At 36.8% G+C, this 288,358-nt stretch overlaps 4 protein-coding genes and 1 pseudogene across 11 annotated transcripts in view; 3 read left to right on the top strand and 2 right to left on the bottom strand.

Moving 5' to 3' along the window:
• ttll9 (tubulin tyrosine ligase-like family, member 9) overlaps positions 1-5,909 on the bottom strand; it is an 8,073-nt gene extending 2,164 nt beyond the window's left edge. Inside the window, 11 exon segments of the mRNA XM_038283137.1 lie at positions 458-528; positions 1,578-1,636; positions 1,758-1,858; positions 1,938-1,962; positions 2,066-2,156; positions 2,264-2,328; positions 2,411-2,451; positions 2,453-2,605; positions 2,686-2,774; positions 4,749-4,893; positions 5,866-5,909. Coding sequence (XP_038139065.1) covers positions 458-528; positions 1,578-1,636; positions 1,758-1,858; positions 1,938-1,962; positions 2,066-2,156; positions 2,264-2,328; positions 2,411-2,451; positions 2,453-2,605; positions 2,686-2,774; positions 4,749-4,893; positions 5,866-5,909 — 884 coding nt within the window.
• Positions 5,910-20,566: 14,657 nt separating this feature from the next.
• On the top strand, positions 20,567-35,111 carry LOC119782221 (endothelin-3-like). Its single transcript, XM_038283095.1, has 4 exons — positions 20,567-20,916; positions 20,999-21,182; positions 32,846-33,004; positions 33,771-35,111. The coding sequence occupies exons 1-4, from the start codon at positions 20,874-20,876 to the stop codon at positions 33,823-33,825; spliced, it is 441 nt and encodes a 146-aa protein (XP_038139023.1). The 5' UTR covers positions 20,567-20,873; the 3' UTR covers positions 33,826-35,111.
• A 28,189-nt stretch (positions 35,112-63,300) lies between these two features.
• On the top strand, positions 63,301-120,919 carry si:dkey-178k16.1 (band 4.1-like protein 1). Of its 8 annotated transcripts, none has more exons than XM_038283056.1 (24): positions 63,301-63,544; positions 89,860-89,948; positions 90,947-91,096; positions 96,136-96,240; positions 96,953-96,995; positions 97,098-97,173; positions 99,998-100,216; positions 100,312-100,399; positions 100,495-100,647; positions 101,685-101,782; positions 105,196-105,371; positions 105,476-105,714; positions 106,243-106,281; positions 108,148-108,177; positions 108,844-109,002; positions 110,337-111,314; positions 112,325-112,375; positions 113,073-113,522; positions 113,695-113,916; positions 114,008-114,067; positions 117,524-117,613; positions 117,730-117,810; positions 118,299-118,415; positions 118,494-120,919. In XM_038283056.1, the coding sequence occupies exons 2-23, from the start codon at positions 89,877-89,879 to the stop codon at positions 118,413-118,415; spliced, it is 3,696 nt and encodes a 1,231-aa protein (XP_038138984.1). In that variant the 5' UTR covers positions 63,301-63,544; positions 89,860-89,876; the 3' UTR covers positions 118,494-120,919. The 8 variants fall into 8 exon arrangements, with proteins under 8 accessions (XP_038138984.1, XP_038138983.1, XP_038138986.1 ...); XM_038283055.1 differs by having other exon boundaries at positions 63,301-63,548; XM_038283057.1 differs by having other exon boundaries at positions 63,302-63,548; positions 108,847-109,002.
• A 4,949-nt stretch (positions 120,920-125,868) lies between these two features.
• Positions 125,869-270,522, bottom strand: cntn3a.1 (contactin 3a, tandem duplicate 1). Its single transcript, XM_038283120.1, has 23 exons — positions 269,991-270,522; positions 254,100-254,244; positions 235,529-235,661; positions 226,178-226,353; positions 208,111-208,206; positions 183,940-184,143; positions 182,696-182,798; positions 182,269-182,453; positions 176,684-176,823; positions 169,881-170,010; positions 167,619-167,769; positions 157,903-158,030; positions 150,666-150,841; positions 144,953-145,070; positions 143,048-143,206; positions 142,720-142,869; positions 140,037-140,107; positions 138,708-138,942; positions 138,326-138,441; positions 137,902-138,088; positions 133,988-134,100; positions 127,866-128,034; positions 125,869-127,273 (listed from the first exon to the last, which is right to left on the bottom strand). The coding sequence occupies exons 2-23, from the start codon at positions 254,152-254,154 to the stop codon at positions 127,182-127,184; spliced, it is 3,087 nt and encodes a 1,028-aa protein (XP_038139048.1). The 5' UTR covers positions 254,155-254,244; positions 269,991-270,522; the 3' UTR covers positions 125,869-127,181.
• Positions 244,144-244,311, top strand: LOC119782271 (annotated as a pseudogene).
• Positions 270,523-288,358: the final 17,836 nt, after the last annotated feature.

Here is a 288,358-nt window from a genome sequence, read left to right as displayed (position 1 = left end):
TTTTTATTGGTCTTCAGTAATATTCTAATTTTCTGATATGATGAATTTGAGATTTTCATTTGTTGTCATTTGTAATCATCAAAATTAAACAAAATAAACATCTGAAATATATGAGTTTGTATGTAATGTATGAATATAATATACAAGTTTCACTTTTTAAATGGAATTACTGAAATCAATCTACTTTTTCATGATATTCTAATTTTATGACCAGCACCTGTACTTCCCTTTGGAGCCAGAGGGATAGAAAACCCTACATGACAGCTGTTCATATTTATACAGTCCCTCTGTGGATAATTAACTCACCGTAAAAATAATATCATAGCATAGCTATTTTATTTTATTTTAGACAAGTATATCATATTCCATGTTGGTTTATCTGTTGTTTTTTTATTGTGAACAGAGCAGGAGTATTGTAAAACAGGCAAAAGCTCACTCTGGTAGTTTAAATAAACACTGTTTGAGGTTCTGGTCCAGTAGAATGTCATAACCATAGAGCTCAAAACAGTGTTTGTCATTTATAATGACCTTTTGATGTTGAATATGCTATTTGCAACCCTAAATGAGTATAAAACCAGAACAATGAGACACTGGCTTACCTTTAATGCCATATAGCAACATAATGTATTGTTAATTGTTTTTAAAAATGTTGATACCATTTAAACTTCCCAGTAATTTTGTTGGATTACAAACTTGGAACTAGTATATGTCAGATCAACACAATGTTGTGGAGAATGGTAAAATGGATGAAAAAAAACCAGCAAGTTTTTCATTTAAAAAATTAAAATTTTTTACTTTTTTCCTGTGCTGATGGTCAAGCCCCCTTTCATTTATACCATTGGTGTATACAATCTTTATACTAGCTTTAATTGTGGTAATTTTCTCTTTGAAAATAGGTCATAGTTTTGGATGGAGAGCATCGGGGACATGAGTTTTTAAGTGTTGCTGTGGATCCTAAATGAGCTTCAGATGAGGATTCTGACCCGACCACTGAACTCACATTCACATTCAACTGTTACTGCATGAAAAACATATGGCACTTGTTGTTTTTCATCACCAACTAGATTTGTATGAGCAAAGTTTTCAAATATTTAGCCAAAATACTATTTTTAAGCAGTTTACAGTTAGAGATTAGATTACAAACCATAGCTGGATCCCTCATTTACAGTATTTATTTCTCTCTAGTATTAGTATACTATTTACTTTAGAGAGGTTACCAAGCACGATATTGCATGATAAACAACTAATGTCAATTTTTCTTCGGAATATAAATACGGGTAGTTTAAGTACCACTAGAGCACATGTACCACAGTTTATCAACAATTGATTTTAACTTTTGACTAACTTCCCTATAGAACTTAGCCTCTGAAAGTTTTTTATTACTGGATTTTACTCTATTCAGCTGGATTTATCTTTCCATTAACTCACACTGGTGTCCCTGTCACTAAGGGAGGAAAGCCTCCACACAGCATGATGCTGCCAACACCATGTTTCACTGTTAGTTCACTTCCACATGATATTTAGCAGTAAAAAATACTTTTGCAATGTATTGTACAATTTATTTTTACTATACATACCTTTTCTGGATCGTAGTCAGACGCAGTCTTTTGAACAGACACGTTAGTGAGGTGCATGTCTGAAAAGCAACACTAAGGAGAACAGAAATCTGAAGGAAGAGGAATCTGACGAATTGGATTACACTGAACCATTTCATCCCAATCTTTGCAGGGGAGTTTCAAACACGCATGAAGGGATGCACTTATCGTCAATGCTGCTGAGGGAAAAAGTGCTTGAGATGCGAGCAAAACCATCTCTGTATAACCATGCTCTTAAAGGAACGTACTGAAATAAAAGGACAATATGCAGATATAATGATGCAGAAATGTAGACATGGTAAATAATACCAAATGCTTAAAGGCTTAAGCATGGACAGGACATAAACTCTCAGATCAAATTTCCTGCCTGTCCTAATGAAAAACATCAGGTTTTACAACACATGGACATAGGATTATGTGATATCTTATATACAGTACAGCATACTATTTTTATTATTCCAGCTCATTACCATTAATCAGGTAAGGGTTCTCTATGTATCTCTGTACCATGTACATTTCCAAGTGTGCTGCATCTTTCTGCTCCTCTCTGCGGGAGCTTTCCTGTCGAAAAAACAGGTACAAAAGTCTGATCACACAGATATGGAATTTAAATCCAGATTTTAGCTAACTAATTCCCCAAAGAAGACATTTAAGTGAAAATTAATTACCTTCTCCCAGTCTATAATGTCTTTCAGTTTTCTGAACAGGAAAATCCCTTTGCCATGAGATTTTCCTACCTAAAATCACAACAATGTTTCTTGGATCTTCTAATTAGAGAGTAAAGTATAATTTTTCTTTTCGTGGTCCATTTTAGCTTATTGGCTTCATGATCCAAAAAAGAAAAAAGAAAGGAAAATCTAAATTTTTTCGTCGTTAAAACAACAAAATTTGACAAATAATGATTTCTTACCTCGCAATGGTTGGGAAAGTGATTGATTCTAACATGTTCCTCCATGTTTGTGTGGTCAGAAGTCCAACCCACGTCACACCAGTTGAAGTCCATTCCATCACTGAAATTAGAACAGGACATGAAAAAGAATCCAACTTTTCTTCAAAGCCTTTTTTTTTTAACCTATATCCCTGAACTCACTCTTTTACCACAATAAAATTAGGTCTATTTTGCAGGACATCTTGTATGGTGCTGTGTGGGTCACATAACGAACACAACTTCTTGCAACCCTGAGCAGAAGCAGCAACAGCATCACAGCTCTCAGCAGCTTATTATTAATCACTAACCTTTCCTCACTTTTTCCACTGTTACTTAAAGCTTTCCCTCTAGATGTCTGCAAAGATAAACAAGACTTAATGCAAGCTCACTTTTTTTGTAAAAATAACTTAAGATAAATAAAACCTTGAACTGTTTCTAATTTATTTATGATGCTTTAATAAGACCTGCTTTATTTCTATTCAGAGGGTAATATTCAAGTCTTTCCTGAATTACAATTTAAGGTAGAAATTGGGGGAAAATGTAAATACAGTATCAGCTACTATAAAGGAACATAGTAGCTTAAATAAGAATATTATTTCTTCCCGTGGTGTTGATCACGCTGGAGGACATGCAGCATATGTATCGGTTTACCTATTTATTGCCAATTTATCCCTCAACCGGATTTTTAAAATGAGTTCTGCATTTGATTTCAACAAGTAATTAAAGTTTTATGAGGTATTTTTGGTGTAGGTCAGAATGCAGGGCAGATACGTAAAATCAGTTTCCATTTTCATATCCAGTACTTTCTTCTCTTATTTTGAGAAACAGGCTGGCCATCTTCAAACGGCCAAGTTTTCTATTTTTTTTCCAAGGAGTTTACAGGACTTACTGTTCAACCACAGTTGTAAAATACATCTTAATTATCAGCCCATTTAACAAAATAATTATTCTGAGAGTATTTATAGCATATAAAACCCTCATTTGTATCCCAGGAATTCAATTATTCCACATAGCTCATTAGAAGCGATGGGAAAAATTTCCCTGGCCAGGCTAGGGAAGCATCACACTCTGTTACCCAATCACTTTAACTATGTTGTGAGATTGAGGCTATATGTGATTGCTCATCCACCAGAGAGCACTGTTGCTACAGTCTAAAATGTTTGACCACAATTACTTTAAAAAAAAGAAAGAAAAAAAAGTAATTTTGGTGCCAAATTAATGGAAAGTTGTCAAAACAAATCTGTTGATATGAATGGGTAACAAAACTAGAGGATTAGGGCCACTGTGGGGTGGGGGTGGTTTAACTGATTTTTCGATTTTATTTCAGTTTAGTATGGGGAAAAGTCAGAATTCTTTTTTCTCAGAATTCTGACCTTTTCTCAGAATTCTGACTTTTTTCTCAGAATTATGACTTTAATCTGAGAATTCAAACTTTTTTCTCAGAATTCTGACTTTAATCTCAGAATTCTGACTTTTTTCTTAGAATTCTGACTTTAATCTCAGAATTCTGACTTTTTTTCTCAGAATTCTGACAGATAACAAACATGTTAGCATCAAGCCATAGCCATGTCTGTTTTAGAGACTAGCTCTCCTGTTTTAATGACCTCTTGCTCCTCTATTACAGTTTTTTCTGATTGCTTAAGCACATTTTTTGTAACTATTGGCTATTTTTGCAAAACTCTACACACAAATAAGAAAACCTTTCACCCAATTATCAAAACATTGCAGTTCTCTTGCAAAAGCGAACACAGCTAGATTAACTCCTCACACCTTTGTAAAAATGGTGTTTTCGTATCAAACAGTAAACACAAGCCATCATCTACTAAGCACACAATGTGCCAACTACACACTGATGGTATGAATACAAAACACATCTGGCTTTCTCTTTCTCTGTGTACAGATGTCAATTTGAGGTCATACTTTTGTCATAGTGTCATGTAAACATATAAGGTTCCAAATTTCAAGTATTGCTGTTTATTCACACTCATCAAAACCAAGACAAAGTCAGAACACAAAATAGTAATTTCACAAAAAACAAAAAAAAACAATCAGCCTACATCATGTCGTCTTCCTGGGTCCGGCCACAAAATTTCGTCCACATTGCATGCAATATCCTCCAGTCCAAGGCACCGGGGAAATTATCTCCTTGAATGCCGTATGCAGGCCTGACATGATGCCTGGTCAATATCTCCACATGCCTCCTCCATTGCCTGTAAAAGGGCTACCTGTTGATGAGGATGACGGTCGTACACTTTCCAGCGCCAGGCAGAGAAGAACTCCTCAATGGGATTTAAGAATGGAGAGTATGGAGGCAGGTTGAGTGCCATGAAGAATGGGTGGTCTGTAAACCAGTTGCGGACCAAAGCAGCCCTATGGAAATTAACATTGTCCCATATGATGACATATTGGGTATGCTCTGGTCTCTGAACAGTGAGCATGTCATGTAAGGTGTCCAGGAATGCAATAATGTGTGCAGAGCTGTATGGGCCTATGGTTGCATGATGGGGAACAACACCATTTTGGCTTATAGCTGGTTATGTTATGTATTGGTTATGTCCAATAATGTTCCTGTCACGTCTCCTGGTTTTACTGAGGTTAAAACCAGCTTCATCTACAAAAAGTAGCTCATGTCCCATGGCATCTGCTTCTAGTTCCATCACTCTCTGGACAAGACAAAACAAATGCATCACATCAGGCCCATGCACAGCACTACAGTATGCACTTCCAAATTCAGAACCATTGACACTATAGCTTACCTGCACATAGTCATATCACAGTTGCTTTACATGTTCTGTGTTTCTCTCGAAAGGAACTCTGTAAATTTGTTTCATTCTTATTCTGTGGCGTGCAAGTACACGACTTCATGAAGAAATGCTTATTGCCTATTTTGAAAGATGGTGTCATTATCAATTATTATTATTTATAGTGCTTAGGCTGATTGCAAAGAGAACTAATTATCTAAAACAGTTTTCACATGTGAAAGTGTGCCAGACAGTTGGCAAAATAGTGTTAATGATAGCCATACATGTGTATGATTTTACTAGGAGTGTGTTGGAAATTTGGTAATAGAGTGTTGTGCAGTGAATTGTGCCTACAGTTTTGCAAAATGTGTGGTACAAAATTGCAAACTGAGTGCAATGCAGTGTTTGTGCTTTTAGTTTTGCAAACTCAGTGAGTGGTTTTGCTATACGTATTAATTGTTTTAGAAATTGTGCTACAAGAATCACGATTAGCGCTTAAGCATTCAGAAAAAACTGTAATGAAGGGACCCCTCGGGCACGTAAAAATTTGCCTCATTCCGTCATTTTCCACCATTGTTACTGGCCCTCTTAAACAACTCACATCTTTGTCAGTGAAGCTGAGTGCTCCCACATCTCCACCTTCATTGTGCCCATCTACATTACAGTTTTTTTGGATTGCTTACACACTAAAGTAAAAAATAGCACACTATTAGCAAAACCTTACACTCAAGAAGCAAAACATCAGCCCATATTTGCACAACTATAAGCACATTGTCAACCTCACACTTGTTGCAAAACTCTACACACAGTGATTGGCAAAACACTAAACACACTTAACATACATTACACACAAAAATCTATTATAAAGTCACTTCCTTGCAATACCAAAGCACTGACTGTCAAATTACCACACCTTCCAACCAATTGATTCAACACAGTCATCAGGTGTGCAAACACTTGTTTGCTTAATTGTAGACACACCAATCAGGTGTATTAGCAATATAAAAAGCAGCAGGTGAGTTCATCGGTCTTCAAGCACAATGGAAAGAGTCAGAGAAATAGTAAGACGAGGTGGAGGACGAGGACAAGGATGAGGACGACAAGGAGGAAGAGAAGGACAAGGAGGAAGAGGAGGAAGGGGAGGAAGAGGAATCAACAGAGGAGGAATCAACAGAGGAGGAAGAGATGGAAGCCATGCTGGAGGTAGAGGAAGAGGAAGACAAGAACGTGCTCAAAGAGGAACGAATCTGACAAATGAGGTCCGCGCAACACTGGTTGACCACGTTGTCAACCACGGCCTGATGATGAGGGAGGCTTGACTGAGAGTACAGCCAAATCTAAGCTGATACACAGTGGCAAGTGTGGTAAGAACATTTCGACTGGAAAATAGGTATTGTAAAAATATCATCATATCAAAAACATCTGCACGGTTTCAGCAACTGCTTACAGTACTGTATTCTATGCACTATCAGCACTTCTGTTACCTTTTCCTGTGAAATTACTGTTCTATTGTTTACTGTTTTTGTTTCTACATAGGATTGAGGGTCAGGAACGACGAGGGGGAAGGCCTCCTATGTTCACAGAACAGCAAGAGAGGGAGATAGTAAACATGGTTTTGGCCAACAATGCTATAACCCTCAATCAGCTCCAAGCTAATAATAATAATAATAATAATAATAATACATTTTATTTAACAGCGCCTTTCTTGACACTCAAGGTCACTTTACAAATAATACAAAAAAATAAATAAAAAGAGATGAAAATACAAAATACAGATACAGGAACATAAAAAACAAAAAAACAATCATGGATAGGGAAAAGAGCAGTATATCACAAATAAGCGAGCTGGAACAGATGGGTTTTGAGTCTGGCTTTGAATAAGGGGAGAGAGTCAATACTGCGGAGGTCAGGAGGAAGTGAGTTCCAGAGCTGGGGAGCAGAGCGGCTGAAGGCTCTGCTCCCCATGGTGACAAGTCGAGCTGGGGGTACAGTGAGGTGGATGGAGGAGGAGGATCTAAGGGAGCGGGAGGAGGTGGCAATGTGAAGGAGGTCTGACAGATATGGAGGAGCAAGGTTATGGATGGCTTTGAAAGTATAGAGAAGGATTTTAAATTGAATTCTGAATTGAACTGGGAGCCAATGGAGTTGGTGAAGAACAGGGGAAATATGATGGAAGGAGGGGGTTCTGGTGATGACACGAGCAGCAGAGTTCTGAAGAAGTTGAAGTTTATGGAGAGATTTATGAGGGAGGCCAAAAAGAAGAGAATTGCAATAATCAATACGGGAGGTGATGAGGCTGTGGATAAGGACAGAGGCAGTATGAGTGGTGAGGGAGGAACGGAGACGGTTAATGTTGCGAAGGTGGAAGTATGCAGACCTGAAAACTGGTCAATAATATAAAATAGCTTTATCTGGAACAGATTCCTTTTGTAATGCAAATAGTCAGGTAGAATTTCAACCTCAGCTACATAATATAAATAACTGATCTCCTTTATTAAAGACTAATAAAAACATCAGAATAGCCCATAATGAAAACGACTTGCAGCTCCCACACTGGAAAACAAATCCATTCAGACTTTTGTGCCAAATTTTTGTTTCACAACTTTCTCACTGAGCAGATAAATGATCACTCAAGATCCATATTGTAGGTGTTTTCCTGTATATTATTACATATTTTGCTTTTATATTCAAAATAAATTTTATTCGTAACCACATGGAAGATTAAGCAAAAGAAGATTTGTTAGAGTAAAGTAGGAGAGCTTAAATCACAAACAGATGATGGGAACAAAGCCTTGTTTCTTTTTTCTTCTTCAATAAATCTCACCCTGGAGAGCCTCTAATAAAGAACCAATTATTTTTCAAACTGGCTTCTTTCTGTCCAGAGACATACAACACTTACTTTTGTTACCCTAAAATCCATGTGTTTCAGAGACATGCCCGAGCTTCCAGTGAGAACCCACAGGTGCAGGAGTACATGGAACCTCTACACAGAGAAGCATTTGCTGTGATTCCCATCGCACAGATTTTATGTGATGTACAAAGACAGAGCAGTAGACAATTTTTAAATGCAAAGAATCATGCATGGCTTTCACATTGTTCTACAAAAGAAAGATCTGTAAAGTGTTTTGTGCGTTTCTACGAAATATTGATTCTATACTTTATAAAACCACCTTTTGTTGCATTGCATCTGCAGCTTTTTTTTTTGGGGGGGGGTATATCCATATAAATTTGTACATCTAGGGAATTAAAACATGATTAATCCTCATGCTGACTTTTTCAAGTAATCTCACAGATCTTATCTGGTGTAGAGCCAGAACTTTGACTAGGCCATTATATATGATATATATAATATAAGTGAGTCTAAACCATTTAATTATAGGCCTGGAAGGATGATAAGGATTGTCCTTAATGAAGGTGAATTTCCACCCTTGTCTCAAGTAGCCTACTGTACTTTGCCAACTCCCATGAGTTTTTGTCACTATATAAAATGAAAAACATACATGCAGCATGATGCTGCCAACTCTATATCCAACTTTTAATTATCAAAAGATTCTCCACCTGGCCTGACTAATGCTATTTTCCCCAACTTTTCAGTTTTTCAACACCATGTCTTGGTAAATTTGTTGTTTCATCTTATTTTTACATTTTTAGATTGGTTTTGTACATCCAAACCATTCAAAATTTGTGTATTTATTTTTATAACCAAACACTATCTCATGCTAATTACAATTTCAAATTTTAAGGACATGTAAATGATAGGCGCTTGAGCAGAAAACAATCCAACCTTCTCTCTTGTTTTTCTCTATTTAAACAACTTCCCCTCCTTGAACAGCCAGCTTAATGTGGTGGAGGGGTTTTAGTGTCTGGATGATCCTAAAGGCTATATTGGTATGGGCTCAAATGTTCCGAGTAGGCTCTCCCAAGGTTTACAGGGTCTGGGTGACGTGTCAGACAAAGAGCAGTTGACAAAGCCCCCATGATGAACAAAAAAATTGAGACACATTACATCACCTGGTTCAGCTGAGCCCCTCCCCGTGATTCCATCATTCTGCTGGAGGACTTCAACACCCATGTGGGAAATGAAACTGACACCTGGAAGGGAGTGATCGAGAAATACAGACCCCAGTTCTGAACCCAAGAGGTGTTTTATTAATAAACTTCTGAGCAAGTCACAGATTGTCCCTTAATGAATACCATGTTAAAATAAGGATACCCAACTGCCTCCGGAGGGAAAAGCAGTGCTTTCCTACCCTGTTTTCAGTGGGAGGCGGCAGTTGCTGACCCTGAAAGAGGACGGTGGAAGGAATACTTTCAGGATCTCCTTAATCTTGCTGAAACGCCTTCCATGGTGGATGAAGAGATGGAGTGCTCAGACCCAGATTCGTTCATCGCTCAGGGTGAAGGCACCTTGTTGCTCAAAAAACTCCATGGTGGCAAGACTTTGGGGGTGGATGCAAACTCCCCTGAATATCTTAGAGCTCTGGATTTTGTGAGGATCACTTGGCTGACACCCCTCTTCAAAACTGCGTGGAGGTCCGGGACAGTACCCCTGCATTGGAAGACTGGCATGGTGGTTCTCCTGCATAAGAAAGGGTACAGAAGTTGGTACGCATTGCCAGCATTAGGTTCAGATGTGTTCCAGGTGTTTGTTGGACTCCACCACCGCTGTTCATAACCTTTGTGGACAGAAGTTCTAGATGTAGCCAAACAACGGAGGGGGTCTGGTTTGGGAACCAGAGAATCTCGTCCCTGTTTTTTGCACATGATGTGGTTCTGATGGCTCCCTCCTACCAAGTGTGAAGCTACCGAAATGAGAATCAGCTCCTCCAAGTCCACGGCCATGGTTCTTGACCAGAAAAATGATGGCCTGTCCTGTTCAGTTTGGAGTAGAGTCCCTGCCTAAAGTAGAGGAGTGAAAGCATCTTGGGTCCTGTTCACAAGTGACGGGGGAATAGAGCGGGAGATCGATAGACTGAACGGTGCGACTGCTGTTATCATGCAGACTCTGCACCAGTCTGTCATAGTGAAGAGAGTGCTTAGCAAAAGGGCAAACCTCTTGATGTAGCAATCGCTCTACATTCCTTCCCTCACCTGTGGTCATGAAACCTGGATCATGACCAAAAGACCGAGTTGCCAGATACAAGCAGATCAAATGAACTTTCTCTGCAGGGTGGCTGGGCACTCCCTTAGAGATAGGGTGAGGACCTCAGTTTTTCAGGGGAGACTCAGAGTAGAGCTGCTTCTCCTCCACATTGAAAGGAGTCAGCTGAGGGGGCTCGGAATTCTTTTCCGATGCCCCCTGGATGCCTTCCTTGGCAGGCGTTACAGGCACGTCACAACGGGAGGAGGTCCAGGGGAGAACCCAGGTCCGCTGAGAGACTATCCAGTCTTATCCCAGCATTCAGGCTTACCCCAGCAGAGCTGGAGGTGTCTGCAATGATGGAAGTCTGGTAGTCTGCCACTTTATCCAGGACTGCTGCATTCCTGGATAAAGTGGGAGATAAGTACGAGCCAAGTTAACTTCGGAATGAGCCTAAGTCAAGCTTCTCCTCTTAATGCATGCATGCTGTCTTCCATGGTTTTCTGGGGCACTGATAACAAATACCAAATTTTTCTGATGTATTCTTTTTTGTTAAAGTTACGCACAACTTAAATTAGCATTTTACATTAAATCACAACAAATGCATTACAGTTTGTGGATCTTTTTACTTCATCCCATATTTCAGTGCCATCACAGATCAAAGTTAAACCTGAACCACAAGTTTCCGTTTAAATACCACAGCAACACAGCGTTTCCCAGCTTCATGCTTAGCTCTTTGTTACACAATGTTATTCTTGACTTTCCAGTAGGAAACTTTGACAACAGTCATTTGAACCGTAGGTGCTTTTTTAAGCGAGATATCACAATGTTTTTGTTTTTTTTTCCTTTTCGGAGACAGCTTATCTTTACTTGCTTCTGTGAAAGATTTTTTCATTAGGTTTGGCATACCTTCCTCCTAGAAACCACTGTCTGTCTCTTCTAGCAGCTGTACATGGTAAACGTATAATTGCGGCTGACCACTTGCTCTTATGCAGCATTAAAAATTTTTTCACTTTATCTTTACCGGTATCTTGGACTGAATATTGTTTTTGAGGACAAACCCACAATGGGTTTGTCTCTTTTAAGCATGCAGCCTGTTTTCTCTAAGGAAATCTATTAAATTCCAGCTTTATTGTCCAATTTAAATTGTCATATCCAATATGAAATTTCATTTTATGTGACTTCCCTGTTGGTCTCAGTCTGAAAATGCTGTCTTTATCACTGCAGGAGTTTGGCACAAATCTTTACCAATTACTGTGCGGTATTTCTCAGGTCATATATTTTCCAGAAGGTGAAAATCATCTTTTGTGATGAACTGTATGGTCCTCAGCAGCTAAACCACAAGCAAGGAACTTGTGGGATTTAGAGCCTAAGCTGCAATCCATCTCAGAGGTATGTTGCTGACTTTATAATCTGCGATGCATAGTGCTTCTCCTTGAAAAGATGTTCCATTTGGTAGGCTTTATAAGCACCGCACAGTTTTTGCATAAGAAGTAGGTTTAAATCCTTAAGGTTAGTCTTAGAAATGTAAAAAGGAGAACTTCACACTATGCAGGAATTTGTTTAAGGTTAGAGAACAGAGAATATTCAGTGCCCATTTTGAGAATTTCTGATCACCTTAATCCCCTTGAAAGCATATTTTAAATATGTTTTATGAAACTGACCATAATAAAGGAAAAGAAGTACAGGACTGTATAGTTGAAGCAAAATTAAACATGTTTTTGCCCATAGAATCTGACAAATGTATGTTCTGCCTTTCTTTATTCTAATAGCTCTAAACAGAAGTAATTGTAGCCAACTGCTGTCAGAGGTAATCTAATTGGCTAATTTTAGTCATAAATGCTAGATGTCTGTAAACATCTTGCAAGATTTTCTAGAGAAAAATAAACTTGCTGAATCAGGAAAACAAGGAATAAAGCAGAATGATCAGAGACTTAAAGAAATGCTAATTTGCAGTTTGGCATCGGCCATGTGGTCGAAGAGGAAGAAGGTGCGCTGGTGAAATAAGACCAGAATTAAATAGTTACGGCAATATACAAAATTGGATTTATGCAGGAATGCTGACACTGAACATGCCTCTGACCAGTGGTGGACAAAGTACTCAACAGTATTGCTTGAGTAAAAGTATTTACACTTAATGTCAAATCTTACTCGAATACAAGTTACTCAGTCAAACATCTACTGAAGTTAAAGTACTGAAGTTCTAGCATTTGAAAATACTTATGTTTTCAGGAGTACATGCAATTAAAAGTATGTAAATATTCAAAAAAGGCTAATTAACTTTTCTAATATTATAACAGAACCTCGTAACTTTCAGAAACCAACTGATGTTTTCCTGCATAAAGCCATCTGCAACTGATTCTACACCGCCTGTAAAGAATTTCAGCATAAAAAGGCCACAAAAAATAAGGACAGCTAAGTTGATTGTTTTATAAAAAAAAACAAACCAAAAGAAAAAAAAGAGTCTCTTGATTCTCTTCACACTTTCATTATGGAATAGAGGTTTAGAGTTGACTATATTACCGCAAAGAAACCACAACTCTTATTTAGAACTCATCCTCCTGAACAATTCGACACGACAGCAACTAACGCCTTAATAAGATGTACAAACTACAGTACCAACAATATCTGCCCTGAGTTTCTCACATTTGTGGGACGTCATGCAAATCTCTAAAACAGTGGTGTCCACATTCAGTCCTAAGGTCTGCTACAGTATCTGTTCAAAAAGCTTTTCAATAAAGAAAAAAACAGCAACAGCAGATTATAAAGCTAAGCTGAGCCAAAAGAAACAAATAACTAGCAGTTTCCCCTAAATATACTGGAGTAGAAAGTACAATATTTTACTTTGAAATGTAGTGCAGTGAAAGATATCCGTGAGCCCCCAAAAGATACACAAAAAAGGACTTAAGTACAGTAATTAAGTATTTGTACATTGTTACTTTCCACTATTTTTTTTTACAGGAAAAGGAAAGCTATTAAGAGAGAGAAGACAGTAGAATACAAGACAAGGCTGCCCCTCGAACAACAGATGTAATTTAGATGTTGGCTTTTAGGTTAAATCTGCTCAGTCCATTATAGTCTTCATTTAGCCCAGAAATTGTTGTTGAAAATTGGGCTGTGTTTGATCGGTCTGATTTTGTCCAACTTTAGTCCAATAGCAGATGTTGAAATCCTGTTTTTTAACGTCTTTTCAATGTCCTGAAAATTACAGCTTTTCACCTTTCACTTTAAAACCAAAGACAGGCGTCATTTGGAAGTAAATCATGCTGTCTTTTCAATTTCTTCTCAGCTAATTTTTGCTCAGTGGGGTAGAAGGCATCACAATGGGATAGAAGATCTGTCATGATTTTATCAAGAGCTTGGACCCACATGCAGATAAACCAATCCATAGAGACGAGGGAAAAAGTTTAACAGGTTTATTGAGAAGTTTTGTGGAGGTTCCACTGTTGCTCTAAACACTGCTCAACCGGAACTGAAAGGTGAGGGGAAGACACTGTGGTTAGTTCAGGTTCAGTGGGAGAATTGATTCTCGAACTTGAAGAGGAGAAAAGGTTGGCAGACTCCTTTTTCCAGAGATTAGGTTTACTCTTAGACTCCAGCAAGTGAGGGATGCGTTCCGGTGTTTGTCTCATACGGAGGAGGGCGAACAGGGTTACCCAGAATGCGGTTGCTTGTAGATGAACTGAGAAAGACTGACTGCCACTCAGATTTCCTGCGGTACGTGAACGGACTGTTGTGCAGATTAATCCCTTGCTCAGTGTGAAGCTCAAACGTTTCCTCGGGGAAAAGTGGATCCAAACCTCCGGTGTTTATTCTCATTTCAGTTTGAAGCTCAGTTTATCCTTCCAGGGAGAGAAGGTCTGAAAAAATCCAGTTTGCAGGATGACTTCCTTCCGAGAGGCAAAGACAAAAAACAATGTTAAGACTCCGGTTGACAAAAACTCAGTTTGACTCAGCAAAACTCAGCTTGGCTAGAGTACCCAAAATTGGCAAACACTCTGGAGTCGAGGTAGTGGCAGTCAGCATCTTAAAAACACTCCGTTAACAAGGTAACCCCTTGTACTGTAGGTGAGTAAGGTGGAGAATCAAAACCAGGCGTCGCCTGGTGGAGGAAGGAAGACAAACACACAAAAACACAGACCACACAGACTGGAGTCCTAACAAGATCACCCTCAACTAGGGCAACAACAGCCAACGATTCAGACAGTGCTTTAGAGCAAGGGATGTTCAGAGCACATTCACAGTGTTAGTCCAGTCCAGGAATTGTTACATGGAAGTGGGAAAATGTATTCCATCAGATTTTGCTTTCATACAAGGTAACTGCGATAACTGCTCAATAAGTTTGCAACAAGATTTTGAATGAAGAACAAGGAAAAAGAAAAGTTAGTCTCATGGGGTTTCTTTTCTAACTTTGGTGTCAAATGTTAAAAATTTTGTGCACCTGTACGTCCTTTTTTTCTTTTCTTTTTTCCCCAGCTTTTTTTTATTGTCATTACACTGTCACAAGTAAAGAGCAATGAAATAAACTCTCTGCATTTAACCCATCTCCTTGAGGAGGCATTAGTGTGAAGGGTCTTGCCTAAGGACCCACACTGGCAACTCATTCCTCCCAGCTAGGAGAGGAACCCAGACTTCCTGTTTGCAGGACAGTTGACTTACCACTTGAGCTAACCAGCCACTAGCTGGATACATGGAGCCCCACAAGGTATTTTCAAACAATTTTATTAGATTTGCACTCTTATTTATTTTCTTCTTCTGCTGCTGCTTAAATGTGTTATTCTTATATAAAACCATCTCTCTCTGCTTTCAGTATGCTGGGACCAGCAAAGTGTGTAAGGTATGGCTCTCCTGTGTGTTTCAGGGCTTGGTGATAGGTTTCCATTGTTGTAACCTGCAGTAGAAATCTGAGTCTGGTATAAAAGCATTGAAAAGGTCTGCTGGGAAAGCACTGTCGTATAGGATGGCTCAAAGTCTAGACATAGATCCACCTGAGAATTCCGGGAAAAAACTTAAAATCTCTATTCAAATATACCATCCAATATGTTTATCTTGGGCGACTTTATAAAAAATGAGCAATGAACAAATTATTAGCATTTGACAAACCATCTGCCTTTTCATTTTCCAAATTATATGACTCCTTGTGTAGAACTATCACCTAAAATCCTGATTTAATAAACCTACAACTGTCATTTACTGGACTGGCACATACAGTATGGGACATCATTTTAGAATTCTGTTTAGCTTTCCATAACCAAACAACTTGAATATTTCTTCTAAAATAAGCTACAGACAAAGGAACTGGGCAGAACCATGTAAGCCTTACAAGGGAAAATTCTCTGTTGATCCCTTTATCCCTGAAGGGGACATAGTTTCATCATAATCAGACCAAGAGGGTTTACATGACTTTGGAATAAAATACATGAGTACCACCTGTTTATTGCTTCTCTGCTCCCTAACTTAGTAAAAATACCACACTATAATGAGCGTTAAAATCTCTTGGCACTTCAAACAAATATGTTTTCTAATAAAACATAAGAAAGCACAGCACAATAACAGGTCAAAGTGGGATCTGAAATTCCTCTGGAATGTAATGCATTCCTTAATGTTTCCTTGTTCTTGTTGAAGTTTGTTATGATGATTTTATTTTTGCTACAAGGCCATACGTAAACGGCCTAATTCGAGGGGGCAGCTGGTGTTTAATTGAACCTAATGTACTCTTTTATAAAGTATCTGACCTGTGAACAAATGCTGTGAAAAAAGGCAAGAGTAAAGGATTGTGTCAAGCTTACCTCAGTATCTAACATGTAAGATCAAATATTTAAGCTAATTATGAGTTAAATTACAAAAGACAAACACTTTAAAACCGTAAATGTGTTGCACAACTCAAGGATAAGGGAGAGATTTGTTAGAGATACTATTATGTTTACTACTTTCAGTTTCATTTTATTGCCTACAATTAGCGATGCCAAAACCAGTTTATCAAGGATATTTTATTACCTTTTTACTTAGTTGTGACTGTCCACTTATAGTAAATAACTAACAATAAACTCAAATTGCACAAGCAGATTTAATAGATCAGAATGCACAAGGTCTTTCACAGCATGCACACATCCTGAAACCGCTAAACCACACACAGCCAACTTTTCTGATAGCGCTCTGTCTCCACAACTCTGGTGAGGAGAAAGAAAACAGAATATGGTCTTAATTTATCTGGAATTCCTTCTGTTTCCCAGCTTGGGGATTGTGCCAGAGGACTTGGGTATGGCACAAAACCCTAGCCTTAGGAAATTTGGGAGGGGAGCAGAGGGCAGTCATGAGTCAAAAAAAAATATGGCTTTAGTGGATACTTTAGTAGGACAGTTAATTTATCCAATCCAGAGAGTAAGGATGTGAATTGCTTGAGATGTACATTATCTAAAATAAACTAAAAAAAATGAAGTCATAATTCTTTTCAGGAGGTAATGTGTTTGCTTCATGTCAATGTTCTGCATATGCATTTCTATGCTTGCGCATAGCTTTTGGTCTACTTCTTTCATCTTTACGTAATTATTTCCACAAGTTAGATAGTGCCTTCAGACATTGTTATTTTAGCAAATCCAAATAGCTCAGTAGATTTCCTCCTTGTTATTCTGTTTTAGGCCATCTGGCAACCTGACATCTAAGAGTAATAAACACCCAAAAGAGGCCATGCAACTTAAGGGAAATTTGAGTTGCAGGCTCAACAAGTGAAGTTTGCTTCGATAACACCGATTTGATCGTGATAAGATGCCACCCGCAACTAAAACTAATTTGTTCTGTGCTCCAGACGTCAGTCACATTGCTACTGCTAGCACCTACATCACTGCCATTCGTTAAAAAGATATTCCTGTTTAATTGTTACAACATATTTGGCTCACAATGTTGTTGTTCTTTTTCCCTGCAAGGTTGAATCCATCTAGGGTTGTGTGTATGGCCTCATCCACCCTTTGCATTCCTCTTTCAATCAACATAACTCTGGCTGCCTGGGATGTGTTTTCAGGATCAGCCCCCATGCAATATTAGCCCTTGATCAGAGTGTCAAAGCATAAGACAAACAGTGGTAATGTTTTAATTAGTATGTGTTGTTTGTGCACGCCACTTTACTTTATTAAGACCTTCTTAACAATGTTATTGGGATATTTAAAACATGCTTTATTATTAAATGTAAATAAAAATGCACCCTGTTTTTTTTTTAATGTGACAGTGCACATAAAGGTGAATAAAGTTTTTTTTTAAACTGTGTAACTAAGTAACATTTTGATAAGACACCCAGCTCAGAATAGCCACATACAACACAGAAAGATATGAGATTATATAGAGATTATATAGTGGACACCGATGAAAAAAATACACTATCAGAAGGGGAAAAATATCATAAATGTCACAGTCTTGTTTCTGTTATGCTTTCTTTTGAGTATTCAGTTTTACTTTGCTCAATGTTTTCTAGTTTTATTGGTTTAATTCTCATTTTGCTGTTTTTCTGGTTATATTTTAGGTTTTCAGGTTTTTACTTGTTGGAGGATAAAAAGTGCCAAAATTAAATAAATAAATACAGCATTAAATAAATAATTAAATGTGTCAATAATTAATTAAATGTGGAATTAAATAAATAAATGTGTCATTAATTAATTAAAACCACATCACTAATATAAAGTGCCACAATTAAATAAATAAATACAGCAATAAACAATTAATTAAATGTGTAATTCATTAAATAAATAAGGAATTAAATATATAAATGTGTCATTAATTTAATAAAATATGTCTTCATTTTCTTTAAAAAATATATATAATTATTTCAGTGTGCATTTAATTATTTCATGGTCCTGTGTTGCAGTGCATCGAAACCATTAAAAGAATCTGTCAAACTCACCCATCAAAGTTAGGGGGCAGTTATCTAACATCTGATTTGTCACCCTGCACATTAAGGCGAAGCTAATCGATTACAGAGACTCGATTCGTCGTTAACCCCCCGTATTTATTTATTTCATTTCGGTACTTTTTATCCTCCATAGTTGCCCTCCGTTGCCCTCTAGTGCTCTCCTTTTTTCCTTGCTCCTTTCCAGTCTGCTATGTTCACACCTGCTCCCAATCTGCTCGTTAGTCCTCTCTTTGTTCAGTCTCTACTCCGTGTCACTGAGTCTTCCTCGTCGTGATTGTTTTTCCCCCTGATGTCTCCACGGTTTCTGGTTTGTTTGACTTTTTTCATGCTTGATTTTGGGATTTTTGGATTCCTGCCTCAGTTGTCTGTTAACATTTCACTAAATCAACAAGAAACTCACCACTGCCTATCTGCCTCTGCATTTGGGTCCTCAAACCACAATCAAACCCTGACAGTAAAGAGAAACTGGTAGATCAATTATTAGATGTACAATATTTTTTGCATAAAATATCTAATAGTAAATGTTGCATACTCTATAGATAAGGAGCAACTTGTGCCAGAGCCGTCTGTGAAATAGGCTGGTGGCGTAATTGATTGGCAGGAGGGTGTGGATTATTTTCCTCAGTCATTTATCTTTATGAAGTACTGCTTTCATGCTTTTTTATATTTGTTTTGGTTTTGTTCTTTTTTTAAATTTATCATTGGATATGATTATCAGTTTTCTATTGTAACATTTAATACAGAGATTCTTAAATAACAATATTATAAGAATATTAAAAATGGGAGTAAAATATGCAATTATAGTTTCCAGATTGGTAAACATATTTACCATTGGGTGGTATAACAGCATTCTATTAGTTATATAATGCATATAGTATGTTGCATTTCATAAGTTTTCAAAGGAAATGTAAATCAATTGAGATTTTAGGTGAAATTCCTTCAGAAAGTTTTTGTATTTGAAAGGCTACAAGAAATGATCTTGGGTGTTGGTTGAATACCAATTCCTGATGGTAAACCATGTGCATCACGACACATTCTAAAACTGCTTAAAGAAACAACTTTCTTAAATGGACTATTTGAGAGATGTAGCAATAGACATACAGTAAAGACCTGTTGTGCTCCATCCTTCCACAATACTGCAGGTTTATTGTTGTCAAAAATTTAATTTCAAGAAATTATTCAGAAGGTTTCATCTAGCGTAGTTATATCTACCGTTTATCAAAAAATCTCTGACACTTCGAAATACACTTATTAAACCCCTATTCTAAATAAGGTTTATTAAAATATGCCCTCTAGCAACTTTTTAAATTAAAATCACTTAAGAACAGCTTAAACAATCCTGGACAGCAATAATACAAGTGCTTTCTCCACACAATTCCACACAAAAAGCCACTTCAATTTGAATTTCTTGTACTTGTTGAGCCCCTTGCTGTCATGCCGTGTGGCAAATGTATTTCAGCCTCCTTACATGTGGTACACCAATCCTTCTGGATTTCCTGATAATTGAATCCAACTTTTGCTCCACATGCCTAAGGCTTTTAGTGCCAGAGAATGTAAGCAAACTGAGAGAGTTACTGAGCCACTTACAGGCTCCATTGTTGGCAGTATGTTCTAACAATCCAGGTGTTTGAGGAGTTGTGTGTCAAACACAGCTAATGCAAACAATAAATCCTTTGACTGGTTGTTTCAGGTGTGCAAGAAAACATATCTGATTTGCAAATGTTTGTTGTTATGAAGAACTTATTCAAAGATTTCAGCAAACTTAAAACTGTGATAGTAATATAAGATAAGATTTAGTGTGAATTTGGACAAAAATCATTTTTACCATCAGTTTTTTTTTTTTTTTTTGGTAAACTAAAGAGTTTTTGTTATTTTTGCAGGCTTAGCAGTTTTATCTTCAAATTGTCCTTATTTCTGACATTTTAATATATTTTAATTATTTTTATATGGTATAATTGGCAAGCTTTTAAGCACCTTGGTAATGTTCTGTTGTTGTTGCTGCAGAAAAAAGGATCTTATACAATATATCCTAAATCATATTGACAGAAGTTTGTTGACATTTTGTTTTTACTTTTGACTCCCCCCCTCACCCAGAAGCTCAAATCATGCCTAATTATAGGTTATAATTTAACATATGATTAATCCTGTGAATTATTTGATTGGATGGATTCTACATTCCAATGGATTACAAAAAAAGGAAATAAACTTCATCTCTGTTACGCAGCCTCTGAGACATGTGTGTGTTACATGTGCTCCTCAGTGCTCTGTGGTGGAGGGGGTTGTGGGGTTCAGAGAGGTGTGGGCGTGTACCTTTCCCTCACAGCCCCACACCTTTGATTTTGCCTATTAGAAGTGACACAGAGGATCTTTGCTCCACTCTTTGCTAGTATAATTTCACTGATTTAAGCAAGTTTATACCTAATATTAAGAGGGGGAGAATACTTACCTTTTTTAGGTTTGGATTAATTATATTTTTTTAAGAAGGGAAAGCAAACACAGCAAGCTGAGATCTGCTCGGACCATGTGAGCTCTTCAAGGATTTACAAAGTTAATGGATGCAAAGTTGATCTTACTATGAGTCCTTTTTGGAGAGTTTGACGCTGCTACAATTCTGTGTTTTCACACAAGTATGCTTTTCAGAATACTGACTTTGACTCTGATTCTTCTGCAAGGTAAGTTTTGAAACTTGCGTTTGTGTAGACTGTTCTTGCTTTTGGATGTTGACTTATTTTCCCCCACATCTTCTTATTAAAGGCGCTTTGGTGGCCTCTGTTAAATCCGAGAGCAGCCCCAGGATTGTTCCCATTAAAGCATCCGAAGCTTCCCAGCCATCTGAGACCTCGAGGTCCAGACAAAAGCGCTGCACCTGTTATTCCTACACGGACAAAGAGTGCGTCTATTACTGCCACCTGGATATCATCTGGATAAATACTCCTGAGTAAGACAGGCAACTTTTTCATCTGTTCACGACGCATGTGTTTGCGTTCAAATGCTTGAGTGTAAAAGCCCCTTTTTATGATGCCACAAGTTTGTAAGGTTTTCTGCTTTGCATATTCAGAAACTGGATGTTTTTTTTTATTTTTTCATTTTACTTTGCAAAATTACCAACGCCACTCCCAATTGGAATGATGGTGTCTATAATTTTTTTTTTTTAAGCCCTAACACATATTTCTAAGATATAAATGACAGAACTTTGACTAGGCCCTTCTATCAAAATAATGTGCCCAGACAGCTGCAGTTAATCTGCAGCACTGCTGCCCATGTTCTTAACAAAACCTAGAAAGTAGAGCACATTTCCCCAGTTTTGAATTCCTTACATTGACTTGCTGTTTCTCAGAGAATAGACTTTAATATACTTTGTAAATAACCCATTAATTTCCCCCTAAACAGATGGGACACTTCATTTTATAAGGCTGTTTTAAAAACATCTTTTAATTCCTTGTTTTTTGGCACATACATTTATTTTTAGTCTTTGGAACTTGTTTTTAAGTGCTTTCTTTAATCAATTTGTGCTTCTGCCGTACATGTTTCCCCCACGTTTTCTTTAGCATGTAAAGAACTTTGCCTTAAACTAAACTACTGCTCAGCACCTCTGCTAGTGTCTCATATCTTTTGCAGCCTCTGACCTATTTTATTCTTTGTCTTGTGTTTTGCTCTGTTTGTCTTCCTATACACTCTTACCACCTTTTCTTTTTCTGTTAAGAAAAGACATCTGCACAAAATGATGTCACCACCATTTTTCACATTTAGATAGTTATTTCAGGGTGCAGTGTTAGTTTTCTGTTAAACATAAAAAAAGTTTCGTTTCATGGGACCAGACCACATTCTTCTTAATGGTTGCTGTGTCCCCTGAAAGGTTTCCTAAATCTTTTAGCTAATGACCCACAAAATGTTTAGGACCCAAATTAGAAATGTATAAATCAACCATGTGTGTAATGATATTACTAAAGGCATCAACAACCAAAACAGTTAGTTATAGCTGTTTTTAAGTGATAATTTTATACCTTTTTAACCACTGTTAAATCTCTGGAGTGGATTTCAAGACCCCATACTGGTTGATCAAGGACACCAGGTGGGGTCACAACCTCAACTTTGAAAATCAACACCCCACCGAGCTTATGCCAAACTGCAATAAGACAGTTTTACACAGTTCTTTTAACATGGCTTTCCATCTGCCATTATTCCATAAAGTTCAAAGGTGAGGATTGAGAATTTGTCCTGTTAACAGATTCTACAAATTGGTAGTAATGGTCTCAGTATTCCCTCAGCTTGCTCATTAGGGTAAATGGCTTTTTTCCAGATGATGCAATAAAAGGTCCTGCATTTAATGTCACTGATAAAACTGATTGGCTTGTTGTTTTTTTCACCCTTTATATGTCTCTAAATGTTTCTCCCTAAAATCGATGTGATGACTTTATGAGGCTGTTTTTTATTATTATAATTTTTTTAAGTTAAGCGATCAGACTGAATTTATCCATTAGGTGACTTTTGAAACCAGTTGTTTGCCATAGATCTTATGTGGGAGTATAAGATAAAAAACAAGTTTAAGACATACATACATCTTAATTGTCTGATATATGTGAAAGGTAAATGAAAATGGAAACGAATATGTCGTTACATAACGTCATATAAGATATATTGAAGCCTGTTGTATCATAAAAAAAATTATTAATATCCATCAGTATGAATACTTTTGTGAAGGGAATAGAAATTCTGTTAAAGCATGATATGTGCAGTATAGATTATAAAAGCATCTCTAGACAAGATTCTGCTACACATCAACAAAAGGAGGGAAGGAATTGATCTGCTGATTGGCTTGTATTGTGTTTATGCAACTCAGAGTGTCATTTATTTTAAGGGAACACGCTGTTGTCGAGTCACGCCCTGCTATATTCCCCAAGGCTACGCAGTTTTGGTTCAAGTGATAACAAGCCCAGTAGAGACTACTCGTCTCCTCCTAGTTTAAATGCAGATGCTATGTCTTTCTGGTATTGTTTGTTGGAGCCTGCACCACAAAGACATTTCTGCTTGATTATTATGTGTTAGGGTTTATTCAATAGTTTGATTATACTCCTTGCCTTTTTTATTGTATTTCCACTTTGCAGGAGCCAAAATGAAGAAGATATGACTAATGTTCAGTTTGAGGGAACTAAATGTCTCTCAGAATTGTGACTACGTAAATAAATTATCTAAAAAATATGTATTAGCTAAGCTATAAAATATGAATTCAGCTAAACTAACTTAGGTAACCTTTTCCACTGTTTTAAGTTGCTGCTTAAAGTTTTTTTTTTTTATTCCTTTTCTTTTTCAGGGGGATTTATCAGTCAGTAATTCTTTTTAAAAGTGATTTTCAGTCATTAAGAACAGGATTGAATTAGAGGGTGTGCTGATACAACTTTTTCATTTCTGATACAATACTAATATTGCAGCTATTATTATTGATAAATACATTGATAAATTGACCTGATATCAGCATAAATTATCCATGCTTGCATTACCCATTTGCACTGTGGAATTTAGAAAAAGGCTTGATCAAGTGACATTGCTTAAATGGAGAAACAACAATACAATAGTAATTAATCAGTTGGTATTAATATTAATACCAATCAGTTGGTTACATAAACTTTTAACAGAAGCAGAGTGTTTCTATCAGTTTGCATACAGTATATTAGAAATTTCAGATGCTGATAATCCAATATTCTTTTCTTTGCTAATATTGGATGGATTTATGAATATTGGATGGAGGTGCATCCCTCAAGGAAATATAATTGACATATACTGTAATGAGTGAAACAAGGGTAAGCAAGGGCAAAAGGCACAGAAATATGTAGCTAAAAAGGGTGTGGTTGGTTTAAAAGCTTTAGACGATAGTTTTATGATAACAGTTTTTTGATTGACATAGAAGTAAAGTAGAAGGACAAGAATGTATTGTCAGATGCACTCTTAGTTTATACACATTGTGTGGTGGGAAACTTACTACACATTGATATTAAAGCATTTTCCTCACTGTCTGTGGTGGTAGCAGTATAATGCTGTGATATTTTCTTTAGCATAGGGAGGGAAGTTGGTCCATGTACCCCGGAAGATGGTTAGAAGGTAAGAGAGGCATTAGCATTAGGAGGAGAATCACCTTCTAGAGGGACAGATATTCTAAAAACACAGCAAGAGGTAGAATAGAATGCTTTAAGTCAAAGCATATTTACAGTATGTGTTAACACCTGTCTCTGCTGACGCAAGCCCAGAGGTCAAGTAACTGAACGCAAAAATTTAAATCAGTTTCTAATTTTACTTGCCATAATTTTGCTTGCACTTGGAAATTATATTACTCTGTTTATTAAGGTATTGGAAGAAGCCTTGCTATGTAAATGACATATAATCTTAGGCCCTTATCTTTAGAAGGTTTGCATGTCTTAAAATAAAGCAAACTTAAGCACTACAAGCACAGCAGCCACAAGACGGTTTTTACAATCTTCGATCACATCAAGCAAAGTGTACAGATACTTCTAAAACATATCGCTGGTCTCTATGTACAATAGCAGATGAAAGTCACAGAGTACCTTTGCATTATTTGCCCTGATAAGTTGGGGAGAAAAAATGTATATTTTAAGATGTTTTTAGTGAGAAAGTGCACCTCAAAATGCCCTCCTTATAATCAGTTAATCAGGTATATGATCCTACTGTTAAACATTCTGCTGTAGTTGTTCTAAACAGCAGCTTTAGCCCTGTAAACAGGGAACGTCTCACTGGGAATCCCCAGCATATCTCTCTTAAGCTGGCCAATCACTCCATGATTACTTTAGCTTGGACAGTGAGACTGAATTACAGACAGTTTAATTCAGTGTAATTCAGTCTGGTAAACGACCGCTGACCAATCATAGTGCAGGAGGTGGGACTTTACGATGCATCAATCTTGGCGCCAGAATTACCCATAATACATCAGCACTTTTCTGCTTCCATAACAATAAGCTGGCATCTGCCGTGGAGCATTTGCAATGAAAATGAAGAACGTAAGAGAGCAAAGCTTAGCTAGTCTCAGATGTTTTAGGCGAAACCGACAGATCATTCACTGGAGAGTTTTTTTCGATGGCTTGACACATATTCACAGACAAAAAAATTACAAAAACAGAGCTCGTCGCTTGGAGTTTTTGTGTCATATCTCTATCTGTGTGATTAGTTCTAACCTGATGAGGCTAACCCTGCCAGTCCTGCCTTTGAAATCAACCCCTATCAGCACTTTACTTGGCTAATACGGCTTGTATACATTGTGTCTGCTGCAGTTTAAACAGGGAGACAGTGGTTAAAGCATTTTTTGGTGGTACAACCTGCAAGCAGCAGAAAATTAAATCTAATCAATTTTTCCAGCATGTTTTCATATTTTAAATTAAAGAGGTGTTGGAGTTTTCCAATGGTACCACCACCTGTGGCCTTCTGACCCAATATAAATTCGGAAAAATAGGCTACAGGCTTATAGAAGCATCAGTGCTGAACGTCTGAGGTGTCAGTCTGCTCATCATTTTAATCGTAAAGGGTCAAATAAAAAGGCTAATTTAAATATATTTTTGGGTAAAAACATACATAATATCTCTTTTATGTTGGTTTCAATTATTCTGTAGGAGTGATAATTGGGTGGATGCATCAACTGTCACCTAGCCAGTTCCCAGATCAGTTCATTTTGTCAAGATGCAAAAAGTCAGATTTTGTAACTCTAGCATGTGATTTGCAATTGCTTGATTTCAGGGACACTACATACAGGAGAATATTGGGATAAGACGATGCAGAATGTGAAATTTTCCAGATTTAGGTTTGGAGGGGTTGCAACGTTTTATCAAGTAGCCCGGATCATAGGCCATGAGTGGGTTTTAATTTTTCCAGGTTGTTTATTTGACAGTAAAAGCCGAAGTTGAGTTCATGTGTCGGCCGATGAGTCCACTTTTGCATGCAACACACACACACACCGCCATGCAGGCACGCACATTCCTGACAGGGGGGGATTTTTGAGTTGTCCAGGTGTGAGGAGACTCAATTTAATTTGTTGGTGAATGCCTTACCCGATCACTCTTGACACCACACAAAGTGGGATTATCTCTGTTTAACAGACCTGATTATCTTGCTTTGTGAGCTCTCGTTTATTGGTGGCAAGAGGGACTTTTTGTCTCCTATATTCATTGACGGGTTGTGCGCAATGCACGATTATGTTTAATTAAATTAGTATGGGCTTAATTTCTTTTGCAATTATTGGGGCAAGCCACAATTTAAAGTCGAGGGTGTAGGTAAATGTGGCTGTTTAGAACATGGTCTGTTGTAAATCTGACCCAGGCTTCACTCTCAAAGACATGGGGGTTGTCAGTCGGCGGACAAACAACTCTCATGTTTTATACTTGATTTTTTATATTCAAATTTAACTGCAGTTATTTATGTCATATCATAGTTTTTTGGGGTGTGATTTTTGCTCTGTTAAAACATGCATTTGAATCCCTTAAAGTAACAGATGTATTTAAAATGGACTTAAACAGAAAGATGACATATGTCGAAACGAGGATTAAGTGTTTTCAACTTAAAGGCATGCATATCACAGATTAGAAGCAATACATTACAATTTAAACTCTAAAACACCCTTTTGTCAGTTTTGACACCTTAGTACCACATTCCAAGCGAAAAGTCATGAAAGCATCATTTTTTTTTCTCCTTCCTGTCTTGTAGTGCCAAGATTGCTGCAGGCTATCTCAGATAAACAACTCAATTTATTACTTCAAAGCATGTCAGGACAAACTGACATATTTTAAATACCAAATGAAGTAATGAAATGGAACAAAACAAATTCAACAGAAGAGGAGAAAAAAAACATTTTATATATTGTGGGACACAATATAGTAGACCTTTAAAACCTATTACAAGAATCAATAAGTATTTTTTTTTGTTGTAGTCAATAGATAACATATTTTTGGCTCCATGCAGATAAGTAATAAAACCTTTGTACTCCAGGAAAAGGAAGAACCCAGTATGTTACCTCCCTTCCACTGTCTTGTAAAGTTTCAATGGGTTCAATAAAATTTGGTCCTGTAACAACCAAAAACATAGGTTCCTTTCCTTTGGATTATGATGGAAATGTGACCATGACTATCAGAATTGTGCATAATTGTGTAGAAGGCAAAGCGTAAAACATTTTTTAGATTATTTTCTAAATAAAAACCTGGAAAGTGTAGTGGACCGTTGTGTTTAGCTCCTTTGTACCCAAACACTGTTCATCTTCCAGTCTTTTACTTACTTTATCCAACTTTGAACCCACAGAAGTGCATACCGTATTTTCACGACTATAAGGTGCACATAAACGTCTTTTTTTCCCCTCAAAATGTGCGGTGCGCCCTTTGGTGCGGTGCGCCCTATGTGTTTTGCAACTGCGACTTTTGAGACCACCTCATTGAGGAGATGATAAAAGAGTGGCTGAATGTAAGGAGACCAGGTGTTTTTTTTCCACTCATCACCACACCATGGCTGTTAATCTGACTCATGCGTGCCCATCTCACAGCTGATGTGAAAAACATGGTGAAACAAATTAATGCTGTGCTCGCTGTGAACCGGACGCAGCAGGTGCAGCAGAAGCAGCGAGTTTACATGCAAAGTCAACGGTTGACGAGCGTATAGACGCAGCAAAAGGTCCCGCAGCGCGTTTGAGCGAGTCGGGAGCGCACCGCCAACGCGCTGCTGCTGCAGCGCCGCATCAACGAATCAGAGAAGCTGATCTGGGAGCTGACAGCGAGACAGACACAGCGCTCTGATGACATATTATATTAAAGCAAATGAAAGGGCTGGATGGATGAGGAGATGATGAAAGCGTGGCTGAGGGAGGTGTAGGCTATGTGAGGAGACCAGGTGGTTTTTTTCCACGCATCACCATCGCTGTTAATCTGTGACTCCATGCGTGCCCATGTCACAGCTGATGTGAAAAACATGGTGAAAAAAAATAAACGCTGTGCTCGCCGTTATCTCGGGGGTCTGACAAAGGAACTTCCACCGCTCGACATCGGTGTGAACCAGCCGTTCAAAGTAAGGCTGCGAGCTGCGTGGGAGCGATGGATGACAGACGGAGACCACAGTTTCAGGATAAGTGGAAGGCAGCGCCGGGCAAGTAACGCCACCGTTTGCGGATGGATTGTTGATGCTTGGACTAAGGTGTCTGCTGGCTCTGTTGTTCAAGCTTTCGCAAAAGCAGGCATTATTTCTGAGGAGCCGCGCTGCACGGAAAGTGACTCTGACAGCGAAGAAGGGGAAACTGGCATGTCTGATTTAGCGCAGCTGTTTTATTCAGAAACAGAGGATGATGACTTCGATGGGTTTGATTAATACTTTGTAATAAATACAAATAAAGCACAATCATACTCAGTTTTGCCCCCGCTCTATTTTTCTACCTGAAAACTTAATTCAACAGCAGCCTCTGGGCGGGTCTCCTCCTCTTCACCGCAGCGGCTGGCAGGTGTTTTTTAATCTAAATAATCTAAATCTTGCAGCTATATTTGCTGTGATCAGTGGGAATAAAGTAGTTTTAATATGTTTTTAAGTGAGAAAGTCCACCTGAAAACTTCATAATTGCAGTCAGTTCATCCAGATTATCTATTTCTGTCGGAGGCTCTCAGACCCCCACATACCAGCGGTGCACCAACAGCAGAAATCCCTTCATCAGCAGCCTCTAGGCTGGGCAGCCTCCGGGTTCACCGCGGCTGCTGGCAGGTGTTTTTCATCTAAATAATTTTAACTGCAGGCACCAGGATACCGGTAATAAAAGCGAACAAATTCCGCCGGCAGGTTTCAGGATTTTAAGTTAATTTAGGAGTGATCACAGCGCTGTGTCATCTGCGATGTGTCTGTCTCACGGCCAGCTGCCAGGTTTGATTAATACTTTGTAATAAATACATGAATAAAGCACAGTCATACTCAGTTTTGCCCCCGCTGTATTTTTGAATACGCAGTAGAGGTATTTAAAGGTAGTAGAGGACATGTACCGGTATATAAAAAACGTGCCCTATAGTCCGGTGCGCCTTATGTGTGTGTTAAATACAGAAATGGGACACATAACTGAGAGTGCGCCTTTTAGTACGGTGCGCCTTATGGTCGTGAAAATACGGTATTTTTTTTGCAAAAAAGATCAAAATAATAATCTTTGGCTGCATCATTTTAACACGTTTGTATAGTTTGTATTGTTTTAGCTCTGCATGATAAGCATTGCTGCCTTGCTGAAAGGTAAATAGTTTAATACAAAATAATATTTTGCTTTTCTAGATCAACTATATACATTGGGCCCTAATGGAGCTACTGTATCTCAATGTTGCAATGCTTATCTTGACATTTTCCGGCTAACGTTTATTAATATATGGCCTAAAAACAACTGGGTGCTGACTCCTGTGGGTTAAAACATGGCAACTGCATTTAAATTTTTCTGTAGGTTAAAACTATTGGCTTGGTACATGTGTACGCCACAACCCTGTGCTCAGATGTAATGGTTTGTTCATCTTAGGAACTCCGAACTGGAAAGTGGCAGTGCAGCAACATGGGAGGCGATAGTATTCCTGTTTACCTCATGTCGGAGGTCATATCTCTGTTGTTCAAATATGGCAACTATTGTAACCTGAACAATGCTCTGTGTGGTGTTGGGCACACATGAATTGATTATTATTTTTCTGGGGGGGGGTGTTATCACATACCTGTAATCAGCATAATTTTAGGTACTTGGATTATTTTGTCATATCAAATTCATAGTTACCCTTGTTCTGCCCACATTTCAGCTTTACCCCTCCACTCATTCCCACAGTTTGTCCTGCCCCTCAGTGTCCCTTGGTATTACCCAATTTGTCTGGAGTTGAGCAGTTTTAGTTGAACTTTGTCTCAATCTTTTGCAGCCTCCAACCAATGTTAAATGCATTTCATAAAGCATCTTTTCGGGGTAGAGTACTTGAGTACACTTTACATTAAAATCAGTCATTTACTCACATATTCACACACTGATGGTGGTAAGCTACAGTGTAGTCACAGCTGCCTTAGGACAGCACTGATGGAAGCAAGACACCACCTGGCCTTTGTAGGGCAGTGTACAGAATTAAACATTGTTCTGTTATTTCTGTTGTTCATTTTCAAGAAAAATATCCTCAGCAAAATATGGCGATGGTATCCTAATATACAGGAAGATTTACGAACATACAGTATGGTGTTTGTTTTCGACTACACAGTATTTTAGGGCCCTGTCACACCTTGAAGATTTAGCTAGTGTATGCCTGCCATCTCAGAATCTCCTAAAATGCTTGCATACGCTGAACCTTCTATGTATTTTATTCAATGTTGGGAGTATACAGAACTTATGTCCGACAACTTATGCTTACGCACAGCAGTGTAATGCCCATGAAATCATGCAAAAGCATCACGCATTACTCAGCATCATTTAAAGCTGCTCCGCCTCAGGTGATGATACCCCCCCCCCCCCCCCCCCCCCCCAGCTTGGATAAGCTAGATAAAGAGCTTATCCAAAAGCATATGCCAACGATCGGATAACTTACCAGTAACTTATGGCCCAGGTATGAGCATACGCTGGGATAGATTTGCCAGATTTTTTGGTATATCAGGCATACGCTGGTCTAAATGTCAAGGTGTGACAGGGGCTTTACAAAAAAGTCAGGAACTTCCTCCACATGTTTGCTGTGCCCACTGCATGATCTGTAGCAAAATGCCATGTTTTCGTGGCTTCCTTTCTAAATTTACTCTTGTTTTAGTACTTTCATTAACATTTACTCTGCAACTGTCACAGTCTTGGTTTTGTTATGTTTATTTAGAGTATTCAGTTTTACTTTGCTTCTTGTTTTAGTGTTTAATTATTATTTTGTTGTTTTCTTGTTAGTTCCTGTCTTCCAGGTTTTCCATTTGTTGTCCTCTGCTGCCCTCTTGTGTCCTCTATCCCTAGCTCTGTTTTCTGCTCTATCCTCACCTGTTTCCAATCCTCTCGTTAGCCCTCTCTTTGTCTCTGTCCCCTTTAAAAGCCCTCCCTCTTCAGTTCCTGTTTGCTGGATCCTCGTCTAACGTCTGTCTGCTTACCTCGTCTCTCCCTGGCTCCTAGAGTTTGGTTTCCCTTGATGTCTCCTTGGTTCTGGTTTGTCATTTTTGTTGGATTTTTTGATTCCTGCCTCTGTACCTGTGGACCTCATTAAACCCACCTAAATTCATCTCTGCCTACTTGCCTCTGCATTTGGGTCCTCAATCCAACACCAAACCGTGACAGCAACTGCCTGGTTTAAAGATTCTCCTACATAAAGTATTGATCTCTGCAGCTCCTCCTAACTCAGCTTTTTGACAAATGAAATCAAATCACGCACAATAGGACATAATTCATTAATAATATGTAATCTCTTGAAATCAAATAGTTTTAGTGTTTGTTTTTTTAGGACTTTTGGAGTTTATGGGTACTAAATACAAATCTGCACCACTATTTCCTGGTTTTGATTTGTCCAACAACTTAAAAAAACATGCATCACTTAATGTCTAATAAGGATGCGCTTATTTCTGATGAATCCTAATAAAATGCAAAATCCAACATTGTATATAAAGTTGAAAGGGTGTGATAACATTTGGATGACAGTAGAAAACACAGTGTAGTTACTTTTTTGTCATACTTACTGTACAGAACTTTAGTACTTGGAAATTATTTTAACTATAGTGTTGTAGAAGTGTAGCACCCCTTACCTTTTCCTTCTCTCTTACAGTAGCATCTTCAATTTAATTTGTTCCTATACTGAATCTCTGGTGCACAGCTGCCAATCTAAACCAATTAGATAGAGGGTTAAAGAGTATTTTACCCTGAGGACAATCAGATACACAGTTGCAAACAGGCAGACTGAAATGGCAAGCAATGTGAAGTGGAAGCCACAGGCAGCATGTATTTTACACTGCAGGTATTCAGTAAGACCCAGGCAGTCTGACATATTCTGACAAGTCAAGGAGGGAAAGCTATTCATCTGTCAATTAATATTTTATTTCAAATGACAAATGTAGCCTCCTTCCTCACAAGTCTCCCTGTAAAGCCCCTGCTGCGATACTCAGAGCACATTGTATTTCCTTCTTTGACCTTAAAGATCCCACACGTCAAAACACTTGGACAATTTTACTTTTCTTTGAAAAAAAAAAATATAATTCACAGATGGTTGAAAACAGATGAGACAAAAGACAGAAAAATGAGCAGCTGACAGCATCAGCATTGCAATCCAGATGGGGGGATTGGCGTGAACAGATGATATAGTCAAGGACTTTCTGAATTACTGTTTTAAAATTGATGGATACACATTATATGCCAGTTTGTTTTTCACCCGTTTCTCTGGTATGGCTGCAAGTTTTTACTTGACATGTTATTTGTGGTAGTTGACCAAAGGTGTTATAAAAGGTGCTTAAAATGATCAAAGACAATACATTGATCATCAGTTATTTTATAGGGAAAACCTCATTGTATCACAGAGTTAATCATGATTTTGTTTAGAACACATACTGCATCTCTATTTAAAAACTTATATCATTAGAACATTGCTCCTTCAGTGCCACTAAATCCAGATTTCTGTTTGCACTTTATCTTAGGCGCACTGTGCCTTATGGTATGTCTAACTACAGAGGGCCAAAGAGAAGGAGACGTGATGCTACTGCAATAGTGGCTAAAGGTGATCAGCCTCAGATGCGACGCTGCATATGTGCTGTGACTGATGCAGACCCTGGGTGCAGAAACTTTTGCCACTCAAGGTAAGCATGTTTTCAAATGGACTGACATGGATCTATGTAATATGAAATAGGAGTAAATTATGGTGTTTACACCAGATGTCCATCATTATCCTAAACTTATAATGGAAAAAAAAAAAAAAAACCTTAAATCTGACTAAATTCATTCATGACCTAATTACACTAAGCAGTCTTTTATACGTAAAAAAAATAAATAAATAAATAAAAAATTGCCTATGTAACATGATATATTTTTGAAACTTCCTTTTAACATTAGTCAATGATGAAAACATATTTCATACTCCTGAACTATCTTTGTCATATTTCATTTCAGCTCTAGCTATATGACAATATAAGAACCCCGAGCCTTTGATTACTGTTCAATAAGTATCTTAGGTATGCTTTTAATAACACTGATATTTTTTCTAGGATAAAGCATTACTGTAATTGGGCTTGGTTTCTTATCCTAAACATATTGTTGGCCTGAATCCACAGTAAATTTAAACTCTTGGCACTGACTTTAAACAACTATATTAAAAAAAAAAAAAAAAAAAAAAAAAAAAAAAAGCCAGTCTTTTTTGCTGTTTGGTAAACGGAACCAGCCCTTTTATCTTTGCTTTGGAGTGTGTGACCTAAACAGCGGAATGATAGCTGCTTTAAGGTCTCTGGTTAAAAATAAATGTATGCCAGTGTCCTACATGACCTGTAACCCTGTTGTTATATCTGTTTTCATAATTAAATGAGATTTATTTTAATAATACATAGATTTTCATTATTCTTTTCTTTAAAGCCTGCATCAGACTCAACCAGCCAGAATCCTCCACAAAGACCCTGTCTTCGGATGACACAACAGCATCTATAAATCTGCTCCTCTTCCTTTTTCAATGGATTTTTTTATCCCCTTGCCTTTACCCTGTGTTTGGCTCCTTGCCTCCCAGGTACAAACTGTGAAAATGAAGAACTTCGGAGTTGCGCTCTGCCAACATTCCGCAGCATCAAAACTCTTGGAACAAGTTCCATCAGGCCAACAGGTTTCAAGAAGTCCTCAGTAAAATTTGATGCAGACCCCCAGAGGCTATTCCCCCTTTTTGATTCATTTTGAAAGAACCAAAGGATCACTCTTATAATGATAGAAATACAAAACTAATGACTGTTTATGTCAAGCTTCATCAGTTCAGTGCTTGGGTTTTGGTTTGTTTGTTGTCACCTGCAAATTTCCGAATTTGAATAGTCTAATATGGAGTCAGAAAGGGGTCAAAATGTTTGTAAAGAAAAAATAGAAGTTGATATTTAATGTCAAATTTGAACCATATAATGTGAGAAACTAAAAAAGCAAACATAAGTTAATAAGAATTGAATCTAGATTCAGTTTAGTATTCTAATTACAATGTTTGTTTTTTATTGCAGTTTTAGATATATAAAACTGCAATAAATATATATTCAGATTCAAATCACTCTCTGACAGTTAGTTTCTGTATTTAGTTTCAAATTCATCAGGATTTTTGTTTTACTCTTTCAAAGCAGTTTTTTAGACCCCAATCTGAAATATTTTCACTTTCAAAATCTGAACATGAAAAAAACTGATTCGAAAGTGTAAAAAAAATAAAAAATCCTGAAACTGAAAAAGGAATTTGAAGCTAAAAAAAGAAATATAAATTGAAAGAAAGGGATTTGAATCTGAAAATATAAAACTGCAATTGAAAAGAAGAATAAAAAAAATTTAAAGTGTAATTAAAATGCTAAACTGAAATATGAGGTTTTTTTTTCAAGCTGAGGGTAAGAATTTTGATTCAGTTCTTATTATTTTATGTTTGCTTTTTTTAGCTTCTCAGATTATAAGGTAAAAATAGGAAATTCAATGTCAGCTTATATTTTTTCTGTTTATTCTTTCAGTTCAACTAGGATTTATAAGATTACAAACATTTTGACCCCTTTCTGACTCCATAGACTAAGACCACCATATAAGCTTATAACAGTATATAAGAAACTATATTCCATAGAGAAGAGCCGCAGTGACGACTAAGGCCTCTGTACATGGGCTGCACACTTTTAACATTCCATAGGGAAGACTATAAATGACAAAAAAAAAATTACTAGAGCATTAAGTTCATGTAAACTCTTTTTTTTTTTTTTCCAAAATTATTTATAGCCTATTGGAAATGCAATGTCTGTCCACTTTATAGCTACATCTAAATAGCAATGAGTGAGTACCTTTTTGCCCTTTAATTGCTTTAATTGCTTTAATTCTTTTTTTTTTGCTGAGATTCATTGTTCTTGGAAGCTTTGTATAAAGATTTTGGCATTTTTAAATCTCTGTTGTAAATTTCTTGACCGCAGTTCACAGCAGTCAATCTCCTTTATCAAAAGATGGGCTGAGATCAGTTGTTGTGATTAAACAACACACACTACAAAGGTAAATAAATTATCTTGAAAATCCTTCATACCATCACACCAGCACCATTGTTGTTGATAAAAGGTAATGCTGCTTACATTAACTCTGTCCCTACCATCTGAATGTTACACCTACTCACAACATCAGAGAATGGTTTCCCAGTCATTTTGTCAGTGTAGATAAGCTGGTGTAAGTGCTACATTCATTTTCCTGTGCTTAGCGGATCGGATTGGCTTTTGATTTGGTCTGCTGCTGCTATAGTTCGCCTGCTGCAAGATTTAATGGCTGTCTTGGTATTTTCTTTTTTTTCTGACCATTCTGTTAGCCTGAGAGATGGATCAGCAGTTTCTGAAATAGTAAATTAGACCAACCGTCTGACCCCAACTATTAAGTCTAGTTCAAAGTCACTTTAGGTCTGTCTTTCCCATTCTGTTTGGTTGAAACTTTGGGAAGTCATCTACATCCTGATCCCAAGGGCCCACTGTCCCTGTTCTATATGTATCACTACTCAAGCAAACCTGCTTCAAATGATGACATTTCCTCCTTGCAGCCCTCAAACACTGCAAGCGCCTGTGAATTAACTTTTCATTCAGGTCCGGTGTGTGGACGCAGGGAAACCTAAAACATGCAGGACAATACGCCCCAAGGACCAGGGTTAAGAAACCCTGATCTTTTTGGTGGAAAAGCTATTATATTCCTATAAATGTGCCTGATTAGGGTAGATGGCTGGTCTTTAAGCAAACAAAATGTTCACACCTTGAATAATTATATTACGGTATGTTAAAATGTAATGAGCTGTCTGTGTTGTGTCTTATGTCTGTGATAACACAAGTTAACCGGTGTTTTCTAAATCCTGAATCACTTTACAAACTTGTCCCAAAATATGGCTCTTGTCGAACTCTTTCTGTTTTAATTGTTTATAAGGCTTAAAGTGTTCTGTTAATACCTTAACTGGAAAATTCTTAAAAAGAACAATTATGTTGTCATTGCTCTGCATGGTTTCCTCCTATTTGCCAAGGAGCTGTATTCATTTTAGAAAAATATTTAGATATTAAAGGCAGGCATCAACAGGTAAAGTACAGTTTGTGAGCCAATGCTGTCATTCTCACCATACAAATGTGGTGAACTGCTATCTATGATTGTCTAAAAAAAGGTTTGTTATAAGTAGGGACCAGTACCTTAATTCTTACAGTTTTAGCAGCACCAACAAAATATTTAAACCTTATTCATCACTGTATAAATAATTTGTTAAGAGGAAAAGATAAACATTCAGTATGAATTGATTATATATTTTATTACATGCACATTTTTGTCCTTTGTTTTGTAAGCTATGTAACAGCAAACCTAACATTTTAGTGTTTAATTCTGACTTCCTTTGTTTACACTTTTAATTCCATTATATTCTAGGCTTTTATCACTAACCATGATCAAATTACAAGTATTAAGAGGAAATCTTGATTGTTTTTTATCTGGATGTTTATTCTCATAGCTCAGTTTTTCCAATAATGGTACATTAAAGCTGTTTTTCAACCCTCATTCATAAGGAACACTACCATGCATGTTGTAGATGTTTCCCTATAGGTTTGTATGCGTAAAATAACCTTTAACTGGGATTTTTTTAGTGCAGCACTATCACATTTTTTCATTAATTATTGTTAAAGTCTTCACTTGGTAGAGTTGCTTTGCCATCAAGATAGTTTGTCAAAGGAACTTGCCAAAAGTAATTTTCCAGCTTTGTATCTTTGAGGTTTGACACCTTCCTTGGTTTTCCCAATAAATCCTGGAAGGTATTCAAGTATGAACTTTGGTTTGGCAAATACAAAAGTACCATAATGTTGTCCTCTGTTGACTATTATTGACTACTCTGCTGTATTGTTTTTCTCTTTTTGAGTGTGCTGATGGTCAAGTTTTCTTCCAGACTGACTGTCCCGAATCCTTTTTTTTCTCAGAATAATTAAATTCATTCCAGAAATGCTTTGTTGATCCTAAAGGGAAATTAAAATTATTAACTCAAAAATCACCTAATCTTTATTATTCTTTATAAACACCTCAAGACTGACACACCTGCCCCACACCCAACTGTGTATTGCTTCCAAATCCTCCAGTAATAAAAGATTACCTTTGAGTTAATTAAAGTTGGATCAGTTAACACGTGTTGTAGTCAATGCATTGCTAGTTTGTGTGCATGATAGATGTTGACGTGTGAAAACACTGATCATTTCATAAAATAAGACCTCAAAGCAGTTAGGAACTGGTGCAGCAATTGGACCAACTAGAACTCAGAGCTGAATACTAGCCATAATTTGAGGTGAAAATTACCATAGGTGCAGTCAAGTAATGAATAAAAAGCTCTCTAAAGAAAACCCTATGTCCACCAATCAGACATGACATTACGAACACTGACAGATGAAGAGAAAAACTGATTGCACCTTAATCTGAGCAAAGTCCTTTATTGGATTCTATTAGTCAACAAGTAACTTCTTTTTTTTTTATTTACAAAATGTGCTTGAAAAAAGAAAAAAACATTGTTAGGTGTAAGGATTTGAACGACTTTGACATGTTTTGAACTTTAAAAGCATCTCCAACAATGCAGCTCTAGTGGGTCGTTCCCAGTCTGTCGTAGTTAGGTGTTGAAAAAAGGGGCTGAAACTAAGGTTTGCTTATTTAGATAGGGAGTAAAGATGGTCCAGATATCCAGACTAAACTGGAATCTGCTGTAGCTAAGATAAATTAAGTTATGATAGAAAGGTGTCAGAAAACGCTGCACAATATAATTTATCATGTATGCATAGCTGAAAAAATCCCCTATATCTCGGTCAAATCAAGTATAATGGGAATGTGGTGGACAAAAAAGTCCAAATAACATGGGTCCTTGCAACTGGCAAGACTCAAAGGATGAACTAAAAATATGTCAGTTATAAACATCCCACTAAACATATACAATACCCCAATACACCTTCAGCTGGAGATTATACATCAATGAGTCAGGGGTGTAACCCAAGACACTATCAGACTGGCGGTCTTAATGTTAGGCCTTATGGATGTTTAGTTGATTAAAATTTTGGACATGGAATAAAAATGTATCACAAATGTTTTACACACATTAGCCCTGATCGATACAAGTTAAAACTAAATGCTAGGAAGTGATTTAAAACACATAATTAATTTCAACTGACAACAAAAGACGGGTTGAAACGGCTTGAGGATAAAAAAAAATGGACATTGGGCTGGTGAACGTTGTATTTAAAAAAAAAAAATTCATTTGGAAAAATACAAGACACTTTTTGTTTAAGTGATTTTCCCTTGTTTTTCTTTTAGGTTCCCCCTTAAAAATCCAGGATTTACAGAGAAACATACTCTGTATAGTATTTATAATATCTATGTATAAATTGTATATACATGAATAATTGCTATATTTATACATATAATAAAAAACATCAAATGCCAATGGTTGATAATGATTTAAAGATTCTGCTTGGTAGTTCAACAGTTTGTTTGAACACATTTTGCGAAATATTTTTTACATTTTGAAAATAAATTCTTTGTTGATAATACTCATGTTTAAAATGTTTTTTTTCCTGCATCTAATCTTTGAATAAAGACTTTCTTTCACTTTTTGTGAGACTGTATAGGAAACATTGTTCTAATTGATATGGACCAACAGGAAACTATTATTTAGTGGACAGAATTGTTGGCACCCCATGTAAATTAAAAACAGTCACAATGGTCACATGCTAACTTAAATGAGAGAAATGTAATAAAGATAACAATACTATGAAAATGAACCAATGAAAGTCAGGCACTGCTTTTCAACAATGCTTCAACAGAAGGTTTTTATAAAATAAACAGGCCTGGAAGAAAATGATGGTTACCCTGGAAAGAACTAATAATATATTTGACCAGAGGAACATGTTTAATTCAATGTGTTTTTGCTAATCAGCTTCACAGGGGTTTGCAATCTTGTAATCGGTCAGTGTGCCAATCTATAGTCACTGTCAGTGTTGGGAAAGTTCTCTTTCTACGTGAACTAGTTCAAAGTTCAGTTCACACATTTTAAAATGAACTAGTTCAGTTCATAGTTCATAATTCAAAATTTTGAACTAAGTTCACAGTTCCAAAAAATTAACTAGTTCATAGTTCTTTTTTTTTTTTTTTCATATATTGCTCAATCATACGGAGCCCCTCTGATGACATGGTCAAAAAAAATGTTTAATTGTGGTCACGAAGTAGTATTTCGTGCGCACGAAGTAGTATTTCGCGGCCACGCAATAAGTATAACGTGCGCACGAAATACTACTTCATGGCCACACAATAAGTTTAACGTGCGCACGAAATACTACTTCGTGGCCACGCAATAAGTTTAATGTGCGCACGAAATACTTATTAATAATAAATCCACCCCTGTTTTCAGGCTTATGTTAACTTTAATGACTTATCTTGGACAGGCTGCTATGTAAATGGGCCTTTAGTCCTTTATTTAGCTATGCTGCGGTTGTTTACGCCTTTTCCACCTAAAATGGCGTCTTAGCAACAAATGACACGTGACTGGCGGAGACCGACTGGGTAAGCAAATCGAGCGCGCCTTAGACCTTAGAGAAGGCGCGCTCGATTTGCTTACCCAGTTGTCCAGGAATGATATTAATATTAATAAGTATTTTGTGCGCACGATAAACTAATTGCGTGGCCACAAAGTAGTATTTCGTGCGCACGATAAACTTATTGCGTGGCCACGAAGTAGTATTTCGTGCGCACGTTATACTACTTCGTGGCCACAATAAAAAATTTTTTTGACCATGTCATCAGAGGGGCTCCGTACAATTACACCATAGCCTACTGTAGAACCACAGACAGCAATTATTTTATCAGTTGTAACACTGAAACTGTGCGTCAGATTTCATCTTCATATCCAGTTTTGAATCCTTATCCAACCAGGGTTTGCATTAGCATTGAGGGGACAGCATTTCCCCATTGTTGCTTTAAGGCTTTGTTGCTGTCCATTCACTTCACACTAGTAGCAGCTGCAGCTTTCACCCCTACAGTATATTCTCAAAAACATCAGGAAAAATGTGCTGCTTGAATGGTCTTTTTTATGAGGAATTATTAAAAGAAAAACAGGAAAGTAGTCTTTAAGGTGCAAATGTTTTTTTTTTATTTTAATATTTTTTTCAATTTGAAATTCCATTTCAGTACATACTAAAAAGGAATCCTGGAATCCTGGAAAATTATACCAGGCAGGTTTAACAAACAAGTTACATGAATAGTAAAACCCTTAAGAACATTTCACTAACACAAACTGAGGGACCAGGCTGAGGTAGGAATTTAAGGTTACTGAAGTGCGGATTTTTTTACTGAAAGCCGGCGGGCAAAGTTTGCAGAGAAATATAAGATTGTTGCCATCATCCTCACCGACCATCTGGTCATAAAACTGTTTTAAGTGATCATACTGCTGCTTTGTCGCCTCCACAGTCGCCTCCATGCTGCTGTGGCTTCCACGCTGCATTTTGTTTTGATGACGCACGCGGCTGTAGGCTACGACGCTGGTAGCTGGTGTTGCCAGATTGGGTGTTTTTCCCGCTACATAGGCCTGTTTACGGTGTGATTTAGCCGGGGTTTCGCCTGGAAGGTTCTATAGAAATCTGGCACCCTATTGAACGAAGTTGAACTGAGAGAGCGTGCCGTTCACAGACACCAGAATGAATGAGTTCACAATAACGTTCATCAGGCAGTAATACGGTACGTTCAGTTCACGTTCGCCCAAAATATGAACGAGTTCATGAACTTTCGTTCAATGAACGCGTTCAGGCACAACACTGGTCACTGTGCTGTTTGCTAACATGGTGTGGACCACACTCAACATTCATCTGGAAGCGAAGGAAGAGTTGTCACAGGACGTTATAAAGGACATTTATAGACAATCATATTAAATGCTATAAAATAGAGATTAAAGGTGAACTTCAAGCTCAAGGAACATCTGTGTCAGATCGTAACATCCATCATTGTTTGAGCCAAAGTTGACTTAATGTGAGATGACCAAGGAGGACACCATTGCTGAAAAACAACTCGTAAAAAAGCCAGACTGGAATTTGCCAGATTACATGTTGACAAGTCAAAATGCTTTTGGGAGAACGTCCTATGGACAGATGAGCCATAAATATAACATTTTGCCAAGGTTCATAGCTCTATGTTCACAAATGTGAAACATGGAGCCTCTGCTGTGTTCTGGGGTTTTTTGCTTCAACCGGTACAATTCTGCAGGATGCAATGAAATCTATGGCCTATCAAGGGATTCTAGAGAGAAATGTGCTGCCCAGTGTCAGAATGATCGGTCTCAGGCGTAGGTCATGGGTCTTCAGCGGGATAATGAGCCAAAACACACTGCTAAAAACAAAACAGACTTGCTAAAAGCGAAACATTGGTCTATTCTGACATGGCCTTCTATGAGCCCTGACCCAAATCCTATTGAGCATTTTTACGAAGACAGCACTGAAACATGCTGTCTGGAAAAGGCACCCTTCAAACCTGAGACATCTGAAGCAGTTTTCTAATGAAGAGTGGACAAAAATAGCAGATGAGAGCTGTAGAACCTCATTGACAATTACAGGAAATGTTTGATTGAAGTCATCCCCGGTGCCAGTCTAAGCGCCGACGGATTGGGTTGCTAAGGCCTGCATCTCTGACTGATGCCAAATCCTCTTCACACTGGTCCCTGATGGTTCCCCCTGCAGGTATTGAGCGAACTGGGAGATGACCTTGCATCACTCCTTTGGACTGGGCCCGGCTGGGTCCCATGAGAAAAAACCCAGCAGGGCAGCCCTCTGTCACTAGTCCTGTTCATAACCTTTATGAACAGGATTTCTAGAAGCAACTAAGAATCACACAGGGTCTGGTTAAGGGGACCAGCACATCTCATTCTTGCTTTTTGCAGATGATGTAGTTCTCTTAGCACCCTCCTGCGAAGACCAACAGTACGCACTGGGGCAGTTCACAGCCGAGTGTAAAGCAGCGAGATTGAGAATCAGCTCCTCCAAGTCAAAATCCATGGTTCTCAACTGGAAAAAGGTGGCTTCTCCCCTTCAGGTCGGAGGAGACTTCCTGCCTCAAGTGAAGGAGGAGTTTAAGTATCTTGGGGTCCTTTTCACTAGTGCAGGGAGAATGGAGAGGGAGATTAAGAACAAGATTGGTGTAGCTTCTGCTATAATGCAGACACTTCACCAGTCTGTCAAGGTGAAGAGAGAATTGAGCAAAATGGCAAACCTCTCAATTTACCGGCCGGTCTGCGTTCCTACCCTCACCCATGGGTATAAAATCAATATTATGACGGAAAGTAAAATATCCCGGATACAAACGGCTAAAATGAGCTGTCTTTGCAGGGTGGCTGGGCACTCCCTTAGAGATAAGGTGAGAAGCCATGTCATTCGGGAGGGTCTGGTAGTATAGCCACTTCTCCTTCACGTTAAAAGGAGTCATCTGTAGTGGCTCAGACATCTTTTTTGGATGCCTCCCTCAGTAAGCATTCCAGGTATGTCACACAGGGAGGAGGCGTAGGGAAAATCCAGGACATGCTGGAGGGACTGTGTCCCACTGCTGTCCTGGGAGCGACTCGGGCTTCTCCCAGTAGAGCTGGAAGAGTTGTCTGCAGTAAGGGAATTCTGGGAGTCTCCTCTGAGACTGCTGCCCCTGAGACCCAGTCCAGGAAGAAGTGGGAGACGATGAGTATGGGTACCATACTTTTGGACCAGGCCCGTTTTTGAGTTCATTTAAAAAAAAATCTTTCTGTTGAATTATGGTTGAAAAGCAATGTCTGACTTTCATTTTGTAATTTTCATATATTTTTATCATTACTTTTGTCAGATTCAAGTTATATATTTGACCATTGTGGGTTTTTATTTTGCTAAATATCAACAATATCAACAATTTTGTTAGCATTTGTATGCTACTTCTCTTTCTCAAGTGAATAAGGAGTGGATCAGAAACTGTAGCTAATGATATTTAGCAGATTTTTCATTTTCTTAGCAGTATTTATTTGGGTGCAGTGCAGGTAAATGTACAGTACCATAAAAATATTATTTGGTAAAATATGTAAATATATATTCATTTATTTTCCAATAAATATATTTTCCTGCCATTTTCAGCCTTTAGTCAGTAGCTTGAACCACAGCGTAAAAGGCATAATAAAGTCATAAATAATGCATAATAAATACTCATAAGGGTTCTGCTAATGTTATCTCATTGTGAGCATCAAAGAGCGTTTCATTAAAAGCTCTTCAAAGATCTTTAGCTCTTAAACTAAGTTAGCTAATTTAATTGAGCATAATTATTTTATGAAATATATTTTATTATTTAAGTAAAAGTATTAACTGTGTATTTGCTCAAGGCCCAACTAAAGCACTAATGCAGGCAATAATTTATAGTAAAGCTCTAATAAGCCCTCCTGTGATGCCTGCCCTCTTTTATCTTGTAATATTTAAGTTAAAAATGATCTTCATTTCAAAGTAATTTTTTTAACTTAATTTTTACCCTGGCAAATACAGATATAGTTATGTCTCTGAGTTTGTTTGATTTTCCTTTTTTGAAAAATTACAGAAATTGTTCTTTATTTTTCTAAAATAGCAAAATGAAAATTTCAATAATTTTTTTTTTATCCTGTACTTTTGCAAATATATTCTTAGGATTTGCAAACATTGACACCTATTTGCTCTTGCTCATTCTGAATGTTTTTTTCATATATTTTTCCCCACTTCTTTTTAGATAGCATAATCTCCTCTTAGTTCTTTAAACCCTTATAAGTTCAACATCAAGGGATATGTCCAGCCTAAATAAGCCTGCCCTTAAGTCTCAGAGTAAATCCTTTGCAGTCAGACAGGCCTTATTCCCACAACACATCATGGGAAATACCTTTGAGCAGACATCCTGACCATGCAGTGCAAGATTCAGGCCCCCCACCCTGGCTTAGAATTTGTTTTGAGCAGTGGGAAATGAAAACATCCCTTCTGTTGTACAGCTTATATTTACTACTCATTGGCAACTCAGTGCTGATTGGCTATGTTTGTTTTTTGTCAATTGTTAATTGAGTTTGCACAAATACATTTAAGGAACATGCCTACATCTTTGAACGTGTTTTTATTCTGATGTTGACAAGAAAAAGGACGGAGATAACAGAAAACAGCAGAAACTTGAAGTGAACATAACTAATTATGCCCTAAAGTCAGTACTCTTCAGAGCTACCTTTTTCCAGCAGTTACAGTTGCAAGTTACTTTGGGTAAGTCTCCATGAGCTTGCCACATCTTGCCATTGAGTTTTTTTGCCCATTCCCTTAGGCAGAGCTACTCCATGTGATTCACAGTGGATGTTTTCTCCCCTTATGAAACCATGGGAGTTTTGTTTTGGCCCTAAACCTTAAGTCAGTGTCCCACTTCCTGGTCTTCAGTCAAACAGACGTAGGTGTGTTTCCCTCAAGAATATCTCTCTATTTAGGAACATAATAACCCCATCCTTACTTGTACTTCTCAAGAACTTTGACCCTGACTTGTTTGGAGGGTTCTAAGGTCTTCATGGTTTGGTGGGTCTTGCTACGGGCTGTGTAAGCCTTTGGAATGTTTCAGAGAAGGTGTGGTCATACTGATAGATCATGTAACACATAGATTGCATATAGTTATATGACTTTGGAAGGTAATTGGTTGCACCAGAACTTTTTGGGGATTTATAGAAAAGGTGGAAGATATCTGCCTATTTGCAGTTTTTGTTTTATTTGAATAGTTTATATTTATTTTCCTCATGTATTTTTCTTCTGTAATCCTAACTATTCTCTACATATCCATCACATGAAATAAGAAAAGAAAATCACTTAAATTACCGATTGGAATCTCACAAAATAGATAAAGTAATGACCTCATAATCTAGATTATGTGGTTTACATTTGCACATTAAATGTCTTTAAACTTATGCACTGAATTAAAACATTCTTTGTTTACAATCATAAACTCGTTTATTCAGATTCTGTCTTAGGACAAAGACATAAAGGAAAAAAACATAACCTCCACAGTTTCCCTGGGTTGCAGTGAGGATATCAGCATGAATGTCTGGAAAAGGCACCCTTCAAACCTGAGACAACTGAAGCAGTTTTCTAATGAAGAGTGGACAAAAATAGCAGATGACAGTTGTAGAACCTCATTGACAATTACAGGAAATGTTATATACTCTTGACATCATTTGCTTGCCAAATTTAAATTATAACTGGACTTTTTTTTTTTTTTTTTTTTTACTAAGAAATGCCCACTGTCAATACAAACCTTTTTGAGTAATAAATATGGATTTCCAAAGCAGAATTTTATTAAAATGAAAAGCCAACTAAAGAAAAAACAGCAATTCTACTTTTATGTATTTGCAATAATAACATCAAAAAAGGTACACAAATCAAAGTGATCTACTTGCATACCTAAACTTTGGAGAATCTGAGGGCATTTGGAATGAATTTCTTACAAACTTGGAACAGAAACATTTGAGTAATGCAGGGTTTACATCTGTGATACTCTCAGAAAATCATGCTATTACGGTTTTAATGGAATAAAATGAGACAAATATGAGAAAAAAGGCAAAAATTGCAATAATCTAAATGGCAGAGCATGTTTCCTTTTAATTTGAATGATTTAGGTGCATATCCGCTTCCAATAAAGGAGCTAAACGTTCTGTTCTGCTTTTCTCACTTGAAAATAAAGCTAAACTCAATGTAAAAGCATTACCCTGCCCTGAGACAAATTTAGAAAAATACCTCCACAGTGAGCAGTGCCAGGAGACACAGAGGCCTCGCAAAGTGTGGGAATTAAGCAGCTTGAACAATGAAAAGCAATAGAATTTGATCAGATTAAATAATTAAAATATCCAAATTCAAACACTTTTCTAACTAACAGGTAATAAAGCAATAACCTAAAATATGCTCAATACAATTTCAGTTCCTAACCCAGCAGGGGAACATTATGTGTGTTTAAGTGAGATGGATTTGTGGTGTGCTTATGGTATGCACAAAAAGAAATGTTAGGGGAAATATTTTCATTGACTCTACTAATTGACCAGAACCACAGGTTTCCACTAGCGAACTCTGTGGTTCGTTAGTCAGAACTCTGAATAGAGTTGTGGGCAGGTTAGGGTTGGTCTGGTTACAAGCTCCCCAGCAATAATTTTCAGCTGATGAAAAGGATATTGGAGTTGCTCTCCAGGAAACATCACTTGAAAATCATCAAAATGGAAAGTAAAGACCAGGGTATATGCTTTTTGGTCAAAATTAACAACTATTATAAAAAACATAAAACACTGGGGCTGCCCAGATTCTTCACTAACTGTTTTTTAGTGTTTTATAATTACCAAACAGATGCAGTTCTGGCATAATTTTTGTTCTAAAACATTTTCCTGCAGCTGTACAGTAAACCTATTTGAAAAAAAGCATTTTATCCCCAAAAAAGAAAAAAACAAGTTGCAGCTAATTTGCAAGCAACAATATAAATATAAAAATGGAGTCCTTTTCTGAGATTCCCTGGGAGTGTTTGTTTTTTAGGAATCTGGCCTTCAGGTAAATGACATGCTTAATGGCATAATAACTGAACATGTTATTCTTTAGGTAAAAAAAGCTAGAAATGAAGGTAGTCTAATTCTATAGATGTCATGGTCTTGGTTCTGTTATGCTTTACTTTGCTCCATGCTTTCTAGTTTTGTTGGTTTAATTCCTATTGTGTTGTATTTTCTGGATATACTTTAGTTCTCAGGTTTTTCTTTGTTGTCTTCTGTTGCCCTCTTGTGTGTGTGTGTTCCTTTGCCCTTGGCTCCCTCGTTGCCTCCTCACACACCTGCTCCTTATCTGCTTGTTAGCCCTGCGTTTGTCTCAGTCAGCTATATATACTCTCCCTCTGCTGTCACTCCTTGTTGGTTCCTTGTCATTGCTGGTTTCTCAATGCTGTTCTCTTCCTACCTCGTCTCTCCCTGGCTCCTCGTGTTCGGTTTCCCCTGATGTCTCCATGGTTCTGGTTTTCTTTACATTTTAAGTTGAATTTTTTGATTCCTGCCTTTGTTTACTATTTTTTTTTTATCAATTAAGCTGCAAGAAGTCTCCTCAGCCTCTCTGCATTTGGGTCCACAAACCACAACCAAACCGTGACAATAGAGGTCTAATTGCTTTCAGATAAAGTTTTAATGTTCTGCAATTGTGTTTAAACACACATAAGAACCTCTTGGCACAACGTATTCACTTAAAATTGTAGATTTATACTTTTTATATATAATGCAAATAATATAGATAATTATTTATAGTTTTCTTTGTTGCTACTAACATAAATTCAATGATCAGGAATCAAACCCGGAACCTTCTTGCTGCAGGGTAACAGTGCTACCCACTTGCCCTAAAGGCCCTCTGCTTCTGTTCCTTTTTAGGGAAAAAAAATGTTTTTCAGCTGAAGCACACTCACGTCATTTTCATAGAATATTGTTGCATTTTGTTATACATGCTGTAATTCCCCATTAAAGTTCTAAGTTGGTTTTGCAAACATAGAACATTTCAGCTTGGAAAGAGTCACACAGAATACAAGTAATAATTAGAGTTTTATTGACATAGGAATTATAGCCTTTAGCGCTCAGGTCCCAGTGGAATACATAGAATTATGATGTTATGATTAACAGATGAGTTAGGATACAGTGGCACGGGAAGGGGGGTGCTGCGGGGGCTGCAGCCTCCCTCGTCCTAGCATCAGCCCCCCACCATGGGGGGCTGTGGAGTAACATTATATTGTACTTAAAAACATGAAATTATTTATATATTTATTTTTTAAGATACTGTGTTTGATATGGGATTAAAATGATGGGCTGTGTATAAGATATAAACTAATGATTCATTATTTTAATATTTCATAAAAAACTAGGCTACTCCCCCGGAAGCTTCCGCCACCTCACATTCGTTTAGGCATGGCTAGCAATAGGCAGCAGAAACATATTTCTGACTATTTCGAGGTAAGAAGTGGTTTTAATTCCCCTATACTGCCGCATTTAGCGTTATTTATGTGCCTATTCATCTTAGTCCTGTGGCTGAAGAAGTCTACGCTAGAATAAGGCTGCACATCACTAAATATTATGTCTTTATTAAGCTATTTAGTGATAAAATATGAAATTAGTTATTTTTTTTGTGTGTGTGTTTTTTGTTTCAGATATGAAATCATTCCCCATATCCATAGTCGAATGGACTTTCAAGACGTTCAATGCTCAGTTTAGGCTATATTTAGGCCATGTTTTATTCAAGTAATCCTGATCCTGTTTATTGGGAGCTGTTGTTTGTTTTGAATGATTAAAAGAGAAGAAATAAAGTTTAAAATGTTCATGCTCTGTTCCGATGCATTTTAAATGGCAGTTTTTGGCGACAAATGTAGGCCTACAATATTATGTTAAAAACGTCAGCCACAGCCCTCAACATAATGACGTCACGTGTTTTCCAACCCAGCCATCAGCCCCCCTCGCTTGAAACAGCTTCCAGCGCGCCTGTTAGGATAGCTGCGTTTTCTCCTCAAGGGGCCCAACAATGGTGGCAGAAAAGGAGGCCGAGTAGGAAGGGAGCCAGATGAAAACAAAGATGATGGTGGAGATGAGGTGGATGGTTGCAACTTGATGGAGAAGAACAGCTCTTTTAAGAGGGGAGTCCTAGTTTAAGAATCGTTGCACAGATGAGTCTTAATTATTTCTTCATAAAACATAAAAGCAGCCTCAACGAGTCTAATTCAGTTGCAATAAACTATCAGATGTATTTGTATCTGTCCAAGTGAGCATTGACTCATTTATATGATTGAAAGCCCCGTGAAACAATTTCTTTCTATAGAAATTTTTTGATTTTGAGTGACAGCCAAAGATGTAATGCTCTACAGAGAGTAGAAACACAATTTTAGTAGAAGATAATAAATTAATCTAGTAAACTCTTGAGGTTGCTTGGCAATAAATCTAATAAAAACAAAGAAGGGTAAACAAACAAACTATTCAGTCTGCTTAGGTTACATCAGAAAATACCTTGTTCATCCAAATCTATTGTGTGCTTTTCTTCACTTTGCTGGAGAAATTTTTTTATTTATTTGTTTGTTTTTCCTTTTTTTTGCATATATATTCGATTCTGTTGGACTTTTCAAGTTGTCAGACCCTGCCTTTCCTCCTTTAGACTTAAAAGATATTGTTTAGATGTCATCTTTGTTACACCTGTAGTTTTTTCGCTTTCAAAACTTTGTCAGTTTAATTTGTAATTTCTGTAAATTCAAAACAGTTGACTGGAATAATGAACGTATGCCTTTGCCTGCTGATGTAACATATGCCTGTCTGCCTGCTGATTTATGTTCTTGAAGGCATTTTATAACACGTTGTTTCAGCTGGCAGTGAGGTAATATTTCCTGATAATCGGCCATAGATACCAGCTAATTCAATTCTGAAAACCCTTTCTTTTAACTACAGAAATACTTGTATAATAAAAAGAAATGTAGGGCTTTCTTTTAGCTGATTTGAAAATGAAGATTTATGTTTTTCTTCTGCTTGAGTTTGATTAAAGAAAATGCAAAAAATACTAAATTACTTTTGCATATGCTTAATTATTCTACTATCATGCATTTTAGCTTTTTAAGCATACCTTAACAATTAAAACATAAGAATAAGCATCATTTTAACAGAAAGATAATTTTATTTGGCAGGATTTTGATTTAACATGGTTGGTTTGATGTGCTGAAGTATGGGGAATAAAAAAAAAGGTCAACCAACTTCGATATAATATTGAAAATTATCACAACTCATAAAGAGATCCATCAAAATCCAAAAACCTGTGTTGGAGACTAAACAAATATTTGTTGAAGAAAGCTGAGCTTCATTTACTACAGGAGTTGATCTGAAAATAATGATCACATGTGGCATATGGAGACAGGCACACCTAACCCATGGAAAATGTTTTCGTGTTTTGTTAGCCAGATGGTACATCAGGCGCATTTTTATTTCTCTGAAGAGACAAGTCCAAAAACCAGAAAACCATTAATTGATGTTATGTTTATGAGCTGGATTATTGAACACATCTGTATGAATCTGGCTCACCTTTAGTGCCCTCATAGATTTCAAGATACATTATCTAAGTTTTTACAGAAAAGAATCTTTAAAGTAGTCTTTTAATTTGCCCTTTGCAACTAAAACATTGCTTGATGAGCAGACCGACACCTCAGTACTTCAACATCGATGCAACTATAAGCCAAAATCCTATTTTTACTTCAGGTCAAAAGTTCCCGCACTGTTTGGTGGATGTGACGTTAAGCGTTTCCATGTTAAATGGGTCCAACCTAGCAAAAAATCAAAGGATTATATTCTAAATGGATTTGGTGAATACAAAGAAGACACCAATTCAGACACAAATGGCAACTACAGATAAGATGGAAAAAATAAAACCTTGTTAAGAACGATAGCGAGCTACGAGAATGAGCAGAAGAGTGCTGCAGTTTTGTGTTTTGGCTACAGGTGACAGTATCAATAGAAAACTCCACAATGCCTCTTTTAAAACTATGGTTTAGGACTTTTCAAAGTAGGCTTTTTTACAGTTTCACAATGGTTTGAGTTTGTAGTACATTTGATAATAAATTAGATTTTTCTGTAATGGCATAATAAGCTTACAAATCTATCTTTATGCATTTATCACGAAATCTACAGCTGGTTCTGAGTCTAATAACAAAGACAAAATGCTTAATCCAAAGACACAACACATGGCACCATAAAAAAAAAACACCAGGCTTTTAATTTGTGCCAATGTAATTTATAATTTTTAGTTTTACAGTTCCTTTCACCTTCTGTGATGGGCAAGTGTTATTTAAAAGATTAGGAACATTCTGCTGATTCCCTGCAGATGACCCTGAAGAAACCTTCATCTAGAATTGTACCCAGTAAACTACTCACAAGGCAAGAGAGGTGAACATAATCTCACCTGAGAGACAAAAAAAAAAAGTCATGCAAAAACTGGTTTTGTTCAAGCATGGAATGTGAAGTGCTTCCATTTGCTCTACGCATTTAAACTGTTACCACATGCTTGAATCCATCATTTTGTTCTTGCTGTAATCGGCATGATAATGTTAAAATAAATACAACTTCCAATGTGGTTTCTAGAGCGAATGTGCAGGCAGCTTAAGGTAGAAGATTTACATGTCAAAATTTCTAATAGGAAATATTTTTTCATCACAAAAGGTTAAAAGGCTGTTAATCACATTTGTAAGCCGCAAAATAACGTTGGCCTCAATTATAGGCCATGGGTATTATTCTTAATCTTGGTAGATTTAGCATTTCATTTGTTGAGTTTGAAAGGGCTATACCTATCACCTGTGGAAAACAAAAGACAAACACGTCTTAAAATGTACTGTAAATACGAAGAACATGTCCATAAAGTTTTTTTTCATCTCACATCAGTGATAAAAAGATGTTTCCTAGGTCTAATAAAAAAGGTTAAGTGTTTGCTCTTTTGAAATTGAGCTTGTCTGTCAGACTTTTTTATACATACATACCCACAGGGAACTCAGAGGTGTTAGAGCCAATCTGTACATGTCGAAACCTCACACCTGATGAAAGAAAATGTCATTATTAATAATGGCTCTAATAACTCTCAGAAAAGGTTACCGGTAATAATATTTTTACTTGATTAATGTTCCCTCTCATCTGCACTTCGCCTAAACAGAAAACACAGTAGATAAACTCCATTTTCATTCCACTGTGGTTTAGTTTCTCATAGAACCTCACAATTTTATGGAGGAATGTGAACAGTTATTGTGGAGGAGAAAAAGCTTGTTTTTTCCATCTCCTCTCCAGATGAACAAGGGCCAAGAGTGGTGACTCTGGTTGCAGGCAATGAGGTCCTACACGTGTGAACGTGATGGGAACTCGCTGATTATGTGGTTACATGCAGATGCACCATGCGGTTACACTCCGAAGAGTAGGATGAAAAATGAAGACAGCTCTACAGGAGTTATTTATGCTTCGAAATCTTAGGTTGATTTAGGGTTTGCGTCTTTAAGTATGCATGCTTTCATTAGTGTCCTGCAGCGTGAAAGGCCACCAGCTGTAGAACACCAGTGTAGAACACCAATGAACCCACCCACAATTGACTTTTTGTTTTGGACGGAAAATGAACTTCACAATCTCGTTTTTCACCAATTTAGAGCATTTATATTGATTATATATTAATAAAGTCTGTTTTAACTGTCAATTATGCTGATTTTAAGGGACAAAATAATGAAAGATCTCTGTTTACCATTAAGAAATAATCCATTTTGCTGTAATATTGATAATTTTCAATCTTAATTTTTCATTTATAGGAAAGAATTTTTTTTTTACCTAAAGTTTTTCACTCTAATTACATAATCATACATGTGTGTGTATTTTTTGTTGAGATTAATTTGTTTGTTATTATTATTTTATTAATTATTAATGATTAATAGATAAGCAGGGGTTGATTAGATCCTATACAATCCTTTGCAAAATGCCCATTGAAAGTTTTCTATTTTTGTCATTTTAAAACTTAAACTGGATTTCATCCCTTTGTGAATTTATGGAATAGATTACAAAAGGTAGCAGATCATTTTTAAAGTTGAAGGAAATATGGGGCAATGTTTCCAATGGTGTAAACAAATAAACCTGCATTTTATTTTATTTTATTTTATTTTATTTTACATCTGTAATTATTTTTAATCCTTAAAAATGAATCCATACTTTTGGTCGAAATATATTTCATTTGAAAATGACTGATGCTTTTTGTTAAATTATGTTCTCCATAAAAAGGTTTTTGGTCTTTGGTTTTACTGGATTGATTTAGAGGTTTCAGAGTAAAATGGGACCTGGACCGAAAGTATTGCTGGGTGTTGGAAGAAGACGAGCTTGTATTATCTCCACCATATGATTACCATTTGTATCTTAGCCGACATGGGATGAAGGATACATACTGTACAGAGGGAACCACTTAAAGTTGAGAAAAAAAATCGCAGCTGCAGAACAACTGCCAGGCGGCTGCCTTCAGCTTTTCAGCCAGTGTCTAGCAGTTTTCCATACAACTGGGACCATATTATGATGCAGTAGATAACGCCGACTAGTAATGTCTCCAGTACATGTAGTTGGAAATTACTGTAAGAGAAGAAAAGTTGGAAGAATAACATTTTAAGACAACTTAACGTATAAGTACTGGCAACTCAATAAATAATCTTAAAGATTATAACTCTTTTTTTTTTTTAACTGACTTAAATGATTGTACCTATGTGTAACACTTAATTTTTAGATGTACACAGCTGAAAATATATTTTCATTGTTTTTCTCTGGTTAGAGCATAAGCCCCTTAATAAGATGCAACCTTTTATTAAAGAAAACACAAGCTTTTCTTGAGGCTGGGATGCTGATAAATAGACTGGTTCTGTATTTGAACCTCTTAAGATGAGCTTACAGTATAATTCTTCAAAAAAATGAAGAACATTCTGGACAACTGTGAGCATTCTCTCCATCAGACTGTTTAACAATAACAAAGTGTCTTCACCCAAAGTCTTCTCCATATATAGTGCAAGACAGATGACTACAGAAAATCCTTTCTGCCTACAGTTATCAAAATCTCTAACAACTTGCTGAAAGAACCTTTTGAGTTACTACAGTCTTTAATTTCCATTTAGGAATAATATTTTCAAATATTTTCATATTCAAATAAATCCAAGTGCTTGTTAGCAAATTAGCAACAGAGGACATCAATGCAATGACAGAGTGTGTGCAACTACATAAATGTCGATGCAGGTAACACCATGTCTAACAAAACAGTAATAAACTCTGGATCTCCCATGATCTGGAGGAACCGGTGAACAAGAAGAGAGAAAATGAATCACTAAGGGGCATTCAGAGGCACCTTTGGGTCAAGATCAGAGAAAGCAAGGAAACATACCAGAAATAGCTGGAAAGCAAGCTACAACAAAACAATTTTAGAGATGTGCGGTCAGGGATGAAGAGGATCGCAGGTTTCAAGCAGAGGGAGGATCAGACAGATAGGTGTCTGGAGAGAGCCAATGAAGGGAACACATCATTTAATAGGTTTAGGACAGGAACAGGCTCTTCCTTCTTTTTTTCAGCCCACAGTCCAACAGACATCCCACCCTCTTTTGACCTAAAGCCTTCCTCTGAAACCTTAAATGTTTCTTCTTCTACCTTTGCCATGCACCTTTCTGCTTCAATGCACATCTTCTCATCCAAATCAGAAGATAGTGCTCCTCCATCCCCCTTTTAGCTGTTTGTTGCTAGAGCTCAATCAAAAGGTAACTGAAGAGAAGGAATCGCAATTAGGCAACATGTCCAGATGACGTCAGCCTCAGGGTCCTTAAAGGCCTGTGCAGAGCAGCTCTGTGGGATTCTACAGCATCTTTCCAACCTTAGCCTGATTTAGGCGACAGTTCCAGTGATGTGGAAGACCTCCTGCCTTGTTCTGGTACCAAAGTAAACTCAGCCAACAGTCCTCAGTTGTAAACCTGTTACCTTTCCAAAAAAAGTAAAAAAATAAAAAACAAAGCCACTGAATTTTTTCCACATGTTTTCATGGAGTTTGAGATGAAAGATCTGTCATACACCTGCTTCGGTCCACTGTCATTTAGACAAAGCAGACAGCACTTTAAGGATCACATATGTTGATTTCTAAACTGCAATAAACATGATTCAGCCTGATTAGCTATGTCAGAAACACCAGAAGACTCTATTGGAGGCCTGGATCAAAGTCTACCTGACAAACACACCACAGTTTGTGAGCTTGAAGAGTCAACTGTTTAATCGGATATACTCTAGGAAAAGGATTTTGGTGGATGATGAATACAAATCATGCAAATCATAAAAAAAATGACCTATGTACATATTAAGTAAGACATTTGCTAGATTATAATGAATAAAGATTTTGGTAAATAGTAAATACTATTAATTAAATCCTATCTGTATATAAACCATTATAATACATAAAAAAAAACTAATTGGCATCATAGAGTCAGATTAATTGTGCAATCCTACTGAGTACATAGGCCCACTAATTGTTGAAAAGGATGGAAAACAACCTGAATGGTGCTACAGTTTGTAATATAATCAGCTGGTTTTCCTTGATAGAAATGTTTAACCAATCTGAATGCATTGTCTCTGTAAAGTGCCTTGAGATGAAGTGTGATTTGAATTTGATTTATTTAAATAAACTGAAATGAACTGAAAATCAATGCTGTAGCATGCTGTAGCATGATCCCAGTCTGAGGCATTTCTGTGTTGAAAATATTTCTGGTGTCGAACTATTTTGTAATGAGTAGACTTCAACTTATTTCTCTTGGTGTTTCATAGCTACTGAAATTAGATACACCAATAAAAAAGTTTAGGTACTTTAACTCAACCAAACTGAGAGCAAACTGTTATCTTCAATTTTTTGGTGCAAATTCTATACGGTAAGTTGCTTTTTTGCAATCATGACGGCCACAGGGGACACTTCTCTCACCAACCCTTCCAACTATGTAAAATTCAAACCTTTAGTACAAGTCCTGTCATCTGCAGAAATACTGGAGTGACTACAGCTGTTGGATGCATCAGAGATGGAAAAGAAGTTGAGTACAGCGGGATTGTAAACCTCTTAGCATGGTTGTGAAAACGACCATATGATCCTGAATGTGAACAGAACAAGCGAAATAACTGAAGATTTCAGAAGAATGGGAACAAGTCCAACGCTACTAACATCATGGGAGAAGGTGATGGAGGACAATGAATGCCTCTGTGCTCACCTGGAAAACAGACTCAACTTGAGAAACAACTCTGGAGCCATACGGAAAAAGAGAAAGAACAGACTGACCTTCTTAAGGAAGATTGGGTCCTTCAGTGTTTACAGCAGGATGCTCTATACCTTCTATAAGTATGTCTGGAGAGTGTGTTCTATTCCATATTCTTCAAGGGTAATATAACACTTAAAGAGGCTCAACAGGCTAAATGCCAGCTCTCTTCTAGGAACTCCTCTATAACCTCTGGATGTGATTTCTCAAAGAGTAATTCTTCATAAAATGAAGAACATTATAGAGTACTGTGAACATCCTCTACAAAAGACAATAAAATAACACAGCGTCTTCTGTCAGAGACCTCTCCGGAGGCGGTGCAAGACAGGCCACTAGAGAGGATCCTTTATCAACATAGACAACAATTAATTGAAAAACAGCCCCTATGAGTTATTACATCAATTAATAATTGGAATTAATAATGTTCTGAATTAAATTAACTGAATTGAAAATTTTTAATTAAATTCACTTTCAGTCATTTCAATATGACTACAGCAATCCTGTTAAATAATCATTCACTATTACTGATCATATGTTCACCACTCCAGCTTTTCCTTTGTTATTACCTTATTGATATGCATTGTCATGGTGATCCAGATGTGGATTTACTTTGCATGAGCTGCCTCTAAAAAACCCACTAGAGTTTGTGTGTTTCCGGCTTAGCTTAAACTGAGTGACACTGCAATGGAAAGGAGATGGCAGCAGCCAGAGACTTGGCAGGCTGCTGCTCTCGAAATGAGGGCACATGTCTCCCACAGTCCCTGTCCAACTGGACCCTGGTAGGCATAGAAACAAATGTGTGTACAGTGTGTGTGTGTGTGTCATGTTTATTTGACAACTGACTTTTCTTTTGCACCTTCTAACATAAAAAAAATGTAAGTATTTCTTATTAGACCAAACTTAATATATTTGATCTAATCTCAAATGTCTGTTATTGCCTCATTGTAAAATCCACTTTATTGGAGAAAGAAAGACATTTGTGTTCAATTGCTGGACTGTGCCTGGCTTAGTTTCAGAGTCCACAAACTGTCATCACAAAGTTTAACATGTGGCTGTGACCACATCTTTACTATATAAGCATGAAAGAATAAAACACAATCATGTTCTTTATTTGCTACATTCAACACTGAATTTAGGTTTTTCAATACAACAGGCAGTCTTTGATAGGAGTGTGTATAAAAATATTTTCTCAAAAGTGGACTAAACTGAATTATAAAAAAACACATCTCACTTTTTAACCACAAAGCCACAAGTGGTTTGATTGGATTGTGAAGAAAATGACTTTAATCTTGATATGGTGATCATTTAATACCTAGATGTTTTTTTATCAAAAAAAGTTTTTGTAAAAATAGAGGCTACAATTTGTTTGACTTTTGGGGTTTTATAGTGACATGCATTAATGTAGCTCAAAGCAGATTTAGGTAATACAAATATCCTAAGAATAGTCCTAAGTTTTAAAACTGAATGGAAAGAGAAGTGATTAATTCCCCCTCAGTAAACAGGGGCTGATAGAACAGCTAAATTAGCATGACATGGCCTTCAACCTCAGGTGATAAGGTGAGCAGGACGAGCATTAATAGGGAAAACCGTCAAGATGTCCATGGTAACTGCATAGAGTCACAGCTCCAGGGTGGGTTGGGGTAGTGGGTGTACTGTATGCTGATGAGCCAATTATTATAATAATTTTTGCAGCGAAACAAACAAAAAAACAACAACAACAATGGCCTCGCTACTATGATACATAGTAGCAGCAGCAACATTACTTTACCAGGGGGAGGAAACACAGTCAGTGTTAACTAGAAGACAAACAGAACTAGACGCTGAATAATACTGGAAAAACACTGCTAAAGGCTGAAAATTGAGAAGGTGGGGGAGGTTGACCTTTTAGTACAAACGGAACTGAGTGCTCAGACTGAAGTGTTGACACAATCAAAGACCAGACCTAAATCTACTTGTTCATTTCTTCATCCAAAGACAAATGAATCATTTATTGAACTTCAATATTGCATATTACCTACCTAAGTTACATATATGTAACTTCAGCTTACATAAATGTGCTTTTAAAGCGATTATGGCTCCACCCTTCACGAAAACACAGTTACTGAAGATTTTCTGTAAAAACCCATTAGATGCTTTTTTTTGTAAATAGAACAGTGCATATAATTTTTTATCTTTGCCTTTCTTCTTTTATGTCTCATAATACAACAGTTCAAATTCAGCAGAGATGAGGTACTGCTCTGGCTCCAATAAAAGTCAAAATGATAATACTTCACATAAAAGAGTGGACTGGCTGTCACATTTTTCACATGTGCAAAGCAGTCTAGGATTTTAACAGTGATGGCATGAATAATCACATTACGCAGGTGCAAAGCAAAAAAAGAAAAATAATTTAGCACATCTAACATGTGACTGTTGTTAAAAGAGTGCTGTGTTTATCCTCTTTTCTTATCACCCTCTGCTTTGTTTGGAAGTGTGACTGTGGTGTATGAACGACACCATGTGGACAAAAGTAAGTATCGCCACTTGCAACTTCAAGCTATGACCATAGTAATCTATTGATGTCATAAAGTATTTGGGATATTAGTTTGTGTTCTAAAAAGATTGCAATCAAAAATTCATATGTATAAATGATTGAATATTGATTTGTTTTTATAATTATACAATCTTCGGATTATAGAGTAGATTTATACCCCACATAAGATAAGAGTTGTTTTTTTTTTCTGCAGATCTAACTGAAGGAAAACCAGTGAAGCGTGAAAGGAATTGATTTTCCTCTATGTACATTTGCATTTCAACAGCACACTTGTGTATGAATGCCAGAAAGGGCATTCAGTACAGAAGGTTCCTGTGAGTCACTGAAGCAATACATCACGCACTCAGCCTTCATCCATTCAGCCCACAGCTTGCAATATGCAAGCAGCAATATGACAAATCTTTTTGGATCTTGTGAGTTAAAGATGGGCTGACATATGCATATGAATATAAAAATATTCAGAACATCAGTATGATTCTGTAAGGCGGCGTCACTAAATGACAGATATAAACAAACAAACCACACACTAGAGTCCTGGAACAAAATATTCATACCCCTTAAGTTTTCTATTTCGTAACATTTCAACCACAAACTTGGATATATTTTTATGAAAATTTTGTAAATGATAAACCAATTCAAAATAGTCCTATATGGAAGGGTGATATGACGGTAATACAGTACATGATTTATGCATGTTTTAATTTCTATATCTTCCAATGTTTTTTTCATGAGTGCACAGGAAACAGAATAAAAATTACAAGAAAAAAAGTTGGTCAGGCCACACAATTTAGCCAAGGTTGCTATTTAACAGATGGAAACTGTGATCCTTTACTAATATGGCTGAAGCTTAAAGCTGACTGTAATTTCTAAGTAATTTTGAAAGTAAATAATAAATAAAATATAAAGACAAATCAGTTCTCCTCTGTCAGCGCGTACCATCATATGAAATTGATTTATTATAAAACACTGAAAACTGAACTAAAATTAATTAAACATTCCTTAAAATAGGCATATACTGACCTTATTTGGGCAAGTGAATAAGATAATAGGCCAAAGGAATGGCTTGAAAAAGCTTGAAAAAGTTCAATCAAGGCAACTGGACATACAATTTTACAAGAGGCTTCTTCAGTTCTAACTAGTGGAGGGGAGCAATGAGAATAATATGCCAAAGGAATGGGTACATTTGTCCTTGAAATAGTATAATTAGAAAAGTATGCATTTGAAATAAAATTTTTCTGATTTTAAACATAAATCGTCTCATTCCATCAGCAAATGGTTTTACTGCTCTAAAAATGGGTAAATAAAGTTATTTAATAAAAAACTGATTTACTTATATGTCAACTTATGTATTGTGTTATTTTTTTTTCATCATATCAGAGGCCACGAAAAGCTCTAGAGGGGCACTTCCACTAGTGGCCACTGTTTAGAACCACCCATGTTTTACACACATCTGGATATAGAGCTGGCTGGATCTGATCCCAAAGTCTTGGTCCAGGTTTATAAGTTGGATTGTTTGGTTATGGATAGATCTGCTTCCATTCCCAGTCTGACCAGATGCCATTCCATGGCATTTATGCTGCTAACACCATGCTTTACTTCTACACTGTTGATTTAAATTTTTTTAAAATCTTTAAGAAGAGTATACTTTTTTTAATGTTTAATGAAAGGTGTGCATATGACTAATAGTTTTCCTGTCAGCAGATTCTCTTTTTTAGCTGCTTTTCTTAATCTGATTATTCGCTGTGACCTTAGATGAAAAGCAGAGGCTTTAGTGGGTTTCAGGTTGTTTCATACTCTCTCTGTGTTATGTTGGACAGTCTTCTCCACAGCTTTGTCCTCAATCTGTTTGAAGTGTTCCTTGCTGTTCTTGCCTCATTTATGTTCCATAAGACAATTACATATAGGGTATATTTTTGTTGATAGCACATTGTATCCTAGGGTGGGTTCTTTTCACACGATATTGCAAAGATTTTGGATTTAGACAGAATTAAATGCATTTACAAAATCATATTTTCCTTTATTTTCACTTCACAGTTACTTTTAAAATGTAGAATAAATAATAAGAATTATAAATTAATTCATACGGTTACCTAAACTGAGTATTTGGGTATCTGAAAAGCAGGGGCAGAGCTATATGGGGGGTGGGGGGGGGTGGGGGGTGCACGGTCACCCCTGTGGCCACCCTTACTGTACCATTTTTTCCCCCTCTAATACAGATGCTGGCAGCAGTAATACTCTCAAGTGGAATATTCAAAACATTTTAATTTTTTGTGGTTATTCATACACATCAATATACTAACATCAAATATAATAAGTACATAATTCGTGCACTTTTCAGAACTACATTTTGTGTTATATGGGGTAAAGAGAAAAATATGTCTTGCAAGTCATCTAGGATTCTTCAGTGAACTCATAAATAACAATTTTAATAAAAACTTATCAAATAATCAATTTATGTAGATATTAGTGCTTGTTAATATCAATGTTATGCAGAATGTTTATTGACACAAGTGGGTAATAATGGAAAAGATTTATGCCCCAGAACTCAAAACTGAAACAGTTTTATCCACTTTACCTTTAATCTAGAAATTACGGATGTTTAAAATGTTTAAATAGGTCCGGGACCTATAAAGTCAACCAGGGTATACAGAAGTTGGTAAAGAGGTCATTATGGAGTCTGCATTTTTTTTATTCTATTTATTTATTTTCTTATTTTTTCCTACTTGCTATGATTCTGCTTTTTTTAAAATATATTTTAATCATGTAAAGCACTTTGCTTTGTCTTTTTACTGAATTGTGCTATACAAATAAATTTGCCTTGCCTTACCTTTATTTAGAAAATATGGATGCTTTGCTCATTCATTTTGCTGTTGTAATAGTGTAGATTGACGCTGAGGTTCTGGTGCCTATCCGCTTTTGGCCACCCCTCAGTGTACATTGGTTATTACGGAAGAGGATTAGGGCCACTGGAATTTCTTTTTTTTTATATTAACTGATTTTTACATTTTATTTCAGTAGAATATGAGAAAAAAGTCAGAATTCTGACTTTAATCTAAGCATTCTGACTTTAATCACATAATTCTGACTTTTTCTCAGAATTCTGACCTTAATCTCAGAATTTTACTTAATGTAGATGGGCACCATGAATGAAGAGATGTGAGAGCACTCAAAATTACAGACTTTTTACATGCCTGATGGGTCCACGCTAATACTATTTCATTAAAGGAGAAGTTCGGTTTTTTACACTTTAAGCCCATTTTCTGTAGTGTCCAGGATGAAATCGAATGATCGACACCAAACGTTTGACAATTGCTCCTGTCTCTGCTTTTTGGCTCATTTAGAATCAACCCCTGGCTGCTTTAGAATGGCTAGCATAGAGCATGTCCGATAATGTCCTTAAAACAACCTTAAACGTTCTTTTTTTTTAAATATGCTACTCACCGTGTCGTCAGCGCTGTTCAATGACGTTCCAAAAAAAGTTTCGTGAAGAAAAAACGTTCCTGTAGTGTTTTATTTAGCATTTTGTAAATCCCATTGAGTTCTGTAGGAATAGTCAATATTCCGCTGCCACCGGAAACGGAAATGGGGCCTGTTTACACAGTTGTAGTCTTTTCGCTTCACTCTGTGTACTCCGACGTCGAGAATCAAGAATCCACCTTTCGTATTCCATTTTCAGAGTTTTTTAAAGTGTTTAACAGAGACGTTAGCGCCTCAACGTCGGAGTACACAGAGTGAAGCGAAAAGACTACAACTGTGTAAACAGGCCCCATTTCCGTTTCCGGTGGCAGCGGAATATTGACTATTCCTACAGAACTCAATGGGATTTACACAATGCTAAATAAAACACTACAGGAACGTTTTTTCTTCACGAAACTTTTTTTGGAACGTCATTGAACAGCGCTGACGACACGGTGAGTAGCATAATTAAAAAAAAGAACGTTTAAGGTTGTTTTAAGGACATTATCGGACATGCTCTATGCTAGCCATTCTAAAGCAGCCAGGGGGTGATTCTAAATGAGCCAAAAAGCAGAGACAGGAGCAATTGTCAAACTTTTGGTGTCGATCATTCGATTTCATCCTGGACACTACAGAAAATGGGCTTAAAGTGTAAAAAACCGAACTTCTCCTTTAATGAAAGAGCAGATGCTAACATGTTTTTTAGCTGTCAGAATTCAGTCAGAGTTCTGAGATTAGAGTCAGAATTGTGAGGAAAAATTCAGAATTCTGAGATTAAATTCAGAATTCTGAGATTAAATTCAGAATTCTGACTTTTTCTGAGAATTATGACTTTAACCTCAGAATTCTGACTTTTTTCTCCTATCATACTGAAATAAAATGTAAAAATCAGTTAACTTTTTTCTTTTTTTTCAGTGGCCCTAATCCTCTTCCGTAGGTTATTGCCAGGCCACCCTTATAAAAATGTTCTGGCTACGCCTCTGCTGGAAAATATCAGTCTGAATTTGCAGTATCCTTTTGTAATGAGAGAGCTCAGAAGCAGTGACCCAAAAATCAGTTACATTTTAACAACGCCGCGAGTCATGCGCGCAGAATATTACGCACGACGTGAGGAGTTTCCCTTTCTTCCCTCATGCAAACGCCCCTCTTCTGTCCACCAAGGCTCCCTGACTGTTAGCCACCGCTACCGGCTTGTGCCTGTCTGCTGTCCCAGTCTGCAGCGCTGCATCTCCCCACTGTAGAGAGAGAGAGAGAGAGACTGAGAAAGGAGAGAGAAAGATAGTCTCCGGGGCGGTGGCGGCAGGGTCCTGCAAACTCAATGTCCAAAATCTTGACATCCGGACCTAAGAAGGCAGGTAAGCAGTTTTTAATCGTATTGTCCTGATTTGACAGCGCCCGCAGGTGCATGCCTGCTGCGTTCACCGGTTATTGCGAAGTGCCAATTGTGCAGAAGCAGAGAGAGGAAGAGGAGGACCTCATCTCATGGCAGTGATGCGCTTTGCTGCTGGAACAGGGCTTTTAAATGCAAAGATGTCGCTTTTGTGAGCAGAGATCATTGGGCGGAGGTGGAGGGTGTTGCCACACAGCGTTAACATGGTCAATATGGTCGTTTAATAAGCAGCGCAGAATGAGCGCATCCTTTACATCATGCTGATCGGGCCCATGTAGGAAGCAGGTGCACCTTTGTTCCTTTTCTCTAAAAGCATCAAGCATACCAAGGTTATTATTCTCCAGATATTGTCTCAGCATATTTTTTATGCTCATTGATGTTTTTTCTTCCTATGTGGAGCTATACCAGCTGATGCTTAGGATAATGAGCTAATTAAAGAGGGGATGTATTGACGCGGGTGTGGCAGAGGGGGCAGGCATGGGTGCCTCGGTCTCCTGAGTGTGTGACCTGCTATCTGACAGGGTAGTAATTTAGAAGACCTCTTTAACTAACAGAGTTAGTTTGAAGGGAACTGCTGCTGCCTGTGTGGAAGCAGGAAATAACAGAAGCTGACCATGCATAATCTAATTTATCAGATCGCTTTTCAGGGAAAGCCAGAAGACAATGGAGATTGCAAATTAGTTATCTAATAAGCCTGAGCAAGTAGGTGCTCCAGTTTATTCAAATCAAAGTGGATTTAGTAAGCATGTTGGAAAAACTTCAGTACTATATGCCAACCACAGCTCTGGACCCTTGTTCTACCAAAGCGCCATAATCAAAGGAAATCTAACTTACCTTAGCCCTGTGCTCCAAAGACTTCTCTAAGACTCGACGTCTGGGACTCCTATTGCACCCCTTTCTCATCCAACAAGGGTTAAAAGATAGGGTTCAAGTTTAAATCAGTTAAATTATGTTTTTGCCTTAAAGTTGTTGTATACACAGGGGTGCTTCTAACTACATACCAGTGAAATGTTCCTTCATAGGTTTTAAATACACATTTTAAACAATCTTCTGTAGTGAATTCCAGAGATGCACCAAACCCAATAACTGGATCAGATATCGGCTCTGATATTGACTAATTAGGTGAATCAGATATTAAATCCAGTGCACTTTACATGGAAATGTTATATCTTTCTTTTTGCTGCTTCTTTGTTAATAAATAATATAAAGTACATTTATATCTGTATTTTTTTTTTTACAGTGTTTATGTTGAGGATTAGGTGTTCACTCACATGGAAAGATATATGGTTCATTCATTCAACATTTGAATAGGATCGTATCTGATATCGGCATATACGCTCAGCTTAGGTATACGTATCAAATTGGATCGGGAATAACTTTATCAGTGCATCTCTAGTAAATTTGTCTCCAACAAATGAGAAAAAAGCATCTAAACATTAACAATGCCTTATGGGGCATATAAGGAGTCTGTTTGGGTACAGGCAATGTCACTAAGAAACAGTTCTTCCAAGTAATACCACTTCCTGTTTGAGAAATTTTGAAATTATTTAACTGGCTGTTACATATTTCCTCTAGTTTAGTTTTTAGGATATATGCATATCTTTTGTTTGGTAAGCATGCTCAATTTTAATCAATAATAACAGTTTAATAGGTGATTAACAACTGTGCTGAAAAAAAAGCATGCATTATCAAATATCACGCAGTAGTTTGGGGATCCAGTGAGTTATAAGTCTGCATCTATTGCCTAAACGAGCGGGCTTGTCAGCTCTCATTACAATTGCCCTCTTTTGTTCATATTCCTCTGAGTCAAACAGACTGTGAGCCCTCGAGTATCTGGCTCCTTTGCAGCCACGCCACAGGCCACAGAAAATCCCAGACTCCCGGGGTTTGTCAAGCAGTCAGTAAAAAGAATTAGATCTGAAATCCATCCATCTGTCCATCCATTGCTGTGTCCCTCTGTGCATCCTCTCATCTCGTTTTTCCTTTCACCTGCTCCACTTTTTAAGAGTCCCTTGTATTCATTTTGACAGTGCAAACACAGACAGACTGGGTCTTCTTTGTAGCAGCCCTTTGCTGCTTTAGATAAAAGGATAAAGTGCTCTTTAGTGGAATGTATTAGCTATTAGCTATTTTTGTATTAGTATAACCAGTCTTCAGTTAAACTTGGTCAGAGGGTTAAAGTATGTGGACGATGCATGCAGAAATGCTCTGCATTGCTTCCAGACAATGAATAAGGTTGAACCTAAGTTCCATTCAATATCTTCTCAGAAGGCAGTTTTGTTTTGCATAATAATTCACCATGCCTGCTTGTTTAGAGTAAAGTAACTTTAATACAGTTCCCCCTCAAGGCCTTTGTGGGGTTATCCTGTGATTGATTTGTAATACCTCGTTGAAGCAGAGAGCCTATCTGGAGCTCTCCACTGGATAAACTCAAATTACTTTCAAGTCAGAGGAGCTTTCAAAGGCATATCAAGATAACAGCATGTAATAAACTGTCAGTTTTGCATTATCACCACAAAAGATGCACAAATCACTAAGCTGAAGTTATGACTGGTGGTATGACAGAGGTATATTTATATGGAAGCCGCATATTATCACTAGAGGAAACGTTCTGGTTTTAACACCTGTGGTAATGGATTTTTAGAGAGAATATCAGCCTGATTGCTGATACGTATGGTGAACTGAAGTAAAAGTAATGAGTTTCATTGAGCTTAAGAGGAAAAGGGAATTTTCTGTGATAGATGCTGTGATTCTAAAATCAGAAAGAGTCACTGAATGAGATTTCTTGAAAACGATAGAGAAAAGAAAAGCTGAATTCTTAGATTAAATGCATTATACATTGTTGGTTTTCTGAAATTCAGAGATCATATAAAGAATTAGAATCTGCTCTATTTGACCATGATTGTGAACACAGTAAAGGTGTTTGACATTTGTTACCGCACTTACAGCATGCAGACATTAAGTATAGACGTATAGATAACAAAATGTATATGCTTTTTTCTGTATGTAAGAAAAGACAAAAAAGGTTTGTTATGGTACAAATCTGCTTATTTTGTCTCACATCACTGTGGCTTTCTACTCAGGTTATGAATATATTTATATGAGGTTATGGTTTATTTTTATTGTTTTTAACAGCCCTTTCATAGAAGGAGTGTACAATAAGCCCTGATAATCCTCTCTGCAGTGTCGATCATTTTGAGTTTTATAGATATATGCTTATCTGTTTGCATTATTTCACACTCCCTCATATCCACCTCCTATTTCTTCATATATATTACCTATATAGTTAAGAATGCATCAAGCTATTGTCCTCTACAGTCACATTGTCAATAAGTACCAATGATCTAGTTCCACTGGCAGCATCCCTGATATACAGTATATTACTGCTCCCCTGTTTAACAGATAAGGTTGACCTTAACTGATGAAGATTCTCAGGCTTTTTCCATCTAGTCCTCTTCTGTCATTCCAATCCAGAATGCTGCTGCCTACAGATTATAGATTTGTTTTCATTTTATCAGACCCGCAGAGTTCCCAGGTCTTCTGGCTCAAATCTATTTTGTATTTCTAGAATCTGAACCAAAGGTGGAGAAGTATACGGAAGGCCGTTTTGACATTTATTAGAAGCATTGTCCTCTCTATTGTTCCATGTGTTGAAATGAAACAACAAGATTTTTCCGAATCAAAACTATATTCCTACTACCCAGAAATGTACATAAAGATATCCTAAATTATATTTTTGCCAGCACAAATTACATTTCAGCCTGCCAAAAACATAATTGGACTAGTAAGAATAAACTTTCAAATACCTAGAAATATTTACAACCTTGAAGTGGCCCTTTTGACATTAGTGTCATGATACGTGGTTGGTTTGCTAGCCCAAGGATGCAGAATTCACAGACTCAGAGGCAGGATAAAGTCCAATGTTTATTATTTGGCTCTGGTCTCCCACCTGGGAGGCAGAGAGCACAGAAAACAGGTTAACTCAGGGATCAGAAACTAACTCAAAAACTCACTGGTTCGCTGGTTCAGACAGGCAGAGTTCAACAGAGTCCCTGTGTCAGAAACGGGCATAGCATGAGGAGGCTATGACCGTACAGGGCACACATGGCTTGGGAATACAAGGCTTGGAAACAATGGCTAACACATGGCTGTGGGTAACACAGGCTACATGGCTTGGGAACAGATGGCTACGATCCGGCTCCGAGTGGAGCTGAGACACAGCTTATATGGGGAGAGGTTAATGAGCAGAGCTGATGGGAAACAGCTGTGCGCAGAGAACCAGCTCCCAGGGAAAGATCCATATCGCCCTCTGGAGGGCAAACCCCTGGATCCAAACAGAAACAGAAGCCAAACAGAATGGGATCCACACCGCCCTCTGGAGGGCAAACCTTGGATCCCAACAATTAGCTTGACTAAATATATATTTAAGATGTGCATTTCTCCCTAGTCAAAATGAACATTTCAGAAATGTAAAATAACATTCTTCCTATCTAAAATATACCTTCTTCATATCTAAAAATGAATTCTGACTAGGATGAATTCTAATTTCTGATCTCCATAATGTCATGATCGGTTCTCTAATGGAGACCCAAAGATGCAGAACACCACTGACGGACACAGGATGAAAAGTTTAACAAGTTTATTTGCACAATCACACTGTATATGCTGAAGGCTGGTTCGGGCCTGGATTCTGGTTTCACCGGAGTCTGCGTGAGAGACAGCACAGTTAAGGACTGTTGACGGGGTTTGGTTTCCAAAGAAGCACAGATAGTACCTTGAGGGTTCTTGAGGTTCACTTTGGGAGAGTCACTGTTGGTTCTGGAGAAGGATTTAGTTGCAGAGTCCGTTAGCTGCTCCAGCGTCTCACGTCTAGTTTGAGCAGACCTTGGCATTGGTTTCCCAGCTCTAGCCCAGAGCTGCTTGGAGGTTGTCAGAGGATTTTCAGGGTTTGGCTCAGAGGGTCGGCTCGGCAGGTTAGCTCTTCCTGAGCTTTCACGGAGGAAGCACGAGTTTCCTAGAGGCACAGAAACAAAGGTTAGAATCCAACTAGGGATTAGAGTCATGGAGAAAATCACTGAGATCAAGGCACTTAGCGCTGACCAACTGGAACATCATCTGCGGCGTTGAGGCATGGTCTGAAGACAGCTTAAGTTGTGGATCCTGCTGATGATTTGCTGAGATGCACCTGTTGCAGGTGGCTCCTCAGAGGGATCCAGGCGGAACCTTGCCTGGAGAAGATGTGGAATTTTCTCAGTCCCAACACATAATCAGACGTTTCTGTAGTGTAAATTTTATTCAGATATCAAAAATTAATGCAACATTACAGATTTCTATCCAAAATACAGTTTTAGATTAAAAAAAACATATTTTGACTGACATTCAAAAAAATAAATTGGGCGCCGTTTTAACATAAAATAGGCAGGCTGACTAGTCACATTTCTGCCGAGGAGAGGCAGTGGCTGGCCTGTGTCTGTGCTGGAGGTAAGAGAAGACAACAAACAATCCTCATAGGGCTATATTAAAAAAGCTTTTCAAAAAGTCACTTAAAAACCTCTTATTTCATGCTTTGTTTTTATCTTTGCTATATTTCATTCTGACTTAAAAATGCAGTCTTGGCCGCACTCCTTCAACCTACATCAAAAAGTAAAATTTCAGCTTTTCTCCTTTGTTGTATTTTTTTAATCCACAGAGGTTACCATTTTTTCACCTCGCAATGCATGCTTGATGACATGGTAAGGACGTGGTGGACTGGAACTTAAAGAGCAAACACAGTAAGGCTAACCCAAGTTGTTATTGTTTTATCATATTGTGTTAAACTCATGTAATTTTAGACAATGGTGTCCTTAGATCTATTTTTTAATATATCAGGTAAGGCTTACACCAAAAGCAGAAGCTAACATGAAAGCAAAATTAAATTGTTAGGGGAACAACTGCTTAACTTGACAGTGAAACCTTTTTGTTTAGTTTTTGTAGCTTATCATTCTAAACTGTCCTTCTGTGAAGATGTTTTGATCCCGATGATAACCCTAAACAGCTTAAGTTGCATGTCACATTAGAGGACGCATTTAAGCTCTCAACTTTGTTGTCAACATGAATATTTAAAATAAATTTTACCTCGATAATGATAAATGCTAGTTAAATGCCCAACTGTTTGCAGACAGACTTTGCATTTCGTGTTCATTTTCTCAACATCTGTGGCGTAATTTTGGTGCCACTGAACTGAGTGTGCAGTGAGAGCAATGTGCGTTGTTTAAACTGCAACACCCTCATTTAAAACCGGCCTGAGGCACGCTAAACTCTGACAACATGCTCTCGACTTCTTCTCTGCACGCTCAGTTTCATCTCTTCTCTCACTTCACAGGATTAACAGATGTAAATTTGTTTACAGCTGTTTAATACTTCTTTACTGGGCTAGTCCACCATTCTGCTTGTTTACGCTTCTGACTGTATTGGTGGAGTCATGTGATTATAGACACGCTGCACTATCTTAAAGGGGAAGGAAATACCAGAATTGATTTATTTTGAGCCGAATTTCAGTTTTTTTTTTACTGAAATTGGAAAATTGTCACCGGTTATCATAGTGAATGACTGTAAAAATCCAGAATATACCAAGTGGCTGGTATAGTCTACAGAAACATCTGAGCAGGAAACAAAATGGAGACCCCCAGGTCATAGTGGGATTCACCTATTAAGGTGGTGGAGAATACTGTTAAAGTTCTGGATACAAACAGACATTGTGATCATTGATAAGCAGCAGTGGACAGCCACAGTGCTCGATTTTGCCAACCCTATTTATGGAAACATCAGGTAAAAATGACAGGATAAATTGGAAAAATACTTAGGCCTCAGGGAAAAAATATGGAAAGCCTGGAAGTTCAAGGCAACGGTAGTCCCTGTGTCATTAGAGCACTCAGGGCAGTAACCCCCATGCTCCAACAGACACCTAAAGGAACAGTAGTCAAGAAATGCAGTTCTAGGGACAGCTAAGATACTGTGAAGTACCCTCACGCTCCCAGGTCCTTGATAGAGGATCTGTGCTTGAGATGAAGGAATCTCCCAACCCGCCCAGGGGCACGAGTGGTCGGTGACATATATATCACCCACCCCTCGTACTCACATATGTGTGCATTGATTATATACTTCAGTAATATCAATTTCTTTCTAGATCTAGAAATTTCTACATGTATTTTAAAATACCTGATATTTTCATGACTTTTCTATCTTTGCAAAGGTATCTTGTGGTCCTTCTTTTAAAGCTACCGACAGCACCACTGTTTCCATCTTGTCACATCTGTGTGCCCATCTCCGCACGAACTGTCACATCCTTCAATACGGTGCCATGTGACGGTTCACCTCTTACTCCCTCCTTCACACATGTGTATGTGACAACCAGCCCAAAAAATCCCCACAGGCTGTTCTCTTTCCCTCTTATTTTCTTTATCTTATTTTGATATGCTTGACAGATGATGTTAGGCTGGAGTTTCCATGGTGACTGCATATTAAACAGGCTGGTCTGATGTCTTTGTGTTAAGTGTTGTTGGTGGCATCACTCCTGATTTGGTCAGAAATGGGGCAGGTGGGGGGGTGGGCTGGGCTCCAGCGCAGCATGGTGCCTGTCACTGCTTTTAAAGTGATGCTTTCTTTCCATTAAAATTTTAAAGTGAAGGTTGCTGAAACATTGAGGTGTGAGGAGGATTTTTCTTTTTCATCAGTACTTTGTCCTAAATGTAATACTTCCCTGTCATAGCAAGAAGTATTGCAAATTTGTATTGATTGATATAATCATGAAATACCTAGTTAGTTAAGCTATTTATTGGTAATAATAATAGCAAGCAATTAAATTTGCACACAAACCTTAGCATTTTATCAACTCCGTACAACTGCTTTGTAAGATAATCTTTTTATACTGTATACCTAATGATTAGATTTGATAACAGCTTTCTAAACATGGTAATTTTACATTATAGCCTTTCTATAGAAGACATTTTTAACAGATTTTTTACTAAATTTTGTATGGACTATAGGACTATATGTTTTGAAATATAAACTAAACCAGCGCTTGTCTCTTTAAACAAGTTGTATGAATATAACCTGCTACAGTATATGCATGCTAAGGGAGTGTAAATCATAAGAAAGATAGGATAGAGTTAAGTGGTTATGCCATTAACGGCTTAAACACTGGTAAATTTAGCATCCAGTGCGATAATAAAACGGATATTATGATTGTTGAAAATGAAAATGCATAGGGGTTTATCAGACCACCTATGGTTCCCTGCAACTGTGCTTGAGTGTCTCCAAACAAAATGGAGGCCCTGGAGTTTTTGGTATGAACTACAGGTACGTAGCAATTTGGTGGCATTGCCATAAGTCTGACAGATGGAGAATTATGGCAGGTTAGAAAACTTAGAGTTTTCAATAAAACCTGCTTTGTCAAACGGACCCCAGCTTGTTAAAAGACCTGAATTTACACAACAACACCAACTCTATTTAAAAACAAACTTGAGAAATAGGTCAGCCCTACTGCAAAGTTTGCTTAGTTTGGCCATGAGAGGTTAAGAATCTTGGGCTTATTTGGAATATATTACCTTCTAGCTGTTCCTCGCTCCTATCAATTCACCCGTGGCAGGGTCATTGATATTGATCAGGTGTCTATAGCGATATATATTGATATTGATTAATTGTCCAGCCATGAGTACGTTCAAAGATTTGATTTTGTGTAACAAGTTCTTTGCTAAATCTCATCATTATGAGACACATTTCTTAAGCCATGTCTGAAATCTGTAGCCACTTAAGTTCCTTTATTGGTTACTATGGGCTGTCAGTTGATTGGTAGGAGCACATTTGTATGACTATTGAGTATTTTGCATTAACTAATCATAGCTGTAAGAGGACAGCATCCCATTTAGCAATGAGGTCAACCACACCTCCCAACTGATAAAAATTGATGTTCCTCCTTGCTCTCAGCAACTACTGTATGTAAATCACTTTCATACCTTAGCAGAAAGTTATATCCTTAGATTGGAGCTTTCTGAGAGGAGTCTACGTTTTACAAAGGAAATGTACCCTAGTAGGGTTCACACATATAGATAACTGTGCCATGTTTTTCCCCTTTTTTGTTCTCCTTGTGGAAATGAGCCTGTTGCGTGTTATGAGTGAGTAGGGTAGAATCTTGGGAATGCTTTGATTTCAAAACTGGAAAACTCCAAACTTTTGTCTGTCTTGGCCTAATATCCTGTTATGTGTGTGACCTGTGAATCAAGCATGTTCAATTCAGATCAGAGCTTTTGTAGCTGAATGCAGAATGTTAACCAATCTAGAGAAGCTGATCCAGTAGCTGTCTTAGAGACAGACACTGCATACAACCTGTTGTCACTTCTCCTGCAGAGCTATAAACTGAAGTTTACATGAAGAGACAGGATATGTATTTTTTCATACATTGTACATTTAAAAGGGAGAGTTCTCTGATCACTCCACTAAAATATTATCTTAATTGTGTATTATGTCAGTAGGGTGTCTTTGCAAATATCCGATCTACATGCAAACACTGTCAGGACACGGAAACAGATTTATATTAAAAATAAAACATAAGAGTAACCTATTAATATTCACCTAATTTCTGGGAAGTTTGCCTATTTTGCATCCCCAAATGGAAAAGCAAATAACTGAGAAACTGTAAGCCCCAATTACATGTGTGATACGTTATTTGAAAGCTAACACCTTCTAGTTTCTGAATATATACATGAAAATTGGGTAAGTAAAACACCCAAGCTGCATCAAGCCCAAGCTGCATCAGTTCAAACATGACTCAAAGTTTTTTTATTTTATTCATGAAAATAATAAGTCTTTTTTGAATAGGAATAAAGACATGCTTGCTTGTTGTGGCTGCTTTGTCATGCTACATTTCGACATGCTGCTATAATTGTGCTTTGGTGCTCGCTATGTCCATAAAATGAACTAGGTGGTTTAATTGTAAAGAAACAAAGCTTTCCAGCGATGTCTAACATGTCTATATCGGGCAACATTTTACCAGTGAATTTTTTTGTTTTCTGAGTTATTATTTGTAAACGCTTTAAAATGAGGACTGTCCCTCAGCTGATAAGGGAGAATGGTCTGCAAGTATACAGGAACACCTTCAGAAAACAAGGTGCAATGAAAAGTAATGGATGCAAGAAGACTAGTTCCCAACATTATGAAGAAACGGTTTATGATTAATACCTGTATTACCTTAAAATTTCAAAACTACCCAAAGAAAAATATTTGATTCTATATTCTGGTTCTTGCTGTTTTTACCACCCGAAAAAAAAAAAGCACATTCTCTTCCAACCGCTTTTCTTTGTAGCTGCTACAAACGAAAGTACCCGCCTCCTGGCCATGGAGGCTAGACCCTGTCAGACACCCAGGCATAGTCAGGCAGACTAACACCACAAGTTAGCCCCCCACAAAAGAGCAAAGCCATATACTCCAATGTCACTGCAGCCCTCCTGGCCAACCCCCCTATGCCAGAACCCTCCTCCCAGGAAACAAGATTCTGAAGCTGAGAGATTAGACCCTAAGGCTAGATAGTCCCTGGAGAGCCAATAGATCTGCCAAGCCACCCACCCACAATGCCTAAAGACCAACCTCACCTGCCTGTTGGACTTCTGTTTATTTTAAAACTGAGACTGGTAAGGATGCTACCCACAACTTCCACCCAAAGCCTTAAATGTTTAAATGTATTGCAACACTAAGCTAACCTGCCTCTGGTGCCCCCAAACATGCCGGCATAAACCACCACCAGCATATAGAGACCCATCCTAGTGATGTTCTACTCCCCAATGACCCACTTGTGTGGTTGTGTGATAGAGCAGGTAAGAGGAAGCATCCAGGGATAGGGAGTAAAGGAATAGGAACCAAAGATTTTGGATACTTGTTTGTCACATTTTGTTAGCTGTCTCATTAAAACTTTCTCTCTGTGGGAGGCCATATTTCCTTTAACTTGTTAGATCTCCTGACACAATTTATTTTACTAAATGGACATAATAAGTGCCTTGTGAGACAGTGCTGAAGATGTTGGCTCTTTTACTTATGAACTCATTAACATTTAGGATATTAGTCTCATAAATCAAATCTTGCATTTTGACAGCTCATTTTAATGTGATTTCACTGGCAGATTTGTTTTAATCAGATAAGCCTATCTTTACATTGACCCACCCCAAACCTCCAACTGTAACAATTTTAATGTGCACAGTTTCCCAACTTCTTTTACTCAAGGTGGTAATGAAGCAGATAATGCTAAGTCTGGTCATCACTCAAACTGTCCCCTCATTTATACCCAATAAGGACAACAAAGTATTTCAAATGCTGAAATATAACAACTACAGCTGAATTCAGAGACTTTTTATAGAAAGTTCTTTTGTGTGCAGACAGGACTAATCAACCTACCTGGAACTTCATCTGGAAGAATGAACTTAAAGCCTCATTGGTCGCATGTCATATAATTTATCTTATTTGTGGTGATTAGAAGCAAATTTAATAGTTGCACTGCAAGGACTGCAAGAACTGCTGAGAGCTACAGATTTGATGAGTATTTGAATATGTTTTATCTTGAATAAGGACATCTGTTCAGCCATTAATACCTCAACCCTCACCATGATTAACATAGGTTCCCTAAGTTTTCCCTGCTCCACAGGGTTAATGTCTGCTTAGGCCCTAAGCAACTGGTAAGGACCTCAGAAAATGATCACATAGTGGTAATTATGAATAATTAACTTATACAAGTTACATAAGTTATACTTACAAACGCGTGAAAAGTTTTTAACTGAGCTGATATGAAATCAAACACTCTCTTAAAAATACATTCATACAGTCAAATAAAACTCTTACATAGAGGACCTTACCTTATTGAATTAATGACGTCCTTCTTCTTTTTCCTAATTTATTATTTTCTATCAGTGTCACACTGTACAATATTTTCAATTATTGTACTCAGCTTCAGATCAAACTACAACAAAACCGCAGGGTTTAACAGTCGACAGCTCATTGTTGTATGTTCTTACACTGTACTTTGATGTGATCTACCTCCTCAAATTGTGCATCCAAAAACCACACATCGGACTCAGCGCTAAGAGTTGGCACTGGTCAGACAATCAATCTGGAAAAAGAGGAAGAAGAAGAACTCCCTTGTTTGCACATGCGTGGTCCATGAGTTTCTGGTAAATCATCTCGTAAATGCTCGTAGCTCTGCTTTAACAATAGAATTTGCTCACAAGCACTTATAATATGAGGGCTAAACGGTCCACTCACCCTACCCACTACGTGATTTGGGACAGCCCTCAAGATGGCAAAGTCTCTGTTGCAAACAGAGGGTTAGTGTTTAGGGGTCAGTTTGGGATTGGGCCTTTGTCTCCTTGATTTTTACCAATGCTATCGCCCTGGTTTCTGTTATCTTTTCTTCTGTTCAGTTTCTATTTTAACCCTCCCACACAGCCATGTGGTTTCTCCATATTTCCCTCAAAAAACCAAAACATGACATATTTAAAAACTTTGAATTTAAAAAAGGGAAAAAAAAAAAGAAATCTGAACATTTGAGAATGTTCCCTTTTTTCCTTGAAATGTTCAAGAAACTAAAATCGAGAGCTTGAGTCGCAACATCCCAATTCATTTAGAGTCAAATTTATCAACCATTTCCCTTTGGTCTAGTTTGGTCTAAATAGTAATTCTGATTTTTCTTTTTACTATATACTGTAACACATAAAAATAAATGTTCCTTAATAGGTATTGGTCTTACTTTGAACCTAAACCCATTATAGAAGAAAGCATACACCTTACTTAAAAGTTTTGAGGTGGTTGAGGTGGTTTGAGGTATTTTCGTGACTTGAGTGCACAAATTTTTAGTAATTCCACTTATAGTTTATCTGAATGTAGAATAAAAAAAAGGTTATTTTCAAGAGCCAAAAAAGTATGTATACTCCAAAGGGCTCAAATATAGCATGGATTTCATTTTGAAGAGGTCTTCATCAGACCTTTTGTTGAGTAAATAACTCTGAATTAAAAGAGGTTAACTTTTATCTGATGTTATCAATCTCAATAACGTACACACCAGTAAATACAGTTGGTTAATTAAATAGTTGGACAAGTTTAAACTGTTGGCACTTTAAGAGGGGAACACTTTCATGCACAGACATCATAAGGGTGTGTTATTTATAGCAAACACTCAACTTACCTTTTTAAGGCTGTACTTTAATGTTTTGTTTTGATCTAATAGTGCTAAGAAAAATCAGACTGCACCTATTTGGTTGGATATGCTGATGATGGATCTAAATTTAATAAAATGGATATGAGTTATTTTAGGATCTCTGTGGGTAATTTTTTTTTTTAATAAATTATGTTTTCTAGCAAAAAATAATGTATTGTTTAAGAGTACAACGATTTGCTAGAATTGTTTTGACGATAACCAGCTTTTTTCTTTCCAACAATTGTTTTGTGATAATGGGGGAATAGGTTGTTGAACTCCTACCACAGACTGCTGCTTCTCACAGTTTGCCTCTCACACGTGTCACAATCTTATTTTTTCTTCACCAATTCATCATAAAGTAGAAAAACACTTGACTATAGCAACACATGCACTGCTTCCTGGCAGCGCACTGTGTTAGAGAGGTGAGAAATATGGACAAGCTGGTAAATATTCTTAGTATCTATGCTCTGCTGCGACATATTTTTGAGATGCTACATCTGACAATTTCTCCCATTATTTCATTAATGAAGGATGGGGCTGTGAACAACTGATGGCGTCCTGTAGGCGCATCAATTTTTGTGGGACCTCTAAACTGACAGACTCTTTGTCTAAGAAATGACATAAAGACAAATGTGTCCAGGCAACCGTCTTGGAAATGATTCATCATTGACATTTTTTTGCCCCATATGATCAGCCACCATGTGTTTTATTATCTGTCAGGAAATCTAACCTAAGCTGTTTTTGCAACATATTGTGTACAGTCTGTTTCTGTAGGTCTGTTGACACTACTGCAATTTGAAGAATTTCTTTTAATGGTTGGTTTTCAGTATTGTAGATTAGAAACAACAGTTGTTAGAAGCAAAGATTAGGATACAACAAATACAAGTTAGCCATAGAGATGAGATGATACCTGTATAAGCTTTTTGGTCATTCTTTAATGTTTCACTTCAGCAGGCAATTTTTCTTTTTAAATTATAATTGAAGTGTATAGAATTTTTTTTTTTTAATTAGGACATACAATGGGGCAAAAAAGTATTTAGTCAGCCACCAATAGAGCAAGTTCTCCCACTCAAAAAGATGAGAGAGGCCAGTAATTTTCATCATAGATATACCTCAACTATGAGAGACAAAATGAGAAAAAAAATCCAGAAAATCACATTGTCTGATTTTTAAAGAATTTATTTGCAAAATATGGTGGAAAATAAGTATTTGGTCAGTTACAAACAAGCAAGATTTCTGGCTCTCACAGACCTGTAACTTCTTCTGTAAGAGGCTTCTCTGTCCTCCACTCGTTACCTTCATTAATGGCACCTGTTTGAACCCGTTATCAGTATAAAAGACACCTGTCCACAACCTCAAACAGTCACACTCTAAACTCCACCATAGCCAAAACTAGAGAGCTGTCAAAGGACATCAGGAACAAAATTATAGACCTGCACCAGGCTGGGAAGTCTGAATCTGCAATAGGTAAACAGCTTGGTGTGAAGAAATCAACTGTGGGATCAATTATTAGAAAATGGAAAACATACAAGACGACTGATAATCTTCCTCGATCTGGGGCTCCACGCAAGATCTCACCCCGTGGGGTCAAAATGATCACAAGAACGGTGAGTAAAAATCCCAGAACCACACGGGGGGACCTAGTGAATGACCTGCAGAGAGCTGGGACCAAAGTAACAAAGGCTACCATCAGTAACACACTACGCCGCCAGGGACTCAAATCCTGCAGTGCCAGACGTGTCCCCCTGCTTAAGCCAGTACATGTCAAGGCCCGTCTCAAGTTTGCTAGAGAGCATTTGGATGATCCAGACAATGACTGGGAGAATATCATATGGTCAGATGAAACCAAAATAGAACTTTTTGGTAAAAACTCTACTCGTCGTGTTTGGAGGAGAGAGAATGCTGAGTTGCATCCAAAGAACACCATACCTACAGTGAAGCATGGGGGTGGAAACATCATGCTTTGGGGCTGCTTTCCTGCTAAGGGACCAGGACGACTGATCCTTGTGAAGGAAAGAATGAATGGCCTTGCTGATGGAAGGAGTGAAAACCTCCTTCCATCAGCAAGGGCATTGAAGATGAAACGTGGCTGGGTCTTTCAGCATGGCAATGATCCCAAACACACCGCCCGGGTAACGAAGGAGTGGCTTCGTAAGAAGCATTTCAAGGTCCTTGAGTGGCCTAGCCAGTCTTCAGATCTCAACCCCATAGAAAATCTTTGGAGGGAGTTGAAAGTCTGTGTTGCCCAGCGACAGCCCCAGAACATCACTGCTCTAGAGGAGATCTGCATGGAGAAATGGGCCAAAATACCAGCAACAGTGTGTGAAAACCTTGTGAAGACTTACAGAAAACGTTTGATCTCTGTCATTGCCAACAAAAGGTATATAACAAAGTATTGAGATGAACTTTTGTTATTGACCAAATACTTATTTTCCACCATATTTTGCAAATAAATTCTTAAAAAATCAGACAATGTGATTTTCTGGATTTTTTTTCTCATTTTGTCTCTCATAGTTGAGGTATATCTATGATGAAATTTACCGGCCTCTCTCATCTTTTTAAGTGGGAGAACTTGCACTATTGGTGGCTGACTAAATACTTTTTTGCCCCACTGTACATTAGGTGGTAAAAGTGGGGAGTGGTGGCGTAGTGGTTAGAGAAGGGGGCGTGCGTTCTGTGCAAGTTGCCTTTAAAAAAAATAGCTGAGTTAGTAACACATTTACTGAAATATCAAACTAATTAGCTACTAGGCAAAGTAAATATTCAGGTAAGTTGGGGGCATCCAACAAAGATGTCCAAGCCAAATTAGCTGACTCCTCTCGAGGTGGAAGTGAAGCAAATCCTAGCCTATCTATGACAACTGAGCTTCACGCACTATCTAAGGGAGTGTCCAGCTCTTTTCAGATGGTTGTATCTACAGAAGCTAATTATTTCAGTAATAATACAGATTTCATGACTACAGGTGAGGGTAAATTGAGAGCCTTGCCTTTTTGCTCAGCTCTCTTCATTACCAATGCACCCTGTGCATTCTAGCAGCAACTGCTAAATTCTCCCCTGACTTGTGACCCCGAGATACCTAAACTCCTCCACTATATACAGGAACTCTCCTCCAACCTGGAGGGGCCAAGCCACCTTTTTCAGGTCAAGGATCATCGCTTTGAACTTGGAGATCATGATTTTCGTCTAGGCCACTTTACACTCGGCTGCAAACTGCCCCAGTGTGTGTTGTAGGTCTTGGCAGGAGAAAGCTAAGAAGAACCACATCATCTGCAAAAAGCAGAATGTCCCTAAAATAAAATAGCCCTTGGCTGTGCCCAGAAATCCTTTCCAGAAAGGTTATGAAAAGGACTGGTGACAGAGGGACATGCACCAGGAAGACGTCTGACTTAATACCTGCAATGCAGCCCAAACTACTGCTCTGCTTGTACAGAGACCGTATGGCCCCTAATAAGGGACCAGCAACTTAATACTCCTGTAGCACCCCCTACATGGCACCACAAGGGACAAGATCGAATGCTTCTCCAGGTCAACAAAAAGCATGTGGACAGGTTAGGCAATCTCCCAGGCATCCTTGATCACCCTGCAGAGGGTAAAGAGTTGGTCCATATTTCCACAGCCATGACAAAAACTACACTGCTCCTCCTGAAGCTTAAGTTTGACAATCAGCCAGACTCTCCTCTCCAGCACCCTGGCATAGGCCTTCCTGGTGAGGCTGAGAAGCGTCAACCCCTGTTCTTCTGCAGGGGAGCCACCACCCCAGTCTATCAGAGTGGCACTGGCCCCGACCTCCACATGATGTTGAAGAGGCGTGTCAGCCATGACAGGCCAACAATATCCAGAAATTTAAGGTATGCAGATCTCATCCACCCCTGAAGCCTCGCCCCTGTGGATTTATTTGACCACCTTGGTGACTTCAGCCTGGGTAATGAAGTCACCTAACACCCCGTGTCCTCTTCAACCACGGACAGCATGCTAGACAGATTGAGGAGATCTTCAAAGTATTCCCACCACCATCGTCATAGTTGGGATGGTATATTTGACCAGAATAGACATTAATGAACTACTGTATTTACAAATTGTACACCCATTGTTAATGTGTTGGATTGTAGCATGTTAAAGATTTATGTTTTTCTGGTGGAAAGCAGGTAAAGTTGAAGCAAGGGAAATGTAGCTAAAATATTGTCTCTACTCAGTTCATTTATGATTTTAAAAGGAGCACAATTAAAAGTTGATGTCGGGTTAGTTTTAATACTTTCCCTCTCAATGAAGCTGTTGTGTAAAAAAGTGTACTTTGTACACTTTTTTATAGCCCTATGTTCTAAGGTTTCCTGAGATACATAATCTATGGTAAAGTCTACAGTACAGTACTTAGAAGAGTTTGTCTCTTTATTTATTTTTAAGATTTTCTTGACTCTTTCAAAGTATAGTAATATTTAATAAATGTTACTAATCAGAAAAATATAACTTTTTTTCAGAGGCAGCATTTCAGACTAAAATGGTGGATTTACTGATTCATTTGAATATAGAGTCTTCCCCTTGGCCGTCCCAGATACTGTACCAGTGACGAAAAGGCTGTTAATGTATACAACCGTGTGGGACCATCTGTACACCTCTTTACATAGATGCAGAATCAAGGCAGGAGGTGGAAGTGACTCATTCTTCCTCCAATTAAGAGAGAGCTATACAATAGGGATGCATATCTTTGCATAAAAGCATATTTGCTAGATTTACATATAATGTGTCTAACAGCTTAAGATTGTATGGATATTATTTTTTAAGGTTATATGTAAGAGAGTGCATTCATGCACTTAGTAAAGATGTGTCAGAATCTAAAAAAAAACAAATATATATATATATATACACACGATATATATACACGATATTTATACACGATATATATACACGATATATATATATATATATATATATATATATATATATATATATATATATATATATATATATATATATATATATATATATATATATATATATATATATATATATATATATATACGATATCTTAATATATATTTTGAAGGTTGTCAGTCATCCAGGTCATAGTCATTCCAAAAAAGCTTTAAAAAACTATCCACTGGATAAGTAACTTGGAAACAAAGTCCAGTGGATTGTTTTTTGACCTTTTTGGAAAGTATATCTTAAGAACAATTTATTAAAAACTATGGTAGTCTGACATCTTTTTGTCCATTACTATATTTTTTTCACACCATTTTTACAATTAGTGGCAGTGAAGAAATCTTTGACCTAAAACATTTAAGGGAGGCAAAAAAAGTATACCAAGAGTTTTTTAGTTGAAGTTTTAACAATATATATTGAAAATCCACCATACTTCCTGATTGCATCCTGATTGCATTCGTGAATAAGTATGAAACAGGTCATTTCTTTCCCTGCACCTCTTCAAGATGGAAAATACAAAAGAACATACCTTTTTGGTGAGGCCGATGGAAATAGCCTTATTAGAATCTAACAATTTTTTTAGACACTGAAATAATGACATCAAATTTGTATGCTTTGCAAAGATGTATCTTATTAACTTCTACTTAAACTTTTGATGAGGGGATATTGATTTCATGTAATTTGGCATTGAATTCATGTAACAGGACATAACAGGTGTTTCAAACAGGCTTATATTAAGATAAATATCTTACCTTTAGTAGCTCCACAGCAGCACTCTGATTTTTAACTAGTGGAAACCCATCTCTCTGTGGTGACATCAGAGGGAGAACACAAGAGGAGCTAACTCAGCATGCTATAATGGAGATGAATGGAAACACTGATGATTGTCCCAGAACATCTGGTCTGGAATGGGTTTGTGTGCTTGAATCATCCACCATTTCAACCTCAAAACAGCTTGCTTTCAATCTAAAGTCAGTACTACAGAAGCTAATAACAATAGCTTTGGATAACGATCTAGAACAGAAGCAAACTACAATCTAATCTCAATATCAGCCTTTAGTTCTTTTCTGAATATTTTTTAAATTTCCCTTTCCTCAACATCATCTTGGCTTGGGTGTGGAGCTGGAAGAGAAAGTTTCCTTTAGCTCCATTTACAGTACGCTTTTGAAACCGCGCCGAGATTGGTCTGAGCAACCGAGATAACAGTTGAGTGTAAATGGCTTGGTTCTTAGATAAAAAAGAGGGCATTAGCAGACCGCCTCATCTCCTTACAGTCAGCTTCCGTAATCATGAAATTTCAGACATTCATAAAAATACAAGCTTCCCTACCTTGCCACATGATTTCCAGTAATAATTCCGCTAAGCAGTGTAATGAACTTCAACTCCAGTTGTTGTTTCCTGCATCTGTAAACCCTGATTAGGCTATTGTTTCTCGTATCCGCTTCCCAAAAGCCAACTCTTTCAAGTAAATTCACCAAAGGTGGCCTTCTTTGCCTGATTGTATGCAAACTTCCTGAATGGGTGCTGCCATATTGATTTGCTTTTTTTTACCTCTAGAGAGCAGTAGAACTGTACATCGTCACTAGGAGGCGAGGAACCGTGCTAGTGTGGTATATAAATGGTCAGAAGGAACCAAGCTCGGCACGGTTATCTGATCAAAGCTCGCCATGGATCGATTTTCAGAGGGCAGTGTAAATGGGGCTTATGTCTAGCTCATAGACCCGCTAATGTTCTCTCTCTCCCCTAATGGGTACCTTCTCCACTCAATTTGACAGCAGCTCCAGATTCTTATGAAACTTAAATAAGCTTTCGGCCTTCTTTATGGGGGTTGAAGCAAAAATGTCACTCATGTTTTCTCACTCAGTCCCTGAGCAGGGTTAGAGTCCTCTGAATGGGAGAGGTTTTTAGATAAAAACTATTTTATCTGTTGAAATTATTACAAACATTATTAACGTTTTGGTCTACAAACAATACTAGAAAACGTCAATATTGTTTCATCAACACTTTGCATTTGCGAGCAAAAAAATTCAGCTGCAAAAATGTGCTCAGTCGCTAAGTTGTACAACTATGGGTAATGAAGTGTCTGACTATTTGAACTGGTAATCATACGTTTTCACCATAGATACTGTTACTAATTGTATGTGGAGGAGGTAGTTTAATGTCTCAGCATATTATTATATGAGACCCTAATTTTTTTTTTTTTCATTATCTTCTTACTTGAATGGAATAATGTCAAGCAATTAATCTGAGAGCTTAAATATTTTTTTCCCCATTCTGATGATGCACCACATCTTCAGTGCGTCTAAAAGTCAATTTTGTTGAGTTTCTGCCAAATGATTTGCTGATTTGCATGTTGCTTAATAAAATAGTCTAGATCATTGGCAGGTTTGTTGAATTATTCAAAGATGGTTTACAGCTTTACAGAAAAAACCCCAAAACAGCAACTTTTGTCAAAGTGCTTATTTCATGTATGCTTTTTCTAATAAACATTCAATTAGATTTTTTTTTAACCCTTTAAGAATTAAAAGCATAGGAGCTTAAAATTTTGAAATATTAATGTAAATGCCCCTTTATTGCTATGTTTTGCTTATGGTTTCGTATGGAGATAGATCGGTCTCAATTTTCACAAATACACATATGTGATTCATACATGCACAGGACAAGATCCACACATGGATAGAACGATTCACACAAGCACAAACAATCCACACATACACGTTACGAGATGTACACACACACACAGCACGATTCATGCAAGCACAAAAGATCCACACATTCACAGAACAAGATTCACAAAAGTATTCCTGGTCCATAAACATAAATTAAGTTAAAAAGTACCAGTGATCTTTAAAATTCACTGCATTTGTGTGTGGATTTTTGAGACTGCGCAGACATGCCTCGATACACGAATGCATTTTTTTAAGGAGGGAATGGTTTGCCGCCAATCATAAAGCTCCTTTGTATAAGCCAGTCACCAGAAAGTGCTCCACGTCTGATGACCCCCAGATCCCACATCCTCCATATCCGCCCAGAATTAGATGCATGTATTTTAAATAATTTGAATATTTAAAAGATATCTCTATTTTGTTAAGGCTTTAAAATCATTAGACTTGCAAGAAACAGTTAACCCAGATTCAGAAGTAGAGGACCTTAAATGGGAGCCTACTGTAATTGTTGCTGGAATTTTAAGTTTAGCACCCCACACATCTCAGACCCCATTAATACTCTCACAGAGATGATTAAATGTGCAGAGACCAAAACGGATGCAGACCTGAAGTGACTGACTCATAAAAAAGCCCACAATAATATAATTAATTAACTTTGCAGTCATGACATTTGTGAAATGAGAGCTCTGAAGTTGGAGAAAAAAAGGTTTTATTCAAGTCTCGTTGTTATTCACTGGTACATCATTCTGGCAGTTGCTTCATTAAGACCGACAATGAAAACTTGTGTTACAATGAAATTAGCTTTTATGGAGCTTTGGGAATTAGATATGTTGGATATGAAATAAAGAACCGACCTGAGATTTGAACAAATTTCTGACAATACCTCTCATTACATTATTGCAAATATTTAGGGCTTTTCCATATTTGTCAAAGTACCACACCAAACTTGAAATGTGCAGTCATATTACCTTTTTTTTTTATATTCAATACTATCTCATTCTGGTGGCATTTTGTACATCATTTTGTCACAAAATTACAGCTTGCTGCTCGAATAGTATTTGTTATTTGTGTCTTTTAAGCTTTGTTTGTGCTCAGTTTGTTAGTAGATATAGCCGTACTCTGTATAATTACCATGCAACATCATGTGACCAGGAGTTCTGCAGGTAAAACAGTATGACTGTTGAAGTACACTAAAGCTGGGGATAAAGCTCTGATGTCTCTGCTGATAGCACTTGAACACATGTCCTTGCTAATGGAGCTACATGTGTTAACAATGCTTTTAAGCCATGCCCTTCAGCCTTTGGGTTTTTCAAAAGGAATTATAATATGATCTGGATTTATTTAGTAGCTGCGTCAATGGCCACCATCTGGCTTTTTAATAGTTCAGCTGTACTTCCTGTAGATGGCGCCATGTCTGTATTTCACGACCGCTGCTGTGGTTCTATTTAGGCTCAGAAAGGGCAATCAAAACACTCTCAGGGTGGACACTTGGAGTATATACCCTTATTTTATTATAATCAATGGAATTTTGGTCTTTTTGCTATAGGCATATTACCTTTCATTTGTTATTGTAATTTTTTTCTATCTTTGTGGTAGGACAGCACAAGGCAGCAGCTAATTTTGCAATGTGAGTGAAGACAAAAAAAGGTACAGCTAATGAAACATTTTATTAAAATAATAATTTTGATTAAGATTAAAATATGTTTTCAGCACAAAAAGAGGTATGTTTGATGTTAGAAAAGGAAGTATCTTTCAAAAGATAATAATAAAAAAAAAAAATCGAAAAGCAGTTTTAGTTGTGAATATTCCTCCAGATGGCATGTTTTAAAGGTAGATTCCTTTCTTAGTTATCAATAGAAACATCTTTGTGGGCATCACATTAATAAAACCCCTTTCATTACCTTTTTTTCCATCTTGATGATTCCAGTCAGTTGAACTATTTTGGTAAAATAAATGAATTTGGATCAAAACCTCCCTGGGTAGGAATTCTTATTTCACACGTTTGTCTGCCCTTCAACTGTAATTTGTCTTTTAATCTCCTCACCATGTCCGCACTTCTCTGAAGGTCTCAGGAATCTAAAAAAAAAACATTAGTAAAGAGTGTAACAAACAGTAAGGAAAACAGTGGACAGGCCAGGAATACAATTTTGGCTATTGGTTCAGGGACTGATTTAGGATAGACTATACAAGTAAAATTTGCAAATTAAGGCATTATTTGCAAATATATCAATTTATGCCTGATAGTTGACACAGAAAGGCTGTGGAAGCAAGATCTTCTTTCAAACGAGACCAAATAGAAAATGCTATCTGCGCTGGATGCCTTACACATCACATTGAAGACCATTGCTATAGTGAAACATCAGGATGGTAGTATCTTGCATCGGGAATGCTTTAATTCAGCAGACAGAGAAACCCTGGTCAGTGTTAATGGAAAGAAAGATTAACCTAAATGCAAGGTAAGCTGTATTGTTTGAGACTCTGAAAGACCAGGAACTGGGGTGGAGATTAACCTGTCCTCAGAACCACAACCTTAAACATTTAACCTGAGATAAAATAGATGAGATGAAGGCACAGTCATGTTGCATTAGAATGGAACAAATATCAGACCTAAATCGAGTCAAATCATTTAAAAGACTAGAAACTCATGTTGAGGGACTGCTTTACTGGCTAAATACTAATAAACAAACACAGAGACAAAAAAATGCATATAACAGTAATTCGTTTTGACAACAGAAAATAATTTAAAATTATAATCAGTGTGTAAAGTTGCCCACTGAAGGCCTACAGTAGGTACGAGATGCACTGCCCGCCGATGACAATGAGCAATGGCAGAAGTGGGCAAACTACCCCCAAAAAATAATTCAAGAAGGAGTAGTAATAACCAAAACACCAACATTATAAAACCAGTCTTTACACCAATTTTACACATTTTTAGCTTACATGAATGTGTAAGTGTTACAGTAGAAGAGAGTAACTAACTACCAATGACCATATCCACTGTTTACTGTATATTCATATGATCTCCAAATGGCTCCAGTTACCTGCAGTCAGTAAAGTATCCAGAATTTAGCATTAGTGAAACTTCACAAGGTTATCACCTGAGTAAAAGTAAAAAGCATGGTACAGTAAAGGTACTCATAGAAGTAGGTTATGAGTAATTGTAACTAGTTACTTCCCACCACTGGCCTACATGGACTACATCTGAACAAATTAAACCCTGCTTTATGGCTGATCAAAAATAAATGAATCTAACAGCCTCTCTGAACTTGATAAAGCGGATCTGAAAGAGCATATGACATCTGCTGCCTTTGAGGAGCCAGACTGCATTCAGCTTTGAGGAACCAAACTAAAGGGTCATTAAAGAAAAGACATGCTGTGCTACAGCTTCACAAACAGAAATAACTGGCGGATGAAAAAAGTTTTATTTATTTAGGGCATTCTCTCTAAGAGATAACACACATAAGCATACTTTTTGTGTTTTTAGACGTTTATTGGTCATTATAAGAATCAATATATTTCCTGTTTTTTTGTAGTTGAAAACTTTTTTGTCTTTTTTAAAACAATTCACAAAAACTTCATCTTTACTTTACCTGGTATCTTTTGCCTTTTTTCCAGATGTACCTGTTTACAGCAGGAATAATCAACAACAGTTCAATTAGGGCCAGAAGCCTAAAAGGACTGATGGATTATGAATTACTGGCACATTTATTTAGCTTGATAAGTACGAAGTCATAATGTTTATTATAAATGTTCATCAAGTTTTCTTTGAAAATTCTGCCCTCTGTCCTCATGCTGGGAACTGCAGCCAGAAGAGGCATAGCTAATTGATATCTCTCCTGCTGGCTGCTAAAAGAAAAGTCATTACATTGTGGAAATGAAGAATAATGGGTGGCCACTCTACACCATCATGGACTGTAAATTAATGATGCGCGATGATGCAGAAAATTTGTGTTGGTTTACAAAATGTTTTAGCAAGTAGGGTAATTTCAGTGGATTAAGGCTTATAAGTGTAATCATTCATGCTCCCTGTTTAGGCCTTTTATTAATCCATTGGTAGCTTAGTTGATGAAGGAAATGGTGCTTAAAAAAGTATAAAACACCACAATTTGATCATTACTATATATTTTTAGTTGGATTGTACGTTTTGAAACTTTAAACAGTAAATCATCTAAATTAGTTATTTTTTTATTTCCAAATTCATCTGAAAATATTCAGCTGGCATAAATTGCTGTGACAAAAGTATTCACCTTCTTACACATGTGGTCTGTTTTTACATATTTTTTTTTTATATCATTTTATTTATAAAGACAAAAAACATTAAAACCATTCTGCTCTTATGTAAACAAGTAATTGCTCCCTAATATCTAAAAACAATTTCTTCCGCCTTTTGTGGATACATTCCATTCTGTGTTTTGCTGTACCTGGCAATAGCTCCTTTTCTATTGCCTCTCAAAAGTCCCAGGGTTTTGAATGGATATATTTTCCTAAGCCGTTTTAAGACCTAAAAAGTATCTATTTTTAACTTGGGTTATCTTGGCCTGGTGGTTCAAATAAGATGATGATCTGAAACATTAACGTATCACATCTGCAAGGTGCGTCATACCTTACACAGCACTATTTAATGACTTCCAGGGGCCCGTGACCCTGCTCTCACTTTTTTTAGTAATGCTAAATTTCCTTATCTTGCATAATTTATTTCTCTGGCATATAAAAGTTAATCTGAATATCAGCAATTTTCCTGTGTGTATCCTGGACAATTGCTGCTGTGCAGGAGTCCATTTTCAGTGCAGCAATGGTCACCTTTAAATATAAGCTGCCCCTGTTTCAATCTTACTGGCATGTTGCAACATTTTTATACTTCTAACACTCCTCTCATCTCCCTCACTCTTCTTCCTCACCTTTGACTCCTTCCTCTCTCCTCCCATCTCAGACACGCTGTCTGTGTCCTCCCCTTCCTCTGTGTCTTTCTTTCATTCTCTATCTCAGTGCGCTGCTGCAGGGCTCTCAGCCTGATGTAATTTATGCTATCTCCTTTGCTAGCGTGAGAAAAAAGGGTTTGAAGCCAACTCTCTTCAAGCTGAGTGTTCCTGTGGGAGGCTGTAAGCCAGGCCCCGCTGAGTTTTACCCTTTTGCCATGCTCGCGATGCAATGACCATTCATATATTAGGAGATGCACCAATACTAAATGGAAGCTGAGAATAATTAAAGCCTCCTTGGTAGCGGATATCTGCTGTAAAGAAAATTAAATGAGATGTCGCTACTGGAAAAACCTGCAGCGTTTATTTCACCACCAAATGTCAGTTAAAGTTAAGATTCAGTGAGCTGCCTGTTGATGTGAAAGCATTTGGCTCACAGGTCCTGAGTCTAATTGAGCTCACCAAACAAACTGAATTTCCACGTCGCTAAAAGCTTCATACTGAGTTTGGAAATGATGGAAACAGAGTTGATGTTGACTGTTTATGTTTTTCATGCATTTGCAGGGCTGTAATCCATTTCAATGACAACAGAGACGATTTTGGCAGGGGAAATGAAGACGGCAATGGAGGGTGACGCCAGGAGGACCAATCAGGTGTGAGCATTGTGAAACTCACAGCAGCTGTAGTCCGCTCAATTACTTAGGTCCCTTCCAGCTTTCTAGTTGAAATGCAAGACAGCTTGTCCTTCCTGTCAGTGCCAATACCTAACATCTTAAAGCAGTAGCTGACCTTGCATGCATTGGTTGTTTATCTTTGAGATTAGAACTAAATAGATGGATGATATGAGAACTTATTGAAAGTCAATTATTTGATTAAATACTTAAAATATTCATAATAATATATTAATAATAATATATATTAATTGGGATTTGAGGTGAAAGACCAATATAGTACCTGAGTGTAAAAATGACGGAAAGATATTCTCGTTTTATATATATATATATATATATATATATATATATATATATATATATATATATATATATATATATATATATATATATATATATATATATATATATATATATATATGTGTGTGTGTGTACATTCATATGTATGTATATATACTTATTTGTGAGTGTATAGACATTTGTGTGTGTATAGACTTATACAAATGTGTATATCTATATACACACACACACATACATATATATATATTATATATATACTAATTAAATGCTTAAAATATTTATAATAATATATTAATTGGTATATATATATATCTATATATATATATACATTTATGTATAGCTATGTGTTATCTTACTTTTTAGCTATTTTCTCTGCTTGCCATTAAATTTGACTGAAACTAATGATACTTTTATATGGGTGAGGGGTGGGGGGTGTTCAGTATGTTCTTCTCTTTTGTTGCAAAATTAAAAATTTAACTATGCATCATTCGTCTTCAACCTCACTGTATTGGTCAGTATGATATAAAATGCTACAAAAACCATATATATATTTTAGTGTTATAATACAACCAACTGTTAGATAGCTCAAAGTGTATCAATTATTTTTGAACTAAATGTATTTGAATACACCTAGTGTTGGAAATCTTTATTGCTTGCTAAGATGAGTTACTCTTTTACAGGTTCCTGAAGACCCAGGAGACCTGGATGATAGCTCAGAGAAGACTCCCAGCAAAGCCTCCAGATCACCCCAGAAAACCACTAAACGGCTTAAGACTGTACCCGTGAAAGTCACTCTTCTTGATGGCTCTGACTATGATACTGCGGTTGAGGTATGGCTACCTACTTGAAATGTTTCCAAAATCATAATTTAAAAAACACAGCTGATACTATAATGCACATGCACTAGTTTATCATAGATTCCGCTTATTTAGATCTGGAATCTATCTAAAAACAGATATATCAATACTCATGCTGTTATATCATATTAAAAACTTAGAGCCACCAACCAAGTGGGTTCAATTTTGTCATAGCATGCTACTGGCAATTTAAGTGTGGCCATAAAAGTAAGATCATGTAATTTGTGACAGTGATGACAATAAATATTTAAAAACAAGATGTCAGTCTTTTTTCTTAAACGATAACTGAGAATATGCAGATGTCTACTCCAGATCTTTTTTTTTGCTTGTTCGACCCTCTGAGATGGGGCCCTGGAGTGCTTGTTTCCTTAAAGTTTACCCTTCGTGTGGTTTGGCCAAAAACAAAGATCCTAGGCCCTTTTAAAGTCTTTGTAGAACTTAGCAAACTCCCTCTTTTATACTTGAGTCAGGAAAAAAGCCATTTTTGCAAATAACGTATAATTGGCTTTTTATTTTTGTTTTGAATAGATCATGATTACCAACATGTCTTTTTTGTTGTACCTCATTGACAGAAATCAAGGAGCTTGTCTTGTCTTTTCTTTTTACCGGGCCTATTAACTATCCTTAAGACCGAAAAATCGAAATGAATTCGGACTCTCATCCAGTCTGTCTTACCCCAGGTAAAAAATTTTTTTAAAATTGTGTGGTATATGTGGGTATGTTTAGGTTAGTATGAATGCTATTGTGTATCATCATTGACCTATATAGATCAACATATCTGCCTTTTTTAAAGACTTTTTCTATCAGTACCCTGACAAAATATATGGGTTTTCAAGAGCAGACTAAGCTTTTAATGATCTCTCGAAAGCTCTCCTTTTTTCTTCTTTGCCTGTTTAATCTATTTCAAAACCAGCTTTAATGTGTCTGGATTGTACAGAAGAAAAAAGAAAAAGAAATGAAGACAATATCCACAGTTTCCACTATTCTATCCACTTTGTGCAATAAGGCCATCGGTCCTCAGAATGATCCTCCAGATTCCTCCACATTCATATACATAGTTAGATAGACTGATTTGAAAACTCCCATTGGGTCTGTTTTGATTTATTAGCTTCTCCGTAGTTTGTCCAAAACAAGTGCATGTGTTCAAAAGCATAGGTTGCCTTATCCGTCCATAATTTTACATCAACACAGTCCAGCAGAAGAAAATGTGATGCTGTATCTGCTCCCATTAATAGGGTTATGGGGGATGGGAAGGACATATAAACAATCCCAAGCTTAAATAAATTGCGACTCTATGCTACAGTAGAGTCAGTGTGTTTGTAAACAGACAGATTTCCCAGAACCCCCTCTGCTCTGCTTATTTGAATTTTACAGCCATCCACATCTTCATAGTCACCTGCCAAACGATATGCATCCTCTGAACAGACATGAATGGGGAGGGTTGTCGCATGGAAGACTGGAGGATCCTGTGAAGAGCTCAAAGAGCTTCATGGATTCATGCACAAAAGCTTAACTGGAGCCCCATTGCCTTGGCTACTGATGAAGTGTGAGGTGGCTTTGATTGAGCTTGTTGGTCGCAGCGTTACCATTACCTACTGTACTCCATTTATCGCTCACTGCCAGACAACTGACCTCTTATAACACACACAAATACACTTTTCCTTCAACTCAGCCTCTATATTTTCTTCAGTCTTAGCTACATGCACACATACACACAGGTCATCTGGGAAGTGACACTTGAGGTAGTGGGCTGTGACAGGAAATCCATACAGTTGATCCATGAGGGCTCTTAGGTTTGACCGGAGGTAGAAAATAGAACAGGAGAGGGAGAGAAGAGGAAAAGATGAAGGGTGGACTTGGAGGTAGAGAGGAAGATGGAGCAGAGGGAAAACAACAGGGAGTGCCTGTTTGTGTGCTGTAGTATGGATGAGTGGTTTGATGTGGGGGTATAAGAAAACTGGAACTGAATGGTAAATGCGCTGAAATCATTACTTTAATTAGAGTCGTAATGTTTGCAGAGCAAGCTGGAAAGGATTATTAAAAGGAAACAGGGAAGAAGGACAAACCTACTATTGATATTTAGCACACAACAGTATAGGTATTGACTGGGAAAAGTGCTATATGTGTCCAGTTTTCTTGCCTGAGTTTTTTTTTAAATTATTTATCTAGTAAAGAATCTGGCACTCATCTAAAAATATATATATAAAACTAGTGTATTTCACTACAGAATATTTTATGAGACAGCTTATTTGTTTTTTCATTGTCCAATCCCCTGGTTTCACTATTTTAACTACAAAAAAATTTTTTTTTAGTCTAATCTTTTACTATCTATTTTTTTTTTATTTAATAAGTAATTTAGTTTGTTATTCATCATCCTGCTCAATAGTATCTAATATCCTTGCTATAGCCATTGAATCAGAGTTGGCAGAAGAAGTTAGCTCTCAAAAGAAAACAAAAATGTTTGCCCTTGATCAGGTAGGAATCTGTAAAGCAGTCAAATAGAAAGTGCAACACTTTTTTTACAGTTAACAAGCAATGTTTTGTTAAATATACGCTGCTGCTTTTGCATTTAGAATTAGATCTTCTCCTCAGCTGCTGCATGTCATGGTTCATTCAAAAGGATATTTTTAGCACCATATGTCTTTAAACATATGTGACCAACCTTAAATTTTTAACTGTATATTATTATGTTGAGGCATAAAAAGTAATATTTTTCTTATACATTGTATGGTATTTTTTTGTTTGAAGTAAAAAAGCTAAATCCTAATAAGAATAATGAGTACATTACCTTGCAGGGCAATGAAACATATTTTATCCAAGAATTGGTTTCGTAATCTAAATTAAGCTTTTATACTGTGACAAACTGTAGTGGTTGTTTGATGTGACTTAGATAGCTACAGGGTTACTCCTCCCAGCCAGTAGGTAATACACTCATTCTGGTCTGCTCTCATTCCAACCTTTAATTGTACTGTTTGCCAGCTGGCTTCCAGATCCACAAATGCTCAATTATTTAACTAGCTGGTCCAGAAGGAAAGGGGTAAACTGTGCTGCTTCTGAGCCCTTCTTCCTTAAATTAGCACCAACACCCAAAAGCTTGACCAGCATTCACCCTTGTTTTCATTTTTTTTTGGTCTACTTGAATCTTAAAAAATGTAATGCTGAGAAAAAGCGCATTTTTTAGTTATCACAGTGTGACTACAATCTGGAAACGCCTGAGCGTGACTTCAACTCAATTGGTGCAGAATTCCATGATGTTGATGTTGGACAAGTCAGAATTTGTTAAACAATTCAACAATTCACATTTTTTGTAAGTAAAATAATTTTTATTATGTACCACTCTTTCTGTGGAAGTATTATTATTATTTTAGAAGTTTTTGTTTTAATAAAAAAATTGTTATCTATGACCTTTTAAACAGGTACTAATTGTCAGTCCTCAACATCAATTGGCAAAGAGTGGATTTCAAAGATTTTTACTAAATGGCAGAAAACACAATTATCACTGAGAAATACGGTCAGAAATGTGACTTCAGAGAATTGATGTGACGTGGAAATCTAATCTGTAGTATCTGAATTGGTTTCCATGCTTTTGGGAATTCACATGATGTTTGACGCAATTTCAATTTGAGGGAGAAAATACTACACTCACTAGATGGAACGCTCTGGCATCTAACCAGCATTCTCTGGAGAAATAAACACAATAAATTAGTCTGGAAAAATTAATCAATCATCTTTCCTTCATTTTTAAAGTTATCTTTTCGGCAATTCCAGCTTTTTTCAAAACAAAGGTTTGCATGAGCCTTGTAGTAAAAGGAGACGGAGGAAATGAGAGGGCGTACACACAGACTAAAGGGACCTATTACTCCTGTTTCTATGGTAACAGCTGCTTGGTTGCCTTGTCACCATAAGAGCCAGGTCTCCCTTGGAGATCTATCTGGTGTGTGTGTGTGTGTGTGCTCTGTAATGATGTGTGTGTTTGACTGTGCCAGCTCTGCCTGCTCAACCCACGCAGGCCTTCATTTCAGCCCCGAAGAGCCTGATAGAAGCTGGGTGTGGTTTGTTCCAATGCCACATGATATAAAATGCTCTTTTCAACCCTTTTTCAGTGGCTGCTGAAGCTAAACAGGGGGGGCAACTCAAGCACATTTGAAGTAGGTTAGAGTGGATAGGTGACATATCTGACTTGAAGGTAGAAACTAATAAGGACAAAGTATAAATAATCAGAGACAACATTTCTAACTTATTAATTTGAAGGAAATTTTAATTTTTACTTGAGTTCAAACTTTGTAATGCAGATAAAAAATAAATACTTTCTGCAACGACATACAACTTGTACAGCTCAATTTAATGTTTATCCATAGATGTGGACTGTATATTGCCTATTATCAATATATTTATTATTTCCTGTAGAGGCAGACATTTCTTGTACTTGGCGTCATAGTGGAAAGTATTAAATAATTAAATACTTACATTTAGTTCAGAAAGACCACTATTTAAGTAACATTTTATAGATATTTCAGTAAATATTTCAGTTGGTTTAAAGGCCGTTGTTGATGCTCCTATATGTTCTTTATCATCATTTTTATAGATGATCAAGTTTGGTTGTCTTAAATGACATCAAAGATAAAGTTGATGTTGGTTTCACTTTATTACTATCAACTGGCTATTTTGTTAAGATCTGTAATCCACTATTATTTTTCTTTTTTAATAGATTATAAAAAAGAGAAACTGATACTGATATGTATTCTGTATATATAATGTATACACAATTTGTCTGCACCATCATCACCAAGTAAAATGCCTTGTAAGTGGAAACCTTCTTGGCAATAAACTTGATTCTGATTCTGGGTACATACAGACAAAAACTATATTAGAAACGATATGAAAGTATAATAACAACATAACAAATTCTTTGCTGGATTTGTGATATTTGCTAAATGTTATACTTTGCCACATGTTGATTGCTCTTCTTTTGTCTTCCTGTCTATTATGTATGTATTTGTGTTTTTAACAAGAAATTCGCCAAGGGCCAGACCCTGCTAGACATGGTGTGCGGCCACCTGAACCTGCTGGAGAGAGACTACTTTGGCCTGTCTTTTATGGATTCCGATAACTCTAAGGTTGGACCCAGAAATGTAAACAAATACCTAACACTGGCTACATGAACTTTGATTATTGTACTTAAGCTGTACTGTAAGCCCACATGTGGTTATCAGAAGAAACATAGCTTTGACCAACTGTAATACTTTAAAGGTTTTACCTTTATTGTGAGCAATTTCTTTTAAATGCTGTAAAAACTCATAACTTTCTACAATTAAAGACCTGAAAAAGCACCACTTGTATAGATGCAGTTGAGAGATTATTTCTCTTTCCATAAAAGCTACTTTGTTTTAATAATAATCTCATTACCAGTATTTAAGAGGATTATCCCACCTGTCTTATTTTTCAGTATGGGAGCACTCAGACTCCTGTCGCCCTTTTAATAACACTGAACCACTTATAGATTTAGAATGACATACATGACATTTAATATTTTACATTTAATGTTTTCAGATGTGATCATGGAGCTTGGCCTTTTAGCAAAACTGCACAGGGTGTTCAGCACGCTGCAAAAGCTTCAGTGACATTGAACTGACTAAATTAAAATTGGCTTACATTTTTAGTCCAAGTATTGCCACTTTTCATGATGATAGAAGCTTTTTTTAATCAAGTCTCTAGCATGAATATATTAGGCTTTCATCGAGGGAGGAACAGTTAGAGCGATCTATAAATATGAATTAGGAAGATTCTGCCTGAGTTGAATTTTTAAAAGGGGTTTTCTGTGCTTATCAGAACTGGCTGGATCCTTCCAAAGAGATTAAGAAGCAGATTCGGGGTAAGTGTTGTTAAAATACTGCCAACATCTGACATATATAGGAAGATGTGCACACATCATATTTCAAAGTTGAGATCTTCCAAAAAAAATTTCTTTTGACAGTTGGTTCCTGGAGTTTTGGGTTTGCGGTCAAGTTTTACCCACCAGATCCATCTGTGCTAATTGAAGACATCACAAGGTAGAGTGGGTTTAGACAAAGACATATTTCAATTCCTTCAAAGCCTTTTTTCTTCTCTGAATATATTTGACCTTTTAAGGTGTACAACATAATTTTTGGGGGATCGGAGAACTGTTAAAGCACAAATACACATGCAAGTAAAGAAATTTCAACTTCTAATAAGTAAGTTTTTCTAGACACTTGGTTGGGCCTCCTTAAATATTATATGGTAAATATTTCAAAGACGTTATGCGTTGTGAGATGTGCCTATATTCATCTGTGCTTCCAGCACTCTGACCTTTAGAAGTTAAAATCTAAAATGCAAGTTTGTAACTGTTGGAATATAATTAGCCAACAATTGCTCTCCAAACACACCTTTGCTGTATACTTTTTTACACACTAATAATGGAATTTTAATTTCTTTGCCATATATCTTGCATTCATGAATCGAATACCTTGGTCCAATTTAAATCATGAAGGTATTAAAGCCAGCTGGGATCAAAAGTCTAGGGTCCATTATGTAATGAGCAAATTTAGCCAACTCAGGACTACAGCAATAGCTGAACAGAGAGAGTGCCTTATTTGTATTTTTTCACTTTTAAAATATTGTAATTTAGGCATAATTAACAAAATAAACAAAAATATTTATATTTGGTATTTAAATGATTGTGTTCTAATCTGCCCCTTCTATCGACCTTGTACTGTGACTGTCAAAAACCTGGTATTTGCTGGAGGCAAGCATCACTTTTTGGGCTTTCTCTAAATTTTTTTTATAAAAATAAATGCCATTTATTTCTGGAATACCAGAACTTAATCTTTTAATTTCTTTTAAAATATTCAAATAAAAAAATGGGGATGAAAAACAAGACTTTTTATAATCTTTTTTCCCTCAGCTATGCACCAAAGTTAGTATGTACAGTAGATTAAGTACAATGTATAGCACATATCAGCAGCAAGGCAATACAAAGCTCTTTACATAAAAAAAAAAAAAAACATGAGATTAAATGTATAGTTGTATAATTAAAAACAACAATCAAGTAGACTGCAAATTATCAAAACATCTAAATGACCTCACGCAATTATACTATCTATCAACCAGATACACAGTATAATAAAAGGGACATAGTCATTGTTTAATAAGTTACATTATTTTGTTTAGAGGAGCTTTTCATCTGGACTGATTTGTAGACTGTGACTGACAGGTAGCATTTTACAGGTGGGTCTTCAGCCTTAATCTAAAGGATTTAATTTTTCAGCTGTTTTGTAGTCTTAATGTTTGGTTCTGGGGAAATACGGTAGACTGGGACCAGAACACGTGATTGTAAGTCTTGTATTGTGGTGCTAAACTGTACAGTGATTTATAAACTAATAGAAGTACTTCTAACTGTATTCTCTTAGCTAAAGGTATCCAGTGTAAGAACTGTTAAACCTGGTGGGATGTGCTCTATTTTTGTAGTCTTTGTGAAAACGCAAGCAGTAACATTCTGGATTAGCTGTAAGAGAGATTTATAATAGATTATTATAAATAGATTATAATATATTCATTTTGCAGAACTATGAAGGTACCATTACCATAGAGTTATCAAAGCGACTGAAGACAAAAGCCTTGATGACTGTTTCTAGATCTTATTCTGACATTAGTTCTTAAACTCTTTGGAGTTGTTGATCAGGTGGTAGAAACCTTACTTTGTACCTGCTGGAGATTTTTTTTAGAGAAGGCCCACATAATAATTTGTTCCAGTACTTGGATAGGTTTGGAGTAAGGTGGTCATAACATGATATAGAGCTGTGTATTATCAGAACAGTTGTGATAACTAATCTTCATTAAAGAAAAATAATTATCTGGGATTGTTGGATCTTGTACCTAAATATCAAATAGTATGGGCCCCAGGATTGCACCTTCTGGTACTCCACATGTCAAAAATTGCCTTCTTCCACAGTTAGGATTTGAACCAATTCAGACCCAGTTCTTCATTCACTTTAATAATATTTAACGGAGAATAGTGTCAAATGCTGCCCTGAGGTCCTACAGAACCAGCACTATGGTTTTTTTCCCCAGACTGTGTTTGTGTGGATATCGTTGAACACTTTGATGAAGGAAGCCTCAGTGCTGGGGTGAGCACAGAAGTTCGAAAAATATTAAAGCCGTTTGTTTTTGTTAAGAAGCTATTTAACTGTTGAAATGCTGTTTTTTTTTCTCCAACAATTTTACTTATGAATGGAAGATAATAGTAATTTATCTAAACTTTTTTAGGAGCTCTTCCTTTTAACAGAGACATACCTTTTGTTAAATGGCAGTTGGATTGTCCATTTAACTCTCATGACAATAATTAAATCTAACAATTCCGTTTTGATATACTGTAGCAGGCCATGTGTTTCATTTCAAAGTTTGTGAATACGAGACCTATATTCGTTTTTTTGGACAAAAAGATCATTAACTTATTTCTATTTCGATGCATACCATAAGCAAAGTTGCCTCACAGTTTACAGATTATTGGAAAAAATAATTCCCTAAGATCTTCTAAAGAAGCGGATGGAAGCAAATATGATAATTTTATTTTGACTACTGAGCCACATTGCGATTGCTGCTTTTTATATATAGATTATGATATTGGGCAGAGAGTTGCATCACTTTGTTTTCTTGAGCATATTTAAAACTTTGAAATATTAGTTGCACCATTTCTGTTTGCTGACCAGCACTAACCTCCTAAGAGCCATACATAGCAAGGATTTTCACTGAAAACCAAAGACTAGGATCAAGTAGCAGATTTTTAAGACTTTGATTTGTTTTTGAAATAAGTTTTTTTTCTGCATCTCTCATTTATTTTTCTGATTTGTTTATAAGGTACTACCTGTGTCTACAGCTAAGGGATGACATCCTCTCTGGCCGCCTCCCATGCTCATTTGTCACACATGCTCTGCTGGGCTCCTACACAGTCCAGGCTGAACTGGGAGACTACGACCCTGAAGAACATGGCCCAGACTACGTCAGTGACTTCCACTTTGCTCCAAACCAAACGCGAGAACTGGAGGAGAGAGTGATGGAGTTGCACCATAACTATAGGTCATAGAAATGACTATGATTACCACAGCAATGCATGAATGAGCTTAAAGTGATAGTAGTAAATTAATAATCCTCTTTTGGGATTTATTCTTTAGGGGGATGACTCCAGCAGAAGCAGAGATGAACTTCCTAGAAAATGCAAAGAAGCTCTCAATGTATGGAGTGGATCTTCATCATGCAAAGGCAGGAATAGATTACTGTCATTGTTCCTGCTGGAATTCTGTATCCCCTAATGTCTTTTTTTGATTACTCTTTGAAAATCTTTTTACCTTTCCTAGGACTCTGAGGGAATAGACATAATGCTTGGCGTCAGTGCAAATGGGCTTCTCATCTACAGAGACCGCCTCAGAATCAATCGCTTTGCCTGGCCTAAAATCCTTAAAATCTCATATAAAAGAAGCAACTTCTATATCAAAATCCGTCCAGGAGAGGTAAACCAAACTATACATGTGTAATCTTTCCAGATTTATGTGGTTTAACTAGAATTCACTGCAGAATTATTGCATGCCCATTCTCACAAGAACAACCACATGGCCACTGAAGAAGACAGGAAACATGAAAGAAGGAAATTATTAGGCACAGAGCCAACAGGACATTTTTATTTCATGGGTTCACAGTTGTTAAAATTACATCTTTGCCCTTCTTGGTTGGTGCCAAGCAGCACAAATAGTCATTTCATGGTTTGATAGGTGTTGCCTCTGTGATTTATCTGGTACAATCCACCTTATCCGCTATAGTCATTATTCATAGCCCTTAGAGACACCTCAGTAAAGATTGAGTTGATATGTCTTGCTTTTGTTTCTCTCTAATTGTGATGAGGTTTTTGATTCCATATTAAGCAGGGAATTAACTTTTGTTTCCATTATTTGAATTATTATGATTTTCCTTCCCCCTTTGGCTTCCAGGTTACTGCAGACTTCTTTGCTTTCACTGTTAAACTTTCACTGATATCTTTGTGGTGAACACGAAGGCCATTTTGTTCAGCCGCTTTCTTTGTCATATTCATCTTTTAAGTCAGCCTTCAATTCAGGTGTCCCTTGAGGATATATTTCTTTGGCATATTAAAGTGTTCTTATTCTGTACTGTCCCTGCAGATTTTTTTGTGTGGAACAAAAGCTCACCTTCTCATGTCAATGGACATCTTTCAGCCTTTGAAGATCCCTTATCACTAATAACTATTGATTTAGCAGTATCTCCTCTGCGCACCACTGAACTGCTCTGCTGGGTTCTTAAATGACTAATTTATAAGGTAGTTTTAGATGGCATTGTGTCCTGAGAAAATAGAATACAGTTCCATGAGTAAATAAAAAAGAAAAAGAAGGTTTATTCTCTCCATTACTCAGGAATAAACACAGTTCATCTTACTGCCATCCTTCTGTCTGTCCACACACCTGGTTCCCTCACGCTCCTTTTCTTCTTCACTCCCCCTCCCCCCACCGTCTTCACCACCTTCGCCCTCAACACTCAGTATGAACAGTTTGAGAGCACCATAGGCTTTAAGCTGCCCAACCATCGGGCCTCCAAGCGCTTGTGGAAGGTCTGCATAGAACACCACACCTTCTTCAGGTAGGACTTCATACACATGGATGGACGGATGCATCTTTGCACACTGCATGCATGTTAACTCTTGGCATGTCGGATATGAATGCTGTTGAAAGACATCTCACAGTTTTTATTATCTAAAAAAAGAAAAGAACTGACTGTTAATAAACTGACTTGTTAATAAAAAAAAGTAATCCTGATCTCCATCAGGTCTAAGGGCTTCCATAAAAATCTCTCTCTTTAGGCAGGTTTGCTCTCTTCTTCATTTAAAACTTTGTGGATTTCTTTGCATTTGACAACTTTCAGATATGTTTAAGCAATCTATATAAATCCTGGGATACACTGTGTGATATTTTCAATCGCAGCCATATCTCAAATTGTGCAAGAGTTCACAGTTGTAGGTCCTCACACTATACAAACTGACGCTCAGATTTGATCAGACTACTCCCACTGTAAAACTCACTCACACAATAAATTTTGTTATTCGTTAAAGTTTACATACCCTTCCTTTAAAAATAGAAAAAAAAAACAGATGCCAGTTAAAAATATTTGAATTACCAGTCTAAATTTATAATTTTCTTTAATGGCAGGTCATGTAAACTTTAAAGCAAATCTGTAAAGGTCAGTAGTCATAGAAGAAGAAGCACATTACATGCATATGGGTAGTGTGAAAATCTCAGAGGTAAGATTTCTCAATCTTGTGTGTCACTACTTCAACATAAGCCACACCCAAAATATCAAACAGTTTTGACTTTCTTGTTACCCACAATTTCTGATCAGGAGCTCAGCGTGAGTAGCGAATCGCCTGTGGTCACCCCCTTTTATACAACAGAGCGCACAACACACTATTTGGCCAAAAGTACTATCCAAAAACTGGAAACTGGAAAATCATCTCTAAAAGCACTAAAGACATACAGTGTATGCAGGTCTTAAGCTATTCACACATGAATAGCTAAATAATAAAAACAGATTATTTTTAAACATTTTGGACCTTTCTTTTACAAAATAATGCAGGATCTTAACGTGAAGGACATCATATTTGCACCAAAAGGTTATCCTCAAAGAGCTATCAGGTAAAAATAACTGCAGCACAGAACAAGTTACAAGTTAAGGATAAAAAATAGTGTCTAACAAAGCCTGTAAGAGAAATCAAACAAGTCCTTGGAAAACTCCAGAGAAACCCAGTAGGGATCATGAGCAAAGACTCAAAAAATCCTCAAGGTTTCCTTTTGATGTAGACATACAGCGGCTCTACTCCAGATCCGAGGTGTAGAGCAGGGACAACATTCTTGAAAACAATAAAGAAATCCCTCTATCTGTCCTTCTTCATTCTACCTTCATTCTGAAGAAACAAATAAACTTAATTAAATACTCCTCCTCTTCAGAGAGCATTCTGTCTTTATCTGGTTGAGAATGTGTTAAATTGCTACCAAATAAGTTTGTAGCATCTATCTTCTGCACGGAAATGAGCAGCGAAGGTCATTAGTAACAAAACATTTGCAGTATTTTATACTCTCCACTGTTCTGGTAAACTCTGGGAGGCAGTAATACGCAAAAGACTGCAAACTTAAAAAGCCACAGTATATGTAAAAGTAGAAAAAACTGTTCTGGCCAACATTTTCTATGCCTCTATGCTGAAAGGAGCATGCAGTGCTTTGCAGACATGGCATAAACCCAACTTGATTTTAAGATCTTACTGAAAGCTGGACACTTCAGTAGGTGAACCCTCTGGAGCCATAGTGGCAATCTGCAGGCACAAGCCTGTCTGTTAGTAAACAAATATGAATGGGAAAATGTGGGTATCAGTGCTCAACACAATATTCACACAAGATGAAAATAGCAAAGTCACCTACTGGGAGGACCTGGACTATAAAGGTCTCTGTTGACTATAATTAAAAAAGAACAAACATTAAATGCCCAGAAGCTATAATTACAATTCAACGCAATTCAGTTTATTTATATAGTGCCGATTCACAACACATGTCATCTCAAGGCACTTTACAATTCAACTAGATCATAGAGTCAAATAGAATCAGTTTTCTATCTAAGGAAAACCAGTAGAGTGTATCAACTCATTGGCTCTAAGGCAATGAGTTGATGCAACAAAGCATGCTTGTAGCGACAAGCATGCCTGTTTAACAGGAAGACACCTCCAGCAGAACCAGGCTCAGTGAGCGGCCATCTGCCGAGGCCGACTGGGGTTCAAGGAGACAGAAGCAGACATACAGAAAGAAGCACAGATACAAAAGGCAGCTTTCATCTAGTTCCACAGGTGGCCCAGTCCAGGAAACACAGCGCCAGTTCCCACATCAGTGGACGAAGAGAGCACATCCAGCCAGTCACAGTCAGAGAAACAGGACTACACTGAAAAACAGGTCAAGCTCGAACATCTAGAAACAATGGTGTTGATGCCAGCAGCACAGCTGATATTTCTGTCCAGGATGCTGTCCCAGCCACACAGGAACAGACCAGATGAAGCTACTATGAGAAAAATCAGAGAAAGCATAGTGTTAGATATTGACCTAACAAATTCTGCGGAGTTGGAGAATTTATTTCCAGTAAAATAAGTGATAGTTTAACACATTTATTAACACAACATCCTCTTTAGGTATCTCTTGTATAGTTTCCAATTTTCAACATTACATACTGTAAGATATGCAGCACAGGTATTGGCTCTGTATTCTTTGAAAGGAATCATGAAGCAGGATTTCAGGAGATGGGCCCGAGCTGATATTGTCATACCGCTTTCACGCAATTTCAGCAGTTTTTTTTGGGAGATGGCTCAGCAAAGGCTCCCAGCACCTGTCAAAAATTGCTTTGATTTTCTTTAATTTGGAACGCAAACGTTCTATTGGGAGGAACCCTACGATCTCTCCATACAACTCTTTCATGGTTGGGGGTCTATGTTTTATCTGTTGTAGTAGAACACATCTTCTTGCTAAGAGAGTGAGTTTGCTAAATTGCTTTTGTTGGGCGTTTTTGAAAAGAAACTTTTCGTTTGGCAAGTTCAGAATAAAGAAGGATTAGTTCCATAATTTGTTTAAAAATCTAGTTGATTTTTTGGGAACATATTTGTCCAAAAATCAAATATTAAAAGGCAGCGCATGTGTGAACCCACTTCCTCCTTCCATTTCTAACAGATACTTAATAAACCAGCACTTTACTAAGAGATTTAAAAGCTCCTTTTTTGCCAGCTCAATTGTCTATAATTCCCTTATAAAACTTATAAACCAAAAGCTGTAATTTAAAAATTCAGAATATATTTCTGTTTCAGCTCTAAATAGTATTAATATTGACTGGCATCAGCAATTCAAGCCTTCCATTAAACACATTCACCAGGTGACATTTTTTGAGGTGTTATTTAGCCTTAACCTTAAAACATATACTAATAAAGTTAATCTTAAAGTTTTTTTCATAAATTGAGGTTTCTTTTACAGGTTGGTTTCCCCTGAACCACCTCCTAAGGGCTTTCTCGTAATTGGCTCCAAGTTTCGATACAGTGGGAGGACACAAGCCCAGACAAGGCAGGCAAGTGCTTTGATTGACAGGCCTGCCCCACAGTTTGATCGTTCTGTCAGCAAGCGATACCTGCAGCCCCGAAGCATAGATGGAGGTGTGAACCCAAACTTTTTTATTGCCTTGTTGAATGTTTGTTTTTCGAAGTATTGTAATAAAGACACTTTTTCTCTCTGCTCTCCTATAACCCCTTCTTCTTAGCTTCAGCTTTAGGGGATAGTATGGATCAGTTGTCTCAGAGAAGCTCAAGTGAACACACACAGTTTATGTCCCGGGAAGATCTGGATCAAGAGGGCAGCTTAGATCTTGACCATGATCATTACCTCTATCAAGACCAAGACCAGAACCGATTCACAGACCAGGAGATGGAGCAGCATGATGGTCGGAAACAGCCACTTGGAGCTGTCAGTTCAACGCCAACAAAGGCCTTGGAGCTCAAGGTAAAGGAATGAGTTAGTTCCAGAAATTGCACTGGGAACTGTTTTCAGTCATAATTGTTAAAAAAGGTCAAACATGTGAATACACTATGAATCAATTATATGAACAAAAAAGGTCCTAATAGCCTCTGCCTGCTGCTAAGTAAACATAATGACTATACAAACCTTTTAGAAGGTTGGAGAACAGTACTTTGGTATTGCAGTCCTAATTTGAAAAGCTTCTATTTTGCACACCAATTGTGCAGTCTTGCATGAACATTTTCTCTTTTCCTCTTTTTATTAAAGAAACTAATCATCATCCTTGCTCTTCTACTCTTGGCATAATATCCCATATTCTAATAAGCCCTCTAAGTCATCTTTGCTCTCTATTCTTTAAAATCTAACCTGACTTATTTCCTGCAAATTATAAATGTCTAACCAGCACCCTGCCTCATCTATCTTCTTCTCTTGCTACAGCGCTCCTAACATCTTTCGCTAATCTCAGCTCTCTTTCTCTTACATTTCTGTTCTCTTCCTTGTTCTTTCAACCAGGATGAGGAGCCAGGCATTCCTATAGACTCGAAACCAGAGGTATTTTGGTCATGGACCTTTGTCTGCTTGTGGCTGTTTAAGGTTATGCTCCGTTACTCTGTGTTTAAGCAGTTAAATGCTTGTGGAAATGTTAATATTAAGGTCCTTATTTCCAGGGTTAAACTAACTAGAATCCATGGAAGCTGCATGAACTGATCTCCAGAAGAACAAACAAATTATGGATTTATTCTTAATTTTTTCCCCCTCCCTTGTGGAAGTTTTATTGGAATAAAAAAAATGTAATTTCTAGACCACAATTTCTTACCTGCAGGTATATTAATAAGGCTATTTGATTAGAAAAAACATGCTTTGCAATAACTGCAGTATAACCTAAATGTATTTCAATAGAATTTATTTTAAAAGTAGCACAGCAATTGTGAAATGGAAGGACATTGTTCATTGAATAAAAAAAATAGTCAGACTAAAATATACATTTTAATTTAGCACTCTTTTTTTTTTTGATAAAGTCTAAAAAAATTCCAGTACAAGCTATTGGCTCTATATTGCTTAGTTTATAGATACAGTCACTCTTGTGCCTAATCTATTCTGATTACAATTACAACTAACTTTACAGAACAATTGTATTTGCAGTGAAAGTGAACAAACAAAAAGTCATCCAAATATAATCTAAGCTTTCAACAACTCTCAGGGCATTGTTTAATATGTCTACCAACACTGGGCAATGAATAGCGCACCAACACTTAAAGTAGCTGTTTATTTAAAATGAGAAGTACTACAGACCAAGCTGACAAGAATCGGGAATTTAAATTCAGTGATTGTAAAAAAGTACAGTGACACCATTATCAAAATATGCCTCAAGGGAGTCCCCTCTATCCACAATTTTCTAGTCAGTCTGTGGTGTATTATGGAGCTTCAAGTCGATTCTGCTTTGGGCCCCAAAATTCCTTGGAATGGCCCTGAATAGAAAGGTAAACAACTGCAGCTGTGATGAAATGGTTTACAGGAAAGCATTAACGTGTTGAAACGGTCTAGTCAAAGGGCAGGCCCAAATCTAAAAGAGTGACTTTTAAGGACATTCTTTTTTTATATACATATCTCCTCCATCCAAACTGACTTTGCTTGTACTATTTTTAATATTAGAATGGACAGTATGAGTCTTATCATTTAGAAAACAGATTTTAACCCAGAAAGACTGTAGCTGTAGTTGTAAAAGGAAGTTCTTCAAAATACAGACTCAGATTGAGTACATTTTTAAAACGCATTTAAAAAATATATATATATATATATATATATATATATATATATATATATATATATATATAAACACATCTTTTCATCCATTTGCACAGAATATGCAATTTGCATTAGGCTAGCATGTATCTAAATAAAATACCAAAATAGTACATTAATATTTATGGCTTTAAATGTTCAAGATAAAGGGCAATCATTTTTTTTTAGGCTGGACAAATGAAAATTAGATGAGCAAATTATTGGACTTCTTATTTGTGGTTTTCTAAATGTGCTCTCATCAAATCTTTGGGTTAAGAAGCATGGGAATAATCCTCTCCCAAACACCCAAATCAATAGACGACTGCATTAATTATAATTTGGCTGACACTAAAATGGATTGTCCCTGTCTTCTTGGCAGAACATTATTCAGCTTAATAGTCTGAGTCAGAGATCCTGCCTCCACTCCTAGACGGTGTCAGCTGTTTCTGTTTGTCCCTCTGGCTGCCTGCCTGCCTGCCTGTTTTCACTCACCTGCTGCATTTTACCTCTTTGTCTCTGCACACATCTGTTCCTCCCCCCTTCCCTCAAAATCTCAACCTGCTGCTTTGCTCCAAAAACTTTTCATTCCACTTCACTTGCTCCCCCCCCCATCACCCTCCCGGTCTGTCGGAGAAGGATCTGCTGCCCCATCGGCCCAAGCAGGAGGTACTGCTCGTCCTTATTGTGGACATGTGCTGTGTATGAACATTACCGGGTGTTTTTGGTTGATGATTTTACATCTGCATCTTCCACGTGTCAGAATGCACCAAGATGAAAGGAAGTCCTATTTGAAGCTTTACCACTGTGGTGCACGTAATTTTCTAATGCATTACTTCGTGTCAGAAAGTGGTTGTGAATGTTGGTTTCAAAATTGTTTTGTTAAATAGTTCTTCTCTGAAATTATTAATATGAATCAAATTCTTACAAAACTTAATCAGTTCTGGTTTAGTTTTCTAAAATACTAAAGATTTTTTATTAACTTTGGCTGGTATTTTGAGACTCAGTAACAAGTCCTCTGCTTGAATTTTATTTTTTTATATTATTATTTTAATTTTATATTATTATATTATTACATTATATATAAATGAATTATTTTTTGAATTATTATTTTGATACAAGTCTTATGGGAATAAATGCTTACAGTTTATTTCTTGACGCTCTTAATCCATCATCTTCTGTCATTTTAAAGGTGGTGAGTAAAGGAGGTTTAAGTCAAGTTAAAGAATTTGCATTTCATTTGTTAAACAGAAAAATTACATTTATTAAAATGCAATTAAAAGAATATATTTTTAAGACCTTAAATCACTTTCTGTTTATGTTTTCCTGTCTAAGCAGCAGTTTTTGGATAAGCCAGAGGACGTTTTACAGAAACACCAGGCTAGCATCAATGAGCTGAAGAGGGCTTTAAAGCAGCCAAACAGCAAGAAGGCATCAAGAGACAAGCGGATCCCGTCAGCCACTCCTCCTGCCGGAACCCCTGAACGAAAAACTGTGAGTCTTTTTTTTTCTTCTAGTTTTATAAAGTTCAAATGTAAATTTCCTTCACAACTGTAACTCTTTAGTACAGTATTGATTTAACAAGGCTTTATGGAGTGTTTAACAACATTTTAATCGATCATTGTTGCTTTTTTTAATTCAAGGTATTTTGCTGGGTGAGATTTTTTTTTTTTTTTTTGCACATCAGCACATGGACACTTAGGATCAACAGGGGAACAAATATCTTTCTTATGTTGTTTCTATATGTTAATGTGATTAAAATATGAATTAATTACAGTAGGAGATATCTCTAGGGATTTTTCTCTTTTTATGTTCAAACTGTAAAATGTCACCTATAGGTGATTAAATGTTAACCTTAGAGTTGTTGTTTTTTTTTACTTGTAGATAACATAAATTTCATGGACATGTGTTACATCTACATCTTTTTTTATTAGTACTTACAAGTCAGTCTGTCTTCAGTGCTCTAACTCTACCATAAACTCATAATTTCATGGTTGACTCTGATGAATTAGAGAAAAAAAATACTTTATACCTTTATTGGGTTAATATAATTAATAACAATATAAAAAAAACATTTATAGTTTTAAGAAATAATCTTTCAGAGCTGCATGTATTTTAAGAAATTGCAATTGGTTCCAGGCTGTTGCATCCACCATCCATTTTGCAGCAACCCTAAAAATTGTTCTCTCTTTGCAAGTATACTATCATCAAATGTGCAGGAGATTGTCAAAATAATAGTACATGTAGAAAGCACTAAAAGACATCCATGTATACAGTTTATAAAAAAAAGTCAAGTTGCAGGTTAATTGCTCTTTAATGGGTTAGTGGGCCAAGGTGAGTAAATCTTTAGAAAGAACACTTGCATATTGTACTCACAGATTGAGATCCTATGTTGTTTGGCCACTGCTTAATACACTTTGTAACTGACATATGTGTTTGGCATGTGGCATTTATATGAGGTTGCAGTCACATAAGTCGATGGTACGAAGAGTATTTGTTAAGATCCTACAGGTGTGCAAGAATGTCTTTATCCTTCAAAGGTGATTTTTGTAACATTTTACTAGTGACATGGTATCAGCCAATGTTGTTTCTTATAATAACATAAGTAATACAAGTCCAAGAACAAGCATGTAATGACACAAAATCAGTTAAATTTCCACATTTGTAGCAAACGTTTCTTTAATGTTTACTTATCATATGTGGGTGACTTGAAAGTTGCTGTGAACTCAAAACTCTTCCTTATTAATTTTACAAAAATTAGATGGGGATAAGATAGATTAGATAGATTTGTTTTTAGACTAACACAAACTGTTATTTTGTCAATTTAGGCAACCAGTGATGCCAAATTGATTGAGAAGCAGGATGGTTATGAGACAACACTGGATTCTCACATCAATGCAGAAAAGAATAAGACCTCATTAGGGTCTGAAGCAATTATGGACAATTACCAAACATCCAGGGAATACTTAACCACTAAGTTTGGAACATCTATAACCGAGGCATCAGGAAGGAGAGAAATTAACAAGATGGATGAGGCAACTAATGGACATTGTGACTCTGCATCTGAGAGAAATATGTTTAATGAAAATGGATATGACTTACCACCTGAAAAAATTATAAATAAGATGAACAAAGATGTAAACATTTGTCTGTACCAGCATCAAGAGAAAAAAAAGAACTTTGAATCTATTGAAACTTTGGATCTTTTCCCAAAGGGTAACAGACCTAAATGTGAATGGGGTACAACAAACACAGAGGCTGGGAAAATGAGAGACCTGAGACACAATGGGGAAAAGGATTGCAACAAAACCTTAAACTCACATTCTGAAGTCACCAAAATAGTTCCGCTCAAGCCACAGAGATCAAAGAAATCTTTGAATAAAGAGAACAAAGTTTTAAACCCTGAAACTCAAAGCCAGTCTGACAGGAGCACCCTTAGTGCATCTGGGAATCAACAGGCGACTAAACCGTCTTGCGATTTAGGACGGAGACTTGATGGCAATACTGTCCTGCAGTCCTTAGAGCTGTATCGGCAAACCCAAGTTCCCCATCAAACTAAAAATGTGTTGTATACACAGAAAGACCCGAAAGACGGCAAAGATTCAACAGGACAAGGCCAGTGGACAAAGGGGAATTTGTTGCAGGAAGACAATTCTCTCTTGGAGTTGGGCTCCAAATTTCCCACAGCTCCTCCTTGTACCCTACCTCTAAAAACACAGTGGTCCCGAGATAAGCCAGACAATACTGACAGCATCCACATCCACTACCGGACCCCCAGCCAAGAAACAGCTAAGAGGAAGCAACCGGTAAACAGTCAGTACCTTCCAGCCTGTTTATCAATCATCGGAAAGTAAAGCATTGCATGAGCTTCAGCCAGAGTGGTTCAGATCTTGTTTTGTATCATCTGAATACAAATAATATTACACATATCCTTCAACAGTCATGTGGCTGCTTACAAGCAAGCAAATGTTCACTTCCCTGCGCATCGTACCATTGACCGTCTCAGTTCACGTCCATGAGAATTGGGAGCATTTCTTCTGCAGAACTTGACAACTGCTTGGCCTTTTGAGAATGCTATGGGTCTTTAAGCAAAGCTCATATTGCTTAAGCTTCAGGTGTCCTTAACTTTATCACCTTAACATGGTCTCTCCTTCCAACATCCTCACAGAGTGAAGGACGCTGTTGTTGCAAGGAGTGCAAGACCTTACCACCATTTTCCCACCAAGCCTTTTTTGACATATTTCAAATCCCTGTTTTGGCAAAAAAAAAAGAAAAAAAGCGTTGGGACTAAATCTTCTACATTGGCACCTCTGTAGCAACAAGAAAAAAAAGGTTATTAGAAGTAATCGTATGCTGCGGAGCTGCCAAGTTTCCTCAGGGCTGGGGTATTCATATGCTGCATTTCTAAATGTGAATACATCTGCTCTAAAAGGGATTTTTATTTAAATCAGACCTTTCAGTGCATGGCATTACCACTGGACTTGCAATCATTTCTGTTGATGTAAAACACTGAATGATACTTCAAGTGCATGCCTCTGACAGCAACTCTACTCTGGTAGAGTTTCTGGAAATTCTCAAATGTATGTTTAAGAAGTCACCCGTAACCTGCATCCAGTGCTATAGAAGTAAATTTAACAGGACTGAATACAGTTTTTTTCCCCAAAAGAAATTGTACATGTTCCAACATGAATAAGAAATAAGGTGGAAAGTGACAAAAGCGTCAACTTCCACCTTGCTTTAGTTTCCCGCTCTGGTCTGCGCATCCATTATCAATTGTATCTTAATGTTTGCCATTTGTTTGTGTTTCCACCTACAGGAGACTCCCCCTACACCTGCGATCCATGAGGAGCATTTTAGCGAGACCTCAGTGAGTTCTGTTCTTTCATTGATTTGGTTTCACGATTGTAGAGAATATTCATGCATTAAAAGAGCAGTTTGGGATTACGTTTCTGAGTTTTATGAAGAAAAGTCTCATACCTTGTTACAATTAATACATTTTGTACAATAAAATGCAGTTAATGATTCAACAATTCAACCTCTAATATAATTAAATCTCTTTAAAAACAACTAACTGGACAACTAAAGCTTCAGGAAAAACTTGGTCATATTGACAATTTTTTTCATCCACTTTGTTGAAGTGAAAGGCAAATGCCAGCTTGTTTTCCTGTGATAATTATTTTTTCTCAAACTTTTTTTTAGTGCATTCCTAGTTGATAATATGCAAATAAATCATACACAAAGATTTGTTTTTTTTTTCATTTCGTTCACTCAAAATTGTGTTGTGTAGAGTAATTATTCTCTCTGCACAGCTGGGCTTTGTTATTTTCCTTCAGCATAGAGTAGGTCATGGGATCTATACCGACTGAAAGCTGCACCAACAAAAGGGAGGCTTTCCAACACAATAATCATCACTGTAAATAATATAAACAGCAGGGCAGTTTATGAAATACTAAATTTATTTGCTGAAATCGGAGAGCTAGGATTTAGAAAAATATGTTTGCTGTTGATAGACAAAGAATATATTTATTCATACTTAAAGATAATGTACAGTTTCATCTCTGTAGAAGGAACCATGGGAGAGGCGTCTGGGCTCTGTATCTGAAGACGACCAGGACCATGAGATCCTCTACCTGAAGGAAACCCACCTGGGCATTGAGCGCAAGTGTTCCAGCATCACCGTTAGCTCTACATCCAGCCTTGAAGCTGAGGTAGATTTCACAGTTCTTACAGACCTTCAAACTGGAATGGAAGAGTTCTCCAGGGGTATGTCTGAGTTAGGAGAGAGAGATCTCTCACCTGATGGGGGGCTGCGCTTTGGGATCGATTTGCTTCAGCAACAAGCCCCCCCTGAACCACCCCCTCCATTAGTACCTGCTCCTCTCACCAGAGGGGCCAGTGGCAGCCCCCCGGCCAAACTTATTCAACCTGAAGAAGTTCGACCAGAAGTCCGACCAGAATTCCGATCTGAGGTCAGACCCGAGGGCCGACCAGATGTTAAAAGGCCAGAGGGCCAGGTAAACTGAAGTTTTTTATGTTTAATAATCCTAATCATCCTTCTGAATGTTTTGATTTAACAGAGAAAATCTAATATGCCTTAAAAATTGAACAATTTTACATTTTTGTGTATCAAAATGGTCACTGTAGCTTCCAGTATATGCTAAAAGCAAACCTGTTATTTTTTGCAAGCCGGTTGTTCCTAAAAAACCAAAGAGGTCGGTACCAGTGTCATCATCAATGGACAGAGATCAGTCCCACAAAGAAGCCAGTCGAGTCCCTACAGTAACTCCTCTCAGCAGAGATGCAAGTGACATCATGGCCGCTCCATCAGTGAAGAAAACAGACACTAGGACAGAGACACAGCCTAACGGATCAGAGCTCACCACCACCATTGTGGAGTTCACAGATCAGGTGGGTGTTCAGTTTTACACAATGAAAGGCTGGATATAACTTTATTTCACTCAAAGTAAAACAAGTGACATGGATTTGATCTCTGTTTCAGGATCATGGTATCACAGGGCTAAGTGAGGTTTCCTATTCTACGAGACAAAGTGTATCTCCAGTGAGTATAATCCAAGAACCTCACCTATTTTAACTTAACCTGAAATCATCAACATATAGAGGATTTTCCCTTTTCATCAAAAATTAGACAAGCAAGAAGCCCAGATAAAAGATGTGTACGTTATAGTTTCTATAGAGGAGAAAGTAGGACAGAAAATACCCTGAAACCATTTTGTAGCTTGATCCATCATTGTGGAGCCACTAGTCAAAACAGACAGGACTCACACTTGTGTCCATAGGGATATGATTATCAGACATAGCTGCCCATACTGGAAACAGCCTAATAGTCAAAGATATCTTGTGATTTTTTGGTAGAATTTGCTAAAATGAAGAGAAATAATGAACTTTCCAAAGGTATTCTGACCCTTCAGACTTTGTCTCAATTTGGCATGTTAAAATAATCTGTGCATGCGTTCGTGCATTATGGTAAATTATGGGATAGACTAACACACATATTTATGTACAATTTTGATATGTGTCCAATAGTTTTTTCTTAAGCAATTAATAGTCTGCCCTTGTTCCTTAATGCCTCTGAGCAAAAGTAAATCCAATTACTCTGTGTGTACTGTAAACTGATCTCAGTGGAAATACCTTAGCTCAGTTAAGAAATATTTTCGACCAAGAGAGACAGTAAACAGTTCAGAAAGAAAGTTTAAAGCACGGTTAGGTTAGTTAACAATTTACAACATTTATATTATTTTCTTTGTTACTAATTTAATAATAACAATAGCAACAAAAAACAATGCAGGTGTACAGAGAAAAGGAATCTAGGGGCCAGGATGGAGTGGGAACATGAAGGAGGTCTGATGGATATGGAGGATCAATGCATCAATTATATTAATTTTCTTAAATTTTAACAGCAGGATTCACACTGGATATGAGACAGCAGCAGGTATTAGTGAAGCTGCTGAAGGACAGGAGTGGTGAAAGTTATGATGCAGGCCGAGTTCTTGATCAGTTGAAGATCATGGAGACATTTATGAGGAGACCAGAAAGGAGAAAGTGTATGATAATCCAGACAGGAAGTAAGACTGTGGACAAGGGTGGCAGCAGTGTGGGGGGTGAGGGAGGGTTGGAGGAGACTGATATTTCATAAGTGGGAATAGGCAGGTATTGATGGTAATATATGATTTGAAAGATAGTGTCGTCAAGGAAAACATTTAGACTCTTTTCAATGTTGGGTGAAGATTCACCAACATTGTGCAACTTTTTTTTTTCAGTTTTTTTTTTACGAAATCCCTTGGACTCGATACTCCCCTTCGGCTCACCTTTTCGCAGCACAAGCCAACAATTTGCCAGAATCAACCTGGAAATAGGTGTATTTTTCAAGGATTTTTAAGCTTTCCCTGGAGTCCCTTATAACTCAATATTTCCCTTTTCTTGTTTTTCCTTAAGGCAAAAACTGTAAAAGCACAAGCCAAAATATTAGCCATATTGTACGTCTCTCTTTTTCAGGAAGGCATCTTTTGTTTCTGCAGGGATAAAGGGAATAAAAACAACTTCCCTTTCTGCCTGCTGAACCTGTTGGGCTTGAAGCCAACTTCTCTCCATAATACGCAGTTCTGCATCTAGAGGTTTGATCAGGCCTCCCCGGACTCAAAGCCACTGCGTACAATCACTGCACTCATCTCCCTTTTTTTTTATTAATCTACATGTTTCCATAATTACTCTCTGAGCAATTTCTGTGTGTTTTAATGGTACAAACTCTCACCTCATTTCAGAACCAGAGTGCTTTAGGGTCACACCCCGAATCCAGCGCACCCTGTGCACAACAGTCTCATCTCAAAGATTTGCCCTTAATGTAAACCCCAAAAAGTATTTGATGACGAGAAATGAAAATATCCATATTTTTATAAAACAAAAGTATATTTGATTTTTTTAAAATATTTTTTTATTTCTATGAGTTACTTATGCATTGAGGTTAGCAAAATAAACATGACTACACTGAAAAATGTTTATTTCGTCTCTTAATATAAAATAAATTAATAATAATAAAACCCACTAACCTCAAGTTACTTCTGCTAATCTAAAAAATTTACCAAAAAAATAAATGAATTATGGTTAATTTGGTTAAAATACATGAATTATTTATAAAACAGATGTTCTTTAATCACATCTCCCAGTTATATTCAAACCTGTAAAGGATTTTGATCAATTACCATTTTTAAAATGAAGATGCTACCATTTAGTTTAAAATACTTTTTAGTTTAATGTTTTAAACTTTTGGTAATTTCTCAGCCTATAGGTTTGACATAGAAGTAGTATGGTATTGGGCTACCCTATTTTTACCTGGAAACAGTAAAAACACACTTTATACATTATCTCATTCATCTGGGATATTTTTGTTCTTACGAAATACTAATTTGACCTTTATTTTATTAAGTATCCTTTTGTCACTTGGTTTTGTGGAACTATTTAATACCTTAAATACTCCTGTCAATTCTTACTGTGTTTGTCATACCAGGCAGATCTATTCTCTCTAGTGGAGCAGCAATTTAGAAAGATTAAAGAACAAAACAGAGAGAAAAAAAGATAAGGAAGAGTTTGAAAGAGACAGAAGATACAATCTAAGCAACAAAGAAGCTAATGTTTGGGTTTTCATGCTTAAGCTTGGATTATGTATTTTCTTAGAAGTTCAAATTGTCCCTCAGTGCAGTAGATGCCATGCTGAGAGACACAATTTTTGTGGCACACTTTTTTGCAACCTGAGAACCCAAAGTGCACCAAATCCAGAGAACCGCCCCTCTAAAAGCACTGGAGAAATTTGTTAAAAAGCTGTGGGGTTGGTCCTGCAGTGGCTCCTTATGAGTGATACCTCTTTCAGATCAGGGTGGACCCACCATTTTGTAAAAGGAAAGCTCTGTTTTCACATATTTAAGCTTTCTCTCCCTGATTCTTTACTAAAAAGAAATCACTCAGATTAAACCCTTTAAATAACATTTTATAAATTACTATGAGACATGACAACAGATTTTGGCAGAAATTGTAATCTTTCTCAGACTAGAAAATTGTGTCTGGTTACAAATGTCAGCGCTTACCATCAGGCTTGTTTCTTCAGAAAGTCACCCAAGTATAACAGTTAAAGAAGCATTTTATCAAATCCTGCCACTTCTCAGATTATTACATGTACTGTTTGTACACGAGGAGACATCAGTGGCTCCAGCCATGGCAAGATAATACTCAGTGTTCTTAGATCAAGGACAATGCATCCAGTTCATTCCCTAAATCGCTGTTATGTACCTAATGAAGATGATTACTTTTTATTCTAACCGAAGAACTGTCCTAATTACATAAACTGCTTGGGAAACAGTCTTAACAAGTAACAGGCAGGTATTATTAGGGTTTAACAAGCACATACATGAATAATAAGAATAGGCATAATAGTTTTGTGCTCAGGCTGTAGTAATTTACGCGTGGCTATATTTTTCTAATATCAATAACTCTTCTCTTTTATCAGGTGCACAGAGGTGGTTTTGGAAGAGAGTCGTCTGGCTCGCCTATCCTTGTTGCTGAAAATGTTACCTCAGCCACCACTCATGTCTCAAAGGTAGAAAAAAAGACTATCAAAGCACATGCAATCATCTTGCAGTTGCTGTAACTGTCTTATCAGCTGCTCATCTCTCAAATGTGAGATCTACTGAGCTCCCTCACACTGTGTTGCAGACGGTGAAAGGTGGATACTCTGAGACGAGGATTGAGAAGAGGATTATTATCACCGGGGATGATGACGTAGACCAAGAGCAGGTTAGACAGCTTAAAAGTGTTAGTTATTTATCATTTAGCTGTATTTTTTTTTTTTTAAGTCAAATGAAATGTTAAATGGAAATTATTGCAACACTTTATTGTGGGGAATGATTAATGTGCATATATGTTTTATGCCTTTTATGAAACCCATATTCATTTCCAATTAAACTGACCCAATTCTAGAAGTAACTGGGTGTTATGATTTATTTATTATGATTTAGTCAGTTAACGATGGTCTTGCAGTAAGTACATAGGTTGGTTTTGCTTTGCTTAAAAAGTAGCTATGAGTAATACGTACTTATTACTGACTAATTAAGAGTTAATATGCCTTTGTTAAACATAGAAATAGATGACTACGAAATTGTTACTTTGTTTCTTATTTACTCTAAAGTAATTCAAAACTGGAAATCTTTTTTATCTACTGAAGTGTCAAACGTTTTCTCTTAAGATTTATTACATAAAGCACAAGACTCACTCTGTTTTTTTAGGCTCTGGCTATTGCAATACAGGAAGCCAAACAGCAGCACCCAGACATGCAGGTGACCAAGGCAGTGGTCATTAGGGAAATAGAACCATCCAGTGAGGATCAACATGGCGCATCATAGGTACAGCTGCTGTCTTTTCTTTGGGTAATATCTCTTTGTCTTGAAAGGTTAAGTGATTGTGTTTCTTTGCCTCCCTAGTCTCATTTTACTGAAGCAAGAGTGCCCCCATGTGGACAAGACATGTCAGTACCTGACAAGAAGCCACCACCCACAATCCCTACTAAAAAGCTGACTGTCAGCAGGACTCAGACAAACCTGCTGGTACAATGGCGAAATGGACCTTTAAAGTTTAGATTTCCATAATTTTCCTCATATTGATCGAAAATGATAAAGGGAGTCACTCACAATCAAGTTGTGATAGTATAATCCATGCTCTTCAGGTGAAAAAAACACAAAAAGATTCCAAAAGATGATAAACAATTAAATTAATATCCCAACCAAATTTCCTTTAAAATTTCTCAGGGCCTTAACTTTTAACACGTGTTGGAGTATTCCTTAAAGGAAAATACTGAGAAAGGGTTCCTGTTCCATGAATCACTACAGATTAATGTCACATCAAATTGTGTGATGGCAACCGTCATAAATATCAATAGGGAAATATTATTTGAAATATATTATAAAGAGTTTATCTAGGAATATAAATGTGTCTGAAAACATGAAAAGCAAAAGCTGGAAATGTTGTTCACGATTTGTTGATTGGGACAATAGAGAATTAACTAACCAACAATGAAGATTTCAAAAAAGGTTTTAGATGAAGCAAGATATCTTATGAAACCATAATTTCTGCATCATTGGTTGAACATCACTGGACGATGGAGGAAAATAATGCACTGATTGGAGAAGTTTGCTGTCATCTCTGTCTGATCATTTTAAGTCAGTAAGTTATTTTCTATGTGCTTTTTTTTTTTACTGGATGTGTGGGTGGAAAATATGCAAGGATGCACGCTTGCTGTAGGATCTGTTATTGAACCTGTTGGATTCATTCAGAGCCATGTGAAGTATTGAAACGTTAGAATGAGCCCAAGTGTCTCTCCCCCCTCTGCCTTTAGATAAGCTTTCACAGTCCAGCTGGATGTAACACCACATTGGCTGTTTTATGTGGAAACGCATAGAGTAGACTCACAAACCAGCTGCATTGGTAAAAGTAGTACTTGAGAAAATGTCTGCATGATATAATTTCTTGCATTACTGCATTGTAAGAAAGAGGATTATGATGAAAGAAAACTGACTGATAATAACAAATTAAGCCTAAAATCTTCACAATTTTGCTGTTTAAACAAGGAAAAATTTCTTGAGCAGGAACTAAACATTAGCTCCATCCTGTACTGGAAAATTCGACAGAAGTGCATTGTTGTGGTTGAATCTTTTAATTTTTAACCCACTTTCATCTTATTTTGATGGTGCTGTACATAATATCTGAACATATCAGTTCACTTTTTATTCTAATCTTAAGGAAAGTTAAAGAGCTTTGGCTGGCTCTCATTTTGTTGCACTAAATAATCTTCATTTTTTTCATATTGATTTGCAACAACTTCAATCTTCTTCCAAACTATTTTATTTACATGTTGTGTCAAAACTTTAGCTTTTCTGACATGTCATGTCGAGAACATCCTAAATAAAATATACTGTAGGAGAATCATCGGAACTTTTAGCTATGTGAGACTTAGTATGTGAATGTTAGATGAATGCCGCAGATGTAACGTGCCAACTCAGATAGCAGTGATATTGTACAAATGCTGGTTTTGTAATGAAAACAAAAACTTTTTATAAAAAAAAAGCTCCTTTTAATTCCAGGAGTGCCAGTCAAATACATAAACTTGACACGACAAGGTTTCCCTTTAACGTGGACAATAATTGATATGATAAATACATTTCCTGCCAGTTTGCCAAAGTCAAATGTTATATATTAATCAAATAAATGCATCACATAAAAATATTGTCAGTAGATTAAAAATAAGGCAAAGCAACACATTGTCATGTCAGGTTTATGAGGGCACCACTGAATATATTTTACTTTTAAACACAAAACAATACATTTTTCACATATGGTGTAACTTCTGTTTTTCCGATTTTAATGCATCATTTTTTTAAGTTATGGTGAAAAGAAAAAGGATATAGCAGTGTTTAGCTGGAGGCTTTAAGGAAAAAAATGCAGCCTTTCATTCCTCATGCTGCTCTTTTGGTGCTGTTTGGTGGATTGTAAAGATGTGAAGTACAGTAGTTAATGGTCATGGGTAGGATGTGCACTAGGAGGAATCCGTTACGTTAAACAAGTGAGCTCTGTATCAACTGCAAACAAACCCACCTGAACTCCTCACCATCCTCTATCAATTTTCAAACTAATGCAAATCCTGTTGGGACAGACTTACCAGAGGATGTCTCAAAAAAAGGTAAATTTGCTAAGACGCCTTGGGATAGCTGTGTCTGATGCCCTCTGGTTGATCCAGAGTCCTCTCTGTCTCCCCTCCATCTTCTCTTCTCTGCTGCTTTGCATTGCTTGGTGGTGTGTCTTTGCTGTACATTGTGCTTCATCCCAAAAAAATAAAGACTGAAAGAAGGCTGAAGATGTGTCACTTATTTATTTTTCTTTGGAAATTAGTTCTGATGACAATACAGAAAATTATATTTTTATATGAAATTCTTAATAAAGCAATTGGCTTGTCATTTTCAGGTATAGATAACCAAGTAGGTCAATGGTTTTTCTCAACTTTATTTTTAACATGCTGATTAGGATTCCCTTTTAACCCAGAGGTAAAAAGTAAATAATTCAGTGCTGTGGTAGATTAAAAAAAGGCACAAAGCAGATAAAGTGTAAATTCAAACCAGCAGTAGAAATGTACAGGATGTTGATTTTTAATTACGAAGATGACAACATCAAGGAGTAACGTGAGCACATTGACATACATTTGGATCCTTTTTTTTTTTTATAAAGACACTGATAAGCCTGAAGGACAATTAACAATTACTAATAAATTAATACCTAGCGAGGTTTAAATTTTCAAGTTTTAAATTTTTTTTCAGAGCAACCTAAATACCTTAATTTATAAAAGACTTAATATGATATAAACATTTTTACCAAGTCATACAGCACCTATCAGAATTATTTGTAGGCCTTTAAGCAAATTTGAGTTTACAACTAAAAGCTTTAGTATACAGGTGCTGGTCATAAAATTAGAATATCATGAAAAAGTAGATTGATTTCAGTAATTCCATTTAAAAAGTGAAACTTGTATATTATATTCATACATTACATACAAACTCATATATTTCAGATGTTTATTTTGTTTAATTTTGATGATTACAAATGACAACAAATGAAAATCTCAAATTCATCATATCAGAAAATTAGAATATTGTGAGAAGGTTCAAAATTGATGGCCCCTGGTGCCACACTCTAATCAGCTAATTAACTCAAACCACCTGCAAAAGCCTTTAAATGGTCTTTCAGTCTAGTTCTATAGGCTACACAATCATGGGGAAGACTGCTGACTTGACAGTTGTCCAAAAGACGACCATCGACACCTTGCACAAGGAGGGCAAGACACAAAAGGTCATCGCTAAAGAGGCTGGCTGTTCACAGAGCTCAGTGTCCAAGCACATTAATAGAGAGGCGAAGGGAAGGAAAAGATGTGGTCGAAAAAAGTGTACAAGCAAGAGAGATAACCGCACCCTGGAGAGGATTGTGAAACAAAACCCATTCAAAAATGTGGGGGAGATTCACAAAGAGTGGACTGCAGCTGGAGTGAGTGCTTCAAGAACCACCACACACAGACGTATGAAAGACATGGGTTTCTGCTGTCGCATTCCTTGTGTCAAGCCACTCTTGAACCACAGACAGCGTCAGAAGCGTCTTGCCTGGGCTAAAGAGAAACAGGACTGGACTGCTGGTGAGTGGTCCAAAGTCATGTTCTCTGATGAAAGTAAATTTTGCATTTCCTTTGGAAATCAAGGTCCCAGAGTCTGGAGGAAAAGAAGAGAGGCACTTCATCCACGTTGCTTGAAGTCCAGTGTAAAGTTTCCACAGTCAGTGATGGTTTGGGGTGCCATGTCATCTGCTGGTGTTGGTCCATTGTGTTTTCTGAGGTCCAGGGTCAACGCAGCCACATACCAGGAAGTTTTAGAGCACTTCATGCTTCCTGCAGCTGACCAACTTTTTGGAGATGCAGATTTCATTTTCCAACAGGACTTGGCACCTGCACACAGTGCCAAAGCTACCAGTACCTGGTTGAAGGACCATGGTATCCCTGTTCTTAATTGGCCAGCAAACTCTCCTGACCTTAACCCCATAGAAAATCTATGGGGTATTGTGAAGAAGAAGATGCAATACACCAGACCCAACAATTCAGAAGAGCTAAAAGCCACTATTAGAGCAACCTGGGCTATCATAACACCTGAGCAGTGCCACAGACTGATCGACTCCATGCCACGCCGCATTGCTGCAGTAATACAGGCCAAAGGAGGCCCAACTAAATACTGAGTGCTGTACATGCTCATACTTTTCATGTTCATACTTTTCAGTTGGCCAACATTTCTATAAATCCTTTGTTTTTATTGGTCTTCAGTAATATTCTAATTTTCTGATATGATGAATTTGAGATTTTCATTTGTTGTCATTTGTAATCATCAAAATTAAACAAAATAAACATCTGAAATATATGAGTTTGTATGTAATGTATGAATATAATATACAAGTTTCACTTTTTAAATGGAATTACTGAAATCAATCTACTTTTTCATGATATTCTAATTTTATGACCAGCACCTGTATTTCATTGGGATTCTATGTAACAGACCAACACACATTTTGCCAGAGCATCTTCTTCCATCTGTCTGCTGTTTCCTTCTACATGGCTTCTACAGTAGTGCACCTTAGACAGAAATTTTACTGTTCAATCAATAGTGCTTTTCTTCTTGTCATGCAATCATATGTCCCAGACTGTTAGGGTCTCTGGGGTTTTTGCTTTTTTTTTGGTGTGAGTGAGCTTCCTGTCACAGAGAGGACCTTTGCTGGTGGCTGCGCCGATCCATGTTGCTGCAAACCTGAGAATATTTGCAAGCCCAGTTGAACAGAACAAGCAGTCTGCTTGTGAATCTCTTTTAATGTGGACTCATTCCAAAAAAGTTTAAACACCCACTGGACTGAAAAAAACCCACTGTTTTTTTTTTTTTACTTTTTTGCAATGACTATGGCCAGGACGAAAGAGAACCTTCACCAGCAATGTGGACTCTGTTATTGTTACAGACAGCTGCAGTAGTGAAACTCAGTTTGTCTCTGATCTTCATGGGAAAGGTCTTACCTGTGTGCAGCAGTTCTGTCTTCATCACCTGCATGCCCGCTCTATAACAGGACGTCTCTGCAGTACCAATGCTCTCTGGTTTCACTCCCATTTTTATCACCTCCTCGGTACAGCAAAGCCAGCTGAATAAAACCCCGACAGATCTATGCTACCTCCCCTTCATCCCATAAATAAGCAAATCAATCAGTCATCAGTTGTCATAAAACTCTTTCCTGATCAGTCTGCTTTCTCCCTTCAGACCAACCAGAAAGTTCTGCTTCCAGGTTCTTGTTGCTTTTGTAAATAAAACATTAAAACCCACTGGTTAGCTCTGTTTCTGCATGTGGGTGAAAAACAAAAAACAAACAACAAACCAACATGCCACAGACTTGTAGATTGCATAACTATTAGCTGTCCTGTACACAGATTTTTCTACCTGAGTTATTTCTGTAGCTTCCTAAGTTATTGGAATATTCAGGGGAAGGCTTCGGTTATAATTCAGCCTGGAACATTGGTTCACAGAGCCCTTCAATCACATTATGGATACAGTGGAACTGTAATTTTCATATGAACATTTTATTTGATGTATAAAGAAGCTTTTGATTTCAACTTTATGTGAAAATAACTATTTATTCAGTTTAGCATATCAAGCTGCTTATAAAAACCTAAGCAAATTAATAAGAAACAAAACCCAAAGCTTTATCTTGAAATAAAAGATATTTCTAAAATAACTTTTCAGCCTGTTTTCAGATTTCAAAAAGCTAAGAGTTGGATTACAATCCTCAGATCTGAAGTTATTACAAATCTAAGGAAAGACCATTTGCCTATTCTGTCCTGTGCACTGAACTTCTATCCAGCACTTTTTAAAGGTTCCTGTTCAACTGTCCTGCCTCTTCAAAGGTAAATCTAAATAGTTTTTTCATAAAATAAGTTTTTGCAGTGTTCTCATTTGTTCTCCCACCTCTAGCTTCTCCTTACTAAGATCCATCCCTCTGCATCATCTCCATGGTTACTACTGACACTCACCAACTTATAACAATAACAGCCAACATGATAAATATTGAATTCAATGTTAAACTTGAATACAATCTAAAAAAACAACAAAAGGAAAGTGCTACACACAAGATACAGGATGTCAAAAACTAGTGATGTTTCATTACACTTCCCTGCAACTAATGCACAACTTTGTCTGCTTTTTTCCTTTCCTTCATGATGCTATTTCTCAATAATGCTTTCTAACATATAGAGAGTACCTGTACTTATACTAAGATCCATTTATCTGTAGATTTCCTCAGAAGTCACTGAAGGTAACTACTTGCACTGGATTTGATTTCAGCATCAGAATAATGGGTTTTGGCTTTAAATACATTGTAGAAAGCCATACAATGTTTTCCTACCACTTTGTGAATATGCACTACTTTGTATTGTCCAACATAACACCCCAATGAAATCCAACTAGATGGAACTAGAGTTGCAACAATCCATTTTTTTCCAATCTAATCCAAAACCAATACCTGGGCGGAGCATACAGTAGCAGCCATTCAAAATGGCCCTTCTCAGTCAAATGCCAGTCGAATGGAAGCCAACTTCCCTGAAAGTCCCAGCAAATTCCCCTCCAACTTCCAGCCACTGGCCTTCTCCTGGGCATGCATTTTTTTTCCCTCTGATTCCACCCTATCACTGAATTACAGGGTCAGTAGATAATGCTTCTCATTCGATCTTAATGTCCACAGATCATGACATAAATAATATTTTTGGATTTGTAGGAATTGTAGGGCACCAGCCAAGAACTAGCCAAGGGCCCATCAAGGAAAGGTTTGGGAATTTTGAATGGCTACTACTGTATTGGCTGACATCCAATACAATCTGATTCAACTGTTTAATGAATCAATCACATATTTTCCCATGTGAATGGAGGCTTTAAACTTGAAATAATATTGTTAAAGGGTTACAAATCATCACAGAAATATAAATGTACTTTATATTTTATATTATTAACAAATAAGCAACAAAAACAAAGAAAGAAAAGTTGCATGTAAAGTGCACTAATTGGATCTCTGATATCCAATATCACATCACCGATATCCGATCCATTAATTAGTTAATTAGTCAATATCGGAGCCAATATCCCGGTTTCAGATCTGTGCATCTCTAGTTGGAACATGACAAAAAATGGGAAAAGCATTGTGGTAGCTTATTGGTTTGATTATTTTAAAACAAAACAAAACAACAGCAACTTTATATAGACGGAAGAAATTTTAATGCAAATGTAATATTTCCACGACAAAAAGTAGAAATGTAGAAGTGATATAAACACGTCTTAAAAGCTTTACCCAAAACTGCATGAGCCGTATGAAAGGCAACACTTTCATTTAAAGATTTGGCAACACGTTAACACTGATGACAGAAAAGAGGAAAATGGCATGATCTTTATTAAAAGGTTATTCTTTCCAACCATCCTTAACACAAATTGACCGACTGACAGTGAGATATTGTTCTGGTTTTGATACAAACTAAGCTAGAAAAGCCAGAAATCTGCATCACCTAACAATGCTCATCAGGACATAAAGACAACAAAAAGCATTTAGTTTTCTGAGTTTTAAACATTCAAAGACATGATCTGGAGCTAAGATTCCTGTATATGATCTAAAAGATAAAAATAATAAATAATAATTCCTGAATGATTAGCTGAATGGTAATTATGAGACTTTAAGGCTCATTTGGGACCTGAGGTTTCCATACATGTTTGCCTTGGTTATACACTGATGAGGGATTATAGAGCAAAGTGAGGAATTTATTTTAACATAAGCCAGCTGCTTGACATAGAAATTAAACAAGGGGGTGGGTGTAGAGGCTGCCTTTTCTTGGGATATAGCAGTGGAGCTGCACTATGTCAGTCACATACCTTTGGTTCCATTCAGTTTTATGGCAACTTGTAATGTGAGGAATGGAAGCAGAGAAAAACAGAAAGGTCCCAAATGTTGTTATGTCTTAAAGCAAAGAGTCCAACCCATTTGTGTTCCATTTAATGGAATTATAATCATTTTGTGGGCAAAGAAAAAAAGCTTCTGATCTTCCATGGTCAAGGTTAGGCTAGGTCCCCTTCAATCACAGTTATGTTTCAATTCGATTCATGAAGAAAGAACTCAGTAGTACACGCAGAAAGTAACTTTTTTAAACAACCTGCAAAGGTCCTTTGGAAATAATTTACATGTCCTAGTTTATCCTCCAAGGTGACAAATGTATGAGAATACCCAGCAGTTAGAAAGTAGATGAGAAAAACACATCTTCCAAAAGGCTGGAGTCAGCTGAGTCAAGGCGTCCTTTTCAGTTTCATAAAAGCAAATTCTTAAAGTGGAAATTCCTTTCAGCGACCACTTAGAAATGTGAAGAAAAATAATCTTCCTCACAAAAAAAGACCTTTGTGGTCTGTAGAGGAGAGATGTGGTAGGGTAGAGAAGGGAAGAGGAAATGAGGCCGTAGGCCTTGTGTAGTCTCTGACCTGCTGTCCCTTCCCTTTGAATAAGAAGCTGTATTTTCTAGATGTTTGTCATAGCAGAATTCTACCTGTGAGAATAGCAGCTGCAAGGCTGACCACTGAAAATCCCAAAGACGCCGGGGCTGCTCCCATGGTTATTGAATCTGAAATACATACATCAGATCAAAACTGAAAACATACAGTGTACAGTTTTAAATGTATCCATTAGTCACACAAACTACTGAAGTACTTTAGGTGTGAGTACATCTAGCAATCAGTAGATGGCAGTAGCACAACAGGCACTGTTTTGAAAACCTTCATTGGGCTTATAGGATGAATCAGTGCATCAACAGACATATGTTTGATTAAAATGCAAACATCCACCATAAGACTACAAGCTCCTTCCAATTTAAAGTGCATGATGAAGCCAGTATGCTGCTCAATTATAAATATCTTCTCAGGTTTGTAAAAAAAACAACTATTCTAACAGGTACTATATGAAAGGGATGACTTCTTAACCATTTAGTCACATGTGCAAAATTACTCATAGAGAGACAAGAAGTAATTACTTAATTAAATGCAACTGTGTGATAACTTGTATTTAGAGGGTTTATTATTATCTAACATCACAGTTTTACTTTTTCAAAATCTGAGTCACAGGAAAAGCCACAAAAGTGAAGATGGAACAAAATCAAAAAGAAAATCTCTAGAATGTTAAGGTATAAACCTGGATTTTATTTCTCAGAGCTAACCCACCTTTATGTTTGCGGACGGTAATCTGGTCGCTGCTTATGCCCTCCCCTCCCTCGCTGAAAGGTTTAATCTGGATCACATACTCTTGGTTCGTTGGCAGTGATAACTCCAAGGAGGTGTTGTTGGTCTCCACCACGCTAGGGTGGCTGTGTTTGTCCTTGCTGTACATCACCTGCAGGAAACAGAATTGAAGGCATTTGTTGTTGGATCACTTCACCCCAGGCACTTGTCATCAAGGTGCTACAGTACAAAGTTTACTGTATGATTGCTTGATGATGAGCACGCTTCATTATTTGGTCATAATCCTGTCGACTACCTCATCACACGTTAGTCTCAGGATTGGGAAATAAATATGTTTTTAAGGTTGATTGTAATGCAAATATTTACAATTAGTAATTGATTAATAAATAGCAATGCTTCATTATCTTTATTTAATTTTCTATCCTAATGTTGAAATACCTAAAGATTTTAAACCAATACTTAGTCCCAGAAATATTTTGCATTAGGTTTGCATAAATCATAAATGCCAAACAACTATTTTGGAATGTACAAATGATTTCTACCACATGGACATACAGTGGTGAAAATAACTATTTGAGCACCCTGCTATTTTGCAAGTTCTCCCATTTAGAACTCATGGAGGGGTCATCATAGGTGCATGTGCCACAAGGATCTGTTTTGGGGCCCCTCTTATTTATCTTGTACATCAACAATGTTGAACAAAATTTCTCTGATCCTAATATGCATTTTTATGCTCATGATGCCATTATGTATTGCTTTGGGTCATCTCTTGAACAGGCTATTAATTCCCTACAGAAAGGATTTTTTAGTGCACGGTATTCATTTATTCATCTTAAATTATTTCTTAACGCTGACAAAACAAAGTTAATGTTATTTTGAAATCATAAGAAAGTGCCTCAAACCCTTCCAGTATTGTCCACTCAGAAGAGGAATTTCATTGAGGTGGTACATGTATAACAATACCTTGGAATTTTAATTGTTGACTTCCTCACCTTCAAACCTTTTATTGATAAACTTGTGAAGAAATTAAAAGTTAATAAGACACATTTTTCTTTAGGGGTAAAAAAGCACCTCGTCTCTGCCACATTTTTATCGGTCTTAGATTATGGTTACCTTTTTTATAAGAAAAAAAAAATCCCTTCTTGGATTACTGCCCTCTTACATTTGTACCTTACTTACACAGAAAAAAACGACTTCTTTTGCCCTGAGCCCCAATGATCAGCTGTTGCTCACGCAGAACTAGGGAAGAAAGCCTTTAGCTACGCTGCTCCTTGTGCATGGAATTTTTTACAAAGAAACTGGAGGTTGACAGAGTTTTTATCTTTAAATGCTGTTAAGTTGAAACTGAACCTCAACTATCTGTAATTGTTTTACTTGATATATTTTTTATGTACCTGTTATATACCATTTATTTTAATCTCTGTTTATTATGTAACTTTGCTGCCTCCTGGCCAGGACTCCCTTGAAAAAGAGGTTTTTAATCTCAATTAGATTTTTACCTGGTTAAATAAGGGTTAAAGAAAAAAAAAGTCCACTGTGAGAGACATAATCTAAAAAAAATAATCCAGTAATTTAAATATATGATTTTTTTTAAACTATTTATTTGTTTGATACAGCAGCAAATACGTATTTGAACACCTGTCTATCAGCTAGAATTTTGGCTCTCAAATACCCATTAGTCTGCCTTCAAAATCTCCAACTCCACTCCATTTATTGTCCTAAATTAGATGCACCAGTTTGAGGTCGTTAGCTGCATAAGAACACCTGTTTACACTATACAATCAGTAAGAATCCAACTACTAACATGGCCAAGATCAAAGAGCTGTTCAAAAACACTAGAGAAAAAAATTGTACACCTCCATAAAGCTGGAAAGGGCTATGTGGAAATTGCCAAGCAGCTTTGAGAAAAAGGTCCACTGTTGGAGCAATCATTAGAAAATGGAAGTTAAACATGACTGTCAATCTCACCTCTTGGCATCTCAATTATCCTAAGAAAGGTGAGAAATAAGCTCATAACTACACGGGAGGAGCTGGTCAATGACCTGAATAGAGCTGGGACCACTGTTTCCAAGGTTACTGATGGTAATAAACTAAGACGTCATGGTTTGAAACCATGCATGGCATGGAAGGTTCCCCTGCTGGAACCAGCACATGTCAAGGCCCGTCTTAGGTTTGCCAATGATCATTTGATGATCCAGAGAAGTCATGGGAGAAAGTCATGTGGTCAGATGAGACCAAAATAGAACATTGTGGTCATAATTCCACTAACCATGTTTGGAGGAAAAAGAATGATGAATACTATCCCAAGAACACCATCTCTACTGTGAAGCATTGGGGTGGTAGCATCGTACTTTGGGGGTATTTTTCTGCACATGGGACAGTGCGACTGCACTACATTAAGAAGAGGATGACTGGGGCCATGTGTTGCAAGATTTTTGGGAACAACCTCCTTCCCTCAGTTAGAGCATTGAAGATGGCTGGAGGCCGGGTATTCCAACATGACAATGACACGAAGCACACAGCCAGGATAACCAAGGAGTGGTTTTGGAGGAAGCATATCAAGGGTCTGGCATTGCCTAGCCAGTCTCTAGACCTAAACCAAATAGAGAATTTTTGGAGGGAGCTCAAACTCAGTGTTTCTCAGCGACAGCCCAGAAACCTGGCTGATCTAAGGAAGATCTGTGTGGAAAACTGGGCGAAAATCCCTCCTGCAGTGTTTGAAAACCTGGGGAAAAAACTAAAGTAAACGTTTGACCTCTGTAATTGCAAAGAGAGGCTACTGTATCAAATATCAACATAGATTTTTTTTTCAGGTGTTCAATTGCAGCTGTATGATACAAATACTTCATACATGTTTTATTTATTAAGATTTTTTTTCAGATTATGTTGAGTTGTTGGCCTTCATTGACTTACTTCTGAATAGCCTACCTCCTATCAAAGCTAAAGCCTTGAGCCTTTTAATTATAAATGGTCGTGTTTCCTCTCATTTTGTCAGATTTAGGCTGTTGATTATCCCTGTAAACCAGCTTTACTTTTCTCAGCTGTCATCAACCTTTTATAATTATAACCCAGTTCACTGTGGAAATTTTGCTCTTCTCTCTGATTCCCTATTTTGCAACAGTTTTTTTTTTTATCTAATTAAACTTTGCCTTGAATTGCGGTTTAGCTATGCGTTAAAGTGCATATTTGGACCAATAAAGATGTGACTTTTGCAACAATACTCCATCTATAAAAATTAATCAAACAAAGTATAATATTTAAATACCAACTTTTTTTATTATCCATTACAAATGATCCACGTTTGGTAACCTTGAGAAAGAAGTTATTTTCATTTCATACTGTATGTCTACCAAATAAATTAAGGAATAATATTTTAATCTGAAAAGTAAAAAATGTAGCTTTAGAGGAGATCATCGTTTTATTGGACAAAGATGATTTTACACTTTGGAATTGAGTATAAATATTTTTTTTCATTTTATCTTTCTTGTCCATCAGGCTATTGCTTCTTTCTCTCAGTCTTGATCTTCTGATCTTGTGCCAAACCCTGCCTCCCACTTCTGCTACTATCTGTGGTTGTTGCCAGTCCTTATAGATCCAGTAATGGTAGAAAGATTTCCTTTCATTGTTTAACTAAGGATTAACATCTCTAATTTCTTTCTTTCTGCTTGTGCATGGTTAATATGTTGTGTGACTGTTTTCCTATATTTTTCACCTTTCCTCTTAAAATGCAACTCGGAATCCTTGCATTGTCTTGTCCAGTAAAGCCGGACATGCATGTTCTTACACTGTGCGACACGATGTGATCTACCTGCTCACACTGTACGTCTAAAACCCTGAGCAATTTTCCCACGACGGCCAACTGAAAATTAAACATGTTTGATTTTCGCCAACCTCACGATTCCTTATTGGGAGGTGGTTGCGAGAGGCTGATCGCCCCTCGTTACCTTCTATACACAACACGGTGCACGATCAGGCTTAAAGGTACACTATGCAACCGGTGTTGATTTCCCAGCGAGGCTCCCCCCAGAAGGCGAAAGTAAAAGTGCACTGTCGTAAATATGCACAGCTGTTCTCCTGGTTTCTCCGTCAAGCCAGGCGCGGTTGTTTTGAGCTTAGCAGACAGGCGAACGCAACAAATGACTAATGCTGCATTCACACCGCAGCTGGCGCGACAGAAGCAGCGAGTTTACATGCAACGTAACATCAAGGCGCAGCAAAAGGTCCCGCGGCGCGTTCTGAGCAGCAGGCGCAGCACGTCTGAGCAGCTGAAGCAGCGCGTCACTCCTCTTAAACAGTTTATTGACGCCTAAATTAACTTAAAATGCAGAAATCTGCCGGCAGAATATGCAGTTTGGATTATTTAGATGAAAAACACCTACCAGCTGCCGCGGTGAACCGCGAGGAGGCAACTCGGCCAGAGGCTGCTGATGAAGGGATCCCAACTGTCGGCGCACTGCTGGTATGTGGGGGTCTGAGCGGCTCCGACAGAAAAAATATTGAAGGCAGGATAATAATCTGAATGAACTGACGGCACTGATTACGTTTTCAGGTGTATTTTCTCACTTAAACACATATTGAAACTACTTTATTCCCACTGATCACAGCAAATATAGCTGCAAGGCAGAGAAAGGATAGTGAAGCTCCGCCCAAAGCGCGTCAGACACACTTTTGCACCGCGCAGCCAGAGCAGCAAATGTGCTTCAGCCGCGTGTCAGAACTAACTGGTACAAGCAGCAAAAATGAAGCAGCAGACGCGATTTTGCTGCGTCCGATTGTGAACGTAGCATAACTGCACAAAGATCGCCACTGTGCTAGCATTGAGAATGCTTTTAACTGGGGGCGTGTAGCAGTTCTCGCCGTAAAGCAAGACTGACTCTCGCGAGACTTCTGAGCCTGTGGGTGCGGGTCGGTGCTCCTGCAATTGCAAGTGCGGTATTTCCCCCACAGACCACCAGGGCGGCCGAGAATACCTTTGTTCAACCTGAAATGAATCATTTAATCATCCATAACGTTATGGAACACATTAATTAACTGAAAAATGTTGCATAGTGTGCCTTTAAAGTCGGCCTGATCGAAAAATTCTTGCACGACTGGAAAGTCGGCCCGAAAAGGGCAAAGAATCGCACAGTGTATGCCCGGCTTTAGGTTAAGATACAATAAAAAGTGATTTATTGGTATTTAAAGCCATTTATTAGCTTAAAGGTTTCCAAAGTATGTTCTCCCTGAGCATGCGTGGGTTCTCTCCGGGTACTCCGGCTTCCTCCCACAGTCCAAAAACATGATTGTTAGGTTATTTGGCATGAATCCTAATTCATGTTTATAGAACACTTTAAATAGGTAGTCTATCTCCTAGTGCTACAAACAAATGTAAAATAATGAAAATACCAAAAGTAAATAATTAAACTTATAATAATTAATCTAAAATTAAAGGTTTTTCTTTCTTACAACAGGTGCATATGTATAAAACCTAATCGTCCTTCCAGCTTTGTTACCATGTACGGAGAGAAAAAAATCTCTGATGCTGTGGATTAACTATTTAGACTGTAATCAGCCATCACCTTGCATTAATTAATGGCTATCTGCAGAGACTTTTTTTCCTTTATTTCATTCTACTATTTTAATTTCTTTTGTTAGGAACTAAATCTCCCTTCATCATCTGTCATTATACCAACGCTTCCTCTGTGGCCACAATGACCAAAGATATTTTTTCGTGTCAGTTTGGACCTGACTTTGAGAACTACTAAATAAGACTCAAAAGCTGTGGCCACAGCTGAGCGTCAGACTTAGAAAATCTCTTTTCATGGAGTGGCAGTTTACATTTGCAGCATCTCCACCAAGGAATTTGCATGGTTTGATCATCAGAATATGATCTGCATATTAATGAACAGACACACACAAAAAGGTTTGCACACCCTGACTGCTGACATCCAAATAAAAATCACTTTCAATCTTTTTAGAAGATTTGTTCTGCACATACAAGCACATTTGCACCTGTAAATGTGCTGTAATAGTTTTGAGTACGGTGTAAATGTAGATGGACAAGTTGGCTATTTAAGACTATGTAGTCATCTCAACCTCTTTAACCCAAAGTGTGACATACTCACCTTGTATCCTGTGACTTCAGACTCATTCTCCAGGGCATGGACCTGGTCCCAACTCAGAATGACTTTAGAGTTGGAAGTACCCCACATTATTCTACCTGGGGCTTTACTGGGAGCTAGAAAAAGACAACAGGGTGAAAGATGAGTGGGAGAGGAAAAGATGCAGATGGTTGAATCAATAAATAACCCACAACCATATTAATTTGTAGGAAATCTCATTATTAGCCTGTCAGGCCTCTGTTAGTAGGGAACTCTGCTAGTGGACTATTCTTAACTGTTAGTTCAGTGGGGTATGGAAAATGCTATATCATCTAATATCAGATAATGTTTGAGATGTTTAAATGCCACATGCCTGTCTGAAAGTGTCTTTCCCTCAGTTTCGAAGAACATCTCTGAAGGCTTGTTTCACTCTTATCCAACATATAGGCTTATGATATAATAATACATGCTACAGAGGCCATAAAGCTTGAGTATGATGCATTTAAGGTACAAGAAAGGTGTGGGGAAAAAAATCAATTTTTGTCAATATTCATCTCCATGATAAAGTACACTGTTTGATCGTAAATCAGATATGCACATATAAATCTGTCCATACAGCAAAATCTTTGTAATAGTGACTGGAAATTTTCCTGGTTGAGAAATCCTTTATTATGGTTTTCAGCTACAGTTCACTTATCAAGGGCATACATGTCAATATCAATTTATGTCTTTAATTGTTTTTTTGAGCCCCTCTTTTCTTCCACTTTTCTGTTTTAGAGAATATCAATGGCTGAAAGAGAGATTTTTAAAGAAATATGTAAAATGATTACAGCAGCGAAGCTGAAGTTGATTGCCTGAGCTAACTTACATGCGGCATCCCAAGTTTTATCATTGCATCTACTCTGAATAACACACCAGTGCTATTGTTAGCATTCTCACATGATTATCCAACCTCCAAGCTTTATGCTTTGCACCAAGACTACGTGATTCTTTTCCAAATGTCAAGTCAAAAACTGCAATTTTTTTTATTTTTTTTTTTACCAAAATTGCTATATTTATTCAGATTTCCCTCTTAACAAACTCTTAGCATATGCATCAGGCTTCAAGGTTTTATTGTTTTAATAGTCCTGAATGCGCTATTGTCCAGAGTCCATTGCTTTGGGACTTTATTGTTGCCTGGAATACAGTCATTCATGAATAGGGAATACTTTCATAAAATTTTTAGGTTGTTTTGGGCTCTTATAGCATCTCGTCTTTATGAGCTTTTTAAGTTATTTACCTCAATCCCAAACACTCTCAGGTAAAAAAACAAACAAAAAAAAACAAATACTATCAAGTCAGTTGTATATAAAAATGTGTGGAAGCCCAAAAACATCTATTGGTTTGTGCTCCCAGAACAATGAAATTTCTCACCAATTTGTGCCATACTATATGTTGAAAGATGCACCTGTTTACAAAACAGGGCAATGCTCTATGTGACTTTTTCTCCTTAATTTAATATTGGCTCTGATTGGTGCAGACATGAATGAATATCCCTGATTCAGAAATCCAAACCTTGATTCTTTTTTCGTTTTGCAGGGCAAATCTGAGTAGCCTCTCTGCTCTAAGTTTTTGTAGTTCAGTCTTCTTAATGATTTGCATACATTAATAAATAATTTTACATATCCATTACTTATATACAGAGATGGGAAGTAACGAAGTACAAATACTTCGTTACTGTACTCAAGTAGATTTTTCTGATATTTTTACTTTACTTTACTACTTATTTTTATGGCGACTTTTTACTTCTACTCCTTACATTTTTACACAAATATCTGTACTTTCTACTCCTTACATTTAAAAAAATTGGCTCGTTACTTAATTTTGAATCATTTCAATGGAGTTACCGTTATTATTTTTCACGTCATCAATACCAAATTCAATCTAATTGCATGGGAATCTACGTTGCATTTGACGCACCACTACAAGATGAATCGACAGATTCGGCGGTATTCATTTGCGGCAAATCATTGCAGCTTGGTGGCGGTGGCGTTAAGCTAGTAGTATGGACGACGAGATGATTGAAAATGAACACAACGGAGATCTAGTCCTATTGGCAGACATCCATTTAAAATGTAGGCAACGGCATGAAAAAAGTGGTTTCTACTTTTACTTTTATACTTTAAGTAAATTTACAAGCCTGTACTTTGTTACTTTTACTTGAGTAAAGAAGTTTAATCAGTACTTCCACTTTTATCAGAGTATTTTTTAACACAAGTATCTGTACTTTTACTCAAGTACGGAAAGTGAGTACTTTTGCCATCTCTGCTTATATAAAACAAAATAATAATTATCATTTTTTCATGTTTATAAACATTGGAAGACAGCAAGTATGAAATGACCTGTTGTAGGCTACTTATTCATTAGCGGTCACTATGTAGGTTGCTGCTATGATTTTCAAATAAATAGAAGATATACAGCCGAAAAACCTTCTAAGCAGCTGTTGGATTATTATTATTATTTTTTTTTTTTTACCAAGGCACCTTGTGATTCTCCTTTCTTCTTTTACTTGCTACTTGTACCTCATAAAAGTCACAAAAAGCATTACATCAGAAACCAAAGAAAGCTTGGAAAAGGTAAAATCATACTCTCATTATCCATTTGCCACATATTTATTATAGTGTGAAAATATTTCTTTTATTTTATGAAACTAAAATAAAAAAACAAAAACAATTGTTTCTCATATTTTCATTCTTGGTTTTAAATTGAAAAACAAATGAACTAATAATAATACATGATTCTCTTGTATTTGGAAATTTTTTTTAATTTTTTTTATTGAGATTATATTACAAATAAAACTGATTGTCCAGGCCTATTCTTGGCTGTGTTTTTAGATTTAAAAGGCTTACTATAGCGACTCAAAAAAACTCTTGTTGTTTGCCTGAAATAACAACTAAATCCTCGGACCTACACCCATTTCTCCTGAATAAGGTTTTTATCTGTGGGCTGGTTTACATATCAGCAAGGTATGAATGTTGTAGAAATAAAAGAAATATAAAATTTATTTTACCCAGTGGGGAAATTTCTTACTGCAGAATTAGGGATTCTTTCAGCAAATGGCAGGGTGTAAAATTCAACACTTTGCGGTTCATTTGAGGCTTTAAAATTGAGTAGTTTCTGATCATTCTTAATCATTCGAACCTGTTACTTTTATCCAAGCCTGGTGGTTTGGGTCAAATGGTTAAAGCTTTGACATAATTGGAACATTTTGAACACTGCAAAGATCCAAAAGGCACATCCTAACTGATCTTGGAAAAGATAAACAAGGAAATATTAAAAATTTTGGAATTACCATCACACCCCCCTCACTTAAACCTCACTGTGGACTACAGTATTCTTTGTTGTCATGCCAGGAAACAAACCAATTTCAAAAACCAATTTAGACTATTGTTACAAATGAAAAATAAAGTGGTCATATAACCAGTCATTATAATTACTGATGAAACAAATTTAGAAGCTTGTTAAAGAGTTTTTTAGAAGTGCAACTTGCTAAAAGATATTCAGTAATTAGTAAATATCTAAAAGTTTATTGCAGCTGTACATATAATGACTGTATTAGAAAACAATTACAATAAATTCAAATTATTTGTTTTTAAAAATGATAAATTTAATTAAGATGTTTGACCCACCCTGCTTAGAAAGGCACATAATTAATTTAAATGTACATGTAAGTAACACACAAACTTATTAAAATAGCTGATGCAGAGGAAAAAATGAAAGGAGCTAATCTTTCCATTGTGAGGATTTCCCACTTTCCTCATCTAATAGTGACTCAACAGACTCTGGCCTGTAAGGTAAGGTAAAAGGAAGAAAAAACAAACAAGACAGCAGCAGGGAAAATACAATACACAAAAGGACATTTCCATTCGCCAACAGCATCTTTTAAGTGGACCCCTTACGTGGTTTCTTGGTCGTGACATTGACTATGTAGCTCTGTTGACCCACTCCAGCGCTGTTATAGGCCCGCAGGGACATGTAATAGGTACTGCTGCCCTCCAGATCCCTGATGAGTACTGATGTTTTATTCCCCTCTGTTCTGACCACACTGGCTGCATCCGGCTTTTCCTTCTCTCTCCAGTACAGCAGCTAGACACAAAAGATGTTCAGGTCACACTTGATTATTTCCACTGTACACTTTTATTTCTTCCCTCTTTAGCATGGGGCATTATGTGCAATCTGATTGAAAAAATAAAAAAATTAATAAACAAAATGGCAGAAATGCTTCAAAAAAAGAAGCACATTGCATTAAAAGGAATCCAATTCTGTTTGCAATGTTTACTGCATTTTTGCATGTCGAAGTAAGACAGCTTCTGGTGGTCTGACCTCATAGCCAAGGATACGTCTTCGGCTGTTGCTCCACGCCAGCGGCTTCCAGGTGACCTCGACTTCAGATGCTGAAACACTCCTCGCCCTTAGCTTGACTGGAGCTCTGCTGGGTTCTAAAACATACACATGATACTTAGAGTTTCATGCATTCTCTACACCCACATTCACACTATGACTAAAAAATAGAGCGGCTTTATCTAGTATTTTTTTTTATAATTTCAAGAGAAAGATAACCTCTTTGGTGAATTTAAATCATTTTATTACTATTTTGGTGCTGTAGAAATTGTAATTTCTACACTAATATTTCACACAAACATGTGTAGTCGCTGTTTAAAACATTTTTAATATCTGACCGGAGTAGAATACTTATGGTATGCACCTTCTTCTGCTGAGTAGATGGTAGTAACAGGACTAAAAGGCCCTTCGCCCTTATTGTTGTAAACCCCAACTTTGACTTGATAAGGGGAGAAGGGAGGGATGCTTTCATTCTTAAAAACGTATCTTGAAGCATCAGGGGATGTGACGGCTGCCTGCATCCAGCCTTGTGCTCCGAGAGGGCGGAAAGCCACCACGTAACCAAAGCCTGGCCCGCTCTGCATTTCCTCTGGAACAGGCTAAGAAGGCAGCAAAAAAAACAGACAAGGTACTCATTAGAAGTAGGCTTTTGTGTTCCTCCTGATGTTACCCGATTCAAAGAAATATAGAAGAACTACAGTAAAGTGCTGAGTCAAAAAAACAAGCAAATCTTGTCATGATCTGGCCTGTTTGCTCTCCCCTAATTAGTAATTCCTCTCACCTGCCCTCTTCCTTCCCAGCCTCAATTATAATTTATTCCTCTCACCTGTTTCCTTTGGTTTATATTCAGTTCAGCCTGAGCATTCAGTGCCAGATCATTGCTTGTCTTTCTGTCAGTCTGTCTGTTCAGTTTTTATTTGGTTAATGTCCTGGATCCTAGCTGCCAGTGGAAAGAGGGTTTTAGTGTTTGTCTCGTCTCCTGATCGTCCACTGTTCCTCCCCTGCGGAGTCCTCTGGGTTTTTGGCTCATTATGGGGGGAGGTTCAGTTTTTATCAAAGTAAGCCTGGCTCCAGGGTGGAGACCAGTTTAAAGTCTGCTTCAAGTTCCGGTTCCTACGTCCTGTCTCGGCTACCCTCTTCCACTGTGCCTGCCTGTCTGCACCTGTGCGTGACCACCTGGTCATGCTTCTGGTCCCAGTAAGACTCTGAACCCTCCTGGAAGCCTGTGGATGCCTGGAAGTCTGGATCCTGCCACCTGTCTCTGTTCCTGTCTGATCTGGATCCTGCCTGTTCCTGTCTGTTCTGGATCCCTCACCAGGATCAGCTTCCAGCATCACCTCTGGGACTGCAGCACTGGGGACACTCGTGGTCTGGACTGTTAAACCAGAGTGTCTGAGATTGGGCGGTGCCCCGCCCCCCGCCTGCAGTGTCCGCGAGCCACAGCTCCACTTTTGTTTTGTTTTATTTTAATAAACCTTTTGAACTTTCCTACTGACTGTCTCTCCTGAATACTGGGTCCATCTGTCCTCGATTCATGACAAATCTAGTAAATTTGAGAGTGATTATTGTTTAGCCTTACTTTTGTCGCCTCTAGTAGTATAAAATAGAACCGTATATTAAAAACCAAACACCAATATAACACGTACAACCAGGTAAAGCTTAAAGAATCACATGTAATTATCTGCACACTTACTTCCCACGTGATGACAAGCTCCGATCGTCCTCCACCACCACCGCTTACCCTCGCTGGAGTCACTCTAGGCACTAACACGCCAAAAACATTGCTTTGTTAAACTAACCGTATTTATCAATCAAGAAAGATAATATAGATTGGCAGTTATGCTGAACATGTAATGGATATTCAAAATGCATTAAAACTCACCCTAAAAGAACCAAAACATTGATCTTGTGCAAAATTTTGTTCAACTGCAGTTTATTCAAGTGACTTTTTAATAACCAGTGAAGCAGCAAAGAAATTATATATGTGATGTGTATTGATTGTTAGAAGATAATCCCTTTTAGGGTTTGGCTATAATACACAATAAAGCTATTGAAGCTACATACAAAAAAGGTTTCCTCTGACACAGTTCAGTTAAATTTGCCTTTTAAACACCTGGCATCTTGTATACAGCTTTCTTACTTAGCCTCTTGTTCTCTGAATCAAACAACAAATTCTTAGAAAAATCAAGCAGGGATGATAGATGTGGCACCTTTTTTTCTTTTTAAGCATTTAATGTTGCCTTTAGTTGACTCATTTTAGTTTTTGAAAATAGGAAGCAGAGGCGTTGCAATGTAGTATCTTTTATTGAAATTCTTAAGTTATTCTAAAATGCTGAAGTGAGAGTTTTGATGAATTGGAAGACAGTGGGATACTTCTTAAGGTTTGCCTCTTGTCTTTGGCTCCCTGGTAAAAGTAAAATTGAATTTTAAAATTTTCCTTCTACTTATAATGTCCTTAATAATCAAGTACCATCTTATACTTTAGACCTTATTTTCCATATGTTCCCAAAGAACAGTAAGTATTCATTGCTGCAGGTATACTGCTAGTTTCTAAAAGTCAGGAACTAGCGTGCAGTTTTTTTTCTATAGAAAGCTTAAAACTTGCCCTTCTTAAAAAAAATTGATATTTTCATAGTCCTGGTTTTCAAAGGCTTCCTCAACAGCTATACTGCTGTAGACATGATGTCTTCATTCATCTATTACTTATAATGATTACCTTTTTTGTGCTTTCCTTGATAACTTGTGTTGTTGTGTAACTGTCCTGTCCTTTCAGCCCTGAGCCAGTAGACACAAATAGCTGACCTCCCTAAACTTGGTTCTGCTTGAGATTTATTGTAATAATTAAGTCCCTTCCTTTTACAATGATAAACTTCTTGCTCAGCATCAGAGATTGGCACTAAACAAGGATTCAATCCCACTTGCTGGTTTTCTTAGACAGACACATTTTGTACTTAAAGGCAGTGTATACTTTGCAAAGTCTAGTATAATGTGGTAGTGCACTTTATTATGTTCAAATATGATTCAGAATTTGATTAAATTTGGTTTGATTGTATTGGGATAAAAAAAGAAAAATAGGTAAAGAAACTTAGACAGAACCAGAATTAAAAACTGCTAAGATATTCAGTTTAATAGTGGCTCTCTCACATATATGACTGCCAACACGTGAATCATGTTTGGAAACAAGGCTGTGTCAAAATGTAAAGCTAATGATAAGAGAAAGGTGCATGTGCAAAATGGATTGTTAGAGAAGCTTGTTTTACTCAAAGCAACCTACAGGAGGACTCAGGGTCTGTTATGGTTGCAAGCAGAACCAGAATCTCCAATGGAATTGTATGTTTTTGTCATAAAAGCTTTATCATTTTCATATCTGATTTTTTTGAGTGTGGATAAAACGAATTTTGATGAATTAAACACCCATGAGGAGCTACTTTATTAAAGATACAACTTGATATACTTTTTCTGTGAATAATCATGAGCAAAGCGAGCCTACATACAGTATGCCTGAAACTGAAAACTGAAAACATTTTTGAAATCAACTTTTGTAAGAAGGCCCAATATTATATGGTAACTATCATAAAACATAGAATTTGATAGTATCAATCAATCTATATTTTTAGTATTTTCATCATGTTTCTTTATCAACAGTGTTTCCCAACCGGGGGTACGCGTGCCCCTAGGGGTACGTGAGTGCAATGCAAGGGGTACACGAAAATATTTTATTTATCCAGTAGTAATATAAAATAGGGCTGGGATCTGTTTTGCTTTGTGAGGAGCCAATTGAATAATTGAACATGCTTTTATCAATCAAAAAGTAAGTTTTGTAATGCAGAGAAACAGACCAGATGTAGAAAACAGCCTGGTAGCAGCTGTTTTTCACACTGAGCTATCGGAGCTAATCAAAGCAAGCTCACGTGTCTTGATGAAAACAAATAAAACTAATTAAGTCAGTCTGACTGTAACTTTAATTCTGTATTTTGTTCCCAATACATTAATTTTTTATGTAATTATAAGGGAGTTACTCATAGGAGCTCCAGTTTTATTTAAATACTGGTTTATAATATGATTTTATTTTGTATTTATTTTGATTCCTTACTAACTTCCAGGCAACATATTTATGTTGTTTTTTTCTTTAATGGAAAGCATGAAATTATAAAATGCTCAAATTAAAAGATTAAGTAAAATTGTCTTTATTTCAGCTATTGTACATTCCACTTTTGGACAATCATCAATAATTTTGACTGCTAGGGGTACTCATGGTAAGCAAAAATGCCCAATGGGGTACACAAGTCAAAAAAGGCTTGGAAACACTGGTTTAAGAAAGGAGCAAGAAATAGACTTACAAAACAAACAAACAAAAAAGTCCCAACAATACATACGCATTTCTTTGGTGCGGGTCTTCTTTGAGGGTTTGCTGGGCTCTCCTGTTCCAACACTGTTGGTTGCCAAAACTCTGAACTCATAGTCAACCCAGGGACTTAAATCAGTCACAGTGGCTGAGAGCTCTTTCCCCTTTAAAATTTCCCGGACTAAAAGACATATGATAATTAATGTTTCATCTGCACAGGAAAAAATATTGATCAACTTATGCAATGTTATACATATCAGCTCACAAATAGTGTTTGAAACAAATAAACATTTTCAAAATCAGCATATTTATATTTCTTCTGACCTACATAGATAGTCTCTCTAAAAGCATAAGCTTACCATTGGTAACAGTTTGCCATCCGAGGGAGAAGGGTGTTCTGGCCTGGATAGTGTAGCTGAGGATGGGGCTGTGGTTGTCCAATCCAGGCCTCCAAGACAGAGAGGCAGTGGTCTCAGTCATCTCATTCACCTGACAATCTAATGGTGGGTCTGGAGGACCTGGAAGAATGATAAGTTACAGTCCACTTACACAGAAAGATAAACACTTGAAAGATTAATGAGGAGAAGAGGAAGAGGACATTAGACATGGATAAGTTGGATCATGATCAGGGTTTATATACCAAATGGATTAGAAGAAAGTGAGATTTGGTGTAGCAGCTATTTTATTTAATAATGAAAAGCAAACCTGACCAAAATGTAAAACAAATATAGATTGACAAAAACATAATGAACCATACCTTAAGAAGAATTAGACAATGTTATGATTTTTTCCTATATTAAATTCTTACAACACAATTCTCAAAAAAATTCTAAAAACATATCTTAAATCTGAATGAATGAAATATTCTCATTGAATACTTTGTGCTGTAAAAAGTTGAATGTGCTGATAACTTTTCCTGCAAAAAAACAACAACTTAAGAGTAAAAGAAAATCAGGAAGAACTTCTCTTATTTTTTTCAATAAGAAGCTAACCTGGCAGTAGCCAGACTGATATGTGTGGAACTGAGTTGAGTTCTACGTTATCAATCTAGGACGCCTGTCATTAAGTCTGTCCTTGAAAAGGAGGGATGTTTAGTACAATACTTCGAGCTGATTGGGTGACGTGCCAGCTAATGCCGTCTTCCATACTACGGTTTCAGCTAATCGTAACAGCGAATCGTGACGTTTCACAACTAGAGCAGTAAGCTGGAAAATCAAACTTTTTCCAAATCCTGTAAGAAAAAAAGCAAAGACATCTTTCTAATCAACAAATGCACAAAGTGCTTCTCTTTGCTCCATTTTCAAACGTGAAATTGTCTGTATTTTAGTAAAAACCGAGTTAATTGCGGTAACAACAGGTGAGTCCTCCAGGGTAGCCATGTTTGTAATGCCACAGCAAGGCCCTTCTTAATGTTGTAATTCCTACATGGCCCACCCCAAGAAAACACTGATGGCAAGTGTATGGTCTGACTCACTGGTTGTTAAGAGATGGACGTATTAGCGGTAGTCTTTTAAGATCGATTTGTTGTCAGACACAAAACTCAGATCTTGCGATAATCCAGCTTGTAGCGAAAGGTTAATGAGAAGCAGCCAAGAGTCCAGTATTTGTGCACCTGTCTTTAACTTTTTTACACTTTTTTAACTTCCGTTTTCTGGAGTAATTCCCCACAGAGAATTACCCTTCTTAAAAGAAAATCTTTCTCTTATATCACCATCCCCCCATACCATCCCCTGTGACATTTTAATACTGAATGTGTAAAATTTCTACTATATATTAACAGTAATGGCAATAATATTGCCCTTTCCACATTCAGCTTACGAGTAGCCTGAGTAAAATAAAGAAGATCAAAGAAGCGGCCTACCATGAGACCCTTTGTTCCCAGTCACGACCTTTACCTTAATCAGAGCAACAGAATCCATGATGTCAGAAATTTTAGAATGAGACTTTTTCTAGCAGCTCCTCTACCGAGTTAAATGGCAACAACTTTGTAGTCAGGGATTCCTGTGACCTTTTGACAGTTCACTCAATGCACTAAAATTAAACATTTAGATGTTTTTTTGCGTGAGATAATATCCTAATAGAGGATAAAATGTAACAGATTCAACCTATCTGTGCTTGAGGTCCCATAGACCGTGACTGGCACTCTGGGATTCATACATCTAATGTGATGTATTCTTCTTGATCCATTCATCTCTGCAACTTTATGTATTTTGCATGCATTGGTAATTTTAAATCTTCTTTTGATAAATAAGGAGAGTCCTTACCTCTAACAACCACATCTGTAGCAATTGACACACTGTCCACCTTGGTCTGAACTGCACAGGTGTATTTCCCAGCATGGCTTAGTTGGATGTTCCTTATCATAATGTCACCTGCAGAACGCTGTTGATGTAGGTGAGAGAAATCAAATATAAGAAAAGTATAAAAAGAAACAAAAGGAAAACGAAGAAACTGAAAAAAAAAACCTGTTAGAATCACGAAGTTGCAGAAATGAATCAAGAGAACAGGTAAAGCATGTGAAATGTTAAAGCAATTTCTGGTGCCATTCTATTTATTTCATTAAGAGAAGAGAGGGAGAAAGCACTCATCCAGGGACACATCAAATAAACGAATGCTGCTTTTCATCTTCATTTATGAGGGCAGCTCTTTGTGAGGAATTAAAAGCTTTCTTTCAGCATCATCTTTTTATTTATTCTCCCTGCTTTCATTTAGTCTACAGAAAATGACTCAATGCCAAACACACAGTAAACTCTCAACTTTAAAGTTAGAGCTAATGTAAAGTTTATGCCTTATCTCGGAGATGAGAGAAACTGTAAAAGGAGTCGTGACTCTGGGAGCTACTTTGATGTATAATCAGGGACATTTTATGGAGATAAAATTCAGCTGCTCCCAATATTTCCCTCTTTGATTCAACCTGCCATCAAAAATATTTCAGGATGGAATGGATTGCAAATCTACCACTTAATCTAACATTTTATGAAGAAGTGAGTTGTAAAAAACCGGGTGCCCTTTAACTAAAGAAAGATAACTTAAAATAAGATCTTGTAAGAAAGAAAATGTTTACAAAATTTACGTGTATTTATAGACATCAATGTTAAAATCTAATCAAAACTGTCTTTAGTAGAACTTTTTTAAAGCAGGTGTATTTATGAAAAAACAACTAAAAAGAGATTCATGGCCACCTTTAAATGTGTCCATAGTACTTCAGTTGAGGGGGGATGGCAATCCCTTCTTAAAAAAAAAATCTTAAAAATCATCATCTTTCTTAAATACCATCCCCTGTGACATTTTAATATTGAATGTGTAAAATTTCTACTATATATTAACAGTAATGGCAATAATATTGCCCTTTCCACATTCAGCTCACGAGTAGCCTGAGCAAAATAAAGAAAATCAAAGAAGTGGCCTACCATGAGAATAAAGCTGATCCCAGCGGGACATTTGTCCTTTGTATTTGTCCCTAACTATGTAGGGGCAGTGATAGCCATGCCAGTCCAGGGACTGACTGCAGTTCTACTGTAAGGTGCCTTGGTCAAGTTCAATGACCAATGTACCTGACATGTACCAACCATACCATGCATATTGCTTTAGGTTTATAAAATATATTAATTAGGCTATTTATACTTCCATAAAAAAAAAAAAAATCCAACATCCCCCTTCTTTTTTTTTTTACAACTAGACTACTGGGGATCCATATCAACTCTACACATGCTGTCACTCTTAGCTCCTCATCCTGCTAATCAAATTTCCTTTCTCTAAAGATTGCATTAATTAATCCAGAATTTTTAGGGATAAATGATAACCGGATCACATTTGTTTCCAGTCATAGTCAAGCTGAACATGTTAGTAATTTGATTCAGTTTTTTTTCTTTTTATCTGAATTTAGTATCCAGTTTGTAGCCTCATAATCAAGACAAATGACTTCTGGTGATCATTTGACTTATGGTTTCTAAGAAGAGGATTTGAATCAGATTCTAAGTGAGGTGTTTATAGCCTAATTGCAAGAAGTCCCTTTAAAGAGTCCAAAACGATATTAGAACTTGGGCAATATTTTATCTGAGTAATACATTTGGCCACTCTAGCACCCACTGTTGTGAGAATTTTCTAGCCTCTAGTCATAATAAGTGAAAGTTGATTTGGTTTATGGCCTGACGAAGTGAATTAGTAATGCTCTTAGAAACTGCATAAGTTTTTCCGTGATGCAGTAATCCAACTTACTTAATCACTTTTCCTCCTGTCAGTAATGCTATTCCTTTACCTTTGGCATTTTACTACAGCTTTATCAATTAAAGGTATAGTGGAGGATTTTCGCAGTTTTTGAAAAGACCTGCCCTCTCCACAAAAAATGCATATGCAAAACCCTGTACTCACTCCTGTGAGGGAACGCCTATTAAACGCGTGTCGAGAGCATGCACGAGCCCATATCTCCTCTTGGATGTACAGAACGCAAAAATATGGTCACTCAGATGGATCCCATCTCACCCATATTTATTTAGTAAAATTTCCCCGGAAATAAGACTGCTAGTACCTTATAAATGTATCATCACCCAAACGTTAGCCCGGAGTGCGATCGTTGCCATCAAACACCTGCCTCACTGATCCATATGTTTTGGTCATGCCCATCACTCAAGCAATATTGGACAAACATTTTTGCAGCCTTGTCTGAAGTAGTTCATATGTCCATCCAGCCTGATCCCTTAACTGCATTGTTTGGTGTACTTTCTGAGACGGTTTCTTTGTCAAGACTTAAGGCTGATCTGGTGTCATTTCTCACTCTGTTGGCGAGGCGTAGAATATTGCTGTGCTGGAAATCAGCTTCACCTCCCTCATTTGAAATCTGGATTAAAGATGCTTTACACTTTAGTAAACTTGATAAGATTAAATTTACCCTACGAGGTTCCACAACTAAATTTTTAAAGATCTGGCAACCGTTTTTTGATTTTATTCAGACATTGCCGTCCCGTATGGTGCCCAACTAAGTTTTCCTTTTGCCTGACCTTTCTATTTGCATTATCATATTATTTATCAAATTATTTATTCTGTCATTAATACCCATTGATGCACTTTTTTTTCTTAAATCCTTCCCCCCCCCCTTTTTTTTTTTTAATTTTTTATTTTTTGTCTCACTATTTGGGAAGGCTTATCCATGTGTACTGTACGACTTATGTTCGGTTCTGTTATAGAAAAAAAGTCTACATATCTTGTTCTTATATTTTTGCACATTTTGTATTTTGACGTTAAAACCTAATAAAAAGATTTAAAAAAAAAAATAATAAATAAATGTATCATCTACTTGTATGTGTGTGTGCTGCAGTGGAAATTTGGACGTGTTTGAGGGGTAAATAAGGATCTGTGGCCACCATATAACTACTAACGATGCAAATTACAAAATTAATAAACTTATCTTCCTACCTTATGGAAAGTTACAATATAGAGGTAGTTAACTTTTACCAGCAGTGATGTGAAATGGATTTCTCCAAATAGCATGCTAAACTTTACCTGTCGAGTAGAAACGTAGGCATCAGTAGAAGCCCAACCTGTGCTCTCTTTCTTTTCTTCTCATACACTTCGTAGACATTTTCTCTCTTATGACCCTCCGCCATTGTGAGTAAGGTGAGCTTCAATGACTGGCTGAAACCGTAGCTCACCACATATATACGCCTTAAAGTGCGCATTGGCAGAAAAAGATAGCAACCTGGGGATGAGCACGTAGGACGGCCTTACGTAAACATATCACCAGGATGATTGGCAATTAGGAGGACCACTTATTTTGATGATCCAATCGGAAAAAGAACATCCTCCACTATATCTTTAAAGTTACCTTTCATAGGTGCACAGCATCTGGTGTCAAGAAGGACTGTTTACAGATTTTTACAGCAGAGAGGGAGCATGGGTGCTGAGATAGAGGCAAACATGACGTTGGTTGGCTGAGGGGCCATAATGTGGGCGAATGTTCAGCATACATTGATTGCTCTCACAGACTAAGAAGAGAGAGGCACTGAGGCCTGCAGATTCAATGATAGCATTCCTGAACTGGAAGTGCTCGCTGGAGCCGAAGGCTAAATGTTCAAGTGATTTGCTTGTTATGTCCAGAACTAAGACTTTATTCACATCAGTTACAATCAACTCTAATCTAATGAAGCCCCACATCTTGTGTCACCTGACAACACAACTAACAACTGGCTGATTGTACAACATATCCTGAATCAATTCTCTTATTGTTCAAACGGAAGCACTTGAAGTACAGTCTTTGTTTTTCTTTGACTGAATGTTGTGTTCACTGTTTAATTTTATTGTTTTATTTTTGTTAAATTGCTTTAGCATTGTACTTTTTTTAATAGATAGCTAAAGCCTTTTTAAAAAAGAAAAAAAAACAACCAATCACTTTCCCATAAATAAATAAATAAATCTTGATTTACTTCTACCATGACACACTTTAAATTGGTGTGGATCAGTATAAAACCTGATATTTAGTGCTTTTAATTTTGTAATTCATTTACCGTTTTATTTAATCATTGATATTAAACATTTTAAATTTGATTATTTAATTACCAGTTGTATTCAATGTTCCCATAAAAGGTAATATAACCAAATCCATCAAACTTATAGGTTAGAAAAACTAACTGCACTGTTACTTTGCTGACTAAAAATAACCTTATTTTGATTAAGCAACAACAGAGTTAATAACTACTTACTTTTCTAAGTAACATTCCAAACACTGTCTATAACTATTTTTTATGGTAACTTTTTAGGTTGAAACAGTTATTAGTATAATCTATATTAATGGGTTTCTTTGTAATATTGTTTGAAAATATCTTTACTGATAGGAAACAGAGCTGTTGTAACTGCTGTTTAGTAGAAGCAAAGGTTGATGATGTTTTCTGAATGTGGGGCTACTTGTCTGTTTAAAGTCAGATTTTTTTGACAGCTTTTAATCAAAATACTCATTAAGTGACATTTGAATACAGTGATCACTGTGTGATTGTAGCGGACTGGATGTACTCCCTTGTAATTATTACTGATGACAGGTTTCATGTGACAAGTCTAAAAGCAAAGAGTTATTTTTATATATTTTAATCTCATGTGTTATTTTTAATTCAATAGAGTGCAGCTCTTTAAATGCATCCTTTCTGCAATAAATGAAAATAAGTAGTTTTCTATGTACTTTCTGAGCTCCACAAATAAGCCCCAACGTTATGACCACTGAGAGGTTACGTTAATAACACTGATTTTCATGTTACCATGGCACCTGCTAGTGAGTTGGATATACTGTAAGTAGCCAAAAGGTTAATGTTAAATAAGGGGCGGAAGCAAGTACAAAGATATAAACAAGTCTAACGACAGACTGCGATAATGAGACAATTGGGTCAGAGTAACCCTGGAGCTACAGCCCTAGTTTGGTGCTTCTCTTTATTTGTAGTAAAAATGTAGTCCAAGGAAGAACAGGGGAGAGCCAATTGTAAAAAGGGCTCACTCATGTCAACTGGGACCAAAGGCTGATCTCTCTCTCTCTGTTCACTCAATCTGTTGAAAAAAGTAAATCTGCTGTACGCTGTATCAAAGTTTTTTTGTTGTTTATTTTTTTCTCTCTTGGACTTCATACTGTAGCTTGAGAACAATAAGTGTTTGTAGATCTGCAGCTATATGGCTGTGGACACTTTTAGCAGGATACTGCACACTACCAAAAAATATGAAACAGTTAAGGAATACTGTGAAGAGCACATTGAGTTTGCAGTATTGCCCACGGCTTCTCTAATTTCCCTAGATCTCAATCAAATAGAGCACATGTGGGATATGCTATAGAAAACAATTCTGATCCGCGAAGGCCTTGAAGGATCTGTTGTCAACACCTTGGATTACCAGATTCTACAGCAGAAATTTTAGATTTCAATTGTCTATACAACAACATGTTTTTACATGTGTTAAACAGAAGACAAGCATGCAAGGGGATTTGAAATGATGCATAGATGGACTCACCCCACCAACTTTTTCAAAAAAGGCCCCTTGGCTTCCAAAGTGGATGACCTGCTCGTTGAAGAACCAGGTGAACTTCAGGTCAAGAGTCGGATCGTATGAAACCTGGCAAGGCAGCACAATGCTCTCGCCAAGGGTTACATCTAGGTGTCCCGCTGGACTCGTGATTGTGGTTGCCTCTGTAAATTGTAAACACAAAAACAGAGCCTACCTCATTAAAAATATAGTTGCTTTCTTCTCTATCAGACTGAATAAATCCTCCTTCACACCATCTGATTTTATAATGTTGCTTGTTTGAGCAAAACTGTGCGGTGTCTGTCTTTTCCCTGAACTTTGATAATTATAAGAAAAATTATTCCTTTGATCTACTCCTTTGGAAGATGTTAACAAATGAAAACAAATCCTGTTTCAGTCTGACAGTGACCTCATTTTGCATTTCTTTCATTGAGTCACACAGAAGCCTGTTGGTAAAAATCTGTAAAACGCTAAGAATAATAATAATAAAAAAAAAATCCTTTGTAACAGATTAATTTCCAGTCTGTAATTTTGCTTTGCTTGTGTGAAAAAAAAATGCTAAATTTAATTCTCTCTGTGGAGCCTATCAACATAATCTTTGGTTTTCTCAGCTGGATGTCTCATTTAGCAGCAGTGCTTTTCAGACATTTTTTTTCCCCATCCTGAGGGGCCCACACACCCGTCCTTTGTGAATTCTGCATATATTTTGCAAGAATGTAATGGACAGGGCTGAAATGCAACAAGTCAGGAAAAATAAAGGTCTATATTGAGCTCTGGCAAAGCAAACTGGCTTGTTTATCTGGCAGTTCTGGAGGAAAAAGAGACTGCCAATGGCATTGTATTCCAGCGGACTATCTCAACAACCCAAGATAATCACGGTTTTATCAATATGGTATTAAATACAGCATCCAGTAAAGCACTATAAGGTTCTACTTTGTATTTAACAAAATTCTGATAACTTATATACTCTGAATAAACATGTTATGTGACAAAATTGGCTTTGAACTATTCTAAAAACATAATCTATTCATCTATTTCAGCTTATCCCTGTGTGTAGTTCTCCTGCCTGCATTGAATGATAAACCTCACAGTTGAACTTACTCCCCTTCTGTAGCTTTGTTGTGGAAACAAAAAAAATATGTTATAGAATCAAATTAGCATAATTTACTAGATTTTGTAGTTAAGACAGGAGAACACTATTTTATGTTGACCATTTAAAGCAAGAGGTGAGGAATACTGTATCAAGAACAGGTAGTTAGAGTGATGCGTGTCCTTGATTTCCTAAAGACTGATTGTATGCAGACACACACTGTAAAGGAGATCCTTCTGCGGTCACCATGGTCTTTCTATTTTAACCAAGGGACAATCTTTCAACTCTTTATAGCATAATTAAGCTAAAATTAGCTCACAAAGGTTAAGGATTGGTCCAGTCTGAAATAAGTGCTGTTTAATGAAGCCATGGAGAGTTCAGCTGGCTTCATTGAATAAACAACAAAAAAATAAACATCCTTTTTCAACATAAGGTCAAAAATCTGGACAGTCTACATGGACATCCTTGTTTGAAATTAACTATGCATGAAAATGCTGTAAATTTCTTTAAAACCATTTGGATATGAAATACAATGGGTATACTGTTGTATAGATAATAAAAAAACGAAGCTCAAGTGTTACAACAGAAGTTAAAGTAAAGGTTTGTATTGACTTTTTGTGCTTGGCCAAGAATTGCCCCTGGATTTTAGAAAGGCTTACTTTAGGACTGTACGACAATGATCATTAAATCAAATTACAACGTTCTTTTTTTTAAATATTGTCTTACTTTCAAATTAATAACGTGACTAATGAGTTAAAAAAGTTCAGAGTTAAGAAAAAATTGTTTCCTTGTAATGTTTTCTTTATGCATGTTGTAATAGCTCATTGTTTCCTTTTGCTATCAACAATTTGTGCCACCAGTAATACGAATATTTGTTTTAATACACAAGTTTGTGACATTTGAGCCTTTCAAAATGGACGTTATCCAGCACAAGTCGAGATAAAGAAACAATTTTCTTTTCGTCAAATTTCCATTTTTAAGGAGTTTTTTTATTTTAAATCACAAGTACATTCAAGCTGCCCTTGGACGGAAGTACAATAGAGTGAGGATCAAAAGGCTACAACTGTAAAACAGCCCACATTTCAATAGTTTCGTAAGTGAAGTCCAGACAAAAAACAGTTTGAATAAAAAAAAAAACATTAAGTTAGTGCAAAATCTTCAGAATGATTCATGGTAAAAGTGGATAATCAGGGGTTTTGGGGTTTGCTTAAAAGGTATTTAAGTAATTTAGCTTCACCTTTTTGTAAGAACGTGTGGCCAAGATTTTGCCCTCTGGATTTTAGATTTAAGCTACTTTAGGACTGATAAGGACAAGATCATGATGAACTTCTAAAATTATCATAGAGGTCCTTATTTTTTAAATATTGTTTTACACTTAACAAATTAATAAGTGACTTAAATAGATAAAAAGACTAACCAAGAGGGGTTATAGAAATATTTGTCTTGCTTAACAGTGGAGATGCTTTTCTCGTATGCTGATGTGAAGTAGCTCATTGTTTACTACTTTTTGCTTTCACACAATTTGTGCATAGTCCCAGTACTTCTACATACGGTAATTATATTTTTAAATTAACACAATAAAATATTACACAAAGTAATTAGTGACATTTTGAGCCATTTTAAAATGGACAGTTATGCAAGAACTACAAATTACTGTATGATAAAGGAAACAATGGTTTAAACTTTTTGCTCCCAAAAGCTTTGCATTTTTAAATTGGATTTATTTTATTAAATGCACAATTGTACATTCAAGTGCAATTGGATCAGGAAATCAAATTAGAAAAGTGGTGATCATGACATAGTGCGGTATTCAACTGAAAGAACAAAGCTATCAATCTTGTAATAGTTTTGTTTCTGCTAAACAAAGACCCATACAAACAAATTCATAGGGGAGTGTTAAGTAAAAACTAGAGTCAATAAACCTATTTAAACATTTAAAAATGAGCTTATAATGAGCTTAAGCAATAAGCTTACTGTATTGAATACATTTATGGCTTTCTTCTGACTCTGACATATCCACGCTACAATCAACATGCATTGGTATTATTTTTATCTTTTTGTTTCAGCAAACTGCTTTGACAGATAATGAGGCTGTGCCAGAGAAAAGAGGGTAAAAGCGGGCTTCGTTTTAAAACAATTGTAATTAAAAAAACCTGTCAAAACAATCACATAAGAAGTTATAACAGAGAACTGTTTTTTTTTTTATTCTGCTCTTTAGAAGTACCTATAAAATACCTGATTTATGTGAATGAATGTATTCAAATCCTAAACAAACTCAGCAGAGCTATTAGCTACTTTGAAAAAATATTATGATTTAAACATTGCAGGCACAAGAGAGTTAAAAGCCTTGTGTTTTACATCCTGTGGCCACTGCCAATCAGCAAGCTTAGCCTGTTTTACTTTCCCTTCTTTAATTTCCAGTAGACATAGAAGTTACTTTTTCCATAACATTTTCTCTCTTCATATGTGCCTTTTTGTCTAAGCTTTTAAAACATGATGTATTTTGTCTATAAAACAATAAAAGAAAAAACAGAACTCCTCAGTTGGATTTTGATAGCAATAGTGGTCTTTCTCTGACTGACTAATTGGAAACACATCTGATTAGCAATGGCACAAAAATAAGCAATACATTTATTATTATTTTTTTAAATGCATAATATTTTACGGTGGTTTATCAAATCCAATCCCAATAAATACACTGTATTCAGCAACTGTAATCTTACAAAGGATGACAAAAGGTCCATGATAGTGAATATTTTTCCACAAAACTCTTAACGGTAAGAGTGCTTTGAACTAACAGATTATGCAAAAAGGAAAGAATAGTTCTGACCAATCTGCTTGACCAGCATTTAACTTTACTTGAGTGTCCCATTCAGCTGTTCAACAATAGCCAGACAAAATAACCAAAAAAGCCCAGCAATCTCTGAAAATCTTCCTAGTCCCCATTTAGAGTATCAAGTTCTAAGAGCTCTTTCATTCAAAGGTACCAATGGAATGATGCCAAATGTGACTGTAGAGTATGTTGCAAGGACCTGCTTTTGTTACACTTTAAACAGAGAGGCAGATGACAAATGGATTGGTCAAGTAGTTTGAAAAATGCTCTTTTCAAAGACTCTTGGGAATATTCAGAGTAAAAACTGTTATTGTTTGAGGAATAAGGAACATCTTGAACTGCATAACTAAAAAATAAACTTGAATCACAGCAAACCTATGAAAATCAGAGAACAGTAATAATAATATATAATAATGATATAATAATAACTAATAACAGTTATATCATTGGTTTAGGTTACAAACAATAAATATATGAAAAGATGAACTGAAAAAAGTAATGATAAATAAAAATCAAAGTACCTTATATATATATATATATATATATATATATATATATATATATATATATATATATATATATACCTTATATATATATATATATAAGGTACTTTGATTTTTTTATGGGTCAGTTTGTTTTTTAAGATGAATATTTTGTTTGATAAAATTATTGCTTACTACATTTTATTTATCATTACTTTTTTCAGTTTTGTGGCATTTTCATTAATAGGGTGAATTAATAATTTCCTAAAATGTTAACTTTCAAGCACAACTGTATTTCTAATGCTGGATGTTTGAACAATCTTTTTTTTTTCCATATTATAATGTAAGAGTCATGTAAGATTGACAGAAAAGGGCATTTTGAGACTGTCATCTGCAGCTGTAAGATGGAACTTAAAATAGCAAACCCTCTAAGGCCTTTGTTATACACCAGCATCTTCTTGAAATCCTTTCCTCATTGACAGCTAAGCCCAGTCTATGTACTCCAACAGCCTGTGGCTCCTTCGTTTAAACAAAAAGAAAATCCACTTGCCTTGCTTTGTTGTACATTGAGTTGAAAAGTGCAAAAAATGAATGCGATCTAATAAAATATAACACAGAAAGCATAGTCTGAGGCTTCCTCTGTGGTGAAGCTGGTATTTTTTCTTTTTCAACACAATTGCAGTGTCTCCAGATCCTGTAGATTGGTAGGTTCCTCAGATGCAGCCCTAGGTCTGCAATTTTCTTTCCTTGTTTCCATTTCTTTTTCTCTATTCTGCTAGTTCCTTTGTCAGATGAAGTGTAATATACTACACTTACCTAGATTTAAAACATATTTTGTATTTTTGCTGTAGATACCATATGTTGCCTTGCTTACTGTCTCAAGATAGCCACAAGAGCACCGGTAATGTCGTAATCTAACAATAGAATAAATATGTTATGCTTCTGTAAGAATCATTTGAACACACCCAGACCAATAGTATAGTAATCATCAGGTGTTGTGACGCAGGTGTAACTTTATAGACTGTGAGCACTGTAACTATATCTACTTGGATTCTGAGACATTACTATGAAGATAGTACAAACAAAAAGACTACAGTGTCTTACATGCTTTTGTTCATGCAGCAGAATATAATCCTACTGTGTCAGGCCAAAAAATTATGATTGAGAATCTTCACCAGCATACTTGTGTAAGGGTTCTACCCTCTGCTTGAGTTTATTTTTAGTTTCTTTGTGTTCTGTGTCTTTGTAGTTGTTTTCTGCCAGTGCTGAGTTCTTTAGTTACTATCTATTGCCCCCTTGGGCTTGTTTTCTTTCCCCTTGGCTTCCTTCTAGATGGTCTTGCCCACACCTGCTCCCAATCTGTTGATTAGCCTGTTTTGGTACAGTCTCCCCAAATATACACAACCTCTGCAGTTACTCAGTGCTGGTTTGTTGTTTTGTTGCTTATTTGTGTCTTGCTCCCCATGTGAGTTTTTCCCTGGTGTCTGCTGATGTCTTGGTTCTTTCTTTTTGGGATTTTTTTGGATTTGGCCTATGTAACCTGATTAAATCTGCAAAACTCACCTCTGCCTCCTGATCTCTGCATTTGGGTCCTCAAAACCTCCACTCAACCGTGACAACTTGTTTTAACTGAACAAACATAAGGACAGCCAGCATGTAGCTGATTCCTGAACGTAAGTTCTACTGTAAGCCAGTCCAGCTGAGAGCTCTGCTGTCCGGCCTCCATTACAAAGAACATCATAATTTCTGGGAGTCTCAGCTGTCTGTCTCGAATGAAGTTGGCCATGTAGTATTTGCTCCTCAACAAATCATTATCTTCATACAGAGGGCCACTTTTATCTTAATAATGAAGCAATTTCAATACAACCAAATACAAACAAAAACCAAGTATTTTTTCTCCCCAACAAGATTGGACATACCCACCTTCCCTTTAAATCATTTGTACTGTAACAAACTTTTGATGTTATAATGAAAGGAATTTAATATCAGAATAATCACTTTGCATACATAATTAAACATATGCCAGTCTACATGCAAATGCTTTGCACTGGAACATTGTGTTGAATGTAGACGCAATGAATGAGGTGAAGAATGGTCAAACTGTGCAAACCTAAAATGTCTGATTGTGAGATAGCGAATGCATCTAATGGGTTTATTGAGAAGTTCCAGCCAAAATTCAAAGTAGTGTATCACTAAATTCAAACAGCCCATATCGATAAAACAAACTATAAGGTTATTAACCAGTAAATGGAGGCTATCTGTAACAGTCTGGAATTTCAGCAGGTGTCAGATTCCTACTTAATTATAGTGAGGATTAACAAAGACAACAGGACCCAACAAAAGCTTCATTATAGCATTTCTCAATAGCAATTAGCAACTTCAGTCTGAGGTTTATTCAGTAGTGCTGTGCAGGCCAGGCATTTCGGGGGTCTTACCGAATGGATGGCCTATTGCATGCTAGACTAGGTGGTGGTCAAAATGTGTGTTTTTTTTCTTACCCCATAAACAGGGCTGACATTAACACCTGCAAACGCGGGTGAATTTTAGATGTGGTGGGTAGCACAGACACACCTACTAGCTGCTTCTGAGGATTAGATTCTATTGACTTTTTAAATTTTGTTTTCTCAAATATCATTGGACTCTATAGTTATTAATATTAGACATAATTGTCTAAGGATGGATAGGGGAGGGCAATCTCTGGCAACCTCCTATTTTAAGGACGAACCTCCTGAGCCACCATCACCCACATGGAAATATGCAGTTACTATCAGCTGTAGCCAATAAATAAGGAGAAATGGTGAAAGCAGTTCAAAACCTCACCTTTAACAAAAAGATTTCCAGAGCTGCTTGCTACTCCAAACTGGTTTCTGGCTACACATGTATAGATCCCAGCATCCATTTTGGTCACATTAGAAAGCCGCAGGCTTCCGTTATCCAGCACCATCATTCTGTAGGGAGATCAAAAGACACAATATTATCTTTATACTTAAAGTTTAATGTGAAATAGGAAGTTCAAAGTCTAAAAACTGACAAAGTGCTGCACTTAGTTTTTATTAGGTTATGTGTTAGTTTGATGTAAGCAGAAGCTCTGTGTGAAGTGTTATAGTTTGATCTGTCACTACCGAGTGGATTAGAGAACTGAAAGAGAATATATTTTAATGGGCAAAAGTCACATTTTGATTTAATGTCAAAGCTGATGGGAACCAACTGTGTATTTCATAAGTAATGAAATGTTGCTTCAAGACACCAAAATATAAAACAAGTCACATCTAGTTTTCAATTTAGTCTTCTGAATCACAAAATATTAAGTTTTTTGTCTTACTTCTTTTTTATAGTCCCTTTAGGTGATAGAGGGTAAGTTGAAATGATACAACCCTAAAAACTGATGTTAACTCAGTTTTTGTGTGTTTTTGTGAATGCTTTAAAATGACTTTCAGCAACAAACAAATATTGACAATTTCAGTAAGCATAGGTTCAGTGGAGGAATGCAGTTATAGCATTCATCTTACTGCGCTTTCATTTGTTTAGTTGTTTCTGTCAAGGATAAATTAACAGAAAGGAAACACTTAAGGAGGTTAGGATCCTTCCACAATAAAGAAAGCTAAATGTTTTTTAGAATTGAAATATTTCACAGAGGTGCAGCTCATTGAATTATCATTTATAATGGTCGATTTAGAAAAAAACCTTCTGTTGATCCTTGTAAAAAAAAAAGAATAACAAAATGTTACAGCTTACATTAGTGTAGACAGTAGCTCAAAATGCATTCAATCATAACCTGCTTTTAAAAGAAAGTGAATCATTTCTCTAATTTAGTGTGGTTAAAAATTATTGCATTTTATTACCTTCAGTTCACCTTTGAAGCTTTTGTGCTCTCAGTTATCGGCACATTCCAGCTGGAACATAGTTTCCTTGATCTTTTTCTTTTGAACTTCATAATTACCAGAGGCAATCCATCAAATCCTTAATGTATTAAATCCTTTAAAAAGACAGTATAACCGCCCTAGTTGGTTCTTCCCTTTCTTTCTAGGGAAGGATACTTTTGAAATATAAAGGGTTAAATGATAACTAGTTGAGTCTTAATAGTTAGAGTATTTCATTAATTTCCATAGCCAGTATAAATCAATTTGACTCATCAAAGTAATTCCTAATATTGATATCCTTAATACTTTATATACTTTAATAATTTATTGAATCCCTGATATAGAACATTTATCTTTATTTAATTCAGACCAATGAAAAATAACAATATTTGTACTATCAAGTACTATTGACTATTATAATACTCTTTGACACACCCAGATAATGAATGCTCTAAATTCAAGAACGTTCTTCACAGCTAGTATTAACTTTTCCATGTTTAATGGATTACTGGGCTATTGCATAGTTAAGATTCACAGTAGTAGAGATAAGGCAGCTCTATGAAAAATAGTTTATTATTCTAAGGTATAATATGATATGATGAAGTAAACTTGTTTTCTTTTTCCTGTAATATTTTCTGTTAGTAGTTTAAAACCAGTTGGAAAACGGCACAAATGTTGAAAGTTCAGTTGCATTTTTGCAGTGTAATAATACCAATTATACATGTCGCAGCTGCCTTGATTTAATTGGCAAACTGAACAAACATGGCTTAGCAAAGACAGATCCTGCTCAGGATGTCCTAATAGAGGTATTTATGAATAAAAGGTATCAGGAGTCCTTGAATAGGCTTGGCAAACCATATTTCAGTTTGTGCAGACTGTTGAATTACACAATATGTCATGTTCTGTTAGGAAAACTTTATTTATTTATTGCTAAAATGTTCACAGTAAAACAGAGACTGTCACTGCAGAAGCCGTCTGTAATATGTGAAGTGCTTAGTGCAAAAAAATGTTAGTACTGTAAAAAAAAAGTCTAATTTTTTTCAAAACAAAGAATTTATTTTATCAAGAGGAAAGGGAAGCTTTTCTGCATCTTTATATGCAAGCAATTAACTAAAAGCACATTTAAATATATAATGAGCTGTATTATCAACAAGTCATATCTACACTGAACATTAGAACATTACTAAAATCTACAGTTGCCAGAAAAGGAGACTGCTCTATCTGAAACAGGTGGTGTTATATTTACAATATCAGTAATGCAGCGTGATATTTTACTGAACTATAATCCAATAACATTTTTACGCTTAGATATAGCATTTTATTCACTGTGTTAAGCTTGATAACTAGGACTTCTTATTGGATGATGCTAATTTATAAATTATCTTTATGGTACGGGCCAAAGCATTCCTTATCGGTAGCTCCTGTACTAATATGAGCAAATGACAATGCTGTGTTATTCAGCTATCCTGTGTTATTCAGCTATCCATGTTTAAGCTCTTACTTAAACATGGATAGCTAGTTTATAAAACAATAATTGTTTTACCTTTTAACACAGCTTGCACATCCAGTAAAAATAAAAATTGGATTTCAGTCAGGAAAATTGACTAATAAATGCACTTTCCAATGTCCGATGGTATTACTAAACTAACTTTGTGCCGTTTCTCTGTTCACAAGGGCGCAAATACGGACTCATGTCCTTGCCAAGTATGTTCTTGAGAAAAACACAGGAAAGTATAGATTTGGAGAGAATGGGTCATTGGAACAGAAGCGTACTCGTGACGTCACCACATGCTCGGCTCGTCTGGAGCTGTATTTCACCTCCTGTTATTAACAGTCTCTATATAATAATAAATTCTTACTTTTTCATTTAGTGGGGGAATCATAATTAAAACATTCAAATAAACACAATCATATTAACATTTTGCCAAATAAAACAAAGAGCATACTAGGGCTGGGCGATATAGAAAAAAAGCTTATCGATAAAAAAAAATACATATTGATCGATATCGATAATTATTGAAAAGATTTGAAACCATATTTTATGTGCAGCTCTGCCTGGACTTTTTATAATATTGCAAAATGATTTAATTTTAATAAAAAACACAAACACAGACTTCGAATTAAATCTTTATTTAACCAACTTTTTTAACCATAACAGAATTGTTTTAAAGAGAAATATCTTAAGAGACCTGAGTTATGATATTAAATACTGACAAAGAATAAACTAAAGTGACCAGAAAAGTGACCAAAATAAATATAACAAATAAATAAATGCCCCCCACCGCCGCCCCCGTTTCCTGCTTTAACCTGAGTTATTACTTTGAAGTTGCTGGCCCCTTAGCATTTTTATCTCAATTGTTAGAACTACGTGGGAAACTGCCCAGAACTCAAAATATATATATATTTTCCCGAAGATTCCTCGGGAGGAGAGCCGCGTCGGGGCCTACACAGCTCGTACTCCTGCGGGTGTGAGCGGCTGAGATGATAAAAAAAAAAGAAAAGTTGGTTGTGTTATCAGACTTGGTTTTCACTGGTTCCCGACACATTTTCCAGATGACTGTGGTTTGTTTTTGGTCCGACTTGCCATGACCGAAATACTGCCAGACTGCCGAACTACAAAAACCGTTCTTTGAAACAATTTCCTCCGCCTCTCCTTGATGCATCTTCATGTCCTCTGTGTTGTGGTTTGAGAGGGCGGCGCTTGGTGACGGCATGCCTGGGTCTGCGATTGTGATTGGTTGGGAGGAAGCAGTGACTAGCATAAACCTACATGCTAGGCTACAATGAGAAGGAAGGAAAACTGCGTTTCTTTTTTATCGAACTTTTATCGACCCTCTTTTTTTCTATTGCGCCACACGTCTATCGATCGATATATATCGTTATTGAATTATCGCCCAGCCCTAGAGCATACATCAGCAGTATTTCAAACACTGCTATGCCAAGAGAGCTCCGCTGGTTGCTGGGGTCCTCTCACATTCGGAACTCTTTTTAAATGGACCATATAATGATGCTTCAAAGTATAATGTTCTTGCCTAAAATGATCTTTTAACATAATTCTATAGAAAAACGGCATCAGAAAAGGGAACTTTTAACGTAATAGCTTTGTGAGCGCTCCCCTAGATGCTGTCATTCTTATAAACGGACAAGTCTGCTTTGATAAATACTCAGTAAAGAGGGAGAGGCGAGCACAACAACCGGGGACTTTGTTCGTTCTCGGTCTTGAGTTCTTGTGAACTGGAATAGTACTAGGGCTGAGGCTGATGATGTTTTTTGAGTACACAAGCAAATGACAACGCACAAGCACACATATTGAGAAGCGGCCTACATGTTTGATATGCATTAATTTTGACTCTTTCAATATAAAACTATAAACATCTTTTAGCAGATCGTAATGACTAAGAGCTACAACAGTTTCTTGAGTGTATTACTCCTTTGGTGATGCTAGAAAAGCTCTTCTGAATTCTACCATATTTTTGTTTACCACTGTCACCTACAATTGCAGTTTTTTATTTCAACAATTTTGCTTGAAATTCTTAAAATATGTTACTAGAGATTTTATTACAAAATGTTCCATTAGTAGTTTAATTTAATAAAAAGTTGTGTCTAACATTCTAATAGAGAAGTCCCATCATGAGACTTTTGAGAGTCAAAAAAATCTAATTTTATATTTGATGACAAGAGAAGCCAGGAAATATAACAAAAACTAGGTGCAATATTTTCAATACTGTGAAACAGAGAACTCTTGGATTAATGTTTGCATGGTAATTGAAAACAACTACAACAATGGCCTGACAACAGATGGAAAAGATGCAACTGCCTAGCCAATGAAAGGCGTAAAAACATTGAGGTAGATTCAAGGCAGGAGTGTGAAGTTGCTTAATAAAGCAAGGATTATGCCCTGCAGCTTCACCAAAGCAAGTCAAAGTTGCATCTATTAATCCAGTTATAAAAGTTACTCGCAATGGCAATGTAAAGAATCACAGTGTTAATAGAGAGTCCCACAGTAATCTAATAATTAATACAAATGTGTGAAATCCAATAAAGGTACATACTTCCTGATGTGAAACAGCTGTTCTACTAAGGTTCTAATTTATATATATATATATATATATATATATATATATATATATATATATATATATATATATATATAAATTAGAACCTTATACGAACCTTATTAGAACAGCTGTTTCACATCAGGAAGTTTGTTTTTGTTTTCATAACCCTTCATAAATATATATATATATATATATATATATATATATATATATATATATATATATATATATATATATATATATATATATATATATATATATATATATATCATATATATACATATATATATATATATATATATATATATATATATATATATATATATATATATGTTTGTGTTTTCTCCTGTTGTTCTGCTATGGAGTGAAACATAATCAGGGTTAATTTGCTAACAGCTCATAATTGAGATCAAGAAAGTTTTGTAAGACACGAGTTAAAGTCATGCAAACACTAGGCCAGTAGGCTTCCGCCTATCGTCCTACATATTTCAGATATGTCTCTACTCCAACATGTTTGAAATCAATGCATTACCTCCTAAGCAAGCATCAAGTGCTAAAGAAGTGGAGGAAAAACCTAGAATATATTGGAAAGTGGGTCGTGAGGAGCAGGGTTGTAGACTGAGAAACCAAAGGAAAAGCATGAAAATCTTTTTTTAAATCGTTATTATTATTTACAGCTTGTTTTATCTTGATACCAGTAATAAGCTAAAAAAAACTTATATAGTCTTTAAAATGAAAGCAATCGCCCAGTTTTAATTTTCTTCCAACTTAAAAACAAAATCTTTAGTAGGAACTCTGCTCTCAATGTTTAAACATTACATTATAATGGGGTTGAACCCCTTTTCAAAAATAACTGGTTAAAAGAGCTTCAGCTCAATCTTTTCTCAGAAATCCCTTTAAGCTATCATAAGACGTTTTTCAAATGATCAGGAATTACCTGTATTACTTTAAAGGATAAAGAGTTTGAGAACATTAGTCTTTCCAACACTGCCTTGTCCCTGTGGAGCCGGACATATATTCTCCTAAAAGAACTGAGGGCTTTTTTTGTAATGGGCTATAACAAAGAGTTATGGATATGAGATGTCAGCGAGATAAGACTTGCCACTGAACTGTGCAAACGGCAATGGCAGGCTTTGTCCTCACCAAAGATATGAAGACACATAGAGAGAGGGAGATGTAAAGAGAACTATCTGTCAGGAATATCTTCACTAATTCGTTTTTCTCAAAAGCTGCTTTAAACTAATTAAGGCCTTTGTGAAATGTGAGGGGTGCATACGTAATAGCCAGAGTGGCATGACATAATAAACAAGCACTTTACCTTAGCCCTTTTCTGGTCCGGCATTAAAATTGAGCTACTGCCTGGAATCTAAAATCTCTCTGCGGTGTTACAAATACCAAGAGCCTGTAAATGAAAACATTATTTTAACCACTTTAGAGGGTTTGTGTAATTTAGTCGGTAGATTACAATTTTCTAAAGTGCTACTTAAATGCTTCACTTAAACTGCTGATTCTCTTTCTAGCAGCACAACTGGAAAATGTTCACCTCACAGTAGGATTATAAATTGATTCATAGTATGGAAAAAAACAAACAAAAACAAAGCAAATTTAATAAAAAAAATGACTTATTGCTTGGGACTACAGTCTTAAACGCAGTGGTTTCATCCGGGTAATATTCCAGAGGGCTATTCCTTATATCTGTTTCCCGATTGCTGGCAGTGGTCAGCATTGAAATTTAATTAGGGTAAGCACTTTACCACTAACCTCATCACTTCCTGTATAATGTAAGTGCCCAGCATTCCTATTATAGGACAATCTGGTTATATGTTCATTGGATATGAGCTGACTTAAGTATAGCCCCAGCATGATTTTATTAACTAATCGGATACTGCATTGTTCTTAGATGATTTGTTTTCTTTTATCTCGGATGCTTGAACACATTATCCCTAGAAGATTAGAAAGAATTAGGGGTACTTTAGCTGAGCCAGTAGAATGGATCCGCACCGTGCCACCTCTGTAATGGTGCAGGAAACTGCCTCGTTTCCATGTGGAGAAAGTAAATGCTAACAAGCCAGGAACAGGCAGGGGAAAGAAGTTGCAATAATATGAAAACCTTACATCCTGCATGCAGCTAACCCACTTCAGGGCAAGGGTGGGATATTAAATCTCATATGGGAAATCTTGCTTTTATGGGCATGACTAATATCGCACGCTGCAGCTTAGATGCATTTTCCTTCCAATACTTCAGAGGCGGATAAATCTGCAAGCTGGGCTACATATTTAGCAGACATTTGGAACATATAATCCTGCAGCTGATTCTACTGATAACCTGCACATAAAACATATTTTGTCCTCTTTGGTATTAATAAAAAAAGCTTCCCAAACATCTTGTTTGCCAGGTGGAGGTGAGAGATGACTAAACCTGTAGCACCCCGCTGTTCTGGAAGATGGATATACCAGAGGTTAGACGTTGCAAAGCTGCTGAGCCTGTTGAACAATTAATCCTGTATCAAATGAGAAATATGCACCCCCGCCAGTTCCCTGCATGTGCCAGCTGGTGTGCTTTGCCTCTCCCTGGTTTATTTCTGCTAAAAATAAGGATGTTGTCAAACATAATATGAGTCATTTGCATAGACAAAAGAAACTAGAGCAACAATTAATGTGCTGCCGCACTTCAGGATGATTCTGTTTTTACAAGTTTAATCTGGTTGAAGTTTAAAATCTTGTTAGAAGCATGAGAAAATGTTTCATATTGTGAAAGATTTCCATTAAAAAAATACAAAGTCCTACTTTCTTCTTGTTTAATGCTTATATATTTGAACAAGACAATTAAGTTCAGGTCAGACAACTGTAAATCATACAAGGTTCTGTCTGGCATTTGAAAATAAATCACTGTTTATTAAAAATGCAGAAATAAAATGTTTCCCAGTTTTGATCATCATCATAATATTGTTGCTTATTAGTGTTGAAGCTTTATTAGGAAACAGTATCCAAGAAAGCAGTTTAAAAAATATCTATCTTTTTTCACATCCTTCTAATATTTTATTTGCTGCTGATGCAAGCAGAGGGAATATAAAAAAGAAAGCAATGAAAATCATATTTAAAGTTTTTTTTTCTTTACTTAATCAAGTGCTGTGGAAAGATTTTGCTCTACACCAGATTCCTTCTGTGCCTACTTATTTTTTAACACAATTTCTCTTAAACAATGAAAATATTGATTAACTAGTGTTGAAATCATGCTTTTACTTATAAATAGAAAAAGCTATAACAACTAAGCATAGACCTCCGGCAAAACATTTTCATTCTTTTAATAATTAAAAGGTTGACTGGAAAGCATCCAGTTGTCGTCTTGTAATATATATATATATATATATATATATATATATATATATATATATATATATATATATATATATATATATATAGATATATATAGATATATATATATATATATATATATATATATATATATATATATATATATATATATATATATATATATATATATATAAAAGCACATTTATTTAAAAAAAAAAACTACTAATTGGTGCACAGTTTTTGTATAAAACATATTTTTATAACCAATAAGTTAATCTATATGTGTTATCCCACATGGCATTCATTTAACGATATAGAAATTTGGGCCTAAAGACTGATAATAAAGGAGACATGTAAAGGAAACAGATACACAACGCTAATTATTGCCAACTGATCCATTCTTATAATCAATTATTTTGCATAAATCAAGAATAGTTGCAACACACTTTATCAAAATGCTCTTAATGTTTATAAATGACGGATGCATACATCTGTATACATTGATCTTGATATAGGTGTTTTCGTTTGATCACATCCCAATTTTGACCAAATGTCCCCCTTAATTCCCTAAGCTGCACATCATACAAAGTCTTTCATTTTATCAAGCACTCTTTTTAAAAATGAAACCTTCTTAATTGCAATAAGAGCATAAATATTTTAAAATTAGATCAGTTACTGATAGCATATCTTTACTTTAGACAGTTTTATGGTTTTGTACAGAGTTGTTCTTCCCTGCCTGATTAACATTTGCTTTTCTATATCCTCTCAGCTCACGAAGGCTCTGTATTGATCTTTCCTTTACCTGATTTCTAATGAAACAAGGTGTCCGGCTCATTCCCCCGGTGTCCCCACCGCTATCATAAAGGATAGTTAGCACAGCAGCAACCAATTGATCACTCCTTTTGGCCATTTGATCCCCTTCTTTCACGTCTTTCTGGTGGTCTGCATCACCAGTAACTTTAATGACCGTCTGAGACTTACATTCTGCTAATGAGCAGATGGATCGGCACATCGATCTGAATGCTGCAGTCCAGAAATGCCCAATTACCTTAAACAAACATTGCAGGGACCAGCCAGAGAAGCAAAGTACAATTGAGCTCATGGAAGAAATGTAGATAGCAGGGAACCTGAAGAGCAGAACCTGTTATGCAATGCAAATTATATTGTGTCACACTGTGAATCTGCTCTTCACAGTTTGTCAGCATGAATTTAAAGTAGCGCAAAAAACAAAGGCTTTGAAATTCTGCACTGCAAGTACAACAGAAAAACTGAGCCAGCAGCTGCATAGAAAGTAACCTGGTACCTGTGGCTCTCGCGCAGGGCTTCCTTCCCCTTCCTCCACGAGATCACACCACGAGGAGACATCCTGGGCTTGCATTCGATGAGAACGTCGCCACCCTGTCGGGCTAAGGTTTGGGCCTTCAACGGGTTTTGGGAGAAGTCAGGAGCAATGGCTACAAGGAGGGAAGTCATTGAGAGGAAGGTTAAATTCATTGATCAAAGTAAAATAGAAAGAGAGGAAATGGAAGCAGAGTGATTAAAGAACAGAGATAAAGAGACATGAAGGTTGCTGCATCAATTAGGCAGGTCAGCACTCACTACTGCTCTATGTGAGCATATATGTTCTTGTTGGTACACTTTTAGAGACATAAATGGAGCATAGTGCATCATTTTCAAAGGGTGCATTTATTTGTATCTTACTGGACTGCTGATTCTTTAGATGGACATCATGCATTAAGATTTAAGCCTGAGGGCTGTAACGGCAAAATGAAAGAATGCAAAGACAAGGATGAGGTTTTGTTGCTGTTTCATCAGACCCTTAATTACTAATGCACCATCGTCTGAAGCAGTTTTAGACGTGCATCGACTCAGCAAAAAGCTCTTCAAAGTGAACACACAGCATGGCATCAAGGACAGGGTGCACATGCTGCATCCAATTGACAATAAACACGGAAAACTAGGGAATATTTTTTTTTTTTCATCAAACTTGTAGTACTTTTGTAAGTCATGTAGGGATTAAAAAAATAATAATGATTCATCTAAAGAAAAACATAAAGTAATAAAGCACAGAACTGTGGGAGTGAAATATTCAAGGTTTTAAAAATAGTTTTTGAATAACCTTATAAAGATGTAATTTTTTCAAAACAAATAAAAAAAATACTGTTGCTTAATGTTTAAAGATAGATTATTTGAAACAAGAAGGTTGACTTGCCTATCAGAAAAATGTTTTTTAATTCACTTAAAGCCGTATTATTAATGTCTGAAGTGGCTCTTACAGGCGTCTAATACTTTACGAAAGCCTTGATGTCAAACTGTCACAGCTAAGTGCTTAGACTGCATCAACAAAGATAGAAGGGGATTTTTATGCAGCAGTTGGAAAAAATCCTCCTCTGATGAAATATTTCAAATGCCACTTGCCTGGGGAATATCTGCACAACAATAAAGACTGATATGTTTCACTTTCCTTACTGAGGTCGACATACTATCTTTGTACAAGCACCTGTTTTTTAGCCCATTTCTTAAATACTCTACAGACCTGAAGTTTGTCAAACGTTTCTACATTAATTAGGCCAGAGCAGTGAAAAACGCTGTAAAGGCCTATTGTATCTGTAGTGTTCATGATTTTTTTTCTCCTGAAAAATGAATTGCCTATTTGGAAGCATCAACACACTCAAAAACTCTCCAAACTTTACAGTTAATTTCCCCCGAACAGATATGTCTGTTTTTTAATGGAACTGAAAATAGGCGTGGCCAAATGGCTCTACAGCGCCACCAAATGAAATGGGCTTTGAATTTTGGTAGCCTACACATGCAGTCTCTTGGAGGTATGCTCTAAAACACAACATATGTTTGGCCACTGAAGGTTTTTTTTTGTTTGTTTTTCAACATTTGTTGATGCAATACTGTACGTGTCGTTTGGATATAGTTAACACCATTGAACTTCCATTGTTTCAGAGAGCAGCAGCCAACATTGTCTACAAGCTACTGTCTCTTATTTTGAAAACTTACCAGATCGCAAAGCTTGACTTTCTGTGTGGTTGATATGGTTTTAGGGATTGACACGTTTTGATGTAGCATCTGTCACAAATAGGCCAATTCATGCTTCTGATGCATAGCCTCTGCAACAGTCAAATCTGTCTCCTTGTGATTGGTCCTTGGTATGCCTCTCCTGCTGTCTGTGTGGTCGTCTTTCTCGATTTGGTGCCACGGCACGCCATTTTTAAAAACTGAGGAACAACTAAACAACAACTACGACAAAGCTTAATCCAGGAGGTTCAGAAGGACAAACCACTTGTACGATGCCTCAGACAAATTATATAAAGGTTTATTAATTGTTTTATTTTTCGGTGTAACAAAAAAGCATATACCGAGCCGAACCGAACCGAAAACCGTTACCACAAAACCATGAACCGAACCGAACCGTGGATTTTGTGAACCGTTCAACCCCTAATATATATATATTTATATATACACATATGGAAAACTTGTAATAAATGCTCTTACAAATCATATGTGGGTGTCCAGAGACACATTATGTGTGCTACCCTTTTGGGCGCGGTCTTACCAATGACTCTGAGCTCAGCGTTGGTGAATATGCGGCCATGTTTGTTCTCAGCCACACACTGGTACATTCCAACGTCGGCCAAATTCAACCTGCTGATCGTCAGCACGCCATTATTCACCTGAATTTTTTCCTGTTGAAAGTAAACACAAAAAATTCACAATAAGATGTATTGAAAAAGCTTTATTTATCACAATTTAATAAGCTGTAATACACAAAAAAGTGGGTTAAAACAACTGAGGGGTTTTTGCTGGATATTTACCTAATGTCATATTGAAGTTTGCTATACTGGGGGTATAATCTAGTGAGCATTCAAAAAAATTTTTTTTTTATGTATTCCTTATTTATTTTATGTAGTCTTTTGATGTCCGTAATATCTAAATCGGAAACGTATTGACGCATTATATTCAAAATTGATTTTGTCGATACTATGAAGTGACTGGCATCCAGCTCAACTCAGACTCCAATGGCAACTCCATAATGGCATACAGTAACGTTAAAAACAAGTATGAGTGTGGGAGATAGTGAGATGATCGTGAGATGAGATCGTGCTGAGTAGTGGTGCAAGTTCAGATTATCGGAGTATCATTAGAAAACTCTGCAATGCCTTTTTAAATACGTCTCTATTTCAACGGCTATATTGCTGGGATAAAGGTTTTAAATTATTGAGATCACTTCGACTTTTCAAAATCTTCAATGTAGCTACATTACTTCAATTAGTAGTTGTTTTTTTTTGGCATGGACTAATACAAAAGTTTTAGATAACTCTAAAGTGGAAAAAACACACACAAAAAATGAACAAAACAAGGTTTTAGAGGTTTTTGACACATCTGAATAAAATCCACTACAACCAATTATCCTCACAAGGCCAGATTTCTTAAAAAAAAAAATTAAAATTAAAAAAGAAAAAAACAATTAAGGAATAAACGTCAAGCTTCAAAGCAACTTAATGAAATTTAAGTCCTATGTTTTCTCTTTTTAAACCCTGTAGATGTTTTTTCCAAGAGGTATTTTTGTCAGGTTTTGTGCTGTGAGATAGTTTTACTAGGCAAGTATAAAACTGATTTATATTATCTGGACATTGAGTTTATGCTAAACTCAAAGTCCTTTCTTTCCTTTTGTAGCTTTTTATTTATCTATCACTTGCGGAATGTGTGATAGATAAATAAATAAATGCAGCATATGACATGTGAAAACACTTATGTTATAAGAAGTAATTTTATAAAGTCAAAAAAACAACAACACAATAGTAACACAAACTGCTATGAATTTGGTAATTAAGACTTTTAATGGGTATTTTATGTTCTTCGACTGAGGTACCTTCATTTGGATAAATGCACTGATTAAATTCTAGGCTTTTACCACCATTTCCTTTTCCTTTGGGATCTTGTTAATTGAGACATTGCTTTCTAATTTTCTGCAGTCCTAATGGGCCCACGGTGGCTGTACTGAACATAACCACCTTTTGCCTGACAGCAGAGACACATTATCAAACAAAGGATGGCATCAAATCTCAGAGGAATCAGTCAGAAAATAAACTGGGGTCCTGGAGGCTGTATGCATGCAAAAATGCAGACTCACAAAATATTGTTAATTTAAAAATAAATTAATAATTCTTTAAATGCACTTTTAGAGAATGCTTACTTATAGCACAAGCTGAACAAAGTCATCCTCTTCCCTGTGCTCCTCTGACCTTCAGAAGCTTTTGCACAGCTTTCTGCTTCCTTTTTATAGTTATGTCAATTTAACCGTGGCAGCACTCATTGTTCCTGCCCTTGATCTTTCCATTGAATGTACCTGGCTTTTTAATGTCACTGACAAAGTGGTCCAGAGGGTCCTGCCGCCAGTCTGTCTGTCTTCTTGAATCATTACAGCACTGCTACTTAAAAAGGCAAGGACTATCCCCGGACATCAGTCAGCGACACTGCTGAGGATCTTCAAATACATTTCCTGCGGAGACTAGCTCAAGCATACATCAGATGGACACTTTGGCTACACATGGTTGAGCTAGCATTGTAGGCTATGCCAGAGGGGATTATGGGTGGGAAAGGATGCAGCATTTCTCAAGTGGAACAGAACAAGACCTCCTCTTTTCTTTAGAGATAACTGGCTTTGTTTACTGAAGGGAAAAGTATGATAGAGGAAAAGGAAGTCATACAGATGCTCTCTATCAATCAGAATATTTTAAAATGTGAACTTATTTGACAAATTTTATTTAAAAGACGATCTATCATGCTGCTATACAGCCAAAAGTAGTATTCCCTGCAATGAATCAGATGAACTAGACTGACATTAAAGGTTTAAAACTATTTCAATTACCCTTCACAGCTTCGACTGTTCTAGGAAGGCTTTCCATAAGGTTTAGTCGAAGTATAATTTGTTTACCTCTTTCAACTTTTGCACATTTGTGATCTTAAGCACTGATGTTGCACAAAGAGACCTGGTTCTAATTAATGAGTTATTTCAGTTGCAGTTGAAGATTCAACTGGGGCTGCAACTAATGATTATTTTCCAAATCGATAAATCTGTTATTTTTTTGATGAATTATTATTAATCGAAAAAATTATAATCCGATTATTAATCAGCTCAGCCAATTATTGGATATTTGGCTAATCAGATATAGCCAAAGCTTCCTTAAAGAAGACTTTTACAAAATTAAACCAGGTGAAACAAAAACATTTCCACTTGGATTTTGAATAGAGCATATTGACGGATAAGGAATATAATTTTTAATCTTAAATGAATAAATGTTCAGATATTTTTTAACACTTTTGGTAGAAAAAATACTACTCTGAGTTGACTGCCCTGTCAGCTACAGCATGTTTTGGAGTCCTATACTCCAGTTAAGGAATAATCGATTACTAAATTAGTTGACGATTAATTCAATAATCAATTAATCATGATTAATCTAATTAATTGTTTCAGCCCTCGATTCACATTCAAAAAGTAAGAAGCATGACATTTTCCAAAATGACTCAGTATACTGAAGGATATAACATTATTTCTACAGACAACTCAGCAAGTAATTCCAAAAAATATAAGCTCCAGACACTTGGCAGTAGCCTAGCCTAGAAAGTGCTGAACCTCGAATAAAGCAATTAATACCCAGAAAATGAAGCATGGTTTGTTACTTAAGAGCCAAGAACAGGTCTCCAGTGTTTTAGAGTCCAGCGGCAGTGTGTTTTGCTCCCCTGCCCCTTAGGATTTGCTTGATGATGTAAGGCTGGAATACAGCTGCTCAGCCTTGGAAACCTATTCCATTAAACTCTGTACTTACTATTCGGGAGCTCATCTAAAGGCTACATGATGTTTGGAGCTCTGCTGACTCTGCAGACAGCTGGCAACTCCTTCACACTATACAGTTCAGCATAGGCTGACCCCCCCTTTTTAATTTGAAATTGCCAACCACTTTGTGGTTGAGTTGCTGCCATTCTAAGCTGCTTACATTTTGTTATAGTGCCACTTATAGTTTAAAATGGAATATCTAGTAGTAAAGATAAATCATAACTGGAGTTACTGGAAAGATTCCATGCTGCATTTATTACTGTTAATACAACAAAACAATCTATCAGCTAATCTGAGAAACCTCATGTCACATTCTCTGCATCAAACTGACCATATCAATGCATTGTTTTTTTTGTTTTTTTTTGCACCATGTTTTTTTTTTTCCATTGTTTACATTTGATCACTGCTGCACTTTAATAAATGTAAATGTAAATGTCTGTGCATACAAAATGATGTATGAAGTCTGTGGCCAGAAGGTAATGGGAGAACATATATTGAGTGATTTGGATGTCTGAAAAAACATTTCAGACAACATATAGGCAAAGTGCCTATCTATCTTTAAATATCAAAATCTTCTTTTTTAAAATCCCACTCATCATCTCCTGCTTATTCCATCAGGATTGCGGTGCTGCATGTGCCTATCTCTGGCAGTCTATTAGTGGGAGGCGGGGGTAAAGCCTCGACAAGTCGCCAGTCTGTCACAGGCAAACACATATAACGATGCACACACACAGTTACAACTAGAGACAATTTAGAGAAACCAATTAAACTAACAGTCATGTTTTTGACTGTGGGAGAAAGATGGAGTACCCACAGAGAACCCACACATGCACAGGGAGAATATGCAAAGTCCATGCAGAAAGACCCCGGGTTCGGGAATCAAACCCAGATCCTTCTTGCTGCAATGCAGCAGCATTACAAACAGCGCAACTGTACAGCCCCCTTTATAAATTGATTTACAATAGAAATGGACATCTTGATCATATTCTAATTATTAAAATGCACCTTTACTGGGTCTAAATAGATGATGGATTGTGCTGTTTAAGACATCAGGCCAACAAAGACATAAACAGTATTTGTGGATATTTGTGTTTTGGTGCCACATTTCCAACATTTTCAACTTTATACCCAGAACAAAAAATGCCTGAGAGTCAGTGCTGGCAAAATTAACAGTAAAGCCGATTAGAGTCATTTGTCTTCTTTATCACTACCTTTAATTATGAACAATCACACTGAGATACCAGCACAATGTCAAGCTATGATGTGTGAAATCATTGACACTGCTTTCCATGATGAATATGTAATGATGTTTTTGTTGCAGCTGAAACAATTCAACATAATGACAACAGCTACATAGCAGAGGGCAACCAGAGAAGCTTGGAGGTCGGACAAAGGAAAATCGCACACTCTCGTGTACATAACTAAAGAGGGGGTAGCTGATGGCATATCGGATAAATACAAGCTTGAGTGGGTCCTTGTTTTCCGGGGTGACATTTTGAAGTGACAGCCCTCTTCTGTGCCATTTAATTCCCATGGAGGAAGGAGAAAAGAAGGTGGAGAGAGTGAGAGAATAAGAACTTAAAAAGGACCAAAGAAAGAAAAAGGGAGCAACAGAGATGGTTAGATAACAGTGGGGAGGGGAAAGAAAGAGAACTGATCCATTCTAATGAGGAATAACAAATGGCCCCCTTGGCCTCCCCCTATTCGTCCTCCTCTCTCTACAATGCTGACCTTTGGGTTTGGAAATTGATTTACCGTTGCTGCAGTTGAGAGTGGCATTTTGAAAATGGTAACACCCCACCTCATTAATATAGCCGCATGCAGAGAATATCTTACCTCGGCCACCTGCCAAAGAAATCTTTCTTGCAAAGTTATTTACAAATCAATATTAGATATGAGCAAGTGGGGCGATAAGTGTTTCAAGATTAACCCCACAAAGGAAATGCATTTTTAAAATGACAAAGTAATTGTAGTCACTCATGGCTATCTTCCATTTAAAATTTAAAATAGAGTACTGATGGTAAGACATAATATGTACCCTTTAAACATACCAACTGAACAACACTTCAATTTTCAGCCTCATAAACTGTTTCAAAGGACGAATCAGTGAACACAACTGAGACATTGTTTTTAAAGCCTAGAACAGCAACACAATGGCAACACAAAACAAGGCAAATTGCCTAAATCCAAAATGCTCTTTGGATGATGAGGTATTTTACAGCCTCCCCCAGAGAGAAGACTTAATGATAAAATTGAGATTAGCAGATAAGCAACCGAGGACTACATTTTCAAACAAAATCCCTGCTTGATTACAGACAGAAAATGGCACCACTTTGGCATTTTTGCAAAACACATTCAAACACCCTCCACTGCTTATGCACACATGCACTTTTGATGCCAAATTTAGTCGGTAGCAAATACAAGCGTTTCAAAGTGGCATGGTTTTGCCAAGTGAAGGCCTATGAGATGGAAGCATAACTTAAATCCTGCAAATTTTGGATCCTTTGAGGAAAATAGTCCTATATTCAGATAAATCTTATAATTTTTCATCTTGTTTGTTGACAAATCTTTATATCAATTACTGAACCGTTTGAGGCTCTGATAAGAGCAGCCCTAATCTTAAAAGAAGAAGGCTTCTGTACCACTTCAACTAGCATGCAGGCATCATTCAATTACTCAGTAAAAGCATATCAAACCCTCTTATTCTTAATTGTTCTCATCAACAGGTTGATAAAATGGCTGGTTACTGAGCATTTCCTAAATATATCTTAATTGGTTGTGAGAAAATTATTATATAACAGGAGCTTTTACTTGGCATAGAAATGGTGACTTGTGGCTCATTGGAATAATCAGTCCTAGTAATGCTGATGGTTTTTTCAAGCCTTCCCCTTTACCAGTTGCTGATGTGGTGCTTGGCAAGGCACATAAGCTGCTGCTCCAGCAAATACACCATAGATGGTGGCTAACGCCATCACTCTTACTTCGCCATCTGTTAATTAAGTCAAGGAATTTAATTTAAAATGGTTTATGGCTTGAGTTTGTGAAACAATGGTCTGTATATTCTGGTAAATGTGTAATTAACAAAAATGTTTCAAAATACATGATATGAAATATGAGGAAAATAATTACATTTGATAAAACTTTTTTTTCTCCATACTTCAAATAATAAAACTGAAATAATCTGGATCAGAGAAACAAAGAGATTGAAGAGTATTTCAGTTTTTCTAAAATCAGACACCTAATTTTGAAACCTTTATATATATAGATATATATATTGACTCTTTCTGATGTCACAGGACAGTTTATGCAGGTAATGTAACTAATTTTAGTTTAAATTGTAATATTATCTCAACTTTCATATTTTACCCTCAGGTGTCCTTTATTGGTAATGGGAACCCTTTTGCATCTTACTTTAAATCCTGGATATAGAGTAAATGATCTTATGTATTCATTAATGTTTTGTATTGACTGATTGACCTGGAAGTTATTTTGAAGCCTTTATAGCAAAAAAGAAACACTACCTCCATGTGATCGAGGGGATCTCCGTTTTTCAGCCAGCGGTACGAAGGTTTGGGCTTAGCGTTGGCTTTGCATTCCCACTCAAGAGTGTCATCGATGGTCTTCTGAACATCCTGAGGCTTCTCAGTCAACTGAGGTGGAGCTGTTAGGGCACAAATATGTCACTGTCAGCAATGATGCAGATTTAAAACAAATCAGTTAAGCAACCCAGAGGGGAATTAATCCATAAAGGGAACAACTAAGGGCACAAATCCGGAATCCACTTCTAATGAACTTGGAAAACACATAAATAAATATTAAGTAAAGCTAAATAAAATTATTTTTGAAGAACGTCATGACGAATGGTTAGGCCAAAGGGAAGCTTTGGGTTTGGTTCATGATCTTGATCAATATATCTTTGCACAGTAAAAAATAAATACATTAATAAACTAGAAAAGCACTTGGAGAGTGAAGCAAGTGATGCACCATATTTTGACTTACACCAATAGCTAAAACTGGCACATGATCTGGATCATACCAAATTTTATGGAATTATTCTTCAAGGCAATTACATTGTTAAAAACAGGTTATATACAACTATAATGATGTAAAATGTATCTTGTTGACAAGAGTTTCTCTTTTTAATAATGGTGTTGTTGCATAAATCAGTATACGTAAGTGTGTTTTATAAGAACACTTGTTTGTTGGTGATTTATTCTCCTCCAAATTCCTAAAATGTCTTAATAGCATTAAAAGTATACAATGCTTTCCAGGAAATAATTAAAGAATTTATACTTTAAAGAAAAAACTTCACAAGTCACACATTATAAAAAATAAAATTAACAAAATATATCATATATTATTTAAACATGCTCATGGAAATTAAATACACTAATTCACATCCAGAAAACATTTCCAGTTAGAAAACAGATGAGTAAAAGAGGGAACAGCAAGTAAGTGGTTCCAAATGGGGAAAATTTAAAAGTATTACTGAAGGTTAATAGTTTAGTTGATTAGAAGGTACTGCAATTTAACCAATGTAACAGGGTTCTTAGGAAACATTAAACTTTAGGGTGGTTGGCTTGGGACAAAAATAAAGAGGCTGTCGAATGTTTGGTTGCTACAGACCAACATCCATGTATTTATCTTCCAATTCTGTCTTAGAATTGATCGATATCCCACAAGGTCCCGTCAGCATGACGTTAAAACAAGATTACAGATTTCTATCACCTGCCTACGAGTCAGGCTCTGAGGTTGTGAAATAGGACAAGAGTAATATCTCACAAGGACATGCAGGGCTTCAACACAGTACTGGCTGAAAAATTTTTCTAAATTTTAATTTTTTTTAGAAAGGGACATTGTACTTTTATTTTATGTAGAATTTAATATTTTTTCTCTAAAACCCTAAAAGAAAATAAAAAAATTTTTTCTTAATAAAAAAGCACTCTGCTTCTAAATAGAAATGGTTTATACATTTTTTATCCTCCTTCTTTATGTGTGTTTGAGCCAAAAATTAAAATAACAAAAAGTTATTCAAAATACATTTAAACCATATTAGTCTATGTAATTTTGGTGCATCAGCAATTGTTTCTTGTTTGTTTCAGATAAAGCAATTTCATGTGAACCACTAGTTTGTCCACATTTTTGTTCACATATATAATTCTATAGTTACTGAAAATAGACTGAGGCGATAAAGCGTTGATGACTTGCATGAAAGTAGCTTGATGCGCTGCACTGGTGCTTTTTACCTGCTGTCTTTGCCTCTATGGGAGAACAGTGGCCTGAACTGAAGGCATCCTTGTTTTATTGCCTTGTATATAAACAGCATCATGATATAACATCTTTGAAAGCTTATCAAAATGTTCTCATACCTCGGAACCTCCAATACTGCGAGGAGGAATTAAAACAATGGATATTTTTTACCAGCTTATCACGATCAACATCTTGAGCCCCTGTCACACCATGACGATTTAGACCAGCGTATGCCTGACATACGAAAAATCAAACAAAAAAGCTGGCATACATTGGGTAAGTTATAGGTACTTTATGTATAAGTTATGAGCACACTGAAAAACGCTGAAACACACTGAAAAAATCTAAACAATTGTGTTAAAGTAACTAAATATGATTAAGTAAATGCCAAAGGGTGTTGCATTATTTTTTTCAGCGTAGAGCTTGCTAAATATGAATTGTCCAACAAGATCAGGGGTCTTATTTACAAGGCTGAAGTTCACATGCAATATGCAAAAGTTGTGCTTTTTAAAACAAACTTGGTGGAAAAATGTGTGCTACAGGCATTTTGGAGAAATGTAGTGGCACAGATGGTGTTTGAGGGGAACTGAAGCCAGATTGCATTTCTCTCAGACTTTTATTGTCACTTTATATGAAACTTTAATTGTAGATCGACTTTAATGGATCCCCAAACCGCAGTGTGATAAATGCCATCACTGCTGAGCCGACCCGTCACAAATGAAACAAGATTCATAAGCATTAAATTCACAATTCTAACTCCACACACATTTAAATGTTTCCACAACTTTGCATTCATTTCTCCAAAGATCAAGAGGGTGAGACATTCCCAAGATCAAGGTATTTATGTAACAAGGTATGAGGAATTCACAGAAAATGCTGTAAAAATGTATTACTGGACAAACAGAGGAATTAACTATGATGTAAACTTTGGAAATGAGATATTTAGGAGGGTATGCATTTTGTTTCCTGACCCAGGATGATGACTGTTTATTAATTGATGACTCCAAAGAGCAATGCTCATGGATCTATGTGCTGAATTTAGTCCAGTCCAATTGGAGAGACCAACCTTCCTGACCAACCTTCCTCTAGAATTCCCTTTTTTTATCTGCGAAATATTGAAAAAATTGGAAAGGTCCTGTCCAGGGGTGATGCTGATAAACTAGTCCATGCATTTGTTACTTCAAGGCTGGACTTCTGTAATTCTTTACTAACAGGAAGTCTACCAACTGTAGTTAAAAAGCCTTCAGCTGATCCAAGATGCTACAGCCAGAGTTCTGATGAAAAATAAAAAGAGAAATCATTTATCTCCCATCCTGGCATCTCTTCATTGGCTTCCTGTTAAATCCAGAATAGAATTTAAAATCTTCCTTCTCATGTATAAAGCCTTAAACGGCTAAGCTCCATCTTATATCAGAGATATTATTGTTCCTTATATTTCTAACAGAGCACTTTGCCCTTAATCTGCAGGTTTACAAGCGGTTCCTAGAATTTCTAAGAGTAGAATGGAGGCAGATCTGTCATGATCTTGGCGCTGATGGTTTGGTTTTTTCCTTTGCTCATTGCTCCCCTGTCTAATTGGTCCAACGGCTGATTAACGCCAATCATATCCACCTGGCTCCTCTGTTATTTATATTGTGTGTTTGCCTTCCATCAGCGCCAGGTTATTTGAGTGTTTTGATGAGACTAACTCTAGCATTCTTTAGTCTGTTTTGTTTTCCTGATCTGTTTTTGACTGATTCCTAGATTCTCTCGGCTTCTGAACCTGGACCTGCCTTCTGACCCCGGCTTTGGATTTCCCCTTTGGACTCGGTTGCTGTTCAGCATCGGCTGGCACCTGCTCCACTCGCTCTCCAGGAATTCTGGAGGCGACGCCCGCCGCAAGCTGTGGTCTAACTTCCCATCTGGATTCAGCCGTGTTCTCTGTGAATGGACTGAGATTTGAATAAGGTCAGTGACTTTGCTCCAAGTCATTATCAGCCCAACAAATCCAGTCACTGACCTGTATTCTCCTATCTCTGTGGAGATCTACCCCGCGCTTTGTTTGTTTTAATAAACGCTTTGAACTTTCCCACTGCCTGTCTCGCCTCGAATTCTGGGTCCAACATCCTGAGTTCATTACAAGATCTTTTAGCTTTCAGGCTCCTCTCCTGTGGAACCGACTACCAGTTTTATTCTGCGAGGCAGACACCCTGTCTACTTTGAAGGTTAGGCTTAAAACTTTCCTTTTGGATAAAGCCTATAGTCAGAGTGGCTCAGGTTATCCAGAGATATATCTATAGTTATGCTGCTATAGGTTTAGACTGCTGGAGGACATAAGGACCCTTTTTCATAATTCTGCTTCATTCTATCTCTATTCTCCCATTCTGCAGAATGTCTTAGTTCAATCTCTAACGCTATGCTCTGTCTGCTTTTTCTCATCATAGTAAATTAATCTGGTCTGTTGCTGTTTGGCTGTGACACAATCTTGGAGAGTAATATAACACCTTTGTTTGTGGATGTTGGAACTTGGCCTGTTTTTCAGTGTAGTCTTGTTTTTCTGCCTCTGACTAACTGAATGGGCTCTCTTTTCTCCTCTGATGTAGGAGCTAGCTAGGAGCTCGCCAGCCTGGCTGTGTGTTTCCTGGACGGGGCCGTCTGTGGAGCTGGTTGACAGTTGCCGTCTAAAGTTGTCTAAAGTGTTGCTACAACCATGCTTGGTGTGAGCGATTGCCTACAAGTCAATTAGTCAATCCAATCAACTGGTCTTCTTTAAATAGAAAACTTTGAATCAGTTTAATTGTATGAGTGTTTGAATTGTCTCTGAGAAGTGCCTTGAGAAGACGTGTTGTGAATTGGCACTATATAAATAATCTCAACTTAATTGAAGACATGAAACACATTTTAACAGAGGATTTATATGTTCTCTCCTACTTCTGGACTTGAAAAACTTATAATCATGGCTCGTATAGATAGGACATTGCAGTCCTATCTATACACAATAAAAGCTCTTATCTTAGAACTGATACTGATCTTATTCAATTATCAGATGGAGAGGAAAACAGGACACTGTATTTCTAGTAATTAAGGCAGACATTGCAGTACTGCTCTTCAGAACTATCACTATACTTTCGCTGACAGTTTAAAAGGACAAAATCTTGCACACATCCAACCTTACTCTAAGGATTGTATCTGAATGTTAATATACTGTAATAATGCATAATTGTATCAAAGGCACACTTAGCAGAAAAAAAAAACAAACTCTTAGAACTTGCTAGAGTAAAAACATCCTATAAGGCTATTTGGTCAGACATCATCAATGCATTAACTGCAACATAATGAAGAACAAAACTATAAAAATCCTTCATCTAGGGACATGAAACGCTTTTCTTGGAATCTAGGCCATAATTTCAGTGTTGGTGAGAGAAAAATCACTTCTCCCTTAGAGGGTGTGTAAATCTAACAGGGCCACGGTCCCCTGTTAGTTGCTGGCACAATAAAAGGGATTGTCAGAAATGAACTGGTGGAAATAGGTTAATTTACAACCACATTCATCTCTTTGATTCTGTTGTAAATTGACAATAATAAAACCTACAGAATACATGACAACTAATAAAACTTTCCACCAGCTTCACATCAAAGTTACATTCCTCCTTTCAAGGCTTGTTGACCAAGTGAAGTTTGATAGTTGCTTCAATTAGGTTGTGAACCTGGGGGTAGGTATTTTTTTTTCTAAATAAGAAAAAAAATTTTACCCAACATGTTAGGAATAAGAATGACAGCTTGAGAGCAGAAGATTTTTTAATACCCAAGACAGTCAGCACAAAGTTAGGTAAGCTTTAAATCAAAGTTTGAAAAACCATCATGCTCTGGAACTCACCATAGAAAGACAGCTTTCCTTTAACTGAGTTTCTTCCTCTGCTGTTTTCTGCTATGCATTCATACATCCCCGAATCCTCTTGTTGGAAATAAGGGATCTCTAAAACTCCGCTGGCTTTATTCACATCCACCTTCCTGCCAAAAGGGGCCCGATCCACCCTTTTCCAGCTTATGGTTGGCACTGGGCTGGATGTGACGAAGAGAAAATCAAAGATAACAACCTCTGAGGTATTTTGAAAGAAATACAAGCAATGACAGTAAAGCACTTAACAGGATGAAGCTTGTAACCTTCACATAAAACACTGATTGTTTGCAATCACTGTGCCCTCAAAATCCATTCAATTGCCTCAACACTGTTCCATACTTAATCTGCAGGTTGTATAAACAAATAATGAAGGGTTTGATGTCTTGAGATGAGAAAAACACACTTTCCAAGTGCAAAACATTCCAGTTTGACAGTTGAGCTCTTAGCGACAGGGACGACTTCAGGGAGCTGCACTTCAATTTTAGGCTCGTATTCACCCATCACACCTGCAGAAACAAAGAAAAACAAGGTGTCACATCCCCCGCATGTCTCACAAAAATGAATTCAACTCAAGGCCAGGAAAAGGTTACAAATATTCCAAAGGGAAAAAAGGAGCTTCAAATGGTAAGGTCTATATCACCCAGTTACATGCAGGTTACCAGTCACCCCTCTTTATTGTAGATCTTTGAATTACAGTACCTTGAAAACATTATTATTGTGTAAATGTGATTATATCATAAGAGTAAGTTCAATGTATTTGTTGAGACTTTATGTGATAGACGTACACCAACATATAGATACATATCTAAAAAGAAGGGTATTAGCTGTCAGCCATAACTGGTAGATCGTGTTATGAGATAATTTATAGGAAAGTCAAAAGCAGCAGAATAAAACATGTGGGAGATACAGAAATCCTGTAGCAAGGGAAAAGTCAAATTATTTGGCCTACCTCCAAAATTCTACCTGTGGCTATAATTAACCCTGAATATCAACCCTAAACGCATGCAATGTGATTTCTATGAAAGTGTTGTTTCCCTTCATTAAGATCAACTTTATTAGATTAATTTTTTTTGCCAAGAACAATAAGCAAAACCATAGTTTGTGCATTTGCAAAGCTTGTAAAGACAAATGTGAAAAGATGTAGTCCATTTCAGTATCTGTTGATAATCACACATCATTTTCACATATTAATCACATATTATCTATGATGTTGATATTAAGTGCAAATAAAATGCATTCTTGCTTGATTATAATATTACTTTCACATGAATATTCCTATCAATATAATCTTAAAAATGGCAAAATGTTGTAGATGGGACACTGCATAACCACAGCTTAAAAATGCTTGTTATTTTAAAGTAGTCATTTAACATTTGGAATAGAAAGTTTCATTTTTTCTTTCCAACAAATTATAGTGAACATAAATAGACAACCGCCAAATTAGTGATTTTGAAAGCCAAGTTAGATATGAAGTAAAATGCAGCTGGTTGAATTTACTGCCAACAGATTGCAAACACAGACCTTTTGGCAGCAGTCACTAAAGTTTCAACACCTGTGATTTAAAAAGAATCGACTGAGCAGAAATAAAATTTGGATCTGCATCTCCTTCATGCAGTTAGATAAATCTTAGGAAGGGTTCTCTGTTACCATCAAGCCGCAGGACTAAAGGTGTTGGTGGTCCTTGAACACTGCTTTTGGTGACAGTGTTTGTGACCACACACGTGTAGTTGCCCACATCAGAGGGTTCCACTTTGGCAATATAGAGATTGCCTGTCTTCTGGGAGATAAACCGCCGTGTGTCCTGGATGACAAAAGACGGGTACGCGTTGAAGATCCAACTGAAAGTGAGTTCTGCAGAAAGAGCCAAAGAAAGTTTTGCGTAAATATATGCAACCAGCAGAACATGCTCTGATTTTATAGATCATCTGTACATATGTGCACATTCAGTGGGTTTCATCTGCAGTCTTATCACAACCTTGTAAGAAGATGCCCTAAGGGATAAAGCAATTAGTGCATAGAAATGGGAGCCAGATTTTCATAATTAAAAACATTATTTATATTTAAAGACCATTTACTTCTACAACTTATTTTAATATTGTAAATAAAAAGCATTCCAACATATATGCTAAAGTAATGAGGCTGAGAGGCTGGATAAAGGTTTTTCTTTATTATCATAAGTTATTATTTTTTTTTATCTTATACAAGATTATTTTAGATTAGTTTATTTATATGGAATCAGAACTTTGCTTTAGTATTCCTCTGGTATTTTGACAGCATCTGGAAACGTGGAACAAAATTAACTAGACCCTTCATCCCCACAAATTCCCACAACTGTGGAATAAAGTGGCATCTCACACTGCAGGATAAAACTATTTGTAAATGGATCCATTCCTTCTCAATTTGTAAATACAAGAACCAGGTAAAAATAATGAGGGAGACAATAAAATAAGGGGTTTATAGAAGCAGACCTGAAATTATTTTTTTTTTTGCTGATATTTTTTAATGTAAAGATTTGAAGCAAAGATAACTAATATATTCCAGGATATTATTTTCACATTCTTATGTGATGTTAGTGGTTTTCACACACCAGAGGGGATGGTTCATTTCTGACAGTGGCTCTGAGGCTGTGGAAGGCTTTGCCTCCTTCTTTACGCTGTATGAATTCTGCTGATTCTTTTAAAAAGCAACTGAAGACTTCGCTATTTAAGCAGGCTTTAATTAGACGTGTGGTTTTTGTGGCTTTGTTTGTATGTTTCCATTTGTTTTTAAAATGTTGATATACGTTGTATTCTACATTTTTTATCGTATTATATTTTCACTGTGAAGCACTTTGTGATTTTTATCTGTGAAAAGTGCTATACAGATACATTTAACTTACTACCTTTTTGTTTGTTTTATTTAATAATCTTAGTCTATATATTTTACATATATATGTGTGTATCTGTGTACATATTTCATATTTATTTTGTAATATTTTTACACTACACAGAAAAATAAATATGAATACAAAAGATATACACAGTGAATTTTAGATGTATCCCATTATTAAACCATAAGATTGAATATAATGTATGCTTTACCCAATGTTTATGTAACAATTACTGAAAATTATTGTACAATTTGTTAGGCTAAAGTTGAATAAAAAGGACTACCGTATTTTCACGACTATAAGGCGCACTTAAACATCTTTTTTTTCCCTCAAAATGTGTGGTGCGCCCTATGGTGCGGTGCGCCTTATGTGTGTTGTAACTGCGACTTTTGAGACCACCTCATTGAGGAGATGATGAAAGAGTGGCTGAATGTAAGGAGACCAGGTGTTTTTTTTCCACTCATCACCTTCGCTGTTAATATGTGACTCCATGCGTGCCCATCTCACAGCTGATGTGAAAAACATGGGGAAACAAATTAACGCTTTGCTCGCTGTTCAACCGCTCGACATCTGTGTGAACCGGACCCAGCAGGTGCAGCAGGTGCAGCAGAAGCAGCGAGTTTACATGCAAAATCAATGGTTGACGCGCGTATAGGCGCAGCAAAAGGTCCCGCAGCGTGTTTTGAGCAGCAGGCGCAGCAGGAGCAGCAGCGTTTAGGCATCTGACGCACCGCCAACGCGCTGCTGCTCGAGATGGAAAATTTGAAGTTTTGCTGCTGGACGCACCGCATCAACCAATCAGAGAAGCTGATCTGGGAGCTGACAGCGAGACAGACACAGCGCTCTGATGACATATGATATTAACGCAAATGAAAAGGGCTGGATGGATGAGGAGATGATGAAAGCGTGGCTGAGGCAGGTGTATGTGAGGAGAACAGGTGTTTTTTTCCACGCATCACCATCGCAGTTAATCTGTGACTCCATGCGTGCCCATCTCACAGCTGATGAGAAAAACATGGTGAATCAAATGGACACTGTGCTCGCCGTTATCCCGGGAGGTCTGACCAAGGAACTTCAACCGCTCGACATCGGTGTGAACCGGCCGTTCAAAGTAAGGCTGCGAGCGGCGTGGGAGCGATGGATGGCCGACGGAGACCACAGTTTCACGATAAGTGGAAGGCAGCGCCGGGCAAGTTACGCCACCGTTTGCGGATGGATTGTAGATGCTTGGACTAACGTGTCTGCTGGCTCTGTTGTTCAAGCTTTCGCAAAAGCAGGCATTATTTCTGAGGAGCTGCGCTGCACGGAAAGTGACTCTGACAGCGAAGAAGGGGAAATTGGCATGTCTGATTTAGCGCAGCTGTTTAATTCAGAAACAGAGGATGATGACTTTGATGGGTTTGATTAATACTTTGTAATAAATACATTAATAAAGCACAATCATACTCAGTTTTGCTCCCGCTGTATTTTTCTACCTGAAAACTTAATTCAACAGCAGCCTCTGGGCTGGGTCTCCTCCTCTTCACCGCGGCGGCTGGCAGGTGTTTTTTCATCTAAATAATCTAAATCTTGCTGCTATATTTGCTGTGATCAGTGGGAATAAAGTAGTTTTAATATGTTTTTAAGTGAGAAAGTCCACCTGAAAACTTCATAATTGCAGTCAGTTCATCCAGATTATCTATTTTTGTCAGAGGCGCTCAGACCCCCACATACCAGCGGTGCACCGACAGTAGATATCCCTTCATCAGCAGCCTCTAGGCCGGGTAGCCTCCAGGTTCACCGCGGCTGCTGGCAGGTGTTTTTCATCTAAATCATTTTAACTGCAGGCACCACGACACCGGTAATAAAAGCGAACAAATTCCTTCGGCAGGTTTCAGGATTTTAAGTTAATTTAGGAGTGATCACAGCGCACTGTCATCTGCAATGTGTCTGTCTCACGGCCAGTACCCAGGTTTGATTAATAGTTTGTAATAAATACATGAATAAAGCACAATCATACTCAGTTTTGCCCCCACTGTATTTTTAAATACGCAGTAGAGGTATTTAAAGGTAGTAGAGGACATTTACCTGTATATAAAAAACGCGCCCTATAGTCTGGTGCGCCTTATGTGTGTGTTAAATACAGAAATGGGACACATAACTGAGAGTGCGCCTTTTAGTACGGTGCGCCTTATGGTCATGAAAATACGGTATGTCTAATCAGTCCTCAGGATATTCTGTTGGTTTGACTTCATGTTGTGCAGGTCAGTCAAGTTGTTTAAGCCAAGCCTAACTTTTGAAAAATAAACCCACACCAAAATATCTTCAACACCAGAGTTTATACTTGACACAAAACAGTAAATTTCACATAGAATACACATTTGTTTAAGAGTTTTTGTTCTTCCAGGAACTGTTACATAGTAAAACACGAACTGTTAATCAAACAGCTACAGTCAAATATAACTCTTTCAACATTTTGTCCAAATCAGTGTAAAATTTACTCTATAGCCAGTGTCAACTTTTGAGATAATTTTACTAATTTTAGTGTCAGGAAGACCTCTAAGAGTCTGGCAGGTAATCGAAAACATATAGAGTAAAAGTTACATTGCATGGCTGTCAAATTTTTAACTGATTATTAGCTTCAACACTTTAACAGATTCACACTCATAATAGTTGTTAATACTCTATTTAGAGTAAAATCGATTGGCTCTGAATTATTAACACAAAATTTTTACTGTGTAGATCACACTGTTCTATTAGATTTAAAGAGATAACGTTTTTATCTTTCCCAGAAAACACATTTCCATTGTTCTGAAACCGAGAAATAGTGTTTTACATCACTGCACTTGATGTTTTACATTTAACATGGTCATATAAGACTTGAATGGCCATTAAAAGTCATCAATGAAGCTCTCTATAAACTATTCTTAACCTACTTTTAACACTACATAACATTTGGAGGCCTGCAGTTAATAGCCATTCAAAAATCTGGTATCATTTGCACACTCAGTGCCACAGAATCAACTAACTACTACCACTTCATGCCTAGGCTGCTCTAATTCTAAAGTGGTTCTACTGTACTTTGTTATAATATAAATAAAATTTGATGATGGATATGGATATACTGAACTATTATGATGGACCAGTTCTTTCATAGAGGTATTTGATTTTATACACGTGTAGCTCTGTTGTTGGACCATCTAAATTCACTGGCTTCAGATAAATGTAGATGGTTGGGTGACTGAATACTGGGAATACTATATGCATCAAAAACATCTTTGTTTAGACCAATGTTAAATCATGTCAGAAAGGCAGGGTAAAAACGTAGTTTCAACAGAGTACTGATTTGCTACCTGAATATAAATGTCAGAATTTTTAGATATTGTAAAATATTTATTAACTTTTTCTAATCTCTTATCTTGCATTTACTAATTCTACACAACATTTTTCTAGGCATATCTTTTTATTTAAAACTCCAGCGAATTACACTGTAGTTTGAAGGTGAAACACATCCAAATGACAAAACGTTCCAGTTTTATGACCACTTTTGCAAAATAATGCATAATATTTTGAACTTCGAACAGGAATCTTGCTTTGAAACTTGTGACCACATTCTAAAAATGTAATACCCTATGAAACCATTATATTACAGATTGTTTTATTCTGTTTTATACCCCCTCTTCTAATACTCATTATCTAATGTAACAAGTTTCAGGGAAAGAGCTCCTATACTCCCAGCCAAACAGAGTGCAGTCATAAAAGCTTTTGCACTAACAGCGACATTACAAGGCTGAATATTGGTGTTTTGACATATTGACATAAGGATAAATTGCTCTGGACCACACTGCATCCCTGTCCCAAAAGCAATCTAAGCTGTTTGTAAAACTTGTCTAAGTGATGACTTTGCAGTATAGCGCTGAGAATAAGTAAGATGCAAGGTGTACATTTATTTACCCCTGCATGGAGAGGGACGCCTGGCTCTTGCAGCCTTGCAATTGTAACAGAACATTGAGAACTGCCTGTTTCTGTCATTTCTCTATAGTCATCTCAGCTCCTTTTTATTTGATTTCTCTCACCTGTCTGATAAATAACTTCAACATTTCAACTTCTTTGCCTATTAACTTTCAACCTTTTAAACAGTTGTGCCCTGCTACACTTCCATGTGGTCTTTAAGTCAGTGCCTTTACACTTTCTTCAGTCATATTGTGCAGTTTGCTTACAGGGCTATCGGAGGAGAACAGGATGCCAATCTTACCATTCTGGATAAAGTACAGAGTTATTTAAATTAGCTTAAAATATATGTAGTTTAGCTGAACATTTTTATGTGCTTGTGTGATCTGAGTGGCAGTAGCTGTCTTGTCATTGTGTCATAAATCAAAGCATTTCTACAGTAGCAGCCATTCAAAATGGCCCTTCCCAGTCAAATACCAGCAGAATGGCAGCCGACTTCCCTGCAACTCCCAGCAAAATACCCTCAAACTTACAGCCATTGGAGTGACCCCTTCTTGCATATTTTTTTTACTCTGACTCCATCCTTTCACTGAATTTCAGGGTCTGACCAGGATATGATGCTTCTCTTTAGATCTTGTTGTCCACAAGTTGTGACAGAAAGAACATTTTAGTACAAAAATCTATGTTTAAAAAGCCACTGTAGAGGACCAGCCAAGGGCCCATCAAGGAAAATGGGGAAATTTTGAATGGCTACTACTATAATAGGGAGACCACAGCAAGCCTATATTGACAGTGTTTTATCTGACTCAGGGTTCCAACCACCGGTGTTCCACAGGGCTGTGTCCTGTTTCTGTTCTATTTTGTATACTAATTAGCTGTAATTTGACAGCACGTTTTTATCTTTCAAATTATCCTAATGACATTGCTCTGGTTGCGTTCATATTGGATGCTGATAGTCTTTTAACCTTACACTTTCCTCATGGTTCAGTGACAGCTACCTGAACCTTATTTTTTTTTTAAACTAAGAAATATCTTTAAAATATAATTCAGGCACAATAGCTACTGAGCCTTCTTTAAGACCCGTCCTCATGGGAGAGCAGGTAGAGGAACAGACAAAAGATTTTTATATCCAGGGGCAATCTTAGATGACAGGATGACCTTCCAGCCAAATGTTGACTATGTGTATGAGGAGTCTACACAGCCTCTTTTTCTCTTAAGGAAAATAAGGTGCTTCAAGAAGAAAACACAGCATTCAGCTAGTCTATTGGGCCCTCGTTGAAAGTGTTCTTCTTTATTTATATAAGGGTTTTTAGACCCTTATCGCTAGAGGCAGAAATTAGCTGAAACAAGCCGGTAAGATAATTAGTTATCAGTTAAATTTATCCTCCTGATCTACATTAACATGCCGAGAAAAACACAATAACTCAGATTTACAATATGTCCTTCAATCCCTCTCTTAGCTGCAGCCATTTTTTAGAAGATTGAAGTTCCCATTGAGAAAACAAAAAGAAGAACAACTATACCAATTTAATCAACCTTAGATATGTTGAATCAGTACAAGGGATGACTTAAATAGACCTTCATTGACTAGATTATTGTTGTATTTTAAAGATAAAGCGATTTTAAGAAACATTGTTTTTTTTTATATTTGCACAGGTTTATAAAGCAGTGGTTAAAGTTCCAGTGTGTAATAACTCCACGGATTTACTGACAGAAATATAACATAATATACATAAGTTTGTTATTTATTATTTTACATGAACTGAAAGTCTCAATCTTTATGTTTGTGTTGCCTTAGGAATTTGTATTGCAAATAAACCTTGTCTACACTTGACAAGAACCATTTTGTACCATGATGGCCTCTGGTTTGTTGGTGGGGGAGAAGCGGTGGCGGGAGCAGTTCATGTCGCTGCAGTCTGAACATTAGATGTAGCTGAACATCAGACACTGTTGCTTTAACTAAGTGGTTTTTAATCTGTGTATGTTGTATGTTAAGATTCTTGCTACAGTAGATATCACATAGCCCCATTTCCGAGGTGATGCGCTCTAAGGTGTGAGAAATAGATAATTCTTTACATTTCCATAATGAATCCATCTTTAAGCATACTTTCAGTCTTTGTGTGTTTTCTTCTCAGGAGGCAGGATGTTAATCAATGACCCAAATAAAAACTATGCATTGCAGGTTTTGTTTGAATATAACCTTATACTCTGATGCAATACCTTCTATGAGTTGTCAAATAAAAGTTTGGAATTAAGTACTGTTTTCCCTGCTGTGAATAAACATTGCAGACCCTAGCATATCAATGTGATGATAAATAAGCGCTGTTTGCCCAGATATAGTTTTCAGACCCTTTCATGACAGTCTGTGGTCTGGCTATAAACTGATGCTTGATGTGTCTGAGCAATTAGAATGACCTGGTTCTGACTTAAACTCAACCAGAGGGGTCTGTTTCATTTCTGTGTCTCTTTAAAAGGAAGGCAAAGGTAGAATAATGAATGGACTAGGCATTAATAGTGCTACCGAAGAAGGACGGTGTTTCTTTAGTTCCAAAACATGCTGTCTACCTCAGAATAGAGCTCAACATTTATCACATCCTTTATTGTTAATGGTATAAATTGTATCACTGTTCAAAGAGATAAACTAAGATAAATGAAAAAACAACTTAATGATGTTTAAAAATTCCCAAGAATGTCTGAATTAGTATCATTTTTCCTTCACTGTTTTTTTTTTCAGTAGAACATTAAAAATTAAAATAATATGATTAAATGCTTTTCTGGTATAAAGTTTAGCAATAAAAATTGCACTTCTTTATGTAACTGGTGGTCTGAAGAGGGCTATTTTATATGGACCCCTATCATTTTTCAATTAACCTTAGTACCCCGATCAGTGACTCACGTCTGCTATTAATGATTTCTACAACCACATTTAACCAGTGAGGTAGCACTCAATTTTTTTCTAAAGAATTTCAAATGGTCAGCATATACAAGGAGAAGAAATTGTTAAAGATGTCTCTAGTCCTGGAAGCTTAATAAGGGGATCCTCCCTCTTCTCTTCAGCCCTCTAACTAGCCATTGAAGAAGGCCTAGACTATGCTGGTCCTAATATTCAAAACTGATTTTTTTTTTTGTGGTTATTCCCAGTCCCTTTAAAATGTTTCATTTATATGGTTTCAGATTCAACTGCTTGTGGCTCCAAGCTGACCAGCATGCACATGAGAATATAAAGAGCATTGTAACCAACAGCACAGGAGTAAAAACAGAGAAATAGGTGTAAAGGTTTAAATGCACAAAGTAAGCCATTTAATGTGTAATGTGTGGGAAACACAAATAAAAAGTGATTGCAATTCTTTATTGTACTGTTTTAAGGAGATCTGGTTTGTAAACAGGCAGCAATGGTGTAGCAGAGATGGTAAAAACTTCACAGAGACTTGAGTTTATTCAGAACTGTATCCTTTTGAGGACAACTCTTAATACTTTATGTCAGCGTCTCTCCTCTTACCTCGAAAGGCAGAAGGCTTGATGCAATGAAGTGTATCGGACTGCAGCAAGAGCAGATCCTAGATCCTTACATGCTCTTCAACCGTATTAGCATTTTGAGGTCCTCCGTTTAAATGTTGCATGAGGATTTACTAACACAAACATTTCACATCTGGGCCGTTCCTATGAGCTTTTCAATTAAGCCTGAAAAAAATTTCATTAGTTAATTACTCATCTTATGTCTATTTTAGTAACTGCTACTTTTTCCTACTGTTAAATGAAACCCCTTTTGTCTACACCTTGAAGCTTTCTCTGTCCAGTTTATTTTCCTAAAAAGAGATCACTCGGGACAAACTCTTCAAATAATACTTCAGAACATATATATACTTAAATAACCATCAGACATGACAACAGATTTTGATAGAAATTGTAATCTTACTCAGATCAGAGAAGTTGTTTAGGGTTACAGAAAGCAGCTGCTTACCAACCGGGCTCACTTCTCAGGAAGTGGCTCCGTTTCTTAGCAGTGTCCATACAGTGAGCCTTGAGTGCCTGTTACAACTTGAACAACAACCTAAAACCTCTCGCAATGATATCAAGTTATCAAGATAAATACGTTGCATTTACTAACTAAACACTGGCTAAGAGAAATCAAAACAAAAAGCATTATTTTATGCCTATTACAGCTTAACCGACTTACAATATTTTCTAATCATCTGATCGAACACGTCCTCGTCGACCTGTGTGCAATTATAGTAGACAACAGGCTTTGGTTTGGCTTTTGGGACACTGAGTGTTCTGGCTGAGGCGTGGGTAGTGCTATCAAACCTTGAACAAATGTTTCACTGTTGTCTGATGGGTCACTGATATGTCTGCATTTTCCCGTGGGTGGGTGATCATCCCTGGACTCGCTGTCAGAATTTGAGCTGCTTCCTACCCAATCATCCTCATTGGTCTCTCCCTCTCCGCTGGAATTGCTATCATCAATATTTTTAAGCATTTCTAAAGCCTGTTTCGCGGTTAGAATTCTTCTGAAAGCCATTTTGCCATTTTTCTGTATTAGCCAAAGAGTTCAAGGTAGAACGATGGTTGAAAGGCAACAGTACTGCGGGACGAATTTACAATGCAACTAATAGAGCCATCAAAATGACGGCTGTGGGAAACCAAGGTAAAATTAACCATATTTAATTTTTAGGTTTTTATTTTATTAAAAAAACTATATGAAAATGCAGGAAATATAGAAACAGGAAAAGTCAGTTAACATGAGCAACATGTGATTAATGTAAATAAAGTTATTTCCCTTTTAAATCTTAGAATCGTCAAAATGACAGCCTCCGGACTTCTAATTTTAAGGTTTGCTACAAGCCAACTTGGAGACACAGTAAACATGTGGAAGAAGGTGCTCCGGTCAGATGAGTGCTCATCACCCTGAACACACCATGTCCACTGTCAAACATGGTGGTGGCAGCATCATGGTTTGGGCCTGCTTTTCTGTATCAGCGACAGGGGAAAATGGTTAAAATTTAGGAGAGGATGGATGGAGCCAAATAAGGACCATTCTGTGAGAAAACTTGTTGGAGTCTGCAAAAGACCTACTGTAAGACTGGGACGGAGATTTATCTTCCAACAAGACAAGGTTTTTTTGTTAAAGTTTGAGATATTGAATAATTTCATTCCACTTAATGATTTTGTCCCACCAGTTGTTTATTCTTCAGAAAAAATACAATTTTATATGTTTGAACCGTGAAATGTGGTAAAAGGCACTGTATATAATGATGTGAATAGATGCACTAAAGCATTCCCAACAGAAGTGTAAATAAAGTGAATATTTTGAATTAACCCTTTAAAGCCTGATCCAAGAATAAAACAAAACAGAAAATTACTTTTTTTTTTGTTTGAATTCCTTATTTGCCCTTTAACAAAATATGTAAAAAGAAAAAACAGAAATACATTTTTGATATTAATAATTTATTACTATGCGATAATTCAAGATTTTTTGTGTAGTCTTCTACTGGCTGTTATCAGGTATATCTGATTATGTACAATAGGATTTTGAGCAAAGTTTTTACCATTAAATTATGCAAAAGGTGTCAGATGCAAAACATTTCAGAAACTGTATGTATGAAATATGATACATTTGGCATTATAGGGTTAAGACATATTTAAAATGTTTTGCTTTTTGAAACATATTTTTAGCAAGTTGAATATGAGATCATTTTGTCTATCCACCATTACAATATGATAATGAACATGATGCTAACTGCTTCCTTTTCCCCACTACATAAATATTTCTTATACTAAAGGTTGTATAACAGGGGTGCCAATAATTGTTTATGTTGTTTTAAATATAGTGTTAACTACTACCCAGAGTATCAAGCAACAATAAATGGAAAACAAGAAAACAGAGGGGGGAAATAATCCAATCAGACCAATGGCTGAATACCAAGTATTCTGTTAAAAATTCATAAAGAGCTAAAGGAAATAGGATCTAAGTTAACAAATAGCACTGTCGGTGGTACTTGATTGACTCAAAGCCTTTCTTGGATGGGTGGTAATGATATAATGCAATTGTGAATGTCAGATTTTCATTGTGGTTCAATTTATTCTTTGTATAATGAACCAAGAGCATCAATTTCCCATTAATGATCTGTGAGAAGCAAAGAAAAATGCAACCTGACAGGCCAAGGACAAGCTGGGTTTAAGAGTGGGTTTAATGCACAAATGTAGACGGTCAGGTTGTGCCAAAGTCTATCCTGCAGGTCTGCTCCTTAGTTAGTGACAGATACTGTATTAGCCACAGCTTCCAATCTGTATTCATAACAAACAAGTTTGCTACATGGTATGGCTTAAGTCACGCAACGGGGAAAAATCCCTGCAAGCTATATGTGTTCCTACCAGCCGGCAAACAGCTTATGTTTCAGGGGTTACATGCAATGGAAACAGAAAACAAGTGATTTCAACCTTGAGTAAATCTAAAAAGCCTATCTCCATTAACAGAAAGAGGTCAGATGCATTAGGTCCTGGTCTAGCCACAGACATTCAGAGCCTCTCAAAGCAGAGTGACACATTATATAGCAAACACAGGGCAGCCCGGTAAAAGGATTCTGTCAGAGCTTCTTTTGTACACACAGCAATATTTTTAAAGTGAAAAAGTACAGCTTTGGAATGCCTTGCATGTTCGAAATATCCCAACTTAACCAATCTGCTCTCTACAAAGGGGCTGTAAGGTGTTAATAGAGTGAAACAAAGCCTTCATAAATCATGAATGGGTTGGTGGAAGCCCTTAAAAGTGAGACAGATCTCGTTGAGGATTGTATTGAGCAAATTTTGAATGTAATTTCATCTTTTATATATTTAAAAGCCAATCACACTTTTCTGCAGGTATGAAGGACGCAACAAACTCAAGAATTTGTACCAGGATTACTGAATCACATTGATGCAATTTTGATTAAATGCTAATAAAATACACCCCAGAAATATGAGATGGCATTGAAAAGAAAAGGAAGCATAACTCTTCGCAACATTCCTATTGCTATTTTTATTCATATACAATTATTCTTCTTATTAAAAGAATTAGGGATAGTTATCATAGTAATACAATTATATTAACATATTAATCATACTGATAATAAGCACTGAATATCATTGACATAGATTATCCCCAGTAGGATCACTGTATTACTGATGCTTAGACAGGCAGAGATAACAAAACAATAGTAATGATAATCAGTATGTTTGTAATTAAATGTTTGCAACTGATTTATAAGACCCTGCAAAGCCAGGTCAATAAGAACCATTGTTTAAAAAGAGTTAAAATGTGGACACTCAAAAGTTAAAGCTGTCAGTTAGACTTTTTTAGATGTCCTGTAAGAAGCATCTTTATGTTTACATATTATTACGTTTTGAAACTATATCAGTGTTTATCTACACCAGAGGATACTCCATAGTGATTTTTAATTACTTTTGACATATGTTATTTAAGTTAAGGGCACTGCATATGCAAATATGACAAGCTGGTAAAAAATTAAAGCAGACCAACCAGACCCTTCAACAGACAGCAATTATCTGATTATAGCTCAGACTCTGGCTCCTTCTAGAGAAGGACCTTTCAAGTCACTTTCTTCTGCATGTAGCAAAGAAAAGAACATATTGAATAGGTCTTCCTTCTATAGTAATAAAGATCAAAGACTATCTATATTTAAAAGATGGTGCTCTTTGGTGGTTCTGCACAGGAGGGGTTTATTCAAGCGTGCCTACTGCAGTAAAATAAAAATAAAAGGACTGATGTATACTAAGTATATTTTACAAATCATAATTTCATGAAAGCCTTTCCCTGCCTTTGGATTAGAGCTTGATTGAACAACGAAGGACTGTGTAGTGATCAGCAGCTCATTCTTAAGAAAGAATCGCATACTGTATGCTGAAAAAGCTTTGGGTAAACAACTTACATAAAAGCATTAGTGACGAAGTAGCTTTGTATTCTATCAAAGGTTTTTGTAGCAGGGAGATCCTTAAGGTTTTTACAAACATCTCCCAGTTAGAGTGCTGCAATGAGGAGAGAGTAGATGCTGGTCTGCACATTCAGCTTATGTTCTTTGTTTTTCTTCCTCCATTCTTGCTTTGTTGTTCCATTAGTAATATCACTGCATCTCTGCAGCATGATTGCATGATGTAAATATTCTTTTTTGTTTGAAAGTTTCAATCAAATAAGTATTTTGAAATTTATTTTAACTTTAATTGAAAAGAAAATAACAGAATTTAGTTGAATATTTACTTTATTATGTATAAAAGTAAGTAGATGAGTTGAAGTTTGCTTTTTTTTGTATTTTGTATTTTTGATTTGTATTTAGTGCAAACTAGTGCTGAAACAATTAATCAGATTAAACGTGAGTAACCAACTACTGAAATAATCGTCAACTAATTTAGTAATTGATTTAGTAAAACATGCCTTTAGGTGACAGCGCGATCCAATTAGAGCAGTAATTTGTACGAAGATTGTTAAAATATATACATATTTTGCATTTCAGATGCAAAATATAACGTCACAGTCAGTTGCGCTCATTGGTCAGAACGATAGCCGATAGGCACAGACATGGTTTAAAAAACAATGGGTTGTTCTCATCAACAATCTTCCGATGTCCCATTCATCGGGGCCAGACTAAATTACACATTTAATCTCACATTTAGTCTGGTTTATCAGGCTATAAACCTGTAAAAATCATTTGTTAATATCTATGATAAAACTGTCTGGATTCATCGCAGATTTAAAAACTGGAGCTAAATGAGAAAAAACATTTTAGTTTTTTGGGTTTGTTTATACATCTATATCTGAAAGAGGCTGTCAGGCCTGCCATTATACAGTTATAATAAAAATTGTACTCAGCCCACTCTTATTTTTAAATTCTCAATATTTTTCTCAAAAAGACAGATTTTTATTGACAGGTGATTCAGTAAAAAAAACATATTGAACAAAACTGGGTTGGTCTGAGATTAGCTATTCTATCATCGAAAAAGATAAAACAGACTTTTTTTTATAACTGGTCAGTTTGATGAAAGCAGAGTTCTTTTGTTTTGGTTTTATACACTGTAGCTTGCCCTTGGTTTTAAAAGCAATGGGTGTTATGCACATTTTGAGGTAGTGCAGTAGAAAAGGTTGATGGGTGCAGCAAAATTCACATCAACTTACAAAATTCAGCAGAAAAGCTTTTACGCTCACTTGAAGTGGTGTCTGGGCTTTTTGAAACACATTGGTTGAATACTGTATTTTCACGACTATAAGGCGCACTTAAACGTCTTTTTTTTCCCTCAAAATATGCGGTGCGCCCTAGGTGTGTTGTAACCGCGACTTTTGAGACCACCTCATGGAGGAGATGATGAAAGAGTGGCTGAATGTAAGGAGACCAGGTGTTTTTTTTCCACTCATCACCATCGCCGTTAATATGTAACTCCATGCGTGCCCATCTCACAGCTGATGTGAAAAACATGGGGAAACAAATTAACGCTTTGCTCGCTGTTCAACCGCTCGACATCGGTGTGAACCGGACCCAGCAGGTGCAGCAGAAGCAGCGAGTTTACATGCAAAGTCAATGGTTGACGCGCGTATAGGTGCAGCAAAAGGTCCCGCAGCGTCTGATGTACCGCCAACGCGCTGCTGCTGCTCGAGATGGAAAAATTTAAGTTTTGCTGCTGGACGCGCCGCATCAACCAATCAGAGAAGCTGATCTGGGAGCTGACAGCGAGACAGACACAGCGCTCTGATGACACATGAACGCAAATGAAAAAGGCTGGATGGATGAGGAGATGATGAAAGCGTGGCTGAGGCAGGTGTATGTGAGGAGACCAGGTGGTTTTTTCCACGCATCACCATCGCTGCGTGCCCATCTCACAGCCGATGTGAAAAAAAAAAGGTGAATCAAATGAACGCTGTGCTCGCCGTTATCCCGGGGGGTCTGACAAAGGAACTTCAACCGCTCGACATCGGTGTGAAGCGGCCGTTCAAAGTAAGGCTGCGAGCGGCGTGGGAGCGATGGATGACCGACGGAGACCACAGTTTCAGGATAAGTGGAAGGCAGCGTCGGGCAAGTTACGCCACCGTTTGCGGATGGATTGTTGATGCTTGGACTAACGTGTCTGCTGGCTCTGTTGTTCAAGCTTTCGCAAAAGCCGGCATTATTTCCGAGGAGCCGCGCTGCACGGAAAGTGACTCTGACAGCGAAGAAGGGGAAATTGGCATGTCTGATTTAGCGCAGCTGTTTAATTCAGAAACAGAGGATGATGACTTTGATGGGTTTGATTAATACTTTGTAATAAATACATGAATAAAGCACAATCATACTCAGTTTTTCTACCGCTCTATTTTTCTACCTGAAAACTTAATTCAACAGCAGCCTCTGGGCCGGGTCTCCTCCTCTTCACCGCGGTGGCTGACAGGTGTTTTTTCATCTAAATAATCTAAATCTTGCAGCTATATTTGCTGTGATCAGTGGGAATAAAGTAGTTTTAATATGTTTTTAAGTGAGAAAGTCCACCTGAAAACTTAATAATTGCAGTCAGTTCATCCAGATTATCTATTTCTGTCGGAGGCGCTCAGACCCCGACATACCAGCGGTGCACCAACAGTAGAAATCCCTTCATCAGCAGCCTCTAGGCTGGGCAGCCTCCGGGTTCACGCGGTGGCTGGCAGGTGTTTTTCATCTAAATAATTTAAACTGCAGGCACCAGGATACCGGTAATAAAAGCGAACATATTCCGTCGGCAGGTTTCAGGATTTTAAGTTAATTTAGGAGTGATCACAGCGCTGTGTCATCTGCGATGTGTCTGTCTCCCGGCCAGCTCCCAGGTTTGATTAATACTTTGTAATAAATACATGAATAAAGCACAGTCATACTCAGTTTTGCCCCCGCTGTATTTTTAAATACGCAGTAGAGGTATTTAAAGGTAGTAGAGGACATGTACCTGTATATAGAAAACGCGCCCTATAGTCCGGTGCGCCTTATGTGTGTGTTAAATACAGAAATGGGACACATAACTGAGAGTGCGCCTTTTAGTACGGTGCGCCTTATGGTCGTGAAAATACGGTATATTCTAACGTGGTGAAAGTTTACCTCACGTAACTGATTAGCTGTTTCTGCTGCTGGTGTCCTACCTTGAATGTAAGCAATGGACCTGCATTTAATTCTCGACATCTCAAGATTGCACATGGTAATACTACCCTACATGATAAAGAAAGTAGAACCTGCCCAATTGGAACAAATTTATTAAAGCCTTTTTTTGCTGGATTCTGTTTTGACATATTTTCCCAAAACCTACAAACTGAATCATGGATCTGGTCAGCTGGTCTCTTCACACAATTGATCAAATATTCTCTACAGGAAGATAGAGCAAGGGGGAACCATCGTGTCCAAAGGGTGCGTTTTTCTCCGGGTACACAATGGATTCTTGGCAGAAGTGGAATATTGTTTGCCTGACTATGATATCTGTCGAGGACGTTGAAGATGCATACATAATTGGATTTTTGTTAGAAGGATTTTTACTGTTTGGAGTTGGTGGATACCTCGCATATCGTGTAATTCGGAAGATGTCGGGGTGTGTTTTGTCCATAGTCAGGCTTTTTGACATGTATGAGGGAATCTGTAGAGCTATCAACACTCAGACTGAGATATTGAAGGGCTGGTTATACTCAAGCTTGTCGCAGGTATGACGCAGATATTTTTGATTTATGCCCAATTTTTTAGCGTGGTGTTGTGTCATATGCCATGATAATGGTTTTTGGACATTGGAAACATGTGTCCATACTTCATCTTGACATGATCACCAGAGGAGAACACGCAGCTTTGGTGAATAACAGCTGGGGGACTTCTGTGGTCCCCCTTTTTTAGCCCAGGCTTCCACAGGCCAGTCACAGGAACTCCCAAAGAGGTGTGAACAACAGCCCCCATCTCTGTGAGAACGAACAAAACCACAGAGAAAACCAGATTCTTACTCTCTTTGCCTCCTCTCCCTTGCCCATGAAGCTGGGGTCCCTCTTCGGCAAGATGGAGAAGGCCCAAGGGGACCCAGGTCTCCAGAATCCTCAAGGATAAGTCAGGACCTTTCGGAACCAAACTGCTGCAAAACGCACCTTTTGCAACACAAACTTATAGAGCCAGACTGGATGAGAAGGCTATCCTGAGTGTGAAACACTGGGACAAAGAGGACCCCTGCTGTGAGCCTGGAAACCCATGTCTTGCTGCCCTGACTGCTCAGCTGCAGCTGGATGAAACTCAAGCTTTCCATCCCACCAGGATGGGCATTGTATATAAAATCACAACATTAATTGGCGTCCCAGGTTGGTGGCCCGCTGAATATGACAGTGGTCTGCACTATGTTATTCCACACCAAAACGCAAGAGGGACAATCACGAACTAGCTGTGGCTCTAGATACAGCCGAGGGGGTGAGGAGGTGGAAAAACGCAAGGGGCAAGTTTGTGTAACAACGGCGGGACATGAGGGGTCAAAAAAAAAAAAAAAACACGAGCATTTTATCATTTACTTAAAACGATTACTAATTTGTTGGGTTCAGTGTATTAAAATGTATACATATATTTTCAGCTATAAGTTGAACTCATGGTACAAATAAAAAGAAAAATGACTTGATTTAATTTGATTGATGTTTTGTTGGACAACGCAAATCTTTGCTGTCTAAACTGACTTCAGCATTTATCACATACGGAAACATCTACATAATTTTTTTCAAAATTTGACTTTAACTGTGAAGTATCAATCCATACTCAAGCAAATACATTATTATTGTTTACTGTATGACTCCTTCCTTACATGTAATCCATCCAAGTAAAAGTCAGCCAAGTTGACTAATTCTATCTTCACTGCAGGAAAAAAAATCTCCTCTAAAAGGCTATCTAAAGAGCACACCCTCTTTTGTCACAGCACTCAGAGAAAGGAAGCAATTTCCCCTTGCAATTTGTAAAAATTGCCTCGAGTACAGACAGCCAATTCAGGACACAAGACACATTTTGCAGATGTGATATTATCCTGCATAAATCAGTTTTCCTAAAAATGATATGCAATCTGTTCGATTTAATTTGCTGAATCACAATCTGTCGAAAAAAAGGAGACTTTTAAATATTCCTATGGCAGCGACATCATATTGAACCCCAACACTGCTGATCCTACAGCTGTTTGTTGACTGAACTGTCTTTTGGCATGAGGATACCTGCAGCAAAGGGCATATAAGAATATTCAAACGGCCAAGTATATGGCTGATTGCTCCAGCTTTTTATATTCTGACACAGAGTGAAACGCTTCATTATAACACAAACAGAACAAAGCACTGGGAAAGTGGGCCTCCTATTAGGCCTCCTGTGATTAAAGACATATTTTTCCATCAGCAAAGGGAACAGCATGGTTCCACACAGCCACACATGGATTGGGACATTTGAATTAATCCGCAGTACCACTATGAAATATGTTTTGCTCCAGATATTTTAATACAATACAATTTTGCTATTTCATAACCAAATAAATAAATTAGTTTATTCTGTTATCAAATTATATGGACAGATTTGCATATTTTGTTCTGTTTAATGTAGTTGTAGATCACAAGCTCCCTATGGCGGGATGCATAGATCAAACAGCCTCCAGGATGTCAAAATTAGATATCCACATGTTCAAAACAAGAGAAGATTAAGTGCATGGAACACTATCATTACATTCAGAGCTGTCTAGCTTTGAAAAGTGAGACTTATATAGATTTGCAAAAAAAAAAAAAAATGGAACTCAAAAGCAAATCAGATGGATTTTACAAGCAAAACACTGATGCACTTTCACTCACATTACAGGGGGCATTCATTTTCCACATTTTCTGAACAAAAAGATGAACAATCAGATGCACAAATCGGACTTGAGAGAAAGAGAAAATGTCAAGTATAGAGCCACAACAATGTCTGTAGCAGATGAGACAATCAGGCAAATCCTGAAGATGCACTTTTATGCACCAATTAACCACATACTTCAAGGGGAAATTACAAGCTAATTCACTGATGCTGACAGGCAGTGGTCAAAATAAAAACATACATTCCAAGCTTCAAAGAAAAACAAGTGTAAGAAATCTAGAGCTCATCAGCATTTATATGGTATTCTATCAAGATATATTTATAGGGGAATGGATACTGACATATTTTATAAAGGAGTAAAAATTTTAATGTATCTATTTGCAGAGGGATTAAAAAAGTTGAATAATTCATCTCTCGAGAACTCTTCATTATCAGTAGTTAGAGTTCAACTTTCTGCCTTTTAAGCAGTAGCTTTGCATAGTGGATCAACTAGTTTAAGATGACAATCAAAATTGATTGCTTACATGCAAACACAACCAACAGCATAGCGACGGATCATTAACCCCCAGATGGCCATCTATTGGGCTTCATGCCACATTTTCATATTCTTGATGTTGATTTCTTTTATTTTTTTCTGCTACTGTGGGCTTCTATGAGTGCACCACATTAGATTCAACAAACATTCTCAACTTCAGTAAATGATCATAAATGATCCTCATTGATGTAGTCCACCTGTGCGTAAAAGAGAATTGCAAATCTGAATAACTACCACCACAATAATTCCATATAAAGCTACAACTTGCAGCAGGAATAAATCACAGGAGCTGTAAAGCCTGTGGTTGCACATTTATAGAATAATAATAATAAAATAAATAAAAATCATAATTAACAAAATAATAATTTGATCAATAAATGGTGTGAAAAATATGTCTAACATATCACAGACAATTAACACTACTGATGGATGCAAAAGGTGCAACATATGTAAATGCTTCATGTGATTTCACCATCAACCAACATGCCAGAACATGCTCTAAAATCTCTTCTTAAATCACATGTACACTTGTACTGTACATCTCCAGACCATGTCTGTCATCCCTTCATCGCTACATCCATCGTGTTGACAAACGAAACATTTCACTTTTTGTGTAAAAGCCAAGGCATCTCAATTTATCAGACTGAATGTCTTACTGTTAGAAGAGTTTCAAGCAGCAACATGTTGCTGAACCTCCTCTCTGAACTTTCTGTGTATTTTCTATTCCAGATGTTATTTCAATAGTAGCTTGATCTCACTTAGAGCTCACTGACATGAAACCAGTGTCCCCTGGATACGGACATGCCAGCTGCAGCTGTAGTGAATGATAGCTCTGTCCGCAGCAAATAAAAATGTAATCTATAATATGTGATGATGTAGCCAAATTTACACTGGACTTTAAAATGGATAATTGCATGTTAGTGACAACAAATGTAGTCATTTGGATAACAGCTGGCTGTTTGCACAAGACTGCCACGTCAAAATTCTGGAGAACTCCTAAAATGAGTTCCTACCTGCAAGAAGGTTAGAAATATGAGAGAAATAGTGAACACAACATTTTTTATATGAACCGTTTAAGAATAAATTTGTTCCCATTAATTTTTCTATCATGAGAACTTTTGGTCCCAGAGGGCTGAATTTAAAGGTCTGAATGCATGGAAATTCTTTGGAGTCAAATCTGACTATTACTCTGAAATCTGACTATTGGTGGTAGTAATTTAGACAGGAAGAAAGATATGGTGGCAAGAAGTAAAACACTTCTTGTTTGGGGAAAGTAGAATCTCAGAGCAAGAGACAAAACAGCGAAGTTTGCCCCGTTCAAACATACAATGTGTATATCACAAATAACCCCCAAAAAACAACAAAAAAAACAGCTATGCCCCCTACCACAGTCCTTGTTGTAGAAGTATTTTCTTCTCTTTGAGCATAGTTTAAAACAAAATCCCTTGCCTGTTGGAATTTAACAGCATGATGACCAGGTTGGTCATGAAGCGGGGCTCTGCTTTGTTTTTTAATGACAGCCGACTGTGCAGATCTGCTTCTTTACATTTGCAAGCATCTTTTGAATATATAAATATATACAATATATTTATAAATATACATATATATTTTTTAACATTTTATATTATTTTCAAAATTTAGACATTGTCTCAATATGTGGTACACTGGTACATAGGTGAGAAATGAGTCACAGTCCTGCACAGACCAGGACCTGCCCCTCCTGTGCTTAGTAAGAGCCTCTCTATACACATTTATACAGTTATTGGCATCTTTAACCAATTAACTAAATTAATCTATTTTACTTATTTTTAGGTTAATCTACAGTATGTGATTAAGAAACATGACAGTTAAATATGGGTTCAGATGTGATGCACGTCCATTTCTTGCTGCCACTCTTTAAGAAAATTCCCTCAGCATAAACAAGCTGGGCTTTAAACATAAAGCTGTGGTTTGCAATCTAATAAGCTCAAAGTAGATCTCTGTTTCACTTTATTTGTTTTGTACTCCTGAGCTCCTACCATGAGTAAGTATACTGTTTATTGAAATGTTTTATTCATTGTTTATATCCAAGTCAGCCCCACATGCTATATGCAAATATAATGTGTGTATTTGCATTGTATTTTTCCCAAAGCTGATGCATTTTACTTTGCCGTAGTTTCTTTTTTCCTGTCAGACTCATAAGATTCCTGTCCAATTTACATGTAGAGCAAGAGTCTACCTTGGTCAGAGCTATGCAGGCATAGTTACAGACTTTTTTTTGTATTTTAAAGAGCAGACAGACTTTATGTAAAAAAGGCAAACAATACCTTTAACTGTTGAAAACAGCAAACTTTTAATACAAAGAAGGAAATTCTAACTGTGGTGCAGATATCACTCATCAAATCTGCTATAACTTTCAACATTTTATACTGACACAACATTTTCATTGTGAGTTACAAAACTAAACTGTCCAGGGGTCAGTTTCCCAAAGCAGGTTTACTGAAAACTTACTCAAAGTTTTCTAAATCTGAAATCAAAGAAACTGAGTTTTTAATTTCACACCAAGAGTTTACTCAACCTCTGTTTCTGTTACCATAGTAACATTCTCCTCAGTTTACAGTTTGCCTTGAAATTACAGACTTCCTGTCTGACAGGAAGCAGCATGTGAAGCTGGGAAATAATGCCTGCACTTGAGGGGTTCTGGATAGAACATATTGAAAGACCAAAAAGTGTTTTTTTTTTTATCTTAAATGGCAAATGTTTACACACACACACACACACATATATATATATATATATATATATATATATATATATATATATATATATATATATATATATATATATATATATATATTTTTTTTTTTTTTTTTTACAATGTTGATATAATTACTGCACTAAATGAGTTGCTCTGTCAGCTAAAGGTATGCTTTACAGTCTTTATACTCCATTTAAAGATTAATCGATTACTGAATTAGTTTACAATTATTTCAATTATCAATTAATCATGATTAGTCCAATTAAATGTTCAGCACTAGACTTTTTATACAGGTATTTATAAGCAATTAATATTGATGAGAGCACATTTACCTATTTATTTAATCACGAGATTCTCATTTACTTATTTACTGTAGACAGATATAGAATGAAGAGCAACCCTTATGAAATGATGAGGTAGGTTAGAACAATTTCATACTTCATCTTCAACTGTTCCCAGGTGCGCTTCCTTCTCATGAGTTTTCACCTAAATATAATACATGATCCATTACCCTTCCAACCGCTAAACTAGTTTTGTTATTATGATTATAACAGGCTATGACAGGCAGTTTATATATTTATTAGCTTGTCTGAATAGGTAAATTTTATATAGGAAATACATTTTTGTTATTAAACAAAATTAAATTCATTATAACTAAAATAAACATTCTGGATGTCTATAAATGAATTTGAACTTAAAATGTGTAAACATTTCTAGGTATATAAAATTTAACTCTAACTAGTACAAATTTGATTTTTAATTTCTGAAATTTAGTTTTTGCTGCAAAAATGTAATTTAGAAATATGTTATTATGGTTCTATCCAGTAATGTGAATTTGATGAGGAAGAATCCTATTCAAGTGATCTAGAAATGGAACAAAAGAGACCGGCCTGCAATAGAGGACTTCAAATAAACCTTGGCATTAACTCGGGCAGCAATCTTTTAAGCCATCTACCTCGCCTTGCAACTGTAGCACTGTTGATCTGTCTTTTTAACACAAATTTGTTTTTTTTCATTTATTCATTAAAATCTCTAGTTCCAGTTGTGTGAAACAGGCACTTTCTGTTTCCTGTTGTCATGGTGACTCGTCGAATCTGCGCTCTACTGATAATGGCTAAACATACTTGTTATGCACGTGCTCCACTGCGAGTTGACCAACTCAGAGTTCATTAAACTAACTCACAGCAGCTGTTGGGAAACCAAACATTTGATCTACGTCTGAGTTTCTTAAACCTGCTTTGTGAAACGGATCTCTGGGTTACAAACCAGGCCAGCAAAACAAATTGGCCATCACAGCACCCCTTCTGAACAGCAAAACTGCACAGAAATGGGGAAGGCCATCTTGAAAGTCACTTAAATAAGTCAACATTGACAATAAGTCACGCATTCAGTTTACAATATCCCCCTTGAACATTTTAAAGTGAGTTAAAGTTGCTCTTAACTCTTTTTTATGTAGTTTGTATTTGTGTTTGAAGTGTTAGTTAAATGTAATGTCAATAAAGCCCTGCAGAAAAAGAAATTGTCACCATCTGGGAAAAAATCAACAGTTTTTTTTTCTATCCTATTAGCTTCTTTTCTATTCTATCCAATCCTATTATATTCTTTTCTATTTGAATATAATTTCTAAACATAGTTTTATCTGCAATAAAAAGTTAGGTTAATGCATACTACGAAAAAAGTTTAACTTTAATAGCATTTGAGGTATAAAGTTTTCAAATTCTTATTTCCATTTTTCTTCCCACCCTCATAAAAAAAGTTTGGCTAATACGCTGAAAGGGATTGCACAATAAAGAGTCCCTCCACAAACTCCAACAATAAAAAACAAAAAAAACCGCAGTAGCAATACAATCGCAGAAGGCAAATCTGGTATAAATCTGTAATCTTTAAAAGTTTGTCACATAAAAAAACCATCAGAGTTAAAAAAAAAAAAAAAGCTTACCTCCAGAGTGTGGAGGTGGGCCACACAGTAACACCACTCCTTGACCCTCACGGACCCTTACTGGACTTCGTCTCTGAGTTTTGAAATTTTCCAAGTCTGTTTGAGAAAAAGCAACAGAGCAACCAAACAACATTATGAGAAATATGCCAAAGAGAACATGCAACCTAAAAGATAACATCAGTTAACATCACATTAGTGGTTGTTCAGTAGATCATGTTAAACAAGAACAAAATGACGCTACAGTATACAATGCAGAATTTGCCATGATGTTCCATGAATAACCGTAGGCATTGTGTTTTAAGGTTCACAATGCTTCTGACTAAAGCAGAAAGCAATTCTTCAAGCTTAAGTCACACATGAGTGAAATTAATTGAAACAGCGAATTGTTATCGCTCTCCGTGTTTGATCCACTGCACGAAGAACAGCAACAATTAAATGACAAAGACAGAATCATCATTTGTATGGAAAACGATCATTTGTTGACAACCTGCTGAGAGAAATCAAATAGAGACAGCAATTGCTGAACACTCTGCTAAGCCTTACCCTCTGTGGCTCTTGCAGATATTGCAGACGCTTAAGCCAAATGTGTGCCTGACATAAAATGACATAATAAAGACTCACTTCAAATAACAGGCAGAGGGAATGCAAATCTCACATCCCCTTTGTAGAGGCAAAGAAAATAGACTCTGCATAATGCATGTGGTGCATCATCTTCACAGAACTTGTGAGAAATAAGTACTTTCTCGATAAAGAATACAATGCACAAAGAAGCAAGCATTTTCTTTAATTTATTTGTTTCCTTTTTTACATGATTTATTGATGAGATAATATAAAACAAAAAAAGTTAATGTAAGGAACATGTTAATCCATTTTATCTGCAAATGAACAACATGTTTTCATATTTCCATGGTCAGATTTCCATTTCAGACCATAATTGCAGACCTTATTTCCTTCAGACCTTAATTGCACATAGGTGGGGCTAATAAAGTCTAGTGTAGGAAGCCAGATTGACTTATGCCCTATAAACAATGGATCAGTCTGGAAAGGAGGTGGTAGAGCCTCATTTAAAAGGCAGGACTAAAAGAGTGATAGGAATAAAGCTAAAATTAGATAACTAAGGTTGTGATATAAATATAGCTTTAAAAAAAAAAAAAAAACCTTTTACAGCAGCCAGTTCTTGAAAATGTAAAGATATAAAAATAAAAAATAAAATAAAAGAAAGATATTTCCAGCTTATTCAGGACATAATACATGACTTAATTAAAACATTGCTCTGTTGTGGCAGCAATCTAGACTGCTGTGGTTACAGTAAAAAAACTAAAAAAAAAAAAAAAAAAAAAACTGTTGCATTATTGGTAATTCTGGCCCCAAACTCCCATCTATCGCGTGGTGATTGGTCTGGTCTGTTTTGAACCAAAATGTCTTACCAGGTTTACTTACAAAAAATTAAAGTTGAATTTGCAAAGAGATGTAAATAAAGTTTAATAGGACAAGAACCTACTCACAGTCTTCTTAAAATCATTTCAATTGTAAGTCAGTGGTATTCATGTCCTTGACTGTGTCAATATATAGAACTATCCTAGGATCAAAAGGCAAACAAAACAGATTTACTCTATGGATTCAGATGCTTGGTGATCACAAGGTGTGGCCAAAACTATATAAAAATGCAAAAAAAAAAAATTTAATTAAAAGGATTATCAAAGGTTCAGTGTTGTAAAGTTCACATATGCTTGCAACAAATGTGAGCGCTTCACAGTTTTCTTTCAGCAATTTTTAATCATGGCCAAATCGTTTTTACAATCAGTCGACAACTAATATTGTAATCGATTAATCATTAACTGGAATAAAGAGACTCTGAAACATACATTTAGCTAAAAGAGGTACCTACTTAGAAGGGTAATTATACCAAAATAGCAAAAAATAAGACATAAATATTTTGAGTTTAAGATAAAAAAACGTTTCCATTAATATGGCCTACTCAGGAGTCATGAAGTGGAAAATATTTTGTTTTACCTGGTTCAATTCTGTAAAAAATCTCCTTTAAGAATCCTTTTTATTCTCCGATTTATCGGTTTATCAAAAAAATATTTGACGGATTAATTCATTAGCAAAATAATAGTTAGTTGCAGCCCTACTTTAAACAATCACAAAACAGGCCTACATCAGAGGCAACCAGACATTATTCCTGAAACTGCTTGCCTCCAATTTAGGTCCGTTTTGTGGTTGCCATGAACCTAAGAGTGAGAATTTACAAATGCATTTTTAGCGAAGCATCTAACATTTTCAGCTAAAAAAGAGCCAGTGGTGTGTCCCTTTTCATCACATGGGCAGATCTAAGCTCCACCGTTTGCTAAAAAACAGGGGGATTTACTCTTGTAAAGTAAGCATTTCAATCCTCGATAATCAGTATCCCCTTTTGTGACAGAGAGGCTGTTACTGATTCTAAGCAGAAATATTCAAATATGGTGAAATTCACTACAGGCAATAGGAGCAAACCGTGTTTAAATAAAAAAGAATGGAGACAAGATCACAATAACCACTGGGCATGAAAGCACATCACATTATTTTAAAGTGAAATTACAATTGAACTAAATTTACATAATATGTAAATTTAGTCCAATTGGATTGGATTTCCATGTGGCCTCTTTTAAAATGCCTTTAGAAATTATAATATAATTTCTAAAGGCATTTTAATAGAGGCCACATCGAAATCCAATAAGCACTTACAGTAAATATATCTGACCCTATCTGGGAGAGTGTGAAAAAAGCTCTATGCTCTTCTTTTCCTTCAAAAGACAAGGGAAAGTCTGTTGGCCTGGAATAACTATATTTAGCCAAGTTAAACAGTATTTAATTACATTGGGGTTTATAAACCAGTAAGTCTGGCCATCACTTTAGTGCATAAGCGTCGTTAGACCTATTTAAGGGTGGCTTCAGCCACCCTTTCTTTGGCATTAGCCACCCTATAATTATTTTGCGATTTTAAAAAATATATATATTTTTTCTGTATTTATGTTTTCCTCATATTTTCCCAAAACAAATGCAGTAAAGCACCGAATAAAAGCCATAAAGAAGACAAGTTAATCTGAACAATCATAGGCGTAACTTCCTTAAGGACTGGTGTGGACATGTCCCCACCAATATTTTGTACACGTATTTTGCTTTCGGTGCTGTGTATATCTGATTAAAACCCCATTCATGCCGCTCCTCAGAAGGAAAATAAAAAAAAGTTCTCCCCGCTGCTCACCGTCCACAAACCCCGACAAAAAACTCAGAAAAAAGAATCTGTTGCCTCTCGCTTTCTCCCCATCACCCCCCTCCGCCCTCTCCCCATAACATTTGAATTGAAGATATCCGCGGGTGACGGGTCGGGTTCGGTAGTCATCCTAACGGGTTCGGGCGGGTGCGGGTTGGTAAAACTCGACCCATGCAGGTCTCTAAGCTACACTACATTCAGTATCGTTGCCATAGAAACAGACAACAGCGCCAATATATCAGAATTATACTAAAACACACGCAAATAATTTCCCACATAAAAAACAGGACTTTCAGTCCATTACAGTTTTCCGTTTTTAGAGGGTTGTTTATTTTGCGTTTATTAAGTGATGGCTGTGGTATATTAGCTTTCACTGCTATAAGCTTTCGCAGCAGTGATTGATTAATTTAAACACCTGCTCTACTGATGGTCTATCGGAGTTGGTGTTTAGGTTGAACATAAAGAACACCTTTTATTTGAAGCTTCTTATAGCTACTGTTTTAATCCCGGCTTTACTTAAAACTTTTTCCTGACTTTGATAGTGTTGCCAGTAGCAAGCACTGCGCCCCTTTTTCTTTTATATGTACACGTACATTTAAGATTTAGCGTGTTAAGTTGACAACTCATGAGCAAGCTGCTTTTTGCAGTCTAGCAGCGAGGTAAGGATAGGATCTTGCAGGTGTGACGTCACTCTGCAGGGGGTCCAAAGATAAAAGATTTAAACAATTTTTGCATTGGAATTTCAGATTTAAGGGAGTTAGAAAGTTTGCTTAGTAAAAGTGCAAACAATAAATCTGATTACCGATTACTTTTAAGCTGGTTGAACATACTGCGACAGACTGGTGACCTGTCCAGGGTGATCCCACCTCTCACCCAGAACGTGGCTAGAGATATGCACCAGCACCTCCTGATCCCACTGAGGGATAAGGTTAAAGAAAATGGATGGTTGAACATAGTCCGCTCTCCCAGATTCTATCAAATCAGTATTGATACCCTCAGGGGCGGATTTAGGAAATTTGGGGCCCTAGGCAAAGACAGGCAGGGGGCCCCCTGAGAAGTAAACCCATAAAACAGACCCATTCTACAGATAGAGAAATGTTAATAGAATAGACATCCATTATTTGTTCTAGGTTTTGTCCCTCTCTTCTTGTCCCTTTTTCCTCTCTATTTATCAGCGTTCTGATGGCATTTTAGCCAAAGGATTTTTATCAAAAACATAATTAATGTGCACAAATAAGGATTAGTTGTATTAACCATACATGGAAACAGAGTTTTATGGGGCCCCCAGAACTTGGGGCCCTGGGCAACTGCCTAGTATTGCCTAATGGTAAATCCCTCCCTGGATACCCTGCTGGTGGATGTTCTTGACAGAAAGACGGAGTTGCTTAATCATATTCTGCTTAAGGTCTCATAAGATCTTGTCCGAGTCCTGGTTTAAAAGTAAATTAATTTTAAAAAGTGACCCAAAATTGACTGTCAATAAATGTTCTACAAAATTGATATATTTATTTGATTTCTTTGATTTGTACTGTCTGTTTAGATTTATGTGATATTTTTTGCACAAAATATATAAGTGAATATTGTAACAGTTATGTTTTCAACTGTAAGCATTAAATTGATAAATGTTATTTGCATTTTTTTGGCTTTATCCTTTCCAACAAAAAAAAAAGGCGTTGCGCAGGTAGCTCCCTTTCCTTATGAGCCGTCCCCACCAACTTTTAACACAAAGTTACACCCTTGTCTTAGACAACGCCTTAGCAGGTGCACTGAAAAAATTTGGCGCGCGCTATGCGCGCGCATTATCTTCTAGGGGCTGAGCCACCCTTGTCTCTTAAACCTAGAGACGCCCCTGCTTTAGTGTCAAAGTAGAATTATTGATCTTTTAAATAATAGATTTGAATGACCCTAACCCTTTATGACAGAATAAGATGAACATACTCATGATTAGCCGAGCAAAAGAAAAAGTTTAACAAAAATAAAATCATCACAGTCGCTGTGACTATGATTTATCTAACCCAATAGCCCACACTGGAACAGTAAATACCCAAAATTGACTAAAAATGTTGAAAACTGCCAACCAAAACTTTATGATTTTATATTCTGGCATTTGCAGTTTTTACCACAAAGCTTCAAATCTCTTTTATATTCAATATTCACTTCCACACGCTATGAATGGTAGCGGTAAATCGCCCACCGGCTACCGCAGCAGATAGCTTTTCAGCTGGGATTTCCAGCACTGCAGGGTATGATGGAGGTCTGGCACTGAACAAGAACTGCATATTTTAGTGGGATCATGACACTGATGAACTGACTGCTCAGATAATGTTTAAAGCTGGACTACATTTCTTTCTTAAAAACGTGTTAAAACTATTTTTCCAACTCATAAAGTATATAAAACCATGGTGCTCTCCAACTTCAAGCTACAGAACAGAGCAGCTAAACAACCAGAGTGCAGAGCATCCAGAGTGTCAAAGCAACTTGACCACAGTTTGATGCAGCATCTGACCCTGCGTCCAAATTTCTGCATTTGGGTATATAAATATATTTTTTTTCAATAAGTTTTAATTATGCAAATGACATAGATTTTTTAAAAACCTGCTCACAATATTTATGAATAACAAATCCATTTAAACAATCAGAACCAATGTGTCTGTTTTTAAAAATCCCATTGCCAATTTCGGAGATTGAAAAAATCCAAATTAAAATTACTACTTACATATAGCCACAATGCTAGATTATAGGAGCCTTACCAAAAAAAGTAAAAAAAAAAAAAAACAATCCAATGGACATGGTTTCCAATTTTGAAGATGTTTCACTTCCCATCCAGAAAGCTTTTTCAGTTCAAAATTTCAGAATTAAAGTTGAGTTTGAAGCTTTACATAGTAGCCCAAAAACTTGTTTTAGCTTGGAAAACAAGCAAATTGAACCAGAAGAACGGGTCCCCCCCTTCGGAATGGTAAGCCGTTTTGGGTTCCCTTCATTTTAATTTAAATCTAAAACCAAAAAAAATAATTGTGGACATTTAAATATCACTTCTCTCCTACATCAGCCCACCAGAGAATTAACCAAATTTCAATGTCAGGACTATATATAGACCTTATTTTGACTTGAGTTAGGTATGGTTCATTTCTTGCTCTAGTTGTCAGTCATAAAATGCCATAAAAATGAACATAAAATTCAAAGACAGATGAATTTCAAATAATATGAGAGGATTTCATCCTAGCGATTTTGCAGTGCATGTTTTAATATGAAAAAAATCCTTTTATTTTCTGTTTAATTCAGAGACAGACACTAAACTAATTGTGACCAACTTTTATTTAAACTCATTCTTGTACTCAAAGATGGAACAAAGTGTTGAGAACGGATTTCTCTATACCGCCATATCATTATATAGAGTGCAAAATATTTTTTTTTATAAAACCGTCAATTGTAGAGCATGCATCATAATTTCTAAACACAACTTCCCCCTCATAAAGCACCTACTTAACTGAATTTGTAATACACGGATCATCATGACATTAAACTTGGAGGCAGATGAGGAAAAAAGCTGATTTGTTATCATAAAACGTAATCATCAATTTGCTTAAAACAAGAATAAGCAATAAATAGTATTTGTCCCTGAACCTTTGCATGACTGTATTTGAAAATGTATGTTTGCTTAGTAATTGAGAGGCATGAGTATGTTATGATTTCGATCCTTGTCAATGTCGGCTAAATTAGGTCTAAATTCATATTGCATCTGAAATAGTTCTGGGATCAGAAAATTAGAAAAAAAAAATCTACATTTGAATCACGTCAAGAGTTGCTGGTTCTCCACTTGTCTGGTTGTTGTTTGGTTTCTCCAATCTAGTAGTCCGAATAGTCCTTGCTCTACTGGACTCCATTCAGCTTTGGTTTGGGTGTTCTTTTTGTCTGAGAGTGTTGTTTAGTTTAAAATTCGCTAGTGACTTGTGTTTAGATCAAATCCTCTATAGTCTCTCAGAAACTCCAGACACATTAGGAATGACAATATTTTAGCCTCTCCCTTCTCCTCTGTGTTAGATATAGTGATGTTTGTCTTGCTAGTTTTCTCGGCTGACTTAACAGATGCCCGGTTTCTATAACCACATGATTCAAGTGATTTCCTGACATGTTTGTTTTCTTTTCATTTCTCCTCTGCAGCCGAGAGAATATTGTCAGCCTGAGTTCTGTTCCAGTGGATAATGTGGCTCAAAATGCAGATATTGGATTGCATGTGGAGGATTCACTGAAAGTGAAAATGATATAATTTCTGGTTTCAGCAAGTTCCCTATTCATGCAGCTTTTAACTATCTGACCGCTTATTCATTTGATCCTTAAATATGAAAAAAAAATTAAAATACAAGATGGTGACATCATAGCCAAACATGCCTACAGATACAGTAAAGACTTTATTTAGTGGGTATAAATTAGTGTTGCGCCGATGCCATTTTTTGGCCCCAATACCGATACCCGATACCTGGCTGTGCAGTATCGGCCGATACCGATACCATAATAATGTAAAATAATTGCCATCATGGCTTTGTCAAGCTGCTGTCTACCTTTGTGAAGCAGGAAAAAATCTAATATAAAGTGAATCCAGTAGAACTTTTTAATAAAAAGTTCTACTGGATAATAAAAATAAAAAGTTTTTATTACCTACCAGGAGTGGGTGACAATAGTTGAATAAACTTATGGTTCTCAAAATGGTATCTGTGCCCTATTTGTTGGTACTCGCCGATACCGATACCACCATTTTAGGGCAGTATCAGGGCCCCGTCTGATACTGGTATCGGTATCGGTGCAACACTAGTATAAATCCACAAATTATTTTTTTGGCAATACCATAATAATAAGATAAAACTATAGCATTATATAGATGATGAGATGGAAAGTTACATTTGCATAAGCTTAATGTTGTATTAGATTTATTCAACTTAATACATTCTGTATGTACGCAATTAATTTGATGCAAACTCCTGAAACATTTTTAATTCTTTCAGTAGGCCTAATTCATAGTGGTTGCTGAAAAGGTACATCGAAAAAAAAGTATTGTGAATATAGGTTTCAGTTTATTCATTTACATAGCAGCAATTGAAAACAAATATCTCAAGTCACTCTAAGAAAAAAATCAAATAATACAGATGGATTAGTTAATAGTTTTTATCTAAAGAAATCCAGATGATTGCATGAGTAAATACTTTGCAGGATTTACTCCTTCTTTATGAGGACATAGAGAGAGACATTTGCTTACTTTGTTACTTGACCTTGTTTAAATCTTCCTCACATCAAGCATGCATGCAAAGACAGTTGAGAGGAAACAATCCTTTTTAACAGGAATACATTTTTAGAAGAACATGGCTCAGTGAGAGGCCCACTGAAGGTTTAAGATGACAGAACTTAAAGATGTTTTGTTACAGTAGCTGCTTTCAATTTAAGCTCATGTTATAAAGGTTTATTACCTATTGAGTAAAATCATTGAAGCATTTATTTATTGTAATTATGACGATTATGTTGCTCTTATAATTTCTCAGATTTCAAATATTACAGAATATCAATTAAAAAAAGCTTTTTAAAAATAAAGTAATTCTAATGTAGCTAAAACTTGGTTTGGCCTTTTTTGTACTAATCACTGCATCACTGTGGAGATGGGATCAAATTGAAAGGATCTTTTTGAAAATAAAGAAGGTAATAAATGCTTTTCATGTAGCCTACATTTGAAAATGTTTATGAAAATGTTTTTTTCTTATACTGGTGTGATTTAATAATTCAATGTAATAATTTACAGCAATAAAGGCGTGAAAACATCAGCCAGTGTGTAAACTAATCTATATGATGTGTTTCATATAGTGCACGGAGTTACTGAAATAAAATAACGATTTAAATAAAATGTGAAACATACTGACTATAAATAGTTGCATAAAGTTCTTCTCAAAATGTGAGAACTTGTCAAAGAACAGCATACAGTATGCGACAAGCCTGTAGATTAATAAAAAAGGATTTGAAAGCTTTATTTCCCCCCTAATTCCAAACATAAATTACCGCCATAAGATTATCTGAGCAACATACATAGCCTGATTACTTTTGGCGTATTTCTAATTTTGAAAGTATATTTAAAAAGAAACAGATTGAGTTAGCAAAGTTCTATCTATCAATATTCCTTTGCTGTATGTTAGAGTGTTAATGAGCTAGACACACTGAAAGCCAACAATGCTTGACAAGGCAAGCTGTTCAGTGCCGCATGGATCCTCTTATCAAGCCTATCAGGGCTTTGCACCTCTATGTGCTTAGCCATGGCAGGGCTCGGGCTATTTTGAGTGCTTTCAGGTCCATGAAATTGGATGTGAATTTGCATTTTTGGGGGCTTGCTGCTCAGATGCAACTCTTAGTAATAAATGAGAAGCAATTGTGGAGAAGCAAAACGTTTCTATTGGAATATGAGTTTGAAGGAAATTTGTGATGTGGTTACATTTATCACCTTTCTACTGAACAAAAGGCAAAGAGAGGTTTTTCAAACTTTTCTTTGCCTTTTGTCATTCTCTGGCCTTTGTGCCATTTCCCCACCATTAACCTGTCGCTGTCTGAGTAATTGTAAGTTTAAGGTTGTGAAAGACAGTATTCGAAGAATAAAATAAACCTCTTTTTAACTCTCCACAGCAAAATTAGGCTTGTGAAGACACCATCCCCACCTTTACTTTCATAGGATTTTACCTAGTTTACACTCATCAATCATTAGTTGCTGGAGAGTAGAATGTTTATTCATCCATGTGATACTGGAAGCAAGCTGTCTGAATTTTCAATAATTAAAATGTAAATAAAAGCTTTATCATTTTCAAAATAATGCTGAACATTTATCGCAAATACAACCATGTTGTAAAATAAAACTAATCCAAATTGCATTTTGAATTTTATCTTAATGCTCATTGGCAAACGGAATAAATTTAAATAATAAATAAAAAAAATATTAATATATATATATATATATATATATAAATATATGATATATATATATATTATATATATTATATATATAATATATTATATATTTAAAACACATACTATACGTAGTAGCGACAATTCTGTGACTTAATAAACTAAAGAGATTGCATCTTTATTTCCCCCCTAAATTCAGAAAGGTGGAAATAACGCCATAATATATAACCTCGGAGAAGGAGGGCTACTCACAGTTGAGCCGTGGTTAGCAGGATTCTGCGGAAGTTGCTGGTGTGCAACCTACAGTAGGTATTTGCATGTCAGGGAGGGCAGATAGTTCTTCACTTTACAGTTAATGACAGTGCGAAAGCCTCGTAAAAAGTCATTTTTGGATGTGTTATGAAACGCTTTATATCAATAGCTTCTGTTACCACCCTGCTCCTTCTAAAGTGTAATGGTAGACACATTTTTCAAGCTTCTTTCCACACCTGTTCTTTGACTTATTTTAGGCAATGTTCAGTCCCTTCATTGTTTCTCTTTATCAAAAAACCTTAAATAAAGGGCTTGTACACCAACTATGGTCTTATCCCCCTGGCAGGGCTCGGGCTATTTTGAGTGCTTTCAGGTCCATGAATGGGTTGAAATTTTTCATTTTTTGGGGTTTTGCTCAATGCAACTCTTAGTAATAAATGAGAAGCAATTGTGGAAAGCAAAACTTTCTATTGGAATAGGTTTTTTAAAGGGAAAATTTTTGATGTGGTTACTTTATCCCTTTCTACTGAACAAAAGGCAAAGAGAGGTTTTTTAAAATTTTTTTCCCTTTTGTCATTCTCTGGCCTTTGTGCCATTTCCCCACCATTAACCTGTCGCTGTCTGAGTAATTGTAAGTTTAAGGTTGTGAAAGACAGTATTCGAAGAATAAAATAAACCTCTTTTTAACTCTCCACAGCAAAATTAGGCTTGTAGAGACACCATCCCCACCTTTACTTTCATAGGATTTTACCTAGTTCAAATTCATCAATCATTAGTTGCTGGAGAGTAGAATGTTTAACTTGCATTTATGTGATCTATGGAAGCAAGCCTGTCTTAATTTTCAAAATAAAAGGAATTAAATAAATGCTTTATCATTTTGAAAATAATGCTGCATTTATCGACAAATAAATACATTTTAAAATAAATAATCCAAATTGCATTTTAATTTTTATCTTTAGATTGCTCATTTGGCAAACTAATAAAAATTATAAATAGTGAATAAAAAAAAATATAAAAAAAAAATATATATATACAGTAGTAGCCACTCATTTGTGGACTTTAACATCTAAAGAGATGCGTCATCTCCTTGTCAGACCCTGAAATTCAGTGAAAGGGTGGAGAAAGTTAAAATATTATATACACCCAGGAGAAGGAGGGGCTCACTCCAGTGGCCGGAGGTTAGCAGGGATTCTGCTGGAAGTTGCAGGGTAGTGCAACCTACAGTAGGTATTTGCATGTCAGGGAGGGGCAAATAGTTATTTCACTTATAACAGTTAATGACAGTGCACATTTTTCAAGCCTTCTTTTTCCTTCCTGTTCTTTGCTGTATTTTAAGGTTCAAATGATCATATCCTCTTCAATTGTTTTTCAATTTTCATAAAGATCCTTGGAAAGCTTAAACTCCACTTTCAGGATCTGTGAACATCTCAATGTTCCAGAGTAGACTTGTTTCTGGTTTTTGCCACAGCCTGCTACATATATTGAAATATTCTATTTGTTGTTAAGGCGTCAAATTCAAACAGGTGCTAGTATAGACATTTTGCCAAAATACCTAATTTGTGGGGGTTAAATAATTTCAGCTACAGCTGGAAGGGAAAAGTACAGAAATATATTTTAATAGGTTTCAATGGGAATTGATCTACGGGAATGCGAACATGTTAGAATCATATCATAAATAAACCAATTTAAACTACTATTTAACTTTGTGATACTCTAATAGCTCCATATGCTGTGAAAAACTATGTTGTGCCATGCTTCAAGCGTACTTAACAGGCCCTGCATTCAGTTATGCAATGTTACGTCTTGCCTTCCAAACAGATTAAGAAATGTAATCTGTCTCCAGGCTTAATTGACAACCAGATACGTTCAGTATTCTTAGTTGGTCTATAGAACCATTGTAAACTGTGTGTATTATCAAGAGAACCAACAACCTTTATATTTAGAGGTTTAAGCCCACAGCAGATGGTAATGAAAACAGTTATATCACTCATCTGTCACAGGATTAAAAATGTAATCTTGATTCCCATTGCTGTGCTTGTCTATGCAATTTAATTTTTAAAAATTGTGCACATTATTGGATGTGACAAACCAAAGACTTCCAACTTTTAATTTTTATCAATGACTTACATTAAATATCTAACACTATCAGATTAGCACTGTGGAAGGTAAATTGTACGAGCTGTAATGCTACATTTAGTTTAATTAGCTCTGTTTAAAGGCATTTATTTTTAGGCTTCCAGATGTGAGAGGATTACCGGTAAAGTAACATTAATCCTTGGTATTCTCTTCATTAATGGCTTTTCCCTTGGTCCATCTCTCTTAGAGTTATGAAACCCCAATGTGTGTGAAAGGGGATACTGAGCTCCAAAGAGTCAGTCTGTTACAAATGACATAATACTGGCTCTCATAACAGACTGCTCCACCATGAATTATTCCTTTGACCCGAGATCCGTTCAATCACACAGCAAACTTAATTAAGTCAAACCAAGAGCAATAAATAAGACGTATGATGTGTCAGGTCTGATGCTTGTCCTCATCTGCTGACAAAGTCAGGCCAGGCAATGAGGGAGACTAATCACAGCGACATACAACTAAGGACAGGCCTTAAACATTTACAGAATATGTGAATATCATCAGCAGCCCACGGGCAGCTCAGAATACAGATCTGCACTATATGCTGATGATTTACAGCTGCTTTGTGACGAAGAAGCACCAAACAGCAACGAGATGAATATCTCTGGTGCTTTCTTGCCAAGCATCATTGCTGCGTTTGCTGTGGCAGAGAAACACATCAAAATTCAATCAAGCTGGCCCATCTGTTCAGAGATATCAGGACTGCCATTTGATACTCTCCAGCTAGAGAGAAAGCCTAAAGTTCCCCTTGCTAAAAGTGATGCCACTGACTGTGATCTTAGAAAATATGATGTATGACCGCATCTGTGCTACATCAACGGACGGATATGGAAAGTTAAGAGTCATCAAATAAAAAGTACATCATCATTGCCAAGCTTTTAATCAGTAGAACAGGAGCACAAAAATGGCAAAGAATAAAAGAAAGCTATTGGAACGTACTTTACAAAAGCCATTTTCTGAGAAGGACACCTTATTTAGAAAATCTAATAATTAAAAAGAAAAGTTAAGTAGATAAAAACTAAATACATAAAAAATATACAATAAATTTAATGTAAATGCCATGAGTTATAAACAGCTTGAAGCAAAAACAGAGGGAGAGAGAGAAAAAACAGCCACAAAGTGATCTAAAAAAATGTTATATAAAGGTGGTAGACCACTAGTGTAGCCGTACTTAGGAAAATAAAGGTTAGTTCCACTTTCATGAACCTAAGGAGACCACAAATGACTTAACAAACATGTAAGGATTTGGGGTATGCTTCATGAACTCCACTAAAACATTTAATGAGTATTGAGGAAAATTTTTATTCTTTTATAAGACAGTGTCCTGTCATCTGCAGAAATACTCGGATGACTCTGAAGTTGTTGGGTGCATCAGAGGTGGACAAGAAGCTGAGTACAGGGAGCTGGTGGAGCCCATTGTGGCAACAATCATCTGATCCAGAATGTGTACAAAACAAGGGAGATGATTGGAGATTTCAGAAGAAACAACAAGAAGTTAAATGCTATAAACATCATTGGACAAGTGGAGGTGATGGAGGAATATAGAAAGGTTGGTTTTTACCTGGACAACAAAGTCAACTGGAGCTGAACTGTGAAGCAGTCTACAAGAAAGAACACAGCAGACTGTACTTCCTAAGGAAGTTTAGGTCCTTTATTGTTTGCAGCATGATGCTGCATATCTAAGAACCCCTCTAGAACCTTTGGAGATCATTTCACAAAGAAGAATTCTTCTTAAAATGAAGAATATTTTTGACAACAGTGATCCTCCTCTTCTGAAGACTGTTGAACACCAGCAGAGTGTCTTCAGTCAATGGCTTCTCCAGATCTGGTGGAAGACTGACCGATACTAAAGGTGCTTCCTGCCTACAGCTATCAACACCAACAATTCCTTACAAAAACACAAACGAGTTGCTTCACCATTTAATTTACCTTTTGGATGAATACATTTAATTGAGCTTTTTAAATGGTATTTTATGCAACCTTTTTTTAGCCTGGTAATATCCAAGACGAAGAACATAATTGTTGTCATTTGAACATTGCCAATGCATTAAAGTGTCAGTGAATTTGAGTTGGTGAGAAATTCTAAGTGTTTTCTTATTATTTCTTTCTTTTTTTTTTTCTTTTTTTTTTTTACAAATATGAAATAAAACAGGGTTTGTACTGTGACCAGGACTACTGCTGCAAGAGCTCCAGCTTTCAGGGATGTGGTGGGCAGCAGCAATAAGGAGTTAGAGCAGGAACCTTCCGGTTCAGTTTGAGAGCATAACACTTAGGGCCGGATTTATCAAGATCCAATTTTGCGTGCAGTAATTTGCGCTCGCAAACTGGAATTTTGCGCGAGGGGCTGAACCATGGTTTGCGGGTGATTTAACAAGAGTGATTGCGTAACTGGTGGAAGGTGCAAAACTGTTGGAGACGCCCTATTTAAATGATGGTTTTGCGCGTTTTGTGGTTTGCGGCAAAGTAGTTTGTAGTCTGTACAAACTAGTGCATTAAGAAATTAAAATCTTACAGTGACCCCAAACAAAAAAAAATAAATAAGTAAATATATATATATATATATATATATATATATATATATATATATATATATTTATAAATTGGCAACCTTTATTCCCTAAGGTGGTATGTGCTGCAGTAAAAAAAAACAAAAAAAAAAACAGGTGTTTTGTATTGGCCTGTGACTGTGGATGAGATCCCGGCAGCATTTGGCACATTGCTCCACAGGCGCAGGGGGAGAACCCCGACCCCGTCGGACAGCACTTCTGAAAAAACGAGATTGGGAGATCCCAGCTCACGCTGCAACCGTACGCTGGAATGACCCAGATGCAAAAAAGTGCAATGTTGCAAGGAGTTTTGTGATATCTGGTATTGCGTGGGTCCTCCTTGTGGCTGGCTCCAAATCCATTCGGAGTTCCCCCAACAGCTTCAAGTTTTGATGATCGTTTCCTCGTTCATTGCAAAAATATTCACACGGAGTGAAAAAATGCGTTCTCTGCGTCTCCTTGCTTTATTTCCATGTCTCCTTCTTGCGACAATAACCGCTGCCATGTGTGCGCAATTATGCATACAGACCATTTGCACCTTCTTTTGAAACGTGTTAAATATAGAGTCAGATACCGTTAGCAAAATTGCGTTCAAGTTTGACAAATCACTTTGCGAGTGCTAAATTAATATATTTACATGTTCTCCTCCCACAAGACGCACTTTAGCGTGTAAACGCCCCATATTGCATATTCATTGCAGAAAAAGTACTAAATGGATCAGAGGCGCTATTTAGCACGTTTTAAAGACCAAATGCTTTTAGCACGCTGTTGATAGATCAGTTTGTACATTTTTTAGCGTGCGCAGTGAAATAGCTCACGTTTTAATACACGCAAACCTTTGATAGATCCGGCCCTTAGACTTATTGCCATTTAGGTGGGAATCACCAATCATATACTGTATCTGGCTGAGATTCTGTTGAAAAGGCCCCAGGGAAAGCATGAAAGAAAAAAAAAAACAGCAGCTTGCAGCAAATTTAACAAACCTAACATATTGGCACCAAAAAATATCCTTAAGTGGAAAAGGATTTGAGTGAAAAAGCAAAAGATGTCAGAAATAGTAAGAGTTGTAAACATGCCATGTATTTCATTAAGTAAATTTGGTTGAAAATTAAAAATAGCCAGGGGAGTCAGGCCCTGGGACAGGATCAGTACCCAACATAGTCCGAGCGATAAAGGATGACTCAAAATGTGGGAGGCAGGGCCCGGGGTTGTTCATTTGAGTCCAACAGTTGCATAGCATAAGGGTGAAGCTGTGGTGGAACCATGCATGTTCCACAGACACAGTTTCTCTCCTGATCTCAGAGAAAAGAACAGTTGATGGTGCTTGATGGCAGCATTGCTGATGATATTCTGGCCTCTGGTCTTTTTAGACACTTTGAATCAGAGGAACCAGTTTCTAGATATTCTTTCAGGCTATGCTAAGGAAATAAGTTATACTTCAGTTATCATGATCTGTATACAACTAAAATTACAAAAATAGATTATTTAAGGGCTGGTAATACTCAGCAGGAGTGTGTCGCAGTGAGCTTGACGCAGACATTTTTGATTAATGCCCAGTATCGAAGCGTGGTCCGCGCTATATGCTGTGGGTCTAGTTATAGCCGAGGCAGTGAGGAAAGGGGGACAGTTTTTTCCCGACAGCTGAGGGATATGAGGGTGAAAAATAGCGGGGATCCACTTGGTAAAAGGGTCCCAGCATTCTCGCACACCTCGCTCTTCTAGCTGGTCCAACTTCACAAGTTGTTTTCTGCAGTTTCAGTCATAAAAACAAAACAAGCCAGCCTCCTGTCTGTGGTCACCTACAATTTGGGGGAGGTGCAGCAGAGTGTCTACAGAGGGGGCGGGGACGGCTTTTTGTTCACTGCGACACCTACGAAAAAAAGGCGATTATATGCGCCTTATAGTCATGAAAATATGGTATTAGAAGCCATTTTATGATTTTGTTTGCCCTCAACCACAATAGAAATATATATATATTCTTTTTAGTTAGTCAGTTCAAGAGCGCAAACAATGTTTTTTCAAAGTGAACTAAAATTAAGTCAGCCTTTGAGGTTTGCGTCAATCACATATGGCCTGAGTGTCATAAAGTTTCTAGCCTGCACTGTATTCCCTGTCCACCCCTGATGATTATGATATTTTCTGATCAGGTTTACTTATGGATACAAAGTTAGCAGCGTGAACCACATTGAACTGCACACAAAAACTTAAGAAGCGATAGATTTAGGTGTGGTGGAGCTGGAGATGTTTTTACTAATGCAAGATTCCCTATCCAGAAGCCAGCACCAATGTTTAGGCTTAGCAGATGTTTCTCTATTAGTGTTACCGAAAAAACATGTTAATGTGGAACTACAAAATGCTCTTTTGTTTAAGTTAATACTTAACAGAGCAGTGAACACTGGAAACTACAAATTCTAAACCTGTAGATGAGATAAACATGAGCTTGCTCATTCATTTCTCCTGTAATGTTATATTGTAACAATGTATTATAAGTGATGTTTTTTTGTGTGCTTTTTTTGTAAAATATTAGGCTAAAGCTGTAAAACATCATCTTCAAATCTAGGACACTCCTGCTAAGCTTTCAAACCTCTAGTGATTTAGTTCATTTTATGCATTTTCATTCAATCAAAATATTAATAAGGAAAATAAAAACATTTTTTTAAGCAGTACCATTATAATCCTACCTGAACTTGTAATCTTATAACATTATCTGAAACTGATCAAAATACTTTTTAAAGAATTAACAATAATAGAGATGAACTCGAAAATGTGGCAACAAAAAAAGCAAACTTAATGAAAGATGTAGACATTTTTGAACAATTCTTTATGTCTAAGCTAATTTGACAAAGCTTAAATCTAAACTCCCAAAGGAACTGTTGATTGACAAAGATGTATACACAGACACTGATGAACAAAATCATGAGAAATGCTTAAAAGTATAAAGGTAACTTACAAGCAACATGAAGACTGGCCTCTCTGCTGATGATTGTGCCAAAGGAGTTTGATGCCAGGCACTGATAGATGCCAACATCTTCCTCTTTATTCAGATTGCTGATGTGTAAGTTTCCACCCATGAGAGAGTAACGTGAACCCTGGACAGGCAGGATGAAGGAGTCATTTCGCTTCCACCTGGGAATGAAGGCACATGGCCAACAAAGGTTAAACTCCTAAACATTAATACCTTACTCTTTTTATTGTTGTCACCCAATGGAAATAATTCCACATTTTCAACATTGTGACACCTCAGTTTTAAGGATTATCACAGGAAACACATGTGTTGGGCAACAATTTATCTTTTTACTGCATTTTAGAAAAACCTGATTAGTGTTACTGATTACACTATTTTAAAGACAGACTGAAACCAATCAGGCATGTTTTGGAGCAATAACTATCGTATATGTATCTATTAGGCAATAGTAACTTACCTTTAAAAATGAAAGTACTCGCATAGCTTAGAATTAGGGGTTTATACATATATAGGGGACAGTGCACCAGATTGGGAGATGCCATAATGCGTCGTAATTTTGATTAGAGTTGCTGAAAGGCACAACATTGCCCTTATTACATGTTTTACCTGTATTGTGCAATGTAAAATGATTAAAACATGTTGTCGTTGGTGCAGGAGTTGAAAACAACCATAGATCATTCTACCTTTATGTTCTGATGGAATGGAGAACCATCCATACTCTATGTCCAGTGAGAGGTAAGAGAAACAGACCAAAATAAAAGTTTAGCTGTGTTTTAAACAGAAATAGGGTTTGCAGGCTGTTTGCTGGGCTGGTAACGTAATTCAATATAACTGTGAAATTTCACTATGTTAGCAGCTGTGCAGAGTAGTCTAACATCTAGTCGGTCCACAAGCAGAGAAGACTATTTAGTTTGATATCATACACTGGATGCTCAGTTGCAACAGTTATCATTGCATCATTGCTTCTGTCAGTGAGCCCCAAGACAGCTGTGTCTACAATGTAGCTTGCCATTATCAGTGTGTGTGCATGAATGAGTGAATGACCTAATGTAATATAAATCCCTTTGGTCCAGTCTCCTGACTTGAAAAATAGCTATACTGTATAAGTATAGGCCATTTACCATCAGTTGCTGTTTTTCTTTGTCTTATTCATACAAGCAGACAACCAAAAGCCTTTAGCTCTGTCTCCAGAGAGATTTTCCGTGTGTTTCATAGTTTATTTTAGCTGATGTATCAAGAGTGATTAAGCCGAATCTGTCCTCCGGGTAGAGAGTCTAATATGTTTATTAATCTATGCTAGATTAATGTGTCTTCTCCAAAGATCTACTCTGCCCTTACAGAAATGTTTGCACATGGTTTAAGACATGCAAGCCTTATAAAGATCAAACCATGGAAACTGTTACTGAAGTTAGTGTAGAAAAACACTTGAGAATTTTCTGCTATATATCAGTTTAATAAATAAACACTGAGTGTAAGAACCTTTTGACCAGTGTTTTTTCTTTTCCTTCAATTCGTAGGACCACTGTCTAATCAGTGGTTACTGTATTTCACTAGGATAAGCTAGTTAATACTGTCTTTCTCTCTCAGCATTTCAATACTTTGCTTCCTTCTGTTAGAGAAAGCAAAAGACCAAATGAAAAACCTCAGAAATAAACAGATGAACCCAAAGTTGTGAATATTTTAAGTTAAAGGGAAAAAAATGGGTGCAAGGCAAACTTTTTGTTACACCAATGACAGAAATGAGTCCGGTCTTGTCTTTCCAACAATGTTCATTTGATTATTTTTACTAGCATCCCATTATGAGAAAAAAAAGAAGGGTCACTTAACCTGAAATCACAGTTTCAGTGTTTGAATGTCTGAGGTAATTGGTCCCCTAACTTGGTCCCACTGCTTTGCTTTTAGCTTTTTTAGATTTGATCCCAATTAAAAATTTTCGATTCTGACATATACCTTTCAAGGGAAATTAATATGAGGAATCTCCCAAACTGAAAACTTTCTAAGTAATATCTATACAAAGAAATGTTTTGAAATGCTGTGTGCATATAGATATTTTTTTTCCAATATATGCAAAGGAATAAATTTAAACAAATACCAAACATGTTTTGGCCAGAAGGCTGCAGCTACAGTCATTTTTTCCTATGTAAATGATAGGATGCTAAGTAGTGGATAAGGGTTTAATGGAACTGAAGCAATCACCAGGCATTTGACTAAGCAATAGTGTAGGGCATCCTTTGAATTTCAACAATTCCGATTCGGGTTTCAATTTTTTTTCCAGTTCCTATTGATTCCTAGTTCAGATTCTTTTACCAGGAAGGATCATAAAAATGTACATGGTTTATATCAGCTGGCTAACCTTGGTTGAGTTTGCCTGAAATTATCTGCTCTTCTTATTAAAACTAAGATCCGTGAACATCTAACTTTGTGTAAATGCATTGTATATTCAATAATTTATAAATGACAAACCAATGTAGTCTAAATTTTATGAATTTTCATCACAGAGCTACACTTTCACATGCAGATTTCTTTTTGAAAACAAAATTAAAACACATTTACACATATTAAGTGTCTGAGGTTGCAGATACTTATCCTGTATAAGATTATTTTATTGTTGTTTTTTTTTTACCTGATTCTGACTGTGGTTCTAGGCTGAGTTGAAGGAAAAAGCAGGACAGCAGGTATGCACCAGGATATATATTTATATCCCCAGAGTTGTTAACTGCACCCCAGTTTCTCTCAACTTCACACTGATATTTAACTTTTATGGACATAGAAACAATCAGATTTCATACTGTATCATTCAGTTAGTGGACTTCAAAATGTAACATCTCAAATAAGATAAAATAAAGAACAGAAGTGACTATTCATTTCTTTAATGTTAAGCCTTAATGACTGGTTGCTCTTACACCCCTCGTTCTTTTTTACCTTAATTAGGCAAATTACATTTTTATCAAAAAATATCATTTGGTAGAGAATTGAAAGATTGAAAAGATTGAAAGACAACAATAGCATGAATATGAAGAATGTCAAGAAACCCGGTTTGTCAAAATAAAATACGGTAACTACTGATCGGTATCTACAAATTAGAACATAATTCTTATATATTCCTGAAAACGAGACTGTTGCATTTAATCATTGGATACAAACCACTGATACTTCAACATACAACTGTGGAGAGTTTCAAATACTTGGGTGTTCACAAAAATAGTAAACTGGACTGGACTCATAACACTGATGCCCTGTACAAGAAGGGCCAGAGCTTTCTCCGCCTCCTCAGTAGGCCTTTGGACTGAGCAGGGCCCAAGCTTAAAACCTTGGCCAACTCTGTGGTGGCCTAAGCCCTCCTCTACACTGTTGTCTAATGGGCCCATGGTAGTGCAGAGCAGGACAGAAAGAGACTGAACAAACTGGTGAAAAAGGCCACTTCTGTCCTAGGCTGCACTCTGGACTCAGTGGAGATAGTGGCTGAGGAGGGTGCTGTCCAAGCTTACGTCCTTTATGGATAACACCTTGCAACCCCATTACCAGGCTGTAGAGGAGCGGAGCAGCTCCTTTAGGGAAAGACTTATACATCCTGTTTGTAAAAAGAAGCGCTACCGCAGGTCATTCATCCCTGCTGCCATCAGACTTTACAATACAGAACCATAATAGTAATAACTGGTGCAATAACTAATGAGCAATCGCTATGTAATACCCCGTGCAATATTCTGTTTTATATTTAATTCTGTTTAATATTGTGTGTATATATATATATATATATATATTAATATTTATGCCTTTTGGCACCTTCCTTCTTTTGGACTATTGAGCCGAGATGTAACTAGTTAATTTCTCCACTGTGAGATCAATAAAGTCTATCAATCAATTAATCAATACAAGGAAGCAGATGTGTCATCTTGATCAAAATATTTATTGTATGCTGAAATGCTTAAAATTTCATTAAATCCAGTCACAACTACTTCCAAGAGCGCATCCCACAATTTCAAGAGCAACTTCTTATCATCAGCACGGATGAAGAGGTGATGAAGTTGGAAGTACTGTAGATACAAACCAAGCTATGATGATCCAATGCATGTTATTACAAAGACCAACAACGGAAAGAAAAGGTTTGGGCAGGAATTGAATTGTGCTGGATGCCAGTGGTGTTTTAATTATGATATGGGCCTATCTAATTAAGCATTTATTACGACGTATTGTGCTCCTAGGAATTAACAAATAATATTGCGCATGTTCTGCTCGAGCTTCAATAAAACGTAGAGGAGAAAGATGAGATGAACCATGGAGGGTGAAGGCTCTGCTTTATGGAGGCGGTCTGGAAAGCCGCAGGGTGCCCAACAATAGCATGAATATGCTATTGGGGGTGGATCACAGCAGGGCGGGGCGCACCGCAGTGGGGCGGGTCATAATGCAACGTAGTGCAGTGGGGCGGGCAGGAGCGCAGCGTGGTGGATCAGGCCAGTTACCAAGGATGTGGGATTTCACATTTATGCTAAATAAATCCCTTTTTGTACATGAATATGCTCTTTCTAGAACTCCTGAAAGGGTACAGTTTTTATTCACTTAATTTAAATTCTGTATATAAACTTTTGCTACTGATTTAAAAAATAAAAACAAAATAAAAAAAAAAAACTCAGTAGATCAATCAATATACAAAACAACCGTTATTTGCAGCCCTAGTTCTTTTGTTTAGAGAAGCTGACAAAAAAAAAAGCATATTATCGTAAGATAAATAACACTGGATGGTACCACCCTTGATTAGATCATCACTGCTCTTGTTCAGCTGGAGGAATTTAAGACTGGCAGAGGGCCGACTTGAAGAATGGTGGGCAGAAGAGGACATATGGAGTGCAGCAGCTTGGCTAATTATACTGATTTAGTGATTACAGCTGGAAGTGTTCCAAGGGCTCCAGATGAGACGAATCAAAGGGGCAAACAGATAAGTTGGAGTGAAGGCTTTATGTTGCCTTGTGATTGCTGAGCAGAAGAAAACAAATGTAAGTGTCCTTGATGCCCCTGAAACACACCTGCCTACAGCTTAGCCACTTAAGATCTGGAGACCTGCATCTGAATTATAGCTCAAAACAAAGACTATCCAACCTCCATATCACCGTTTGTCAGATTTAAGATTGATCATTAGCTTTAAAGTCCTCTGCAAGCTGAAAATGTGAACTTGTCAGCAACACATATGATGTGTGCCCTTGTCACATAATATGACCCTTCTACACCATTGGCTCACTCCTGTTGCATATAAAGGTCTATAGTTTAAATGATGGCCTCTGTTGGCTAATAATATTCTGTTTCTGTTTTACATGCTGTTTTTGCTCTAATTGTTAGCAAATAAAGGGATTTGACATATTGGTCATAACAGGATTAGGTGACCGGAAGAATTATATTGACAGGTGCACAATGAGTAAACAATTAAGAGCCATAGAAATATGGCTTTGAAAGGGAGGTTAAAAAGGGACAAAAAGTCAAAGTTCTAGTGCGAAGAACAACTTAAACTACTTGAGGCACAGAGGATAAGAAAGGTGTTGAGCTCAGAAATCATTTAATAAGGACATTTGTGTTTACAGGAAAGCAGGCTGCAGCTGCAGAAGCTTTCAGATTTATCTGCCAAGTTGATGGATGCTTGAGTACACCGCATTTTCCTGGATGCTAGTGATAATAATGCAGTCCTTAGGATCTTGTGGGGACCAGAAAATGCATACATTATGTAATGGGACCAATTGATAATATAGGCTTCTGGCAGATGGCAACGGCACACAACATTGTTTACATCTGATGATAGCACCTGGTGCAAAATATCTGACATGCAAACCAGAGTTGTTCTGTCTCATAAAAATTAGGAAAGTGTGTATTCTACACTTTTCTTTGAATGACAGATTAGTTTCATGTAGTTGGAGGTAAAAATGACAACAGTTTAAAAATGTCTATTTAATGTAATATCAATATACTGTATCTCTGTCCTATATTTTAGCCTATTACTAAGTACTACAAAGAAAAGTAAAAATATATATAGATGGAAATAACCTAGCTTAAACATTAAAAAATAAAACTTTTTCTGTTAATTGATCCCCCCCTGAAAAATCTGCATGTCTTTAACAGCTGCTAACGTATAAACATAGCAGTTTTTTTTGTGCTTTGTTGAATGCAGGAAGAAATATATTTTTATATATATATATATTTTTTTTTTTTTCCATCCACCCATCCATTATCTGACACGCTTGTCCCGAGTGGGGTCACAAGGGGTGCTGGTGCCTATCATGCACATCATTAGTTTAACTTTTTTATTTTCTTTAGTCAAACTGTTTTTAATATTCTTTTTTGTTTCTGCATTTTTTTATTTTATTATATATATATTTTTTGTTTTTTCCTACTTGCTTTGATTCTGTTTTATTTTCCTGTATTTTAATCATGTAAAGCACTTTGCATTGTCTTTGTACTGAATTGTGCTATACACAATAAATTTGCCTTGCCTATCTCCAGCAGTCATTGGGCGATTGGTGGGGTACACCCTGGACAGGTCGCCAGTCCATCGCATGGCAACACATGACAAACAAACATTCACACACAACTAAGGACAATTTGGAGAAGCCAATTAACCTAACAGTCATGTTTTTGGACTGTGGGAAGAAGCCGGAGTACCCAGAGAGAACCCATGAATATGCCCATATGAATAAAAATTTTTTTATTTAATAACAATATTCTACTGTTGTTATTTTTAATGGTCCAAATATGTTTGGCACAGACTCTTTTTACGTTGTTTTGCAGTATAAAAAATCCCTCTTTTGATCTTACTGACAGTCACAGTTGCAAAATTTACAGGGAATTGGTAACAAGCAGACCATTATTGCTGTTGCTAAAAGGTTCCTCTCGGTATTTGTTTATGAAAATTTATTGAAAAACTTTTTAGGGCATAAAATTGTATGCAACGGACATGGAGATGGAAAAGGTGGTGAGAAAAAAACAGGGAATAAGAACTAAGGCGAGACAGAAAGACAGAGACAGGAGAAAGCGCATTAAAAAAAAGTTAAAAAAAATTCTGCGCATTTTATTTTGTTCTTGTTTAGTAGGTGTTTGTTTGCATGTTAGCCTAGTCCTAACATTTCTTTAAGCTACCACAATCTGCTAGTCTGCTTAAACATGCTATTCTGTTTATTTATGTGTTTGTTATATTTATTTTTTTCTAAGGATTGTTAAAATATCTATCAGATTTTCTGGTCACGTTAGTTAATTTTTCCCTTTTAGGAAAGAAGAGGTGGTTTGATATAGATTTATCTGGAATTCAGTGTTTGTGTGTCATTTATTAAAAACATGTCTGAAGCATAAGCATAAAAGGGCCAGGGCTGCACTGGAGATATTTTTTTGCATTCTTTTGACAATTATTGTAATCAATTAATATATGTATATTTTAATGGATATACGTTTTATCTGTATAACCCAGCCCTAAACTAATTTCATGTCACACTAACAGTTTTTTTTTTTACATGAGTCCTCATTAACCTGATTGCCAGCTTTTGAATTTTGTTTTAATTACAAAGACAATGTGACCCATTGCTATGGATAATAATTTAATAGCTTATTTAACTGATACACTTATTCATTTATTCTTTAATAGAATTTTAAATTTGTAACTATTATTCAGGGAAAGAAGCTCATTAATCTCTGAGGGAAACAATGGCTGATGGTCTTTAAGTATATAGCCAAACAAATGTCCTTTTTAGCACTAGTATAATACACCTCATCTGCATCAAACTTTGAAGGATCTTGAGGTCTTTATTTACATGTATCCATCTTACCCCTCTTATCCCATCTGAGTAGCAATCTGTCTAATTAGGGCAGTCATGTTTATGGGCTGTAAGAGGAAACCAGAGTACCCAGAGAGAACCCACACATGCATGAGGAGAACATCAAAACTCCATGCAGAAAGAACTCAGGCCGGGAATTGAACCCGAAACCTTCCTGCTAAAAGGCAACAAGTGGTGGCAGATGCTCTATGAAGCAGGGGAGGGGGAATTGTGTTAATTAAAACTAAACACCACGTATTGCTTTAATAAATGTTGACACACATAAAACAAATCCCTACAAAGGGGGAAAATAGCTGCAGCGAAGCGCCCTGAAGTAATAAACTCCAGAAACCACGGCAACAGTTCAGCACGAAATGACTGTTCTGACTGAATGATCCCTTTTCCCTCTCGACTCATGAGGAAAACCACTGTCAGTCAATAATCCTTATGTTTGTTTGCTGATTAATTAACAGCTGATTAATGCGCAACATACTCATGAAACCAGGTGTATTTTAGCGCATATTTAATGCAGATTAAAGACTACATTTATGAAGGTTGACAATGCATATTTTACCAATAACTTTATGCCATTTACAGGGGAGGTTTAGTCTCCAAAGCAATCAATGAGAAATTGCCACTGAAGGCAATGATGCTACAAACTGCACCGTGCAGCGAAAAGTATTTATTCCGCATCCAGATATATCAATTGTTTCTGTTTCCTTTGTGGACAGATGAATATTTCTGATACGTATATTTTGTTTAAATCAAATAAAAATAACAAAACATTTTAAAAAGAGATAAAAGTTATGAGTGTTTTGACAAGAAAGAAATATCTATAATAAACTGGATCTATGTGAAAAATTAACTGTAGCTATTCTTTGCAGAATTGTGTTTGTTCAGCCATATTGAGGGGTTTTCTAGAATAAATAACCTGTCTAAGGTTCTCCCACAGTACCTTTTGTACACAGTACAGTACCTTTTTTTTCTGTTTTCTTCACCATATGGATATTACATATTTGCATGTTTGCATGCTTTAAAAATCCATTTCTACCAAAACCCAGGCTCGAGCAATGGCAACAAACTAAGGGTTAGATATTCTCCTTAAGAACTTTTTGTTTAGGAGCAAGATTCATGCTTCCATCACTTATGACTAGTTGTTAAGATCCTGAAGAATCAAATGAGCAGCAGACACAAACATACAGTAATTTACTGTCAGTATGTCACTTTTTAAAAATGTACGTTACCCAATATTTTCTTTCTGGTAGTAACAAAGGAAACTCTCACTGCCATTGTAAATATGCAAGACAGTAGTTACCTGGATTGGATTAATCCTTTTTATATTAACCATGCCTGACATTGAATTTAAGCCCTGCAGACAGAGAGCCATTATAAGCCATAAGGTATACAAATCCCTATTTTTCCTCTAGCAATACATCCATTCTCTACAGGCTCTTAGTGAAAATGTTGCACTTGATGGCCTTAAGAAATTACCTGAAGCCTCAATGTAACAAAAAACCCACTGTGTGCATGAAGCCATGACTGCAGGCATTACCTGTAGAAGAGTGGTGGGTGTCCTTGGGCTTCACAGCTAAACACCACTTCTCTTTGAGTCTCACCAGCATGAACAGGAAACACCACGCTGCCAGGTTGTTTAGTGAATACTGGCCTTTGCAGGACTCCGGTGCCTGGGTGGAGAACAGACAAAAACCACTTCAGATTTAAAGTAAAGCATTTATATTTATTAACAATTAATCTATTCAATTGATCTAGGTACCTAAAAATTTATGAGAATTCTAAAATTACCTTGTTCCATTTTGTTAACTTCTTTTATTTTATTCCATTTTTAATTCACTGCCCACTTCTTCTGTCAAGATTAAGATTGATTAAAAAAAAAGTAACTTTTTTTTTTTTTTTTTTACAAAAATACGACATATTTCTGTTACAATTCCGGGCTGTTTTTGATTTGCTTTGCTAATATCCAAAGCCGGCTTACACAAAAAAAGTCATCTTATTATGTAGGCTAGTTCATTTGCTGATGATTAAAATAGCTAAGAAATCATTGTAAGGTTCAATACTGGATATATTTTTAAATCCAATACTGTTATTGCGTGAAAACATTGCCTTGAATGTGCAGAATAGAGTTCAGATATTTTAGTTGAAAGTAAAATATTTTTAATAAAATAATCTGTAAAACCTCGCCTCCAGACCTTGGTCAGACTTTAGATAGAGAAATGTTTTAACTTTTTTTTGTATCAAATGTGTATTTTTTTCAGGCAGAAAGCAAGCGCTAGAAATCACAAGTCAACATTATTGTCCACTTTCAATTTTTTACTTTTATTTACAGTGAGCAAAGTGTGCAATAGAAAATTCAAGTCAGTTTTGCATTGTAATCCCTTCAGATTTTTTTTTTAGCATTTATAAAGATCATTCAATCAAACTCATGAAACCAAAAGATGTCCCAAAATGTAACATATGTTGTCTATGGTACTATGTATCCCACTGCAGAGCCAACCTGATACCCTCATAAGCCAACAGAGAGGAAATACTGCATGCTAGCTCTGGCATGCGTCTATACTTTTTTGTTGGTTTTTGAAGTACTGTTGTTTTAGAACTTTCCTGGTAACTAAAGTGGATGGTGCTATTATAGAATATTAAATGTTTGCAGCTTAAGGAGCTAACTTACTCTGGTATCACCTCATGTAGTTTTTGAACATGGAATTTTAAAATTGCATTGAACTGTTGGGTTTCCTCTATATTAGGTCTGTTTCATTAGAGAATCTTTGTTACAGAGTATGAGCTTGAATCTCAAAAGAAACGTTTTCATCCAAACAGGAAGTAAGCCCAAGCTGAGTCACCTAGACCTGGTCAATCTTATAAGCAGCTATTGCATTAAATCTGTCTTTGGCATCAACTGCTGACTTTTCTGTGTTAAGGCCTCGATAGATTTACGTATTGCTGTCTGCCGATGCACTGACATGGTCTGCATATTGGTAATTTTTTATATCATTGTCTGAATACAAACTGAGAAAAAAACCACACCTCAAAACCAGTACATAGAGAGAAGCAAGTCCAACTTAGCAAAATAGGAGTGCTCTGTGGGCAAACAGAACCACTGTTGATGTAAAAGTCACTATCCTGCAAGCCAACAACGAGTCTATAGGGCTGGTTATCCTCCCGCAGCAGTGTGTTGCAGAGCTTGTCGCTGTTTTGACGCAAATATTTTTGATTTATGCCCAATTTTGAGGCATGGTCTGCACTATGCTATTCCACAAGACAATGCAAGAGGGACAATCACGAACCAGCTGTGGGTCCAGATACGGCCGAGGCAGTGAGGAAGTGGAAAAAAGCAAGTTGCAAGTTTGTGCAACAATGGAGGGACATGAAAAAGAGCGGGGATTCAGGTGGAAAAAGGGTCCTAGCGTTCTCGCACACCTCGCTCTTCTAGCTGTCCAACTTCACCAGTCGTTTTCTGCAATGGTGGTCATACAAACAGAACAAGCCAGTAAGGTGCCAAACAGGAAATACGCATAGTGTAGAGCGGATGTAGATTTGACTATTCAGAGGCCTCCTGTCTGTCCCCTGTCTGTGATCAACTACAATTTCGGAGAGATGCTCCAGAGTGTCTGTGGTAGGGGCTAGGACATATCTGCATTAACTGCAACACACACGCAGATTACCTTGTTTCAGCATATAAATCAGCCTGAAATCAGCCTTAAATCAGCCTAGTACCTCCTCTTACCAAAATTAGTAGTCATTTTCTCTTCTATCCTTTAAGTTTTGCTTAATACTGTAGATCTCCATTTGGTTTCCAAAGCATTAAGCTCCCCCTCTAAATTTGTCACTCTCAAAGTTATAATTTAGGCAGATAGAACTTCTAAAACATGTGGAAGCAATATTCCTGATATCAAAGACACAAGGAGACTCTTCATAACTTTTAAGCTTTGTTCTATATATTAAAAAAAAAAGATTTGCATGATTTTTTTGCTTTCAGTTAAGAAGTAGCCTGGAGAACACAAAAGCAGAACATCCTTTTGCAGCAGGTCATGCACAAATACCAGAGAGCATTGGGCAGGATTTCAACAATTTTTTTTTCATGCTTTTACTGTACAAAGAATTATATTTAGCAGCAAGCTTGACATTCAGCTTGTGGTTATACTAATACATGCATGTGCAGACAATGTGAGAGTTACCTATGGAGCAGATAACCAGAACTATCTGTATTTGCAAATAGAAATAAATGGTAAATGGTAAGTACTTATATAGCGCCTTTATTCAAGTTAGGAGACTTGACCAAAGCGCTTTACACTACATTCATTCACACACTCACACACTGAAAATAATTTGGATTTGCATCTGTGCAATAGTCCAGAAGTAGAAATATTCAGCAGTAAAGCTAAGTTTTTTTTTGATAGACAGACACCCTAAACCCCAGAACTCTCTGGGGTTTAGGATGTCTGTCTTAAAGCTCAAGTCTCATAAAAAAAACTCTCTAAAATGAGGCTGGTGACATTTTAGGAGGGATCTAAAGCATGAACAGTATTATTTCTCTACACAAAGATACACTTTTATAAATGTAAGAACAAAACAACCACCTTTTTATCCTTGTCTGTGATAAAAAGCAGTTTCCCTGACAGTGCCATAAGAAATGAAAGATCACCAGAAGAGGGTTTCTCTCCAGTCAATACACCTACTAAACACAGGACTAAGAGGGAAGATAAAGCCTGTGGCAATTATAAAATGTATCAGTGAGTCATTCTAACTGACAAGCAATTTAGTTTTAATATAAAACTGTCAGCACTGGTTGGACTGAAGTACAAATTTAGTGAATCTGCTTTAAAATTAACTGGAGATTAACACTGGAAGATTGGAATGGGATTGAAATCTAAGCTTTTTTAAGCTTGTAATGCTCTGACCAGTGATTGGTTTGTCCAAAAATCAAATATCTGGTCGGTGTTGCTGTTGTTTTCTATTCAGTTAATGTGCTTATGCAAGTGCTACAAGGTCTTCTCCTTGGACATAGCCTAGCCAGCCACACTAAAGTAAGCCAGCAAGAAACCAAGAAACCAGAGAGCAAGATGCTGACTGTTCTGACTGGGAGAAATGTTGCAATGAACATCCTAGAAAGCGCATCTCACATCCTTAGATTTTTTTTATAAGCAAACCCTGCAAAAATCTTACACTGGGGCATTTCAACTACATGACATGTTTAACAAAGTAAAAAATTATTAAAACAGCGTGCGTCACTTGAAGTCGTTTCTGTACTTATCTGAGTGGTTCTAACCTAATTTCGCTGACCCTGTTAGTCCAACCCACCAAGCTCTACCAGCTTTTTACTGATACGCCATGTATACTCTTTTCAATGTCATGTGATGACATATCAGAGTTAGGCAAAGCTAAACTTTCATAAGATACCAGGAAGATAAACATGATACAGCAAAGCTGTTGTAGTTGAAAGAGTTTTTAACATCTATCCGTTTTTAAATCTAACAAATGTCTTTTTGAAGTCTTTTAGTTCAGGAGTTGATCTACTGTACATTTGAGTTTGAGTCTGTTGCTCATTTAATGCTAGTTTTGTGTTGCACAATATTAATTTTGAACATTAATGAAACAATTCTGCAGATTTGCTTTGCAGACACCAATAGTGCATTCACACTGAATTTGAAACCTGGAAAAAAATTTGCCTGGTGAGCGGCAGCAAATCACACAGTGGGCGAATTCGCAAGGCAGACAAAAGGCACCACTACATCATCGACGTGGTTTGTTTGATCTTAAAGTAGTACACCTCAATTTTATTATAACAAACCACAGTGCTCTATTTATTAGGAAAGCCAAACAACGCTGCTAGCAACCCTGAGTCCAGCAGATTCTCCAGTTGGGGGAATCCAGTTGGATCACTGCCATTTCCAAAAGAGCATGAGGTAAGGTGAGACTAAGCAGAAAGAAGGAACAGTGGTAAATCAGAGCAAGAACTCGGCAAAAGATCACTAGAACCAGGACGAGGCAGCTGGCCATGCGCACATCTGGATTGAAGTAGTCCATTGTAGGCTTGTCCCGATCCGATACGTGGATCGGATCGGGACGCCGATATTGGCAAAAAAATGCGTATCGGCAAAGCATGTAAAATGCCGATCCAGACGGCCGATCCAGTTTTTAAAAAAAAATCCGGTCCGTATTTTCCAGTTTCGCCGATTGAAACGATCCATTCCACTATTTTGCGCCAGTGTTCCCCTGTTTTGCATTTTTATTAAAACTTACAGTAATACTTGCACCTTTAACTGTTTACGGTTTTACTGCTCACTGTGCAATTTCAGATTGCTATTCGTAATTTTGTCCAGTTTGTGTTTATCTCTTAATAAACAGGTAAGTTTGTTGTTACCAAGCATTGTGTTTTATTCAATCTCACCTAATTTAGCTGGCTAGATGTTATCAAGAGTACTAAAACCCTTTTCAACATGAGTCTTACAACTAAGGCTAAATACTTTAACTTAAACTTAAATACATGCTCGGATATGCTGGTATCGGCCAGTATCGGTATCGGATCGGAAGTCCAAAAACAATATCGGTATCGGATCGGAAGTGCAAAAACCTGGATCGGGACATCTCTAGTCCATTGGGCAGAGAGATAAGCAGAAGTGGGGAGAGGCGGCAGCTGGCTAACGGGAGATCAAACAAGCACAGTGTAGATCGCAGAAGCAATGCAATGTAATGCAAACACTTGCACAGCTTCACCTCACAGTTCTCATGATCCACCCTACATACTGTACGGCAGAGGTCGGCAACCCACGGCTGCAGAGCCGCATGCAGCTCTTTAGCGTTTTAGTTTTTTATTTTAATTTGGTCTGCAGGAGGTGTAGGAACCAACATTCATTATGTTTTCCAATGCTGTAAACTCCTGTATAATAAATATATAAATGTAAACATTTCTTGCTACAAAAATTAGCGTCATAGCCACAGAGATCAGTGGGCATAGCCTTTAACACACAATTCAGCATGGCGCAGTGCCAGGGAAACAAACCAGCGTGTCTCGGACCATGGACCCCAAAGGGAAAAAAAGGAAGATACTTGATGAGAGCAGAGGATTCAAAGAAGAATGGACCAAATCATTTGCTATCATTATCAATATGGAAGGATATCCAGCATTTCTGCGTTGTAATGAGAGTTTGTCAAAAACCAAAAAGAGTAATTTGGAAAGGTATTTCCAGGGAAGTCATACTAAATATGCAGCCGATCACAAAGTTGGGAGTAAGAGAAAGTGCAATTGCAGAACTTCTGGATAAATTAGAGCAAAGATAGATTTAAGAAGTAGATTGCATCTCCAAACTTTACTACTGCTGAAAGTTTTGTTGCAAGCATGGAAAAGTTTAATCAATTTCATCAATGCAGCAAAACCTGAACCGCGCGGTAAAGGGTGGTGAAGTGATGTGCTGTAAATTCCACGCATGAGAGCATTTACTGCTCCTCCCTCATTTCATGCTACTATGTGACATTTGCTCCAACATTTAATCATGAATGCTTTATTATATATTTAAGCCCACGCAGTCCTTTTCTATAGAGGGCTAATACAAGCCTGTGTTGCCATACAAGGCTTATATAAGACTTTAACATTTTTGTGGCTCCAGACAAATATGTTTTTTATTTTTGGTCCAATATGGCTCTTTGAACAGTTTAGGTTGCCGACCCCTGCTGTAGGAATAACATGTAAATAGTACACTCTGGCTGCAGGAATCAGGTTTGGTGCATTCACACTACTATGTGTTCAGAGTAGGTATTTAGGTTTAACTGAGCTTTACCAACTTTATTAAGAGAAATTAACTGAAATATGTTTTATCTTGAGTCAAATTATTTTTGTTAATTTTTATATTTTAAATACAAGATTTAGTGAACGTATTCCATGTATGTGAAGAGTTAGCTGTTTAACCATGATTTGAGCTTAAACTACAGTTTCATTTGTTGTCCTAAAACACAGGCAGTTGGGTGTGTGTTCACAAAACAGCATTTTACAGTCCAAACATTAAATTATTAATAATTATTTTGCACTAATAGATAGCAAAAGATGTTTTAGCCAGTTTAATGTCAACTCTACAATAAATTCTTTAAATTTCAATAAAAGTGGTTTTATTCACTCACTGCAAAAAACGTTGGTTACATCCCCTTTATTATTTTATTATTCCCATTAAAACTATCAATGGATGGTTTTACCAAGGGAAACACTCTGATCTGTCAGACTTTTTTTTTTTTATCCTATAGTTTTATTGCGTCCTTTAGGTCTTTCATATATTTTTGCACTGTTTCCTGATATGATTTACTTTTTCAGTTATAGTTAAAAAATATGTTCACATCAAATAAAAAAATACATACTTCTACGAAATGAGACTGAATTGGACTGATCTGGAATCTTCAGTTAGTTAATCACTTACTGCTACAGGCCAGAAATGTAAGTCCTGAGGAAATGGGGTTTAAAATGAAAAAAAAAAAGGCTAATTTTACTTTTATCTGACACCTACTGCCAGATTGTGATACACACAAGCATTCCAAGGAAATACAAGGCAAGAGTCATCACTTTAAAAAGTCAAAATAAAAACAGCCCTCAAATCAAATTCAATACCAGCAGGCAGCTGATGAATTTCTTTAGCTTACCTCAGCATGAAAGGCATGCAAAGAGTAAGCAGAGGCAGAGGTAGAGGCCCTTTTTAAGATCCTGAATCAGTTTGTTACAGCATAAGGTTTTATATAACAAATAGAACAGGCAGTTTTGCCTTTTAAAGCATCTTTCTGCCCGTCCCAGGCCATTAAAATGTAGGATTCTTATTCAGGTACCTATTTCAATAAAGAAAATATTGTTTGAACTTATTTAGACATTTCTGCAGTGACTTTCAGCTAGGATGTCTGAAACGGTTCTTAGTTTACTAGCAAGCTACTAAACTCATCTGACCTGCTTTTCAGTTTTAGTCTGACAATATCGTATTTTTCATAAATTTTTTAAACACTTAAAAACAGCTGATGGCTTAGACACAGTGCTGCGGAAAGCTACAGACTACAAGAAAAACAAAAGCCTTAAAGAAAAAACAAGATAATGCATTGAATCATTTAAAAGAAACAAATCAGATTTAAAGCCAACCAAGTCAAAAGCTAAGACTCAGAAGAAGTCAAATTCAAAGAGCAATAGAGGGTTTTAAGGAGAGGTCATTTAAACACTTAACACAAATAACTTAAAAATTAACTCAAGAATACAGTGGGAGCCAGTGGAGTGGTAGTGCGGGGTTAATGCTGTATGTTGTTTTTAAGTACCTTTTAAAGACCTGCAGCAGCGTTTGGAAACAGCGACAAATGAGAGGTGTGACTGATTCACTCCAACATAGAGTCCATTAGAATAATCCAGGAAGGATAAAATAAAAAGTATTATTCACTGTTTCAAAGTGTCGTCTTGACAGAACAGATGTTAGTTTTGCTAGCTGCCTTAATGATAAAAACAGGATTTAACAACTGCTCTAATCTGACTGTCAAATTTAAAATCATTGTAAAACTTAAAACCCAAATAAGTTTATTTAAAATATACGGCCAGGGGTCCCAAATCAATAGTACCAGGGTCTTAGGAGCAACTTGTTCCAAACAGTATCACCTCAGTTTTCTTATAGCTAAAATTCAAAAAGTTCAAGGTAAGCCAAGTTTTAAAGTCTTCTTTACAGTCAAGTCAGGCCTTCATGTCCGTCTGCTTGAGGGACACATAGATCTGAAAATCGTCCATATAAAAATAAAAAGGGATTCCATATTCCCTATTTGGAGCCTAAAGGCAAAGAATATAATGAAATTGGTCACCCTTTCACTCTCAACCTGAGCTGCTTGACAGAACAGATGTTGTCAAATAGTGGCACTGCTTATATTATAGAAGTGCAGCCGAGACGGTGCTTTTATTCTGTCAAACTGGTATACAGAGAAAATAATGTTGACAAAGATTAAATAAGGAATGCCTTTAAGAGGTTTCTATGTGGCTTTTAAAAGGCTGTTTTAATTTAGCCCTAGAAGCACTGGTAGTCGTCCTTCCTTACCTTCAGTGCAGACCCCAGCGAGCGGCTGCTTCTCCCACAGCACTGCTGTTCTTTACTCAGCTAGATACTACTATCTAATGCCAAATCTGCCTGTCTTCTAGATGCATCTCTGCATAAACTAAAATTTGTCTACTTTTTAAGAAGACTATTCTGTTCTTATCAGTTTAACATCTGATATGTCCGGGGAACATATATTAAAATGCTTTTTGGAACAGAGTGATGGAACAAGGGCTTCCTCTATCCACTTTATGTATGGTATTGCAGCACTTCCGGGAATGGTGGAACTTTATTTTTAGGGGGGAGTGGCAGTCTAGTTGATAGTGAATTTCGTTGCTCTGTAATTGTGACAGTATAATGACAATAAGGTAGGGAAAAAAAAGTGCTCCCAAGGCTTTTATAAAAATGTAAGGTTTTTTCAAGCAGAATCAAAAGTTTTGCATAGAGAACAATAAGCGGTAGTCTGTAATGTTACGTGTGCATATAATGCAAAGTCCCGATACAAGATTTTGACAGGGTTAATAGCAGATCCATTTTGTCTACTAAATAAGATAAAGATATCCACTGTTATACTCAATGTCACCACAGGAAGGACATATTGTTCCATAATTTTATATTCAGAACACACTTATTGGAAGATCCACCCTCACTACTTTTGAAAAGAAAATGCACATGTAAAACCCCTGTACCCGCTCAGGAGAGGGAACGTCTATTAAACTCTTGCGAGAGCCCGAGCCCATTTCTCTTTGTGCACGCTCTGTTTAAAAGTTGTTGTTTGCATCGCTAAATCATGCTTACTTTCCATAAGATTTGCATTTTTTTCACATACAATTTAACATTAAGTTAATATATAATACAAATGCATTTTAACTTACAAAATTAAAAAAATCATTTTGATCATTTTGATAGAACAAAATGTAATATTTTTTTCTCTACATCACCATGCCACTTCTACTGAAAGCCAAATAAAAAAACATTGGTTTTTCAGCCTACAAATCACAAATTAATAGATAATATAGAAATATATGACTGAATGTAAACTAGTGTCAGCATCTTAAGTGATTAAGTGGTATGCTGATTCTTTTTTTCCAGTGATTACAGAATTTTAAACATGGAAATACAAAACATTTTTATTGTGCCATCTGTTCATATACATCTGTCACTGAGCAGGCAAAGAAGGGATTGAAATGCAAAGCTCTACATACAGTAAATTGTTTGTGCGATTTCTTAACCAATTAACTTAAATGAAAAAACTCTACATTGTACATAGAAAGAAAACTTTTTTTATTAGAATAAAGCATATCTAGATTACTCCTAATTTGCTCCATGTTAACCTACACGGGGCCAAGAGTTTAGCATATCATTTTTTGCCTTGTTCATGAACCATCTTAGTGGGGCACTTGTTATATAGAATATCTATAAATATCTATATCTATAAAATATCTTGTTAGATATAAGAAATTATCTTAGTTTATGCTCTGCACTAAACAAACACCCCCACTGTCTGCACAATGACAGTCAAATGGGCAGGAGCACTTATCTTTATTTGCATTTGTGCATAAAGGTAATTCGCTGCTGTGCTGTATTGTTGGAAATGTGGTCAAGCAAATAGGCTTTGAAATTAGTGTCAGAAAAATTAGGTTGATCTGATGCTACAGTTAAAGCTCATTGGTGGCTCTTCATGTTTGTTAAAACATCTTATGGGTTCTTCGACAGCCATTTTCTTCTGTTGTTAAACAGATCTTCATAGAAAGACTTACAAAGCTGTTTAAGCTATCCTTAATTCATTAAAGTGGTGCTAAAGTGTTAAATATTTGATTGCTAGACAATAAACTACTTCTTACACAAGTCAATTTTTGTAAGTACTCATGATCTAACTATTGCATATGTAAAATGTCAGAAGACCTGAAATTCAGCCAGACACAACAAGGAACGTTTTGAAGATTTATTCAAAGAATTCAGCAGACGATGCAGGAAACTGCTCAAAAGCGGATATGGGAACTTCTGAGAAAGATCGAGCGGGTTAGTGGCTGAACTAATTCTCGATTTTAGCAGTTCAACCAAGGAAAAAGCCACTAACCTTCTCACGATACGTGAGGAATAGAAGGAAGAGGTTTTAGGTTCCTCTACAGATCTCAGAACTGTGGTGAACTCAGAGCACTTTGACTCTGATAGGGAGTTTGTTAACGCTACATTGAGACAGGTAAACAGAGTAATGCAGGAACTTGCTCAGAGGAGGATTCTCCCTTTTGGTATTCCAAAACGGAGAGACAGAGCTGCTGGTCAAGGGGCAGAAAGCAGGTCAGAGCAGATAGAACAGCGTCAGGAAGAGCAATGCGAGGGTAAAGCCAGAATCCGGAATCCTGGCACAGAAAAACAAAGTCAGAGCCATGAGGGTAGAATCGGGTTTACAAATCAGGGGACTAGGCGAGAGGCAGAAATTTTGTCAACATCCATAAATAGGAAAACTCTATGAGGTCCAGTGCGAAGAATGATATCCGGTGTCCAGAATGATGACAGTATAACCTTCCTATCTTTTTAGCATACCAGCTCCACTTCCTGGTAATTTCTTCTAGTCAAAGCATAACCCATCCATCCATCCAATCATCCATTTTTCATCATGCTTATCTCTGCTGGGGTCGTGAGGGATGTTGGTGCCCATCTCCAGCCGTATATGGCTGAGAGGCGGGGTACACCCTGGACAGGTCACCAGTCCATCACAGGGCAACACAAGAGACAAACAGAACAAACAACCATGCACGCACACACTTACACCTATGGGCAATTTAGAGAAGCCTATTAACCTAAGGATCACGATTTGGACTGTGGGAAGAAGCAGGAGTTGTTGGAGAGAACCCACGCATGCACAGCGAGATCATGCAAACATCATGCAAAAATACCCCAGCCCGGGAATCAAACCCTGAACATTCTTGCTGCAAGGTGGCACTGCTACCTACTGCTAAACTTTGCAGCCCCTCAAAGCATTACCTGAAATAATTATGGAATTATTAGAAGACAAAAATTCTTAAAAATAAAACAATTTCTAAAGGGCACTGAGTTAACAGTAGGTCATAGTGTATCTTGGTTTAAATCATCGACCAGCTTTGTCTAAAATGGCAGCATGTGTTTTTCTATTGAAACTGTGTTTTTTGAGGTTTGTTTCACAATACTGCTATATGACAAAATATCCATTGATATAAAATGAATCATGACTGATCACTATAAAGGAGCTGAAATATTTACAAAATTTTACAGTTTTATTGCCAGGACCGCAGCGTCAAATGATTAACAGAAATTACTCTGATGTTGACATATAAAGCTGGAAAATGCGACCTTCACTCGGAAACAGCTACTGCAGTTTTAGTTCAAACTATGTTTGATAGTTCAGTTTTTGGCTTTAGCCACTTGTCAAAGCATTGAGAGCTTTTTTCTCTGCTCATTTTCTCTTACACCAAGCTCCAATGCCTTTCATTTCAACCAGATCATGGTGACATATGGGCTTCTGAAGATATTCATGCTTGCTGGTAATATACGTTAAGTTCAGAGTCTCAACAATTATTTACCATTAATTGCCCACTATTAATTTAACTATAACTCAGTTTCAATAAAATATATCTAAAAAAAAATTAACACCAAAAATAACTATCATCATTCTGTATGCTTTAAAACAAAAGACTGGGTCCTTCTCCTGAAAAAAATAAATAAATAAAATTTAGTAGTGAAGAAAACAATTGTGAAGGAAAAGAAAAGAATTGCAGTGCTGTTTGATATACATCAAAGTATTTATGCCACTGAGAGAACCTTTAAACATTACAGGTTTACATAATATATATATAAGCTATTGACTCATGAAAAAGCCTTGACATTTGAAATGTCATTCATAATGTCGGCATCCTGGCCAATTTGACACACTCTCTGACAATAATACAATACAACAGATACCTTCAGAAAAATACAAATTACATAGTAGAAAAGGGAATTGGAAATGTAAGCAAAATGTCTAAAAAGACTCTTAATGATATTTTTCAAGTCCAGCTACAAGCAAAACTTCCATCAGCGTTTACATCCAGCTTCTTTGAGCATTAGTGGAGTTAAGGAGATGTTTCAACTATCTCACTGGGAGGAGGTGCTTCCTCCCAGTGAGATAAAAAAATATGTTAATGGTTTTTGTTCAGTTTCCATGTCAGCAATTAGTAACAACACCTTATATGGTAAATTATTATTATAATTTTTTTTTGGAAGATGCAAATGACAGCTAAAAAGGTAAAATGTCAGGAATACATTTTCAAATAGTGTTATATCAATAGACTGAACACAACGTACTGAATCTCAAAGCTCAGTAGGAGATTGTTGGTCATCTCTTGGATGCTCGGGGTGGGGGCTCTATTGGGCTGGTTTGGTGGCGATCGGGTTTGTGGGGCTCGGGTTTCGGCCCTTGTCCTGTGTCTGGGGGATCGGCGTCTGGGGGGATGGAGTACTGTCGCGCATTGGTTCCTGGGGGGGGGCACAGCCCTATGCTCTTGGGAGAGCTCTGTTGGGGGGCTTTCTTTGTTTTTGTTTGGTTGCATGTGACTCTTCCTTGTGTCTGTTTGCGGGTGCTGCTACAGGTTTTCCCTTGGGTTTGCAAACATTTTTATCTTCTACAAATACAGCAGTTTATTTTATGTTTTTTTTGTCTTTCTTTTTTCTTTCTCTTCCCCTGTCCACCTGTCATGTTTGGCATTACTAATCTTACTTCTGTGATAAAAATAAATCTTAAATAAATAATAAAGCAGTATTGGATGATGTTTTCCTCCTGACAAGCCTCCCTTGGCAAAGCAAAACTGTTGGGCAGAGCACGGCACTCAGATTCCAATTTTGTTACCATAATCCGGAACAGGGAGCAACATAAATAAATAAAAAAATTCTTGGTCTTCATTTTATGTGCATAACCAGTTCTAATTTTCATCATTACCTTTCTGATCCCCCTGCTTATAACACTGAAGTTATGTATAACTCATTAGCAGGAGAAGTCTCTTAGAGAAGAGACAAAAGGTCTTCATTGTGATTAGCTAAAACTCTGGGGATTTTTAGTTTAGAGCTAATTCAGGTTCAAAGAGTCAGTCATTGCTATTGCAATGTTTTATTTTTCCAATACTTTTCCTGACCTGAAGAATACATTATGTGTCAATTAAGTAATTTGTTGAGCCAGGAAATGTGTCCTTCCTCTCAGATTGTTACAGTATCCAACTTGAAAGTCATATTTTTGGAAAAGTTAACACTACCAGATTAGGCTGACAACAACAATCTTTGCTTTGGGTGTTACTACTGATTAAAGTAGTCTTAAAATCGCTCATTTCCGCATCAGTGAGTTGCTCAGAATAAAGTAAGGGGTTAAGGGTCAAAGTGGTCCTGTCATACCTATGTTCACATGCTTGTCAGGTTTAGCTGCTAAATTTAAACTACAGACTGAGAGCAGGAGGGGTCTGAAGCACAAAGTTCAGAACATAACTGCAGTCAACTCTCTTTTCTCAGTCACTGTAGGTGGGCTCAACCCAACGTACTGTGGTATCCAAAAATAGATGCTAATACTGATTTTTAATCGAACTGCTTCCATCTCTACAATGCAGGAGTGTTTAAAACGGTTCCACTTGGCTTTGCAGTTCCACATACTGACACATGCAGTATTCATTGGGAAAATAAAAAGTGGGCTGTATATTTATTCTAAAATAAAAAAATAACCTACCATCATTCCTGTTAAATTGAAACTGTATTGCTGTTATTTAGTTCACTGAAGCTAGAATACATTCTTAAACACTTTGGCTACAGATACTAAAAAATGTTTTATTTTCTTATCAAAAGTGTAAATCTAATAATATCGCTCCACTCTTAAGATTCCAAGTTCTACTATTTTTTTTATTTATAAAATCGCATATCATAACACTGTAAAAATGCGTTACACCTACTCAAGCAAAGTGAGGATTTTTTTCTATTTATTCAAAGGAGAAAAACCTTGATTGCTGTTAAGAGCCTCAGCAGCAATGTTTGTTTTTGTTTTCACTTCTGGCAGCTAAATTGTACCTTTCTATGATTTCTTACAGTTATGCTTTTGCAACTGCTGCTAAATTGTTAGAAAACAATACTTTAATGCTTTGCTTCAAAGTATTGGGTAAAATGAATAAGGGGTGTTTTCTATTTATTTCATGGACAGAATTTAAGCTTATGCTAGAATAGCTGTATTTAACATGTCTGACATCTAAAATTTCAAATAAAATTTGATTTTAATAGAAATCCAACATGAAGCTAGGTTTATTTAGACATGCAAAAACATTCACACCAACACTGCTAATATCTTTAGAACATTTGAGATTCCATCTTCATAATGACTCAACCCTAAACAAATATACTGCATGTATAGGCCATGTGTGTTGTTTAACTTCTGGCATCAATACAACTGTCATATGAAGGCTTCAGATGGTTGATAAAAAAAAAATTAACAAGGAATATCCCAACAACAAATTAATACTTTCAATAGGATACAATTTTAGGAAAACTTCAAAACAGTTGAGAAATAAAATCATTGTTTCATGTTCTGAAATAGAAAGAGCATAACACAATTTTTATGCTATCAAGATATTAATAGTATTATTTAGAGGGGGCAACTATGGCCCGTAGTAATTGTGGAAGAGCTGCAAAGGTCAACATTTATGGTGTAGAACCTGTGAACCTACAATCAATGGAAAACTTATAGCTGAAGTGGAAAACTGATGTTGGTGATGTTTCCATTTATGTGACTGAGGATGAGCTATTTTGGAAAAAAAGAAAGATATTCATTTATTTTAAATATTTTTCATTTAAAATGAGTTTGTCTTTTTTTTTATATAACTGCAAATACTCCTGTTTTCATTTGCTCTACAATCTTTTTATTTATTTTTTGGTTCCTTTGCATATTCATTTTTGGTCTTATGCCTACCTGTATATTTTCATTTGTTTTTGCGTTGCAATGACACATGAGTTTCTATTCTTATCAAATTAAGAGAAGGTCGTGGACTAAAATTGCAACTGGATCAAGACTATGGTTAGACATTGAGAATCAATAAATAACTGGAAGCTTTTCCAACCTTTAAATTCTTCCGAAGTTGTTCAATTTTAAATTTTTTTTTGTTTTAAAAAAAATGGGGTCTTTTTAATATTTTCTTCCATTACTTTACATCTTGACCTAAACATCTAAACCTTTCTCTGTCCACAAAAGTAAAACATCACTACTTCCACGTCTGGACAAGTGGAACTGAGCAGTATATAAACTCTGATACCTTCCTGCTGCACTGCTTACCTACTGTTCAGACACCCAGCCTACCACCACAGTCTAAATAGGGTGAATAAAACAAGAAAACTGTCCTATACATACTTACTATATACTATACATAATACTTTTGTTAGCCTTATACAGTAGTATGTAAGCTTTTATGATTCTTCTCCTTAAAATAATCAGAATTGGGAATCAATAGAAACCAGAATCATTCAAATTAGTAGGCTACCAAACCTTAACCAGGGCAGAGGCATGGTAGTAAACTGATCAATTTAATAAACAACAGGGTGACTTTGCATAGCACTTGAAATTACAGAAACCAGATAAACCATTAAAGTAGAAGAATGGCAAAGCAGCTTAAATTCTAATTGGAATGAAGGATTACATGGTTTAAAGTAGGGCTGAAACAATTAATCCAATTAATCATGATTAAATGATTATTTGAAATAATCACCAACTAATTTAGTAATCGATGAATCGTTAACTGGAGTATAGAGACTGTAAAACATGCCTTTAACTAACACAGCAACCCACTTAGAGCACTCATTATACCAAAATTGTGAAGAAAAAAAAAATTAAATATTGTGCAATTAAGACTAAAAAAAGTTTTTGGCTGTCAATATGCTCTATCCTGAATTCCTCAATTGGAAATATTTCAGTTTCACCTGGTTTAATTTTGTAAAAAATTTTCTTTAAGGAACCTATGGCCATCGGATTATTAATCAATTAATTAAAAAAATTATGGACAGATTAATCGATTAGCAAAATAATCCTTAGTTGCAGCCCTAGTTTAAGGTGAGTGCAATCAACCGCAACATGGAAGAGATACAAGGAGGCAAAGGAAGGAAGTGGTAAGCACCAGAAGTCAATAGGACCATGATGGTGGAGGAGATGCTCACCCTCAGTGGCATAGTTGGTTAAACAAGAAAACAAAGAGGTGTGAAAAGGATGCCAGCAGGATGAGAACAGAGGACCGCACAGACAGGTAAATGAAAGTCACAGAAAGGGGCTGAAAACAGAGGGAGTCAAATTAACTGAAAACACAAACAGGGGTGGATTGTGACAAACTAATTAAGAAATAAAAATGCATGGGAAGCTCTGTACATTATCTTTCAAGTACTTTTAAACCCTGATTTTTTTTCCACTGTACCATACTGTACAATAATCTATAAATGTAATACATTCATAGATCATACAGACTTGGAAAAAAGTGGTTGTTTTTCCAATTCAGCTGACCAGTTTATAGCTGCAACACAGCAGCTGTATGTAGGTTAGTGGTGCAGTATCTGTGGCCACAAAGAGAATCCTTCTCCTTATCAGTGCAGTCTTGCTCTACTCACTCCTTCTCACACATAGTACACACCCCTGCCTCAGGCTGTTTAGACCCTCAGAGAGGAATAAGAGAAGAGGTTGTTAACTTTACATGAACTCGCTTCGGGAATGCCTTCCCCTTGGCTTGGGTGCTCTCCCACACAGCCAAAGCCCAGTGTCTGAGAAAAACAACAATACCTTAGCTTATGGATCAACTATAACCAAGTAATACTCTTTGGCTCTTCTCTGCACAATACTGAAGGTTTATATATCAAAACATTAAATATTAGTTCAATATTTTTTCTTGCGCTGAAGACAGAGGCTTTAGACATCTAGGGTTTTATGCCACATAGCTTGTAAGTAGAGCACATGTAATGGAAGCCCACACTGAATATTAATGCTCAGTTACTATGTGTTCCTGCAGAGCATCAGCTTCAAGAGCGAGACAAGGACTGTGCAGAATAATGCAGAAACAATTTAGCCCTTGTTTCACTGTCAAGCACCAAATTGTTATAAATTGATAACCATGACATTGATTTGTGCCACTAATGATTGCAAGATTAGATTTTGGGGTCTTACATAGCAACCAGGTCTGAAAAGCCTTATTAAAATCATTTTTTTCTCTGAAAAAATTGTGGCATGTATGAGGCATGTGTTTAAATAAGATCAAATGTTTAAAAGAGTGCTCAAGCAGAATAAATTAGCTTATTTGGAAATTCAGTTAAGGTCCTATCCATCAGGAAGCAATTCCCAGTGGAAAACCTAATCAGGCATCAAGTGATGTCCTTGAATTTAGCGATAAGTTGTGCTAATTGCTATGTACATAGATTTAGGTGTCAGCTTGCTTGTCTGCTTTAAGGAAAATGGAACACATAAAAGGCAAGCCTGCATGCTGACAGTCACCAACTCTCTCATGCACACACAGCAATCAATTTTAGACCCAGCTGCAGCTGATTTTGAATGAGGCAACATGAAAAGATTACGCTTTCCTCCAGACACTCTGCTCATGCAGTAAAGCTTTTATTCATTTTGTTCTCCAATCTCTGGATCCGATGATTTGAGGAGAACTCATATCAGCCCCTGAACAGCTTATAAAGGGAGATACATTAGGTCTCTCATTAAATGCTAGATCAATGTCAAGATTTCTATACCGCCACCTGTGTAGTCTCGATTAGGAAAACAAATTCAAATTGTTTTGGGCAATTGACTTCACTGTCAACTGCTACAGGTTACAGCTTTTGTTTTATTCTTTTGTTAACCATTCTTAACGCCTTTTAAGGTTTGTATTAGTTAGGCAGTAACGAACCAAGGAAGTTGAATACATCTGTATGACACTGTTCATTTTTGCATTTCCAAAAGTGTTTGCAGTTGTAATGAGACGAAAAGTGTAGAAATTCCAAACTTTTGCAGGGAACTGTAAGTCTTTACAAAAAAAAAAAAAAAAGAAGAAACTCGACAAATTTATGTTTGGGGAAACTAACCTGTCAGACCCTCCACCAAAGACACCAGCACTAAAAGTTTCCATAGCAACTCCATTTTAATGGTCTCGGATGAGAACAAGCTTAGATCCAATCACAGGAGCATAGAGTTCTGGCTTTGTCCTTTCCAGTTATGTTCAGTGTTCATCTGTCAGATAAAAAGAAAAAGAGAAGGAAATATTAGTGAGTCACAACCCGTCACATCAACAAGGACAGTAGCAGGATGTGCTTGAAACAGAAAAAATTGAGATTCTGAAAACTCATAACATTTACAGAGCTATAAATGTGATATTCAGTAGTGCTTGCTGTGAAGTTTTTTTTTTTAAGTAAGCCTGATATTGCAGAACATGTAGTGCATTCGAGAAAAGCACAAATAAACTGTCTTCTTTTGCTCAAACCTGCTGAGACAAACAAAAGTTAGCTTGCTTGTCAGACAAGACCCTAGCATGTAATAAAGCATTATGCCAGCTCCTTGAAATCTTCTTAGCTGGATTAAGCATTTCTGACATAAAGAGCTGACTATATGTAGACCAAAGCCATTTTCTAGTCTCCCTGCAAAGACTTGCAATTGATTTTTCTCTCAAGAAATTTGCTGAAACCCATCTCAGCTTCCTTAAATTAAACCGCCCCGAAAAAAAATTTGAATTGATAAAGAGAGTCCGTTCTAACCTGGTAACAGAGATTTGGCTATTTGTCTAAATACTTCCAATCCCACCAACATGTTGATAGGAGAGATCCTCTCCCTGGTAACGCAGTAGATAAATGTTTGCTTATGAGAGGCAGGTCATAGAAACAGAAAGCTGGATGGGAGGAAATTAAGTATTGGCTTTGTTCAAACTGGCTCTCCTTGGGACATTTAACTGACTGATGGTGCAGCTTGCTCTGACTACACACCATCAGCAGGGTGAAATGAATAAGAGGAAGAAATTATTAGAAATGCAAAGTATAGTCTATCAAGAGGCAGGGTGGGGGGGAAAAAAGAAAGAAACAGACAACTGAAAGATTATACCCTTATACTTTCTCAGTTATCTGCGCGCCTCCTATCTTTGGAGCACTGAAAGGCATGACAGAGCATACTGATGCTTAGACTATATCAACAGCCTTCCCCTGACACGTTTGCCTGCACTACCTCTTTTTCCTGTGTGTAGCATTAAAGGCAGCACTATTTCTGCCTATAAATCTCATTATGGAGATTAGGTTTAGAGTGCCAACTTAGTTCCAACTTATCTCGCAGTTATTAGGATGCAAATGTCATGAGTAACTGTTGGCTTTTAATAATAAAACAGAAAGACTTTAAATCCTCCTTTTCTGCTCCTGGATATTTTTGGAGTTCTCTGCCTTTGAGGAAATCATTGTGAAATGTGCTGAATAAATTACTTTAAAAATGCATTTAAGTAAAAAAAAAAATCTAGTAGTGAGGAATTCAGAAGGGCTTTTTTTAACCATCTTTAAGCATATGCATCTTTTAATGGTGCCTTATATTGCATATGCATCTTTTAATGATGCCTTATATTCATATGTGCAGTAATTAAGTCAAATGTATTTCTTCTGATAATGTAGATGTGTGGGCGTCCCGCTGGTTTGAAGATTGAGCTGTCTCTGCAATTTGTTACACACACATATAAAAAGCATCGTCAGAATCTATTAGAGTAATTGTTTTGTCAGCCATGTAAATCTTTTACCGTCTGGTCATCTAATATTCATTTATCTACTCTTAATGAAAAACAAGTGAACTCTTCCAGATTATATGAACTGGTGTGAAACTTCATTCATATCTGCTGGCCTCTGACAGCAATCCCTTGATCTCTATTATTCAGCAAGCTCTGAGACAAGGCATCAGACTGCAGGGCTGGAGAGGCGGGTGGAGGAAGTAAGAGAAATCCTTTTGATCCAAAGCAGCTCGGCAATAAGATGACGGGGGAGTCTGGGAGTGTCCGCATCAGTATTTGACTTCCTATTCAATACAAATTAATTACCCCCGTGGCCTTAAGTGCTTGTGACAAGGCCGATGGCTCACTTTCATCGCAAGCAGATTCTCCCATTTGTTTGCTGTATGAGATGAAAGTTAATGATAGGGAAGGCTTTCAAACTTTGCCTTTCATGTTTCAACCTCTTTTATGTCACTGAAATACTCAGAACTTGAGAAATGGGATACATGTCAGACTAAAATGACAGGAAAGGCTTGACCGCTTCCCAGAGATTGCACAAACTGTGTAATGTAAATGTAAATGCCCCCCCACCTCACAAAAAATGCCCCCCATCCAAATGCAAATGGTGTACAATTTAGACAAAATATTTACATACTATAAACAAAAAGTGTGTTATTTTTATTTTCTAACTGGCTGAGTTTAAAATCAGATTAATTTTTTTTTTCAAGCTGCCAGAATTATCAGTCTTATTTTCATTTGGTTAATGCAAATATTAGATAATCAGATAATTCCACCTGGACATCATGATTATTATTGTGTCGCAATCTCCAGAACTGTGGTACGTTTTGCTGGCAAAAAGGACTGCATCCCTCTTTGAAGAAGACACTTAGAGGTGTAAACCCAGCATAACCATGCTGATAATGTCCGTTTGAACAACGAATGAAGAGTTTTTAAATCTCAGCCTGTCGATCAACTACAATAACACCAAGTTTAGTCCTGGCCAGACACTTTGAACCTGAGGTGCCCCTTTTCCACTGTGAGCTAGTAGACAATACCGGGCAGCCAGTTTTAAATGTCTAGAATCAAAGGTAAGCCATTAATTACACCTGGTTATTCAGCAAATTCTCACTTATAATCATCAGACTAACATTACCTTGATTGTTTTCCCTTGATTAAATAATTAATTAATTAACCATAACCTGTAGTTGCAGTTATCAATAAATGAATAATCAAGTCTGTAAGACTGGAAAACAGCTTCTTATTTGTTATTAAATAAGTACATTTATAGGTGTAGGTTTGTTATCATTTTTAACAATCTTTGACTTACAAGGCAAGAAACACTGCTCAAACAAACATCGATGAGAGCTGTGCCGGGACGTTTGCTGTGCCTGTCAGGGTAGTGTCCAGAGGTTGGAGGAGCTACCAGGAGACAGGCCAGTACAACAGGAGACGTTGAGGAGGCCTTATGAGGGCAACAACCAAGCAGCAGGAACGCTACCTCTGCCTTTGTGCAAGGAGGAACAGGAGGAACACTGCCAGAGCCCTGCAAAATGACCCCCAATAGGCCACACATGTGCATGTGCCTGCAAAAGCAGTTAGAAATCGACTCCATGAGGATGGTAAGAGGACCAGAAGTCCACAGATTGGGATTGTCCCACAATTGCTGAAGGGAGGAGTTGAGATGTATTCTCTGTATCTGATTTAAGACAAAGGTGTGAAAATAACGTGTCTCATTGTGAATAAGACCACTGTCGAATCAGTCCAGAAATATCCAACAACATCAATTAAAACAAGCGCCTCCTTCAAAGTGTTGCTTCCTGTGCCTGACACAGCAGCAGCTGCCAGTACTAGCCGAGGTATCATTGTGACCTTGATTGGAGCCACTCGTGATTTCCCCATGACCAGAGCACAATGAACACATCCATCTTTGTTCACTTGTCTCAGATATGAGCACTGTCCATAACCACATGTGCTTGTATCAGAAAAATGATGTGGCAACTTTTCCACAACACATAGCAGCGTGGTTTGGTGATTTTCTCCAAAATTCATAAGATCATTCTTCTAGCGCTCCCACACAGGATGCAGTTCATAGGGGAGGGGATCGTCCCAGCCTATGTCTCATATTTCCTGAAGCACCCTTTTTCCAGTGAGCAGGAAAGGGGCAACAAATACCAGTGGGTCAGAAATGGATGCATCTGTTAACAGGATACCAAGTCATGTTGCTGGCTGTTCTTTTAGGCAGACCCGAAATCTTAGCTTGTCTGATTCGATGTGCCAGTGGATCCCCAAGGATCAGACCAGATCCAGAGCTTTCACTTCAGCAGCAGGCTCAGATAGTGGTATAATCTCTAGTACAGCTCTGTTATTACACACAAACTTGTGCAGTCTTAGTCCACCTGTAGCACAGAGTTTCATATTTACTATACTGGTAGCACCATCATCAACATAAAAGTCCTTCATGATGAACTTTGATCCAAGGGGAAACTCAGTCTTATTACCTTTAGTGAGCTGTTTCAGTCCATAGTTAGCTCATCCTGGTGATGATGCCACATCAAAGAGATGAACTTTCATTCTGAATTCCTGTGTCTCTGCATTGAAGAAGCGTACATAGTCAGCTTCATAAACATAGAACTGATGGCACATCTTTTATATGTTGCACATCAATGCAATGTGGTGCTGTCTGAATCTGAGAAGCACCATCCTGATTATTTAACAGATCTGGGCCTGACAGAAAGTGGTCATTTAGGCTTGTTCCCTTATGCTTGGCAGAACAATCAAAAACCACATGGAGTTTATCAGTTTTTTTTAGAGTGGTGGGCAGAGTGAGGGGATCCGTTTTGGTGGCCTTAGGATTGCGTCTCTGCTTTTTGCAGATGATGTGATCCTATTGGCTTCATCAGGTCGTGATCTGCAGCTCTCGCTGGATCGGTTCGCAGCCGAGTGTGAAGCGGCCGGGATGGGGATCAGTGCCTCCAAATCCGAGGCCATGGTCTTGAGCCGGAAAAGGGTAGAGTGCCTTCTCCGGGTCAGTGGGGGTGTCCTGCCCCAAGTGGAGGAGTTTAAGTATCTTGGGATCTTGTTCACGAATGAGGGAAGAAGGGAGCGGGAGGTCGACAGGCGGATTGGTGCAGCGTCTGCCGTGAAGCGGGTGCTGTACCGGTCCGTCGTGGTGAAGAGAGAGCTGAGTCAAAAAGCGAAGCTCTCGATTTACCGGTCGATCTACGTTCCTACCCTCATCTATGGTGATAAACTCTGGAACATGACCGAAAGAACGAGATCGCGGATACAAGCGGCCGAAATGGGTTTCCTCCGTAGGGTGGCTTGGCTCTCCCTTAGAGATAGGGTGAGAAGCTCGGTCATCCGGGAGGGACTCGGAGTAGAGCCGCTGCTCCTCCACGTCGAGAGGAGCCAGTTGAGGTGGCTTGGGCATCTGTTTAGGATGCCTCCTGGACGCCTCCCTGGTGAGGTGTTCCGGGCACGTCCCACCAGGGGGAGGCCCCGGGGAAGACCCAGGACACGCTGAGAGACTATGTTTCTCGGCTGGCCTGGGAACGCCTTGGGGTTCCTCCTGAAGAGCTGGAAGAAGTGGCTGGGGAGAGGGAAGTCTGGGCCTCCCTTCTTAAGCTGCTGCCCCCGCGACCCGACCCCGGATAAGCGGAGGAAGATGGATGGATGGATGGATGGATGGATGGGCAATATACCATCTCTCTTCTTCTTTCCCTTGATCACAAACCTCCTCTGCTTCGTCCTTTCGGGTAATTTCATCCATAAAGTTCACTGTACCTGTCATCTTTCACCAACTTTCTTTTGAGGTGACTGAGCCATACCATAGCTTGTTTCTTATTGCTAGGGAGATAGGGTCTCTCTTTAAAGCGGAGTGACATCTCATAATGTCCATGACTGTTTCTCCTAATTCCTTCAACACATCCAGGAAGTGCAAGTCATCTTAGGAAACAGTCTTTCCATCCTTGTTAGTCTCTTTAAAGTCAGATTCAAGGACCCAGAGGACCTCTGCTGGGGTTACAGGAGGAAGCTCTCTGACAGAAACCTTGTGACACATATTGGTGCTTATTGGTGAGTAGTGATGAGGTAATGAACAGCCTACAATACTCCGTCCAAGATCCGTACGAACAGCATAAGGTTCATTGTCTCCTCCCAGGATTGACCGCCGTGGTGCCAGTGCTCTTGAGCAATAGTAGCCGATCAGCAGACCAACTTCACACTCCAGCTGTGGTGGGATTTCATCTATTTTGATTAGATGATTCCAGTTCTGTGCCATGTCACAGGTAGGATTCACTGCTATAGAGTCCTTGGTCTAAACAGGAAGGGGATTGATGTAGGTGGCAGAGCTGTAACCCCTCACTCTCAAATCTGACACTCTTTGACTATGCATTAATGAGTCCTTTCCTGTCGTTGTTAGCTTGCACCTTACAGGATGCATCATAACCTGCAAACCGTTGCCAACTTCTTCATCAATAAAAACTGTGTCACTTTGACTATCACGCAGAGCATAGACAAGTCTTTCCGTACCTAGATTACTGATGGAAGAAACCTACACAGGCACGATCATCGAAGTGTTAGTAAATGACTCCTTAATTGTCACACTGAGAGACAATGTAGATGCTATTTCTTTGTTATTTAATTTGGGACTGATGCGGGTTTAGCTTTGGTATATTGATCATCATGAAGATGTGCAGGATATCTTCCTTTACAATTTTCACATGAAGGTCTATAGCGGCAATCTTTTGAATTATGGCCTATCCTCAAGCAGCCATAGCAAAGTTTCCTGTCTTTCACATGCTTCTGTTGTTCCTCCAGATCTTGTGAAGTTTATGTGTACTATTCTAACAGAACATACATGGGGGCTTTAATTGTCCTTGAGTTTCAATCTCTGTACCTGTTTGTGTGTTATAAACACTAGATTTATATTTCTTTTACTTCATGTGATGAGAAGACTTAGCCTCTGATAAATGGAGCGCATGGAATAAGGTGATAGGATTACATGCGATCTCTGTTACAACAAAGACGACAAACTCTTGGAAAGTGGGAAATTCCTGATCATCTCATGGCTTGGGTGACTTGATGTTGTCCAATCACGTAGCTTCTGAGCAAGTTTCTGGTATTCTTCACAATCATTTAAAATATCAAGACCTTTAATATAAGGCATTGCTTCTAGACACAAGTGTGAAAACTCTGCAAATGTTCTGAGTCCTTCTGGATCTTTTGGATGGATCTTTGGTCAGTTTGTTAGTTTTTCCCTGAATGCCTTTTGTATAACAAATGGCTGATTGTACCTTCGACTGAGACGGTTCAATGCATCATTATAAACTTTATCATCATTTCTATAAAATATGTCATCAAGTGTTTTTCTAGCTGGACCTGTGACATATTTTTTCAAATAATGCAGTTTATCAGATGAAGCAATATTCTTTTTATCGATGAGAGATTTGAAGGAAGCCTTCCATTCAACAAACTGAGTAGGATCACCAGTAAATACAGACGGTTCTGGCATTTGAAGCCTGTTCAAAGCTATACTATCTTGGACAGCTTGAGCCAGATAACTTGTCCGTGCAGGTGACACTGTCTGTGTGACATTAGTAGGCCGCTGGATGAGAGCTGAGGACACAGGTTGTTCAGAATACACATGCTGTTGTTCTCTGGTTCTCCTCTGATCAGAAAAAATAATACTTGCTTCCTTCATAACTTGCTGATCATAGGTTGTGAAACTAGCTCTAATGTCTTTCTCTGCCTTTAATCTTTCCAGTTCTCAGTTTTGAGCTTCAAGTTCTTTCCTCTGTTGCTCCTCTAGGAGTTGAATCCTTTATTTTTGTTTCTTCTCCTCCAATAACACTTCATACTCCACTTTCTTACCTGCTAGTTCTGCTCTAGCATCTGCTCTTTTCAAAGCTATGACAGAATGGTAGCTGGAACCTTTACTTGAGTGACGATTTGAAGGTGGAGCCGTAGATGGAGTAAGCATTATCACTGTTAAGAAATTCATGTCGACGTTGCCTTACTGTTTCACTGTCATATCCTCCATCAATGCCTGATACCCTTTCAAGAGCAATTTTCATAATGTCTCACAAGCATCAATACCTTGTATCACTGGATGGAGTGAGGTGAGCTCTGATTTCCATATACCTGTTTATAACACTTCCTCCAGTGTGTCTATAAGAGCTGCAATGTCACTATCAGGCAGGTTTTCCTTTACATGCTTGGTTTTTCCATTGTTCATAAATGTGAGCTAACCTTTTTTCCTTTTTCTGAGCCTCCCCTTCCTAATATGCAAGGGAAGCTGCTCTTCTTCGTTTGCCTTATCAGTTGTCTGTTCAGAGTCTCTGTCTTCTGGATGTGCTTTGGCTGATGCTTCCATGTTGTGTAGGTATCGCACTCCTTGACCATCACATCAAGTCCCTCTGTAGCTTTCCTTGATCAACAATGTGAAGGGACTGGTAAGGTAAAGCTTTTACTGTAGCATCCCAACTTATTGATGGTCTGACTCTTCAACGGATGGTTCATATTCCTTTATTTTAGAACAGTCATTGAAGGCACAATATGAATTCACTGTAATAGCTAAAATAAAATAAAAGATACCATTACCTTTCCTTTTAGCCCAATGAACAACTTACAATTTTCACATGAAACTTAGAAACCTAGATGATAAATAAAGACACTAATAATTCTGATCAATTAATGAAACAAACAAGCGAGGTTAGCTACAAATAGACCAATACAATGCTAAAACTTGCTACTGCTAACACATGTTACATCCATGAAACAATCATCTAACTCAAACCGGACATAATATAGCATAAAAAGTAATTAGAACAAAGCTTGTGCCCTTTATAGCCAGGTGCTAGAACCTTTGATGAACTTCTGTATACTTTTACTGTGATTGACCGTCTGTTAGTAAGCTCCAACAAAAAATAAAAAATGGAAGTCTAAAGGTCTTGCCGAGAGCCTTTCAAACTAAATAATTACTAATTAACTCTCATTACATTACTTTTACTTATATATTTTTATATGAATATTTGAAGCAGCCAAGATAGCAAAAGTGCTTTACAGTAAAATGATAAACAACCCTCACAAAAGAGAAAAATATTAAGAATATACAGATAGATAATAGCAACAAGGCACATGCTTTCTTAACTTTTGAAGAAATACAGCCTCAGAGGAAGAGCTTCCGATTCATGGAGACAAAAAAAATCTTCAAAGCTTCCATGTTGTAGGAGTGATATCTTGCCCTCTATTCCTCTGACAGCACCAGCTGGATTCGATAAACCACAGACCGTAATTCAGTCAGACACAGAAGCTGACAGTGTTGTCAGCGGATTTGACCCTGATCTCTATGCCCCATCTTTCAGTTGCCATCCATTTTTCAGGACTCCAAAGTGTATTAACAGGACTGCTCCAGGTTCCATTTGCTTGAATAGTGCAGATGAAGATAAACTTCACACTGAGCACAAATGTATGAGCATCCCACTCACAATCACACCTACCGTGCCAGCTTTGAATCATGAATGAGGCTGGACTCCTACACTCTGCAAGAAACGAGACAAGAGATGAAAAAAATAGAACACAATGCTGCATCTTTAATCAGCTGTCCTGTAACTTCATTCGATTGCAAGCTAGACCGCGTTTTCCTACACATTTCTTTCTTCAGCGATGCTTAAAGCTCTGAGTACAAAATCTCCCTAATCCTCTAGATGTAATTGCAACTGTGGGAATCTTTAACACTTACATGCATACAAAGACAGTAACAGAGGCTATTATTCTTCAGATTATATGTGTCTGTTACGGCATTTTTTACAAATGCAATGTCGTCCAAATTCTGGCTCTAGCTCCAGTTCAATTGTAAGTTTTACAAGGTTTCATTCTTTTCAGACTTTATATATGCATTATACTGCAGTTCACTACATTCTTAAGCTCACAGTTTATTTTGTCACTATATCTATTTTCCTTTCGCACAAATGGAGCACTTGGGGATCCGAGGCAGTGCCAATATACTCCTGAGCCAAAAGTCTTGCTCAAGTAGTGGCACGAGACAAAGAGACTAATAGTGTTTTGATCTAAGCACACAAGCCGCAGGCATGACATAACATATGCCAACTTCTTCATTTCTCCATCCCACACCAGGGGCACGCCACCAAAGAGCTTATCTCAATCTCCCCTGTGACAAGAGCAACTGAATTATACCGAGCGGCTCTCCCAGCTCTCTTGGATGCTTAAAGAATATTTCAAAACTCATCCTAAAAGATTCAGACAAATTTCAGAAGCAGCAGACCCTAAGAAACACTCATTCTTAATATAGAGAAATACATCAGAACTTAACAGGTAAATGGTTGTCTTAAACATTGTAATCTCAGTATATTTTACCTAAACATGGACAGCAGAGTATCAAAATTACACCTATTAGAGAACCTACGTACAAAAAACGCTGTGCATGTTTTCTAAATCTGATCTTCCTGATCATTTCTAATTTAATAACCATATCCCATCAGTAACAGATGGATCTGATTGAATTGTCTCTGTAAAGTGACTTGAGATGACGTGTTGTGAATTGACGCTATATAAATAATTGAATTGAACTGAATTAAACCAAAGCACTAACAGTACATAGTAGACTTGCACCGGTCAATCAGCAGTGCACAGAAATCGTTGGAAAAATTGACCAGTCATTATAAAGACCACCAATTTTTAGCGCGGGTCACCGTGTTGTTGATAAGTTTATTGTGGGATGACACCGTAACGAAGCAGAGAGAGAGAGAACAATTGCTGGTCAGTGTCTACGCTGGAGATAGGATGATGAAAGGGTCCTTCTAGGGCTAAAGTAAGCAGCTTTGGAACCTACAATCCTCATAAGAGCATTCCCATGTCATCCTTTGTCAACATTATTTTCTTTATCTTCCATTTAGAATTAAAAAAAAGCTAATCTCCTCTGCCTCCTACATGAAAACAGTGGTTAATTCATGATATTTTCTCATCTCCTATGATTTTGATACTTAATAATACAATGTACATTAGACAGCAGTGGAGTAATTTATGGATACTGTGATTGGTGATGAGCAAAGGGCAGATACAGATCTTTGTTGATTGGTGATTGCAGCTTGGCTCCCAAAATCCTGACTGGTCCTTGTGTAGTACATACACACATAAAATAATACTCAAGAGCTAACAGCAAGTGAATTCAAAGTAAGCTTGTATGTATAAGCAAAATTATTTCTCTAAAGCATTCAAAGACTTTTGTAGACAGCAAACGATCGGATCTTATACACCATCAAAATCCTAGGTGATAACAAACGGATCAGAAATTTTATATTTTGGAACCTAAATCATGACAATATACATCCGCCAACTTGAGCCTGATCAGAGGTTGGTAGAAGAGGGGTGTTTATATATATATATACACATGTTTTATATATATATATATATATATATATATATATATATATATATATATATATATATATATATATGTAGATATATATATATATATATATATATATATATATATATATATATATATATATATATAAACACCCCTCTTCTACCAACCTCTGATCAGCCTCAAATTGGTGGATGTATATTGTCATGATTTAGGTTCCAGAATATAAAATTTCTGATCCGTTTGTTATCACGACGGTTTTAACAGAGCAGGGTCCATGTTTTCACAGTGATCGCCTTATGTGTGTAAGTAAGAAAGTAAACGTGTTTAAATACACGTTTCTGTGGCTCTTATGCTCCTTAAAAGTCAGTGTATTGGCATAATTCCATCGTAATTCCAAAATGTTCAGCATGACCAGCGTTTGGTGTGAGATTTACTGGGGAGGATGACCACATGTCAGTCAAAGGTCCTTTTTTGCTATAAAAAAATTGGCATTACAGTGACTTTGAGCATAAAGGCCCACTCTGCTGAAATGCGCTAGGAAGAAATTTGAAGTTACTGTTTTTTTTTATATATTTTATGGCTTATGCATATATTGTAAAGGCCATAGTTGTGGCTGATTTAGGCATAAGACAGTCTTCTTTTAGTCTTCCAAATAAATGTAACATTAACCAACTGGAGAGGTTTAGCTAAATTCTTGATCTAAATTTAATGATTTTAAGACAGCTTCAACATCAAAAGGTTTGAGCTCACCAACGATAATGGTCAAAATATTAGTTCAAATATGCTGAAATTTGTTCAGCAATACTAAAAAGTGTTTAAAGCCTATATCATCCATAAAGATTATTGCTTTGTAGCTTAGCCAGTAGCCATGTCTAGGAGAAAGACAACATTAATCACTGAAAGACAGGGAGCCAAAAGTGTCATCTATGGAAGGAGAACATGAAGTTGTTGGCAGCAGTAACGGAGCCCATCCCTCCACCAGGACAGTGTCACAACTAGATAGAATGCCAGATCAGATACAGCTACTATGAGAAGAAAAAACTGTAAGAAAATTTTTAAAAGATAAAATGAAGCTAAATAAAGCAAAACTGGAGAGTAGTAGGTTATTAAAGGATGATGGAAAGTGTTCATTATACAGCCACAGTACAGCAGCCTAAACCTAAAGCAGCATAACTATAGATACAGCTCAGCGTAAGCACAGCAACTCTTAACTTTAAATTGTATGAAGAAGTAAAGTTTAAAGCCTGGCCTTAAAATTAGAAAGGATGAGTGTCACACTTTCTAAAGCTGGGAGCTCGTTTGACAGGAGAGGTGCTTGAAAACCATTACTATTAAAAGAGATCTGCCCTCCATTCTATCACACGGGGAATGATACTTTCTGGACATTTTTCCAGTCCATTGCGGGTATTTTTGATTATAAATTGTGATACAATTAAGAAATATGTGCTTGTGCTTTTTTTCTAACAATTTAACTTCACAACAGTTCTTTTGTATTTAACTTTTAAAGCTGATTTCAACATCTGCAGTAGGGTAACTTACTAACTTCCAAAATTTTTAATGAGTTAATGTTTTTCTTAATTTACTACTTCAGTTAAAATCAAAGGAAAGTACTTTGCTCACAAGAAATAATGTTTTTTTCTGCTGTATACACTTTAGTATATATTCTGTTATATTTTGGGACCATGTGAAACAGTAATTTGTTTTCACTTTATTGTTATCATTCAATCTTATACTGGCCCTCTGCAAAGCAGAGAAATGTCATTTAAAGATTAATAATATCAGTTATTTTTAAATATTGTTCTTTTATTCAAAGGGATTTTCCCCCCACTATATTTCTGCCAGCATATCTCTTTACCTTTCTCTTCTGTTATTTCCCTGAAGACTACCAAATGGTGCCCATCCCTTCCACAACACAACGTTGATTTTCGTTTTGTGGTGGCATTTTTCCCCAAGGTGTGTTTTTACTGCCATTTATCTGTTTGTTTATCTGCCAACAGGATCACACAAGAGAGTTACCCAACCGAAAGTCATGAAACTCAGCTGAGAGATAATCATAAACTCTCATTCAGCTAGCGCTCTAATTGTTTTCAAATGGTATTGCTTTTCTTATTGACCCAGTGCTCACAAACTAATGAGTTTACAATATGCAATTTAAATACAAGTGCAAATGGAGGCATAAGTTAGCATTACTTTATTTCAAAAGGATGCACACCAGGATTAAAACTCTTAAACAAGTGGATCAGAATCTGCCAAAGCTTTCTGTTTAATAAATGGTATAAAAAGATAAAATGTTTTTTTGGGGGGGGGGGTTAATCTGAAATTAAATGAAACTAAACCTTTTCTGTAGTGTTTCAAATGAGATAGAGGAAAAGCAGCCATATGATACACATAGGCTATAATCCTCGCAGCAGCTGTCTAGGGTTCCATTCCTGACTCAGGCCATTTACTTTAGTTCTTTTCATCCCTCTACATTTTCTCTGTCCTACTTCCTGTTAAGCTGTTAATGAATAGTCCACTAATGCCACAAAGTCTTGAGAGAATAGGAAAGAAAATCTATTTAAAGGTTAGAAACATCACATAAGACAGGATTTTTAACAGTATGTTTAATATTCTATTTTCTTCAAATATGAATTAAAATGTATTTCCTTATATTATTAGAATAGTCCTTTTAATTATATTCTTTGTAAGTTTCTAAAAGCTTCTCACAATAGAGAATTTGGCTTATTCCTTCTGTAAGAACTAGTATTTAAGTCTGGTTTATGGGTTGACTTGCTTTTAGCTTTCCCCTTAAAATGATCTAATTTCTTAGGGATTTTTCTTTATCATGGATTACAGGGAAGTAATGTGTTTAAATGGTTTCCTTAAAAACCAAAATTTTACAAAGCCATTAAAAAAATCATCTCTCATGTTGTTAAATGCATACCAATATTATTCTATGTAAACTTTTTAATTTCAGAGAGTGTGAAAAAATATTTAAAAAAGAATAATACTCTTATTATTGTGGAATGTAGATGATTGAAATGTGAATGAGTAAGTCCTTTTAGCTGCTCCCAAATTCAGTGGCGGTTCTACACCATATTTACAAGGTGGGCCAGGGTGGGTCCAGCAAGGTTTACCGGGGGCACAAAAAACCCCATAAAACAAAAAACAGGGCAATAAGTTATGATTTCAAATATATTAAGAGAGCTGCAGAACCCAAAAGCTACTAGTGGCTCTTCACTGAATGAAGCAAAATTTCAATGTTAACCACTGTAATTAAAATTTTATTTTGTTCCAGTAGAAAATGATGTCAGTTTTACTTAGAAATAATTGCTAAATAAATATGTACCAGAAGATAAAGTGACTCTTTGAAATATTAAAGCCAAAAAATTAAGGATTCTTTTTTTTTTTTTTTTACTAAAACTGGTTTTACTTTAGTTAAACACTTGTGATTTTATCTTAATACCAGTGAAGCTACCAGTTGAAATCATAACTCAAAACAGAATTTTATAGGAAATACAACGAAAAGGGTCCAAGGGACCTATCAATCACTTTGTCTGTCCATATCATTGCTAGTATTTCTTGTTTTGTTTTTTTGTATTATTAGTAGTGGGGGCGTAGGTACCAGGACCAGTTCTATAGGGGCCCTGGCCCCTGTTAGACCCTGTCTTGAACCACTCATGCCCAAATTCCAAGGTCAGTACAGCCAGTCAATACAACTTAGATTTAAGTTTTTACACATAATAGCTTTGGGGGGAACCGAACCTAGGTTCCTAGATGCACACTTACCCTGTTGCACCACAAAGGGACTAATTTCAAATGACCTAAAAAATAGGTCTTATTTTATATGATAGTGGAATAAAAAAACATGTTTTTCTTTTTTATATTTGAAATGCAAATCTTTGGTCTCATGTATTTATCAGAATGCATTTCAATTATTCCGCATCAACCACTCATTAAATGCACAGATTTTCTATCAGGCTGCTCTCAGCGGGGTACTATGAACTCTAAGTTCATCCTCTGCCTGTCTATGAGTGAATGACATAATCGGAAACGTGTCCATCCATAATGAGACTTCCCCAAAGAGATGTGTTGTAGCTCTACTATTCCAACCACTTTATGAAAAAGGAAACTGCACTGCAGTTGAGCTTGGGCAATTTGACAACAGCTTGTACCAGGAGCATGCAGATGTCTCTGTTAAATGAAAGCTGTGTTTACAGACTCCTCTAAGGACAGATATATCTGATAGAAATCCACAGATTCACTTTACTCTCATTTTAATTAATTGTGGATTTTAAGCTCCCTGTCAGACTCCCATCTTCGACATATGGACATTTGGTTTTCAGGAGCAAACTTCTTCAAGGAGAGTCAAAAGTATTTTGGACAACCTGAAGCTATCAAGCTGGCTGCAATAAAAGAAAAGGAAGAGATGATGAGAATGGAATGAATCCAATTCCCAGTGGATTACAGGCGACAATGAGCTTTGCCATGAGGGTTTTAAATGGGAAATACTAGTTGAATGTTGGTCCTATTACAGAGGAAGAAAAAAGTCCCATCCTCTGAAAGAGGGGAGCAACAATTAGAGGAAGCGATTGTTGTTATTCTAATCATTAATTAAACACTGAGACAAAACTCATCTGGGATGTGAAAATTGAGGCGTTTGTAACATATAGGAATAACCATAAGGGCACAGTTGTCTGACATGTTTAATTAATAATTTGACATTAATTTGACAAAACATGATTATAAAATAAAAACTTTTATTCTTCAGAGGATCAATATCATTTTCATCAGTAGCGGAAGTTTTAGTATAAATAAACACACATATGATAAAACTAGTAACATTTTAGAAGTAGGATTGAAAAATAAAAAGAATACCTGAATAAATCTCCAGTGTTGCTTGCTGCTGGTTTGCCCCCTCAGTAAATCCATGATATGGAGAGTCTTTCATCCCCTGACAGCCGCAGCAATCTGAGTCCAAAGCGATAGTTTGGACTTCTTGTCTCCCCAAAGCAGTCCTCTCTACTCGTCTCTCGCTTCAAGCAGAAATATTGGCGTGCATTATTTCCATCTTCAACAGAATGTGCCTTTAGAGTTGAGACACTCGCTGTTACAATGCGCTCTTCATGTCTGTTGCTCCATGTTCTCCTTTACGCAGACAGTCCAGCTCGCATCGCCCGGAGGAAGGCGGGGACCCAAAAAATAACAACAAATCCGCTGTTACACCTGCGGTGGCTTTAGAAAAAGTCCTCTCGGTTTGATTTTCTTCTTTTTCACATTTTAATGTAAGAGGATTTTTATTGCAATTTAGAAGAAAGCTTCGCAGTGTGACTTGCATCGGTTTCCGATCCGAGAGTGCCGCTCTGGCAGCAGGACGCAGCGGATCTGCGCGCGCGTGCGGCAGCAGGCGGCACAGCAGCACGCGGGACAACAGAGGATCCACACCAGGGATCATACCACTTTTATAAGGGGCCACACCCAGAAACACCAGATAAGTGCTTTCTTAATTAGAATACCCCATTAAAAAGTAATGGAACATATTTTGTATAAGTTGAGCTTTTTTTTTTAGTTGTTGCTGCTGTTTTTGTTTTTTCTTGAACCCAAAAGAGACACTGACAAAAATGTTAGATTAAAAATAAGGAGTGTAACCTCATAAGTTATTTAATTTAAGTGAAATAAATTGTATAGAATTATTTAATTCATTTTAACTCTTAAAACATGGTGGCAGTAGTATCATCCATTATCAGAGCTAATGAAGCTCCATGTTGAAAAGCAAATTTGGCAAACAGGTTATTTATAATTTCTACTTTAGTAATAAGTTACTTGCCACTGAATTACATAAAGTACATAAAGTAAAACTTAGGATTGCAAACTATAAGTTATTCAATCTATTTAAGTTAAATAAATTGTACAGGATTAGTTAAGTCATTTTAACTCTTTAAACATGGCGGTGGTAGTATCATCCATTATCAGAGCTAAAGCAGAGTAGTGTTGAAAGGCAAATTTGGCAAACAGGTTAATAATAAATTTTACTTTAGTAATAAGTTAGTTGCAAATGAATTGCTTAAAGTAATTTGCACTGCTCAGTGCTACTTGGTTGCTCTCACGTATTACTTCAGTTTTACTTAAAATTATATAGCATTGCAGCATACTTCTAAAACCCCCAAATTCCATCTTTATCTCTAGAGATATTTATTAAGAGCCAGATAACCCTCTCATATTTAGCAACATTTAGGGAGGGATTTTTTCCTGACAGGAATCATCTTTAATAAAGCTAGTTGATCTTAAAGACCAAACACTTTAACAACTACTGTCTGAAGCTAAACTAACAAAAATTTAACTTAAAGGTATTGTGGAGGATTTTTTTTAACGGATTTTTGGAGGATTTAAAAAAAAAAAGTGCAAGAACATGCATGAACCCATTTCTCCTCGTGCACGCTCTGTTTAAAATGTGCTGTTCTCATTGCTCATACAAGCTTAGTGTGTCCACATACAGTGGGGACTATATAGTGGACTTCATAGAAAACTCAGTTAACTGACCATTCGGACAGATGATCACTGCTTTTTGCTTCCTGTTGGTAACGTAACTCCTCCTCCACCACGCAGTGCCTGCGCCATCTTTGTTATTAGTCGCCGCTGTCGGGTAGCAACAGCCTATGTGAGACAGTGGGCCGCTGTGACAGCAAATCCCATAATGCTTTTCTAGGAGAGCTTTCCACACAAAGCATTCTGGAATTTATATCTGCCTCTTCTGAAGCCTTTCTTTTCTTCTCATACACTTCGTAAACACTTTTTCTCTTACGACCCTAGGGCATTTTCAAAGAACCCCGGTCAGAAAGGTGAGCTTCAATGACTGTCTGAAACCGTAGCTCACCACACATGTGCCCCTGAAAGTGCGCAGAAAAAGATAGCCAGCAGAGCTAGCAAGTAGGGCGGCCTTACATAAACATATCACCAGAATAATTGACATTTAGGAGGACTACTTATTTAGATGATCTACCCGGAAATTGAAGATTGTCTTCTATACCTTTAAAGGGAATTAACCTTTGAACTGTATAAACGAACAAACTTTTATCCGGTGTTGTAATATGTCAAACCAAACTTTAAATCTAATTATAACAACCTGAAAAAGTCAAATTTATTTATAATAAAAGAATCATGACCAGCAGTAAGCATGATGGGAGATTGGATACTTTAAGCCCACTCCCTGGCCCAGGAATATATATTATAGATTGAAGATATATAAAAATACATGTTTAGAATAAACATATGTTTTCATTTTGCTAGTGTTCAGGACTAAACATTTGAATAAACTCAGAACTTAAGCATAGTCTCAATAGATTTTAAACTTGCTCCAAATATACCCATAAATGTTTCAATGCAGATGGGAAAATGTGGCAAATTAAATCCTGTAAAATTTAATAGGACGATTTTGGTGCTGTTTTGTTAACAGGTGAATGAGAAAAGATTTAGTACATTCATAATTAAGATGCTTTTTTAACACTGTCATTCTGGGCCACAAGTGTTAGTGTTATACATGAGATATTAAATCATTAAATGTGTGCCTTGGGAAGTTGGTTATTTCTTTGTGTTGTTAGAAATAGCATTAATAGCTTTGTCAGCACTTTGCACTGAATGCATACTAAAGATTCATTACAGAAAACCAAGCTTTCTTGGATAACGTCTTTGTCAGTTGATCATGCAAATGTTTCTCATCATCACTAGCTGTAAAACAACCCCAGACAGACTGCAAGCTCATTAAATTTAAACAGTCAGAACTTTTTATATGCCTCCGGCTCATAATCCACTCATAATGTGAAGTAGGATTCAAGGGAATCTGTTTGTGTTTGAGCCAGTGGTAGAGGGATAATTACAGAAGGAATTAATGAATGCCCTGCTAAGCTTTAGAAATTTGAAAAGGAAAAAGTAATATTTGGATTAGCTCACTGAATGAACATTTAGTACTTCTAAATCTTCTCACGCAGACCCAGCTAATAATGGCACATCAAAGATCTGCAGAACATTTAGAAGTGTGTAGTCACCTTAATCATTAATATCTCGCCTACATATTTAATTAATTTATGTTTGAGTTAGCTTGGGAGTTCTTTACAAGGTTTTTTTGTAAATATTATTTTGAAAAGAAAATTTTACTAAATGCTACACCCTGATCTTGATTATTTTTTCTGCCTTCCACAGGGAGATAGAGTCTTACCAGGCAAGCTCTATGTTATCTGATATAATTTGGAGTGTTTTATGCGAAAAAACTAATTATAATGTTTTATTGACGTTATTTTAGATGCAATGCTGTTCACTATAAGATACAAAAAAAGGAATGGTGAGTGCAGATTGCCATTTTATGACTTTTTTTAATCGTTCTGCATTTCTTCGAATGTAGTTATGCAGTTTGGTGTACAAAACCAACACTGCACCAATCAACAACTACAGACAAGTGTGATTTGATTTTAACAATCCAAAAGCATTGAAAGTCTTCCTTTATTATAAGTCAAGTTTTAAGTCTCTAATGATTTTATAATTAAATACTTTCAACCAGGCCTTCTATACTATCGCACTGCATTGCTGTAGATAGGGCCATCAAATCTGGTATGTACTGTGCTTAGGCCTAATAAAAGAAAGGTACATTTAACAATTATCTTAAAATCTCTTAACATCTATCAACAATTAAAAAGAAACAGTTATGAATGGCTTTATCTTATCAATTACTTTAAAAAATGATCAAGCTTAATTTTTATCTTATGAGTGGTCATTCAAAACGGTCAAATAAATACCCTGTGCAGTAACCGTGTATAATAATCCTGCTTTAAAAAAAAAAAATAAATACTTCAGCTGTCATATATTTATTTGGACACACGATATATGTACTGTATATACTCCCATGCATCTTTTCTTCCTTTAGCACCTTCTGTAATGAACTCAGAATGTTAGACCCAGCAGTCAAGGCGAGACAGGCAGTGGGAAAGTTCAAAGCATTTATTTAAACAAACAGGAATGCAGAGCTGCTCATCAGCTGTGGCCAAATCTCTGCACGGATAGGAAAAACAGGTCGGTGACTGGATTGTCGGGCTGATCACGACGAGGAGCAAAGTCACTGACCTGATTCAAAGTTTAGTCTGATCCCGGAGGAAAGAGTACAATCCAAACGGGAGGTTAACCCCCAACTTGCGGCGGGCACTGCCCCCAGAGTTCCTAGAGAGAGAAGGCAGAGCAGGTGCCAGCCGACGCCAAGCAGACCTGCAGAGGATAGGTCCAAGTTCAGAAGCTAGTAGAATCCAGGAATCAGTCAAAAACAGATCAGACTAACAGAGCAGACAGGGGCAAAGCAAAACTCGGGATCCACAGGGCAGAAACTGGTCACAATCAGGAAAACTGAACAACATTCAGAACTCTAGAGTTAATCTCACCAAACTGCTCGAATAACCCGGCACTGATGGAAGGCAAGCAAACAACATAAATAGCAGAGGAACCAGGTGGAAATGATTGGTGCTAATCAGCTGCTGGACTAATTAGACAGGTGAGCAGGAGCAAAGGAAAAGACCGAACCATCAGCGCCAGGAACATGACACCTTCTTCTTCTTTTTTACTATTTGAGCTGATGTAACGATTTCTCCATTGTGAAATCAATAAAGTCAATCAATCAATCAAAGAAAATTATAGCTAACATCAACACATTGTTATAAATCATCTCTGGGTAATAATCAAATGCATATTTTTAGAGGAAATTATATGAAAATCACTTGTTACATCTGTTTTATTTCCATAATAGGTTCCTTTCACTCTTCCTAATATTTGAAAAGTAATTATTACTTAAAATTAAATCCAGGAATGGGATTCTGAGTGAAGTCTGATGTTTTTGTTTTAGGTTCAGAACAGTGAATTAAGTCAAAAAAAAAACAGTTTTTCTAGTCATGCTATTTATAACGCAACAGTCTGACACCTTAGAAATTAGAAATGAAGCAGAAATATGATGATATTAAGCTGTTTGCTTTATTGAACAAACATTTTTTGCACATTGTTTAATTTGTGCTTTAGAATGAGGGAAAAGCAGATTTTGCGAGCAACGTATCTGCGTCTTATGACATTATTTCTGGAAAGACAAGAGCCTCAATGTGAACTGACAGACTGAGGTCAGCACCGGTTGCCCTTATTCGCTCTGTAATGTCAATCAGACTATCCCCCAGCAGTCACTATTTCTGAGCAATGAACAGAATAATATGATAAATCTGTTGTCACTACTCTTGAAACTGCTTTGTTTGTCTTAAAATGGATTTTTCTTCACCTGCTGTCAGGGAAATCACTCTACTTTATCAGCGCATGTTTTGATGGTGCAGAATAGCCCAGCCTTTCATATATTTGTTCCAGATATAATGATTTAGCCTTTACTTGATTTATGTTGTTTCATAACCTGTGACAGAGGTTCTCTGGTATCAACAGGGAAACGGAGCCACAACAGACGCTGTCCATTTGAGAGAAGAATAAAGAAAAGCAGAAAATATAGATTCTCAAAGCATTTTCCACTTTATGGTTGGCACAGATAATGTCCAGGTGTAAAGTATTATGTTCACATCAGGTGAACTGTTCACAGTTGCATAATGATTTGGAAGGTTATGATACATACATAAGAACTTGATTGGGAAGGGTAAAATAACACCTTTAGAGTTCCAACAATTGTTTATTTTTGCCAATATCATTTTTATGTATGATTGTTGTTGATAAGGGATTTTAAAAACCAGTATTTTTTTTATGAAACTTTGAAGGAGCATTTTTCGAATTTTGGTTTAAAAACACAACAGTTGCCTTTTTTATTCATTGAAAACTAAATAATTTACTAGTAGAAATAATTAGGCACAGAAATAGACTTTGGTCGTGTTCTGCAATAATTAAAGGAATAGTACACCCAAAACATGATTAGCCTTCATTTTCTACTCACCCCCATGCTGAACAACACTCTGGAGTACGTTTTTGATATCTCAAATGCATCTGGAGATCTGGGGGGCTTCTTGCTGTCTGCTGACATTCAAATAATGGAGGTCTATGGTGACCGAGACAGAAAGGTCCATAAAAGTCCACAAAAAACATGTCAATATTCCTCCATACTGCTCGCCCAATGTATTCCAAGTGTCCTGAGTGGGTAGCATCCAGAATTTACTCGAAACGAAGTCATTTAGAATGTTTTTAGAGCATAAACAGTAGTGTATAGGATTTCCTGAAAGCGCGCACATGCGCGCTCACGACGCTACGGAAGCCGGCAGACCAAGCCAGATGAAAGTGCGCATTCAGCGTCTGCTCTGCCAATAATGCAAGCGTAGAAGAAGAAATGTGCTGTTTACCTGTGCAAAGAAAGAAACAACGAAAGAAAAATGTCTGAGGACTTCAGTGTTGAGGAAGAGCATGAGTTCTTTGCCGAGCTGAATGCGCTGGTTTGGTCTGCCGGCTTCCGTAGCGTCGTGAGCGTGCATGTGCGCGCTTTCAGGAAATCCTATACACTACTGTTTATGCTCTAAAAACATTCTAAATGACTTTGTTTCGAGTAAATTCTGGATGCTACCCACTCAGGACACTTGGAATACATTGGACGAGCAGTATGGAGGAATATTGAAACGTTTTTTGTGGACTTTTATGGACCTTTCTGTCTCGGTCACCATAGACCTCCATTATTTGAATGTCAGCAGACAGCAAGAAGCCTCCCAGATCTCCAGATGCATTTGAGATATCAAAAAAGTACTCCAGAGTGTTGTTCAGCATGGGGGTGAGTAGAAAATGAAGGCTAATCATGTTTTGGGTGTACTATTCCTTTAAAATAAGAAGTGCTAAAATGCATGAAATAAGGTACATACATCTACAAAGATCCCATCCTAATGATAAACTATATGTTTGTCTTTTTTTGTTTTTTATGTATATTTCCAAAAAAACTAAAAATGGACATTCAGTAGAGATACCATTTTCCATAAAGACCCCGGAGTTTCATTGGATAACATTTACAAATAAAGGGAATCACAAAAGCAAGGAACATGACTCACATGTAAAGTGTCTAACTTATGTTTAGTTTGTTTTTTTCTCTGAGTCAACAATACAGCCACATCCTGGGAGAATTGAAGAACAGTTGGTTAACAAACACTAATGTAAACAATTAAATGTTTCCACAACATCTTAGCAAATATGAAACGGCTTATTTCAGTATGAAAATTAAAAGGCTTTTGATCCCCTTGGCTGTCTTGTAAAAAGTAACAACAACAAAACTGTGGCAAAGTCGTAAAGAATTAGGGTTAGATCCTTAATTATTATTCCATGCTTTAACATTATGCAAATCCATGTTGATCCATTATTTGAACAAGAAAAAGATACAGGCAAACTTCCATGTCATGCTCACCTAAACTGCAAGGAGAGAACTAATCAGAGAAGCTGCCCTAAGATCCATGGTATATAGGTTGCAGGAGCTGCTGTGATCAACAGCTCAGGTGGGATTTGTTATGACTGTTATAAGTTGTACACTTCACAGTTCAGACCAGGAGAAAAAATGTGAAAATAGATGTGTGAACCTATGGCAAATTCTGGAAAAACGTTTCTTGCATAATAAACCAACTTAATTTTGAAGAAACTAAAGAATTAAGTTCACAAATGACAAACAGCAGAGCATCTAATTTAGAAAAAGGAAAATGGGAAGCCTTTATTTTTGAAATAGATGTCTGTATCTAAAAATCAGCTATTCATGTATTAATAATGATGTACATTAAATTCAAAAAGCACAGTCCTGACATTTTTACAACAGGGTTAAGTTCTACCAAATATAACAAGGAAAATTAATGAAATGCTGAAAAAATAATCACTAAGTTGTCATATGAACAGAAAAATTGGCTTATCAGTTATTAATCTGTACATGTTTCCCAATATGTTATGGTCCTTCCCTTTTGGGACTTTGAGTTTTTAGTTATCAGTTGTTCTGTTTTGTTCGATCTTTGGTTTATTTTAAGCATTCTTTAGTAAATCTCTGTTACCCCCCTTGGCCTGTCTCCTTTCCCCTAGCTCCCTTCTAGTCTCTTCCATCCACACCTGCTCGGTTATATATATATATATATATATATATATATATATATATATATATATATATATATATATATATATACACATACATACAGTGTATTATATACAGTATTTTATATATATACAGTATAAACGTGAGTTTCCCTGACGTTTGTTGGTTTTTCGTTCTCAATTATTTTCTGTTTTTGGATGTTTGCCTCACTTTTTATCCATTAAACCTACAAGAACTCATCTCTGCATTTGGGACCTCAAGCAACCTCCACCCCCCACGTTGACACCATGATCCTAAACATTATGCTATGTTCAGACCCGATGCTACTGACGCAGCAGAAGCAGCTGGTTTACATGCAAAGTCTATAGTTGACGTGCATAAAGGCACATCAAAAGGTTCTGCAGCAGAAGCATTGTTGCGCATCAGACCTAAAATGTGTTCAAGCTTCAAAAGTGAAGCAACAGCCCCTTTTCTGCTGCTCCTATGGTGTGCAGTCTGAACTTAACATTATTCCTGATGTGTGATTGCTGATATCTACACAATTTTTATTTCTACACGCTAATTGCTTGACTAGACAGGAGTTGTTTTTTTTTTTGCCTTTGGTGGTAAGAAGCTAGATTCCCTTCTCAGATGCATCTAAATTAGTTAAAATAATTTAAATCCTTTTTATGACGTAGCTTATCTTAGTTTATCTTAAAATTGTATACTTTAATTTATTAAACAGATGCACATATGTATTTCAGTTTATGTCCTATCTAGCATTCAGCTAATAAAAACCAAGAATTTAGCCTATCAACAGATTTGAATATTGGTGCCAAATCCTGTTCGAAATGTATGTTAGTTTAATAAAGCTTGTTAGCAGAGGAAAGCATGAAGTGCTCAGAAGTCTCCCAGTAGATGGCTCTGCTGACTTTGGACTCTAAGAAAACACAGCAGACCAGCAGTTACCATTGCCCACTACCTGCTGGTGTTCATCACCAGCTCAAAACTCAAAGTGAAAACATCAAACAGGACCCCAAGCAGGATGGATTCTGTGCCTGTCCTCTTCCTTCAGACTCTGCGAGATTATCCAACTAAAATGCAAAATTCACTTTCATCTGAAGAGGGGACTTTGAACGCCTGAACCACATTCCAGTGCCTCCCTCCTTTAGCCCAGCAAAGATGCTGCCGATGTCACAGATTCTGGAGTAACAAAGGGAAAGTGACAGTGTAGCACACATTATAGATATTTCTGTGTGTGGTGGGGATTTGGACACTGACTCCAGCTGCTGTTCAAGCCTTGTAAATCTTTAGATACAGCACTCAAAGCACCAGTCTCTATAGCACTGACCTTTTGTGGCCTATCTTTAATAACGAGTGTGTAAGTAACTGTTTACATGACATAACATTCCTGTATTGATATATTGTTTTGAAAATAAATTAGCTAGATCTAAAGCCCTAATTATTCAAATTAACAGAAGTAAACCTGTGATGTATCATTATTTTTAATAGAACGTAGTAACAAACAAGTTTTATTTTGAGAACTGAATTATAAAGATTGACTTTTTAATACATTCTAGTTGTGTGACAGGATACTGTATATGCAATTTTAAACAATGAATGTAAAATTTCTAGTTGGTATATATTTGGGATATCAAACATGCTTATGACATATAACACTGCAGAGGCTGCAGAATGAAGGGAGATGTAGAGATGCTATTGAAATAAAGGTGGTTAAGGGGTGGAAGAGCAATGCCTTTCAGCCAAAAGCGACAATGTCCTGGACAGTGCTTGGCTTATATTAAGGTATGGAGGTTAGCTAACAGACTGAAGCAGAGGCATATGATTAACAGATTTGTAGCAGGTAAGAGCCTTCCAGATTGAATTTGCAGCTAATATTCATGTGTCTATATTATGACTTTGAGACAATATTTACTTATAAAGACATGTATATGACTGGTGTATTTACAAAGTGAGGAAAATCTGCAACTCAAAGGGGAAATAAATGAGGAAATTATTGATATATATTTCAGAGACTTTTTGAGAAAATGCAAAATTTGTGCTGTGGGCTGAGGCAACTCTTACGTGGCATTGTATTGGGTTTGACTGCCAAAATGAAATAAGGTCTGCAAGTTCATGTGTCAGAGAAACAGATCTGGGTTTTCACCTCAATTAAATTAGCTTAATTTAGGAGTGTAAGCACCTTGGCAGGCACACCTCTTGTATAATATTCCCCCTGAAAATACCATATCAACACTCAGAGACACTCAAATGAGTAGACACCTCAATTATTTTCTAATTAGTCCTGTTAGTCTGAAATGGTTTAAGATCTGTGAGAGTGAGTTGTGATTTCTCGCTTCGAGGGCCAAATTGACTGCAAGGCAGGTATCTTGTGGAAAATCAAGAGGTACTTTTTCTCCACCAATCTTTGCTTGCTGCTCACTAATAACTGTCTTGCGAGAGCATTTAACCTTGAACCATTCTGTCTTTTCACTTAGAAATCTGAGTTTTTGAACCATGAAATGGAGGTAGTTGTCTGTCTGACAGTATAATACAAACCAGACCACTTTAGAACCATTCAGATGTTTAGACTGCAATATCATCGGATCAGTTTGAATGAAAGCTTAATCACAAATAAACCTATCACATTTTATGTAATTTTGAAAAAAAAAAATAGGACTATTGATTAAATATAATTATGTCAAACACAAGATGATCTCACCATCTAAAACAAACCATTAATTGGTCTTTTGTTGAAAATATAGCAAATAACTTTCCATTAAGTAATCCTTCATTAGCTTTGCATTTACAGCACTAGTGATGAGAGTCAGATCTAAGATGGTACAATATGCAAAAGTTAAAGTTTTTTTTGTTTTTTTGTTTTTTATTCTATTGATTACTAAAGCTTATGCATAAAACAAAACTATGCCAATATCTTCTAGAATTGTGTCGTAGTAAATCTGAGTGACAAGGCAAATAAACTCCATTGCATATGCTCTTGCTAAGGTGGTAAATCTAGCTAATAATCTCTTTTTGGACTGATATGATAAAAAATGTATAGAAGTATAACTGTCACTTAAGCTGCAAGAAATCACAAGAATATGCTGGAGAATCCACTCAAAGGTTTTAACACTCAAAGTGGGAAATTTAAAACAGACATTCAACTTTGGGGTAAAATAATACATGTGCAGCAGCTTTATTTACTTTGAAGTCACGTATCCATGTTCAGTTGGACCCTTTCATTTTAATTTTAGACAATCTATCTTTATATCTGTTTAAATGTTTTGAGGAGACAGTGGAATAATAAAAAAAGAGTGTGATATTGGATTTGAAACAACCAGGGAGAATCATGCACAAAGAAATTAAGAACTGCAGTTTGGGGTCTGTGTGTGAATCTGTCTAAGCTGAAGATTTTCTTCAACGGGTCACACTTCTTTTTTAAAGGATTCTTTCTAATACTCATCACCAAGAGGTTGGACTCACATTGGTGCTTTAGAGAGGCACTTTTTTAAAAGAAAAAAGTGACAGTGACAAAATGTCAGCTTCAAACTTTGCAAGCTAAAAGAAATGTTGAAATGTGTATGGGTGTGTGTGTGTGTGTGTGTGTAAGTGGTTGAGCCAGTGCAGCTTGGTTGTGTGTAAATTCATGCCCTTGAGGTGTTTTTTTCAGTAATCTGCATGTATTATGTGCTTTTCTATTTTTGTTTTTACATGCCAGTCTCTCAGAGCAAAGGGGAACCACTTCAAGGAACATTTTTGTGTAGGAGCGACATGATTAATATGTTCACATATTTAGCCTGAAGTTAATGAGCTTAGGTGATTTTAAAAATGAATTTGAAATAGATTTGAGTTGTGTTTTGATGAATGAGCCTCTCAAAGCTAACACTCCTCTATGTGCTGAAAATGTTATTTTGCATTCTATCTTTTGTAGAATTACAGGCAAAAACATAAATGTTTTCATCATACATAAATTTGGCACAATCAGTTTCACCCTTGTTGTTGACTAGGGTGATATAACCAGTTATTAGGAAAAGGAAAATATATTTTTCATAGTTGATTTTGTTCTTGAGTGCTTTTAAATAGGAAGGATTTTCATTGATATTTTTGCCTTTTTGCAGCAAGAATATAAGTAATACAACATTATGCATTATACTGAAATGTGGCTGCAGGATCATATCTTGGACAACAGCGTCTCTCTACCAGGTTTTCTGACCATAAGAGTAGACAGAGATTTGAAGAAGATTGGAAAATTGGTGGTGGGTTGGCAGTGCTTGTGAACAAGAGATAGTGTCTACCAGACCATATTACTGTGAAGATTCATAAAGTGCAGCAGTGATCAGTGTGGGTGGGAGAAAAGACATGGAGCAAAAGCGGATTGATATGGACGTTCAGAGTATTAAATATGTATGGTGCAAATATGCAGTATTTTGGTTTGATGTTATAAGACATGATTTAGTTTTCTCAACAGTTCAGCTGTCTGATAGCAATGGGGAAGAAGCTTTTTCTGAATCTGCTGGACCTGGATGGAATGCTGCGAAGCCTCTTCAAAGAGGGCAGCATGGAGAACAGTCCATGACAGCCAGCGCTTTCAATGAAATGACTTTAATGGAAACATTTCAACTTTAGCTCAAGATTAATGAAACACAGGAAGAGGCAATATCAGAGATGTGTGGTCAGGGATGAAGAAGATCACAGGCCTCAAGCAGAAGGATGATCAGACCGAAGGAAGTCTGGACAGAACAAATTAATCGAATACCTTCTTCAAAAGGTTAAATTCAGGAAAAAGCTCAGCATTGCTCTCTCTTGCCCAGAGTCACTTGGACATCCAGCCCTCCTCTGTAATTGAATCTTCTTCTTCTATGAGTTTGTTGTCAGTCGAATCAGAAGATGGTGCGGCTCCCTCCAACTTTCACCTGTCTGTCTCTCAAATTGAAGTGAAGAGGAAACTGAAGAGACTGAATCATAATAAGGTTAATAGGTCCTGGTGATTGTGGTCATCAAAAACTGGTGGTGTTGGTCCTGATGACCACATCAGATCTTTGGGTTCATCTCATAAAAACTGGTAGCAAAACCAAAAACACTGTTTATATTTTTTTAAGTGTACCTTGATGTTCATCTGGACAACAAACTTCAGTGGACATGTGAAATTGAAGCCCTCAACAAGAAGGTAGAGAGCAGAATGTACTTCCTAAGAAAGCTTAGATCCTTCATTGTTTGCAACAAGATGCTACAATCATTCTATAAGTCTATTGTAGAGAGTGTGATATCTTCCTCCATCATCTGCTGGGGTAAGCAAAAGAGGAAATTACTTAAAAAAGCTCAACAAGCTAATAAAGAAGGTCAGCCATGTTCTGGGAACTCCTCCAGAACCTCTGGAGGTTATTTCACAAATAATAATATTTCATAAACTGAAGAAGATCATGGACAACAATGAGCATCCTCTTTAGCAGATTTTTAAATCTCAACAAAGTGTCTTCAGTCAGAGGTTTCTCATGATCAGGTGCAAGACAGACTGATACAGAAGATCCTTCCAACCTACAGCTACAGTATCATAACCTAAAACCTACAAAAACTTCATGAAGAACTTCATGGGATAAATAAAATAATTTTAAACTGAATTGAATTGAAAGTCGGATGGATTTTTAAAGAATCAACAGTTGTTTGACACTGAGTTGCAAAGGTCTGTTGTGATACAAATGTAGTCAGCATGACATTTGCTTTAAATATATCTAACAGATCTCTACAGGCAAAGCATCTGTGCCTAATAAGTAAATATTATATCATCCAGGAGATATAATGCTGTCAGCAGATACAAAGCTATTACTGTTTGGAGTCTTGCATTCTTTGTGCACCTAGTTTTTTAATAACTCTTTTGATTTATGCAGATTCTGTTCAAACTGCAGTCCAGATTTGTTTAAATTTGTATGACAACCTTTTTCTATCGATATATTCAATAATTTCTCCTTTGTTTTGTAATGTTTCTTCATTCTTTTTCTGTTTTTTATTGGACAGAAACCGGCATTTCTCAACTTATTGCATTCAGTTTACTGTTCGTATGAATGTTACCTCATGAAACAAGGAAAATCCTACATGACAACTACATACACCAGAACCCTAGTTTTAATAATAAATAAATAATTGAACTTTATTGATCTCACACTGGAGAAATTTACCTCTGCATTTAACCCATCCCCTTGGGGAGCAGTGGGCTGCCATTGTACGGAACCCGGGGAGCAATCGGGGGTTAAGGGTCTTGTTTAGAGAGTGGAGGCAGTGGGAATCGAACTGGGTAATTGCAACCTTCTCAGAGTACAAGCGCACTGCTCTAACCACTAGGCCAACAATCCCCTAAAAATTTCACATACTTAAACTTAATAGGCTGTGTTTTTGTGACCTCAAACTGACTAAGGAAGCAACAGTAATATAAGCAACAGGAATCATAGTTATTTGGTTTGGGCTTTCAAACCCTTTGTCTGAGGTACACAATTGCAGAGGTAGCAGTTGTGACACCATCTCTCTCGTCTCATAAATAATGCACACTAAGACACTCCGAGTTATCCAAAACCGAGTCCCACTTATCCCTGCTTGGATGCATTGATTTCTCAGCCCCAACCAGCATCTGCAGAAGATTAAATGTTGTTCCCTGACTGTTGGATGGAGAGATAAAAGAACAAGTAAACCATCACGCATGTGATGCACTCATGGACGTTCTCTGGAGATCATTACCTGACTTAATCATAAAGGATGAAGGTGCATCATCCTAGTGCTTGTGACATCTGTGATTAGAAATTCAGCTGTGGATCTCTGGTGGCTATGTGTCAATTTTCACTGTGATCAACTTCAGCACAGATAGCTGCCATTTGACCCTGATGAGGCTTAACATATTTCAAGGTGAGGGGTTCCTGTAAATCCCTTGTAATTATCTACTGCCACATAGTGGAAGATTTTAATGCGCTTTGGACGATCATACTGAAATAAACTCAGCAAGGAGTAACTAACTACAGTTTTTCACAAGAAAAACATCCTTTTTCCAAATGATCAAATACATTTTTGATTCAAGACATGTCTCTTTTTACCACAAAGTGGTAATCCAAAAAAAGGAAAAATTTGTATTTATGGAAATATAAAATATTTAAAATAGCCGAAAGAGCTTCCCTTTTAGTTAAGAAATTGTATTTAATACATGTCCAAATTGCTTTAAAGAAATAGCGTTGGACTGAGTGTTTTTACAAGTTCCATTGTTACAAGTAAAATATTTCTTTTTTTGTTATGACAAAAGAACAACTTTTTCTCCAGTGCTGAAAACTCCTGTGTTACTGTAAATTGATCTGAAGAACAATAACAGCAGGTTGCTATATGCGTTATGTACTGTAGAAAGAGATATCCGACATTTCCTTGCAAAACTTGTTTACTTTTTGTCCATTCACAACCACCAATCTCTAGGCTCTCCTTTTGTATTTCGTGTGACAAATCAACAATGAGTAGTGCACAACTGTAAAGTGAAAGGTAAAAGATACACTGCTTTGAAAATCTATGAAAAGTAAGCTGTGCATTTGTACTCAGCTCCTCTAAATTAAACCAGTTGGACACTTTGAACCACCTTTAGATGCAGTTACAGCTTTTGTGCTGGACTTCTAGAGATTTGGACATTCTACTTGTATTTGTAGCTTAAGCTTAATCAGATTGAGATAAATCATGTGTGAATATTTGCTTGGAGTTTTGCTCTGAATACTTTAATATATGCCTGGACATGACTGGGCTGTTTTAATACATGGATTCGATCTAAGCTAAACAACTGCAGCTTTTGCTGTATGTTTTGAGTCATCGTCATTCTGGAAGGTTTAGACATAACCAAGAGTCAGCTCTATCTCCACCCTCTAAGAATCTTTTTTACAACAAACTCAGACGAACTTGTATTTCCATACTAAATAACTGCAACTATTGAGAATAAAGCTGTCAGCACGTACAGTAATAGTGTTGATTATGCTTCCAGGTTTAAACTGCAGTGTTTGCTTTCCTCAACATGTAACATCCAACATGCAGACCATTTTATTTAGGCACTGTGCCTTCTTACACAGGGTTGAAATTCACCAGGTTTGATTTTTTTACTGCAATCCACAAAAGGACTCAGCTGTGCTATGCTTAACCAGGAAGAGAGAATCACAGCTGCTTATTACAAAGCCCTAATTCAGAACCAGTCACAGCTGTGGTTGAGAAAATAGGTCTGACGGCAACATGCAGCCTAAAAAAACGGCTTAATCTGTATATAAATTGCTTAAACTGTCATTTTTAATTGAACTAATCATGCCGTTTTCTTTTTTGAGACTCAATGCACATAATTTTCCTTCCTCCTGGGATACAGGAGCTCTTGACAGCAGCCACCCTTCAAAATGAGGCCCTCTACATTTAATGTTTCTGATTTCCTACATTACCTATAATAGCAGCCATTTAAAATGGCCCTTCCTAGTCAAAACACAGCTGAATTGCAGCCCACTCCCATGCAGCTCCCAGCAAAATCCCCTCCAACTTCCAGCCACTGGCCTTCTTCTGGGCATGCATATTTTTTTTACTCTGAACCCACCCTTTCACTGAATTCCAGGGTCTGACCAGGAGAAAATGCTTCTCATTAGATTATAATGTTCACAGATCACGAGAGAAAGAATATGTAAGTACAAGGATTAATGTTTAAAAGGGAATTGTAGGGCACAAGTCAAGGGCCACCCAAGGCCCATCCAAGGGTCCATCAAGGTAAGTGGGGAAAGTTTAAATGGCAACTACTGTAATTAGAAATCAAAATTAATGATAGTAGTGTTTTGCTTTCTTCCAATTTTGGAAACACAAAGCATACAAAGAATTTCTTATGAACCAACAACTGATTATTTTAGTTGGCAGCTTATGAGTGTGCATGCATACCTGCCTCCCAAGACAGATCTTTGCTAATGGTATATGTGTGTTTTATGTAATACAGTGTATCAGATGTTTTATGCTGGTCCACACAGTTAAAGAACAAAATAAAAAATAAAAAATTGAGGATAAATAAAATAAAATAGGATAGTTGAGGATAAATAAAGTCTAATTCTTATGAAATTTTACACACTCTTGTTATTGGAAAAAAAACAACAACTTTCAACATAATTAAATACATGTTAGATATAATTTACAACATTTAAATAAAAACAGGGGAAATCATTATCAATAGTGGAATATTTGATTTCTAAGAAAAAGATTTAGATAAATGCAAAATGTTTATATATATAAGTTTCGCAGTTTGGCTTTGCGATGAGATTGTTGTTCTTTTAATATGTATTATTGTTTAGGGTCTGTATACCCCATATACTTCAATGATCATTTGACTAATGAGTACATTGACCAATAATTGATTATAATCATAATTAATTTGATTAATTATTTCAGCCCTATTGCGTTTATCTATTTTTTGCTTATAAAGCATGAAGAGACACAGAAAGCAATGTGATGCTTTTTTCTTCTTTTTAAAGTACCAGAAAGAATGTTAAAACCAGATTAGATTTGTTGACAAAAAATTAGCGGCTGACTTATAGATTGGCTGATTTATATTTTTAGCTGATTTTGGCTTTTTTTTTGTGTGTGTTTGTGTATAAGCCAATCAGGCGCGCTGGAAGCTGTTTCAAGCGAGGGGGGCTGATGGCTGGGTTGGAAAACACATGACTTCATTATGTTGAGGGCTGTGGCTGACGTTTTTAACATAATATTGTAGGCCTACATTTGTCGCCAAAAACTGCCATTTAAAATGCATCGGAACAAAGCATGAACATTTTAAACTTTATTTCTTCTCTTTTAATCATTCAAAACAAACAACAGCTCCCAATAAACAGGATCAGGATTACTTGAATAAAACATGGCCTAAATATAGCCTAAACTGAGCATTGAACGTCTTGAAAGTCCATTCGACTATGGATATGGGGAATGATTTCATATCTGAAACAAAAAACACACACAAAAAAAAAATATAATTTCATATTTTATCACTAAATAGCTTAATACAGACATAATATTTAGTGATATGCAGCCTTATTCTAGCGTAGACTTCTTCAGCCACAGGACTAAGACGAATAGGCACATAAATAACGCTAAATGCGGCAATATAGGGGAATTAAAACATTTCTTACCTCGAAATAGTCAGAAATACGTTTCTGCTGCCTATTGCTAGCCATGCCTAAACGAATGTGAGGTGGCGGAA

Source organism: Cyprinodon tularosa, unplaced genomic scaffold, assembly GCF_016077235.1.
Source record: "Cyprinodon tularosa strain WSP-4 unplaced genomic scaffold, ASM1607723v1 ctg19, whole genome shotgun sequence".
NCBI lineage: Eukaryota > Metazoa > Chordata > Actinopteri > Cyprinodontiformes > Cyprinodontidae > Cyprinodon > Cyprinodon tularosa.
This window is presented reverse-complemented; position numbering and strand designations above follow the sequence as displayed.

Bases quoted from the DNA above. Each gene is read 5' to 3' on its own strand.
- LOC119782221 (XM_038283095.1), top strand. From the start codon at position 20,874: ATGCTTTTCAGAATACTGACTTTGACTCTGATTCTTCTGCAAG. The intron at 21,183-32,845 runs GTAAGACAGGCA...ACTTTATCTTAG, and splicing joins ATCTGGATAAATACTCCTGA to GCGCACTGTGCCTTATGGTA. The intron at 33,005-33,770 runs GTAAGCATGTTT...TTTTCTTTAAAG, and splicing joins AGAAACTTTTGCCACTCAAG to CCTGCATCAGACTCAACCAG.
- si:dkey-178k16.1 (XM_038283056.1), top strand. From the start codon at position 89,877: ATGACAACAGAGACGATTTTGGCAGGGGAAATGAAGACGGCAATGGAG. The intron at 100,400-100,494 runs GCAGGAATAGAT...TACCTTTCCTAG, and splicing joins TGGATCTTCATCATGCAAAG to GACTCTGAGGGAATAGACAT. The intron at 112,376-113,072 runs GTGAGTTCTGTT...TCATCTCTGTAG, and splicing joins AGCATTTTAGCGAGACCTCA to AAGGAACCATGGGAGAGGCG.
- cntn3a.1 (XM_038283120.1), bottom strand. From the start codon at position 254,154: ATGGAGTTGCTATGGAAACTTTTAGTGCTGGTGTCTTTGGTGGAGGGT. The intron at 145,071-150,665 runs GTGAGTCCATCT...CTACATCAACAG, and splicing joins TTTTTGAAAAAGTTGGTGGG to CGTTCTGCAGGTGACATTAT. The intron at 127,274-127,865 runs GTGGGTTAGCTC...TATGTATTTCAG, and splicing joins TACCGTCCGCAAACATAAAG to ATTCAATAACCATGGGAGCA.